A 288,358-nucleotide genomic window follows, 5' to 3' on the forward strand; every position below is an offset into this window, starting at 1 on the left:
CGTTGCAGGAAGTCAGGCAAGGACAGAACTGTCCAGAACAGACCCATTGACTGAGTGGAAGGCCATCGCCAGCCCACAGAGAAAACCTTTTACATTTGGAGCTAATCGTAAAATAAACAGGGTATCTCACAGAAATCAATAGAGAAAACACAATTTGCTTACTATGTCAACAAAAGTAAAGCCGGCTCTTCCTTAACATAGAGAAAGAGGATTATAAGTGGATTAAGGATTCACAGTTAACAGTACTTTATAGACCTAAAAGGAGATTATGTAGGCAAACATCTATGTGATTTAGGAAAGAAAGACTTCTTTAAGGAAATGAAACTTCCAAAGCTCAAATAAAAACAGTAAAAAATTGATGGATTTGATTATAACAAAATGAGGATTTTAATCACACCAATCTCCATGGATAATGTAAATTTTCTGAATTGGAGAAAATATTTTTTAACATTCAAATTACATAAGATATTAATATCTATAATTTTAAAGCACTCCATCAAATCACAAGAAAAAGTCACTTCGATAGAATAATATGCAAAGAACATGAATTGGCAACTAATGGTAGAAAACTTCAATGCCATTAAGTGCTTGTTTTACTTCATTAATTGGAGAAATTCAAAATAAAACAACAACATACAATTTCACACTGTTAGCTTATGCTACTACAATGAAATACCTGAGGTAATTAGGTTGAAAGAGAAAAGGTTTATTTTGACTCACGGTTTTGTAGTTTCCAGTCCAAGACTGGGCAGACCCATTGCTCTGGGCCTCTGCAGGGCGTGCCCTTTTGCCACAGCAGGGAGTGTGTGGTGGGCAAATGCCTCACCTCAGGGCCAGGAAGCAAAATAGGAAGAAGAAGAGTTCAGGGTCCACAGTTCACTTTGGGGGCAACCCCAGTGACCTAAAGGCCTCTCACAATGAACTAAGGGCCTCTCACAACCTAAAGGTCCACAGCATCTCCCAGGAGTGCCACCCTGGGGACCAAGCCTTTGATGCATGGACCTTTGGACATTCAATAGCCAAATTTCGCCACATGTGTCTCAGGCTGGTGAAAGCCAGTCGGCTCTTCCTGGAGGGCGGAGCGATCCCTGGCGCTTGCCCTCTGACTGTCACTCACACTTAGCTGGAGAGAGTCTCACCAGAGCTCGGCTAAACTCGTTCATCATACACACCCGTGGGCCCGGGAGAAGTCTGCCTCCTGAGCATCTGCTCCTGCGCGACGCCCACTTTTGTCCATGGAAGACGCACCCAAGGACGCGCCCATAAGACAGCGGGGAGCGGGGCAGGCTGGGCCGCCTTCCTTGAGGGTGGAGAGGGATGTGGTGGAGGTGCATTTGGGCAGGCCACCTGGGCAGGGCGGTTGGTCAGCTGTCTTGTGGAACCGATTGCAGCGCAGCGAAGCCCACCTGCAAATGTCCCCCGTGGCTGCTCTGTGCTACGATGTCACAACCAGGCTGTGACAGAGACTGCCCGGCCCACAGGGCCTGGGACGCCTGCTCTCTGGCCCTTTGGGCAAAAGCTGACCAGTCCCTTTATCACTCTCCGTTTTACTGGTATTTATTTACAGTTGACATAGATTTTTGAGGATCATCCTCCTGATTTACACTGGGGGGCAGAGGAATGGCCCTAAAGGAAAGGGAACCGTTACAGTGTTGCCACGTTGAACTGAGAGGTTGTGAGTCCAACCTCTCCCGGAGGCTGATTCACAATGTGGGGCGGTGGACAGGGAAGAATAGAGTTACTTCATATCAGGTAGAGGGGAGCGCAGGGAGGGGAGGGTGTGGGCAGGAAGGACAGTAGAGTGGAACAGACAGTATCGCCTCCTGTACATGTATGACTGCATGACCCATGTGATCCTGCAATATGTACAATTGGAGAAATGCGAAATTACACTCCATTTATGTATCATCTATCAACATGCCTAAATGCATTCTACTGTCATGTGCAACTAATTAGAACAAATAAATAATTAAAAAAAAAGAGCAGGAAACAGCAAGTTTACGTGGCTAGCTTGGTGGGAACAGGATCAGAATTCACTGGCTTCTAGAATCCCTTCCCTTAACCACTAACTGCACTAATTTCCACACGTTTTCCTTAGGGGTGGAAAGACGGATAACATGTGTGGCACGGGGTTACATAGGGGTATGATCACCACAGGAGTTACTCTGTGCCCTGTTTCTGGGGGACCAAGAACAATGTCACAAAGGGCCTGAAAGGCAACCTGTCCACCCTGAGTCCTGGCAGAGTCCAAAGTCCTCTTGGGCAGGTGCCACCCTGGGCCCTGCCTTTGCTGAACGGACACACTGTCATCTCCTAATTACAGTGCCCAGTGGGACCTTAGCAACGGCTCAGTCCAAATCCTTCTTTCACTGGTGGAAGAAAACGAAGCCCCAGAGGTTGGAACTGGGAAATCTTATGGCTCTGGTGGAAAAGCAGAGATGAGAACAGAGTATCTCAGTGGTGGTTCCATTCCAAAGAAGCTGAACAGAGCCGACTCCTCATGTGGGGTGTGGCGTGAACGGTGTCAGCCTCAACACACACCTTGATTTCCTTTTCTGTTCCTTCCTGTTCGGCCTTTTCCCACTCGATGCGGCATTTAAGTCCCCCTCTCCTTCTGGAAAGCTAACCTGGTCTCTTAGCACTATTTTAGACTTTGTGCTATCTGTTTTGTGGGAATATACAAAATCAGTCTACTGCCCTGAAACCAAAAGCAATTTCACATTCAATAAAGATATATTCAACATATAAAATGCATCTTATAGGTTTATAGGAACTGACAAAACAACTATGCATCATGTTCTGTAGAAATAAGTACCATGCCTGGTTTTGTAATGCTCCAAAATAAGCCAGGTGTACATGGTTTCCCTCCCTAGTCTGCGTAGTTACGCAGACAAAAAAATGCAGTATATATTCCAACCACTTAATTTCCAAAGTCCTGCTGATGATTTCAATTTGTTTTACTTGCTGAGTTGAATTGAGTAGTGCTTCTAATGCTTCCACGGGCTGCTAATATGTAAAGACTGAGTGAGGAGATAGACTGTACCATGGGTTGTTATGCTTTTTAAATTTGATATCTACTTAATTCTCTTTTATATTTTCCATGGAAAGTGTCACAGGTAATACTTTGATCCAAGTTTCTCTGCAAATAAATTATCACCATGTACCAACATATTAATGGCATAAGAAAGTGATTTCAAAGTTACAGTGAAAGAGTCCACCCAGGTATTACTGTAAATCTATTTTTATTTGTCAGGTTCAGTTGTCTGACTCTCTCCTGATGTTAGTTTTACACTCAGTGTGCGAAGGAGTGGAGGTCTCCTGAGAACACATCTCTTCCGGGGTGGTGGCTCCCTCTAGCCTCCTTTGTCTGCATTTATCTTCCCTGCCCACATTGTTCTGGGAAGTTTGAAGTGGATTCTGGGGGAGAGTTATTTTCCTATGTCCACTAATGAATAGAGACTTTAAAGGGCAACATCTAGGCCTTTCTATATTAAGGGTGATTCATCATTTAGAATGGTATATTGTAACTCCATGTAACAATGAAGAAAATGGCCACAGTAATAGGTCTAAAAGGTCAGAGCACGAAAATAGAGGCAAAAGGAAAAATTAGAGTAATCCTGCAAAATAACTAACTTCAAACTTTGGCAGGAAACTTATTCCTTGTGAGCATATTTTTTTCCTCTATAAAATAAAGAAATTAGAATAGGTAATCTCAGGGGACCTTTTGGACCCTGGAATACTATGATTCTCAACTGACAAAATAAATGGTCCTTTACTGGAGATGATAGCAGGTGAGTTTATACTAGAGAGAAAATGTCTTTCTAATGTCATTTATACCTCTTCAGATCCTGAACCATTTTGTGAGAACGTCCAGGTAAAACTAAGTTGAATCTTCAGTGTGACTTGGTTCATGTGAACATCACACTATGATCTACTTTTCCCTTATGATATATAAGGAAAAAAGTGAGATAGATTGCTCTTTACCCAATCTCTGGGAAGAGAGTAAAGTGGGCACATGGAACTGGTCTTCTACCCTCTTGTTTTTAAGCTTCTCTAAAATAAAAGGTGGACAGTGGGTCCATACATAGGAGATTGAAAAGTGATCTCCTCACAGATATCAGATCCCATCCCTGAAAACTTTAGGTGTTTCTTTATTGGGAACAAAGGGTTTTTACAGGACCTTGACATGGGGTGATCATCTGAGTGGGCCCTAAATACCATCACCAGTGTCCACTCTGGGGAGGGGCAGGTGAGAATCTACACCAGAGCAGGCAATGTGAAGATAGAGGCAGGGATTAGACTTGGGTGGCACAGGACAAGAAATGCCAATAGCCACCAAAAGCTCCAAGAAGCAAGGAACAGATTTCCCCCTGGATCCTGCAGGGGAGCATGTGGGGACAGAGCAGAGAGATTTTAAGATTGGAATAATGTGGCACAGGACACAGAACACTGGAAGTCACTAGAACTGGAAGAAGCAAGGAATCAGTTCTTTTCTAGAACTGTTGAGAGAGATGCAGTTGGATGATAGCCCAGAGATACTGATTCAAACTTCTGGCTTCCCAGACTATGGGAGAATACACTTTAGCATTTTAAGTGACCAATTTTGTGATAGTTAAAAAAGTCATGAGAAACTAAGACAGTGCATAACAAGATAAGATTTTAATCATTCGGGGAGCTTAAACAGGTAGGTGCAGGGAAATAGAATTACCTAAGCACATTCCTGGTCACTGGACCTACATTAGATTCCCAGGACACCGGACTGACCTAAAGGGGAAAGCAAGGACCTGGGTAACTGGATGACGTTTCTAGTTAAGGCTGTGATGTCACTTGTGTTGCTGAAGGGTCCCAGGAGCTAGAGCAACAGACTCCAGGACTCACAATCCATATGATGAGTTTGTGGGGTTGGAGATGGAACTGAGGGGAGGAGTACTCTGGAGACCAGACCAGAAGACTTTTTCTCACCAAGATTTTAGCAACCAGAGTGTGACCCAAATTCTTAAAAAAATTATCAGAATAGGTTTGCTAAATTTCTTTATGTGTCTGGAGCTAAATGAAATGTATACAAATAGATTTACATTGCTAGAATTAAGTGTTCTATTTTTACAACCTAAAGTAAACAACCTAAATGAAGAAATACTCATTGGTTGGTATGAAAGAGGCTGTTAGCTTTTTACAAACAAGCAAGCAAAAAAGTCAAGAGCGAATCTACTGCTTCTTCCTTTGGATTTGGAAATATTGAATTTCCTTGCTTCAGCTGGAATCAGGTGAGATGTCACTCAAATCACTCACTTTTATCAAATGCAATATGAGTGGAGGTGATAGCTACCATTTTGTGTATGTTCCTTTGTTTTATGTTCTTGGTTGGATGAAGACCAGGCTGAGAACAGAAAGGATTGGTGAGGGCCCAGGTGGCTGAGATGACAGTCTCCAAACCACTTGGAGGAAAACCAGGGATGACCAGGAACACCTCAGCAGACTATCCCAGGGAATCAGCTTCTACTGTAAGAAGCCACACCCATCACCTAGACCTATTTGCTGCTGCCATCTTACCTACTCTTTTTATCTTTTTTTTTTTTTTTTTTTTTTTGGTACTGTAGAATAAACCCAGCAGTGCTTACCCACTGAGTCACATCCCCAGCCTTCTCTAATTTTTATTTTGAGACAGGGTCTCGCAAAGTTGCTTAGAGCCTGGCTAAGTTGCCAAGGCTACCTATAAACTTGAGATCCTCCTGCCTCAGCCTCCTGAACCCCTAGGATTACAGGTGTACACCACTGCACCCAGTTTGCCTCCTCTTTTTAATGAAGGAATAAACACCTATAAGAGAAATTCTGCTCTAACAATAGCAATGTGAGACTTTGGAGTATTTTTTTGATACCTGAATGTGTGGAAAGGAATATACTCTTAAAAGTTGACAATGCCCTAATGTCAGTAAAACTGACACATTTACTTACTTGTAAGAGAGCACGATGACTTGTTGCTCTAGAAGTGGCTGGAGAGTGTGTAATATTGACTTGTTTTCCTCCTTGTCCTAAGGCATTTTATATATATATATATATATATATATATATATATATACACATATATATATGTATATTTGTATATACATATATGTATACGGTAAGGACAAGTGAGGATTCGCAAGCTTGAGGACAGATATGGAAGAGAAAAGAGAAAGCAGAGAGATTTGGGGACTTGCAAAGCTGGAAAACCCAGAGCTTCTGGTTCTCAGACAACGGAGCTTAGGCTTGCTGCTCCATATCCTAGTCTGCCGTGGAGAGCTTTGAGTAGATTTCCTGAAGGCAAGAGCAAGGGATCAGCGACAAAGCAAAAATCAGAAGAAGAAAAGAAGCATCTCCCACTAGGATTCTATGGGGCATGTGGAAAACTACTTTCCTTCCCAAATCCACATCTCAAGGATGTCCATGTCCTAATCCCCAAAACTGTGAATATGTAACATGTACTATTTTAGTTTTGATTTCACTCAAACCTCCACTATCCAAAAAATAATCTGTTCCTTATGCCTGTTACCGTGGCTCACCAGCACATCCACGTCTGTGCACACACAGGCACACGCATGGCCCACCCCCACATTGCAGCATTATTGTGCTTGTGTCCCTTTGTGGGGACTCTTGCAAGCCCACTGTGGAAGGGTCCTCTTCACGGCCGTCTCTGGTTCATGCCGCCGCTAGATGGAGCAGCTGTGCTCACATTACTTGGTGCCCTAATAACTTCAGTGAATCCCTTCTGCTTATCTGTTGGAGACCTAAACCTTGGGGTCACACATTTAAGATCCGCTACTATCAGAACCTATCACCCCAGCTTCGTCTCTTTCCATAGTTTCCAACATTATAGTTGATATTCTAGTCAAACTTGAAAACTCACAAGTTCAGCCCAAATTTCTTTCCTGTCTCTGCATTTTCTGAAATCTTTTCCTCTAACTAAATATCCTAACTTTCTCCTGTGGAACCCGCATTCATTCCTAAGACCCAGCTTAGGTGTAGAATCCTCCATTAGAATTTTCTAGATTCCATTCCTATGGAAGAACAATACTCCCTTGGCACTAATCAAGAGCTTTTACTTACGCCTACTTCTATAAGAGTTGCTCACATAATGGTCTTTACTCCTTTAATGGATTGTGGCATTATTTTGGAAAAGCAGCAGTCTTAATTATTTTTAAATCCATTAATGAGCTTAACAGCTTCCATAAAGAGTTTAGTAAATATTTGTTGAGTAAGTTAATTGTCAGATGAGTAAATTAGTGAATCTATGAATGAATTTAATGAAAGCTGAAATTTTGAACCAATAACCAGTTTTTATGAGTCTCAAATGCAATAAGGTACTAGGTGTATCTAAGTATGTGGATATCTTACATATGCATATGTGTGGATATGTATATACATATCCACACAGACACCTATGTCTAGGGGGTATTAATATACATACATGTATGCAAACAGTTACCTACATATAATTGTAAAGTAACATTGAATACATTCATATTTTTCAAAACCTTGCAGAAATTATTTATCAAATATTATATTTAAGAAATTTAAATATTTTAACAAAATTTTTGACACTAGTCTATAACTATGAAAAGATTTTTAAAAGTTTTTTTTTTTTTTGATTTTTAGAGATGGTCTCTTTTAAACACTAGATAAAGAGTCACCTTGAAGACTGGAATTGTGGACACATTCTGTCCAGAGTCCCACTTGTCTTGATTAGAGAAAGGGGATCATTTACTAACCACTTTTTCTCCTTTTGTGGAAAGTGAAGCTTTGGTAGCAAATAATGATATATTACCGAAGCTCCTGAAGCTGAAGCAAAATGTATAGCCCATCGTGGTCACAATAGTCCAGAGGGGTAATGCAATCCTGACATAAAAAATATCAGAGATTGTTGCTATGTTGTTTTATCAAATGCAAAGTTCCCTGTCTACAGCTAGGTTTACAGCCTTGTTTATCTCCTTTGCCTGAGCCATTCAATTTACTAAGTAGTGATTGTCTAATATAACGAAAAACAGGAAATCTTCCACTGAGCAATGCTCTGCTGTCGCTCAGCTCTTTCCAGAGAGAAAATAGGATCAGAAGAGGTTATTAAATGAAGTAGTACTGTTGTATATTGGAAGATGGTGAACATATAGAATTTTTTTTCAGGTTCATGGTGTGAATAGCAGCACAAAACCTCAGGATTTGCCCCCAGCAGAATGGTTTACATATATGACTCATTCTCCTGAGTGTTGTGTCCTAAATCCTCTTGCCTGCTTGAAAACAGACTGCCTAAAACAACAGCATGGGTTATTAGAGCAAATCTGTGTCGAAATTAAGTAAAGCGAGAAACACGGAAGTAGAAAACAGATCAAGTTCACCCTTATTTTGAATTGCTATTTTGCAGAGATGCAGAGAAATTTTACATTGTTTCATTTGGAGAAGCAGTATAAGCTGCTTGCTCTTTTAAAACAAATCTCCTAGGGCCTGTGGGATTTTGTAACCCATAAGCCATTTACATGCTTGCAAATCCAATCAAAAGCCAGGACTTCAGACTCTCAGGAAGCATTCATTAGCATTAGAAATTAGCCTGGTTCTCAATTTTCCTGTTGATTTGTTTGTATTTTCGTCTCTCTTTACTTTGAAACAGTTTATAATATAAACATTCATATGGAAATTTAAAATAAAGATTGAAGGCAAGAAGATACTGAGGAAGAAAATGTAATAAAATAAACTCCAGAACTTCCAAAGTTTTACCAGGAAATGAGCAACTCAGGCAAGGCATGGTCCCTTCCTCCTGGTGGAAGAAGATGCAGAGTGAGAGGGTTCAGAGATCACGGGGACAAGAGGCTTTTGGTAGGGGAAGCCAGCATGTGTTAAGACAAACTTCTGGTGACTTTCACACATTCTCTTGATTTTCTCTTTGCTACCCCTTAGTGTTTAATCAACTCTTTAAATGAAAATATCCATTACACCTAGGCTCAGGCAAGGAATGAAGGAAATAGCCGTGGAGATAGGATGAAGTTCAAAGTGTCTAGACATCATTTTCTTCCAATTTCCAGAGCCTATTTTCAGGTTTAAATCCACAGTGACTGAATTTCCCTAACTTGCTGGCGGCCACATTGTCCTATGAGGAGGAAGATGCCCTCAAGAGATGGTTCCAGAAGATGATTAGCTCTGAGTTTCCTGGCAGCCAACACATGGAAATGGAGCTTTATGGAGAGTTTTCCTATCGGATAAGATACTTCATACCCCTTTAAAAGATGCACACCTTTACTTGGAAATATTTTCTAAACAGATTTACTTTGTGAAGAGGATTCTGGATATCAGAATTGGTGACATCTCTGGGAGCAGCTTTGCGAGAGATGCGAACCTCTCTGACTCCGGTCTGAGGCGTAATAAAGTCCGGGGTCACACCGTTGGATTCTCATTTGCTAACCTCCCTGCTCTGTGATTTTGGATATGTCTTAGGCCGCCCAGTCCTAGGGACATGTGTATTTTGCAGGTACTTTAAACCACTTTTTGCAAACATTGATGATCTCAACACTGAAATTTATTAATGACAAATAGAGCCTCTGTGTACAACCTTTGTGAGATAACTCCTTTTTACATCTCAGAGGGGGTAAATTTGGAAATAAACATTAATTGTATGAAAGAACACACAAAAGCATAGCATGGGAGCAAGCAGGAGGGAGAGAGGTGGGAAACCGGTTCTAGGGACACTTGACATTGGAATTGTTAGTCATTGTGTGCTATCCCTTCCTCCAAGCCTGCTAATCCCCTCCTCCCCCCCCCCGGAAGTCCTCCCAATATGCACATTCTAAGAAAGATCAATGGCACAGCATTCACTGATTTCCAAAAAGCTATGGACAATGCAGATTTTGGCAATGGTTGGTGTTCTGCAAGAGGGGACCCCTCTTTTACATTGGCATTTTGACACTGTTCATCCAAAGCCATTTAGGTCACTTTTCTTTGCTACATTCCCTTGAATGGCTGCGTTGGAATGTAATCCCCTTGACAGACCCAGAGCTTCTACAGGGTGGACACGAGTGGAATCCAGTTGAAGGGCAACCGGAAAGACTTCACAGCAAAGCGCCTGCTTCAGCCTCCTGCTTCTTAAAGATGACAAATATGGAAATGGCCCTGGAACAACAGACCCTGCTTTTGAAATAGCTTGGACTGTATGACGATACTGTACCGCAGGTGTCCAGAAAGGAAACCGAATTTTCTGTCAGAGTTGATTCTCTCACCAACAGGTTTCCTAACAGATTCAGTTAGCTTTCCCTGATGGCAGTGAGCTGTGGGATACTAATTTCATGCTAATTTTGACTTTGATTCCTTTATGCCATTAATTTATTCGTCAGCAGTGACATGCCCTGAACTTCACAGGCGAGCCTATGATCTCTAGAGATGGATAATTAGGTCAGCAGAAGGGAGAGTGTGTAAAGCGCAGTTTCAGTTGGTGAAGAACTCATAATTAACCCTCTTGTTTTAAAGGCACTGGCATGGTGCTTTTTATTTTGTGAGACGTTTACATAATGTATAGTTGAGAACGTTGGCATAATGGCTGATTCTTTGCAAACTCTTGCAGTAAGGGGGAATATTTACAAAAGTTGTCATCAGTAGCCGTAATAAATAGTCTCTTTCACCACACTTTTTTTTTTTCCCTCGGTGGACAAAATATGGTTTGTGAGTGGGGTTTCAGTGAGAAATGTTTGGGCATAGCTCTGTGTGTGCAGTCCAGACTTTACCTTGTCCAAAAAGAGGGATGGCTTGAATTCTTAGCCTTTGAAAGGCAATCTCTAACCCTGGGAAGGTCACCTCTGATGTAAGTGTACCAGTGTGCTCTGGGGTGAGGCCAGGTGTTCTTGCAAAGTGGTATGGGGTCAGGACCCTGGACACAGCATCAGCTGCACCTCCAGAGGGGCCAGATACTGAGGTCTGCCTCGAGGGTTGCCTCTCAAGCCTACAGACAGAGCACCAGCGAGGACACTAGGCACTGAGACTCAGTGGGCTTCCCTGCCTGGCACTACTGCGGGCTTACCCTCACACTGGGGTGCAGCACTGTTCCCAATGCCTCTTGAGAGGGTACTGGACACTGCATCTGGAATCTTTTTGGTCCCACGTGCCTCTTTGGGTGACTCTCAGCAGTACCCTCTAGCTATAATGCAGCATAAACACGAGAGTGACAGCTTCATGGAACCACCCGTTGTGTACAAAAAGCTATGCCCAAGGACGTGTTGTTTTCCTTTTAAAATCGCCTTGGTATAGGCCAGAGAGGGTCCCTGAACACTTGTGTGGTTACCCCAGCAAGCGCATCATGACGTGAAGGGTGGAAGAAGGCTTCCAGAGCTCACAAAGGAATTTTGAGATCTGTACTTCCTCAGTTTCTGATGGTGGTCTTTGTTTTTGTTTTTGTTTTTCGGTGATTATTAAGGGTGGAGGTTGACAAGATGTAAAGTCAGCACATCACACTTTGTGGCTGTTCCTGAGAGGGGACAACTGTTCAGAGGGAGCAGTAGGGTGACTGAGTCCTCGGTCCAACCACAGAGGTGGACACTGTAGCAGAGAACAGGTGCGGGGACTCAGGCTGTGGCCAAAAACTGGGAAGGACTCAGAGTCTGTTCAAAAGAAGTCCAGCGGTAAAAGCACCACTGGAAATTTAATGTGGAAGAAAACTTGCAAAATAACACATTTTTTCTTTGAGTGTCCATCAGCATCCAACTTTCGTTCCCACCCTGCTCCTGTTACCCACTCAGAGGTGCCTGCACACAGGGGGCTTTAGGGACACTGCATGCCAGACCTGCTCGGGAGCACCATCTCATATCACAGATGTCACTCTCACGCACAGTCACTGCCTCAGCTTCTCAGGTCATTTAGACCCTGCTGTTAATCAGATCACAGATTATTAAACTCTTCCTTCCCAGCGATTTCCACTTAGAGAACATCAACTGAAATAAGTGAATGTTAAGATTCCAGATAACAATTTCCAACAGATAGGAAGAGAGACTTTTGGTATTTGTTCTGTTAAATGTTCTTAGTTCTTCTCCTTCCAGGTTGATGGTAGATTGGAATTTTCCATCAATTATTACGATTAGGAGGGGCCTTGTAACTAGTTCTGGCCCAAGATGTGAGTAGAGCTAAGTTGGAGATTAAATTATACAAAAATAAAACCATCCAGAACTTTCTACCTCACAGGCATTGGCTAAGGGAGGTAATGAGAGTATCTATTTAATAGTAGGCTTGTATACCATTGTATAGCACAATGTCTATAAAGTACTTAACATACAGCCTAACACACATGGAATTATTAATAAGAATATTAGTCATATTAATAAAAATGTTAGTCATATTTTTTAAAAAGATAAGGAAAAAATTAAAATAAAATAAATATTAGTCACTAATATGTCACCATTTGCTATTATTGCAATTCTTTGTGGATAAATTCACAAAAAACTTATGCTGGGGATATAGCTCAGTTAATAGACTGCTTGCCTCATAAGCACAAGTCTCTGGGTTCAATCCCCAGCACTGCAAAAAAAAAAAAAGTTATATCATACATGTTTTTTTGGTTTAGAATGAAGTTATCATTTTCCATTGCTGAATAATGAGTGAATTTTAAAATTAGTAATATTGGGCTAAAAATTAGTAATATTGGGTAAATACATGGAAAACAGATTTTTCTGAACTTTTATAGATAGGTGGATTCTCTCAATCATCTACCTTCATGCTCTCACCCTTTCTGGGGGACCACAGACAACATTGATCTTAGAAACTCAGAACCAGGCACTCCAGTGCTGTGCCCCCAAAAGATAGTTTTATGATGCTAGGAAAATTATGTAAACACTTTGACAAACAGATTCCTTATTTCAAATGTGTGGTTGATTTCATAATTTATTGTTAGGTTTAAATTAAATATGTATTTATGGACTGGGGAGATAGCTCAGTTGATAGAGTGCTCGCCTTGCAAGCACAAGGCCCTGGGTTGAATCCCCAGCACTGCAAAAAAAAAAAAAAATGTATTTATATACTTAACTTCATATAATTGTGTCTGTGTGCAGGCGCCAAGAATATCTTCTTTCTGAAAGCAACAATTCCCACATGGCTTTTGGGGAAGATTCTTCTCCCTAGTCCAACCATATGATTCTAGTGAGACCTGTCAATCAAAAATCATTCCCAGTTCTTATCTCATCTTGGGCAGAAAGAGACATAAGCCCGTGCTCCCCTGGATTTTTCATGTAAGGGCTCATAGTGGAAGAAAGCCTCTTCGATTCTGGTGGTGAGAGGACGAGATCGTTTACGTATTCCCTCTTTCTATTGCACTTGAGTTCCTGTAAGTAATCTACTCTGACCTCAGCTTGTTATACAAATCAGTGCATTCCCTTTTTGCTTAGCAAATTCCTTAGGGTTTTATTTTTGTTTGGTTTAACCGTTTTCATTTTTTGATTACTTAAGTCACCTCTTTGGTCACTCATGTGTAGTCAGTAGCTTTTATTTTACCTATTTCCTTCCTCTTCATTGATAATTTTACATAGATTAGCACTTCCAAGATAAGATGGTACCCAGTTCATTTCAGGGAGTCTGCAAGAGTAAAACTGGGCCATCACTGCCCTTTTGCTGTGGTTGCACTTCCAGAAATTGCACAAAACCAGTGGTGGTTGAAACTGCTGTTGCCAGAATACAAACAAGGGTACAGCGCTCATTGGCACAAGAAGCCATGGTGTTTTCCTCCCCTGCGCCCCTGCAGAAACATGAGGCTAGTGTCACCCAGAACAAGCAGTTGAGAGTACTAGTTGTGTTTAACCTTGATCTTTGAGTGCATGCCTCTTAAGTGTTCCGGGAGTGCGGGTGTGCGTGGGAAGCACACAGTGAGTCCTTCTGTGGCACACCAAGCAGGGGTGTTCTTGAGGAGAACCCCTGGTAAGACAAGCTGCACACTGTGCCGGCCACTAGTATTATGGAGCACCATTATTACTTGAAAGAATGATTGACAGACAAACTATAGGTATTCAGATGAGGTTTGTCACTTTAGGAAATATAACTGATAAAAGTCAAGCAATCAAGCAAAAATTAGAATATTGAAAGACTTGTACCTGCCACTGTGTACTTAGCAGCTTCCCAGTATAAAAGACTTTTCTGATGAGATGAATGGCAATATTAGCAGATTTGACCTTGGTATTGTGTTACAGTGTATGTCAAAGTCTGGAAGTGAACCAACATCTTCCCATTGGCCAATGTTATAAAATTGTTCATAGATAAATGTCCATTCACAGTGCAGGCAGATCATGGATTTTAATGTGATTAATATGAAATGTCTTCTTGTGTAGTTTCAGATTGTTTATTGTGACAAACTTTTAAGAAATTACCACTTGTAAAATTTCGTGTAGCATTAAAGAAGAATTATCCATAATTATCCATGAAGGCTGTTGAAAATTACTTTTCCAGCTACCTCTATGTGCAAGGCCAGATTTTTTCCACATACTGAAACCAAAACAACATATTGCAACTGCTCAAATGTAGAAACATATATGAAAATCTAGTTCTGTTTTATTAAGACATAAATTAAAGAATTTTTCAAAAGCATAAAGCAATGCTACTCTGGATACTTTTTTTTTTTTGCTTTGGAAAGAAAATTATCTTCATAAAATATGTTATTTATGTTAGCGTGTTAGGTGTGTGTGTCTTTTTAAATGACTTGACACATAAATATTTTTAAAATATCTCGGTTTAAGTGTAAAATGCAGTAGATAGTCCTAGGCACAACCTCCATAAACAGAATGTAGAGGGGCCCCACAGGCTGGAGTTTGGGAACCACTGGTCTGGAGGGTCCTTTCCTCGTCTGTTTGTGTGGTTCATGCTTCATGCCCACAAATGCCTTCTTACACCTCCACCCATTTGTCCCTTCCTGAACCAGTGTTTCTTCACTCGTCTAACCTAATGGATTCTTTTGGTCTTTACAACTCAACCAAAAGCTGCTTTCCCCAGATTCTCTTCTATTTTCTTTCCTAATTAGTTGAATAAATTTCTGTCATAAGACTAGCTGCTTATAATGATCTGTTCTCCTTTCTGATGCCTCAGTTGATGTGAGATTTCAAAGGGAGCAGCTCTCCTTCAGTCATGAGGGGCTCCCCATCTAGGAGGAGGTCCACACCAGCTGTCCTCCTGCATCTTACTCTTGAAGACTAAACTTTTAGGCTTGAGAACTCTGTGCTCCCTGGTTGCCCTGCCATCAAACATCAGACAGTGGTCATGACACTGGCAAAACCATGTCCTTTCATCAGCAATCTGGATGCCAAGCACTGAGGCACATGGCCAGCCTGCCGAGGAAAACATCTTCAGAAGGGGAAGCACCCCATTCTGGCTCCAGGGATTCTGGGGATCTTTTCAGAGGTCCAGTATTTCTCAGGTGCCTGCAATAGGCAGCATCCACTTTCCCTTGACAGGCTTTCCTCATGAAATTACAACAAACAGGAGTTATCCTGGAAAATTCAGACTCAGCTAACACAATTGGAGTTACTCTGTAACACTCAGGTCGGTTCATGAATAGCTAACTGCCAGTTGGCACTGTCTCCTGGAAGCCAGGCAGCCACATGGCACAGGGGCTTCTCCAAACTTTTCTAATAGGATGAAAGTGGGAGCATTTCTCAAGATTAATCAGGGTGTCAAATCATGTCCAGCTGGCAGCCCTGGGGTCTCCCCAGCTGTTTAATCACACAACATGTGAGCATCAAAACAATGTGAAGCTGAAGCCTGGGGCCTTTGCTTCCTGGAAGGCAGTAGCTCTGCCCAGGTTCCAAACCTGCTTTTACTGTCAATACTGACCATTGCTTAAGGCTGAGATGAAGCATAAATAGTGATTTTTTTTTTTTTTTTGCAATAAGCTTATCCAAAAAAAAAAAAAAAAGCAAATATTACTTACACCACAAGCCAATCTGACATCCTCCATGCTGTTCCCATCTGCTTCAGATACCCGTGTTGGACAGTTTTCAAATGACAGCAGATGTCCCTGTGAGAAAAAAATTAATCAGCTGAAAATATGTCTTTACCCACCTAATTCTACAGTTCTAGAGACCAGAGACTATATTGTTTTTTGGTCCTTACTCTGATTCCTCAGTTTAAAATCAATTGTCTTTTAAATGAAATGTGGTATTAGCTTCGCTGCCTACAATTTGTTATATGAAAACACCTTTAAATATAAGTCTCTAGATAAGGATATTACATTGAATTTTTAGTTTTTAAATAAGCTTAGGAAAAAATTCTCCATATCCAAAAAAAAAAAAAAATCATAGATAAGAACAAACAAAAGCAGTGTCAAATGTAAAAGACTAAACTTCAATTTTTCAGCATAGCTCATGCCTGGGCACCAACTGTAGAAAACACATTCTTTTTGTTTATGTTTTTGTTTATGTTTACCCACTATTAGTCAATATATGTTCTGTGTAAAATAAAAGAGAACATCAACAGACAAAGCTCATTTATCCCCTCCACCCCACTTTGCATTGGATTACAATATTAGACTCCCGACCTACTTGAGAGCACATACAAATAAAAACTACTTAAAATGAAGCAAGGTATTGGGATGGTGTGTCTTCTGATAACTGGTGGTGATCACCTATTGTCAGAGAGTTACCACCGTGTAGCTCAGAATACATTAATCTATTATTTTGTAATCAGTGTGTCTATTGAGAAGCAGGAGGAAAGACACCATACTTACAGTTAAAATAATGAGATCAGATGGGATATGGAAAGAGAGAAGAGCCAGGAAGGGAACAAGCACAGTTCACGTCTCATAGTAGGTGTTGATCCCATCAGGGCTGTTACTGTGCAGATCTGGTGAGTCAGGAACACTGCAGCAGAAGACCGCCAGTCCACTGGATAGTGTGCATAGACTGGAGCTGCTGGAGCTGGTTTTTGTAGGAATGGCAGGAAGACAGGCGATGAAGGAAATCAGTGTGACTGAATCAGAGAGTGGTTTCAGCTAAAAGTGGTGAGTGAAGTAGGGACTAGATCTCAAAGAATCTCCTGGGTAATGTGAACATTGTCTTAGGTGTCAAAGTACATTGTAGAACTTGGATGGTTTTGAAGGGAGATGTGTCATCATCAGGTTTGTGTTTAACAAAGATGAATCTGGTTACAGCATGGTGCAAAGTGTGCAGGGATTAGGAGCAGTCATGTGCAGACAGTGAAGAAGCTGTTTCCATGTTGAAGCTACAGAAGATGGAAACCTTGGCCCCTGTGCAAACTGAGGGAGCTAGACAGCTGCCAGGGGCACATCAGAAACAAAAGCAACAGGCCGTGGAGGGCGCTTTGTGCTGATATGCGTTTCTGGGTTGCACAGAAATGGTGTATTAGGGTTTTCTAGAGGAACAGAATCAACAGGAAGTATGATTATAAAAAGGGGATTTATTAGATTAGCTTACATGACCAGAAACTGGATAGCCCACAATGTCCCTCTGCAGCTGGAGAGCTGGAAGGACCAGCAGCTGTGCAGTTCAAGACGCAGAAACCCCAGAACCAGAAGGATCAATAGTGCTAATGAGTCCAAGACCAAGGCTTTTGGAAACTCCCTGAAGAATCACTGGAAGAGTCCACTTTGGAAACATGAGAAAGGGAGAGTATGATGTCCTCAGATGATCAAAGCAGCAATCAAGAATCTGTTCAAGAAGAGTGGAGCTTGCATCTGCATCTGCTTCCTTGTTCTTCCAGCTTTTATTCTTTCTAAGCCACCATCCTATTGGGTGGTGCTTCCCACGATTAGGGAGGGGCTCCACTTCAGTTTACTATCCCACATTCCAGTCATTCCTAGGCACACCCTCATTGACACACCCAGAAGCCTCTTAATCATTGGCATCTCTTAATCCAATCAAGTTGACAATTCAAATTAACCATTACAGATGGCTTTCCCTGACAGAGAGGATCTTGAAGGAAGTTCATACCTACAGATAGGGGTGGTGACAGTGGATGATGGTTTTGAGTTGGACATGTAGGATTTGAGTTGCTTATGTCACTTCAAACGAGGCATGTCAGATATGCAGTTCGGTATGTGTCTGATGGTCAAAAGAGAGTCAAGGGCTTGGAAGAAAAGCAAATAGGAGTCATTCATACTGAAATGATGATGGAAGCTACAGGTACAGGTGAGTCCAGCTGCAGAAACCATTCACTGTGAGGCGAAAGAAATGACAGGATATAGAATTGGGAATCCTCAGTGTCTGAAGGCCAGTTGGAGAAGGATGAGCCTTGAAAATAGAGGAAAAGGATGAGAAAAGCCAGAACAAAATGGGAGATGTGCTACCAGGAACCAAAAGGGAATTATTTTAAGGGTTCAACGATTAAAGCAGCCAACTCAGATTGTAATCGCTAACACTGTAAGAGATACAATGTGTCACACACGGTTTTAAGAGTTCTCCTTTCCTTAATCCTGTTGGTCCTCAAGTTCTCCACATCAGTGGTCTCACTACAGGACTGACACACTTACTGAGCATGCTGGACACTGACATGCACTCCTTGGTGATCTTTGCTTTCCTCAGCAGGGATGGTGGATCTAAGAGCCGGTTTTCAGGGGTTAAGATGTAGGGTTAGGGTTAGGATTAGGGTTAGGGAGGGGGCAAGAATGGAGGAAGGAAGGACTGTATAGAGGGAAATGAGGGGTGGGAGGGGTGGGGGGGAAGGGGAAAATAACAGAATGAATCAAACAACATTACCCTATGTAAATTTATGATTACCAAATGGTATGCCTTTACTCCATGTACAAACAGAGAAACAACATGTATCCCATTTGTTTACAATAAAAAAAATGTGGAGAGAAAAAAAAATGAACATGTAAACCACTTTATTTACTATATTCTCTTTAATGTATGTATTAACAACCATCTTAACAGATCTTAGATTCTGTTGTCAATTTTTTTCCTTTTGTTTATTGTTATAAGGGTAGAAAGTGTTAAATAGGAATAAATGTCCCATGTGGATGTTTTCATAAAAAAAAAAAAAAAAAAGATGTGAACTGGAAGTCAAAGAGAAGAAGACACAGAATAGACAAGTATTGTGAAGACTGAGTGTAAAAGGGTTGAGAGAGATGAAGCATAGATGCTGGAATAGGAGGAATTATTCATTTAAGGAATTATTTGTTTAAATACTCATTAAACTACTTAAAGCCAGTGGGCCCTGTCCAAGGTGCTGATTCTGACTGCCTTCTCTCTCTTCCCCACAAACTTCCCTTTGAGCAACTAGAAAACAAAAACAGAGAAAAGTGTCAGAAACATCTGGAATGTGTGTGTGTGTGTGTGTGTGTATGTATTTAGGGATATAAAGAGATAAAAAATTAAAACTGTGCTACACATGCATAAATATGCATGTTCTATCCAGCTCTCTGTTTTACGTGGACATTTATGTTTCTCCATGTCTCTTCCCATACATCTCTCTCTACCTATTCATTCATCTACCCATCTCCCTTTCTCTAGATATGCATACCTATTGAAATCTGTCCACGTCTCCCAACAGGTACAACTGTCTCTCCCTCCCTCCTTCCCTCCCTTCCTTCCATCCACCCTTCTTTCTTTCTATATGTACGTATTTATCTTCCTATATATCTATATAGTGCCTTTCTAAAACTCTCTCCCCCCCTTTCTCTCCCTCTTCCTCCCTCTCATCCTCTCTCTCTTTCCTTTGGCTTTGTCTTAGGGAATAAGCCATCTTCTGTGCCAAAAGAGGAAGTTTGGGAAGCGTTTGTTGTTCCTCTGAACATGGCTTGGGCCAAACAATGCTGGCCTCCACATTTTCCCTGAGCACTTTTGGTCCAGGTGTTTCTCAGAAGTAAAGTCAACATAGTGAAGAAGCCCTTGTTTCACAAACCCTCATTTTCTCATTGTGAGAAAAACAGAAAACCAGTAGGCAATGGTCCCCTTTAGGCAGTTGCTTCCTGACTGTCTCCCTCTCCAAGCTGCATGAGTCCAGTCTACCCTGCACTACTTGAGGTTGGCTCTGGGGCCAGCAGCATAAACTTACCTGGGGATTGTCTGAATTCAGTCTCAGGCCCCAGCCAGTCCTTCTGACACAGAATCTGCATCTTCCAATGGAGCCCTGGGTGTTTGTTTGTCCATGAGTCAGTAAGCGTCTGAGCGAGCCTCCTGTTGCTCCCTTCCTGGGGGATGCACGGTGAAGATTGAGCCTTAGAGTTGCTTTCAGAGATGGCAGATAAGAGCCTTCTGTTCTTTGGGCTGTATATGAACACATGGGGTCACCTTTGGTCTCGTCTGGCTTTTGCAATGTGTTTGCAAGAGTAACCTTTATATTTTCTCTCCTCAAATCCCATTGTATCTTTTAAAATGCTTTCAAGAATAATTTTAATGTGCTGGCCCCTCTGCTGCAGGGACGTGGGTTATTACAAACCAGAATGGCATCCTTCCCTATCCACAGACACTCTTCTCCTCTGGGACAGGGTGTGTTCACTGGTCAGATTGCCAAGACATTGGAAGAGCCCAGTCTGTAGAAAACAACAACAAACAAAAATACTGCTGTTTTACAGATTTGAACAGAAGCAGGAACATTATAGCAGATGGGTTGTACATTTAAAATAGTAGTAAAAGAGCATGGAAGAGATTTATGTGCTCAATAATGAAAGAAAACACATTTATTTCAAGCACACATGGGAAGTTTATAAAACTGGTTAGGTGCTAAGATGTAAAAGTAAACCTCTCAGTATATTTCAAACAGTAGATTTCGTACAAGAGAGAGATCAGAAGGACAGCTGGAGGGTGGAGTCTTCCATAGGAGGAGGGAGATCTACTTTACTGCAACAGAAAGAGGAAAAGCAAGCTTTTTGAGAGCAAGGGATGTTTGCCTAGTTGGTACACAGAAGATCCTGAAGTGTGAACCTCGTGGATCTAGTAATGTAAGCTCTCATCACTGAGGAGAATCGCATGATTTGTGTGCATTCAGTCTGTTCATGTCGGCATCAACCTACCAATGTGACAGAGAGCAATAACACAGCAGTCCCCATTGTCACAAAAATATACCTGAACAAGGCTGAGAAAAGACTTGTGTTTGAGAGATATGCTCACATAAACTTCCTTTTGATTAAATATAGCATGCTTAGATAGAATCACTTAAGTTAGTTAATCACAAAAATAATTTGAACTAAAATTTTTGAATATGGACTACCATACAATCTATTTGCATGTAAACTGAGGGGTCAAAATTAGGATACTGAAGGTTTATTTTATATTTCAAAGGTGAGTGCTGAAGCACTAAGCAAATATTTTACCCTTTTACAAATTATACATTAATCACATAAATGTCTATAAAATTAAGAATTTCTTAATTCTTAAAATTAAGAATTTTAAAAATGTTACATTCCTCTCAATGTTCTCAGAATTAATCAAAAATTCAAATCAAACTTGCAGCTGGAAAACAAAAAATTTTAAAGAGATATTAAAAATGACAAAAACTGATTATATAAGTTATCTTGGTCCATATTTTGAAAACTTCCAATAAAGAATATAATTTGCTATATGTTAGTAAAAACAGTTTTCTCAGGCAATGCTAAATTCATCATTATTTTGTTATGCTTAATTTTTTTATTGTTGTTTAAAATGATCAAAACGTCACTCTGGACTCAAACTAGAATTTTATTTCTGTCTTCCATTTTGATAATTGTTATAAATTACATCTAATTAAGGTTATTATCACATTCTGGGGAGAAGAAATTCTATTATATAATATCTAGACCTTGGTAAAGTATTTCTAAAGGTGAAATCTCACCCCAACTCTTTTTGACCCGTCCACTATCTAAGAATGGTTTGTACATTTTTAAATGGTGGGAAAAATTTTAAAGATGACTACTTCATGACATAAGAAATTTTAGTTTTAAAATTCAGATTTCAATTTCTTCAGGAGCCCACTTTCTGATTGTGCAGGGCTGCCTTCGGGCTGCTGTGAGTGGTTACCCCAGAGACCGTGTGGTTCACAAAGCCCACACGTTACTCTCAGATCCTTTATAGAAAAGGTTTGCTTATCTGTGATGTACGGAATCCAAATTTTAGGTACTGTGCACAGAGTGTGAAGTCAAGCTTTCCTGGGGGGAAGCAGTTGTCATGTGAAGGACTGAGGTTCTGCATTGTTAGCTTGTGGAATTACCTTCAATTCTGAAAGGTTCTCAGCTCCGATGTCAGGGCGCCCAGCTACGTCTGCTTTAGATGCTGTTGTGATGGTGGATTTGCCCCTAGAATCTAATAAAGGAACCTCCTCATCAATTTCCCCAAATGTTGGTATCAGTTTTCACCTATTTCCCACCACACGCTCCTTCTTGTGAACCTTCCTCTGCTAGCTGTGACCACTACCATCCAGTGGTGGCCCCATTTCACACTGGCAGAGTCTGCCATCCACTGGCCTTTCCTGACTCCTCCATCAAAGTTTTATTCCACAATTAAATTCACACACAAACTTTGGTGAACATCATTTTACTAAGAAGTTTTATCTATAAATAGGGCTGTATTTACAATCACACTTTCTTAGTAGGGCTCTAACATTACCTGATCTCAATTGCTGATAGTACGTATTTAAACGTGCCCTGGAGGGTTTGCTCACTACGTTATAGTGCTCCATCAGTGAAAAACTCCAAGAATAACCACCTTCCTCTACATTGGAGACAGTTGATTTTCTACTGACCAGCTCATGTGTAGTGTATGGACACTGTCAATACCAGGTTTTAATACCCTTTCTTGCCTTGACTTCTGGGAAGTATATGGACTCATCTTAATGTTCTTTTAGGAAACTTCTGATGTCTTCTACTTATTTTTACTGTAATATTCTAGGTGTATTTATGAGTCACTATAGATCTTTGCTGGAACATGTTGTAAATAAACAAATTAAAACACATAAAATAATACACTTATTATGTGCCAGTAGTAGGCAAGGAATTCTCTGTAGGATATATAATTTATTTCTCACATGCTACTTGTAAAGTATCCATCATATGTTCCTGGATAATGCCAAGTTCTGTGAGACCTAAGACTCTTTTTTAATAAAAGGAATAGGAGAAATATGTTGCTTTTGCAAACAAAACACAAACACGGGTCATGTGAACTCATTGGTAGGGCCTGGGCAGTATGAGTAAGAGGCCCTGACCTGAGCTTGGTTAGATTCAAGGCCAGTCCGCCTCCACATGTATGGACTGCTCTCCTGTGTGGGTTACTTTCATGCACTGTACCATATGATGCTAGGTCAGTCTGGCAGGGAAATTGGCCAAGAGAGCTTATATATCCTTTCAGCAGTGTGGACTCATGAGGTGGACGTACATTTGAACATCCTGCTGGAATCTCAAGCTCGCCTGTGACACTGGAGTGACTGAGCGCCTCATGTGCGAGGCACTGTGGGAAGCACCTGCCTGCTGTGACAACCCAGACTCCTGTGGTTGTGTTCTGAGGACACTTCTCGAAATTGATATTTCTATTATACCCACTGACCATTCGATAGCTTACATTTTCCTTAGCCCTCATTCTACAAAAAGAAAGTTTTAAGCCACATTTCAATGATTTCTGTTTATTTAAAAGTTAGCGTGTGTTCGAAGTTGTACTGATTTGTCTGGAATAGCTAGGGCTTTCCTTTCCTTTTATCATGTAATGATCTATACTGATCAGCATTTTGTGCATTTTCTCATCACTGAACATATATAGATGAAGGTTCAGGAAAAAAAATTTTGTAAATGTTTAAGCATTTCAATAGGATTCAGACACTGATGGCCTGGTTGATCTTTATTGATGGTAAACTATTTTCTACAATCTTGTCCTGAAGAAGGTAGGGTCGAAGAGCTCTCGCATCAAACCTCAGGTCTTAAGTCCTGGTTTTCAGTTTCTCTCCTCAGTGCTGGGAGCTCCAAGCTCAAGCTCCTTGTAAGGGGGTAGGAAAGACATGTATGTCTAAACCTGGAGAGATGAGAGACTCAGACTCTTGAATTTCAGTCTAGACAATCAAGGTGGACTCCAAGACAACAATGAAATCACGACAGATTTGATATTTCAAAGATAAAACTTATTATTTAAATTTAGAATCATACATTGGATCTTACAAAGAGGTTGTGGCAACTTCCGTTCCTTTCCTTCTTCATGTGTATCTTCTCTCTTCACTCCCACGCCACCCTCCTCTCCGGTCCTCCTCTCCTCTGGGTGTTCTTCTCTCCACTGTTGCTCCTCACACATCAGGCTTCCAGAACTTGATTCTTGATTCATATTTTTATAACTGTATTTGGTCAATCCCATCACTTCCATGTTCAACTGCTGCTCATACACCAGATCCAAATCTTTGTCACAAACCCAGACCTGTTTTCTGAATTTTGATACTCAAAATTCACCTCTTTGATGGTAAGTCCAATTTGGAGGACTCCCAAGACCTCAAAACCAGTGTGTCCATAGTTGAGATCAATGTTGACCCACCAACAAACATCTGTTCCCCTTCCTCAAATCTCTATTTCTCTTTAATTTATGCACTACAGTACATCTGTTTGCCCAACCCAGACTCTGGGATGTTATCTTTTTCTCTTTATATTCTCTAGGAAGAAATCAGTTAGAAGCCTCCTCCAAACTCTTGCTCTTAAAGAAATGTCACTGTTTCCATAGATTCCAAACAGCTCAGCCCAAGGCATTATATTACATATATTATAGACTGGTAGTCTACAATGGCCTCCAGTCTGGACCAATCATCCGAGCAGTATTTTCCCCAGAGCTGTTCTCCACACACTGCCAGGTTGATGTTTCCAAAATGGGATTCTGATCCCTTGTCCCTAGCTTAAAATTCCTTAACATCTCTCCATTGCTGTCAGGATGAGTTAAACCCCTTGGCAGGCTTTGCTCCTGTGTCCCTGTCTGGTCTCATTTCTCGCCATTCTGCCTTCGACACTCCGGCCACACTGGATGCCCATCACTAGGACCATCTTTGGCTCTTCATGGGACAGGTGCCTCCGTAATGGCAGCACTGTCATCACCTATTATAGTTTGTTTGTGTCTCACATATCATGACACCCTTGACAGTAGAGGTGAGTCTTTATTATTCCTAATGTGGACTTAGCAGACCTAACATAGTGCTTGATATAAAGTGGAGCACAAATAAATGTCAGTTTCATAAATAATGCCATGTATTAATGCATCCACACAGAGGTGGTTGTCAGGCGGGGTGCCTCAGCCAAGTCTCATCAGCAGAGGCACAAGCTTCAGGCGACTTGTAGATCTGTATTCCTGCCAGACATAGGCAATCATTTAATTTCAAGACCTAATATCTTTAAACTTGAGGTGGCTCATTTGCTAAAGTATAACTTATTTCTAGAAAAATTATTTAATTAAGCATGTATGTCTGTAGGACAAGGTAAGTTTACTGAGATTTCAACTCCATGATATTCCTGGAGATAGTTTTTAAGTCATTTCTGCTACAAGTCTCAAAGCCTGTAGGGCAAATGCTATCTATGGGATGGGCTCCAGACCATTGCAATAAAGTGAATCTCACAGTAAAGCAAGTCATACAACTTGTCTTGTTTTGCAGAGTACTGAAGTCTATTAAGTGTTCAATAGCTTGATGTCTAAAAACCAACGTGCACACCTTAATAAAAATTATGGGATTGTTGAAAAATGCTGAGTCATATGAGCTTTGAGGAAATTGTAATTTTTTTTTTTTTTTTTTTTTTTTGCTGATGGAGAATATTGCCTCAATGTTGGTGGCCACTGACTGATGGTTGCTGAAGATTAAGGTGGCCATCACAATTTCTTAAAATCAGACAATAATGAAGTTTGCCATATTGATTGCCTCTTCATTTCGTGAAAAATTTCTCCTTGGTAGGCAGTGCTGCTTGCTGGTATTTCACTCCCAAATTGCAGTCAATGCACCCAAACTCTGCTGCTGATTTATCAACAAAGCTTAGGTGATGTTTTAAGTTCTTTGTTGTCATTTCAACCTCAAAACTTCAGTAGGAGTGGATTCCACTTCAACCCGCCACTTTTTTGCTCATCCACAGGAATTATCTCATAATCATTCAAGTTCTCCATGAGACTACAGCAGTTCAGTCAGGCCTTCAGGCTCCACTTCCGCTCCCCATTTCCAGTTCGCCTGCCATTGCCACCACACCTGCAGTTGCTTCCCCCACTCAAGTCTGAATACCTCGAAGTCATCATGAGCATTGCAATCAGCTTCTTCCAAACTCCCGTCAGTGTTGATATTTTGGCCTCTTTCCATGAATCATAAATGTTCTAACTGGTATCTAGAAAGGTGAATCCTTTCTAGAAGTTTTTCAACTTACTTTATGTTGAACTATCAAAGGGGACACTATCAATGGCAGCAATAGTCTTATGAAATGCATTTCTTAAGTAATGAAGTTTGAAAGTTGGAATTACTTGTCGATCCATGGGCTGCAGAGTGATGTCATGTTAGCAGACATGGAAAACATAACCCTATTGTGTATCTCTACCAGAGTTCTTGGGTGACAGGTGCATTGCCAACGAGCAGGACTATTTTGAAAGAAATCTTTTATTCTGAGCAGTACATTTCAACACTGGGTTTAAAATATTTAGTAAACTGTGTTCTAAACAGATGTATTGTCACCCAGAGGTTTTGTTGTTCTATTCATAGTTCACAGGCAGAGAGGACTGAGTGCAATTCTTTTTTTTTTCCCTTCCCCCCACCCCTCCCACCCCTCTTTTCCCTCTATACAGTCCTTCCTTCCTCCATTCTTGCCCCCCTCCCTAACCCTAACTCTAACCCTAACACTAACCCCTCCCACCCCCCATTATGTGTCCTCATCCACTTATTAGCGATATCATTCGTCCTTTGTTTTTTTGAGATTGGCTTATCTCACTTAGCATGTAATTCTCCAATTTCATCCATTTGCCTGCAAATGCCATAATTTTATCATTCTTTATGGCTGAGTAACATTCCATTGTATATATATACCACAGTTTCTTTATCCATTCATCAATTGAAGGACATCAAGGTTGGTTCCAAAATCTGGCTATTGTTAACTGAGCAGCCATGAACATTGATGTGGCTGTATCTCTGTAATATGCTGATTTTAAGTCCTTTGGGTATAGACCAAGGAGTGGGATAGCTGGGTCAAATGGTGGTTCCATTCCAAGTTTTCTAAGGAGTCTGCACACTGCTTTCCAGACTGGCTGCACTAATTTGCAGCCCCACCAGCAATGTATGAGTGTACCTTTCTCCCCACATCCTCGTCAACACCTGTTGTTGCTTGTATTCTTGATAATCACCATTCTAATTGGGGTGAGATGGAATCTTAGGGTGGTTTTGATTTGCATTTCTCTTATTACTAAAGATGGTGAACATTTTTCCACATGTTTGTTGATTGCTTGTAGATCTTCTTCTGTGTCTGTTCATTTCCTTAGCCCATTTGTTGATTGGATTATTTGCATTCTTGGTGTAGAGTTTTTTGAGTTCTTTATAGATTCTGGAGATTAGTGCTCTATCTGAAGTATGATTGGCAAAGATTTTCTCCCACTCTGTAGGCTCTTTCTTTGCATTGCTGATAGTTTCCTTTGCTGAGAGAAAGCTTTTTAGTTTGAATCTATCCCAGTTATTAATTCTTGCTTTTATTTCTTGTGCTATGGGAGTCCTGTTGAGGAAGTCTGGTCCTAAGCCGACATGTTGAAGCTCTGGACCTACTTTTTCTTCTATAAGATTCATGGTCTCTGGTCTGATTCCGAGGTCCTTAATCCATTTTGAGTTTAGTTTCGTGCATGGTGAGAGATATGGGTTTAGTTTCATTCTGTTGCATATGGATTTCCAATTCTCCCAGCACCATTTGTTGAAGAGGCTATCTTTTCTCCATTGCATATTTTTGGCACCTTTGTCTAGTATGAGAAAATTGTATTTATTTGGGTTTGTGTCCGTGTCCTCTATTCTGTACCATTGATCCACCTTTCTATTTTGGTACCAATACCATGCCGTTTTTGTTACTATTGCTTTGTAGTAGAGTTGAAGATCTGGTATTGCGATACCCCCTGATTCACTCTTTCTGCCAAGGATTGCTTTAGATATTCTGGGTTTTTTATTCTTCCAGATGAATTTCATAATTTCTTGCTCTATTTCTGTAAGGTACATCATTGGGATTTTAATTGGAATTGCATTGAATCTGTATAGCATTTTTGGTAGTATGGCCATTTTGACAATATTAATTCTTCTTATCCAAGAACATGGGAGATCTTTCCATCTTCTGAGGTTTTCTTTAATTTCTTTCTTTAGTGTTCTGTAGTTCTCACTGTAGAGGTCTTTCACCTCTTTTGTGAGATTGATTCCCAAGTATTTTATTTTTTTCGATGCTATTGTGAATGGGGTAGTTTTCCTAATTTCTCTTTCTGAAGATTCATCACTTATGTATAAAAATGCCTTAGATTTATGTGCATTGATCTTATATCCCGCTACTTTACTGAATTCACTTGTGAGATCTAAAAGTTTTCTGGTGGAATTTCCTGGTTCCTCTAAGTATATAATCATATCATCAGCAAACAGGGATAGTTTGAGTTCTTCTTTTCCTATTCGTATCCCTTTAATTTCTTTGGTCTGTCTAATTGCTCTGGCTAGAGTTTCAAGGACAATATTGAAAAGAAGTGGTGAAAGAGGGCATCCCTACCTTGTTCCAGTTTTAAGGGGGAATGCTTTCAGTTTTTCACCATTTAGAATGATATTAGCCATGGGCTTAGCATAGATGGCCTTTACAATGTTAAGGAATGTTCCCACTATCCCTATTTTTTCTAGTGTTTTGAGCATGAAGGGGTGCTGTATTTTATCAAATGCTTTTTCTGCATCTATTGAAATAATCATGTGATTCTTGACTTTAAGTCTATTGGTATGGTGAATTACATTTATTGATTTCCTGATGTTGAACCACCCTTGCATCCCTGGGATGAAACCCACTTGATCATGGTGCATTATATTTTTCATATGTTTTTGTATGCGATTTGCTAAAATTTTGTTGAGAATTTTTGCATCGATGTTCATGAAGGATATTGGTCTGAAATTTTCTTTCCTCGATGTTTCTCTGTCTGGTTTAGTTATCAGGGTGATATTGGCTTCATAGAACGAATTTGGGAGGGTTCCCTCCTCTTCTATTTTATGGAATACTTTGAGAAGTATTGGAATGAGCTCTTCTTTAAAGGTTTTGTAGAACTCGGCTGAAAACCCATCTGGTCCTGGACTTTTCTTTGTTGGTAGGCTTTTGATGACTTCATCTATTTCATTACTTGATATTGGTCTATTTAAATTGTGTATGTCCTCCTCGTTCAGTTTGGGCAATTCATATGTCTCTAGAAACCTGTTGATGTCTTCAAAATTTTCTATTTTGTTGGAGTATAGATTTTCAAAATAGCTTCTAATTATGTTTTGTATTTCAGTCGTGTCTGTTGTGATATTTCCTTGTTCATTCCGAATTTTGGTAATTTGGGTTTTCTCTCCTCTTCTCTTTGTTAGTGAGGCTAAAGGTTTATCAATTTTGTTTATTTTTTTGAAGAACCAACTATTTATTTTGTCAATTTTTTGTATTGTTTCTTTTGTTTCAATTTCATTGATTTCAGCTCTGAGTTTAACTATTTCCTGTCTTCTACTACTTTTGGTCTTGGTCTGTTCTTCTTTTTCTAGGGCTTTGAGCTGTAGTGTTAGGTCATTTATTTGTTGAGTTTTACTTCTTTTATTAAATGCGCTCCATGAAATAAATTTTCCTCTAAGTACTGCTTTCATAGTGTCTCAGAGATTTTGATATGATGTTTCTTTGTTCTCATTTACCTCTAAGAATTTTTTAATTTCCTTCCTAATATCTTCTGTTATCCATTCATCATATAGTACCATATTGTTTAATCTCCAGGTGTTGGAGTAGTTTCTGTTTTTTACTCTTTCATTTATTTCTAATTTCAATCCATTATGATCTGATAGAATACAAGGTAGTGTCTCTATCTTCTTGTATTTGCTAACATTAGCTTTGTGGCATAATATATGGTCTATTTTAGAGAAGGATCCATGTGCTGCTGAGAAGAAAGTGTATTCACTCTTGGTTGGATGGTATATTCTATAAATGTCTGTTAAGTCTAAATTATTGATTGTGTTATTGAGATGTATGATTTCTTTGTTCAATTTTTGTTTGGAAGATCTGTCCAGTGGTGAGAGAGGCGTGTTAAAATCACCTAGTATTATTGTGTTACGGTCTATTTGGTTTCTAAAATTGAGAAGGATTTGTTTGACATACATGGATGAGCCACTGTTTGGGGCATAGATATTTATGATTGTTATATCTTGCTGATTTATGGTTCCCTTAAGCAGTATGAAATGTCCTTCTTTATCCCTTTTGACTAACTTTGGCTTGAAGTCCACATTATCTGAAATGAGGATGGATACTCCAGCTTTTTTGCTGGGTCCATGTGCATGGTATGTGTTCCCCCATCCTTTCACCTTTAGTATATGGGTATCTCTTTCTATGAGGTGAGTCTCTTGCAGGCAGCATATTGTTGGATCTTTCTTTTTAATCCAATCTGCCAGTCTATGTCTTTTGATTGATGAATTCAGGCCATTAACATTCAGGGTTATTATTGAGATATGATTTGTATTCCCAGTCATTTGGTTCATTTTTAAAATTTTATTTATTTATTTATTTTTTTGACACAACTTGGTTCCTCCTTTATTTGACAGTTCCTTTAGGACAATTCCTCCCTTTGCTGATTTGCTTCTTTGTTTTTTATCTCTTCCTCATGGAATATTTTGCTGAGAATGTTCTGTAATGCTGGCTTTCTTTTTGTAAATTCTTTTAGCTTTTGTTTATCATGGAATGATTTTATTTCATCATCAAATTTGAAGGTAAGTTTTGGTGGGTATAAGATTCTTGGTTGCATTCCATTTTCTTTCAGAGCCTGAAAAATGTTGTTCCAGGCCCTTCTAGCTTTTAGGGTCTGGATTGAAAAATCTGCTGATATCCGTATTTGTTTCCCCCTGAATGTAATTTGGTTCTTTTCTCTCACAGCCTTTAAAATTCTGTCTTTATTTTGTATGTTCGGTATTTTCATTATAATGTGCCTTGGTGTGGGTCTGTTGTAATTTTGTGTATTTGGAGTCCTATAAGCCTCTTGAACTGGATTTTCCATTTCATTCTTCAGATTTGGGAAATTTTCTGATATTATTTCATTGAATAGATTGTTCATTCCTTTGGTTTGTTTCTCTAAGCCTTCCTCAATCCCAATAATTCTCAAATTTGGCCTTTTCATGATATCCCATAGTTCTTGCAGATTCTGTTCATGATTTCTTACCATCTTCTCTGTTTGTTCAACATTGTTTTCAAGGTTAAATATTTTGTCTTCAATATCTGAGGTTCTGTCTTCCAGGTGTTCTATTCTATGGGTTGTGCTTTCTATGGAGTACTTAATTTGGTTTATTGTTTTCTTCGTTTCAAGGATTTCTGTTTGTTTTTTTTTTTTTCAATATCTCTAACTCTTTATTGAAATGATCTTTTGCTTCCCGTATTTGCTCTTTTAACTGTCGATTGGTGCGATCATTCAATGCCTGCATTTGCTCTTTCATCTCATCATTCAATGCCTGCATTTGCTCTTTCATCTCATCATTTGCTTCCCTGATCATTTTAATTATGTACATTCTGAACTCCATTTCTGTCATTTCTTCTGCCATGCTGTCCTTGGATTTTATTGATGTAACATCTAGATTTGTTTGGGCCATTTTCTTCCCTTGTTTTCTCATATTGCTCAGGAATCAGTGGGTCCTTAAGATATTGCAGATTTTCTCTATTGACTTATAATGTCCCTGAAGATTGCTAGTATATCCCCTCTTATCCTTCAGTAGCCTGCAGTCTTGGAGGAAGTTGATAATGCGGTGCTCCACAAGGAAGCTGCCTCTCTAGGGATGGTGACCCTCAGGTGGGGTATATTCCCTGCTAGAGGGCAGAGGTGCCTCCACTTGTTGACCAATGGTCATCCAAAGGGGAACTAGGCTGCAGGCTGAGGCAAGGCCTGTTTGTGCCTGTGTCTCTGGTTTTACCGTCCTTGTGGGAAAACCTCACCCGGCAGGGAAGACTCACCCAGTGGGGAAGTCTCGCTGGTCAGTTCCCCTCCTAGAGGTTCCCCTCAATCTACAACTACCGCCTGGGCTGGGCTGTCTTCCTCTGCAATGTTCCCAGGGGCCCGGACCTACCTCCTGGTCCTGGGAGCCTCACTCTTCGCAGACGAGTCTCCTTATGCTGCCCCTCTTCAGAGAATCTGCCCGCAGTCCTGGAACCTTCGCTTCGCCCCTAGGCGTGTCTCTGTGGCGCTCTTCCAGCAAGAAGCCGGTCCTAGGACCCTGCTCTGCACCTACTCGCCTGGCTATGTGGCCCCTCCTCTGAGCCGCCACCTGGAGCCCCGTACAATAGCTCCGAGACCCAGAGACCCACCACACACCTCCTCCTCCGGACAGCCGCCCGGTTTCCGACGCGGTCACTAGGAGTCCAAGCAACTCACTTTGCGTCTCCTCCTCCCGCCAACCGCCTGTAGCCCTAGGCAGTCACTCCGAGTCCAAGTGACCCGCCCTGTTCCTCCTCCTCCTCGGGGAAGCCCCCTGGGTGTTCAGGAGTGGTCGCTTTGAATCCAAACAGCTCGCCACGCAGCTCCTCCTCTGGCAACTGCCTGTGGCTCTGATGCAGTCACTCCTAGACTAAGTGACCTGCCGTGCTTCTCCTCTTCCTCCGGGCAACCTCCTGGTGTTCAGAAGCGGTCGTTCTGAGTTCATACAGCTCGCCACGCTGCTCCTCCTCAGGCAGCCGCCTGGAGCCCCAGTGGTTGCTCCGAGTCCAGGCGCTGTGCTGTTCCGCCTCCTCTACGATGATCCCAGTTGTCCGTGTTTACCGCTCCAGCGGGGGGAGGGGCGTCTCACGGGGCAACTCTACTTCACAAAGTTCCCTGCGTTCTGGGGCTACTGCCCCATCTGGGACACCTCCCCAAAGGGAGAGACTCACCCGGCGGCTTTGAGTTGGTCCCAAGTCTCTCACTATCTCCTCTTTTGAATCTTGCGTCCTGGAGCAACGTGAAATGCAGCCGCCCTCTAGGCCACCATCTTGAAACCTATCTGAGTGCAATTCTTAAGAGCCCTGGTACTTTCAGGAAGGTAATTGGCTTCAACTTGAAGTCACCTGCTGCATCAGCACCTAACTGAGGCTCAACCTGTCCGTTGAAGCTAGACATTGACTTCTCCTCTCCAGCTATGAAAGTCCTGAATGTTCTTCCCTTCCAACAGAGGGATATTTCATTTGCATTTCAAATCCATCCTGGAGCATGGCCACCTCCCAGCCACCTGGGTTGGATCTCCTGGGTGACCTGCTGCAGCTTCTCCATCAGCACTTACTGCCTCACCTGCATTGTTATGCTATGCAGCTGACTTCTCTCCTCAAAGCTCACTGACCAGCCTCTGCAGGCTTTGAAATGTTCTTCTGCAGCTCCTCATGGGTCTTGGCCTCCAGTGAAGAGTGTGGGAGAGACTTGCTCTGGATTAGAGTTGGTTTAAGGGAATATTATGGTTTTAACTTCCTTTATAATAGAGAAATAGCACTGGAATAACACTCTGAGTTTCCTTCAAAAACTTTTCCTTTGCATCCATAACTTGGCTAATGCTGGTGCGAGAGACCTGGATTTTAGCCTGTCAGCTTTCAACAGGGCCTCTTCACGAAGCTTCATGGAGAGACCTGGGACTCTTCCTTTCACTTGAACTGCTTCAGGCCATTAGGGGTTGTTAATTGGCACAATCAATATTTTTGTTTTTCAGGGAATAGGAAGGTCAGAGGAGAGGCAGAGACGGGGAATGACTAGATGGTAGAATAGTCACGACACACCTGACACTTACTAAGTGTTTCAGTCAGCTTTTTTGCTGCTGTGATCAAAAGACCTGACCAGAACAATTAGAGGAGGAAAAGTTGATTGGGGGCTTGTGGTTTCAGAGGTTTCAGTCCACAGATGACTGACACCATTGCTCTGGGCCCCAGGTTAGGCAGAACATCATGGCAGAAGAGTGTGGAGAAGGAAGCAGAGAAAACTAAGCTCAGCTCACAAAATACATATGCCAAAGCAAAGGCATACCCCTCAGTGACCCACCTCCTCCAGCCACACCCTACCCGCTTGCAGTCACCACCTGGTTAATCCAGTCAAGTGGTTGTTTGAGGCTCTCATAACCCGGTCAGTTCACCTCTGAGCTTTCTTGTCTCACACATGAGTTTTTGGGGCATACCTTATATCTAAACCATAACACTAAGATCACCTTTTCATATGGGTACAGTTTGTGGCACCCCAAAACAGTGACAATAGTAATATAAAAGATCTCTAACCACAGCTAGTCATAACAGATACAATAATAGTGAAGAGTTTGCAATATTATGGGAATTGCCAAAGTGCGACTGAGAGATGTGAATGAGCACAGCTGGTGGAGAAATGAAGCCTGGTGCAGAGTCGGCTGCCACATATGTGCAGTTCCTAAGAAATGCAATGATTTGTTTGGTGCAGGACAGCGAAGCGCAGAAAGAGCAGGTGTACCTGCATGCCACCACAGCTCCAGTGATTCCCTGAGCAGTGACCTGGACTGTCGATTGATGGAGGGCATTCTGCTGCCTAGTGAAGCAGTTTCTTAGGGTAGGGCTCCATTATACTCAGGGACCAAGGAGATGCAAAGGAAGGCACAGCAGGAAGAAGAGGGTACCATGGTCAACAAAGGGGATGATTAGTTTACCTTGGGTTAAGAATCCACACAAGAAACTGGGCCATGGACAGAGAGAAGAAATTTTAATTAGCAAACCTACCTCAATAATATGTACGAGTTACGGGCTCAACTCTGAGGTCAATAACTGAAAAGAATAGAGGTTGTTCAGGTTTCAGGTATGGTTTGATTAAGTCTCCAGCTCATAGCTCCACTTCACTGGGGTCTTCTGCTACTCTCCTGTCATTCTTTACCCATGTGCAATAAAAGTTGTGGTGCTTCCTGTTGTCGTGAGTATGCATACCCCGTTCATAGGAGAGTGAGCAGAGGGGTCTCCAGATTCCCAGAAAACGACTCAAAATTCATGCATCGGACCTGTCTATGCCATAAGGCCAACTCCAAGCTTACTCTTCTTGTGTTAAGGGGAGAGTCAAATGTTCTATTGGCTTCAGACCATGGGCTTCACATCAGAACAAATACGAATTTCTGCTCCACGTGATGAAAACCCTCAAAGGAATCTGGGTTTGTGTGGACGGTATAAACCATGTGCAGCGGGAAGTCCACCATGGTGCCTACAGGGGGCTGTCGGGAGTGTGCTGGTGGCAGCTCAAGTGAGCCCCCCACACTCTCCGCAGCGAGTGTCGTAGTTAGCCTCATTCATTTGTTTACTTCTTATGAGCATGTAAAACTTTATTCCAAGGAAATCCATGCGATCTCTTGATTGTTGTGCACGTTTTCTTAGCACCCTGCCTTTTACAAATAAAGTTACGCCTCACTGTGAGTCTGCTCTTAGCTCCGTTCCCAATTTGCATTGTCTCAACCAACAAGACCTGGCTTTGTTTCACTTGCTGGATGCAACATACAAAGAACAACTCAGAGAGCCCAAACTTGAGCTGTCATCTGCAGCAATGCGAGCTCATTTCCAAACCTGTTCCTGGTTTAAAGGTTCCTTTGCAGAGAGGTGCTTTCTAATCACCCTGAGTCAAATCTCCACCTAGTGTCATTTTAGTTCTTCAAGTTCTTACCACTCAGGGGTCCCTTTCCTCTGAATCACAAACGGGCTCCTTCTTTCCTTCGTTCCCCTCCTGGCTCCCTTCCCTTCCCTCCCTTCCCCTCTCCCCACCTCCTCCTGGAGGTCAGTTCCATCTGTCCTGTGCATGGGCACGTTTCCAGCGCTCAGCATCATCCCTTATTTGTCTGGCAAGTCCTTGTGTCCCCTTCACACTTCACTGCTGAGCATCCTGCTTGACTACAGCCCTGTGAGTAGTGGACAAGACTCTGTGGTCCAGGCCACTGTGACGGAGAAGAGCTGGCATGGTGTGTGGGGCTGGGACCCACTGGCACCATGGTCTTTGCAATTTTCAACCAATTCTGTTCAATTTCACTGACTTTTCTAACTACCAGTTTCTGAATAATGCAAAAAAGTTCTTTCCTGGGGAAAATTTCAGTGAGACTGGAATGTATAATATATCTCACTTCAAGTGTTAACAATATATGAAATGAGTCATCTCAGAAATTGGAAGTTTACATTAGAATATTAGAAACTTGTTTAATTACTGAGCTAAAAGTCAAGGAAAAAGAAAACAATTATACTGTGATGATAGGAATATAGCCGAAATCTGGCCTTCTCAATCTATGCTATTTTTCTATTCTGTCTTTCTTAGTTGCGTTGAATTTTATTTCACTATTTGTCTTGGAACAAATAAACGTGAAATCGCTTTCAGCATGGGCCTGCCCTGTGTAGCAGATGGGCACTGCACAAATGCGGGACCTGGTTTTCCAGAGCCGAGCTTATTGTAGCCACATGCGTGATAGCAGCTATTTTTAAGAAGACGTGTCACTCCTTGCTGAATGAAAATGAGCTTCATGAGTGATGTTCAAATCCAAAAGAGATTCATGCCAAAAGAGGCAGCTTGATTCTATCTATCTATTTTTCATTTATTTTGAAACTTTGGAGAGTAGGAAGGAAAAAAAAATCATTTTGAAATATCTCTTCTTTCTTGCAATGGAAGAAAAAAAGCTGAATCCCTCAAATGTAAGACTATAAATTTGATAGAAGTAAAATATTTGGATTGGGAGGTAAATGAGCCAATGCTGAGATATTTTAGTTACTCAGCCTGAAGCGTGCGGGATATAAAATAAGGATTCTCCCCACATAATAGACTAAGAAGGGGAAGAAGAGGAGAGTTTCTCCTTAAAAATCCTAACGGGAGGCACACAAGCTGCGTAGGCCTGAGTGTGTAATTGCATGTACTAACGCAGGCTGCAGTGCATCCTATCCTCCAGCCCTCTCCTCCTCTGTCTGCAGTGCATCCTATCCTCCAGCCCTCTCCTCCTCTGTCTGCACCCTTGGACTCTACCCTGCTGATGCCTTAACTCTTCACTCCTGTGACGCAGTGGAGTTGGCACAGGTAGCTGCGTTTGCAGGTTGCATTCCAGGACTCGCTGTGTTCAGCTCTCTTGGCTTCCCAACCGCTGGTGGCGAGGACACCCTCCTCTCAAGGATGCTCAGACCCTGAGGGTCAGGTGGTGCAAAGTCCAGAGGGTCGCAGGCCAGGGTGAGGCTGGAGCCTGAGTCTGCCTTTCCCCAACTCCCTGCAGCACTGCTTTCTGCTCCAGATGAAGTCCTGAGACTCAGAAGCCTCAGGGAGTCCCGGGTCACACCGCCTGCCCTGCAGACCAGTCTGCTGTGCCTTTCTGGTTTTATTCCAGCTCGCCTTTCCCACCTTCCCTCACTGTGGCCTCCTCTCCCTGCACCTAGCTTCCAGGCCTTCCACCGTGTCCCCCGGTGGCCGTGGCTGACCCTGGTTGCTGGCAGACTGGCAGAATTGACCGCTCCAGGGAGGCTTGTCACGTGCGTCCTGAACAACAGGACACCGTCTCCCTGATTGCTACTTTTGTCCTGAGAACACACTGCACACAACGAAGAGGCTTGTTCTGCTACAGGTAGAGATACTAAATCAAATATAGGATACCAGGAACACTTGAATTTCAGATAAAAAAAAATAGTATAACAAATGTGGAACAGTTCATAAGTATATAAACTATATGTAGATATGTAAACATACATAAGCATATTCAATATGTAAATATTAGGTATAAATATATAAATGCAAACATTCACTTTTATCTTCAATTTGAATTTCACCATGTGTCTTATACTTGCTCAGCCTGGAAACCCTAATTATAAGAAGTGGGACTCTTCCTAAGTCACCTGAGAGATCTCAGTTAGTGGCTCTGTTACAAGAGGATTAGACAAATGGAAGTGGAATAGTTGTAAAAATCTATATTTTTAAGTAGCATTTTATATGTCAGAAGGTGTATTTGGTCCCTTCCCAGTCACTGAGGTTCGAATCCATCAAGATCACAGGTCGAGGCAGACACAGAGGGGAAGGTGGCCTGGCAGATGGACATTAGCCTGCTTGCCATTATTAAATTGGGAAGAGAGTATGCTGTGGTCATTGAAAATCTCTGCAATAAAATAAAATCATGCTTCTATACCTCAGTGAATTCAGGTTATAAAATACATGTTATGGTGCATGATATACTTCCCGTGTGCATATTAATTTCAAAAACTTTTGTGTGTTTACTATTAATATCTGCCTTAAAAACTAAACAGTATTTATTGAGTGTCAGGCCAATGAAGTTCATTATATTGGAGTCCATTTTTGTGGCACCTCCCACAGTGTGCCTGGGGCAGACAGTGTGGTTGATACAAGTCTGGTTTTGGGTTTGTGCTTGTAATTTATAAGGGGCTCATAATCAAAAGAAGTACCTGTCTTTGTGAAGTGGAGTGTCCTGCATTCAATGCTTGATCATATCAGTATACTTTCCCTCTGTTTTTTTGTGCACTATAGTAATTTTTCGGGTATGAACTATTTTTATCTTCCAATGCTGTGATTTTCATTCAAACACATCAGAAACATTCCTCCCTTTTTATCTTGACACCTCCTCTCACTCCTGCTCTGCATTTCCTTCTCTGTTCTGGAGCAGAACCTGTTCTCCTGCCCTGTGGCAATCTGGCTTCATTGGTATGGTTTTCTTTTCAGCTTATTCCATGGTAAACGGCCTCCAGGAAAGTGACACATTTCTCAGCTCATCTCCCCTCCTTATACTTAGTAGCTCTTTTTAACCACTAAACATAGAAAGCCCTGTAGATATTTGTCCTAAAAACACAAATGTAGTCTTATGATCATCACCAGGAAGGATCACTGTCTAGGGTTTCCTTGAGGGAATTTGTAGTTGTGAGTTAACAAGTTGTTGCTCCAAAATGTGGCCATTTTACTTCTTTGTTAATATTTATATTGTATTCTTAATGGAATAGTAAACACACTGGGAAAAAAGGTTGCTTTTTGTTTGGCAGTTTTAGTTTTATTTGCCATCAAACCCTGAACTTGGGAAATCTTATCAGAAATTAGAGTCCACAAATGACAAAAGCCAGAGAAGTTCACCCACTATTTGTCCCACCAGAGATAAGTCCTCAAAATGACAGTATTCGCTAGAGCCTCCAAAGAACTAGAACAAATAGCGTGTGTCTGTGTGCTTGTATGCGTGTGTGTGTGCGTGTGTGTGCGTGTGCGCGTGTGTGTGCGTGTGGTCAGGTGTGCAACTTGTTTATAATAAGATTTACTATGAATGCTGATAAGTCTCAAGACCTACAGGGTGATTTTGCTAGCTAGATACCCAAGAAGGCCAAGCTTTCAGATTGGGTCCAAAGGCAGGAGCAATGCCGATGTCCTAAGCCAAGGGTCATTAGACAGGAAAAGTTCTTACTCGGGGGGATGCTCAGTCGTTTGGTTAAAACAAAATGACTTTCCACTGATCAGATGAGGCCCACCCACATTAAACAGAAAGATCTTCACTTGTATGTTTATTCATTCAGATGTCATTATCTTGCAGAAACATCCTCACAGAAACACCCAGAATAATGTTTGACGGAATATCTGGGCACCTTGTAGCCCTGTGAAGTTGACACATACAATTAACCATCATAAGTACCAAAGCTATGCAGAAGTTCAGTGAAAAGTAGCTACTGGGACTCTTCTAATAATGATCTTCTAGGAAGTTCCTTTCATTTGTGACTTCAGTTTTAGTATATTAGAAAGAGTTTAATTTTGTGAAATTATTCTTTATACATTAAAAACTAAAATCAAAGCAGACAGTGATAGGTCTTGACAAATAAATCAACTAAAATGCCAGGAGAATTGGTTATTTGTTTGTTTTCCTCCTTTGCTCAGAGAACAGGATATAAATAAGAGAATATTTAGGTAGAATTACACCTTTATTCATCTTAATAACAGGCTTTAAACTGCATCTAGCCCATGCAATCTAGCTGTGGATATGACACAGTAATATAATTAGCACAAGGCCTCTGTGTATTAATTTGGTTTTTATTTTATTTATTTTATGATTCTTTACATCTGGGAGCTTGTCTCCTTGGAAAACACTGTCTTTCCCAGGGGTAGCGAATTCCTGGACACGCCAACTGCTCCTTTGTGGCACATCTTCATACAGAGGTCGGCTAACCCTAACTCTGGCCTCAGCCCCTCCGCCGTCTGACACTCCCAGGGCTGCTGTACCCCACACTCTGCCTGGTACTCCAGCGCCAGGGGCCAGAGAGAGTCCAGCAGCGCACCTGTGCCCCAGGCCTTCTGAAATTGTTCCAAACCACTGACCCCAAGTACTTTTACCTGTCTTTCCTGTTTCTTATCTGGAAACTACAATAAAGGACTTTGGCATATTTTTATCCCTCTCCTGTCTGTCCCCTGACCAACCCTGGAGCCTCCCTGTGTGGTGGCCGTTGGAACTAAGGTGTACTCCCTCCTTGGGGAACTGCCAGGAAAAGCCCACCTTTTCAATGAAAGCAATTCGCTTTGCTGTCTTGATCGTATCTGAATAGCGAGAAAGCCTGTGTGTTAAAGCAGTCTTACGTAATGCTATGGTTTGAAGGTCTGAATCCTTCTGAGATTCATACACACAAACCTAACACCCAGCTGACGGTGGTGAGAGGCAGGACTTGGGAAGTGACTAAAACCGGAGCTCTCCGAGAAGGGAGTGTCCCAGTGGCCATTGCCCTTTCTTTGGCCGTATGAAGACTGAGTTCCACTTTCTGCCGTGTGAGGACTTGGCACCAAGGCATCAAGAAATAAAGAGAATGAGCCCTCAGCAGACACCAGATCCACTCGACCTGGGTGGGACTCCTCTGCTTTCAGGACTGTGCAAGTTGCATTTTTTAATTTATAGATTACAGAGTCTCCGGTATTTTGATAGCAGCATGAATAGACCAAGACAATTAGTAAATTATATGTATATAAAACATGAGTTCGTATGGATATGTATCTGCAGTGCACATTTACATGAATTTCTCCAGTAATTTGACTCAGGATATTCTTGGATGGATATAATCTCCTTCTCCAGGGTTGCTGGAGATGCTCAAATACAGACCCATCATTCCAAAAACAAATAGATGCAAAAGTAAAACATTACATAGAACAATATTTAAAGAATGCATTTGAAAATTGGCCCCAATATTCCTGGGCAACATTATCCATCAAATTCTTTCTAGCATGGCTTGGGGCAACTGAGGCGCGCTTTCTTAATGTGGGTGGGACCTTGAACCAGTTTCCCCAGGATGCTGTCACTCATCTTTTCCAGTGGTACAGGTGTGTCTCTTCACCTGGGCAGATTATGCTCCGGTCCTGAACTGCACATAGTACTGCTGTCAAGTCAGAACCAGCCTTGGATTCTCTCGGTATCCCTTCTTCTTGCCCCTCCCAGGTCCTCCTCCTCATCTGTCCCTTCCTCTGCCTCCTTTGCCCTTCCTGCCCTTGTTCATCTGCTCCCTCCCTCCTTCCCTCTTCCATTGGGGGGGGTCTGCTGGAGAAGATCAATCAATTTTAGGATCCCTCCATGAGAAGTAACTTTAAAAACTCAAAACTAAGTACAGAAGTGAATATTTATTTATAATACAATAAAAACCACTATGATTTGCAAACTTTGAAAAGCTGCCAAATTCTACAAATATAAAAATACTGAAAGTAATATAATAATTTGATCAAATGCCTCAGTCCTTTCTATATATGTTTTTGCATATTTTTGGAAGGTATGGGTTTTATTGGTCTTTTTTTGTGACATTATTATATAACATCATTTTAATAGAAAGAAAATCATTATTCCCTCTTCCGCAGGATTTATCTATTATTTTTCACTAAAAGGAGATTAGGAAAATTTCATCTTTGCAACTGAATACTGTTAGGGTCAATTTTTAAGATCATTGTCAAATTTGGAAAAATGTACCAAATTTTTTCCTCATGTAAATGGCAAGAGGTTTGAGGACATTTCAAGTTTCTGTGACAAGAATGATCTTAAATACCTGAGTTATCTGCACTAATTAACCAGTTTTCCATCAATATCCTCACTGTGGAGACGTATTGTGAATTTTATATTATTTTCCTTGGTCGTTATTGAAAATGACATCTCCCGTTCTGTGCATATGATTCACTCCTCTCCATACACTGGCCTTATGAAATAAGCCAAAATCTTCAATACTTCTGTTTGCTACTTCTGTTCATCTTTTATTTTTATTGTTTGTTCTATTTAGTTATACATGACAGCAGACTGCATTTTGATTCATTGTACACAAATGGGGTACGACTTTTCATTTCTATGGTTGTGCACGATGTAGAGTCACACCACTGGTGTAATCATACATGTGCATAGGGTGATGATGTCTGTCTCACTCCACCATCTTTCTTACCCCACCCCCACCCCTCCCCTGTACACAATCCCGTGTTCCTCATATCCCCAGCTTCTGTCCATCTTTATCTCTGCCTTTTAGTGAATTACTATTTTGGCTGTGACTTAAAAAATAAATTTTGTTATGTTTTGCTTCTTGACATCGAACCATTTGTTTTAATCTCATTGCTCATTTCCTGATTTCATATTTGATTTTTGTCAGAATTTTATCTTTGTCCTTTTAAACTTAGAGATGACAAAAGAAAGTACTTTAAATAGGAGACTTTTTTTTCATTTAAATAAAGGGACATGTCCCAAATGCCTTTCTGAATTGTGATTTTGTATTTCCAGCTTCTCCTTAGCTGGACTCCAAAAATCCTCCATTTCCGGAGCCCTGGGTGTGAGGTCAGCACAGCAGGCAGCCCAAGTGGACAGGAACATGGTGCCAGTCAACTGGGTGAATTATCTCACCTTTGCAGGTTTACAGGAGCAAGTGAGCCTGTGCTGCTGAGCTCCTTCCCAGGCCCTTAGGGGACTGTGAAATCTGGGGTCTAAGCTCATGTATCATCAGCTGTATGGGAAAGTGTACCCCTCCTAAGGCACAATACTCAATGGGGGGTGATTGTGTTAAAGAGAATAATTCAGACGTATGATGCACTTTACAATAAAACATTGCTGAGGAAGAGGAAGCCACCAATGCCATTCCTATTTACAGGGTTTGTTTTGTTTTGTTTTGTTTTTCTGCACTGCTGAATCAAATTCAGGCGTGTTTGGCAATTGCTCTGCCCCTGCACCCCAGCCCAGTCTCGCCTCAGTCTAGAAGCCTAGGGACACAGGGTGTGCTGGTTGACACACACTAGTTTGAGTTAAAGGAAGCCATAATGGCCATCACACACCCATCCAAAAGTTAACTCAAAATAGTCAGCAGCCAAATAGATAGGAGCTGAAACCATAAAAATCTTAGAAAAAGACAGGGGCAAATTTTAACAATGTTTTATTTGGAAATGGATTCCTCGACATAGTGTCAACATAGGAAACAAGAGAAAAACAATTCAACAAAATGGAAAACTTTGTGCACGAAAGAACATTAATCAAAAAAACGAAGAGGTTTCTACAGAGTGGGATAAAATATTTGCAATTCGTATTTGATATGGGTTTAATATGCAACATATGTAAAGACTCCTAAGACTAAACAGCAAGAAGACATACTATCCATTTAAAAATTGACATAGGACTTAACTTAAATTCTCCAAAGAAGATATATACAAGTGACCAGAAAGTGTACCAAAAGATGCCCAGAGTCATTAGTCATCAGGGAGATGGAAATCAAAACTGTAATGAGATGCCACTTCATACCTACCCATGGTCATAACCTAAAGAGACTAAACCCAAACTCCAACTGGAGAGTGACATCTGTGGCTAAGGACATGGAGAACTTGGAAACCTTATGCACTGCTGGGGTAATGCAAAGTGGTCTAGTTGCTATGGAAGACAGTGTGTTGGTTCCTTGAAAAGCTAAACAAGGAATTACCATAGGACTCAGCAATTCTACTGCCAGATACATACCCAAAACATATTAATTGCTGTTCTACATCTTTTTACAATTATAAACACCTTTGGTTCTGATGAAGATTTTTAATTCTGACCAAGGTAAGTCCTTTAGTTCTGACAATGGTTTTCAAGTAGGTGTGCCTGGAATCCCATTTTGCAGATGAGGAAACTGAGGAAGACTGAGTCAGTGTTGGTCTGTGTCTGCCTGCATCTGTGCCAAGTTGAGACTGCAAGCTGCCTTAGAGCTGTGCTGTGTTCTCAATGCTCCCTGAAATAGACTACCCCTGGGCCTTCAGGACCTGTCCCATCAAGGCACTTGGTCACTTGGTGTTTAGAGTGCTGTGTCTCCCATATCACTTTGCAGGAGGGTTGATGGAGGAATTGGACTAGAGGGAGAGTGAGTGTACCTAGGTCTCCTGTCCACAATGAAATACAGAAAAGCACACAGCACAGGCAGCCCCAGAACTCGATGCCCACGGATTCCACTCATGGTGTGGTGAAGGCCACTTGCTACACAACTCACAGTCTTCATGAGCTCTTTATTGGCTGTCGTCAGGCACTGCCCAAACATCCAATTAAATGCCAACATATCTAGTTTTTAAAAAAGGAAAAGTCTGAGCACATAATAATGTATTCTGCTTTTTAAAAATTTCAAAGTAGTTAGAAATTTAAACAAGGATATGAAAGGAAAAGAAAAGTTTCCTTCTTTTTTTTCTTCCAATTTTTAAAACGACTTTACCTTTGCTTGATACAGATTTCAGGTTTCTTTTGTAGTTCTGCATTCCACAAAAAGCAATATGTTCATCGGTGATGTCTCAATACGTTTACAATGGAGGTGTTGACTTTTCCAACTTTCCAATTTTTCTGCAGTTATTCCTTGAGTGACAGAGCAACCAACATTACTTTCAAATTGGAGAATGCTCATAAAAGTATGGTAGGCTTCTGCTACTATAATTGTGACTGTTACTATATAAGATAAGCCTATCTCTCTCTCCCCTTAAAAATAATATTTTCGAGTGAATTGGAAAAGATAAGTTTTCTGTGTGATGAAAACACCTCCATCCCCACTGATATATAATCATCTCATATTCATAGTCTGAATGGCACTATTTATAGTTGGCAGAGAACAAAACTCTGCCTAATATTTTCTTCTCCTTATATGAAATTGTCATTTCCAACTATAAAATGGTGGCAAGTTTTGTTTATTTGTGCAACTTGTGAATCTGCTCCTTGACGGTAGACCTTTGGGCAGCTCAGGAGACCTCTCTGCTGGTTGGGAGTTCTCTGAGGTCCATGTATGTGCCCAGGAAGGAATTGAGCATTAGAGGTCTTCCAGTTTCCCATCTATCCACCCAGGTGGAGGACATCCACATTGTCCTTACTACAGTCCTTTAAATTAGGGTGACTCAGTTTGAGTGGCTCTGTTTCAGGTCTTCCAGAAAGCACCATCGGGGTGGAAACCCGTCTCTATGGTGTTATCGTACAGCTTCTTAATGAGCTGAGGAGCACACACAGGTGGAAACCCCCACGTCCTCGTCCGTATTGCTCTGTTCCTTGCTAATCCCTGTGGTCACCAGGGGAACAAAGATTCCTCACTCAAGACCAAGGAATTAACAATAATGAATAATCCCTGCTGAATTTCATCTCTTCTTCTTTTTGGAGGTCATAAATATCTGCTCTAAATATCTGAATGGTGCTGCCTAATAGTGATGGGCAGATGGGCTCCTGGGCCGTGGAGATAGGGGTCAGGGACAGCAGCAACTTGACCGTGGTGAGTGTGGACTCCTGCCCATGGTTTACCAAATTACAGTTTGCAATTTCCTTGATAAACAGTGGGAAATGGGCACAAACTCAAACCATTTTCATTATGATACTAAAACAGAATATTTTTGGCATGAACTCCCCATTCTTATGTCTGCCTCTTCTTTCAGAACTTTGCTCCCCTTTGACCACGTGGTTGTTGAGATGGTTTTTAGAGGATGAAGCTGAACACAGAGCAGGGAAAACTATGGGCTGTTCATTAAGCCATTATACAAGTATTTATGACCAAGCTGCCGGAGGCCTGGAGAGAGCAAAGGCCAACAGGAAGTTTCACACTGCGTGATTTGTTTGAGAATCACTTCACCTTTCTGAGCCTCAGTCCCATCATAAACATGACATAATGCAAGATTATACATACCATCTAAGATGCATTTATTGGTTCCAGCTTACAGTAAATAACAAAAGGAGAAATAGTATCATCATTTAAATAATACTATTGTACTATTATTTATAGTGCACAGTAATGATGTAGGAGAAGAGATAATATTTTTCAAAAGCCTTCAGTTATTTACATTCAAACATGGTATGAATGATTTGTGTTTATTTTTCTGATTAGAAAACCTACAACAAATTCAGAAAAACAATTTAAGATTATGTAATGTCACTGTATATGGAGGCCGTTCTGTGTTTTAATAGTCAAAACATCACAACTGCAACTCATAAATACAACTATTTATTAATTAAAAATGAAAAATTAAGATATATATTTTGATCTTTGCTTGAATAAGCTTATAACCCCTTGAGAACTTATGCAAGATAGTTTTCTGAGAATTTATTTTTAGAATTTTATAAGTGTTGTAGCATTTTTTTTTCTCAGATGTGGTTGTTTTTTAATCTAACATTGGCAATATTACCTCAAGCACATTAAAAGCCACATATTTTCATGAACTTTTGGAAAAATCCTGGGCTGATATTGATATTCAGTTATAGTTCTATAAGCTACAAAGTGATTTCAAGAATTGGCAAAAGTCCCCGCTTGTGCTGACTTCTACATTTGGGTTGAAACACATTGATATTCAGTCAAAGTACTTTTGGGGGTATTGACAGAATGTGAATAACGACAGGAAACTGACCTAACAGATTAGATTGCAGACTCAGAGAAATGGTCCGAATTCAGAGATTGCACAAATGCTTTAGGGAGCACAGCCAGCATTATTAAAATTGTTGATCTCCTGCTAGTTGCAATGGATGCAGTCTTAGGGACACACCTACTTAGTCTTCTCAAACCCACTTCTCTGAAATAGGGGACGTAGAGAGAAAGCCAGTCTAGCAAATTATTTCCTTAAGATGGAAAAGAAAGCATGTCTCTGGCTAATGGAAGTCCTATGGTCACCAAAGAAAATGAGTCTAAGCTGGAAGGTAAATGGCTCAGTAGAAGTATGGTAGCAGGTGGGAGAGCAGAATTCCTGGGGTAAAGTTGGTGGGACAGGGTATATAGAGGACTAAGGAGAGGTGACCTGGGGCTTCTACTCATGGAGCAGTTTAAGATGTTCCCAGAGGTCATTTTATAACCAAGCTGGACTCATTTAAACATCCATTTTGCAGGATCACAAGTTAAAATTTTTTCTCTTTTAGGGAGTTCCTCACATTGAGCACCAGGGCGATTTAAGACACAGCTGTGGCCTTGACAGCTTCCCCCTGCAGCTTTTACATTCTCAGGGCTCTCAGGTGTAGCCCTTCAGCTCTGGCAATGTTCACCTCCTCCTGGGCTACCTACTGGCTATGCCAAAAGGCCTGTTCCATTCTGTTTCCTTTTCCAATCACATTTCACAGGCAGAAAACTTAAATATGTGAGGGCCAAACTATTTTCATGAATCTGCCAACAACTGCCACTGACCATGGAAAAGTCATTTGGGTTGGAGGTGAGTGTCCTCAACTGCAGGAGAAGGTTTGTGCTGAATAATCTCTTGGTTCTTTTCAACAGCAAAGGAACTATTCTAACACAGCATCTCTTGAAAGCTCAGAGTTATTGGGTTGATAATCTATGTAATGGTTAATTTGAATTGTCAGCTTGACTGGATTAAGAGATGCCAATGATTAAGGGGCTTCTGGGTGAGTCAATGAGGGTGTGTCTAGGAATGATTGGCATGTGGGATATCCAACTGAAGTGGAGACCCTCCCTAACTGTGGGCACCACTGACCAATAGGATGGTAGCTTGGATGGAATAAGAGTCAGAAGAACCAGGAAGCAGCAGCAGATACAAGCTCCATTCTTCTTGAATGGGTTTGTGATTGCTGCTGTGATTGCCTAAGGAAATCAGATGCTTCACTCTTCCAAATTGGACTCTGTAAGTGATCCTCCAGGTAATTTCCAGAAACCTTGGTCTTGGACTAGGGTAGCACCATTGATTCCTCTTATTCTGAGGCTTCAGCCTCTTGGACTGCGCAGCTACTGGTTCCTCCAGCTTTCCAGCCTGCAGATGGCCATTGTGGACTATCCAGCTCTGGTCACGGTAAGCCAATCTAATAAATTCCCTTTTTATAATCATACTTCCTGTGGATTCCTCTTGAGAACCCTGACTAATACAATCTATAATGAGGGAATTTAGGAGTCATTTCATTCATCTATTCTTTTTTTGTAGTTAGGAAGATAATTTTTATAAGTGGTTTCCTTAGTCCATTTGTGTTGCTATAACAAAATAGTATAGACTGAGTGATTTATGAATGATAGAAATGCAGTGCTCAGTGTGAATGAGAGTTCAACTCCAGCTACTGGTAGGTGCAATAGCTTTGTCCTCTGTAGAAACCGTGGCCCTGGGTGTCCCCCTGGGTGCTGCAGTCAGAATGAGCCCACTTCCCATACCCTTTAATGTTTGTTTATTCAGTGGAGGGATCCTGGGGATTGAACTCATGGGCACTTGACCACTGAGCCACGTCCCCAGCCCTATTTTGTATTTTATTTAGAGACAGGTTTCACTGAGTTGCTTAGCACCTTGCTTTTGCTGAGGCTGGCTTTGAACTTGTGATTCTTTGCCTCAGCCTCCTGAGTTGCTGGGATTAGAGGTGTGAGCCACCATACCTGGCCTTTAATGTGTTTTTATCAGTTCTGTGGGCCACACAGGTGACTCAGTCTTGCTCCCATGTTTAGGGATTTTCACTGCTGTGCATAATTGCGAATTAAACTTTCTATGGGCCGCAGTGAAACTTGGAACCCCTATTCTGCCATCTTGCTGACGTCCTCTACATGTTCTTTAAAAATTATGTAGAACAACTTTAAAAACTCTAGGAACTTCTGCATTACATCTGAATTAGTACCTATTCTTAATTAAATATGCCAAATGCCAATTTCTTATTGAGCCTTCATTTTTATGATATAATTTTACTGAAGCACTGGCAATTTGTGTATATCACCTTAAATGCTTCACTGTCTTTTTAAAAACAAAAATACTCCACTCTTCACAGGAAACTCTTTTGTCTCCAATATCTATCCTCAGATACTCAGAGTCCTTTGCTCACTGCAGGCTTTATTCTTGAAGCTATCTATGTAGGTGTTTAATATACATGTCATAACAGTTTCAGTTTGGGGTGAGGAAGGGGGACTTCCCATTGCCTGTGTGAGCTGAGGGTCCTGTCATCCCCCAAACCCCATTATTATCTACATAGGGGGAGCATTGTGCTTCACCTGGAAGGCTCTCTGACAGTTTTTTGGAGAACTGAGCCTATTTGGAAATTCCTGAAGTGCTTCCCCATACGGTCCAGAATAGGTCTGTGAATGCATGTGCTCCTCATTTGTGCACATTTTGAACTTCATCTCCAAAACAGAGCATCATGTCTGTTGTGTGATTTCTATCACAAACAGTGACGTGAAGGCACAGTCGCACCAAGACCTCCTGCTCTTGCTGCAGTGGCCATCCCATCTGAGCCAGCAACGCTGTTGACTGAGGGTGGTGTGCTCTGAGGTCTTGAGATCAGATCTCTTGCAATACCTGTACGTGTTTCTGGAACAGGGAAGAGAGATTAGGAGGTGAAGCATAGGTGAGTGCTCTTGATTTGCTCTCAGCTGCGTGATGAAAGCACTTGTCGCCGTGACGCGTGTATTCCTTGAAGCAGTGCTTCCGAGTCTGGCTCTGGATGCAGGATAACTTCTTAGATGGAAAGTGCAACAGGGAAAAGGAGTCACCTACTTCTAGCTTTACCACAACCATTAGTCCACTACTAATGTCAGTAAGTGGAGGAGATGAGAGAAAAGACTGACGAAAAAGTGAATGGAAGGGTGGAATTAAGGTCATCACTTCAATACGTAAGGACCCTTGACATAAGAAGTCAGTGGTGTGTGTAACTGCTGCCTTGTTTATGTTGCTGCTCTTGTTTTGGTCTGAATCCATCTTTAGATGAGTGCACATACTTTCATCCAGAAGTTCTTAGATGAATGTTCCGGTAGAGTGGGCCCTTCTACAGCCACCTCCATGGTGACAGCTATCTTAGGGAATGGTGATGAGTAACACCACATGTAGCCACTTACTAATTATATCCTTTTAAATTTTTATCATATTCTGGATGAAACAGAGATTTGGGATATCTGAACAAACACCCCAGGCTCTCCTCTCCCCAGTCCTGAATTACTATAATTATTCAGTCTCCCTACGCATGTGGCAGTGAGCCATTGAATCTGCTCGCTGAACTACCGACCTTATGTAAGTTCCTTAAACTAATAGCATGCAGGATATAGCAACATCATGGTAAAGTAAGACTTTACCAAAATAGATGTAATTATCATTGTCCTCTGCCTCAACAGCTAAAAATACATTATTTCGAGATTTTTCTCTGGGTCCATTTCTTAGGATGTTTCAGTTAAAATGGTGAGGTCCTCTTCCAAGGTGGCTCACAGGACCTGAGGAATCTTTACTCATTGCCTGAGAGCCATCCCAGGAGAATCAAAGGGGAAGAAGATGGTTAGCATAGAATAAGCAGGGACCTGCCATTATGAATCCTATAATATAATAAATAAAAAGTGGATGGGGATGTGTAAGTTTCCAGTTCATCTAGGAAATTTAAGAACAGTCTTTGCTTTCCCATTTGTAATTTTTTCCTTTATATATCATATTTTCAGGGGTAGGAAAACCATACATTTCACTTGTAGTTACAATCATGCCCATATTTCAAGAATTTCAAATCCAAAAATAAAATAGTGTACTTTTTGAATTGAAGATAAAAATGTGACCCCCTTAATTTTCATAGAAAACACAACTACTAGGTAACTCTATCTTAACTCTTCTAATGTTTGGATAATGAGCACAGAAAACAAATCATTTCCTCTGAGAGCAATTGACATTTTAGACTCAGCTAATGTCTCCAAGGCATCTTAGTTATATACAAAATTTTTCTCAATACGAAATTTGCACTTAAAAATTACATCGTCAATGATTGTTCTACTTAAGAGCTGTGATAAGTTTGCTTCTGTGTGGCCTTTGAATTTTCACATGGCACTGTTTTAAGTCTCTTCCACCTTTGCAACTTTACTCTGTGGATTGTACATCAACAGACATTGAAACTTTCATGGGTAGGTTTCCTGAGACGTGTTGGGAGTACTGCTGGAGACGACACTACTCGGTGACATGGGGAGGAGGCTGATGTTGGCTTTGATTATTTAACCTGATGAAACTGTTGTGTGAATCAGCTCAGTGGAATGACATGGAGGAATGTTGGAAAATGTAGTTTGGTACAATTTCCTCTTTCCAGCCTCTTCTTTCCCCTTCACCTACCTTCATATGACCATGCAATAATCTTTGAGACTACACAAGGCCATTTATCTTATTTTGTACAAAAACTTTTTGGACCACTTTGCTTCCTTCCCACCCTGTGATGGAACAATAGACCCCACAGAGGATGCTCTCAGAGATGAGGAGGTGGGCATTGGCTGCCTGATATCCAAGTGTGGCTGTGTGTGTTGTTGACTGTAGGGAAGGCAGGTAGGGGCTTGTGACTCCCCCTTCCCTGGATGAACTGATGAGAAGCTACAGACCCCTGGGCTGGGCAGCAGAGGAGGAGCTGAGCAGAGCAGCCAGCTGTGGGCAAGGCCACTTCCTCTCTTTGAGCTACTTTGTGTGTGACCAAAAGGTATCTCATGACAATTGTGCACCCCCTTGCAGGGTAGAATCTCTCTCCCTGAAATGCACATCGGCCCAACCCAGTGGTTCTTAGCTGAATGGGAAGAAGGTACAAGGTAGTGGTCGTCACCTTTACTTGTCAATACTTTCACTCATGTGTGTTCTTATTTTGTTGTGCATTCATCCACAAAGCGTGAGTTTTACTGGAGGATATTGCAGAATGTAGGCTTACATTGCATTTCCCTAACAACTCTATACCAATTAGATGTGTGTGGCTATTCTCTTTTTATAGTGATAGAAATTCTCTTGACCTTGCTGTCAAAGGGGCTTCAAATCTGAGCTGCCACACAGCTGGTGGTTATAGATGATGCTTCTTACCAGGAGGAAAGAGAGTTGAGGAGGCCTCAAATAATCCAAAAAGTCACCTCCCATTACCACCAACACACTGTATGTCATTTCCACTTTTCCTAATTGAATTAGCTTCTTCGAAATTTTTATGTCCGCTTCAGCATAATAATTTTTAATTATGGGCAATAGTTTTATAGCACTTGCCTTGTGCTACCTGCCAGGCCCTTATCAAGCACTTCCTAGAAATTAAGTCATTTAACGCTCTCCTTTCAGGAGGTATTGTAACTGTGGAACCTCTCTAAGGGATAGGAAACTCAGAGCCAGTTCAAGTGACTTGTCCAAGGTCGTGCAATGAGCAAGTGCCCAAAGACCGTTCCAGGCAGAGTAGACAGACACAGAACAAGTGGAGAAGGCGAGTCTCAGTGGGGGAAAATGAACTTGGGAGCAAGTGGCCCTGTGTGCAGTGGGATGGGAAGCAGGGACCAACTCCTTCAGGGCCTTGCAGACCATGGCAAGAAGTCTGAGTTTTATTATAAATGCAACAGACTCTCTGAGAGTTTTAAGCAGGGTACGCATAAATCCCCGATTTGAGTTCATTCCTCTTAGTGGCTCTTTGGAGAGCAAATGGAATGACAGCAAGTCAGCACACGATTGTGGTCCAGAGCACTGTTCCCCGACTTTAATATTCATGTGAGACACTTGAGGGAAACTTCTTAAAGTCCAGCATCAGTGGGCAGGTCTGGAGCAGGGTCAAGCGTCTGTCTACTGGACACCAGATGTGCCGTGCTGGTCCTCCCTGGACCACATTTTCACAGTAAGAGGTGGAGTCAGCCGTGGGGAAATTTCCCCAGAGCCCTGTTCTTCCAGTTGCTTTTGGGATAAAAGACACTAATTTTCCCCCAAGGTATCTTTTCAGTCAACCCTGAGTAATTTGGTTTTCTCAATGCTTTTGTTTCCTTCTTTTGGGAAATTCTTTACATGTTATTAAAAATGGAAGAAAAAGTTTTCTTCTTGCAGGCGATTTTTTTTCATTTGTGGTGGGATAGAGAAAAATGCACATCTTTTTTTGTTGTTGTTGTTCTCATTGAATTATAATTTTTAAAACCACCATCTTCGTTTTCTTTTCCTGCTGTATAAGAATGTCCACTTACTCAACTGCCTGTCAATGTGGGGGTTCTTTTCTTGGGCATTTTTAATGACTAAAATCTAGGACCTCTGCAGATGGATAGATATGATGATTACTTAGGTGAACATCACACGTATTTGACCAGTTTCCCATTGTGAGGAAGTGTTTGTGTTTTCTTAAAGCAGATGACTGTAATAACATTATTAAACTGCATAATATGCAAATATGAAATATTTGAGAAATGTTACAAAATACATTTTCTACCTATTTTAATATTTGGTTATTAAATAAGTTGCTATATTAAAAAGGAACTGTATGGATAGTCACTAAGTGGCTCAAAATGAGGATTAAATTGAAAAAAAATCTATGTATACACAGCTTTCAAGCTTTCAGCTAAGGACTAGTTTCTTAGTAACTCTGTATAATTATTTGCTATTTTTATTACCTTAACATTCTGATTATATGATTATAATTAAGATGATCTATTTAAATTTGCTTAAATATTGGTTATGAATAGAAAAATCATACCAGAGGAACATACTACAGGTTAGAAATATTGTTTAAATTATTATTGTTTAATACTTATTTGGCAAATTGGTGGTATTTTTATTTCCAGATTAGTCCAAGGCTAGTAGTTGAAAATAGTGATTTACTCACTATCAAAAAAAAAAAAAAATGCAAAGTTATCTGCAAGAGTTATTCAGGAACTTTACTGCCTTGTCTGTCTTTCCTATGTGCTTTTACTTTTACTATGGAATCTGAAAACAGTAAAGAAAGTCACTATTGCATCTGTGTCTGCCTTACAGCAGAGTCACTTGTTCCTGGTGCGATAAGGGTGACTGGAAAGTACCTTGTTCCCAAACATCTCCCACAGCATCTATTTGAAAATCATTATTTCATGTCCCCATGTCATCTGAAATTCCACCATTGATGGATTCTCTAAAACTATAAATGAGATCGGTCAATTTGCAGTTAAAAGCAGGCAGGCAAATATTCTGGAGGTTCCAAGAAGAACGGCCAGGCAGGGGCTGCTTGGTGAGGCTGCCAGTCCTGGGTGCTGGGGAAGGGGTAGTTCCAGCACATCAGAAGTTCTGGCGAGAGGTTAAGACGTGCCACATTACCTCCTCCTACAATTCAGCTTTAAATAGGACAAGTGTGTTCTTGTGCAGGCATTATTGATGTTCAGACATGGTGGACCTTGGCTTTTCAATGGGAAGGAATGGGCAACAGGGCCAAGAGGTGCTCAGACACCAGGGTGGGATGCTGGGTGGCCAGTGATATGGGAGATGTAGAGGCCACCAACAGTGTACTTGCCAGAGCCTGAGGGTGCAGGGTTCTAGAAGGATGTGGGAACCTGCTTAGCTTGAACTGCTCACAGAAATCCATGCGGTGAGGAGGAGAAGGAAAGCTTTGGAGAATGTATTTACAAACAAAGCTAAACAGAATCATGAGGTGTTAGATTTAAACTGGAAGTGTCAGTATGAACTCGTGGTTGAAATATATCAGAGCTATAGATATAGAGATGCAGACAGATTTGTGTGCATGAGCATGTGGATAGATACATGTAAGTACACAACATCTAGGTCCTGGCTCTGTCTACCCAGTGACTGTAGAAGCATTGACACTCTGTAGCAATGGGCACCACGTGCATCCCTTTCTCAGTTTCCAAATATGCATCCTACACTAAAAGAATCAGGGACCTGCTGAGAAATTGTTGATTATACAATGAGGACATGGAAGTCCAAGTTAAGCTTTCAGTATCCTGTGATAGAAAGCAAGAAAATGCTCATAAAATGATAGGATCATGCACAGTGACACCAGAGCCATTTGGGAGCCTCTCACTGGCCACATATGGGCTAACTGCAGCCTCAAAATAGATAATAACCATAGTGGAAGATGATCCATTGAATAAAAATTGCAATCCATAGTTCCATAACTGAGTGAATACAAAATGGGTAAAGGAGAGGCACTTCCTTATCATAGAATGTTAATAATAAATGTAGTAAAGTTGATGTCGTAGAAACCACCAGGTGCCCTCCATCATGATGATACTATTCAAAGAAGAGTTGTCAATTCAGACCAAGGCTGATGGATGAAGATTGACTGAGAACTGGGTATGGGCACAATCCTGAGTTATTGCCTGTAAATTGGAAGGCATCTGCTGCAAAAAAGAAAAAAATGACTGCAAATAAACCTGGTTGAAAAATAGACAGAACAACATTGACTGACTGCTCCCTGGTGCCAGGACCCCCAGACCAACTGACTGTGCCCTATCACTGGGACCCCAGACCGATTGATTGCACCTGGCCTCCAGGATCCCGCAACCACACCAAACATACGTGACCTCCAGGACTCCTGCCTGACCAACCGCATTCCGCCTCCAGGACCTCCAGCTGATGACGTCCACACCCTGAGCTGATGCTCCCCATTTGCCAACACATTTGGAAGCCAGAGCAGTCATCTTGGATAATCCTAGAAGTCGTAGCTCCGATCTTTAGGTGGGGCAAATCACATCCTGAGACACCTGCTGAAGACTTGAAGCTCATTGTTGGGTACCTCTCATGCATCCGGCTACTGAAGACTGGGAGTTTTCATTACTATATGACTGTTATACTGTAGATTTTCTTTTTTCTCTTTATTGAAAAATTTTAAGTTTTTATTTCTTTACTTTTCTTGCTCTCCTTTCCTTTTGTTTACCTGTTCCCTCAGAGTCTCTTTCTCCCTTTTTTGCATGCTAACATCCAATTTCTTTTGATTACACTCTCACACTTTCTATTATCTAGAACTTCTGTTTATTCTTTTCTTATCCCATTAACAGCTACATTCTACATCCCTCTACATCCTCTTTGTCCTCCATTAGAAACTGCAGACCTTATTGCAAATCTGTTTGTTTTACTGAAGATAATATTTGAACTCATTCTGTTTATTATGACAATATTGTTAAAGTCCTCATAGGGGCTATTTGGTCTAGGATTGCATAGTGTCTGAATTGGGCACTGCTAATATTGATCTCCCCCTAAAGAAAAGGTTTTGGAAACCTATAGGGCCACTATAAGCCTATAGGGGGAAATCTGCAATACCCCAGATCTGCACTGCTAGAGGGGAAGATACATGAACAACATGAAAAAACAAGGAAAGAAAATGATCCAAACAAATCTAGGTTCTATATTAATAGAATCCAATGACAGTATGTTAGAAGAAATGTCAGAAAAGGACTTCAGATTATACATGATTAAGATGATTCGCGAAGCAAAGGATGAGATAAAAGAGCAAATGCAGGCAATGAATGATAATACCAATAAGCTGAAAGAGCAACTTCAGGAAGCAAAAGATCATTTCAAAAAAGAGATAGAGATTCTCAAAAAAACAAAACAAAACAAAACAAAACAAAAAACGGAAATCCTTGAAATAAAGGAAACAATAAACCAAATAAAAAACTCAATGGAAAGCATCACCAAAAGACTAGACCACTTGGAAGACATAACCTCAGACAATGAAGACAATATATTTAATCTTGAAAATAAAGTTGCCCAGATAGAGAAGATGGTAAGAAATCATGAACAGAATCTCCAAGAACTATGGGACATCATGAAAAGACCAAATTTAAGAATTATTGGGATTGAGGAAGGCACAGAGATACAAACCAAAGGAATGAACAACCTATTCAATGAAATAATATCAGAAAATTTCCCAACCTGAAGAATGAAATGGAAAATCAAATACAAGAGGCTTACAGAACACCAAATGCACAGAATCACAACAGGTCCACACTAAGGCACATTATAATGAAAATGCCTAACATTCAAAATAAAGGTAGAATTTTGAAGGTTGCAAGAGAAAAGCATCAGATTACATATAGGGGGAAACCAATATGGATAGCAGCAGACTTCTCAAACCATACTCTAAAAGCTGGAAAGGCCTGGAACAATATATTTTGAGCTCTGAAAGAACATGGTTGCCAACCAAGAATCCTGTACCCAGCAAAACTAACCTTCAGATTTGAAGATGAAATAAAATCCTTCCATGATAAACAAAAGTTAAAAGAATGTACAAATAGAAAGCCTGTGCTATAGAATGTTCTCAACAAAATATTCCATGAGGAGGAAATGAAAAACAACAATTTAGGTCAGCAAAGGGAGGAACTACCTTAGAGAAAAACCACTCAAAGGAGAAACCAAGCCAAATAAAAAGCCAAAAATAAGCCCAAATGACTGGGAATACAAATCATATCTCAATAATAACCCTGAATGTTAATGGCCTAAACTCATCAATCAAAAGACATAGACTGGCAGAATGGATTAAAAAGAAAGATCCAACAATATGCTGCCTGCAAGAGACTCATCTCATAAAAAAGACATCCACAGACTAAAGGTGAAAGGATGGGAAAAAACCTACCACGCACATGGACTCAGTAAAAAAGCGGGGGTTTCCATCCTTATATCAGATAAAGTGGACTTCAAGCCAAAGTTAGTCAGAAGGGATAAAGAAGGACATTTCATACTGCTTAAGGGAACCATAAATCAGGAAGACATAACAATAGTAAATATTTATGCCCCAAACAATGGTTCATCCCTGCACATCAAACAAATCCTTCTCAATTTCAGGAATCAAATAGACCACAACACAATAATTCTGGGTGACTTTAATGCACCGCTGTCACCACTAGATAGATCTTCCAAACAAAATCCAACCAAAGAAACCATAGAACTCAATAACACAATCAATAACCTGGACTTAATAGACATATATAGAATATTCCATCCATCAACGAGTGGATTCACTTTCTTCTCAGCAGCACATGGAACCTTCTCGAAAATAGACCATATGTTATGCCACAAAGCAGCCCTTAGGAAATGCAGAAAAATAGAGATACTGCCTTGTGTTCTATCAGATCATAATAGACTGAGAGTAGAAATCAATGACAAAATGAAAAACAGAAATTACTCCAACACCTGGAGACTAAATAATATGCTATTGAATGAAACATGGATAACAAAAAACATCAGGGAGGAAATAAAAAAATTCTTAGAGGTCAATGAGAACGACGATACAACATATCAAAATCTCTGGGACACTATGAAAGTGGTACTAAGAGGAAAATTCGTTGCATGTAGTGCATTCCAGAAAAGGATGAAAAGTCAACAACTAAATGACCTAACATTACAGCTCAAAGCCCTAGAAAAAGAAGAATAGAATAACAGCAAAAGTAGTAGAAGACAGGAAATAATTAAAATAAGAGCTGAAATCAATGAAATTGAAACAAAAGAAACAATTCAAAAAATTGACAAAAGAAAAAGTTGGTTCTTTGAAAGAGGAAACAAAATAGACGAACGCTTAGCCACACTAACAAAGAGGAGAGAGAAAACTCAAAATTACGAAAACTTGTGATGAAAAAGGAAATATCACGACAGACACCACTGAGATACAGAACATAATGAGAAGCTACTTTGAAAATCTGTATTCCAACAAAATAAAAACTACCAAAGACATTGACAAATTTCTAGAGACATGTGCTCCTCCCAAACTGAACCAAGAGGACATACACAATTTAAACAGATCAATATCAATCAATGAAATAGAAGAAGCCATTAAAAACCTACCATCCAAGAAAAGTCCAGGACCAGACAGATTCTCAGCCGAGTTCTACGAGACCTTCAAAGAAGAACACATTCCAATACTTCTCAAAGTATTCCAGGAAATAGAAAAGGAGGGTACCCTACCAAACTCATTCTATGAAGCTAATATCACCCTCATACCCAAACCAGGCTAAGACACATCAAGGAAAGAAAATTTTAGATCAATATCCTTGATGAATATAGATGCAAAGATCCTTAACAAAATATTGGCAAACCGTATCCAAAAACATATTAAGAAAATCGTGCACCACAATCAAGTGGGGTTCATCCCTGGAATGCAAGGTTGGTTTAACATCTGTAAATCAATAAACATAATCCATCATGTCAGTAGACTTAAGGATAAGAATCATATGGTTATTTCAATTGATGCAGAAAAAACGTTCGACAAAATACAACACCCCTTCATGCTCAAAACACTAGAAAAAATAGGGATAGTAGGAACATACCTGAACCTTGTAAAGGCTATTTATGCTAAGCCCATGGCCAACATCATTCTTAATGGAGAAAAACTGAAACCATTCCCTTTAAAAACTGGAACAAGACAGGGATGTCCTCTTTCACCACTTCTATTCAACATTGTCCTCGAAACTCTAGCCAGAGCAATTAGACAAACTAAAGAAATTAAAGGGATACGAATAGGAAAAGAGGAACTTAAACTGTCACTATTTTCTGATGACATGATTCTATATTTAAAGGATCCAAAAACCTCCTCCAGAAAACTTCCAGACCTCATCAATGAATTCAGCAAAATAGCAGGCTATAAAATCAACACACATAAATCTAAATCATTATTAAATGCAAGTGATGAAACATCTGAAAGGGAAATGAGGAAAACAACTCCATTTGCAATAGCCCCCCCCCAAAAAAAAATACTTGGGACTCAATATAACCAAAGAAGTAAAAGAGTTCTACAATGAAAACTACAAAACATTGAAGAAAGAAATTGTGGAAGACCTTAGAAGATGAAAGATCTTCCATGTTCTTGGATAGGCAGAATTAATATTGTCAAAATGGCCATACTGCCAAAAGTGCTATACAGATTCAATGCAATTACAATTAAAATCCCAATGATGTACCTTACATAAATAGAGCAAGCAATCATGAAATTCATCTTGAAGAATAAGAAACCAGACTAGCTAAAGCAATCCTTAGCAGGAAGAATGAAACAGGGGGTATCGCAATACCAGAACTTCAACTATACTACAAAGCAATAGTAACAAAAACAGCATGGTATTGGCACCAAAATAGACAGGTAGATCAATGGTACAGAATAGAGGACATGGACACAATCCCAAATAAATACAATTTTCTCATACTAGACAAAAGTGCCAAAAGTATGCAATGGAGAAAAGATAGCCTCTTTAACAAATGGTGCTGGGAAAACTGGAAATCCATATGCAACAGAATGAAACTAAACCCATATCTCTCACCCTGCAAAAATCAACTCACAATGGATCAAGGACTTTGAAATCAGACCAGAGACCCTGAATCTTATAGAAGAAAAAGTAGGTCCAAATCTTCAACTTGTTGGCTTAGGATCAGACTTCCTTAACAGGACTCCCATAGCACAAGAAATAAAAGCAAGAATCAATAACTGGGATAGATTTAAACTAAATAGCTTTCTCTCAGCAAAGGAAACTATCAGCAATCCTAAGAAAGAGCCTATGGAGTAGGAGAAAATCTTTGCCAATCATACTTCAGATAGAGCACTAATATCCAGAATATATAAAGAACTCAAAAAACTCTACACCAAGAATATAAATAACCCAATCAACAAATGGGCTAAGGATATGAACAGACACTTCACAGAAGATCTACAAGCAATCAATAGATATATGAAAAAATGTTCAACATCTTTAGTAATAAATCAAAACTACCCTAAGATTCCATCTCACCCCAGTTAGAATGGTGATTATCAAGAATAGAAGCAACAATAGGTGTTGGCGAGGATGTGGGGAAAAGGGTACACTCATACATTGCTGGTGGGGCTGCAAATTAGTGCAGCCACTCTGGAAAGCAGTGTGGAGATTCCTTAGAAAACTCAGAATGGAACCACCATTTGACCCAGCTATCCCACTCCTTGGCCTATACCCAAAGGACTTAAAATCAGCATATTACAGAGATACAGCCACATCAATGTTCATGGCTGCTCAATTCACAATAGTCAGATTGTGGAAACAACCTAGATGTCCTTCAGTTGATGAATGGATAAGGAAACTGTGGTATATACATATACAATGGAATATTACTCCGCCATGAAGAATGATAAAATTATGGCATTTGTAGGCAAATGGATGAAATTGGAGAATATCATGCTAAGTGAGATAAGCCAATCTCAAAAAAGCAAAGGACGAATGATCTTGCTGATAAGAGGATGATGACACATAATGGGGGGTGGGAGGGGGTTAAGAATGGAGGAAGGAGGGACTGTATAGAGGGAAAAGAGGGGTGGGAGGGATGAGGGGAAAGGAAAAAATAGCAGAATGAATCAAACATCATTACCCTATGTAAATGTATGATTACGCAAATGGTATGCTGTTACTCCATGTACAAACAGAAACAACATGTATCCCATTTGTTTACAATAAAAATAAATTAAAATTAAAAAAAAAAATTGCCCATGACCATCTTCCCCATTTCCCTCTCTTCTAGGAAGAAGGTATTTAAGCTCTAACCATCTGGTCCTTTCTTTGAATTTCACATTTTGTATGGCTCCTGTGAACATGCATGCATTATTAAATTTGTGATGCTCTTCAAAAAAAAATAACAAAAAACAAAAAAAAAAACAACAACAGAACATAAGCAGGTGTTCACAGTTAACCCCCTGCTGGCAGGCCTTGGTGATACTGAGGACCTCCGATGAGCAGCATGGAGAGAAGTGTGTGCTTCCTGTGGCTCCTCCTGAGCGTGTGTGACCAGAGCCCAGCAATAAGGAAACCTGAAGTCAGACTCAGGTTTACCCCATGACACCGAAGACCTGTGTTCTCCAAAACTGTGATGCTCAAGCAAGAACGTGGACAGGTGCAGAAGGTCTTCCTGTTAGGAGACACTGAAGAGGCCAGACAATAATATGCAGGTGTCTTCTGCATGGGGTTCTGCAATCACAGAGGGAAAAAAAATCAGTGAGCAGTGGATGGATTCCGATTATAAGGTAGGGTGTAACCATCCGCTCACCTGCAGGGTTGGATACTGAGCGTGATGGGCCACAGCAACGTAACTTCCCATCTGGTGCAGAAAGAAGTGAGTGATAATGGAAAAGCACAGGCATAGTACGTGTGTGTGTGAGAGAGAGAGTTAACCACCGGGCGATTCTGAGTGCAATCTGTTTAAAATATGGTGTTGACTAAGACCTACAAGTGCAACTGTGACTTGGAAGTCTAACTCCAGATCGATACTCTTTACTGCATTTCAGCACAATGTGTATTTCTTCCCACATTCGCACCCTTCTCATTTGCACTTTTCCTTAGTTTTGAGTTGCTCTTAAATCGGACCTGAAGTCCCCTTGACAGTGTGACTGTATGTCTCAGAGCTGTGATCCATCAGCCTCTGCCTTTCCCAGGCCACATGCAAAGATATTTCTGTGATCTGTTAAGGAAGTAGACCTGACTCCATTGCTGGGGATCGCTGCGGCGGAGCTGTGACAGAATTACTGGGGAAGGAACAGAATGTGGAGCTGGAGGAAAGCTTGCAGGATGTTGTGAGCTACCCCTTCATTTTCTAGCTGAGCAAAGGGGGTCCTGGAAAGGCCGAGCAATGATCCTAATGCCACCTGTACCTCCAGGGGCAGAATCCTGAGCAGGCTGGTCTCTGACTCTTAGTCCAGTGCTCAACAGCAGCGTGTGGGCACCCAGCTGTGCGTTCACAGCCTCCTAGGTGAGTATGTGCATAATGTAAGGTGCACAAAGGCCGAAGTCTTTGTTTTGTGGACTGATGTATCCCAAGTGCATGCACCAGTGTTTGGTGCATCGTTGAGTTACTCTTCAGAATTATTCTACATGTCATTGTTGAAATCTATCACCAGCCAAGGGAATAGAATTAATCTGATTAGTGTAGACAAGTGATTCTCCCATTGTGGTTCTGTCACATTACCTGTTTAGAAATGCACATACTTTTATTTGTTTTAAGCTGATTTTTACATATGGTGTAAGGTATGGCCCCAATTTCACTCTTTTGTGAAAAATCTAAAATCTAATTTTTCCAGCCCTCTTTTGCCCATTGAGTGTTTTTGGTGCTCTTTGTGGAAAATTAGTCCACCACAGATATTTGAATTTATTTGGGCCCTAGCTTTCCATTACGTTCCACCAGGAAGTGTCTGTTTTTATGCCAATACCATACTATTTTGATTAGTATAACTTTGTAATATAATTTTAAGTCAGGAACTATGATGTCTCCAACTCCTTCCACCCTCAAAATTGCTTTGGCTCTATGGGATCTTTTATGGTTCCATATGAATTTTTATGATTGTTTTTCTATTTCTGTGAAGATGACTTTGGGATTCTAAATAGAGATCATATTGAGTTCCTAGATGCCTTTAGATCATTTGAAAAAAAGATCATTTGGGAGGTAAAATTTAATATTAGTACAGTACAGTAAAATGACTGTAGTTTTTCTCCTATGTTTATTGGCACAGCAAGAGTATTCCACAGAGGGACCCCTAAGACAGATGGTTAGAAATAGAACCCTCCCTGTGCTTTGAAGACACTCACCTGCCTTCAAACCCAGCATGTCATCCTCAGAATCTGTTAGCTCTGACAGCTCTCAAATGTTCAGCTGGGCTGACCTCACTTGTCAACAGTTTTGAACTCCCTGCAACTATAACCCTTTCAAAATCCCTTAAAATAAGAAACTCACTGCTCTTTATTCTGTATTAAAAATCTGTCATGTACACTGGCTAAAGTAGGTCCTGCATCATGAGAATAAAATTCCCAATCCTTGCCAAAAGTTTCCAGATGATTCCAACTCTAGCTATGAGAGGATGGGCTACCGGCCGCTGTGGGGAGTGAGATGTGAGGTTTGGGTTATTAGGTGGTCAGAGTTGGCAGGACTCCCTGGGGAACACCAGTCTGGCTTCCCTCTAACACTTGGTGCTCCTGTCTGAACCCAGGTGGGGGCTCTCCTTACTCTTTTCCACTTAACAAAGATTCCAACTCTTCTGAAGGGACTCTAGTGACTTGTAGCAGGGTCCAGAAAGCTTATGAGGAAAGATCCTGTGCTAGTTCTCTGCGGTCAAAGAACTGTGTTCAGATGAAATTTTGACACCCATCCCCTACACACTCACACGTGGTCCCAGGGACGGTTACTTGCAAGCGTGCGTACTTGTTGGTCCTTATCGATTGGGTGGACAGTGTTTATTCAGTACTCCCCAGGGACGCAACGGACATCGATGACATGACCAAGGGACTGAAGGTAAGTTCACACCACTTAATAATTCCTTCAAGAGAATCCGGCAACAATAACCATGAAGCAATTGATTAACACAGCAAAATTGAGAATCCATTCTAAATTCCAATCGTAATGGTATTTTGTCTAGAGGACATTGATTTTGTTTCACCGGGCTGCTTCTGCAAGTGGAAGGGAAACAGAATTATGATTCAAATTACTAACATAATGAAAAATCATTTGTATTCCTTTTTATTACTTGAACTGACACCTGGTGAATAAGATAACCACATATTATTTAGAAGAGCTCTGCGGGAGAGGGAAGGCAAAATCCTCATTAACCATCTGTCAAGTGTTTAAAATTATAAAATCTTGGGAGGTAAAATTTAATATTAGATATGATGCAGGACCTACTTTAGCCAGTATAAATAACATGTTTTTAATACAGAAAAGAGAAGGGAGTTTCTTATTTAAAGGGCTTTTGAAAGGGTTATCGTTGCGGGTAGTTCAAAACTGTTGACAAGTGAGGTCGGCCCAGCTGAACACTTGAGAGCTGTCAGAGCTAACAGATTCAGAGCATGGCCTGCTGGGTTTGCAGGGAGGTGAATGTCTTCAATGAATGTGTTGTCTCTCTCTCTATCGCTTGGCTGGGCTTTACACAGGGGGGAAATACGTATTCTGAGTGCGTCTGTCATAGTCTGATGCCCTCACATTGAAGGTGATCTGGGTAATACGTTGGAAACTTTCCCACCAACTCCTTTTCTCCTCTGACATAAGTGTGCTGGATGCAGATATAAGGCCTTGGAGATCTAACCTGAATTTCTAAGTCCAAGTTCTTCCCACTGGGGAAGACATTTGGGGAGTTTATCAGTCAAAGCTCTGGCAGGAGGTGCAGGGCTCAAGTTCTGAAGACGATTAACGAGGGATGATTTACAGAGGCGTGAGCAGGAGTGACAGGGACCGGGAACTCAAGGGCAGATGCTGAGGCACGGAAGTTGCGAGTGTGGAAACTGAAACCCAGTTGCAGTCCCAGGAATGAGACCTGGAACCATGGAGAAGTGGCTGGCCCAGGAAGAATGTCAGCCAAAGGGACACGGCACTTCCAGAACTGCGATGCCAGGACAGGGAGGAGACTGGGGAGCAAACACCCACAACCGAGACTCCTACCCTCTTCTAGGCTCTGGTGGTGCAGCTCATGGGATGAATTTAATCAGGAGCCAGAGGCAAGGTAACCCCAAGTGGTGTCCCAAAGAACATGGTGGGAATAGAATGGCAGGGAAGCCAAATAGGTGCCGTGCAACAGGAGGGAAAGAAGCATGGCGGGTCACGCTGCATGGAAGCTGGCGTGGCCCATGGTTCAGCTCCCTCTCAGAAATGGTTCTGGAGAGTGCGCCTACCTGATCGAGGCACAGGAAATGCCAGCAAAGACTTTCAGGCTTTGTATGAAGAGAGTTCACTTTGAAGATTATAAAGTCAACACGTCAACAAAAGGATCTCTTGAGAAATGGATCCACTTGGTTGAACGTACTGCACATCCTCATCCTAGTAGTTTATTTATGTTTTCACCTGCCAATTTCCTTTTAAGACAAATCAAGCAGGTTCAATCTACAGAGTTGGAGAGAGTGCGAGTCCTGGTAAAACCTAGAGCTTTTGAGGAAACTCAGTTAACTGTTGGAGCCAGTTTGGTGGGGCATAGGCAAACATGGAAGCCCTTGAGTAAAAATGTATGTAGGGTCACCCTTAGTGGTTTGAGTACCATAGATGGACAGATTAACTCAGGCCCTACCAGTTGGTGGGCATGAAGATGCTTAGCCTTAGCCTTCCTGGCCAAGAGGATTGGCTTACCCTCAAGGCAAAAGTGCTTAAGATGTCCAACCATTGACAGTCTCAGTAACTTTGAGGCATCTAGAATAACTCCTTTCATGCAGCTGAGTACTTGTAAGATACAGAGGGGGCTTTACAGTGTTAGTCCCATGACATTCTCAGCTCAAAACATTCAAACTTCATAAGTGCATTTGAGTAAACTTTCCTCTACTGAACTCCAAAGATAAAATTAAAGATAGCAATTTCATTATTCTGCCTCAATGGCATATGATTTTGAAGCTAGACTACCTTTTTAGTGTTTTCATAATTTCTTCTTTAAAAAGTCAAGACAAATGTTTCAATTTTGAAATTATAGTCTCTATTAGAATACTTATTAAGTCAGAAGGTGCAGCATAAAATGATATTATCATTTAATTAAAATATCCTGATTCCTTATTTAACAAAGTATGACAAATCAAACTAAAATTAATTATACCAACAATGAGACTCCGCCGAATGTGAGTTGTCTTCCTGTGCTCCAAATTAGATCAGTCAGAAGCAAACAACTCTTTCATTTTATAAAGAAAAAGACGCAAACTGACCTAGTGAAAAAGAAAAATTACAGAATGTTTAACAATGTACATATTTTTAGTTAGTTAAAATTAACAGATTTGTAATAAAAGTTAGGATTTTATGACCTACAGTAACCTTGTTTTCATTATACACATCTAACGTTCAGGTTACTTTGTGAAATGTTCATATACTTAGAATCAGTATATATGTTATGATATTTTATATTTTTAATTCGCAAATTGACAAATTTGTGTGTGGCTATGTGTTGCAGTTTCCATAAAGGAGAGGTGAATACATTTAGCTGTTGCCTGGGTTGGACCAGTGTGCTGACCCAGATCTGGATTGACAGGTTGTGGGTGTTAGGATCTCAGCTTCTGATGGGGTAGAAAGTGGTGATGGGCTTAGCTGGGGGGTTTGTAGGCAATAAAAATTTCAGAGTTTAGGAGGCTGGGAAGTTCAAGATTGAGATGTCTGGTGAGGGCCCACTTCCTAGTTCATAGATGGCTGCCTTCTTGCCCTGAGGCAGAAGGGGCGTGGGAACTCTCAAGCCTCTTTTATAGGATCACTAATCCCATTCATCACTTCCCTAAAGCCCACCTCCTAATGCTATAGCCATGGGAGTTAGAAGTTCAGCTTAAGAACTCTGGGAGACACAACCTTTTAGACTGTAGCCCCTGGTAACGTCCAGGGTGACTTCTGCAGAAAGAGCCTGCAGCTGGCTCTATTTGCTTTTGTCAGTTGAGAATGACACCTTTTCCTCTCCCTTGAGAACAGTGAGACTCACAGCCTGCTCACTAACACTAGGATAGTTTTGAAACCTCTGAACTTGAGAAATGGAATCCCACAACCATCTCTGCAACCAATGAATGCATTTAGTGAAGAAAACATTTTGCTAAAGCTGCTGAATTCAGGGATTAGCATCTCTGGTGAAGTTGAATGTATAGAGAGGGTTTTGGCAAGTAGAGGACTCTGCTCATCTCATGAACTTGGATGCAGAACTGTGGTCCTGAATCCCTGAATCAAATGGTTCTGAGTGACATCTACACAGGTCCAGGATCAGGACTGCACATACCGAATGAGTGAGCCCCCTGCGTGAACCTCTGGTAGGATCCATCCTATAGCAAAACCACAGAACTTGTTTTTTGGGGGTAGGGGGAATTACTTTCTTTCGCTGCCAAAATTCTGATTTTGAGGAAACTGGTGATCCTCTCAGAACCACCCAGACACTCACCTTTGAGGATCCACTTTCCCTTGAGCAATTTAGTCCGAGACAAAGTTATTAAGTGAAGCCCATTTGCTTTTCCCCAAATCCAGCAGATGAACTTTCTCCTAACAGCCTTCCTGTTTAAAAGCCATTCCAGGATTTGAAGGACACACTCACCAGTCTCAGCAGAGCCAAGGAAGTTCTTCCATCTTTGCTCTGTTCCCAAATTTAATTCATTAAACATAAGCGTTAATTGCTTTATTTCATTAGTTGTGCTCCCACATACCCTGAAACAACCATATATCAAATGCTATTCTGTGGATTGCAGGAGCAGTTGAATTTGAAGGAGAAACCCCCAAATGCATTTGAAGCTCAATTTAGAATTTTCATCTCTGCAAATAGAGATGCGAGTCAGCAGAGCAGATTTGAGTGCAGAGTGGTGCTTCCTCTCCATCCATTCCTTTGCTCTCTTGATATCTAAGCATTTTGCAAATGACCAATTCGATGCTGGGTTTGAGATTTCTCTTGGAGAGAGAAGCACACTATCTTTGCCTCTCAGTAAAATGACCAGGCAGACGTGCTATTTGATTCTGCCCTACTTCAAGCACTAAATTTCATTTTTGGTGTTCCCTCCTTTTTAGCCTTGGGTCTTTGCCTTTTGAATTGAAAAAAAAATCTGACACTTGTTTGACAACACCATATTTTCATTGTGAAAGTAATAATGAGACCTTGCATAGCATAGCATTTTACAGAGGCAAAAGCCTCACCTGTTCTCTGAAGACCCCCGTGGGCCATGTCGGGTGCACAAAGCCACATGTAGGTGTGAAGCAGAAGGGAGCCTGGCACGGGCTCGGAACATGTCTTCCTTTCACTCCTGCTACCTCCCGACTTTGGGATCTGAGAAAACCAGGACCCTGTGGACCTTGATTTCTCAGGTGAAGTGATACCAGTCACGACTGAGTCCCATCCTGCTGTAATGTCTGATTACCCCACTGGTAGAATAGGGCTCAGAACATGGCTATTGTCATTGCTTGTTGATCTTTGCCATGACCTGTGGGTAAGCAGAGTAATGGCCCCTCAAAGATGTCCACAGCCTCACCCTGGGAACCTGTGAAAATGTTTTCTTATATGGTGTATTAGTCAGAGTTCTCCAGAGAAACAGAACAGTGGGAAACACACACACACACACACACACACACACACACACACACACATGCATGCGTATGGTTTACTCTAAGAATTACCTCACACAGTCTTGCCATATGGCTCTCTGCAAATCAGAGAACCAGGAGAGCCATCCGAGTAATTCTGACTAAGAACCAAGGCCTGAGGCTAAGTGAGGAACCTGCCAGGGACTTGAATGTGTCCCCTAAATTTCCTGCTTTGGAAACATAATTACCACATTCACATGTTAGTAGTTTTGGAAGTGGGAATTCTGAGAGGTGATTGGATGCATGGATTGATCCTTTCATGGACTAATGGATTACTCATATGGGAGGGGGTTTGTTTGAAAAGTCAATTTGTTGTCTTACCCTGTGATGTTCTGTACTACCTCCACAGATGTGGCCCCTCAACCTTGAATTTCCCAGCCTCTAGAACTGTAAGAACATTTCATTCTTTGACAAATTAACCAGTCACAGGGATTCTTTCTATAGCAATCAGAAAAAAGGACTAATGGACTAATACCACGCTATTGATACAAGTCAGGAGTTGAAGGACTGAGAGCTAAGGGCTCTGATGTCTGAAGTAGGAGCAGATAAATATCCCTGTTCAAGAAGAGACAATTGCCCTTTCTCAGTCTGTTCTTCTATTTACCCCTTAGTAGCCAGTTTGGCACCTGCCATAGTTGGTGAGGGCTGATCTTTATTTAGTCTACAGGTTTGAATATTAATCTCTTCCAGAAACACCTCACAGACATACCCAGAAGTAATGATGTTATCAGCTATCTGGGCATCCTTTAGCCCAGTGAAGTTGACACATAATATTAACCATCTCATATGGCAAAGGGATTTTGCAGATGTGATTAAGTGAAGGATCTTGTGATGGGGAGGGTATTCTGGATAATTCAGATGGGTCCAGTCTCATCACATGGGTCAGTGTTAGAGGGAGGTGGCAGGTCAGAGTCAGGAGCAGATGATGTAAGGATGGAGAGGGAAGCAGAAGTCAGAAAGGAGGCAGAATGTGTGCTGCTTACTTTGAAGGCAGAGGAAGCAGTTGTAAAATTAGAAATGTAGGTCCCTCTAGAAGCTAGATAAAGCAAGAAAACAGGATCTCCCAGAGCATCCGAAAGGAATGCAGTCCTATAGACAACTTGATTAAGGGCCAGTGAAACCAATTTGGGACTTCGGAGCTCCAGGATTGTAAGGCAACAAATTCTTGTTGCTTTAAGTCACTAAATTTATGGTAATTTTGTTATAGCAGCTATAGGAAACTAATATACTACCCCAGTCTTCAAAGTTATTGAAATGCTCTGCATTTTATAGGGGAAAAGAAATTTCATTGTTAAGTAGCTTCATTTCCTATCATCCCCACAGTCAGTGCACGTAGGGACAGAGAAGGGCCCAGGGGACTCAGCTCATGAGATTTACCTGGCGAATTTAACTGGGAAGCAACAGGGAGTGTAATGGAGGGCAAAACAATTCTGGGTGTGGAAGACAGAACAGAGAGGGAGATGTCGAAGGCTTGGCTCCTGAGGATGTTTGATAGGAGATGATACCAGTCCTAGAGCCACTGATTCTTCAAGGTCGTGAATTTTCCTTCAAGGTCATGAATTATCTACATGGGGGGGTGCACAAGGTCTGAGTGTCCTTGTTAACTTGGGCAAACTCTTCTCATCAAGTCTTTAAAGTTTTCACGTTACTGAAGTATGCCTGACAGAAGACATGCGGATGATCTCATGGCGCCTTTCTTTTATAGTTAATTCCCAAGAAACAAAATCATTCTAAAGCAAATCATTTTACATTAAAATTGACACAACAAAGTTAATTGCTTTAAAGCAATGGAAGGATGACTGAGGAGGAGGCGTCAGTGTATTTTCACCAAAGAGTAAGCCTACAGAGATTAAATATAGCTTCTTCATTTAAAAAAGGGATTTCATAAGCAGTTTTTGTTCTCAAAATTCCTGAGAAGCTTGGTCAGAGAAGGAGATAGGAAGATTAGAACTGCAACAGCATCTTTGATACTTTTAAATTATTTTTTTAAGGTGGAACTTTCATTTATTTTGTGGAAATGACAGCAGAAGCACAATTTTCTCGATTTCTTACACTTCCCCCAGCTCCTGCAGGCCTCAGAGTAGTGATGAGAGAACATGAGCCCTGAGCATCTCCATGGAGGGTTCTGCCGACGGGTGAGCATTAGGGCCTCTGGGGATGAGTTGTGGGTTAAGCTCCCTCTACCACCTGCCAGTTGGGTGTCACTGGGCAAATCTCTTAACCCCACTAATTCTTCACTTTCTCTTTAAAATGAGGACATTAAAACCCATCCTGCTTCACAGGTTCATAGTGAGGATTACATATGATGGTGTACCATTTGGCCAGCATTCAGTAGAGGGAGGTGTGGTTACCATGCCCTGGAATGTTCCGCCAGGAAAGAAGATGATTGAAATTTCCGTGATGGAACCAGTGGTTCTGTGGGACTCAAGGAAGTTTTATGCATGGTCTCTGTCAACCAAGAGGCCATTTGGCTATCTCAGGAACTGAGGACTGTGGGAAATGGAAAGGTGATGAAGATTAGAATGTTCAGACAAGCCTAATGGGAAAGCAACCACACACACAAGACGCCTAGTGTCAAGGAATAAAGGCTTCAGTAGATATTTAAACTTTTGGCACCTGTTTCTCTCTCCTTTGATTCCCTTGTGGACCTTCATGCTATTGATAGAAATCAAGAAATGTGATTCACCACATCAATAGGCTTACACACAAGAATTACACGATTATCTCAGTAAACACAGGCCAAGCATTTGATAAGATTCAACATCCATTCATGCTTAAAATGCTAGAAAAATTAGGGATAGTAGAAACATACCTCAATATTATAGAAGCTATAGATGTCAAAACCAAGGCCCAAATCATTCTACATGGAGAAAAACTGAAAGCATTCCCTCTAAAATCTGGAATAAGATAGGGATGCCCTCTTTCACCACCTCCATTGAACATAGTCCTAGAAACCCTAGCCAGAGCAGTTAGGCAAAAGGAAGAATTTAAAAGAATATGAATAGGAAGAGACAAACTCAGACTATCCCTATTTACAAACAACATGATCCTACATTTAGAAGACCCACAAAACTCCAACAGAAAACTTTTAGAACTGAAAATGAATTCAGCAAAGTAGCAGGATATAAAATTAATACCAATAAATTAGTTGCATTTCTATATACAAATGATGAATGAGAAATTAGAAGAAAACTTCCCATTCACAATAACCTCAAAAAACAAACAAACAAACAAACAAACAAAAAACCTTGGGAATCAATCTAACAAAAGAGGTGAAAGACCTCTACAATGAAAACTGCAGAACACTAAAGAAAGAAATTGAAGAAGATCTTAGAAGATTCTTGGATAGGCAGAATTAATATTGTCAAAATGGCCATACTACCAAAAATGCTATACAGTTTTAATGCAATTCCTATTAAAATTCCAATGATGTTCTTCATAGAAATAGGAAAAGCAATGATGAAGTTCATTTGGAAAAGAGACCCAGAATAGTCAAAGAAATCCTCAGTGAGAAAAGTGAAGCAGGAGGCATCGCAATACCAGACCTTAAATTATAATATAGAGCTATAGTAATAAAAATGGCTGGTACCAAAACAGACATGAGGACCAATGGAACAGAAGAGAAGACAGAGACGAACCCACATAAACACAGATATCTCACACCAGACAAAGGTGCCATAAACATATATTGGAGGAAAGATAGCCTGTTCAACAAATGGTGCTGATAAACCTGGAAGTCCTATGTAGCAAAATGAGACAGACATCATTATCCTATGTACATGTATGATTACACAAATGGTGTAAATCTACATCATGTGCTATCTTAGAAACAAAAAGTTGTTGGGCTGGGGATGTAGCTCAGTTGGTAGAGTGCTTGCATTGCAAGTACAAGGCCCTGGGTTCAATCCCCAGCACCTCAAAAAAAAAAAAAAAGTTGTACCCCATTTGTGTACAATGAATCAAAATGCAGTCTGCAAAAATAAAAAAGAAAAATGAAATTGCACCCCTACCTCTCATCCTGCACAAACTCAACTCGAAGTGGATGAAGGACCTAGGCATTAGACCAGAGACCCTGCGCCTACTAGAAGAAATTGTAGGCCCAACTCCATCACGTCATCAGAGGAACTAACTTCCTGAGCAAGCCTCCTAAAGTGCAAGAAGTGCAATCAAGAATCAATAAATGGGATGGTATCAAACTAAACTTCTTCAGAGCAAAGGAAACAATCCAAAGTATGAACAGAGTCTAACCTACAGAATGGGTGGAAATCTTTGCCACCTGCACCTCAGGTAAAGCACTGATCTCCAAACTTAAAACTCAAAAACTTAACACCAAAAAACAAAAAATTGAAAAATAAGTAACCCAATCAATAAATGGGCAAAGGAACCGAACAGACACTTAACAGAAGAAATATGAATGATCAACAAATAAATGAAAAATTGTTCTCTAGCAGTTAGAGAAATACATATTAAAAATACACTGAGATTTCATCTCCCTCTAGTCAGAGTGGCAACGATCAAGATTATAAGTAACAATGAATGTTGGTGAGGATGTGGTGGAAGAGGTTCCTCAAACATTGCTGGGAGGACTACAAGTTGGTACAACCACTCTGGAAAGCAGAATGGAGATTCCTCAGAAAACTTGGAATGGAACCACCATTTGACCTAGTTACCCCACTCCTCAGTGCATACCCAAAGGACCTAAAATCAGCATATGACAGTGGCATAGTCACACTGATGGTTATAGCTGCACAGTTCACAGTAGTTAACATATGAAACCAAACTTGATGCCCCTCAACAGATATATGGAAAATGAAAATGTAGCATATATACACAATGGAATATTATTCAGACATACAAAAGAATGACTATGACTTTTGCCAGTAAATGAATACATCTAGATATTATTATGCTAAATAAAATAAGCCAATCACCAAAATCCAAAGGTCAAATATTCTCTCCGATATGTGGATGCTAACATACCACCAGGGGAGAGGGGAAGAATAAAAGTTCAGCATAGTAGACAAAGGGGAATGAAGAGAAGGGCAGGGCTATGGGACTAGGAAATCCGGTAGAATGAGTCGGACATCACTTTCCTATATATACATAGGAATGCACCAGAAGGCCTCCACATCATGGACAGCCCCAAGGCTGGGATCCTAATTAGGATACCATGTACTCCATGTTTGTGTGTATATGTTGTCATGTATAACTGAAAATAACAAAATATAAAACAATAAATAAAACTCAGTAGAATTAGCATCTGAATCATTCACCTAAAGTCTAAGAGAAACTCGTGTTTATGCATTCGCTTTTACTCTAATGCTTCACAGAGCGGGCTGTCTTGCAATCGATGTTTAAACATGCAATTGCACATCTTGAGTAGGATGGTCTCCCTACCTGGCCGTCCCTCTGAACTCCTGCTTTCTCATTCACCACGACACAGACTCATCCCGCTCTTCTCAGCCATCCGAAACCAACCCTCCTTTTCTTCCTTTCCAGCTTATAACCCAGGTCCCTTCTCAGCGTCACCTTTAGAAGTTATCCTCACCTTCCCGGTTGGTGCCGTGGTCTCACTCCCTGCTCTTCATCTGGGGGCTGGTCCCTGAGAGGGGCTGACCCCGAGGGAACGTGGTGCAGCTTCTCAGTGGCTTCTTCCACCACGGGTCACTCAGCACTCTGAGCCCTTGCGGTCCTTCCGTGGCTTTCCTGGGCAGCTTCCCCTCAAGACAGTTCATGAGCGTATGGGCCTGTGACAGGCAGAGTCCTTATGTTCACATTGTGCAAAGCCAGTCCTGAAGCGACTACTCCTGCTGGCAAGTCAGCCCTGTCCTGTCTACTGCAGCACTCAGTCCATTTCAAAACGGAAGCCAACACCAACCAGAGGCAGTAACGGAAGACCGCTCCTTGCCCCACGCTCCTGTCCAGCTTCCACCCCGTTCACTCGCCCCTGGAGAACTTGCTGCCAGCGGCGTGTGCTCTGCCCGTCTGACCCCCTTCTCTCTCCCACCCCGTTCAGCAGAGCTCCCAGCCACGACCCCTCACATAGTGCCTTGCGAGGAGTCACCGGCGACTCCACTGTTGGAGACCACTGGGGTGTTTGTTTTCATTTCGTGAACAATGGTCTCTTGACGCTGTACCTGCCGTGCAGCTGTGTTTCCTGCTTCTCGCTCTGTGCTCTTGTCTGACTTCTCTGATCAAACTTCTCTTAGCACCCTCGGGACCTGAGTGCCAGATGAGCTCTGTCTTACTAGGCTTCCTTTCTTCACCAGCCACGCTCCCTCCTAGGTGATCTCATCCAATGCTAGGGCTTTAAACACGTCATATATCTAATTCTCCCAGATCTCCAGGAAGACCACTTTCTAGAAATCCAGACTCAGATACCAAAAGCTGACTTTTGACATATTTATTTCACTACTGGATAAGCAGCTCTAACTTACCATGGCCCAAGGACTCCCAATCTATCCCCAGGGATCCTGATTTCCCTCTGGTTATCTTCATGCCAGTGATGCCTACCACTGCCCACCAGGTGGGCCGGTGCGGATGAACGGACCTCAGTTTGCTTAGTTTCCTCACCCTTACATTTAGCTGACTATCAAGACATGCTAACTCCGAGCACCTGTAACTTTGGAACACTGAATCCACTCGCTCCATCCCCGTTACTTCCAGCCCCGGGAGGTCATCTCTAGCTAGGTTTTTGCACACGAGCCCTACATGGTCTCTGCTTGTCCGTTTGCAGCTCTGGCCATTAGTCAGTTACTGTGTATAAATGTAGGTCAGATTTTATTACTCCCGGGTGCTCCTTTCGTCCTTAGTGTCTGATGTGTGGGTCCTCTTTCCTCTGGATTCACTCCCCCGGTTTTGCCCTTGTTCAGGACCCTCTCGACAGACACACTTGCTTCATTTCCCTTCCTTCTATATGCAACTGGGTCATCCCACCTGCCAGCTTTTAGCTGAGAGCTACTGCCTCTGCTGGGACCCCTTAACTTGGTTAGCTCTTTGTGATTTAGAACCCAGTTTAAATATCATCCAGGCAGAGAATAATTCACCATTTACTCATTACCAATATTAATTATGAATACATTTTGTTCTCTAATAATGTTACTAAATACTACTTAAAATAATCGCTTACTAAATTTTAGTAGAATGTAAACCTTCGATTGTGGGAAGCCATCCATGTTCTGCAGAATCGGGCCTGACTGAGCCGTGGGATACAGAGGTCTGACTCCCGGGAACTGGCAGTCATGAGAGACTGTTTCAGATAGCCCGGGTAGGTGGCTCGTCCCTGAGGAAATGCTAATTCTCTAAGCAAATGGCTTCCCTCACTCTACCCCATCCTGTTCCCCACAGAAGAAGCCCCTCCAGTCCTCCTTTACCTGTGTGACTCTAAATAAAGGGAAGGTGGGCTTCTCCATCTTGTTTTGAGGCCAGATCTTGGCATGGCCCAATCCATCACACCCCCTCCCATTTGAAAAGATTATTAGATCTTGTGTTTTTTTGATTAGACAAGCTTCTTAGTGATTAATCGATAGCTGGCACCATCCTCCGACAGAAATTCTTTTCCTCATCCACGCTGGACATGGCAGAACTCCCACATTCAATCATTCAGTAGTGCTCACCTGTTTTAGTTTGGTGCAAGGCCTTATCACAATTATTTTACTTGTTTATTGTTTATCTCCACTCGCTAAAACAAAGCTGCTGGTTGGTAAAGACTTTTCTTTTTTGTGATACAATGGTTTCTCCAAGATTTAGGACAATTGCTGGAAATGTAGGTATTTTAGTAAGTTTTTGATGAAAGACTAAAAATGAAATTCTGTGTTCAATGTATCTGTAATGTTTTATCCTTCAAAATGTTATTACGTTGGTGGTGCTTTCTCTTATTTTGTGTTTTGGGGGTACAGACACTGAGATGCGTTGCTATATTAAGAAGTAGTAACCCTGAGAGATTACCAGACTGGTGTTATGGGTTGAACAGATAGTGTTATGGGTTATGGTGTTATTGGGTTCCCCCAAACTACTGTGTTGGAGTCCTAACCCCAGTACATGAGAATGTGGCCTTATTTAGAAAAAGGATTATGAAGATGTCATTTGTAAGGTGAGTTCATATCAGTGTGCTTTGGGTCTCTTCTCCAAAATGACTGGTGTCTTTGTAAAAAGGGGAAATTTTCACACGTTCACACGCACACGTGTACACTTGAAATCACCATGGGGAGAGAAAGCAGTTATCGGGATGAGGAATCAACAAGCCATAGAACACCAGGGGTTGCCAGCCAAACACCAGAAGCTAAGGGCGTGGAACAGGTCTCCTCACAGTCCTGAGAAAGACACCAATTTCCTGACACCCTCACCTCGGGCTTCTGCCTTCCAAAACTGGGAGGCGGTAAGTTTCTCTTGTATGTCACCCAGTCTGTGCTTCTTCAAAGCTGCGGCAGACAGCTAACACAGAGGGCTATTCAGAGGCACTTCATCTGAGCCCAGGGGTCTGGTCTTTGTAACTCCGTGTCGAGCAGCCGTTGGGTGCCGCTCACCAGTGGGGAGGGCCATCACCTTGATCCAGGCATCTCCCTGTGACTGAGGGGAAATCAGGGATGGTGGACCACAGCAAGCAAGGCTTCCAGCAGCTGCGTGGATGCTCTGGGCTCCCGGTTCTGCCAGGGGACCCCTGAGGGCACACCATGGTCTATGTGGGGTGGGGCACTTCAACTGATTGCTTCACATAGTAACTTGATAGGTCCTGTGGGATTCTGGGTGGTCTCTGTCTGGGGAACCTACCAAAGGGCAATGAAAAAAATGGACTATGGCTTCCATTTTCCTTTCTTTTGTCTACAGGAAACCAGTCTCAGGAAATCAATGTTTCTATATTTTTTATATCATATTTTTATTTAAAAATTAAATTTACTTTTAAGCTGATACCAAAAACATAAAACAAACTGGGATTCTAATTAGAATAAGATATATTCCAAGCTTATATAAATATATCAAAATGGTTTCTATTGTCAGGCATAAATAAAAAGAAAAAATAAAAATCTTAATAAAGGACCCCATCTGTATACCTTCCAAAAAACCCATAAAACTTGTAAAACTTAATATAGTGTATCACATACTATGTGTTCCTTTGAAACTTACTTTTTCAGTTCAGTTTAGATTTTTGGGAGATAGTTCCTTGAGGAAAGATAGTACTTATTAATCTATCCTATATTTGATTAACAGTTTGATTATTTAAAATGTCGCAAGGAACAGCAACATTATTCAATGTCTCCTTGGACATTGATGAAATAATACTTCTGATTTAGAGTCTGAACTTGGAATGGAATCTCCAGCACAAGGAAAACTTATAGGATTTGGCTGATTTTTGCCAAAGTATTTTTTATTTTTTAATTTATTTTTACAGACTACATTTTGATTCATGGTACACAAATGGGGTACAACTTTTTATTTCTATTGTACTCGATGTCGATTCACACCATTCGTGTAATCATGCATGTACACTGGGTATTGACGTCTGTCTCATTCCACCATCTTTCCTTCCCCCTCCCTGCCCCCTCTCATGTCCATCTATAAGCATAACAATCAATCACATCAGCAGCCTGAGTAATAGTTTTTCCAAATTTTACCAATATTTGGCATTACCAGATTTAATATTTCTTCTGTTGCTTATAAATGTAAGCTTTTTTGATGTGCTATTTTATGGTGGCTGGTAAAACTGAACATTTTCACGTTTGACTATTAGTCATTTCACCTGCCAATACTGTGAATCTTCTATTAATAACTTTTGCCCATTTCTTTCTTTTCTTTTTTTTTTTTTTTTTGGTCTATTGATTTATATGGGTTATTTTTGTGTTTTGAATACCTCATCTTTCTTATTTACATGGACAGCAAATATATTTTTGTTGACCGATGGTTGTTTATCCACTTTATTGTGCTATTTTGTACATGATTTCTACACAGTCACATTTATCAATGTATCATTATCATTATCATGCTTTCATGTGTACTTTGATAACTTGTGGAATGAATTTGTTCCAATTTCAATGGCATATTTTCCCCTAAGCATTTAAAGTGAAATATTTTGTACATGTGTGTGTTTGCTTGTTTGATTAACTTTAACATATGCTTTAAAAAAATTAGATATCCAATCTTCTTGAAATCAATTTTGTTGTCTACAGTGTATAATAGAACTCTGATTTCTTTCTAGATAGCATAATTATCCAAATATCATCTATTTAATTGCCCTTTCTTCACTAATCTGCAATTCTCTGTGACATACCCCATTTCCATAAAAGCATGTTTCTGGACTACCTATTTCAGTCTAATGGTATATTTCTCTAAACTTCAACAAAATTATTGCCTTAATTATCATAGTTTTGGAATCAGTCTTCAATTTGGGTTAGGCATTTCCCATAATCTCATCTTTCAATGAAAATTATCTTTGCTATCTTTGAACAATTACTGAGAAAAGCAAAATGTTTCCTTTTTCTCAGTCCTTTAAGCCAGGAAGTATGAGGGAGCACCCAGGTCTCACTGGTTTTATGATTTTTTATCAAAGCATCCACTCAGTGTGCTTGTCATGATACCCAGAAGTTAGACCAGAAATAGAATATTTGTTCAGAGAATGACATTTCCCTGGAGATTCCTCCTACTCAAAGCCCCTGAGTTACTATGTAAGTTACTTACTTTATAAGTTTCCTTCTTCTCTCATTCCATTGCCACTTCCACAAAGTAGATTTCCGAAGATTCTAATTGAGTAGGTGATTCTTCTAGAGTGGCATAGGGAACAGAGGAAAAAACATTATGTAAAGATATAACTTGAAAATATTATGAATCAATTCATCAGCTTAGTATGTATAAATAACAGTGAGAAGTACAACTTAGACATCTATGAGATCCAGTTAGATGTATATCAAATAAATGCATACAATATAATAAATAGTCTGACATTAAAAGTCTTCCAGCCTTGCTAAAAATGTTTTATATGAGCAATCAGGCAAACTAGGATGATTGATGGATGCAACATAAATAGTTTATGTAAATTCAAATAAATTAAAAATTCAAAGTACTGTAAATTATTCGTTGTTTTATAAGAAGCTGGCATAAAATCAGAGAAAAAATAGTTTAAGAAGGGATCATTTAAAATAACTGTTTTAGCCCAAAATTCAGCTTCAGCATATCTAAATAAATATTTTTTAAATGATTTCTAAATTACACACCTGTTATTTTTTGACTTAATACAATCTCAACTCTGTGGTTTTAGGTGAGGGGCTTAATATTATTTCTTATTTTACAGATGGATAAAATGAAGACATCAAATAAATCATGATTTTTAAAAGACCATGAAGATGTGGTCTGGTAGAAGCCAGCTTTTCATTTTTTTCCTTTTTTTCTCGCTCGTACGTATATTTCATAAGTTACATTATTTTCATTCTGCCTCATTGATTGTAACTTGAACGGATGTTTATTATTTATCTCAACAGTAAAATTGTAGCTGGTGGTAGTTGAGATACTGTCATAGGACTCTTCTGCATTTCTGCCCGAATAAGTGTTATATTCATTCATTTTCATTTACGTGAGTCAAATAAAGTAAGAGAGTTCTCTCTTCTCCAGGTGTCTCTGGTGTGCCCGTGCCTCCCTGGACCTTTGGCCTCTCCATCGCTTCTCACTGCTTTCCTTAGCACCTTGGATAAGTGACACCTTGAGGGACTGTTTGCTTCTAGCTGACAAGGCTAATAAGTCACTCTAGTAGGATTCGGATACATTTGCCTAAAATGAGCTTTTTTTTTTTTTTGGATTACTAGTGAGTTTCATTTATCATAATATCCCTGCCCTCTGTGAGGAAGAGAATTGACTCTGATTTAATCCTCTCTTCAAATACACAGGTCATTTCAGAGCTAAACTCCGGTAAGTAAGAGAAATGGATAAGGCTATAATTGAATAGCTAAATTGGCAGAGCATAGAACATGAGATAAATTAGGAAGCAATTGACAGTTAGAATTATCTTTTCCCTGACACCAGAAGCACAGCATGAAGAAAACCAATTAAATTGAACATGTCATCAACCCATTAACAAGTGTACAATTACACTTTGGGGTTTATTTTTCCAACACTTCACTTAAGCAGGGTGTTAAGGAAGTGAAGATATATACACACACACATATATATATCATTTTTTTAACTTGACAGCTTGTGTCTAAATAAGTTGTTAATATTTAGCCTGGAGATTTAAAACAAATTAAGCCTATTCATAGAAAGGTCATACAAGATTACACTAGATAAGGGCATTTGCCTATGTACCTCAGAGTATTTCATTGTATAGTAATAATGTGTGAGCTTCCGGACATTCCAGAATTAAAGCCAATCTTGAATCTGAGGAATTTAGACAGAACATGTGCTTTCTAAAACCTACAAGTTTTATTTGTACCTTCCTTTCCTGACCCCTGAGGTCATCTGAGTGTATTGCTGCCTTTATAGATAATTTAGTTCTCCACTGGATAATTAAAGGCCCAATTACAGTTTGAGGGGAACAATTGCTATAATCACAGATTATCTCTTAACCTACCAGAGATATAATTTTAATCACCGAAAGGCAAGAGCAAAGTGTTACATAGTCCTTGTGACTTAGAAGATCCTACAGAGGGAAAAGTTTCTTTCCCTTCTTTCAACTCTTCTAGACCAAATAATACAAAATAAACTCCCTCTTCCCTGGGCAAAGTGGCAAAAAATATTGTGAAACACTTATCCAAAGAAAAAGAAAGTATCTAGAAGATGCTTCCATAACATCCTTGAGTGTTAGGTAGCAGGCTTAACCCTGTGGCGACCAGAACGAACAGGAAACTCATCATTCAGGCATTATCACGTATTTAATACAGGTCTGCTGGCCATGAGCTGGCTCCTGTGCAGAAGCAGGCATGGAACCTGCCTGTGGGAGGGCAAGTCTAGTTAGTGAACGCATGTCAAGTGTTCCTGCAGTGCACGGTGCCATAAAAGCCCATAGCAGGGGCTTGGGCTCAGGGAGATGTGTAATGCCTTCCCCAGAAGGTGATATGCAGGCTGAGATTTCAGGGATGAACAGGCATGAAGCAGATAAAGCTGGGTACATAGATGAATAGCCAAGAATTGAGATCTCTGTCATTAGAGTGACGGAAAGTGACTGTGAGAATTTCGACAGATGAGACAGTAGAGTTTATTATTATTTTATTTTCAAAAAGACCAAAGTGTAGAGAACAAGCCAGAACATCTACAGTTTGATTATGTGAATCCTGCAGATTTAAGTCTAGGTCAGAAATGTCTGCTGCTTGGACTTGGGTAGAGATAGAAGTGAGGATTTTGAAAATAATGTGTACAAAATGTGCATGTGAGAAAGGAAAGGTTGAGGGAGAGGGAAGAGTTCAGAATAGCAGCGGGTTTCAGACTTAGTCAACCAAAGCTTTTGCTTCCGTTGTTTGAGAAGTGCAGGGCTGGAATAGGGGCTGGATTTACCTGGGGGAGGTTGAACTTATTATTAAGTTATTTTGGACCTGTTTAAACATATTCTCAATGATCGTGGGCTGATAAGGAACGCAGACAAATAACCATTGTTCGTGTAGGATGCCGGGGGGCCAGACTGCCAGAGTGGGAACCGCAAGCTTACCACCAGCTCACAGGAGCCCCGCAGAGCAGATGCCACCTGATCCAGGAATGGAAAGGTAAGGGGGATTTGCTGGATACGTAGATGAAAATAGGGTTAAGAGTGGAGAAGAAGCATCAGCAATGGTAGCAGTCAGCGTGTGAGAGGCATGGGGTCCAGACGGTCCCCGACTTACCCGGGTCCCACTTGCAGTTTTCCACTCCATCATGGTGTGACAGTGTAACCATGCAAGCTGTTTTCCACATTCAGTCTTCAGTAAACACACTGAAGTATGTTTTAGATCATAGCATGGGTTGCACCACATATTGCATCATGCATTAGGTTGTATCCCGTGCTGTATTCAACACATTACGCGAGCTCGTCAGCATTTGTATTAAAGCAGGCTTTGTGTCAGATAGCTTTTCCCAGCTGTTGGCTGACGCTGATGTAAGTGTCCTGAGCATTTTTAAGTAGATAAGGCTAAGCTCCGATGTTTGGGAGGCTGGCTGTATTAAATGCATTTTTGACTCATGATATTTTCAACTTAGAACAGGACGTTAGTTACAGTAAGTCAGGCCGCACCTACACATGGTGCATGTGGACATTGTGAAACACTCTAGGTGTTTAAAGGAGTTCTGGAATAGCAAAGAGAGGCTGCAGTGAGACCTCAAAGACCCTGGTGTGTGGTGAGCCTGGGGTTCACTGTCGGAAGCAGTGCACTGGTTAGAGCAGGGGTGGTCAGTGATTGTGGTCAGGCCGCTGGTGTGAACGGGGAAAACTGGGAGTTTCCTGCTGTAAGACAAGTGGCCTCACAGGCCTTGGGGAGCTGTCGCTGTCCCTGAAGCCATGCAGGGAATCATTGGATGGAGGCTGCAGATGTCCCTGTGGTGCCTCTGTGGAGGTGGATACAGGGTCTGCTTGGTTCTTCTGGAATCTAAATTAGTAGTTCATAAGTAAATCTTATTTATCATTTTACTCTTTGTTGAAATACACTCAACTATCGTTTTGAAGTGGCAAGATTATTTAAGGTTTTTTGCCAATAGGAGGAAAAATGTGAATGCAAGTTTTAGGCATCAGGAGAGGACCACCTCATTTTAACCACAGCAGGCCCACCGTCTGCTCATCTGCAGGGCCAGCCTCCCTCGGTCCCGGGAACCTGTGGTCCTCTTCCTCTCTGCTCTGCAGAGGGTCTCCTGCTGTTGTTCTGGCATATCATAGCATTGTCACAGGGATGCTCTTTGCTCTGTGTCAGCCGAGGACTGGAGATGACAAGGATTATAGATGCCCCTTGACTTACCTAGGGGTTCTGTCCAGATAAACTCACCATAAGTTGTAAGTTAGAAGTATACGGAACACACTTAACCCACGGAACGAGGTAGCTCAGTAATGATGGCCAGACAAATGCCATGGTCTGGGACGGTTTGGGGGACATGGGGATTAAGTTGCCTGCATTCTCCAAGGTGACTCGGTACGGTGGCATGGTACACTGCATAGCACGCGTGGCTTCCCTTCATGGTGGACTGGCCAACAGGGAGTGGCCCTGCCGAGTACCCAGAGGGAGAATGGAAGGGCATGTGGTGGCCCAGGCAACCTCCAGATTCACGATTAGACATAAGGCTTCTGTTGAACACATACCAGCTTCACACCGTCACTAAGTGGAGCCCGTGTGCTGGGGCCACCTGGACTGCTAAGTGGAGAGGGTAGCCTGAATCAGGAGACAATCCACAGTGAACGCGGAAGGGCCTTCCATCATCAAGCACAAATGTGTGGATAAAGAGCAAGCAAAGGCAGCCAATCCACCTTGCATCCAGACGGAGCTGAGGTTGGAGGCCGGGAAGGTTCCCCTGCGGTGAAGGCAGAGTTGGACTGGCCTGTGCCTTCCTTCTGTGTGCACCCCAGAGCTGGAACGCCTCTCAGCAGGCACAGTTCCTCAAATCCAACGACTTCCAGTTCCTCAAGGGCAATGGGTGGCTTTCATCTTCCTCCTGTGTCCTGGGCCACATCAGGGTGGCCCCACGGAGGCTCTTCTCCCTCACCTTTCCCCTCTTTCTCCTGCCAACTCTGCTCTTTATGCCCCTCTCTCCCCTGCAGCTCTGCTGGTTGTTGAGTCTGTCAGCGACCGGGGGACCCCTCTTATTCTTGATCATTTCCGTGCCATGCAGGCGATGGATACTCCATTTCTCTCTCACTCTTTTTAGAGGTCGGGTACTGCTTTCCATGAGAGTCTGTCTTTTTGCTCCTCCCAGCACAGAAAGAGAAATAGGCTTCAAAATTTTATAGTTTTTTTCCTTCTGCATCTCAAAATTCCCGTGTCATTCTCATTAATCATCTATTTTCCTTGTCCCCAAAGAAAAAGAGAACTTTTCCTTTCCAAGAGTAATCACCTGCCTGAGTCCTTAATCACCCTGCCTGTAAACCCGTCAGGGGTCCATAATCTTTTTCTTTTTTACTGGACCTTGAACTTGGCCTTCCCAGGGACTCTTCACCCAGGCAAGTTTCTCCTGCCCACTCTGCACAGGTACATGCAGGTCTGTCTTTAGCCAGCTCACTTTAGACGGTAGCCATTTTTTTCCTTTATCCTCCCACTTTCTTGCAACCAAACGCGTAATTTTTCTCTTCACATCCTCTACTCTCTCTGCAAGTCAACACAACAGAGCCATTTTCCCTTTTGAGCATTTTGCTGGTTTTAACGGCACTTTCTCATTATTTCAGTAAGATGGTTCACATAGCTTCCATTTGTTTTTTTCTATGTTTTCAGAGAAGCCTTGGCTTCTGTTCTAACGGAATGGAGAAGCGTCAAGATAAAATATGACAACACAGATTCTGTTCAAGCTAAGGAGAAAGGAAGCATATGGGGGTTGGCAGCAGGCATGGGTCCCTGACTCCAGGGCCACACGGGGGAAGCTGGGTTGCTCGGCTGTGGACACTGGTTTTACAGAAAATAAAGTCAATGCCCTTTTAAGTCAGTTTGGGAAAATAATTTCAGCAAATATGTTTATCCTTAGAAAAATGGTATTTTCAACTGTCAACTTTGAGTCCTAAAAGATCTTTTAAATATTCTTTTAGACAAAGCAGAATCACAAATCAGTGTTTTAAGGTCTGATCTGCCAAATCAGAAAGGCATGCATATGTCAGAGGCACAGTTTTGTGGTTTGTTACATGAGACAAATGTCTCCTATGCAGAATCGGACCTGGCAAGAACAGAAAAAAAGACAGGCAGAAAAAAGAAGGCAGAATTGACACCGTTTGGGCTACATCCTGATCTCCTGGCTCCTTCCTGAAATTCTTAGTCTCCATTCTGTACTATTTTTTTGTTTGTTTGTTTGTTTCTTCTTCTTTCTTTTTTTTTTCATGGAAAAATAACTTTATTTATTTATTTATTTATTTATTTTTTTATCATTGTATACAAATGGGATACATGTTGTTTCTCTATTTGTACATGGAGTCAAGGCATCATACGTTTACATAGGGCAATGATGTTTGATTCATTATTTTTTTCCCTTCCCCCCACCCCTCCCACCCCTCTTTTCCCTCTATACAGTCCTTCTTTCCTTCATTCTTACCACACTCCTTATCCCTAACCCTAAACCTAACCTTAAACCTAATGCTAACACTTCCCACCCCCCAATATATGTCCTCATCCGCTTATCAGTGAGATCATTCGTCCTTTAGTTTTTTGAGATTGGCTTATCTCATTTAGCATGATATTCTCTAATTTCATCCATTTGCCTGCAAATGCCATAATTTTATCATTCTTCATTGCGGAGTAATATTCCATTGTATATATATGCCACAGTTTCTTTATCCATTCATCAACTGAAGGGCATCTAGGTTGGTTCCACAATCTGGCTATGGTGAAGTGAGCAGCAATGAACATTGATGTGGCTGTATCTCTGTAGTGTGCTGATTTTAAGTCCTTTGGGTGGGATAGCTGGGTCAAATGGCGTTTCCATTCCAAGCTTTCTGAGGAATCTCCATACTGCTTTCCAGAGTGGCTGTACTAATTTGCAACCCCACCAGCAATGTATGAGTGTTCCTTTTTCACCACATCCTCGCCAACACCTGTTGTTGCTTGTGTTCTTGATAATCGCCATTCTAATTGGGGTGAGATGAAATCTTAGGGTAGTTTTGATTTGCATTTCCCTTATTACTAGGGATGTTGAACATTTTTTCATATATCTGTTGATTGCTTGTACATCTTCTTCTGTGAAGTGTCTGTTCATTTCCTTAGCCCATTTGTTGATTGGATTATTTGTATTCTTGGTGTAGAGTTTTTTGAGTTCTTTATAGATTCTGTAAATTAGTGCTCTATCTGAAGTATGGTTGGCAAAGATATTCTCCCACTCTGTAGGCTCTCTCTTCACATTTCTGATAGTTTCCTTTGCTGAGAGAAAGCTTTTTAGTTTGAATCTGTCCCAGTTGTTGATTCTTGCTTTTATTTCCTGTGCTATGGGAGTTGTTAAGGAAGTCTGATTCTTCTTCTTTCTTTTGAAAACCCTCACTTATTTTTTATTTAATTTTTTTAACCTTGGAAATACTCCTTTGTTAAAATATGCATTTGTTGTGTGTAAAGTACATAAACATAATGTGGGACACACATAAACATACTAAAGTGGTTCCTATAGTGAAGCAAATCAGTATATCCACCATCATGGAATTGCCCATTTTTGTTTTGTTCTGTTTTTGTGGCAAGAGCAGCTAAATCCTGTTCACTTAGCAGGCACCCCGAAGGCAGGAGCCCCCAGTGCAGTACCCTCTGCTTACACACGGCCCTCCTGTCGTTCGCGAGCTCTCTGGACACGGTGGCAGCACACCCCTGCCACACTGCATCTCCTCTGGCCCCTCCCCACCCACTCTTCCATAGCCCCTGCTTTATTCTCCATCTCTGTACATTTGACTTATTTTTAGAGTCCACAGATAAGTGAGATTGTGCAATGCATTTCTTTGCACCCCAGGTCTACTACACTTAGCATATTCTTCAGCTCTCTCTCTTCTTTATTTCTCCTCATATTAAAAAAAAAAAGACCTCCTGAGACCAGCGATAAAGGATTTTAAGGGGATCATTAAAAAATTTATTATTGCCTCAAAAAGGTTAGACTACCAGGATAGTAAGCCTGATAGAAATATGCAGGATCGACTTCCTACTCTATTTCACTAAAGGTTACTCAAATAATTAAAGCAACTGGGAGAAAATTCTTGGTAGAAAGCACAGCTTACTTTTCTCATGTACATACTAATGGACTTTTCCAGTGGGACATCATAGAGCCAGCTCTCATTTTCCTTTGGAACCCAGCTGCAGAAGACCCCTGGTTCACTATTTAGAGGACTCTTGATGAGAACGTGTCCTGCCCCAGGCCTGGCTCTCTGCTCCTTCCTCTGTGTCCTCGCCCTCAGGTTCCTCCTCCACTCCATGTCTCAAGCCCCACCGTGGCCCAGTTGGTGATTCCAGCCTTCACGTCTTGGATGATGTCCATGCTGCATCTCAAACTGCCCGTGGGACCTTCACACTTTAATTATCTCTCTCCATAAAATCAATACGGCGGCTGGGATGTAGCTCAGTGGGAGAGCATGTGCTTAACATGTGTGATCCCCACACACCTGTGCCCCCACAAAAGAAAGAAAATCAGTGGAATGAGTCACCTTCTTCCTTTGTTGGCAGGGGGCAGAGAATTATGAATCGTGACCCATGATGACAACAGTGGCACACAGGCACAGGCACAGCTGTGCTAAGTGAGTGTCCAGGCCTGAGAGCAGCCTAGTTCCACGAAGCAACCTTTTATAATGAAATGCTCCTGATGCTGGGTAGGAAAGCTGCTTGGAAAGTCAGAGCATTTTCCCAAGGTTACTTCTCTATTTTAAAATAGGCCTCTCACACATTTGCACCAGATTGAAAGTTAATAGAGAGTTCATCCTCCAAGCGTCTCCTTGGTGAATCTGCCTCATGTGCTCCAAATGAGATTCACTCTACAATTTCCTTGTCTCTTCTAAGGATATTACCATTTTTCCAATTACTTTCACTCAAAACCTTGGAGTTCTCTGTTGACAGATCTCTTTCCTTTTCTCACCATGTCAAAAATTAAGAATGTCTTGCTGTCCCCCCGACACTTTCAAAATCCGGGCCTACGATGATTCATTTCTCTGCCACTCAGCCAACCATGTGACTGGTCTTCAGGAATATTGTCCCCGCACCACAACCCATCTCTAATTATGATGCCAAATAAGAATCTCTCAGGTAACATGTCACTAGTCTGCTGGAAAAAATCTAGATGGTGCTTCTATCACATTGTGAAATCAGAGCCGTCTTGGCAAATGTCCGCGCTTCTCACCGCCCGCTTCCCACTATGTTTCCCACATTTCCAAGGTGAAGCTTCTACTCTGATGCAGTCAATGTCTGCATTCTCCTTAACTTCAGGGTTCTTCTCCTTTCCCTTAAATCCATTTATTCTTCAATGGCCGGGTTCTATCTTGTCTCAGATTTGAAGTCCAGACCACCATCCGGGTTGTTCAAAGTTTCTCACAGCCCTGAGTCTGGACGCTAACCCCACCTTCATCAGGCACTGATTCACTCCCTCAAGCACCACCCTGTGAGAAGGAGCCTGAGCCCACACAGCTAATGTGGGCCTGCTGGGTCCTTGGTCTCAGGCCTGGGATCAGGCTTGTGTTGACCTGCCTTGAGCTGACCTCACACAAAAGTGAAGTTCTTGTGGTTCTTTCTTTTCATTTTGATTCTAATCCAAAGACACATTCTGGGCCTGGGGGTGTGGCTTTGGGATAGAGCACAGGGTCAGCCCGTGCCCGGTCTGGGTTCAATCCCCAGCACCAAGCGAAGAAGCAAGAATGCACAATCTTACCCTAACGGCGCTTCTGATGTGGACCATCGTGGGTGCAATAGGAGATATGAGTGTCTATTTTCCCATAATCAAACTGGACTCAAGTCCTTTTAATAGATGGGATTCATAAACGACCCCTAAGATGTTAGTTGATATCTGAAACTACATGTCAAAATGAGATGAAACTAGACTAAATGTAACTTCCTAAGGCTCAGCTTATAAACTTTTATCTTCCTATAATTTCTTAAACAAGAAGTTCGTACACTGATAAACTTTTGAAAGCAAGAATTGTCATTTTCCTACCTGTGTGCCTCCGTGAGTTTGGACAGAAAATGCAATGCCTGCTAATTATTTAACGTTGCTATGGTAATTATTGGAGGTAGGGCCACTCTGTATCCACAGACAAATTTGGCTGATCACTTTTGCAAATAAAGTTTCCTTAGAACACGATCATATCCACTTTTTGACATGCCATGCCCTTCATACTGTCTGTGGGTGCTTTTGCCCTTGGGCTGCATAGGCTGACTAGTAGTTGCGAAAGAGACTGAGCAACTGCAAAGTCTAAAGTACAGTTGTTCCTCAGCCTCTCGGTTGGTTGGATTCTGGACCTCCTGTGGATTCCCAGATCTGTGGCTGCTTCAGTCTTTTCTATAAAATGACTCACTATTTGTATGTAACCGACACACATCTCTAGTTATTGATAGTACCTAACACAGCGTAAATGCTATGTGAATAGTTGTTATCCCGTATTGTTTAAGGGAGTAATGACGAGGAAAGTCTGTGCACGTTCAGTACAGATGGGGTGTTTTCTCCTGAATATTTTCTATTGAAGATGCAGAATCCATGGATATGGAGGAGTGACTGAGTTGACTGAAAACTTAGATGCTTAAAGAAAAGTTCCCTACCTCAGATTTAAGGAGGGCACACTATACAACGACAGCAAATCGGTATCTTTGTAGCCTTCTGATGTTGAAATGGTACTCTACTCTAAGTCCGAGTAGACAGTATACATGAATAATGGTGAAAATAATCACTCAAGAACTGAAGGGAACTTCTCCCCCTGCATAGGCTTCTCCCTGCTATCCTGACCACTCTTCTTCATACACCATTATAACAATGAAAACCTGGATGAGTGCTTGGGTACCTGGCTGCCTAATTAAGTTAAGACCTTTCAGGAGGAAGGGACAGAGTATATTCATCCTCTGTCTAACACCTCCAGGGTTGCTGTGCTAAGGCCAGGTGCAGAGAAGGATGAACAGATGGTGCAGGTAAGTAAGGAACTGCAATTAGCCAAAGGCAGCTTTGTAATATTTCTATTGATTTCATTCCTTTAAAATTTCAGGAAATATTTTCAATAAATAGGCTCACCTATTTATTAGAAATGATGAGATGATTTTATTTGAAAACATTTCCTGAAAAGGTAAAAAAGGTTGGAACCTTAATAGTATCATGTTAAAGTACACTTTAAAAGACTAGTAGATAAATTCAATTAATTGAATGCAGAGTATTGATGGGATGTACCTGTCTTCTTTTGAAAATAGCAATGTTGTCTTTTTGTCCAGCAGATTCTGAATATCCAAGATAGGTTGCTGATTGGAACAGAATATTATTCAATCTTAAAACAGGAAACCCAATGTTCTCATAAATTGGGCTCTTTGGCCAGCCTCAGTCACTTTCTTTTTATTCCTTCATTTGTTCATTTATTTAGCTATCAATAATGGGGTTGTGTATCACTTATCAGGCACTGAATTATGTGTGTTTACTTTAAAAATTACCCAGCAACTCTACAAAGCGAACATATTATTTTGTAGATTTCCTACTCATAAAATACATAGTTTGCCATAGGCACAGTAGCTAGTGCGAGACCAGATCTTGTGATCAGCCTGTGCTTTCTGCTATCACTGACCACCAGGGTAAATTTGGTCACGACATTTAACCTCATTGCAAAGTACCTGTCCCCTTGCTACTCCATGTATGCTATGCTGGAAAACTGGTACATGCATTTTCTATTCCTGTTATGACAGATTGACACAAACTCAGATACTAGAAGAAGCACGGATTTATGTGATTTGGCTTGATCATGCCGTAAAAATGAATGACTTCAAAATCTAATTGGCTTACAGGGAGAGAAGACTATTTCTTGATCACATGAAAACATTCTTCATCTGCAGCCTCACCAGTGATCACGGCCAAGTGAAAAAGGATATGTGCCCAGAGATTACACACATCACGTCTCAGGCCACAGAAGGAACACACTACATGGTTGTGTACAATACCCCCTCCACTAAAATCAATGAAAAAGAAAAGCAGGGGACTGGGTGAAAAATACCAGCCTATCATAATACATAAACTTCTTACCATTGCCAAGTCTCCTTATTTAAGACTGGCATTTCCCAACCATCCTGTGATTCCTTACTGTAAGGGGAAGTACACGGTATTACAAGGGAATTTATTCTTACTACTGAGACTATATGTAGAATATTCAAGCCAGTACCTAGGGGAACAAAGAAACAGAAGGAGTGACTTTCATAAGCATGCCAAGGAAACCCCCAAATGTTCACATGTTAGAAGTAGGAAAGCATGATGATCGTCTCACTTATATGAAGTCCTAAATAGAAATGAAGCTAGAAAATGATATATGAGATGCCAGCACTTGGGAAAATGCTGACAGTCCTTCCAGTGAAAGATGTTTAAATGTTAAGGATTAGAGTTGAGTTGTGTTATATGTTATCCAAATAATCTTCCCATCCTTACTTTTGAAATCTCTACAACACAACTCCAATCTTCAAGTAAATACCAGTTTTTCTTTACAGAGGAAAACAAAATTCCCCAAAGAGAGGCTAGCATTTACTTAGCATCTCTCTGGAGCCTGGTGAGTGGAAGGAAAGGTTTTTAGTTTTGCTTCCTGCTTTGCAGGGAGCCCAGCTGGTGCCACTCAAGAATCTGAGGCTAACCCTGTGGATGGCGCTGGGTCCACAGCCCTGCCTTGGGAGCCGTGCTGTGCTGGCTGCAGGGTCCCTGGAGGGAAAAGCACTGAGAGGAGGGCTGCTCCGTATGTCCCCATAAACAACCTGCGTCCTGCTAGGGTGTGAAGACCACGTGGTTGAGGTTACAGTGGTATAGAAGGAACTGTCCCAAAACTCAAGAAATATTTTATTACTACTGTTTTGGGTTCCTTGGGACCTAATGTCATGGGCAGAAACGCAATTGACTTTTACATTGTGTGGATCCTCATTATATGTTTGTTAACTATAATCTTCCTGTACGCATGCAGCACAGCTGAGCTGTCCAATCTCTGAAAGGTTCTCTGCCCTCTCTTGTCATTCTAGGATGAAGTCCTGTATCTTCTCTCCTTGTTTAGGTCTCTTCTTGTAGCACCCCTGTCTGACTTGTGAAGTCACGTGTTCTGATCTTTCCTTGTCCTTACTGTGAGCTCACTGGCACGATCCTGCAATGAACATCACATGGCATGCACTTAAAAGCAGCATGGGCAAATTGAAATGTGATTATAGAGAATCAGAGGCCGTATTAATGCAGAGTTTTAGAGACATGGGGCCACACCCAGAGGTATGAACCATTCCAAGGAGTAGTAATTTTAAGTCATGACTCTTTGAAATTGAGCTCCATATGATAGGGTCAATGGCAATTGTTGTAGTGCAAAATTAGGGTGTTCCCCTTTGGAGTCCTTGCAGCATCAGGACTGCAAAGTCATCCAGTGAGGCTGGCAGCCTTGGCCCCTGCAGAAACCACGTCTTGTTAAAATTCATGGAGAGATTTGGCCTTTTAGCTGCTCCAGGGCTCACACGGCACGACTGCCCAGAAGCAAGAGCAGTGGAGCCCTGTGGAGTGGGCATGGGGACGCGGCCAGTGCACACCAGGCACATGCACGCTGCTCTGGCACCTCAGGGTATGAAGCTCTGCTCCTTGTCCATCCTCTGGGAGCTTGTGCAGTCCTTGGGGTGGATCTCTTCCCCAAACCCACCAGCTTTACGCAGAAAGTTCAGGTAGTAAGTTTAATGTTCGTGAAGTTTAATGCAATTCTTAGCAGGGGTTCCAGAAGCTGTTTAATTAGTAGAAATAAGCTAACACTTTTCATTTGGAATAAGTTCCCACAGTAACTAATCATTGGGACTGAAAATATAAATAAAGGTTATATCTGGGAATGGACCCATAAGGAGCTTTCGTGCATGAAGTAGTCACTGGAAAGTTTCAAACAAGACAGGGAGTTGCTATCTGTGACTGAAAGATCACATCGACGGTGGAGTGGAACGGATCGGCGTCAGGAAGGTATGTTTTGAGGGAGACCCTGGAACCCAGCAAAGGAACAACAGTCTTCAACTGAGGTTGCAGTTGTGGGAACAGAGACTGTCCAGTGAGAAGCCACAGCACCTGGGGGCAAAGATGAGGGCAGAGTGCGTCAAGATCGTGTCCTGATTCTGACTCGAGCCTCTCAGGGGATGGTTTTGCCATCTTTAAATAAGGAGTCTAGGAAGAGGCACAGTTTAGGGGAAGAGGTTCTGGGCAAGGCAGGAGGAACAAGATAATTCAGGATGATTTCACTCATATAATAATATTTAATAATTATTTGCTTCAGTGAACTCAACAAGACTGACTTTCTCTGGATATTTAAATAAATTAAATTTTATCTTATTTTATTTTATTATTAAAATATAAAATTATAAATTTTATTATAAAAATTTCATCTTATTTTATCATTATTATTAAATTTTATCTTACCTTATTTTATTATTATTTTATCTCTAAGAGTGAAAATCAAGGTTGACCTGAAACTGTCAAGAAGCTAGCCAACCACTTACCCCATGCAACTTCCAAACTTTTAAGCCTAGTGTTAGTCATATACACAAGCAATTTTGAAATGCCAGTGGTCTACAGCTGTTCCTAAATAGATGTTGACAATGTTTTCATTTAATAATTTGAACTTACTCGTTGAATCGTGCAACACCGCCACTGTGGTTTTATTGTCCTGCAACCCTCGCTAGCACTGGTTAGCTCCCAACCTGATATACTTGCATTATTCATTGGTGGAGCTGGTTTTGTCCTTATTATCAGGATTTTCTAAGGCTGATTTTCTATTGCTCATTCTCTCTGTTTTCCTTTCCTGTCTCTCTCTATCTCCTTCTTAGGACACTCTACATGCATCTCACATCTTTCCTTCTACAGTCCTGGAATCAACCATTTCTCCAATGGACCTTGGTCCCTTTTACTGGAGAATGGTATTTAGAAATCAAGATCTGGGCACCAGGTGAGTTCCCTGCTAGAGTACACTGTTTCTATTTCCTTTCAATAAAGATAGCTAAGATAAGCATGTGTGTATTGCTAAGTCATGCACACACACAAATATATTAATTTTTTTTTTGGCACACACACACAAAATATGAACCCATATAGAGACCTACAAAGTTCATTTTTAGACTTCCCCCTTTTCTTATTTTTACCTTCTTTATGACAGTGAGGAAACTGGATTTCATTATTAACCATGAATTTTCTAATATCTTCAAACCTAATATATAATTAGCTTTAGAGTTCTTAATCCAAGTCCCTATAAGAAACAAATTTATCAACTAGAGTAGAGTTGTTAGTGTACAATTCCTTTTCTGGGCTGGTGGGAGGCATCAAGCCCAGGGCCTCACACATAGTAAGCTCTCTCACCGTGAGTCACAGCACAGCCCTTAGTTCCTTTTTCTTTGGCCTTATGGTTTCTGGTCAAAACAGCATTTTCCAGAGTCACTTAAATCTGTGTTTTCTATATCTCCTTCAATATAAATAATGTGGTTCATTTGTAATATAATTTCTTTACAATCTGGTAGATTTTTAAAAATCAGTGTGTAGTAAAGTTTACTTTTGTGGTGTAGGCGAATGTATAGAGTTATATATTTACACATTTATGCCAAACAGAACAATTTAATCACCCCCAAAGTTTTGATGGGCTCCCCCTTTATCTATAGATCCTTCCTTCTGCTCCCAAACCCCTTCAACTGCTGATCACCACGATAACTTTTGTTTTCATATAATTTGGAATCATAATCTGTGTCTTTTTTGGTCTTGAAACTTTCACTTAGCAAAATACATTTAAGATTCATCATGTTATATAAATCAATAGTTTATTTTATTGCCTAGTTTGTTTATCCATTCACTAGTTGAAGGACAAGTATCTTACTTTATCTTATTCATTGCATTGATTAGAACTTCCGATACAGAATATAGAAGGAGTTTTGGGAGAAGACAAACTTGTCTTGCTTCCACACAGCTAAAATGTTTCAGTCTCATAATTAAGTATGGTGTGACTCTATCGTTTATTTTACCATATTGCATGGATATCCTTTATCAGGTTAGGAAGTTCCCCCTCTGTTCCTAAGTTATATAAGTGTTTTATTTAACAAGAGTGCTACATTTTGTCAAATGTTTTGGTTAGTTATTGAGATGGTCTGTTAATATGGTGAATAAAATGGATTGAATTTTGAGAGCTATAACAGGGTAGTTTAAATTTACTGTCTATACTTTCTTAGCTTCCATTCACCTAACAATACATTGCTATCTATCATCCATACTTCTCATTTCAAGTAACTCTCGCTCAAGTAATGTTCTTCACGTTGAACAATGTTTACACTGTTTATTTTCAATGATGTTTATCAATCATGATCACATTCTAGAAGTATATTTTCCAGGTTTTCTTTTTTGTTGCTATTTTATGGAAACTGTTATCCATTTCTCTTGTCCCTTCTTGAGATGTATGTTCTCTGATCTTTAATTTCTTGCCCTGGGCTCAAACAATTATCTACCTACTTATCTACTTTTTTTTCCCAGTCTGTTTTTAATTATCACATACATGCAGATGACTGTCAAATATGAATCTTCACTCTAGAACCCTCACTGGAGAGTTTTTAAAACATAATTACCTGGATGCCATTTACTAACCAACATATGTTACCCAACACACAATATCAACATAGCCTCAACCCACCCCATTATTTTAACCTAAAAGTTATTAACCTATCAACTCTAAGCCCTTCTTACCCACCCACCTTATTTCTTGTTTCTTTTACAGACTTGCTCTTAGTTTAGTCATACAGAATATTCTGTGTTCCCAGATCAGGTCACTTCATGTGATGTCACACTTCTGAACTTTTGGGTCTGTCCATCTCTCTCTCTCTGTCAGTCTCTATCCCCTTTAAATTACTTCTCATTCTTAAAGCTTGGTCTGCTTTGCTCTCTTGGTAGGCCTCACGCTACATTTCTCCATGCTGCTCTATGTTGGGCGGCTGCTGATTGGTTCATCTATGCCCTCCTAGCATCTATCCATAACCCATGATATTGTGCTCTGCTGTGCTTCTACCATAACCACTGGGTACATGTTTGTTACAAACAACACTCACACACTCCTATTGCATTTTGAGAGCAAGGACTAAAGAACCATCTACACATCAATCGGTACTTCCAAAACCCGTGGTGCATAGGTGGCAAATAAGTACACACTTGTGAAATGCAGTGTCCTGGCTAAGCATGCAGAGTCCACCATCCTGGAGGCACTCACGTGTTCTAGAAACTTCAGCATCTTAGGTAAGATTGGAGGTGCTGAGAGTGTGCTCAGCAAGAGAAACTTGACGGGCAAGAATGGGCATGGATGACTAAGTCTGATCCCAAGAAACATCACACAAATCTGGGTTAAGTCAGGGTTTATAGAAATTGAACGTCAGCATGGAAAGTTTTCCAGATATGGAGAGCACCAAAACTGTGATGGGGCTCGGGCACAGTCTCGGAGCTGTCCGTGGCATATACGCGTCATTGTAAAGTTACTGTTCCTTAGCTAATGGCTTCCTATACTGCATGCCCGATGACAAATTTCTGGAGGTTATAGTAGGAGATGACTCACATCCTAAAGATTAAGTACCATTTCTAATGAACACTTGATGACTGATCTATCATAAAGTCAGTGCTGCGTGACAACCAACTTCCTTCTCCACCCTGTGTTGTAGGTTGTAAACTTCACCCCGTAGGCCTAAAGAAAGTTAAACTTTTGTTTAGCTTCAAAAATCTAGGTTTTAAAAAATAAAATAATGTTTAAACAAGAAGCCGCTCTGGGAAGCATTTGTTTACTTCTATGAGGCTATGGGCAGAAGGCAAAAAAAAAGGTGGGGGTTATGAATTATCATCTTATTTATACTTATCCTGCTGAAAATCAGGGCCATTTCTGTCCTAGTCGTAGGAAAGAAGCTCTGGGTTTCGATGGTAACCAGAGTAGATGCTCCCTACCTGCTCTGCGCTTCATCTATTCTCTAGAATAACTGATGCTGTATTCCCTCTAAACTGATTGACATGCCTGTGGCACTCAGACATGGGACCAGAGGACTGTGCGCTCCAACAGGTAAAAGCAATAGGACCCAGGACTAAACTCCAGAGGGGTATCCGTTTGCTTTCTTTGGTTTGCTTTGTCTCCATTTTTTCATGGTGGCAAAGCACAGGTGATATAAAATCTGCCATCTTCCTTTTTAAGGACATGATTCAGTGCGTTCATGTCTCTGAACAGCCCTCACCACCTCCTGAATGCTGCATCTGGTGAAACCGACACTCCGTACCCACTCCACCATAGCTTTCTACTCTCCCCTGGAACCACCCTTGTGCTTACTGTCTTTGTGAATTTCAATTCTAAATGCCTCACATAAATGAAATCACACGGTATCTGTCTTTTTGTGGTTGACTTATGTCACTTGGCATAACGTCCTCCACATTCATCCGAGTTGTTGGCATATGAGGACACACTTCTGTTTACATGACGAAAGGTATTCCTTTCTGCACACCACACGTGTGTGTCCATTTGTCCATCACTGGACACTCGGGTTGCTTCCATATTTAAGCTGTTGTGAATAATGGAGGTGTATTTCTTCAAGGTCATGCTCTCAGTTATTTCTGGTATAAACCTAGGAGTGGTACTACTGGATCATATGGTGAGTCTACTTTTTAAAAAATTTATGGAAGAACCCCCATGCTGTTTTCCACAGGGCCAGGCCGTCTTATGTTCTCACCAGCCTTGGAGATGGTTCTGGAGATTCCACTTTCTCACCAACACTTCCATTTTCTATAGCAGTTGTACTGAGGGGTATGAGATAGTTCCCTCATTCCTGATTTTGATGTGCATTTCTTCAATAATCAGTCACATGGAACACTGTTTCATGTGCTCCTTGACCATTTTATGTCTTTGGAGAAATGTCTGTTCAGGTCCTTTGCCTATTTTTCAATCAGTGTATTTGTTTGTTGCTGTTGAGTTCAGGAGCTCTCTGTATTCTGGTCTTGGCACGCTGGCAAAAAAGTCTTTGGTCATATATGTGAGGGTTTATTTCTATGCTGCCTCTTCTTTTCCACTGGTCTGTGTGTCTGCCTTTATGTCTCTAACACACTCTCTTGATTACTGTGTAACTTTGTAGCTTTGAAATTGGGAAGGATGAATTATCTAGCTTTTTCTTCTTCTTGAAAATTGTTTTGGCTGTTTGGAGTCCCTCAGGATTCTGTACAGATTTTCTGATGGGTATTTCCATTTCTGTAAAAAGCTTCATTAGGATTTTTATAGGGAAACACTGAAACAAAAGGTCACATTGGGTATTACTAACACCACTACAATATCAGGTCTCCCAATCCATGAACGTAGAATATGTTTTCATTTATTTATGTCCTATTTAATTTCCTTCTGCAATTACTTTTTTCTTTTTGGGCTTCATTATGGAACTAGTTAACCTCCTTGGTTAAGTTAATTCCCAAATATATTTCTTTTTAATGCTATTATAGATGGAATTATTTTCTTTTCAGGTTGTTCATTGTTAGTATATAAAAATACAACAGAATTTGTGCATGTTTACTTGATATCCTGTGACTTTTTTGAATTCATTTATTAGTTCTAACAATTCTTTGGTAAAATATTTGGTGCTTTCTACATAAAAGGTCATGTCATATGCAAAGAGATAATTTATTTTTCTTCTCAAGATGATGCCTTTTACTTATTTTTCCTGCCAAGTTTCTCTGACTAAAATGACTATTACTGTGTTCAATAGAAGTGATAAAATTAGGCATGTTTTCTTGTTCCTATTAGAGGAAAAATATTCCATCTTTCACCATTAAATATGATGTTCCTTATGCATTTTTCATAAGTGACTTTTAATACATCAAGATGATTTGCTTCCATTAACAATTTGTTGAGTATTTTCATTATAAAAATATATTGCATTTTGTCAAATGCTTGTTCTCATCAATTGAGATGATCACTTTTTCCATTCAATCTGTTAATATGGAATATTATATTGATCAGTTTTCCTATGTTGAATCATCCTTGCATAACAGAAATAAATCCCACTTGGTTATGATATATATTCTTTTGAATGTGTTGCTTAATTTGCTTTCATAGTATTTTATCAAAAATTTGGCATCGATGTTCATAAGGGATATTGGTCTATACTTTTCTTGTATTTTATTTGTCTGGTTTGGTCTCTCTGTGAAGAATAAATTATAACATGTTTTAACCCATTTTTAAAAAGAATTGCTCTAACCAATTTTTTTATTGTTTGGTTCTCTTATTTTTCTCTCCTTAATTTTACTCCTCTAGAATCTTTATCATGCCCTTTATTCTGCTATCTTTGGGTTTAGTTGTTTGACAGTTCCTTATGACGTAAAGTTGAGTTCTTGAATTAAGATCCTTCTTATTTCTAATGAAGTGCTCATAACCGTAGACCCAGCCCTTTTACCATGTCTCATAAGTTTTGTTATGCTGTGCTTTCATTTTCTTCTTCTCCAAGGACACTCCACTAGAGCATCAGAGCTGGGTTGTTGTCAGAGACTTCTTGCCTACAAACCCAAAAGTACTTATATGTGACCATTAACACATCACAATGCTTATGTATGAGATGTTTCCTAACCTGTCCCTTAGAAGATTATGTCGTTCATGATCCTTTCTAGGCATGGTAACTTAAACACACACTTAAGGAATTAGTGGTTTATAAGTACAACATGAAGTGGTATTTATTCTATGAACAAAATGAAATCAGTTATTTATAAAAATACAATAAAAGTGAGTACCAAAATGATTAATAGGTAATTCAGCGTAAAAATCACATAAAATATCTTGAATTTTAAGATTCCTTTTACAATTTTCTTCTGTTTCTTTTGCTCCATGCTGTAGACCGAAGCTGAAAATTGTAAACAATGAATTTTTAGGATAATTTAAAGGCACAAAGAAGAAAGATACGCAATTCTAAGTAGGAGACCTATAGTCAGTGAAAAAACCTAGACTGCCAAACCCAAAGTTTTACGTCAAAATACAAGTGGTTTAGGCCCTTGGGAAAAAAGGTCCTAGTAGTCATCTATTGAGCATAAATGAGGTTGAATAAGATTATCCACTGATTCACCTGTGCTCAAATATAGGATAGATGAATCTGGATTGAAGAAGAACGTTAAAAATGTGGATAAAATGAGAAAATATTTCCTTCACAGATGAGAGCATCAAAAGTAGAGCAGAATAAAAATAAATTCAAAAATTCTAAATCATGGTTATCAACTGAAGTGATGCATCCAGAACTCACAAACTGTCAAGTTTTGTTTATTTTCCTTGTAATACTGTCATAGTTTTCAGGAATAGCAGTACATCTTAAGGCTTTTAAAATATTTGAGTTCATCTTTACCAGTTTTCTATACTTAAAAAATAAGGATGGGTTGAATGTAGATTGCAATAAATATCCATGAACTCACACGTTGTATAAAACACTTGAAAAATAATTGATATGAAGATGATTTCTAGGTAGCACCTTCTCCCTTTATGGATGTGGATAACTTAAAGAGTCTTTTATTTACAATCAGATGTAAAAGTTGATCCAGCTGGAGAAGATGCCCTCTAAGAATTTCAGAGAAACGATGTAAGCAAAAATTTCTAAGTTCTATGCTGGAAGAATTTAGAAACAAAAATTTTTACAGATTGTTGAAACATCACCCATGTAGAACATGTTGTTTACTTCTGTCACAATAGAAGAAAAGGAAATTTCCAACAAATGTCTTAAATCTTAAAGAAAACTCTGCAGGAGATCTTGTACTATGAAGAATGGAGGAGAGTTATGAACTTCAGGAAAGTTCCAGTCAGGTACAGGAAGACAGCTGATAATGAATAGGTTGGTGATAATGATTTTGCCCCTAATATTAAAAATAAAGTTGAATCCAGGCAGTGTGTCAAAATATGCTGGAGGAGGAGGGGAGATAAAGATGAAGAGAGACCAGGTTAAGGCCAACTATTTCCCTCAGAAGCTAGGTATCATTCTATTTTAAATTGAAAAGTCCAGCAATCAAGTCAGAGTTTCTCATTACTATGTTGGAAAAGCTGAATATAATTTATAAATGGTTTACTGAAATTTTAATTCACAAAAACAGTAATCAAAATCAGCATTTTAAGGTAAACATGTAAAATATGACTTTTCCAATTAACCGATTAATGACTGTTATCATTAAAGGATTAGGAAACTGTATTCATTAACATGCAGGGAGGGTTGAGGACAGAGTGGTGAGCCTGAGACTGGTTAGGGACTTGGCTGGTGATCTAGCTCAGGGCTCCACAGACCACACCTACCACATGTTACCAGAGTTTCCAGAGAGGAAAGAAGCTCTGAAAAGGAGAGTAGGAGTTAAGTTCTGGGAATCCACATATCCAGACCAAAGGACAGGCAGCATTTCTCAAGTCCCCTTGAGATGGAGCTGGGAGGGAGAAACTAGCCATCTCTGGAACAGGGAGAAGAAAGCTTCCCACCACCATGCCCAGAGAGACTCAGATCTGTTACTCAGTGGGCACCTGGTCTCAGGATGTCTTTGGCTGGCTTGAGGAACTTCAGATGAGAGTGGAGAAATGTTCTCCAAAAGTCACACAGCCTCCATCTTTACACTTCTAAAAGCAAAATGGCAACTAGGTTTTACTACTTTCTTGGGAAATTGTTCTTGGCATTGGCCCAAATTCTCCCTTTGATACTTCTAAATCTATGTTTCTCTGAAGGAATTGTACACAATAAGCCTGGTGATTTCTTTTCAGGAAAAAATTTTAACTATTAAATATGACCATATGATATTCTCTGTATTTTTCAGATATTAAGTTAAATTTCTCAATTCTTTTTTTAGTAATCCCTCAAGTGAAATCTGGACTCATATTTTACCATTGTCCAAACTCTCTGCGTATATTTCAGTTTCTCTCTATGTCATCTAAAATTGAACATCATACAACAGTTGTTCCTCATCCATGGAAGTACAATTAATACATCTGAATTGGAGAATTTACTCGCCACCCTTGGTATTGCTGAAGGTTATAGCAGATATATTTTTAAAATTTTATTTATTTATTTTTCCATATTCTTGTTGGTGCACGGCACTGGTACATGATGGGATTCTTGTTACACAGCTGTACGGGCACACAACGTAGACAATGTAATTTGCCAGCATCTCTCCCCAGCACTCCCTTCCCCCCTCCCTGCTTCCTTCCCCTTGGCCCCTTTCCTCTAGCATCTCCCTGTGACTTCCATGAGATCCATCCCTACCTTTCTTTTCCTTTTTCCTCTCTACCTTCTGCACATGAGAGAAAACATACTACTCTTGGATTTTTGAGTTTGACTTCTTTTGTTTAATAGAATGATCCCTAGTTCCATCCAAAATGGTATCCAGTTGCTTCCAAAGAAGGCAACGTGTATGTTTTCTGACCTCCAGTTAGACTCCAGGTATATCAACAAGTCCTCCAAAATGCCCTTGCTAGTATCAAAACCATTACCATGTTCTCAGAAAGTATCTCAACGAAGACTTATTTTTCTCTGCAAGTATTTTATTCTTAAATGATGATACATCTGGATTCCCCCCCCCCCCCGGGCACAATTCTATTACATTTTTAACAATTATGTTAGAAAAATATAAGTCACTTGGCAGAAAATAATGGCAATTTTATTATTTTTTCTGGATATTCTCTTTCAATAGGATGATTTGATGAGCTATCTTAAGAGGTTCATGAGTTATCAATCATCTGTAAAGGGATGTTGATTCCAAAGTAGAATTTTTATATATTCATTATTCAGCACCAAATAATTTGGGACAGTAGTATATGTACTGGCTAAAATATAAAATGATAAAGTAAAATTTCCCCATTTTCCCTCCGTTCCTTTTCCTGCTCTTCCTTTTTTGAAAGTATATTAAATAAGGTACTCTGGGTTCTTAATATAACTTAAAGATTGAATAAAGGCATTTTCTTAGGAAATAAAAGACTGGACAACTTAGAAAATGAAGACTTTAAGAGAGTTATTTTTGACATATTCTTTTATTGTTATGTAGTTGTGCATGATGGTGGGATTCACGCATGCACACAATACAGCAATATAATTTGGCCAATCTCATTCCCCAGTATCTTCCTTTCCCTCTCCTCCTACCCGCAGTCCCTTTCCTGTGCTACACTGATCTTCCTTTGATTTTCTTGTGGTTTCCCCACACCACCTTTCTTTTCTGTCTCCTCTCTAGCTTCCATTATATGAGAGAAAACATACCACCCTGAACCTTCTGAGTTTGCCTTATTTCACTTGTTGTAAGTTCCATTCATTTCCCTACAAATATCAATTTCATTTTTCTTTATGCCTGAATAAAACTCCATTGTGTTTACGTACCATGTTTTCTTTATCCGTTCATCTGTCATTGGACACCAGGGCTGATGCCAGGGTGTGACTATTGTGAACTGTGCTGCTACAAACATGGGTGTGCATGTGTCACTGAAGTGAGACTAACTTAATTCTTCTGAGTAAATACCAACTGGTACACCTGGGTCATATGGTGGTTCTATGCCTAGTCTTTGAGGAGCCTCCACACTGATTTCCATGGCAGCTGTACTACAGTTCCACCAGTAGTGTAGAAGTGTTCCTTTTCTTCCTCATCCTCTCTAGCATTTATTATTATTTGTATTCTTGATGACTGCCATTCTGACTAGTGTGAGATAGCTTGAATTTCCCTGATTGCTAATGATGTTGTACCCTTTTTTTCATATTTTTTGCCAGTTGTGGTTCTTCTTTCAAGAAGTATCTGTTCAATTCTTTTTCCCATTTATTAAATGGGTTATTTGATTTTTTTTTTGGTGCTACATTTTTTTGAGTTCTTTACATATTCTCGATATCAATCCTCTGACAGAAGAGTAGCTAGCAAAATTTCATTTCCGTTCTGAGGTTTTCTCTTCACTTTTCTCAATTGTTTCCTTTGCTGTGCAGAAGCTTTTTAAATTAAGAAAGGTTAGTTGCCATCCCATTTATTAACTCTTGGCATTGTTTCCTGAGCTTTAGGGGTCCTACAGAGAGAGTCCTTTCCTGTGCCTATGTGCTGGAGTGTTGACCCTACTTTTTCTTCAAGGGTTTTTATTATTTCTGTTCTAATTATTAGAACCATAATAGTAATATAATAATAATAATAATAATTTCTGTTCCCAGGTGTTTGATCCATTTTAATTTGACTGGGCAGAGTGAGAAACAAGAGTTTCATTTCATTCTTCTACATATGAATAACCAGTTTTCCCAGCACCACTTGTTAAAAAGACTGTCTTTTCTCCAGTGCATGTTTTTGGCACCTTTGTCAAGGATCAAATGACTGTATGAGTGTAGGTTTGTCTTTGTGTTTTCCATTCTACACTATTGCTGAATGTGTCTGTTTTGTGCCATACCATGCAGTTTTTGTCATGATAACTCTGTAGTATAATTTGAAGTCAGCTATTGCAATGCCTGCAGAATTACTTTTTTGGTTTAGAATTGCTTTCACTATTCTAGATCTTTAGACTCCCAAATGAATTTTAAGACTGTTTTTTCCTAGTTCCATAAAGAATGTCATTGCTATTTTGACAGGGATCGCGTTGAATCTATATAATGATTTTGGCATTATGACCATTTTAGCAATATAAATCCTGCCAATCCATGAACATGGGAGGTCTTTTCATCTTCTGAGGTCTTCTTCAATTTCTTCCTTCAATGTTGTATAGTTTTTACTGAGAGGTCTTTTACCTCCTCTGTTTGATTATTCCTGGGTATTTTTTTGAGGCCATTGTGAATGAAATTGCTTTCTTGATTTCTTTCTCAACAGATTCATTGTTGGTATATAGAAAAGCTATTCATTTTTGTTTGTTGATTTTGTAACCTGCCACTTTGAAAAATTTGTTTATTAGCACTATCAGTCTTTTGGTGGAGTTCTTTGGATTTTCTAAGTATAAAATCATTCAACTTCTTCCTTTCCTAGTTTTACCACTTTTATGTCCTTCTCTTGCCTAATTGCTCTAGCTAGAATCTCTACCACTATATTAAGTAGGAGTGGTGAGAGTAGACATCCTTGTTTTTGTTCCAGATTTTAAAGGAAATACATCAGATATTTTTAAGTCAGTCAATAGAGCCGTCCCAGATTGACTTGGTAGTTAATAATCAATCTCTGCCTTCAGGCCTTTATTCACACACTGCCCCAGCCCAGCAAGCTTAGTTCCTTTATCTTGTTCATATGGTGCTGAACATTTGAGCTTATTGACTTCTCCTGAGTCAATATGTAAAAAGCATTTATGAGTATTAGTCTGCCAAATACCTAATAAAATTCAGAATTTTGATGTAGCTATTAAAAAATTTAATGCAATGAAAGTAATTGAGGACAGTTTGAAGAATAAGGGAGGGAAATTGTCTTCAAATATTTAAGGATTAGTCATATGAAGAGGAATTAAAGGTTGAATTTCCCTCATCGTTGCAGGATAAACTCCATATAATATCTAGGTTTTAGTACTTGATCCTTTTCCTATTATCCTGCATTGAGAAACTTTTGTCCTTTCTGAACTTTATTTTATTTAGGTTTGTAGATGGAAATTAAATTGATTGCTACTTTCAAGATAGTGATGAAATAAGGTATTGGAAGTTCTCTAACATATTGAAAGTGTGTTTACCTGGGCAAGTTGCTCAGTTTCCTTGGCTCATCTTCTCATCTGTGTCAAGCACTTACTTGTTCCTTCATGTGCCTACCCAGGGAGGCCCCTTCACCTCTTTGAGCAAATGTCCTGATCTCCTCAGGTCACAAAGACCACCATGATCCTGTGGTTTCCTCCTCCATGAGGAACTTGGGATGACATTAGAAATCACATTCTTTGCTTCTCTTCTAAATAGTTATTTCTTAGTTGTTTACTTTTTCCTGAGTTACTAGATTCTAGAATTGGGAAAGAAAATCTGACAAGTTTTAATTCTTTGTGGGCAATAGTGGAAACATCTGATACTCTTTAGTTATTTATTCACATAATGTATATTTAGTCCCTTGCCAAACATGGTAGTCTGCTAGCACATATTATTGAATATGAGTAAAATCCAATCTTTTTCACCCAAGAGTCTTAAAATCCCAGTACAAACAAACAACAACAAATCCAGATATACATAGGAATAAATATGAGGCATTACATACCAACTGGTCATGCTACTTGTGAGTGTCACAGTGGATTCTGATCAGAAATATCAGCCTTTTGTGGGAGGTTTTTATTTACTACAGATCTTGAAGCACAAAAACATTTTGACAGATGGAGAAGAGATGGGAAGCTTTCCATCAAACCTTCCTCAACCATTTCCCTCAGATTCACTGCCTACTCCTTTGTATTTTGTTTTCAGATTTATTGCATCCATCATCCCTGGCTGTTTATCAGTACAACTGTGTGGGTGGTGACTGTTTCCACCTCATAGCAGTAGGCCCTTGGGAGCAGGAACTCTAAGGTGACTCATCTCTGCCTCACTCCCATTGAGATTCAAGTTCAAAGTCCTCTGCACCTCCTAATGAATGCTCTGTCTACTTGCCAGATACAGATGTCAGATAAAGAATATGTATGAAGTGAGACAGAAACTGTATGCTAAATTGAAGAGGGGAAAAGGGTTAGGGAAGGATCAGTAACATCAAACGCCATCAAATCGCAGGTCAAACTTCATTCAAAGATGCTTGGGAGGATTTGCCAGATTTCCTGTGTTGTCCTGTATTTTGTCATATTTGTGAATTCCTACTTGAAATAAGCAGACTAGGAATAGATTTTTGGTGATCTTTTCACGATCAAGGACGTTTAATGTTGTAAGATTTGTTTTAGCAGATTCGACTTGTGAGATGTTTTCTACAAAAAAATGGTAAGTGCTTACATTGAAGAGATGAATTTTGACAATGGGATATGAGTGTTCTTTTGCACCCGTGAAGGAGATTTGAAGGGGGATAAATCAAGGGATAATATACGAAATTCGTCTGAAGTTTCATGAAAAATAACAAACTTAAAAATTGGGGGAGAAATCACAGGATAGAGTAGTGATAGAGCAGAAAAAAACGTGAATTTGGTTAAAATTTTAACTCACAAAATATTTCAGTTAAAATTTAGAAATTAGAGCATTGTATCCAATGCAACAATACATAAAGCATTTACTTATTATTTATTTGTTGTGAGAGAAGCTGTAGTTGGTTAAATAATGGCTACCCTAAAATATATAAAAATTTCTCTGGAATAAAATTTTATTTTATTTGGAAAAATGGTCCTTGCAAATGTGTTTATGTCAAGAATCTTGTGATGGGGAGATTGTCCTGTTATCAGGATGGCCCATAAACGCTGTCATTAATGTTCTCAGAAGATAGCCAAGGGCTGATGGCAGAAGGGGAGGAAACAGTGTGACCATGAGGGACACAGAGTCTCCAGGAGCCTGAAGAGGCAAAGAGCAATGGTCTCCTGGAGATGTCCCTGGGAGTGGGATCCTGCCACCATCTTGAATTGGGGCTTCTGACCCTCAGAACTGTCAGAAAATAACTTTCTGTGGTTTTAAACCATCTAGTTTATGGCAATTTGTTAGAGTAAACCTAGGAAAAATTACAGTTAAAATATCTAGGTGAATTTTTAAATAGCTAAACTACATAAGATTAACATCTACAATCAAATAAACATAGATCTTGGAAATAAGAAAAAATTTATTGAATAATAGAATGTGGGCAGCATGTGAAGATGAAAGACCTGAAGTTTAGAGGGGAGGTGCTCAGTGGTCTGCAGATCTCAGAGGGAACTCTAGGACGTGAGGTCTGTCAACTTCTTCATGTGCTGTATGTCAATGAACTTGTGTTCCCATTGTCCTGTGGTGAATTCTGGGGTAAAAAATCGAATACATTGGTTAAAGTTTTCTCTAGGTATCTTGTATTACAACTTGAAAATTTTTTTTTACAACATTTAGGGATAATTAGGGACAAAGATAGGTGCATTATTTTGATCTGCATTTATGTGAATTTCAGTCTATCGAGGTGGGAAAATTTTGACCAGCAGTTCAGCAAACACCCATAAGTTATAAAATGAATATCAGTGAATTTGTGTCCTATGACATATTTTATTCAAAGTCACTTTTCTCCAAAGTCCAGATTGATTCTGAGATGTCTAGCTATGAATAACCCAAGAGTCTCAAAGGATCTGAAATGCTAAAGCTGATCGGTTGGTCTTCATAGGCAGGGGAGTGAAGTACTAATATTGGTATCTCTATACTGACTCTATATTTTATGTGGAGTAGATTGTTTTAAACTTTTCATTTGTATTGGTGTTTAGTTTTTTCAAGTCGCTATTATTCGATTGTCATGTCAAATTCCATATAGGGAAATTCATTTTTAATGAGTATTGCTTTTGCATGGATGGTGTATTATTCTATAGGGATACTGTGACAAATAGCACAGACTAGATGACATAAATGACAAAAATTTTTTTTCCCAAAATTCTGGAGGAGTATAATGAATCACATGGATAGTATGGAATGTTTTTCTTGTGAATTATAAAAATACAAACATTCACTATATAAATGTAATTATTTATGTGAAAAAGATAATGATAAAGTGGGAAAAAAGTTTGATAACTCAACATGACTTTTCCCTTGCCCTATATTATATAGGTTATGGAAATGTTCACATTAGGGAAAACAGATATATACTCCTCTATAATATTTAAATCTGTATCAATTTGCAGTAAATGAACCCTTATTTCTTCAAAATGGTGGCAGAGAATTCAGAGTGGATTATCATCTGAATTCACAGGCTTCGCCAAGATCAGTGGGAATCTCAATTGTGCTTCTCACACATTGTATGGCAGGAGCAGAGACATCATTTAAAGCTGTTGAATTATTAGGTATCATAAATGTTTTTTAAAAAAACAAGTTTCAGCCACAGTTCACAAGCTGTATTCTGTGAGACATGAATTGAGGTTACATAAAAATTTTGAAAACTCTGTGTTAAACAAAACTAAGGTGTTTCTGTGTTGTAGCATTTCTTTGAATCCTTAATTTTCTAAAGTGAAGTGATATTGGTGAATATAACCAGAAATATTTCTGGAACTTGTTGGTAGAAAATTTTGTGGAAGAAGCTCTGAGAATACACATTTTGAAGGAAGAAGCTTGGCAAGTCTTCCCTTACTGCCAACCTTCCTTCTCTTTTAAACCTATGGGTTTTCACTTTTATTTCTTTCGTGAATTACATGAGGTCTTTTATTAGTAGGATCTATAGCTGCATTGTCCTGTGACGCGCCGACTTACCTAGAGGTTCAGTGCTGATCCTCAGGCTGTCCTCCACTTAGAACCTGTGAACGCCATCTCTGGAGCTGTGCAGGGGCGGAGAGGCCAGGCTCCATGGGGGCAGTTGTCCTCAGCAGGGGACCCGAGGGCCAGCTGGCCCCACAGAGCATGTCCAAGAGGTTGGCCAACTGCTACCCCACAGAAATCGCCTCAGCTCTGGGAGGTTTATGAGACAATCACTTGGGAACTAGAATCCTTTTTGCAGAAGGGAAGTGAGTTTCGAAAGGATTTTCTAATTGACCCAACATTCAAACATCTGCTAAATCTTGAATTTGAGTAAAAGGTTTATGTTTTGCTCTGATTTTACTTCAAAGCCCCCTCGCGGCTCAGATTTGAATGTACTTGTAGAGTTAGAGTCCCAGAGCTCCCTATGCCTTACTCAGTAACCTTCCCTTATCTCCAGAAAACTTTGAAGATATGGTGGCTCTTGTTTGTAAAGAATGGTAATATTTGTCCAGGGATTTGCCCAGGATCCTGGAGCCTTGAGTGTCTAGGTTAACACACACTCCCCATCCCCCGCAAAGAACCCTTCTACTGGTCAGAGAAATATTATATGGTTGTGAAGCATGATATGTGCTAGTGAGCATTCCAATTCAAATCTGTCATTTATTATGTATCAATTTTTGTGAGCTTAAATTTAGAAAGAATTTTCAGGTTTAGTGAGCCTGAAACTTATGGATAAATTATATAAGGCCTATGACCATGCAATAAGGTCTAAATATTATTGTTTGATGAAGAGATTTGTAAAATAGAGTGTAAAATTTGGATTTTGTCTTCAAGGCAAGATGTATAACTTAACGATGATCAGAATATGTACTTGGGTTTTCAATTTCTAGCATAATTTTGACATAGTCTTATTTATGTTAGAATAAGTAAATGAACTCAATGGTTGTCAGCTTCACCCATGATCCAATATTATTGCTCAAAATGGCACAAATATTAACTGCTACAGATTGAGCCTTGAGTATTCACTAATCAAACTTTAATTGCATTATTTCTAATTATTACTGTGCTTGGATTTCAGCTATAGTTAGAGAGATACTGTTTATTATTAACATTATGATTTTCAGCAATTTATAACATTAGAGCAGACTACATAAAGACTGTTAACAGCAGTATTTGTAAAAGCACACCAGAATGTCTCATTTGAGATCTAATTAAGGCAATCCATGAAGTAATTAATAGAAACTCACAGATTTGAGAGAGAAGAAAATCTTCCTCAGTTTGACACCTCAAAGATGAAGCAATTTCAGTTCTTTTCATCGAGAGCTTCTTTTGCTTAATAAAGACCACATTTAAAAAACATGAGGTTTCATATTTATTTATTCCCTTCTGTCTTCTAAGGCCTCTTCATTATGCATTATGATTTCAATCTCTAGAATCCACAGGATCATTACAGTAAGAATGAAACAACTGGAATATCATTTTAGACACAGGCTACAGTTTGCAAGTTCAGTCAAAACAGTTTGTGTGATCAGTAGTTACTTGAAATTCATATTTAAACTGTTCTTCCTCCACACATTGGAATGAAGGAACTTGAATCCATAAAATCAGAGTTAACAATGTCATCTTAATACTATCTATCGTAAATCCTTGTGTACTTACAAGGTGTGCCAATCCACACACAGCTGCATCTTAACACATGAAGCCTCAAAACAACCATATCTTTCCCTAATTACCTCCTAAATCAACCTCTTGGGGATGTGGGTAGCAGCCTGAAAACAGAGAACACAGACATTCCTGCGCGGTAAAGAGCAGAGAACCCTGGAGCACAGATGGGGACAAGAGAGCCAGATACATTTAGAGAATAACTGCAAACCCCTGAGTCTCAGATCCCCATTTGTCAGATGAAGAGGATGAGCAGCAGTATTGATTTCTAACACCACACACACTACAACCCTTGATGGTGTGTGTGTGTGTGTGTTTGCAGAACTCTATGAACAGCACTTAGCTTTGTGCCAGGTCCTCTTCCAAGCACTTTCTGAACATTAACGAGTCACATTTGTCATAACTACCTTTTGATTTTCCAAACAGGATTGTTCACTAATAAACAAGTCATATCCAATTCTCCCATCCAAGGTACAGTTCAATGAGTACATTCATAAAGTGTCCATCACCATAGTCAATTTAAAAATGCATTTGATACCTTAGACAGGAACTCTGTATTCCTTGGCCCTCACGTGCACCCATTTCCCCACCTTTCCCAGTTTTAGGAAACCACTAAAGCACTCCTGTCTCCATAGATGGGCCTGTCCTGGGTGTTTGATGAGGCAGAACCACATGATCTATGTCCCTTTGCACCCGGCTCCTTTCACTTGAAAGTCTGTTTGGGGTTCATCCAACTTACAGAAGGTACTATTACCTCCTTCCTTCTTATTGTGAATGATATTCTGCTGTATGAATGCCCCCACATTTTATTTATCCACTCATCAATTGATGGACATTTAGGATGCTCCTACTTTCTTGATAGTCATAAATCATACTGCTATTAATAATCATGTGCAAGATTGGGTCCTGATGTTTGCTTGTATTTATCTTGGGTATATAACTGGGAGCAGAATTGCCAGGTCAGAGGGCTATTTGATGTTCAGCCTTTGGAAGAAAGGACAGGACTGTTTTCTAGCAAGGGTGCCCTTCTGTGCATTTCCACCTCCCCTACATGAGGGTTCCAATGTCTCTATATCCTGACTGACATTCGTCATGTCTTTTTGATGATATTCTTTTTAGTGTGAAGTGATATCTCACTATGGTTTTGGTTTGAATCCTTTGATGGTTATAAATGTTGAACATCTTTTCATGTGCTTCTTGGCTAATTGTTATTTCTTCTTTAGTGAAATTGTTAAGGTGAGATTGCAATAAATCACCAAGTCGAGATCTCGAAGCAGGAGATGGAATATTTACTTGCCAGCTGATGGGCCAAGAGGCAGGGTACAAGCCTGCACTCCTCGACCCCCTCCAGGGGTTAGAGCACATCTTTTATAGTTCAGAACCACAAGTAAAGCATGTCAGTACTTTAATTCTACATGACTGTTGCTGGGATTCAAAACCACAAACAAAAATCATGAGATCTAAAATCATAAGCAGAAGGGGAAGCAGGTCAAAATGACACTACTTGAGTATAATTTAAAGAACGGTTCTAATATCTAGACAACATTCTTTGACATTCTATCCATAGGGTATATTGCACAAATACAGTGTATAAGAATAGAAGGGACAATTTTGCCATTTTGCATCGCCAAATATGCTATGCTAAGCAACTGTCAATGGGTAGAGAGGTGAGGTGTTCCCACTGGAGTAGCATTTCCTACATGACATGGAGACTCAGGGTTAAATGGAGTCTGTTTGGTCATTGCCCATATAGCCTGGTCTATATTAAAATGTCCTTTCAAATGCATTGCTCTTTTTAAAAGTTGGTTTCATGTCCTTTCACTATTTTTTAAAATTTTTTTATTCTAATTAGTTTTACATGACAGTAGAATGCATTTATACATTTTGATAGATCATACATAAATGGAGTGTAATCTCTCATTTTTCTGATGATTCATATTGTGGGATCACATCGGCCATGCAGTCATTGATTGATGAGTTAATAATACATTCTATGTACCATTCTCTTATCAAATATGTAATTTGAAGAAATTTTCTTCCATTCTACAAGTTGTATTTTCACTTTCCTGGTGGGGTTTATTGACACAGAGGTTTTTTTCATACCAGGGGTTGAACTCAGGGCCACTCAACCACTGAGCCACACCCCCAGCCCTTTTTTGTATTTTCTTTAGAGACAGGGTCTCACTGAGTTGCTTAGTGCCTCGCTGAGGCTGGCTTTGAACTCGCAATGCCCTACCTCAGCCTCCCGAGTCCTTGGTTTACAGGGGTACACTACCATGCCCAGTGACACACAGAGTTTTTAATTTTATCTCTCTCTTTACACACACACACACATTTACTTCCTATATTTTTGCTTTCATATTTAAGAAAACTTTACCCAATTTAAAGCTCCACCTGAATTTTTAATTTAAATTATTTTAGTTTAAAGATCAACCGTTTTTAATTTTTACCTCAATATGTACTGAAAATGAAAGCCCCCTACACTGAACCTGTGTTTCTGACCCTCAGTTCATATTTGGTATACACAATGACACAATATCTCCCTATAGTTTTAGTACTCAGGTAGTATGCCATTTTACACAACAATCTTACTTGAGATATTGCATTTTCTACTTGCAACACAGTGCTTATAAAGTCAATGTGACTTCCTTCCCCTGTGCACATGTTCCATATTCAGGTATTGAGAATGTCCAGTAATGTACTAGAGGAACAACTTTAAAACACTCACAAAATTTGCTGTATATTTGGGCTCTTTTATATTTCACTGTGTGGAAAAATGCTACATCTGTACTGAATCAACCCCTTCAATGGTGGGCCCAGAGGATGGACCACCAGAGGGAGGAGCTCACCCACCAGGGAATCCCCCAGTCCTGCCTCCTACACTCTGATGTGGCTTGGTGATGGTCGGGTTGCAGACTTTCTCTAGCTCTTTTTTGTTGATGTTCAAATTCCTCCTCTGCAGTCTGATTCTTATTTGGTCAGTGGATGATTTCATTACATCTGTCAAGAATCTTCTCTTTGTCCTCATCATTTATCTTGCCTTGAAGTTTCTCATCTTCTACAGTTGCTTTCATATTGAATTCACAGGACTCTAGCAAATTGTCCCTCTGCTTGCTTTTCAGCTTCCTGAACCATGTGCTCAATGTTCTTGCTCAGACTTTGTCATTAGTGATGATAACCTTGTTCTCTTTTCCTGTACTCTTGTCTACAGCAGAGGTGGTGAGACGCTGTTGGCATCAATATCAAAAGTGACTTCAATCTGAGGAAAACCACAAGGTGCAGGAGGTTTGCCTGTGAGTTAAACTTGCCAAGCAGGTCATTGTCCTTGGTCATGGCACGCACACCTTCATATTCTCGAATAAGCACACCAGGCTGGTTGTCAGAGTAGGTCATGAAGGTCTGTGTCTGTTTGATAGGAATGGTGGTCTTGCACTTGATGAGGACAGTCATGACTCCACCAGTAGTTTCAATCCTAAGAGAAGGAGGAGTGACATCCAAGAGCAGCCAATCTTGAACGTTTGTGGACTTATCTCCAGATAAAATGGCTGCCTGGAGAGGTGCTCCATGAGCAACAGCCTCAACAGGGTTGATGGTCTTATTCACTTCTTTTCCATTGAAAAGGTCCTGCAGAGCTTCTGAATCTTGAGAATACGAGTAGAACACTTCACCAGTACAATATCATGGATCTGTGACTTGTCTAGTTTGGCATCTTGAAGAGCTTTTTCTACAGGATCTAGGGTGCCATGGAACAGGTCAGCATTCAGCTCTTCCAATCGAGCACAGGAATGGAAGTATAAAAGTGGATTCCTTCATGAATCAATCTCAACACTGGCCTGAATGCTGGGAGAGAGGGTACGCTTATCTCTTTCACATGTGGTACAGAGATGTCAGACAGCTCTTTTGTCCTCACTGATGTCCTTCTTACGTTGGTGCTTGAACTCAGCAATAATAGGATTGACCATACAGTGGTCAAAGTCTTCTCCATCTAAGTGGGTGTCTCCAGCTGTGGATTCAACCTCAAAGATTCTATCCTCAATAGTGAGGACTGACACATGAAAAGTGCCTCAGGTAGCAAATCTTGATGGTGATTTGTATAAATATCAAAGTCCTTACATGTAAGTAATTTGAATTAACTTATCCCAAAATAACTTTCTATGTTTTAATATGTTTTTGTTTTAGAAGTTTGAGATTCACTGTAAGTCCCTAAGATAATGCAGGGAATTTCAAGTACCTCATGCCTCATTCCCTCTGTTGTTAAGAGCTTACATTGGGCTGTGCCTTTACTACAATTCTGAACCAATGAAGGTATATTATATTAACTGACATCCATACATTCTTTGTAGTTTCTGAGTTGTAATCTAACATCCTTTTTTTCTCCTTCCAGGATCTCATGTGATTTTTTCCTCAACATGTCTCCTTGGGTGACTCTTGGTAGTGTCAGTCTCTTAGGCTTTAATTGTTTCTGATGACCTTGGAAGTTTTGAAAAATTTTGGCCAGGTATCTTGTAGAATTCATGCAGAGTGAACTGAATGACCTCCAACTGGTATTTTCCTGATGCTTTTCTCATGACTGGAATGAAGTTCTAACACTACATTTTAAACAGTAGTATGGGATTATAGCCAAGGATATAAAATAAATACTCATGAAATCATACTGATATAAAATGATTAGATAATTTAGTAACTCAGGGAAAACACATATAAGTCTCTTGTGCAGAACAATTATAAATTTATGTAGATATTCTGTCCTTTAGGTGGAATGTAATTCTCACTCTCTCTGAGTGTGGACCATGCCTAGTAGGATGGACGTTGATTCTTCCCCAGTCAATCCTTCAGATGAGAATGCATCCTCCAACAGCTTGATTGGCACCTCTGAGGGACTGCACCAGGGTATTTCTGTAGAACTCTGAGTTATTGTTAACTTGTTACTAAGAAGTAAAAACTCAATACAGTTGATAACATGATGGTTATGAAATATTCCCTAGGAGAAAGCAAAAATGAAGTTTAAGGGAAAAAAATCAGAGATCCAATTAGATCTTTATGTTGTGAAATCATTGTTTATATTCAGAGAAGAATAAAAAGTACTTATACATTAACTCTACCTTTTTCAAGTGTTAATTTTATCTGTATAATATAAGAGACGTAAGTGTTCTGTGAATGATTATGATGTCTTTCCTGGCATATTGGAAAGAATCAGGATTCAGGTCCCAGGTGGATAGACTTTGTGGCAGTTGCTATGTGTATTTTCCATATACTTCCACTTTCTGTATTATAACTGGACCTACTTGTGACTCAGGAATGGGACCAGCTGATAAACTTTGTATGGAGAAGGAATGTGGGAAGGATCTGATTCACTGCTGGGCTGCAGCATTTAATTTAACACTCTGTTTCATTATTTCTTGCCCACTGTGTTATAAGCAATAGTGAATTTAGAGATGGTCAATTCTTAAAAAAAATGGTTGTGATGAGCAGGCCCCTGCTATCAGCTTGTGAAGAACATGTAACATGATAGGGAAATGAACTTTCATTGTTTTAAGTCATTGAAATTTTACATTTTATATTTTACTATAGCATAACAAACCTATCCTGATTCATCAAGGGCTCCAATGTCCACTTTAAATTTACTAAATTTATAAACTTGAGCAAATTGCTTACATTCTCTGGTTGTTTCCATAATTATACAGTGTGTCGGGGGGAGGGTGAGAGGGGTAAGAGTAGCTAGTTCCTCGGGGTTATTAGGACAAATGAGATAAGTCGTAATTTTTTTTTTTTTTTTTAGTATAAGATCTTCCAGGTTCATCCACGTCACTGAAAGGGTCTGGCCTCCTGCACCTCTGCCTTGCCACAGACCTGCTTCTTGGGCTGTTCATGTCCGTGTGTGTGGGTGTCTTGGCACGTTGCTGCAGGCTGTGGGTCAGGGTTCTGTTTTGTACTCAGTCTGGTCACTGTTCTTGTCTAGTTTGAAGCTCTCACCTCGCTGTCAGAGTGAGACTCGTAAGACAGAAATCATGGTGGGAGTTTCTCTGCCTGTCACCCTTTGATAATGCCCATGTCCCAAGGATAAGTGTACTGAGCACGTCACTGAGGGTCTCCTGGGGTCATACTCCTTCCTGTGTGTCCAGCCTCATCCACTGTGGGCAGCTTTGGGCTTCGTCCTAGAACAGGAACTACCTCATTTTCATTTCCACTGCTATCCCTGGCTGCTTCTTGGCCCTGCCAATGGTTGTCTCTGTGGGGAGCATCTCTATCTCAGGGCTGCTGCTTCTTTCCTTCTGCTCAGTACTTGCTCTCTCTAGAAACCTTTGCTGAAGGCATGAGGCTCCTCATCCAAGCTCAGTCACCACGTGACCGCTTCTGCCCCCTGGGCTTACCAATGGCCCATGGTCCTGGGTGCCTCCCCATTCCAGACTGGGAGCTCCCCACAGGCAAAAGTTGTTTGTCCTCTTCCCCGGCAGTGCTTTGAACAGCTCCTGGTACATGTTTAATGTTGAGCACTGAGTAAGAGATGGGGGCTAGGATCAACATTTTCTGACTCCTTTTTGAAAGTTCTTCCCAATTCATTGCATCTTATGAAAATGTGACATTAAAAATGAATTCTGGAAGATAAATTCAAGTGGTCAAGTGGAACCAAATATGATGAAGGCATTTTCAATCTGTCCTTCATGACATTTCAGAAAATATCTCTATTCTGAGGTTCAATATGAATCCAGCCAATCTGAAGGTAAAAGCTGTTCTCTGCCTGACAGTCAAAACAGGGGAAGGGTCTTTTGGTGGGCATGTGTCTGTGTCCTGGGATGTAAACACTGGCCATTTTTCTGATTAAGACTTCTCTAATGAGAAACTTGGTACATCCAGCAAAAAGCCAACCTTAAGGCAGAGAGGAAAAGCAAATCTGAAAGATAAAGTTTGTGGAAAAGACCTAGACTCAGCGGACTTTGATTTCTGAACCTGCGGTGATTGGGAATGGTGGCGATGTGGGGACAGTTTGTGTATTGGTGTGTTCCATGACGCTCTCAGGCCAGGCTGAAAACGTGCATGGTCCTAGGACTTGAAGAACACCAGCAAAAATGTGGGAGTCAAAACAAAAATAAAAAGAGGGCAGTGGAGGGCTTTGAAGTAACAAACATCCCGCCCCAGGCACCGCCCCTGGAGATGGAATCAGGCTGCATCTGCTTAGGAGAATGTGTCAACTGTAGTTCAGAGCCTTGATCTCCTGATGGTGTGTGCAGGCTCCTGCCTAGATGATGGATAAATGGGCTTAACCACTGATGTTCTAGGAAAAACGTGTGTTGGATTTGTAAAGAGAGATCTACAAAGACGCTGTAATGAGGTAGATCTACAAAGTCTTGGTCACAGAGAGAATTCCAAGGAGTCCTTGTCCAGCAAGAGTGAGCACCCAACAGGCTGGACGGCTTCTCTCGTGTTGGGTGCTTTTTATTTGAAGCCTCGTTACTTTCATACCATTCGTCAGCAAGAGGACTTCCTCATAATTGAATGAATCAATCACCTAATTGGTACTCGTATGATATTCATATCAACTGAGGCAAATTGGGAGAGGGGAGGGGATGACAGACGTTCATGTGCGTAACTGGGAAGGTACCAGTTAAGCCAATCGAATTTGATCAATGGGATAAAAAAGTAACCGATCCAGGGAGGGATTTAGTGTTTGGTTTTGCTTCGTTTTGTTTCCCCCCAACAGCTGGAAAGCAATGTGAAGAAAAATTCAGTGTCCGCAAATAAAACCTAGGATTAGTCATGACCTTTTCCTGCTGTCCTGTGGAGTGGAACAGCACCATTGGGCTGTAATATTTCGTGAATCTGAAGCAAAAGAACAGACAGGTCATTCATTTTACCAAGCTATGTTCTAACCTGGTATTGAATGTGACTCTAACATTGATTGCCCCAGTCCATGCTTATATATCATCAGGCACGGAGAACAAAGTTGGTTGGGAATGGTCCTGACTCTGATCTTATTCATTCCTTTTGCAGACTTTGTTCTAAATTAGGGATACATGAGGACCTTCGTTTCAAATGGATCCATGTGGACTCTGTGGATTTCAAACCTGTTCTTATTTCACCAAGTAGAAAGACAAGGAGGGCAAATTGTGATCCACAAAGCTCCTGCTTGCCCCTCTCTCCTGCGTGGCGCGTGGCGGGCAGGACCACAAGACAGCAGGGACCTTTTCCAGTGAGGACTAACCTGGCTTTGCAAGCCCACACGGGGGTTTCCAGGGAGTGCCAGAGTGCCAAGTGGCCCTGCCAATCTCTGATCTGAGTTTACGCCCAGTTTTTTATTGCACGAGACTGACCTATGAAAAGTCGTTCAAGTTCAAGTCCTCCGTATTTCTGTTCTTTCTTGATGAGGTCTTGAAGATAGGTGCTGAGTAACTCCGAAATGGTGATGGGGAGGATGAACTTTACAGAACGTACCAATGTAGTACCGAGGGGGAAGCAGACCACCGAGGGCCGAACTCACGTCCAGCCTCCTGATTTGAGGGCAGCCGTGGCTTCCAAGCCGTCTCCCTCTGGTCCCTCTCATGGGCCTTGGAGGAGCGGAGGTGAGCGCGGAGGTGAGCGCGGAGGTGAGCGCGGAGGTGCAGAGGCGCTTGCCTGGGCAGCGGTGGAGGAGCGCGGGCTGCAGGAGAACATGATCTGCTCTCTTTCCCTGACTCTTGTCTGTGCTGCCGGCAGGGGACTCAGTGGTGGAAAGTGGGCCAGCTCTGTGTTTCCCGGTCTGAGTCATAACATCACCGGTTCCTGCCCCTCCGGTCCCACCTTGAGCCTGCAGGTGAGCCAGGCTGAGCGCTGACCATCCGCTGGAAGAATCTGGCAGCCATGCCTCTCTCAAGTCTGCTCCATCGGTGGCCAGTCTCCTGAACCTGGCCAAACTCCCTACGTGGGCATCTGTTCTGCTGGCCCCGCTGCCTCTTGTCTCTGCGTCTCAGATGCCCCTTCTCCGGGTGGCCTGCAGCTCACAGACCTGGCTTCCCCGGGCCTATTAGTCTGTGTTTGGTGAAGCCCCTTCACCTTGCCAGCATCTCCCCTGTACCTTCCACCCATCACGCAGAAGAGTTCTTCACAAACTAAAGGGTTTTTCTTTTCTAAGGAAACTGGCCAAGGAACTAGACAGACACTTTATGGAAGAAGACATACAGGCGATTAATAAATACATGAAAAAGTGTTCAACATCTCTAATAAATAGACAAATGCAAATTAAAACAACTCTAGATTTCATCTTACTCCAATTAGAATGGCTTTTATCAAGAACACAAACAATAATAAATGTTGGTGTGGATGTGGGGAAAAGGCACACTTTTAGATTGCTGATGGAGTTGCAAATTGGTGCAGCCACTCTGGAAAGCAGTGTGGAGAATCCTCAGAAAACTTGGAATGGACCCACCTTTTGACCCAGTTATCCCTTTCCTCCGTCTATAACCAAAGGACTTAAAATTAGCATCCTATAGTAATGCAACCACATCAATGTTTAGAGCAACTCAATTCACAATAGCTAGATTGTGGAACCAACCTAGATGCCTGTCAACAGATGAATGGATAAAGAAGCTGTGGTATATATACACCATGGAATTTTATTCAGTCATAAAGAAGAATAATATTATGGCAACTGCAGATAAATGGATAGAATTGGAGAATATCATGCTAAGTGAAATACGTCAATCCCCAAAAAACCAAAGGCTGAATGTTTTCCTGATAAGTGGATGATGATATATAAAATGGGGGTGGGGGGGTGAAAGAAGAATGGAGGGATTTTAGATTATGTGGAGGGAAGTGAGAGGGAGGGGATAAGAAAGATGGTGAACTGAGACAAACATCATCACCCTATGTACATGTGTGATTACATGAATGGTGCGACTATATCACTCACAACCATAGAAAGGAAATGATGGACCCCATTTGAGTATGATGAATCAAAAGGCAGTCTTTAAATAGAAAATAAAGAAAAAACCTCTCCTCAGGTCCTCTTTCCTCTGTGGCCCCTGATTGTTGAAATGACAGCTGGAACTGGGAAGGTGGCCTTCACTGCTACTCTCTGAGTATGAGTAGGGTCACCTGCAGGGTGTGGCCTGTTATTACCTGTAGAACTCTCCAGAGGGGCACGTACTCTTCAGAAGTTGCTTTCTGAGGAAAACCCCTGCACTTTTACCAATCCAGTTCCTACTGAGGTAGGTTTCCTTGGCCTCTGACCCCATGTCCTCCGTCTGCTCCAGGATCTGACCCTGGACACCACACCCCAACATCAACAGGGCTCCTCGGGCTTCTCCCGACTGTGTCAGCTTTGCAGAGTTTCCTTGGAGTTGAAGAGTTTGCTAATTTTGAGAAGCAGGGTTCAGTATTTTGTAGCTTGTCTTTTGTGGGGATTTTTCTGGTGTTTGTGTTGTGGTTGGAACCAGGCTCCGGTGTTCAGGAGGAAGGTCGCAGAGGCAAGCTCTATTCTTTTGACATCACAGTGAGGGTACATACGAGCCACCTGGCTTCTGGCTGACGATAGTGTCCTTGGTCACCTGGTCAACGTGCTTGTCAGGTTTCCCCACTGCCGTGTGTCTCTGCCCACCCCTTCCATGCCGTGGTCTGTGACAGAGGTACTGTGCACAGCCCAGTAAGGGGTGAGGCTTGGACTGCATCTCCGGGAAGCCAGGGATCTGCACACATATTTGGAATTGTGCAACAAGAGATTTGTCTTCTCCAATCGTTCATCAATGGATACTTTTTCATATCACTATGTGTTCATGGATATTTATTTATTTTTCTTTTTGGGTGACTGAACCCAATGATGCTTTACCAGTGAACTCTGTCCCCAGTCCTTCATATTCTTTGAGACCTAAGTTGCCCAGGCTGCCCTTGAACTTGTGATCCTCCTGTCTACACCTCCCAAGTCACTGGGTTAACAGGCAGGCACCGGTGCACCTAGTGATTTATGGATATTTATCTTATATATCAGGTTATTTTCCACACCTCTGTATTTATTTTGTTGCTCAGAGTGTTCCTGCTCTAGTGGGTAAGGCCTTGCTAAACTGCCCTGAACTGGAAATCCTCCTGCCTCAACCTTCCGAGTAGCTGGGATACAGGCATGGGCCACCATGACTGGCGGGATTTGTTTTATAAAACATAAAAAATGACCCCTTGGAAGGAATTTCAGATTCTGCGATGACGGGAGTGAGGATGTCTGCTTTGTATAGTAATTCCATCATGAACTGCTCAATCTCATTGTTTCAAATCCCCCTATTGTCTAACCCTTAGGGTCTGATACTATTGCTTCATTGGAGTAAAAAAAGAAAACTTCTATAGGGTTTTAGGCAGACATCAGTGGCTCACAAGGAGATAGAGTAAGTGCCGCACAAGGTAGATATGCTTGTATATGTAGATACTGTTCTTCACCCTTCCAGAACCAGAGGATTAACACAGTCAGTGTCTGTGTTATTAGACACTGAAGGCTGACATCCAGACAGCTCCAGATATTGATCTCAATGCTTGGAATAATAAACACATTCTATTACAAACATTCAATTAGATTGCAAATGAACAGAGTACAATGCCTGGTGATGTAGTACATATTTAATAAATATTTATTAGAATAATTAAGGTATTTGAATATCGTATTCATTTGATGACATATTTATGATTGCTTAAATATCTTAACTATGGTAACCCCAGTTTTGTGCATTTCAGTTCTGAAGTTGCTTTCCCCTGTATCAACTATTCCAGTCCCTCTTGGTAGGCAACTGATGATTGCTATTTTTGACATGAGTGCAGTTATGTAAAAATTACATTCAGCAGAAAATCTATGAAAGAAAAACCAAAGCTGTCACTTCTCTGGACACTGAGATGGCAGGTGATTTTCAAGTTCTTTCTTCTTTTATGTATTTTCCTGATTTCTGTAATAAGCTTTCATTATTTTGTTAATGATTAAACAGGCTTTTGTTTTTCTTTGAAACTAAAATGCTTCTATCGCTGACACGATAAATCAGTAATGTAAATGCGATTCCATATTTTGGTTACATTACAATGGCACCGAAAACATTCTAACTGGAAAAGTTTACGCAAAGAGAAAAATGTCACAATTACTAACGAAACTTTATTCCCAACATAACAGATTCCTTAAAAACAAAGCATACAAGAACATTATGTCTTGGTCTCAGGTAACAGCTGCAGAACTCTCACAGAGACTAGGGATTCTTCTCTAATGAGCTTTGGCTACCAAGATGAAAGCACACCACCCTGTCCTCTGCAGAAGCGCCTGGTTAATGGCAGTAGTACTTCCATCCTGTGGGTTCCACGGGGAGAGCATCCTCCCATGGCATTAGCTGTGGTCAGGCATGCTTGCACTTTGAGGTGTGCGTCTTTGATTCTCTCATTTCTGACTGAGTTACTAAAAGCCAGACATTGTGTGGAAATGGATTTAGGGACCGACCCCATGAAGCAAGATCACTTGGTATGCGGTAGGCCCGCTGAGGTTTCCCTTTGAAGTCTGTTCAAGGGAAAGGTTTTGCTTTCCAACAACGTAGGGATTAGTCTCCTGGACTGAGCTTCGAGTTTATCAATTTGTGGAGGTCAGTCCAGAGCAAAACCACAAAGCGTCCGGCTCAGCAAGCACGTGAGACCTTTGCCAGGCTGGCGCTCTGTCCTGAGGCGATCTCAATGGTGGAGAGTGGGTGTGAAAGGCAGGGACGATCAAAGTCACAATCGACCCGGATGGCGGAATGCATGCTGCACCTGTGCTCTTCAACTCATATACCAAAGTTTTATTTATAAGAGTATTTATCACCCTCTTGCTTGCAGGTGTTTCTGATGCTAATAACGATGGTGACGATGGTGATGTTTTCTCTAAATAATGAGCATCCCTGTAACTGGAACATTTCATTCCTCATGCCTCAGGCCACATAATCTTTGGGGTTAAAATGGAACCAAATTAGCAATAACAACTCTTCCTATGTTGACATTTACCCCCCCACACCAAGGGTCACCAAAATCCCCTACAATATCTGCATTTAGTTTTGTGCCTCTGGGTGGGTTTCAAGGATGCTCAGGAGTTGGTCTTGCTGAGTTCCTAGTGATTGTCAGTGTAGGCTCACGCTGGGCCCATCCCTGTCTCCTCTGTCACCACTGCCAACACACTGAAGATGCACTGCAGCAGCACCTGAGTCTCCAGAGTCTCTGAGGTGGGCTGCGCTCTGCAGGGAGAACTCTGCCTCCCCCACCCACTGACTCGGCACCCTGAGGCCTGGCCAGCACCCTAACTCACAAGAGAAACTTGTGTCTTCGCTTGCATTTCTACCCCTTTCCTCTCAGCTTCACAGCAGCTGGTGGAGTCTGACAACCGATTTCCAAGACAGACCTGGGAATCTGTTGGTGGCTGCTCCATCCACCCCTTCCACCCAGGGCTCAGGCTCCTTCCATTGTGACCCCTTCTTTAAGGCCACCCCAGCCCTCCAGCATCCACTCCTCTGACATGGGCAGTGGGTCCCTTTCTCAGAGAGTTCTGGATGACTCGAGACCGTGAGCCCACTTGCCTGAATGGCACAGGCTTTGCGCCAGAGAGCATTCCTCTTGTCTCTTTATTAATTATTCATGCCACTGAGCATACACAATTCCTCGCCTCTCTGAATTTCTATTCCCTCATTTGTAAACAGAGCAGAACTAGCACCCTGGGAGAGTTCCAGAATGACACAATGTGACAAACACAACATTTAAAGCCAGCCTCCACCATTGCAAGAGCGTGATTCAGTGATGGATTAGCATCAGGCGACTGGGCAAGCTGAGAATCTTCTGGAGGAATGTAGGGATGGTGGGAAGGTCTCTGGCAAAACTAAGACAGAGTTAGGTTCTCCACATTTCTTCCTGTCTGGAGTTCCCTACTTCAGGTGAAACTTGGACTTAGGAAGGGAACAATCCAAAGGTGGCAGGAGTTTTGAGGAAAGAAGAGACCCTTTCCTATACATGAAGTGATGGGGGCACTGGCCTCAGCCTCAGGTCTGCAGAAATCCTGGCACCTATCCCACCAGGCCTAGGGAATTCTGTGGAATGCTGGGAGTCTGTGATTGACAGCATTAGCACCTGCTCCCCGGGACATGATGTCTCCAGATTTCCTGGTCTTGGAAGGGTGGGGAGATACCACTGGGCGAGAGCAGTGAGCCGGTCCACAGCCTTGCATTGTCCAGAGGTCCCAAGGTCCCCATGCACTTGGATTTCAGAAATATCCAGGCCAGCTGGGAAAGGAAATGTGACCCGAGGTCAGCACGTCAGGAACGGTGGTGCATGGTGGCGCTGACCACTCTACATTCCTCCCACAACGCGGGACGCTTGGGCGAGAGACCTGTCTGCGTCCTCGCCTGCTTCTTTCCGGGTGCAAGCCCACAGTCTCAACCCAAAATCTAATATCTGTCCAGAGAAGGATAAGAACACCAGGTCACAGACTGTGTCCGCACGCCACAAGCTCCGTCCCAGCAGCTGCTGGACCTGCCACCTGGTCCTCTGAGACGCCTGCATCTACACGAGGCTCGGCTGGCTCTGTGAGTGATGGGTCGCTCTGAGTCCTCCTGATGAATGTCCTGGTGACCTTGCTGGACTCACGCTGTGATGTGTGCCTCCCACGTTTCTCCTTCCTGGATTTTGTTCAATTAATTTCATTTAGTTCACCGGGGTGGCTGTTTCTGTATGAAGGCTTTATCTTATTTTTTCCCCACGGGTAGCCTACAAGAGCTGGAGACTCATAAACGTGCCCTTCATTCTTAGCAGCGGAGGCAGTTCCAAGCCTCATTTACTGAGGGCTTTGTCCTGACACTCTCAGTTACACAGACCTCTTGGACAGGCCCATGTCTCAGAGTCTGGCTCTAACACTGAGGGTTCGGAGCTCACAGGCTGTTAGAGAGAACAGTAGGTAGATGGGTCAGGCAGCTCTGGAGTTCAACTTGGAGAGTTACACTGAATTAGAATGAGCTCTTTGTTGGGGGAAGGGTACATACACCACGCTATGCCATCCTAGCAATAACAGCTGAGAAGGAGGCAGATACAGGTGAGGAATTATAATAACTGGTTATCGATGGAGTAACCTTTCAATACTCAGGTAGCCCACATGAAGATCTTCTTTTAAAAATGTATTTAAAAAGCATATGGAAATCCAATCTGGGACAACCGTGCTTGCAGAAAAAACAATTATGAGTAGGTAACACAGGAATATCTTCATCGTGCCCACTAAGGGCAAAGGCCAACTCTGCACACGTGTTTCTGTGAGCGCTTCACATCACCTGCTGTTTCGAGGGGTTTACTGCAGAGCAGAGACCCAGGGCTTCCTGATGATGGAGCAGCCTTGCAATATAACTCACGTTTTGCATGTCAGGAAGTAGACCCCAGGGAGAATGCTGGACACAGAGGCAGGCAGGGCGAGGAGAGGAGCCTCAGGGTGGGCCCACACGCCCCCAGTGGCAAGAATTCAGCTCTTCCAGTGGGTCTTTTGGATGCTAGGAAAGGTGGAGAGTCTGGAGACAATGAGGGATAAGGGGCAAGGGGCCTGCATAGCAGCTGGTGAAGGCAGGGGAGACTGGCCCTTCTGGAGACCATCACGCAGAGGCACTGAGCTTGTGTGTCCCAGAGAAAGGCTTCGTCCTCTGGCAAGTGACTTTTTAATCAGGCGTAATGATAAGTGGGGGACAGCTCCAGGGGGATGCAGGGTGCCCGGGCACCCCGTGAGCACCGGGAAGTGCCAGGGCTTGTGAAATGATTTCAAGGACCCAGTGAAAGCAGGGCCGTTGTTGTACATGGATGAGTCGGCAAAGTTTTGATGCTACTATAAGATGCACTTTCCTGGAAAAATTCACAACGAGGTCAGTTAAAACAAAGAGCACTCATCTTGTTACTGACTTGATCAAACTGGAGTTGTGTTGCTCTGGAAAACTTGACAGAAGTGACATTCAAGCAAATAAGGTATTGAACTTAATAAGCATTTAAAACTTGTTAAACTATGGGGAGAAACAAGATGAGCAAATCACATGTATCAGTTTAGGATTTTAAACCACTTAAGTTCTCACTCATGCACATTCAAACCTAAAGGATTAAAAGACAAATGTGTCAGGTTGGGAAATACTGAGCAGTAAAATCACTTGTCTGCCATTAAAAGCGTCTTCCTAATTCTTCCTGATTTTTCGTTTTTTGGAGTGCTGTCTTCATTCACTTGTCAAATGCCAATGGGTCATTTTTACTGTGACTTGGTAGCCTTGAACATGGTCCTTATAACTTGTGCCTTGCTGTACTGAACGAGTACAGAGGGAGAGAATTCAAAGTTGCCCAGAGATCACAGAAAGAGGGGGGTCCTTGCAAAACATGTGGCCCGCCACACACCAAGGGGAGCACTTTTCTTACATTTACAGTAGAGCTGGTAATTTGATATTTTGTTATTTTCTTTGAAATAATGTTTTGATATTTAAAAATGAAGCATCAGCATAATTCTGTTCTGAGTTACACTCGTCTGGTTTCAAAGAAAGCATCGTTTCTGAGGCATCCACTGCTCACTGCAGAGAAATACAGAGGTTGTGTCTTGTAAACTCTTGCAATGATCCACAAACAGATGCACCTGATTGCTCACACGCGGCTTGAACTCACGTGGCCCTTTTTCCAGGCAGCTAATCATTTCTCTCTGGTGGTAGCGAGAGACGTGGGTAGGAATCATTCCATTCCCTGACCCCAGGTCAAGACTGTGCCTCCTTTCTTTAAGCTGGTGGAGATTGCCTCAAAAAGAACAGAATGGGCATGAAGCATTTTCCGGTTCCAACTGCCCATTTCACTGTTGATCAGCTACTGAAGGTTCTTTAAAACTCTTACCAGAGAGTCTCAGTTAGGAGTGCCGAGTTTGGATATTCTGCTAAAACCTTCAAGCCAAGTATTGAGAACTCCTGAGAAGAATCACAGATCTGATAACAAAGTAAGGAGCCCCTTAGCCAACACCTAAGATCAGAGGAAGGAACCAGGGCACCAGAGGACCAGAGGCCCTGCAGGCCCCAGGGTGTGGGTGGGCCTCTGTGGATTGAGGTCTGTGGTTTGCTCAAGGAGAGGAGTCAGAGGGAGGGTGTCTACCTTAACCGAGATCCCGAGGGCACCCATCTCAGAGTAGGGGGAATGGGGTTCACACCTGCACCTCAGGGAGGTGGCTTCTTTGACCCTTAGGCCAGGTTTCCTCAGAAGCCAACTTTAGAGGTTTCAGGGAAATAGTACCAACAGGAGAGGTCTATCTATCTATCCGTCTGTCTGTCTGTCTGTCTGTCATCTGTCTCTGTCTCTCATATTTTTTGTAAGACATGGGCTTATGTTTATGAGATCTAGAGTCCTGTGATGTGTCACCTGCAAGCTGGAGACACAGAAGGCTGGTGGCATCGTTCAGTCCCAACCTGACGGTCTGAGAACCAGAGGACCTGGTGGTGTGGATCCCAATCAGAAGGCAGGTGAGCTAGGAAGGCTGTCCCAGCTGCAGCACAAGGAAAAGAGGGATAAATTCCTCCTCCCTCCGATTCTGTCTTATTCCAACCTTCCACAGGTTAGACCAGGCCCCTCCATTTTGGGGAGAACAGACTTTACTGAACCCACTTATTTAAATGCTCATCTCAGCCAGAAACAACCTCCTAGACTCCCCCATAAGCATTGCTCATCTGGACACCCAGGGCCCAATCGGATTCACATAAAATGAGTGACCAGAGAGGGGGACCGGAGCGAAGCCAGCCCTGAAGACTGGGCCGCACAGAGCCAGGAAAGGAGGAGCACCCGCAGCCCTCCCCAGCTCCCGAGCTCCTGTGCGGCTGGAGAGGCCCCTGGGCACCACGCAGCAGGCCTTCGTGGACAGCGAGCCCTCTTCACCGAGCCTCCTGAAGTCGGCACCCAGGGCCTCCCAGTCTGTGTCTTGGGGATCCAAGTCTGACAGAGTGGGGATGTGAGCCCCAAAAGAGACCAGGTCCAGAGGTCCTGCTGGATGATGGGCACGGCTCAGGCAGGCGGCTCAGGGGGATGAACTGGATCTGGATCTCCACGACATTTCCCACCGCACCTTCCACTCACCGCTGCATGAGGGGCATCCTCAGGGCAGCCGCTGTCCTGTGCTCGGCTCCCCAGACACAGTATTGTGCTTTCAGAGACCTGGAGTCTCAGGGGCTTGCAGTGAGAAGTCACTGCCTGAATGCAGACGGGGCCTGGTCAGGACCTCAAGGTGGATCACTGAAGGCCGATTCTACGGGAGCAGAGTAGAAAGGAGAGGGAGGGGCCTGCACTGAGCAGCTTCCGGAAGGTCAATCCCAAGGCCAGGGCCTGGCTCCTGGGCACACACCATCCCCTCCACCGTGAGCTTGCTCCAAGTCCACCTAGCGGCCCTCCTGGAGCCCGACCGGGAGACATCCAAGTCTGCTGTGAGGGAAGGAGAGCCGCCCAGGCTTGGCAAATCCCCGCCTGGGTTTTTATGAGCAACAGGAGAAACAAGCCAGAAAAAGAAAGAAAAAATCCAAATGGATAAGGAATTCAGGAGGCACAGTGGGGGAAGACCTCTAGAAACAATGAGAAGAATATCTAGACCTATGAAAACATCCAGATCTTGAGTTTGTAACAGATTCTGAAACTTTTTATTATATAAGCTTGAATATATTATCACAGTAATAGCTTTAAAAGATTGACTAATCATATTTGGAGAAGTAGAACATTGAGCAAAAAAATTCAGTTTCATAGGATCATAAATTCAATGCTCAGCATAAGGAATAACAACCGGTTAGAATGTGCGGGGGCAGTCAGGTGTGGTGGGGCACACCTGTCATCCCAGCAGCTCCGGAGGCTGAGGCAGGAGGATGACGAGTTAGAGGACAGCCTCAGCAACTTAGTGAGAGCCTGTCTCAAAATAAGCAATCCAAAGGACTGGGGTGTGGCTCAGTGGTAGAATGCTAGCCCAGCAGGCTCTTGGGTTCAATCCCCAATATTGAAAAAAAAAAAAAAAAAGAATAGAAAAGACATTTCAGGAGAAATGAAGAAGTTAGAACAAGAACATCAAGCTGTGTGGTAAAACAAGGTAATCTGAGTTCCAGGAATCATGGGTGGGACTGAGAATAAGTGAAGAACCAGAACCAGTGGCCAAAATCTTGCAAATTTGATGAAAAGTATAAATGCACATATCTGAAAAGCTCAGGAAGAACAGATGCAAAAAAACCATACCAAGACACAACTATTTTTCAAAATGATTAAGAAGATAAACATTAAAATAGGTGGGAAAAGGGACCCATTCCATAGAGAAGAAAGAAAACAGCACTCGTAACTCAATCTCTGAAACTAGGCAACCCAGTAAAGAAAGGAAGGAGTCTTTGAAGTATGGGGGGTGGGTGTCAATCTAAAATTCCTTGACACACAAAAAGAGAAACACAAAAGTGAAAATAAGAGTGAAATGCGAGACCCCCCTTCCACAGGTCTATACTGCAAGGAACGCTAAAGAGAGCTCTTCAGGCACAGGAAGCTGGGGTACACTCATACAACAGGGTGATATTCAGCAACGAAGGAACAAAGCACTTATGTATACACAATGAAATTCAATCTCACAAAAGATTTTCTGACTGGCGCATACTCCTGCTGATGGGTTCCTCCTATGCAAAACTGTAGGATAGGCAAAACTAGTCTATGGTGAGGAGCATCAGAATAGAATTCTTTTCTGGAAATGTGGATGCAAAGATTGATTGGAAAAACCAGTCATGGGGTCACGGTAAGAGTTTATCTAGATAAGGGTTTGAGTTCCAGAGGTGAACACATTTCTAAAAATGTAATGAACATAGGTATCACTTGTTCATTTCAGTAAACGTTATTCTTTTAATTTTTTTTTTTTTAGTTGTAGAAGGCACAATACATTTATTTTATTTATTCATTTTATGTGGTGCTGAGGATGGAACCCAGTGATTCACACATGTGAGGCAAGCACGCTACTACGGAGCCACAACCCCAGCCTCGTGAATTTTATTCTTAAAGAAAAAATATAAGCAAATATTGAGCATTAGTTAATAGTATGTATGCTGATTTCCTAAGGTGAGGTCTGCAATCTGCAATTTACTTTGAAATGTATCAAGAGATGTATCAAGAAATAGATAGAGGGATAAATAGTTGGATATATGGGAACTTGATGAAGTACGTACTGTGATATATCGAGTCCGTATCTAAATGGACGGTATGCACATGTTCGTTACAGCTAATACAACGTAGGGGATCCAGCAGTGCATGTATTTCCCGAAACCTTCAACAATGTTCCACATAAATTCTGCCTCTAGAACCAGTAGGTAGCTGAGTGATTAGCTGGCATGATGCAATAATTAATAATCAGGATGAGAGTTGAACTGAGGAGACTAAAATGAAATTCTGTACAACTTTTCTGCCAGATGATAGATGGTTCCATAATTCTATGAACAACTGAAAATGTTAACCTTGGGTTATACGAGAAAAGCTTAAACATAGGGTTCAATAAGTTAGCCACCTGCGCTCCAGATCAGCCACAGAGGTTAAGCAAGATTTTGGGTTTTGCTTTTACTCATCTCTATTTTTCGCTGGAATAACACAAAGATTGTTTACCCAGCATTGCTTTAGGAGTTGCCAAAATGTTAATTAGCAGGGTTTTTTTCCCCTGTTATCATTATTATAACAAACTTGGCTCCTGGCTCTGCACTCCCAGATATTAATGAAGCCAGCTTCGCTGTTTCCAAACATGCGAACAGTACTGTGCAGGCCTTTCAGCATGTGGAAAACTCAATCAGGGTGTGCATGAGCCAGCTCAGTAAGAGCCTCTCCCAAGAGCGGGGAGGCCCACGGCCAAGCTCTGCTTGTCTGAGGAGGCTCCCCTCGTGCATGGTGTCACCAGGAAGTGCTGAGCTGGGAACCAAGACTCCTTAAAGCCATTCTCTGCCCCAGGTTTAAAGTTAGTCCCCAGTGCTATGGATCGGTGGCCCTGGATCCTCCAGGAGCTGAGGCCCACCTTACTGTGACGTGCAAAAGAGGGTAAGAAGCCCGTTTGTTTGTGTAGCTATCACATATTCTGATGGTTTTCCATGGTGACCACATCCGGGCTCCCTGCTTTCAAACGCCTTTTGAAATGGATCACACCCAAACACACAGCTTGAGGCTGCCTTTTCTGGACTCCAGATGTGGATTTCCAACATCCACCGTCTCCTCTTAGATGTCTTACAGCCCGTTCAAATCCAGATACTCAAAGTCAGTCCAACCCCTGAGTCCAGTTCTTTCACGGTCCACCCCTTTCAAGACACGACATGTCTTTCTTCCCACTGCCCCACTCAGAAACCTTCCTGTGTCTCTGACTTTGTCCTTTCCTCCAAAGGTCAGTAGTGATCCCTCAGGAAATACCCTCGGCCCCGTGTTTAAAATGTATCTAACTGGCCACATCCCCTCCTTGACTGCAGCCACCCTGATCCAAACCCCTGCCAGCTTTCATCTGGGTATTGCAACAGGTCCCCGGGGGTCTCTGTCTGTCCACCATTATCTCCCTTCAGTTGATCAATCCGATCGTTAGAGATCCTCTGACTAATACCCACCGCTGGCCTTCATCACAGGGAAAGAAGGTGCACATTGTTTTTTGAAAGTTTAAAATATAGTATTTTTTTATTCACTACTGTCCTTATTTCTGTTGTGACCAATTGTCATAAATTAAGCAGCTTAAAACAACATGTTATTTCTATGGAATCTCAGCATGGCTCAGCTGGATCCTTTATTTTTTATTTTTCTAAATTTGTTTTCTGTTGGTGCAAGTCCATTAAACAGAATGGTGGGTTTTGTTGTGTCACATTTGCACATAGGTAAAAGCACAATTTGGTCAATTTCACTTCTCAATACCCACCTCCTTCCCTCCCCTGCCCCTTCCCATACCCTGCTGGTCACCCTCCTGTACAGTGTCCCTTTCTTCCCTGTTTTTTTCCCATCTAGCTCCCACATATGAGTCTGGTTTAGTGTGCTCAAAATTATGGTCTCCTGTTCCATCTGTTTTTCTCCAAATGACATCATTCCATTCTTTTTGTGACTGAAGAATACTTGATAGTGTATATGGACCATTTTCTTTATCCATTCTTCTGCTGACCAACACCCAGGCTGGTTCTATAACTTGGCTATTGTGACTAGTGCAGCTACAAACGAGGCTATCCACGTGTCTGCAGAATGCTGCCTCCTGCTGCTTTGGACGAATACCCAGGAGTGGTACCGCTGGATCACATGGTGCTTCTGATTCTGGGTTTCTGAGAGACCTCCCCCCTGTTCTCCAGAGTGGCTGCACTAACTTACGTTCCCACCAGCCGTGTGTGAGTCCCTTTCTCCCCACAGCCAGAAAGTGTAGATTCCTAAGGGAGCTTCCCAGGACTCCTGCGGTCTGGCTCCCGATGCTAACAAGATTCTCTTGCTCTCTGCTACAGGGACACTGACCCTTCTCCACTTACTGGACGCCCTTGACCAGCTCCCAAGTCAGGGCACTTGCCTTTCTCTCTCCTTTGCCTGGAGTTATCTCCATTAGATGTCAACATGGCTCTTTCCTTTAACTTCTTCCATCTTTAACCAATTATCACCGTTTTACCTCGTCTTTCCTCATTCACCAGATTTGACCTCTCAACCCCCCTGACTCAGTGTTCCTCACCCCTCTTCCCTGTTTTTAACATCTCTGCCTGGAACCTAGCATTACCTGACGTACTATGTGCTCTACTCACTGCGTGATCATCACTTGCCCCCCCAGGACCCAGACTCTGGGAGAACTGGGATTTTGATGTAGTTTGTTCATTACTTTATGTACAAGATCCAAGGATATTGTGCAACAGAGAATATTCTTAATAAATATTTGTTCCTAACGTCTTTTTCTAAGCTTTTCTTTACATTTTCTGGTGCTTTTCAGCTTGCGGAAGAGTTTTATCACACGAGTTTATCTACCCTCATCCCAAAGCTGCCAGCTGCTGTATCCACGTGGATCTTGACTCCGTACCTGTGATGCACCGTGAAGGGACCGACTTGTTCAAGCTTAGTCTCCAGGCCTGTCCTTCTCAATCTGTGCTACAGCAAAATTCAGTGAGAATGTAAGTAATGCTAACTTTTGCTTTATGAAACTTGTGGAAAATTCCCCCAAAGTTTTGTCCATTGCTTGGTGATTTAAAAACAAAAATGAGTTCTACAAACATGCAGAGATGTTTCCTTCCTTTCTTTCTTTCTCAGCATCTGTAGTTGATTCACTAAAGATGGCTGAGCATCAGAGTGACATCCTGGATCACAGCAACACAGGGCATGTGGGGCCATTCTTAAGAGCGTGGCTTTCTCGGGTCCACAGACACCTTCACACCCTGAATGTCGCGGTAGGTGTCTAGCGTCTGCATTCATGATCATCTTCAAAATGACTAGCTATGACCTAGTGTTTGGATGTTCAACTTGATTTGGTTTCAAACCTGTTAAAAACAACTGTTTGAATGTTCTTCCTAGAGCTAAGGAATGGCCTAACCTTGCACAGAAGCAGGAAGTGCACATGAATGGAGCTGAGAGTCCAGCTGAGGAAGGAACCCGGTGAGCCCAGTACCACGTGGGGACGTTGGTTCCAGCATCGTGTGTATTTCCTTCCCTTTCACACTTTCTCAAATATTTCTGTCTACTACCCCTTAACTCCTTCCCAGTTCTCCTCTGACTTGATTATAGGATATTTTCTAGAAATTATATGGTAGACATGGATGCTAATCGGAGGTTCCCACTATTTTTAGGCGAATGCTTGTTGCTCCGGTTTTGGACCCAGGTCTTTGACCTCCCTTTAATTGCATCCGTTGTTCCTATCCCTGCCTGCCTTCTCTGTACCATTGTCTTAGAGGCCAGTGCGCTGCAGCTGTCTCATTTATAGGATTGAGTGAATGTTCAGAGAGAGAATTGTGAGCAGAACTGTTCCCGACTATAAATAGAAGCAAGTTGCATTGTGTGTTTCTGGGTAATTTCATCTCTGGTTTCCATTCAGTCAGTCTTACAAATGCTTTTGTCTCAGAAGCAATTTGGTTCCTCCCTCTACTGCCCTGTCTCACTTAAACATATGTGATATAGAAACTTAGCCAACACTTTAATTTAAATATTCTCATTGTGGCTCTTCATATTCTCCATGCCTCCTCCTAGTACTCTCTATAGAAGAGGACTGGGGATCTTGGACACTAATGGGCAGTAAATTGCAGGAACTGTGCAGTTTTGAAGGTCAAGTTGTCATGTTATTTATGTTTGTGATTTCCATTCCCTTGCAAGTACGTGTGGATTCTAAGATATCTATGAGTTACATTGATATTTTTAAGTCCTGCCACACTTATCTAGTGTGAGCAGAAGACAGCCTACTGCCTCCTAATTTGTTTACCTGTGTTAGTCAGTTTTCTGTTACTCAAACAAAATACCTGAGATAAGTAACTTATAAAGAAAAAAGGATCATGTTGGTCCACAGGTTTTGTGGGTTTCAGTCCATTGTAGGGTAGACCCATTGCTTTTGGGCCTGTGGTGAGGCAGGGAGTGTCTGGAGGAGCAAAGCTGTTCACCCCAGTCCTGGGAAAACAGAGAAGAAAGAGGAGGGAGCTGGGGCCCCACTATTCCTTTTGAAGGCACATCCTAAACCCCACATCCTGAAGTTTCTACCACCTCCCAATAGTGCTAATCTGGGGACAAAGCCTGTGACATGGGACTTTGGGGATGTTGAGATCCAAACCTCAGCACCAGCTCTCAGGTGTCACTTTGAAGACCTCACGTTCATAGCTCAACCCTGAAATAGCAATACACTTTCCTGCACAGGCATCAGCCAAGGTAATGGCATGAGCATTGACTAAAATATATAAAGGAAAAGCACATTATTTACCTTCTAGGGTACAAAAAATAAAGTGCTCATCAGTCAAATGGTAATGTCCAGTACTTAGCTACTAAGCCAAATTATCATCTCCTGATAATAATAGGACCTTACATGTATCATCTCATGTGATCCTGAAGTTCAATGCTAAATGTATCATCAGCACTTTTTCCCAGATGAAGTAAGGGGTTTTCAGTGGCTAAATGACTTCCCAGAGATCACTGAGATGCCAAGAAGCAGAACAGAATTCTAAACAAGGCATCTCTGAGTCCAAAGCCTACTGTCTTCGCTCCAAATGCAGTTCTCTAAGTGACACTGCCTTACGGTGAACGCCCCAGAGGGACAACCTAGGCTGGACAAAATAAATCCAAATCCCAAGCTGGAGAGAGCAATTCAAGTCAGTAATTTACATGTTGAAAATATGTGTAGGATACCATATTTCTCAAGGGAATTTTTAGGTGACCGTGACTTGGCTGGTCCCTTTCCACATGAAGTTGAAAACTGAATCAAGTGTGAACAGGATGCAGAACAGGCAGATGATGGCACGTTTGATTAGGGTGTTTGCAACTAGCAGAATCCTGTTGAAGGAGAGGGCGTGTCACATAGGGAGTGCTCCTGGGGGTGGGGAAGCCTTGCCCACGGTCACGTGATGTCACGCCACCTGGACAGAACTGCAACCCTGAGGAGGAGCAAGGGGAGAGGAGACACTCTAGACAGAAAGAAAGAGGAAGAAGTGAGAAGCCCAAATGAGACATTCACAGACTCTAAAAGCAGAGGTGGGACGAGAGACCAGGAGAGCTCAGAACCTATTTTGAAAAGCAAACAATATTGGATGAAGTTATTTTTAAACTTGCAGGTTTGAGAAGAAGAAGCAAATGCGATCCAAACCAAGAGCATGTGCTGGGGTGGGTGGTGATGCAGCCTGAGGGTTGGACCATGGACTTTGGGCACAAAGAAGAGCAGAGCAGAAAGGAGGGTTCTGAAGGCACACGATACTGAATATGAAATGCTGCGTCCTAATGCCAGTGTCCACAGGTATCCACTTCATTCCGTGGCAATTATACAGAGCACCACATAGCCAGCATTAGTCACACCAGCAATGACAGCAACAGGCGGAGGGAGAGGCAGGCCACTTTCAGGAGGATCTGACAAAAAGTCACCTGCCAATCACAACTTACAGAGGTATCTGGGTTTTGTCGCTATTTGGTAATATTGTGCTACACTATTACTCCCCTAGAAATATGGTTTATTCTGTTTGGTGTCTATTTTAGTATCATACTCACATGGAGACTCTACAAATATTTTAATTAGGATGTCTTTAATATTGTTTCTGCAGGAAACTCGGGATCCTTTATTAATTTTTGTTGTGGTTCAAGCTAGCTGGGACGTTAGGGGCACATGAAGATTTCCTGTGTATCGCAGCTCCAGGTCTCATGTGATACAGAACACAGCAGTGTAGGAGTGGACCTTTCCCCACATCCCCTCCAACACTTCTTATTGCTTGTATTCTTGATGGCTGCCATTCTGATGGAGTCAGATGGAATCCCAGTGTAGTTCTGATTTGCATTTCTCTAATTGCAAGAGATGATGAACATTTCTTCATATATTTGTTGATCGATTGTAGTTCTTCTGTGAAGTGTCTGTTCATTTCCTTAGCCCATTTATTGATTGGGCTATTTGTTTTATTGTTGTTAAGTTTTCTGGATTCTTTATAGATCCTGGAGATTAGTGCTGTATCTCAGGTGTATATGGCAAAGATTTTTCTCCCATTCTTTAGACTCTTCATGTTATCGATTGTTTCCTTTGCTGAAAAGAAGCTTTTTAGTTTGATTCCATCCCATTTATTGATTATTGATTTTCCATCTTGCCTTTAGGAGTCTTATTAAGGAAGTTAGTTCCTAAACCAGCATGATGAAGATTTAGGTCTACTTCTTCTTCTATTAGGCATAGGGTCTCTGTTCTAGTGCCTAAGTATTTGATCCACTTGGAGTTGATTTTTTGTGCAGGGTCAGAGATAGGGTCATTTTGTTATATACGGATTTCCATTTTTCCCGGCACCATTTGTTGAAGAGGCCGTCTTTCCTTCAATGTATGTTTTTGGTACCTTTGTCTAGTATGAGATACCTGCATTTATATGGGTCTATATCCGTGTCTTCTATTCTATTCTCTGTGTATCTGTTTTGGTGCCAAAACCATGTCATTTTTGATACTATGGCTCTGCAGTGTAGTTTAAGGTCTTGTTTTGTGATGCCTCCTGCTTCATTTTTCTTGCTGAGGATTGCTTTGGCTATTCTAGGTCTTGTATTTTTCCAAATGAATTTCATGATGCCTTTTCTATTTCTGTGAAGAATTTCATTGGGATTTTAATAGGAATCACATTAAATTCACGTAACACTTTTGGTAGTATGGCCATTTTGACAATGTTAATTCTGCCTCTCCAAGAGCATGGGAGATCTTTCCATCTTCTAAGGTCTTTTTCAATTTCTTTCTTCAGTGGTGTATAGTTTTCGTTGTAGAGGTTTTTCACTTCTTTTGTTAGACTGATTCCCAAATATTTTATTTTATTTTTTGAGGCTATTGTGAACCGGGTAGCAAAGACATCTTCCTATAGTGTGTCAATCAGTTAAGACAAGTTGATTTAATGACTATATTGAGAGGAGCCCAGTGCAGGCTACACTGGGGAACAGGGAAAAGAACATGATGCTAATTCCCCCACAGAACTTTGAACAAATGCAACAGGGGGTTCACTTTTGTGTCTAAAATGGCATCAACTGCCTGACGTGGTGGGCAGAACCCCAGCTACTCAGGAGGCTGAGGCAGGAGGATCAGCCTATGCAACTTAGCGACACCCTGTCTCAAAATACAATCAAAAGGGCTGGGGTGTGGTTCAGCGGTAGAGCGCCCCTGGGTTTAGTTCCCCGTAGCAGATAACAAACCAACCAATTCGAGAGATACTTTAACTGCAGGGATTCAGTAAGCCCTTTCCTTCCTTCCTTTTGGATTGTTGAGAGTCCAAAGTGATTAGTACATCTTTTAAAGAGTTCTAGGCAAATGTTTTATCTAATGAGAAAAAAAGTTGTATTTCCTCATTTATTGAGGAGAAAACAATTTAACTTTAATAAGGGTTTTTTTTTTTTCCCCCTTTAGAGTACTGAATCTTTTTACTTCCTAATTCACAGTATGTTGGAGAATGCTAATTAGTTCATTTCCTTCTTCTTTACCTATTTCCCTCTTTAAGGGTCCATATGCTTAGCACTCTGGGTCCAGGTCAAAACCCACCAGGCACGTCACAAGGAGGAACTGGACCTGCCTCCCTAGTGGACATGCACGCCTGGGTGGGTGTGCCAACAAAGGCCACTCTTCTTGTCCCTTCTGCTGAACCGTTGCTAATGCCGAGCATTCTTTCCAAGTTCAGTAAAGACAGCGAAAAAGAAAGAAAACATTTTATGCTGAACCCGTGAGGAAGCATTGGTTCACTCAGCGGTATTTCTGATCCAAAATGCTAAATGGCACTCGCAGAACTTGTGACAGAAAGCATGAGCTGCAGGTGGCAGGGACAGCAGTCCTTGGGTGAGCTGGCTAAGGACCCCTCCCGCCATGGGTGGTCTTGAGTGTTGGGAAATCCCTTCAGTCGATCTAGACTTGGGCACATTAGGGCAACTCCTAAGGAACACGTCCAAAAGTCTAAGTTGCCAGGAGAAAGAAAACTTTTGTTCAACATTTTATTCCTTCGCCAACCCTACAAAGTCAAGCCCTTCACAGGATGCGGAAGCCCTGAATCCTTTCGTGATGCGGAGCGTTCCCGATGGCTATCTGACATCACCATGTGACCTCTCGCCCTCCCGTGGCCAGTGCGTTCTCTCTCACCATGGCCACGTTTTATTTAAAACTCTTTTGTAAAGCATTTCACTCTGTGCCCTTCGCCCTCCTTGGTTCCCACAGATGCTGACGAACAAGCTCTCAACGAGACTCCTGCTGCCTCCACCAGCTCACCCGGATCCTCGCTGTGCTTCAGCATCCCTTCTCGTGGTCTCCGTTTGTGTCCAGTCTGGGTCTTTCCGTGCTCCGGAGGTGTCTCTCCCCAGCTGATCCTGTCTCTTCTGCTCCTCCTCCATCAGCGTTCATCCTGATGACTCCGTTCTCCAGTGTGGTTTCCCAGTCAGCCTTTGGATGGCCCGAGCGTGCGTGTCTGAACCAGCTGTCCACAGCACAGTTACTGCCCCACTGTCCACTGAATCATCTCAGGGAGAGTTTCTCCTGTAGGCCTGCAAGACTTTTATGTTCCACCTTGTCACACTCACCATGGATTTCTGGAACATATGCTCGGTGAGGACACAGTCCAGAGGTGTGCTGGTGAATGTTGGATGGCTGACTATGGAGAAAGCAAAGCAAAACATCTGCTGTGATTATTTTTGGTTGTTTCTGTGGTTTTGTGGCCAATTCCAAACTACAAATGTGGTATAACTGAATGCAGTGAAGAGCTTTATAAAATTGGCCAGTGAACCAGTTCCAATACATCTTGCCTGTATGTCTAGTGGCTTGGACAAGCTAGAGCCTCAAAATCCATTGCTTGTTATTGTATAAGCTCATTTTCTATTGCTATAAGGAAATGCCTGAGAGTAGATACTTTATAAAGAACAGAGGCTTATTTGGCCAACAGTTTCAGAAGCTGAAAGTCTAACATTGACATTGGTCTGGTGAAGGCCCCCTTTGCTGTGTCATAGCATGGTGGATGGCATCAAGTAGGGGCATCAGTGAGAGGGAGAGATTAAATGATGAGACAAGAAGCCAAAGACAAGGGTCTTTTTATAATAACCTACTCTCCCCATGGGATCAGCCTAATCCCTTCTGAGAAGATTGTCCCCAGGACCTAATGTCCTCCACCTAAGGGTTCCACCACCTCTATATCACCATCCAGGTACCCTACAAACTACTGACAAGGATGTGGGATAAGTGGAACCTCACAGTTTGTCAACAGGAATGCAAAATGGAATCATCCCTTTAAAAATTTCTTACAAAGATAGACATACAAATGGAAACACGTTCCTGCAGAAGCCTGCCTATGGAAGCATATGGCAGGCTTATTCATGATCACCCCAAACAGGAAAAAACCCACATGTCTTTCAGTTTGTGATTGCATAAACAAAGAGAATGTATCCACACCAGCAAATTCGACTTGGTGGAAAAAATAAAAAAATGGATCCCAGTGAGCTCACCAGCAAATGCACCAAGTGCACCATGCCGAAAATACTGCGTGCTCTGTGACGCCATCGACACACGTCTGTCTGGAAAGCCCAAAGCACAGGGACAGAGAACACGCCGTGGACAGGACAGAATATGTTGGGCCGTGGGAATTTTTGATTTCTTGCTTGTACATTTGTTGAAGATCATTGAATTCTACACTCAAAACTGTGAGTTTTACTGGATATAAATTATCTGTCAGTAAGGCTGGGTAAAACCTGTTTATTAATCCATCAATTGTACAATCAATAGCTCAGGAAAGTGAGGAGTAACCACCAGCCATCTGATTTTTATTTGTGTCAATTATATTAAAATGCAATGTCAATATGATAAAAAATGGGAAAACATCCCCATATGTATCAATTTGAGATCATGGTACTTTGAATTACCTTGTGGCAGTAAAGTGACCAGAGAACAGAGACACAAGCAGAGGTGGCAGGTGAGGCTTTGCTGGTAAATTGCCCAAATAGTGGAAAGGCCCTGGTTGGCTCCAGTTCATGGATACACTGAGCAGCAAGCCACTGTCAAACTCAGGGCCTCACGATGACAATGCTGGGTCCCTCTGTTTCCTGCAAGGGGTGTGGGGTGGGGAGACTGAGGTCAGTCCTTAGGAGGAAGCTCAGTGATTGACAAGTAAACACAGTGACGGGCAGCCTGCTGGATAATAAGTGCATCTATTACATGTATATCCAAAACTGGTCTCTGTGTCCCTCACGATGTGATGTCAAGAGAAAAGATTGAAAATTCCAGAAGAAAATAATGGGCTTCTCTCTCCAAGACTCCCGCTGCAGCCACACCATGGGTGTTGCCTCCAGCAACCCAGTTCCTCCGGCAGGAGCATGGCTGACAGGCTTTCCTCTTGCATGGGAGACCTGAAGCCTCCAGATTTCCCTTTTCTATTAAAGTAAAATCCTGGGCGCTTTCTACTTCATAGAGAGATGACCAGTTAAACGTAGGAATTTATTTTCCATTGACCTTTCTGATACCCCACTTAGTGGGCAGCCCTCTCTGCTTTGCTCACAGGTCTTGCCCACTGCTGTTCAGTGAATTGGCCAGATTATGACTGTATCCAAATAGCAGGGGTTTTTAATGTTCTTTCCATCAGCATGAATGTTCTTTCCCTCATGTGTTTCTCTCTCTCTCTCTCTTGGAAGGTGCTTAGTAGCATTCTTTCTTTCACTTTTAAAAATTGTGTATTTGTTCCAATTAGTTGTACATGACAGTAGACTGCATTTATACATTTTGATGGTACATAAGTGGAGCATAATTTCTCATTTTTCTGATTGTGCATGTTGTAGGATCACATCAGTCATGCAGTCATAGGTACATGAGGTGATAATATCTGTTTCACTCTACTCTCCTTCCTACCCCATACCCCTTCCCCTCCCTTCACTCCCCTCTTATCTAAAGTGACTCTATTCTTCCCTAGCCCCTCCCCTTACTGTGAATTAGCATCCGCATATCAGAGAAAACATGTGACCTTTGGTTTCTTGGGTTTGGTTTATTTCTCTTAGCACGATATTCTCCAACTCCATCCATTTACCAGCAAATGCCATAATTTCATTCTTCTTTAAAGCCGAGTAACATTCCATCATATAAATATATACCACATTTTCTTTATCCATTCATCTGTGGAAGAGAGTCTAGGTTGGTTCCACTTACTCCAAATGTCTATCTGTTCTTTCAAATGTGCTGAATCATTGCAGTTTTTTCTTTTCTTGTCAACTATGATTATCATATGACAAAACCACCTAAATATTTGAAGGAATTTTTGGCTTCAAGATATAAGTGTAAGTTTTACATATAAACATTTCAATGAAAAGAGAAAAAAAATGAAAAAAATCTCTCAAACCCTTGGCGAAATGTTTGTGTCTTTCCTAAATTGATGTAAAATTCCTGTGCAACCAAGTACACAGACGTCACAAGTACCTCCGAAGGAGTTTTAAGTGCACTCCTGACAGGAAAGGTGTAAACCAGTGTTGGTTCCAGAAAGTTCTCTGGGCCCACTCTCCACTCAGTTCCACTTCCCAGACGTCACTCTTGCCGGAACCCATCCTTCATACAGAGGCTGTGGCCTGGAGCTCCCGAGCGTGCTTCACCCACAGGCCTCCAGGGTCAGCCGCCACCCGGCACCTAACAGTTCACTTGGCTCTTTTGCCAAACAGACTCTCCCTCAGCGTTTTTCTATTTGAATACTGATGGCCAGCCTCCCTGTTTCCCATTTGTGATTATGTGAATGCAGTTGCGGTTGTGGGTGTGTGTTGTGAATTTGGGGTGGGGGGCCTGGTTGGGAGAGGCCGGCTGTGAAGGCCCCTCTCCACAGGAGGCTGTTCCCCTCCGACCGGACTGCTCCCGACTGGGCAGTGACACCATGTGTGGCTGCACTTTCTTCCTGAAGCTTCTGACATATTATTTTCTCCATGGGAGGCTCAGTCGTACCTCGGTGTGGTTTTAATTTGCATTTCTCTGATGACTTACCTGTTTGGGAAGTTTTGTTTTTTGTTTTTTTCTGGTTCTGATATTCAATATTTCTCTTGTGACCTGTCAGCTCGGGGAATTGGCCCTGCCTACCATGGGATTGCGTGTCCTCTTCTTTACTGCAATGAGTTCATGTTCAGTCCTCCATACAGGTGTTTCTAGGTACGCACCTGCTGGACACCTGCCTCGCTCCGTGGCTTGTCTTGTGACACGTACGTGCACCTTGCGTCATGCTTGATTCATGCTGCCCAAACTGTCTCCCCAAACGTTTGTCATTCTTTATGGTGAAAACTTTTAAATTCCTTTCCTCTTGCTTTTGGAATGTACAGTACAGGCGTCCTCCTGAGCAGCAACGCACCAGAAATCCTTGCTGCTATCCGACTGTAGCTCAGTACCCATTCACCACCTTTCCTCAGCTCTCCGTCCCGCTTCTCGTCCCAGCCTCTCTAACACCTTTCTATCCTCGACTTCTATATCGACTTTCTTGGATTCCATATATGAGCAAGAACATGTGGCACTGGTCTTTGGCTTATTTCGCTAACATAATATTCCATCCAGGTATTGAAAATGACAGGAATTCATTCTTTTTTATGGCTGAATACCATTCCATTGTTTTGGCTAAGACACCAAACACACAGAAAACAAAAGCAGAAAGAGATCAACAGGATTACATGCAACTATAAGCTGCTGCACAGCAAAGGAAACAACAAAAAGACTCTAGGAAGGGAAAAAATATTTTTAAAAAATCTTGCTGGACATGGTGGTGCAGGACTATAATCCCAGTGGCTCAGGAAGGAGGCTGAGGCAGGAGGATCACGAGTTCATAGCCAGCCTCAGTGATGGTGAGGTGCTAAGCAACTCAGTGAGACCCTATCTCTAAATAAAATACAAAATAGGCCTGGGGATGTGGCTCAGTGGTCGAGTGCCCCTGAGTTCAATCCCTGGTACCCCCATTTAGAATTTTCTCTCATATTGGGGGCATGATGGCCTCAGTCCTGTAGAAAGGAGTACAAAGAAGCACCTGTATTTTGAGTCTATCTGTGTGCTGTACATCCAAGAAGTCAAGGTGGAAAGAGGAAGCAGGAGGGTGAGTGGACATGAGAGGTCAAGGCCAGGAGGACCTGCCAATCAGTCATCGTCTTCTCAGGCTGATTTCTGGAGCAATAGTTTGTGGCTGTCCTTGTTTATAGTTATCAGCTTGAGAGAAAAAAAAAAAAAAAAAAACTCTCTGCAAAGCAGCTTTTATATTTTAATGCAGAAATGGAAAGTGTAAATTGAAATTAGGCAAGGACCATAATTTCTCCCCATAACATATATTCACATACTTACGTGACTTTTTCTCTTTTTTGCTGGGGAAAGCTTTTCACTTTACGATTTTCTTTTAAAGCGCTGTGTGCGTAGTTTCCATCCCTTCAGGTCCTTTGCCTCCGGACCGGAATGCACGGGAACTGAGCGGGCGAGGCCTCGGGGAAGGAGCTCTTCTCAGAAGCCTCACTGTGTCCCCGGCTCTCTGGAGCCTTGGCCTGCAGAGCTGTTTGGTGACCTGAGGGAGAATCAGGAGCTCTCTTAGCGTTTCAATCGCCTTACAGGTAAATGTCTTTGAAACAGCAACCCGTGTGTGTTGGGGGTGTCTTCTTCCAGGGGAGGAAGCTCAACATTGAAGGCTGAGGTCCTGCCTCCACTCTGGGGACAGCCATTCCCATTTCTTACCCACGCAGACAGGCCGTGGGTGCAGATTCCCGCTGGTGTCTGCAGTTGCACGTGGAGTCAGATGCCAGCCACAGAAGCCTCCATCTAAGAGAATGACGGACACTCATCCCTGTAATCCGAATCAGAAGGGATGTCCCCTTCCAGGGCAGCTGGCAGCTTGCCAAGAGCATTTCAGTGAGAAAGCCATCTCGGATGATTTACAGGCACACGTGCCCCAACCTGGATAAAGACAGTGCAGGTGACGGCAGCTCCAGACCACATGTCATTTAAAGAGTCAGCCACAAGCTGTCCAGGACCCTGCACAGTGAGCCTCATCTCGCTTTTGGGTTCAATTGTTAAAATCCAACAGGACACATTACTGTGTTTCTAGCTGGATTGTGCAGGTTTAATCCCTTAGCACTCTTTTTTTTTTTTAAATTAAAATTTCCAACTTTATTGAGATGTGATCTACATGCAATAAACTCTGGCCTTTAAGAAAGGCACCGTTTGATAGGATTCCACCGTGTGAGCACCCACCTCTTGCCCCCCACCCCAGCTCCCATCAAGAGGCGGAATTATCTCAGCACTCACTGCAATCCTCCAGAGCCCCTTGGAAGTCTCTGGGAGGAGCAGGCTTCCTTGTTTTGTTTGGTGTTGATGTCAGGCTATGAGGGCCTCTTAAAATGAGGTCAGTCACTGGAACAGGTCTCTTCTTCATGGGAAAGTTTTAGGTACCCAATCTGATTTCTTTAATAGATAATAGATACAGCACTCTTCAAATTTGTTGCATTTGAAGATTTCTTTTTGTTAAACTTTATCTTTTTAATGTAATTTGTGTCTTTAAAGTTTGTAAATTTGTGGGCATGACGTTGCTTACAATATTCTGTATGATCCTTCACAAGATTGCAGGCTGTTGCTGATCACCCTGGTTTACTCCTGAAGTGGCATTTTGTTCTCTTTTTCTGAATCAATGTAGCTATGGATTTACCAATTTTGTTGCTTTTCTAAAAAAAAAACAAGAAACCATTTGGCGTCAGTTTTCTTTATTGTTTCCTGGTTCCTATTGTGTTGATTCCCACTCTGACCTGTCTATTCCCTTTCTCCAGATTGTATTATGCTTGCTCTTTTCTTTTCCCTCTAACTTACTAAGGTGGCATCTTCGGTACTCGAATTTATATTTTTCTCCTTTCAAATAAAACTGTTAAATCATAAATTTCCTCCAAGACCTGCTTCAGCTGCAGTCCAGCATTTTTGATACATTTTAATTCCACTGTTATTCAGTCCAAGATATTTAAAAATTCTCCTGTTATACTTTGTCTTTGATGAATGGATTGTGTATAACTCTGTTTTTAATTTGCAAGTACTTGAGGTTTTGCTATACCCTATTATTATTATATTTCATCTGATTCATATTTAGTAAATATTTTTGTAGTTTCAGTATCAATCGTTGGATTTGCTTTATGGCTGAGCATATAGACTATCATGGTAAGCATACCATGAATTCTTGAAAAAAACGTGTTTTTTTAGCTGTTAATTTCTATAATATTATTATTCTATAAATATTCTATAAATGTTTCTATAATATTATTATTCTATGAATATAAATATTCTATATGAAACCTATGCATTCTTTTATCTGGTTTTGAGACTGTAGAGAAGCATAAGGTATACTTAACAGGCTTACAGATGTTGCAATATATAATAACACTTATAAAGAGCATAACAATATGCTAAAATTTTCCAAGGAAAAAAAAATTTGGATTTATTTCTTTCATTCAATTATCTCATCCTCCAGACCCTTAAGCACAGCTTTGCAAAACTCTACAATCCATGTTACAGTTAACATGACCCTAAGTCTTTCCTTCAGTCCCTGTCAGCCCCAAAAGCCAAGTGGATACTGGTATCTCTGCATCCTCACTGGTACGTGCTGGAGAGAGGCCAACTTGTAATTTGCTTTGTTTGTTTAGTTTTGCTTACTGGCTGGTTTAATTGGAGTGACAGGGTGGCTCTCTGAGGTGATGCTTCATCTCCACCCATGGCTGACACCAACTTGTGTCCCCAGTTCCTGCAGTTCAACCTGACTTACATGGCAGATGAGGATTGTGATCTATTACCCAGTGGGTTGTTATCCATTACTGTTATTCACTTGACAAACATTTGAACCATAGAAAAGGATCTGTTTTCTTTTGTCCATTAAATTAGCACTCTCTTTAGTTACTGGGTACACGGGCCTTCTAGACAGCTCGCGTTGCTCTGTTTCCTCTGAGTTAGTAGATGACAGGGTGTGTGCCCAGCATGTCCTTGAGTCCCAGGCCCTCACTGTTCATCTAGGAAACATTTATTGAGCAGCTGTTAACTTTCAGACCCTAATTATCCTCTCAAACTTCAGCTTCCTGTGCCTTGTATAAAAGTTGCTGATTTTGCCAGCTTCTCAGCTTCAGATCAAAGCAAAGGGAAAGGTGAGCTTAGATTTTCTTCAGTTTGGAGATTCTTAAGAGATGGATAAGCACTTCTTTCTTAAAGGTAAGAAACAAGTTAAAAAATCAGGGTCAAAAAGATCAAGGATTAGCCTTATTCCTAACAAATGACTAATTACTATTAGTCTAGGACACTAATTAACTAGAAGCAAATGTGGCTGAAGCTGGGAACCCAAGCCTCCACCTCCCAGCTGAACTTACTCTGCAAATTCCCAGGGCCTCCCTGGGGAGGCTCCGCCCACCTCGCTGACCCCACCGCGGAGCACACAGCATCTGGAGCCCTCTTCTGCCTGCACAGGTCTGAACACAGAAGGCCCCGGAGCTGAGCCGGTAAGTGAGCTCTGCTGCTTTTCTTTGTGAACCAACATTAAGGAAAAAATTAAGGAAAAATTCTTCCCAACATGCCTCTCTTGCTTTGAGAGTTTCCTGAGGCTGCCTTAGCATATTGCCACAGAACTGGTGGCTTAAAGCGACAGAAAGTTATTGTCTCTAAGTTCTGGAGGCCAGGCCTTTTGAAATACCGGTGTCAGTAGGACCCCCCACACCCGCCCCTGTCGGCAGACCCTAGGGGAGGATCCTTCCTGGCAGCCTCCAGCTGTTCCTTGACGTGGGGCCACAGGACTCCAATTCCTGCTCCTGTGGTCACCATGGCCTTTTCCTCTTTATCTGTGTCTCCTCTTCTTATAAGGACAACCGCTGTGGAATTTAGGAGCCCCAGTCCAGGATGATCTTACCTGGAGATGTTTAAGAAAACCTTCTCTCTCCAATGACCCTGGGTCCTGGAAGGTCACATCATAGCTTCCAGGTGGACAGGTCTTGGGAGGCAGGCACAACCCAATGCAGGTGGGGAATGGAGCGTCTCTGTGGAAACCTGCTGATAGGAATGAGTTCCCGAGTCTGGGATGACCAGGCCCACTGACTCAAGACAGAGTTTACTATTTTCTTGTCTCCAAACATGAAAAAACTATGGAAGGTCAGTTGGTTTTAGGGTTCTCTGTGCCTAAACGCTTCTGCTAAGGGGAGAAATGAGCGGGGTCCAAACAGCACCAGCAGAACAACCTGAGGGCCTGGTGTTCTCTTTGAGGAAGAGGCAGGCCCCAGGGTTTCCGGCTGTGGAAGGCACTTCATTGTGGAGCTTGGAGTGATAACGACCGGCCCGACTCAGGGATGGTTTCCACCGAAAAATCAAATTGATTATAAAACTGAAATCACTTTTATCCAGCTAAATTATTCAACCCTTAATGCTGAATTGATTGGGCCTTCCTCTAAGCTGAGGGTCAAGGGGAGGTTTTGCTTCCAGGGGACCTTCAGCAATATTCGCAGACATCTTTGGTTATGTGATTGGGTGGGAGGATTCCTGGCACCTGTGGTGAGCCTGGGATGTGGCTGAGGCTCCCAGGATGCATGGAGCGCCCCTGCAGCAAGAATGGTCTGCTCTGCTGTGTCCACGGTGCTGAGTCTGGGGCAACCTCATGGTGGGTCTCTGCCTTCTCCTAAAACAACTCTCTTCACTCGTGCTGTCTCTCAGTCACTTAGCTTATAAACCTAGTATTTATTGACTGACTCCTGTCTGCCAGGTGCTATTCTAGAAGCATCAGGGAATAAGAAGGACCAAAAATTGCTCCGCCTGGAAAACACAGTAAAAAATTATAGAGGTTATGATTTTTATAGAGGTTATAATATTTATGTAATATAAATATATATAATGCATTATATGAGATAACGTGTGTATATGAGTGCACATATCTATATATTACCATCTTGTGCATGTGTATGGGTATATTAGCATATATACATATATTACCAGAATAAATAAACATAAAAATATATATGTAAACACACATGTTCTTGCAGTTTTCCTCTGTGGCTGCGTAGGTTAGCAGTGCTCAGATTTCTTTTCTGCTATAAGAGGTAAGTGAGACACTGTAGGTGAACCCAGATTCCAAGACAAAATAACCATTTGCTTAGGTGCAAGATTGCAGCATGCTGGCTCTGTGTTTGAAAATGTCTGTTTTTTTTTTTTTTTGAAATAATAATCTTAATGGGGTTCACAGTAAAATCTTCTCTTGGAGCTCAGCATATAGCTTGAAATAGCATAAGGTAATTTTTTTTTTTGCAAAATATGATTTTTAATTGAATGGAGTTTCTCAAGCAATAGAAATGTTTCCATTATGCCAGTGATTATTAATCCAAATAAAGAAATAAAGCACAGTAGCAGTCATGTCATGAGAATGTCTTTTTAAGAGACAAAATTCTGGGACCATTTTAATGGAAGAAACTCACTTGTAACCTGAATATTTTATGAGTTGTGACAAATTAACTTTGCAGCATTGTGCAAATGAGCCTGATACACCAGAATGTCCCCAAAGTATGAAGGGAACTGCTAGGTTAAAGCACAGCCCTTCTGTATTCTTTTGAGCCTCATTTGTGCAGTAGCTGAGCTTCAGATGGCTGCGCAGCGCCGGGTGGCCAGCCCGGGTGCTCCATTTTGCTCAGCCGTGTCTGGTCCTCTGCTGTGCTTCTCTGAGTGGGGGACCAACAGAGCCTGCAGGCAAAGAGAACACATGGGCAGACACCCTTCCTGGCGGTGACTTGGTCTCCTGCTCACAGTGTGGATTCCCAAGGAGAGTTCAACCATGTGAAATTTGGAGTTAATAATCTCATTCCCCCCCCACCCTGTTCATTATTGGGCAGTATGTTCTGGCTGGACAAAATATTACTCCTTGGAAATCACTCCTCTCTTTTAATTTTTTTTTTTATTTTTGAGGTTTTGTTGGAAAATAATTATTTTCTCTTTCTCTCCCTATTTTTGACTATTTGAGCCACTAAGCTCTGTTTGGCTAATTTGTGATCATCACCTGAAAAGAAAAAATGTGGAATTTGTCAGCCATTGTCAGACTGGGTGACTTCTGCTGAGTTAAACCAAACACCATGGCCCGCAGCTCACCTGCTGCCCAGACTCCTGGGGAGAGAACTGAGCTACAGCTCTCATGGCCCTTTTCACTCCTATGTGTGCTCCTACCTGGGGCAATTTGTGACAGTGTGGGAAGAGTTATTTTGTAGTGGTCCTTCACCACTAAGGGATCTTATAGGCAAACGGAGGCAGGTTAGAAGATCACAGAAATAGAGATGATGTGGTTAAATCAAACCTAAACCTGAATCGTCACATAAGTTTACCAAGTGGACGTTTTGGTGCATTTTATTGGAATTTGCTTCTGTTTTATATTTATGCATACTTTGTACCCATATAAATTATTGCTGAGGTTATAGACATCCATTTACCTTGGGGCATATTAATCAGCAGTCTCTTGTGCTGCTCGATACCCTCTCCTGCAGTGCCATTTCTGAGGAACAGTTATCTGTGCCATCCACAGAAGAGGTGCACACGGAGTCCCATGACACACAAAGACATTTTCATACACAAGGGTCACTGCGCCCACACTTAGCGTCATAACACAGCGCCCATGCTGACCAAGAAGACAGAGTGGAACAATCAGGGACAGTTTTTTTGACAGACATCTAAATGACAGTATCAGGTAACAAACTACCAGACATGTGTCACTATGAGGCAATCATTATAAATTTATGAGCATTTCCTATTAAATGAAAAGATGACTGATTTCATATATATTTTATATAATTTTTATTTCTGTGTTTATAAATAAAATGTATATTTTTATACATATCATACATTTTCATCACGTATAGTGTAAATGTTAAGTTATGCAACTGGTGCCTGCCTTCTTTGGAGAAAGTTTAGGTTTTTGTTGTTTATTTCCTTTTCTCATTGTTGTTTTGACTTGATTTTTAACTTAAGCAGTTAGGTATAATTCATTTGCATTACCTTGTGTTTATATCTCTGTTCCTCTAATAATTTTTTCATACTGGTTGGTATATGTATTTATTATCTTTCATGTTCTACAGTTAGGAAGTTTCTTTAAATTTTAAATAATTATATTTTCCTCATTATAAAGAGTGTGTATTCTATCTAGAGCTCTATGTGTGTGTTAGCTTTCCTTTGCTGTGGCAAAATACCTGAGAAAGTCAATGTTATGGGTGCAACTTAAGAACAGACTGATCACCACTGAGAAGTCCAAATTTGAGAGTCTTTATTAAGCCGGCCGCTGACTGTCTCACACAATGCCCCAAAAAATGGCTACTGGGAGAACAGCCCCGACCACAGGGTTATAGGGGTTCTTATACCAAAAATCACATCAATCATAAGTGTCTGTTGCTATGATTTGAAACTACACATTAACATCATGAGATCATCGACAGAGGGAGAAGTGGGTCAAAATGACCCTCACCTAGGTACAAACTAAAGAATGGTTACTAACATCCACACAATCACTGTTCACATGGTACATTGTTTACGAGCAATAGGAGTCAAAAGAGCAATTCTTCACTACATAGGAGTTGCCATTGTATATTATTAAACATGTCACACTAAGTAACTGATGATGGGCACAGAGGTGGGGTGTTCCATGGGAGAAGCTTATTTCCTACATAACATGGAGTCTCAGAGCAAAATGGAGTCTGTTTAGTCATTTCCCTTAAAGTCTGGCCTATAACATTCTCTTGGAGCCAGATCTGCCAGCCCATCATAGTCAACTTGAAGGAGGTTCCTGGTTTCAGAGGTTTCCATCCATGGTCACTTGCCTCCTTTGTTCCTGGACCTGTGGCCAGGCAGGACATTGTGGCTGGTTACAGCAGAGCAGAGGTGCTCACCTCCTTGCAGCCAAGCAGGTGGATGGGGAGGGTTCGAGGACGTGCATACCCTTCAAGGACACGCCCCCAGTGACCCACTTCCTCCTACCAGGCGCCTCACCTCCTAACACTCTACCACGGCCCCTGGCACCACCAGCTGGGGGCCACGCCTTCATCACATGAGTCTACGGGAACATCGCAGGTCCAAACTATATCAACACAACTTTGTCTTTTCCATACAGGATGGAAAATGTTTTGCTTTATCTTTCCACTTCAGTGTAGGTGAATATTGTATTTTTATGGCATTTTTTTAAACAACGCATACAAACCAAGACAGCCTCAGGAAGGCACCTCCTACTGTGGTTTATGATCATCTCTGAACACATGACTCACCCAACTGGGTCACACTGTTGAGTGAAATCGTTTTCATGAATGACAGAGATATACACTCGAGTACACCTAGAAACACATTTAAATTTTTATTTTTATAATTACAGAAGAGGGGAAAAGAAAGTAATATTTGATTTTAAATATGCAGATTGAAACCCAAACTTTTAATAACTTACCCAGTTGTGGGCTTAGGTGGCGGGAGGGTGGTTACCTGCTCAGAGAATGGAGCTGGCCAGTGCACCTCACATCAAGAGGAAAGAGGAAGCTGCCCCTCCAAACTGAAATCATAAAAAGGAAAAAGCACACTGGAGCCTGTGGGCTGCGAATTTACTTCGAAAAGAATCTGGTTTCAATACCTTGTCAGCAAAATTGAACTGGACCAATTAAAACAGAGCTTGCATTGTATAATCTTCCTACCAACTTAACACAGGAGATGCGAGATAATACATATGAAATGGACTGATAAAAGGAACCCAATTAGGAGAACGAGTGCTCTCATCCATGGGCAAGCCATCCTGGGATAATTGAATAGTTCCAAAGAGTAAGAATGGCAAGTTTAAATAGCCAATCACTGAACGGCCCTGAAGAATGCTTGGAAAATAAAGAGTAATTGAGAAGCTGGCTATGTTATTTGTTTACAAAACTATAAAGTTAACTTCTGGGAAAGATCATCCACAAGAATGTAAAAATGCAGCCATTCTGCCTCAGTGACCATGAAGAACAAAAGCATGGCAGATGCCCCTGGACAGCTCAGGGACTTCTTCCGGCCTCTAAGGTCACCTTCTGTCTGCTCTCCAACTAAGATCTTCATTTCCATTTTCCTTTTCATTTCTTCCTTGAGTACAGGACTGGTGTCTCCCTTTCTTCTCGAAATGTATATAAAACAGTTGTTTTTATGTTCCCTGTGTTTTTTATTTGGCTTCTTCGGCTTGTCCCCTTGCTCTTTGCCTGTGGAGTTCTGCATGCCTATAGAGGGGGGCTCCCTCTTCTTTCCACACTTTTCCCATGAATTTCAGTTCTTCCTTCAATATGTGAACATTTCGTGAAAATCAACTGTATACATGATGCAATTCATTTTAGTTCACATTTTATTTTTCTAATTTTATGTATCAGAATATCTCCTTAAATGCCCCAGAAAGTCTATTCCTTGTTCTCTTTTTTAATGGAGAAAATTAAAAGCTTTCTCATTTGCACAGACAATGATTGATTAAATTCTATTTTAATCTAAGGTCTTTTGAGGAGGTTCAATATAACACCATGGATTTGTTCACAACTAACTCTAGAAAAATAGATCTTTGATGTCATGGAGGGATTTAGCAGGCACGAAGGGACATGCCGCCCCTATCCAATCAAGAACTTCAATTACAAGATCCGACTATCTGTGCATGCCAGCATTTCGGTATCCTTACTCCCATAAGGCAGGGCGGCTCTGAGCACTTTCAATTCATTGCTCTGACATGCTTGGCTAGCACAAAATAATTTTGTTGTATTTATTAAACTAAATCTTTGTTCTTACTCACTGAAGCCCCACATTTAACTATTGACTATTTTTTTAAAGTTAAGGATGCAAAATTGCTGGATTCTGTATAGATTTTTTTATGAAATGGCCTATCAAAATAATTTCAAGCTAATATCATTCTCATTTTCTGTAGACAGCTGAAATTCAATGTGCTATCAGCAATTTTAATCATAAACATTGAAACATAGTTGCTCAACTTTTGTGTAAGAATTTCTCATAAATATTCTCAATTTCATATTGGCAAGACTGTATTAATGGACACACAGTTAATCTCATTCCAATCAAGAAATTTAAATGTAGTTTTAAGTGATAAATTATTCTCCTTTATTATGAACTTCCAACCTATAGTCAAATAATGCTAACTCAGTTTTTTTCCTCTGTCTTTAATCCATGACTGACATTTTTTTTTTCTTCTATCTGTTAAAATAGAAAAAAACAAAAAACAAAAAACCTTCATCTCAGGGCAAAGTGCATCTGTGTGAGATGCCCACTGACCTTTAGTTTGCATGGTGGTCCTCCTTTCTGCACCAATGGTGGGGTGGGCTACCTCTCCTAGGCACATCTCCTGGCTCCCCAGTGAACTAGGATCCATCCCAGGGTTCCAGTAGCACTTCCTAATCAACCCAACCACTATGATCACCCTCATTCTCTTTTCACCTATTTTATCTCACCATTAGTTTTTCTTGGTATAGTCCGTTCTATTCCTACAACAGTGTTTGGTAATGCTTCTCTGTGATCCAAAAACATGACGAACAGGATTTGCTGTGTTTGTGAGTGGCATCTATTCTTCCATCTTTAATTAAATGTATCAAAGTACATAATTTCTCTAAATATTGTTAGCATTTTCGGTGGATTCCCTGGAACCACTTATCACTTTTTTTTAAGATTTTGTCATTAGGTTCTCTAACCCCAGTGCTACAAAAATAAGAGAAGGTTATAGGAGCGAAGACTAGTTGTTAATGAAAACTCTTGGTAATGAGAGAAGGCAGGTAATTACCTATGCAGAAAATTTGATTTAGTTATAAATACAAAAAGTCTCAGCAATTTCATAATGAGTTGAAGTAACCTAACATACTTAGTAGCAGTAAGCCTCTTTGACAGTATTTCTTAATGCACTAAAAAACATCAATGCAGTATTTATAAAAATGTTCATGTTGAGAATGTTATCCTTATGTATATCATGCTAAATATTGTAAGAGAAAATGCAGAGGTATTATTAGATGTGTCGGAAACCAGAGTGAGGCTGAAAGACTGGATTTTAGGAAAAAATGATTCAAATTTCATATTTTACTCATCATTCCCAACTGCTTCATTTTGTGCTTCCTGCATTTCCCCGTATGTTAATTAGGGATGAAGGAAGTCTAAGTCACTCTAAAGGCAGGTCAGGTGGGAATTAAATGAGCTGAACCATGTGAAATCCTTTTGCAAAATTAAGACCATATGAATATATTCATTACTGTCATAAGCTGATATGCTCATATTTAAGAAATACTTGCCTTGATATTATATAATAAAATGTTATAAGAGAACTATGTGTATGCCACCATACCTACTCAGGTATTACTCTTTCATCTATCCAGCTATCTTTCCATCTATATAATCACCAATCAAAGCAACTATGAAGTTATCTAGATGTTCATCCCATAGGTAATTATTGAGCACTTACCCTGCAACAGCTTGCAAAGATCTGCCAATGAAAACTACAGAAATGATTTTTTCACTACCTTCAAAAAATTAGTCACAGGTCCAGTTTTCTAAGACAAGGAAGGCAGACCTCATCCTGTTAGAATGAGTCGCCACTGGAAATGTTTAGAAATGTTGCTTTTTGTTTAGGAGAGGATTGACTGAGCTGGAGAGGACATGGCAAGCTGGAAGGTTGGGAGACCATATCAGTAAGGAGTCAGTGTAGAAAATAAAACAGTTCCAAATGTTTTAGACCAGAAGAGGATCAACACAGGGACTGGGATTTACAACACAGTTGAAAAGGTGGTAGCCCCAGCCGTGACAGCAAGCAGGCAAGCTAGGAATACTGCCTCTGTCTCACCTGGCTCTCCCAAGACCATGTGAGCATCTCAGGGGTTGAATCCATCAAGACTCCTGGTTCCAACAAGGCCTGGGAAATGTGCTCCTGGCTTTCTAGATTGTTCATGCAGAAGACAAAAGTTGAAATTGAACCAGCCCAGCAAGCTTACCCAATGCCACCGCTAGTAGCCCAGATGCAAGATGATGAGTGCCTGAATTTACGCAGTAGTAGAAATGAAGAGAAAAGGGTGGATCCGTGCAACAGGTCCTCAGGAGACACTCCAAGAGGGAAGAAAACCAGACTTGAGCTTGACTTTGGGTTTCTGGTCTGAATGTGGAGATCGTGACTGAAGTAGGGAATGCCAACTAGAACAATGGAGACCGAGTTCTCAGTTGGAAGGCACATTAGTCAGATGAAATGCTGAGCAACTGACTTCATCAGTTTTACCTTGCTGGGTGACATATTACCTGTTTCCCTCTCCGTTCACCAGTCAGGAGTTCGCCCTGCATAGTGAGGTCCTTGGCTGCACATTGAGGGTGTTTCCCACATGTGTAATGCTGTGGGATTCTCTTGTCAGAATCCACACTCCTCCCTGGGATTCCGTCGCCTCTTACTGATTTTTAAAACATGCATACATCAAGGTTCTCTCTGTGCGCTGTGAAGATTTGGGGTTTTGGCAAATGCAGGATGTCATACCTTCCCCATCCAATCCACACACAATGGGATCCACAGCCCCAAAGTCCCTGTGCTTCACTCTTTCTCCCCAACCCTGAGGCTCCACTACTCGTCTTGTTAGTTCTGTAGTTTTACTGCAAGAATGTCACATAATTGCGGTCACAGCAGACGAAGCTTTATCAGTCTGGCAGCTTGCACTCAGCAGCGTGAGTTTCAGGGGACTGGCTCCCTCTTTTCTCAGTGTCGCTGAGGAATATCACGTCACATGGACGCACCGCAGCTTATACATATGCTCACCTGTGGAAGGACATCTTGGTGGCTTCCATAGTTTGGGGATTACGAAAAAAACTGCTATGAACACTTGCATGGAGGTTTTCCTGCATCAGAATCAGTTGAGCACAATTGCTGGATTTTATGGTGAGGCTGTGTTTATCTTTTCAAGAAACTTACTCGCTGTTTTCTAAAGTGGTGGTACCATTTTGCGTCAGCATTAACAGCAAAAGAGAGTTCTTGTTGCTGCTTGTCCTTGCTTGAGCTTTTGGGAATGTTTGGGAGGTTAGAAATGCTACTAGGTGGGGTAACGGTAGCGCCTTGTAATTTTAATTTTAATTTCTCTGATGACAAATAATCTCAGGTATCACTTGATTTCCTGCTTTGCTGTCTGTTTATCTTCTTTGGTGAGGTGTCTGTTCAGGTTTTTGGTCATGTTTAATTGGGATTGTTATTGATGGATTTTAAATATACTTTATGATGTTCATTATCAAATATGTGTTTTGCAAATAATTTCTCCCTATCAATGGTTTGTCTCTTGGTTCTTTTGGCATTGTCCTTTTCACAGCAGATATATTTAATTTAAATAAAGCCTAATTTCTCAAAACTTTTTTCATCAATCACATTTTTGATGTCATATCTAAAAACATATCACAAAATCCATGGTCAGTGTGTTTTCTCTTGAATTCTCATCCGAACATTTTATAGCTGTACTCGTACGTCTGTGATTAATTTTGCTCAATTTTTGTGAAAGGCATACAGTCTGTATCTAGATTGTTCTCTCTCTCTCTCTCTCTCAGATCTGAACATCCCATCATTTCTACATGGCTGAAAAGACTATCCATTATCCAGTAGGTCGCCTCTGTTCACGTGTCAACAATTCATGGAGCGTATTTATGTGAGTCTATTTCTGGTCTCGTACTAGTTCATTTATTTATGCATTTTTTTCCTTAGTACTTTGGCAAAGAACTTAAGACAATGATGAATAACAGTAATGAGAGCCGGAATCCTTGTATAGTTTCCGATCTTTGTTCACTGATTTATTTTTCCCCTATAATCTCACCTAAGTGTTCAGTGAAGTTCGTCTGACAGTCATTGGGTGAATGTTATATTTAGGAATCCCACTGTTCTCTTGGTGTCTCCCACTCCCCCCGCCATTACTCACAGGCGATCTTGTGCAATTCTTTGCCAGGTCAGACGTATTCATAAGAGCTTTCTGCACGTCTGTGAGTGGTAGCTTCATCTTCTCTGTCATATCTGTGTTTTTGTTGATTGTTTTTCGTGATTACAGATTTCATTCTCTTTTTTGGGTATTTGATACTTTTATTGAAATAAAAGGCACTGAAAATTTCAACTTGCTGGTACACATTTTCCTGCGTTCCTTTAGGGTATTTATCTTTATCTGGCTAACTGTCAAGTTCCTGGTGGATTATTTCCAAGCTCTTGAGCCTTGTTTTTAAGCAATTTTATGGTGGATCTAGAAAAACCCTAACCTAAGACTAATTCGGTGTGAGTTCTAAGGCCTGGTCATCCTGGTGTCCCTGCCATAGATCCCTCGTGTTCAACACGTTTCTTCACTGTGACTGGAGGGAGTTTTAATGACTTTTGGCCCTCTGTATGAATGGTACTATTAATCCTACATACTTCAAATAAATGTTCTATCCTCAGAGTCTCTGTATGCAGAGACTAGCAGTCAATGGGTCAGTGAGACGTAATCTCTTCAGGAGACCGAAGAAGATTGGGTAGAACAAAGAGTTTGGAATACATTTTTCCCATTTCTTAATCCAATTTTCTTTTGGTTTTATTCATTGAAATGAGTTCCAGAGCCATTAACCGTCAGCTATTTGTTATTTATTTTCATGTTTAAACTTTTTCTTTCAAAATTCACTGCTTTTTCTCCTTGCTAATATATGGCTTTTTCAGCCAGATATTTGCATTTTTTCCAAAGTGCATATTATGGTTATATGTATTCAAAACGATAACCACACACCATGAGGCATTTCAAAAATAAATGGATATACACGCACAAACACACGGATACACACACACACACACACATTTTAGGCAGTTTTTTGTCACTGTGACCAAAAGACCTGACAAAAACAATATAGAGGAAGAAAAGTTTCATTTTGTCTCATGGTTTGAGAGACGGCAGAACACAGAGGGCTAGCTCCATAACTCAGGGCACACGTGAGGTACAACATCGTGGTGGGAAGGCATGGCGGGAAATCCGCTCAGGATGGGGCAGTCAGGAAGCGGAGAGAGAGCTCTGCTTACAAGGGGCCAAACATAAACCCCAAAGCCTTGCTCCTAGTGACCTATCTCCTCCAGTCACACCCTACCTGCCCTCAGTCGCCACCCGGGTGATCCCACACAGTGGGTTGATCCAGTGATGGGGTTATGCCTCTCATCAGCCCATCATGTCACCTCCCCACATTCTTGCATTGTCTCACACAGGAGCTCCTGGGGCACCTCACACCCTCAATACACCCTCATACGCTCACAGGCACGTATCCATTTCATCAAGGGGAGTGTAGGTTGCAATTTAAATGGAATGTGCTCTAAACCTGGGAAGGGTTTTGTAAGGAAAGGCAAAATGGCAACACATTGCACACCAAAGTCAGAGCAGGAGTAGGAGGAGGTAGATGAACGTAACGTGTCATGAAATGATCCTTAATTATGTGCAATTCTGAGAACTGCACAGCTAGCAAAATCAAAAGTCTTTTTTATTTTATTTAATAAAAATAATGAATAAGGACTCAAAATGTGACATTCTTTCTACACTAAACCTTTTTTTTAATTCTTTTTAGATAGACATGACAGTAAAATGCATTGACCTATCATACATACATGGAGTATAACTTCCTGTTCTTGTGGTTGTACATGATGTGGAATTACACTGGTCATGTATTCATATATGAACATAGAAGAGTGATGTCCAATTAATTCTACTGTCTTTCCCATTCCCTCTCCCTTCTGCCTACTCTTTCCTGTCCAATCCCGTGAACCTCCATTCTTTCCCTCACCTCACATATTGTGAGTCACCATCTTCATATCAAAGAGAACATTCAGCCTTTGGATTGACTTATTTTGCTTAGCATGATAGTCTCCAGTTCCATCCATTTACTGGCAAATGCCATAATTTGATTCTTCTTTATGGCTTAGTAATATTCCATTGTGTATATGAACCACATTTTCTTCATTCATTCATCTGTTGAAGGGTACCTAGGCTAGTTCCATAGTTTAGCTATTGTGAATTGAGCTGCTATAAACATTGATGTGACTGTGTCACTGTGGTGTGCTGATTTTAAGTCCTTTGGGTGCATGCTGAAGAGTGGGATAACTGAATCAAATGGTGGTTCCATTCCAAGCTTTCTGAGTAATCTCTACACGGCTTAGTGCTTTGCATCAATTTGCAGTCTCACCAGCAAAGTATGAGTGAACCTTTTCCCCACATTCTTGCCAACATTTATTGTTACTCATATTCTTGATGGTTGCCATTCTGATGGAGTGAGATGGAACCTGTTACACTAAATCTTGATCATGACCTGCAGTTCCCCCCCAACATTATTTTGCCACTTCAGTAGTCCATGTTCTCTTATATTCAGTGATCTACTCTTGTGAGCCTCAGTCTCCAAAGCTCTCGATGCTGCAAATCTCACCTAGCTGGCGCACTTGGTCTCCTCGCCCATCCTTTGGAACTGGTAGGAGAGCTTTAGGTTCCCTTTCCTCCCAGTGCCTGGCTAACAGCCAGGATGGACTTTGAGGAAGAGGTCATTTGTCACAAGGCTCAGCACACTGAACTTCTAAGTTGAAGTTTCAGCTAATGATTCATCCCGAGTTTCTCTTCCATCGGGAGGTATTGTTTTCCATGCAGAATATGCATGCATTTATAGATTCCATACACACATGGTCGTATTTCCTCAGGGACATCAAAACAGAAGGAATTATTTTAGGAAAAAACAAGTTACACTATAAACTTTTATTAGGAAAGAATAGTGCTTCATTTTGCACATGTAGCAGTAGTTAGGATATATACACGTGTTTAAGTTTGTATAAGCAGACCAAAATAAAGAAGTCATAGTAAGATGGTTCCCATCCCTTTGTTAGGACTTAATCTTTTCAAATTTTTAAAAAAAATTTTTTTCTTTCAATATTAAAAAAAATTCATCTGCTTTTAATTTGCCTATGCTTGATTATCTGAATCAAGTTAACCTATTTAGGTATTTAAAAATATTTCTAAATCTCAAGCCCTTAACTTGAATCTCATACATGAAGCGTTCCTGCCGATCACACCAAATGAAAAAGCAGGTAGACACATTAAATAAGAGGCAAAATCTGCCCTTCCCGATTGCTCTGCTTGATAATATGTAAGTCGAGGCAAGTTGGAATCTCACAACCAAAGAGGCAGTTAGGTAGGGTTGTGGTTCAGAATTTGTTGTAATATCTTTATTTCTAAATATGTCTGCTGTTGGTTGCTTAAAGGAAGAAAAATAGATTGATTTTAAGTAAGTCATTTTTGTATGGGGAGGGAGTGGATCTGGATATTCTTGATGAACCAATTACTAACATGAGTGTAGACAGTTAATGAATCTAAACGAATGATGTTATCTCTGTCTCTCAACTCCAGTCAAGGTATTTATAAATCCCCAAGAAGTTGATGAATTTGAGTTCTAATGTAGCCAATATCAGCAAGTTTCCTGAAGCCATTTAAAATTAATTGTTTATTAAATATTTTTATTTTACTTGCAAAAAATTTTTTAAAATATTGCCGGATTCTATTAATATTTAAGGCCCTTAAATTCACTTAGTTTTCTAAAGAGACAGCTGATCTAATGAAATCCCACAATTCATGGCATGAGTGTTGGAGGTTGAAACCACTTTGTTCTACTCTCATAGTTTCTATGCAATTTTTTCTCTAAGCTGTAAGCAACTGGATATTTGATTGGTTACAATGGACCATAACTTAGTTTTCACCTGAATACACCAGTGAAAGTATAAAATTCAAGTTGTAAAATATGCATCTAGACTGACATATAACCCACGCAATGCCTAGTGACGTTAGCTCTCCCACATCAGCCGTCCTGAGGGATTGAATCACCAGGATGCACAGCAGTAAATGTAAAATTTATGCTCTGCGAACATATGAATTATTCATTATTGCAGTATTAAGTCGCTCCCTTTTCCTTTACCATCTAAACTGATGAAACGAGAAGTCATTTCTTTTCTAATTAGGATTCATTGTTTTGTTTGTTGGTGTCCCCTTGACAAAGAGGATCGGTCTCCAGAATGGTGAATCCATGTATTAATATGATTTATGAGCAAAGAAACTGTGGGACTGAGTTTTTATCAAAGAGAATCAGGGACTTATCTCAAAATTATTACTCCAAAAACAACTTTGAAGGACTTACTTTCTACCTGTGGATAACATTTCACTGGACTCTTCCAAAGGGATGACCTGATACTCTGGTGCCCTGATCTGTTTTGGAGCTAGTGTATGTACATTTTGAAAAGGTCTGAAGTTCCTGAGTATGACCTGGACTGGAAATGACCGTCTGACCCAGTGTCCACAGAGAAGTTCTCAGGTAGCTGGTCCTCAATAAGTTGAAAGACATAAGAGGCAGAGGGGCCCGGGAGATAAAGGGCCACTTCACCTTGGCCATAAATCTATTCTGGTTACCACTGTAAACTGCCAGAAAGATAAAATTCACATTGAGCATAATCATAAGTTATCTTTACCTGATGAGAAGAAATTAAGCCACCATTATTTGCCACCGGTTACCTCTGATACAGCCTCTTTCCATGTCGATGGCTTCCAAAGCTTGCCTACCAGAGTATTTAATAAGCTGAGGATCACTCAGCTTGAGTGACTGGGGGATAGCTGTGGAGCGGTGCCAGTAGCCACACACATTCTGGGCAAAATCCTGCTAAGCAAACATGGTAAATGCTAATAGAAGGTTGAAAAATGTCATTATAGATCACAAAATTTCCCACTCCCCCCAATTAAATTATTTTAATTGGGGCTTAATTTTAAAGCAACCATCTGTAATCGTTTGTTTTATAGGAATTTCATGTAACATGAATTCCTCAAATCACGGCCTTCCAAACCTCCCTCTTAAGAAGGGCATCTCCTGCTCTCCCCCAGAAACAGGGTGCACATGGTCAAGTCGCCCCCTGTGGCTTTGCTGGTGAGATGAATTGCTTTTGTCATTTAATGCTGCTTTGTTGTGCTGTTTTCTTAGTTGGATTTTTTTTTTTTTCTTTTAAGGATTGGAATAGGTTACAAAAGTCATGTGAGTCCCAAGAATACAAAGAATGTTTTTGAGTTCTGACAGTAAAAATGACAGGGTTACACATGTAAGCTTACTAGTATGATCAAGTTATTCAAAATAAGCGAAATATATCATAGGCTAGGGATTTATTGATTACTGATTAAAGAGATTCTTTAGAAATCTAAAGTAAGGTGTTATAACTGAGAATTAAATTTTTCTAAATACTTTGGTCTAAATAAGCATTTGAACTGGGTCTAGAGGGACATGTAGGGCAAAAACTATATTATAACCCCTGTAGAATGAAGGCCGTGCCCTTTAAATGTTCTGTTTAACAAACCATTTTATGCTTTTCACATTTTTAATTTGATATGATGAACAGAGGTTCTTACAACTTGTAATCTGGCAAATCTCTATACTTATGAGGAGAGTAATACAATATTTGACTACATTTTATCTGAACTAATCCTTAAGACCTGCAGGTAATAGCAATCTCAACATTTTGATCAAAATTTTTACATAGCAAACACTGCCGATCTCTATGTTTTAATCCATCAGTTTGTCAATAACACGATTAAAATATGCATATGCATTTGTATAGATAGATCAATAGATAAAATAGTCTTCACTTTCTGTTTTGGCTTTGTCTCAGCCTACAGCTGTAATCAAACTGCCAAAAATTAAATAGACCATCTTTAAAACATTACTTGGTTCAACATTCTCTGTGCACTACCAGGTTTTTAAAAATGTTCTCTTTAAAGTGAGAGAATAAAAAAAGTTTGGTGTTGGAAAAGAACATGTTTAACATAGAAAAGTAGGAGGTAGTCAAGAGCATAAAGGAATAGCAGAAGCAACACAGGTGGGGGGCTTGGCTCCATGGGAGAGTGCTCACCTGGCAGCACATGGCCCTGGGCTCAATCCCCAACACCACCAAAGACAACAACCCTAAAACAATTATGGAAGGTGGGGTTATGGTATGTTTTTAGCTAAATGCTTTTCTGATATCACAAACTCCAGCGTTGGCTAGTAAGCTATGGGGAGGATTGACGGCTTTATTTCTTCACTCTACAAACACGTACTAAGGACCTGTTCTGTGCTCATCTTTTCCTGGAGTGACTCTGATGTCCCCATCAGTCACCCAGAGCATTTGCCAATGATAAGTCATGACAGTGGCTGAAAGCGAGCCAGCACACGCCACTTCCAGCTGGGGAGGCCGCTTTCTCTCAGGAGGAAGACTTTCATGTTTTTTGAAATCCATTATTGATATGTTTTATTAACAATTTAAATAAGGTTGTAAATACTTAATTAGGAAGATGATATTTAATCCCCATGCACCTGGTGTTCTGATAGGTCAATATTTCTGAAGAGAAATCAAATTTTTGTGAGGATGGTCACTTTTCTCAGTGCTGGTCAGTGGGTGGCACGTAGGGGAGTCTCACCACATTTGTCGGATGAGTGATTTAGTGTGTTTACTGATAATTCAGATGCGCTGATAATTCAGATGTCCATGTGAAAGTCATCCATTTCATTTTATAGTGAGAATAAAAAAATTAAATTTTTTAAGAATGCCCCTGGCTTGTTAACTGCCTTGGAAACAAAAAATGAAACCAAAAGGAAGCAAAAGTTTCATATAAAATAATATTGAAAGTGGATCAGTGATACATTCAATTTATCATAATATTGAGAAGTCCTTAGAACCTGGAAACAATATCCCACCTACCGAAGTCCAGGTGAACAACCTGGCAACTCCTGTAATCCTAGCAGCTCAGAAGGCTGAGACAAAAGGATCATGAGTTCAAAGCCAATCTCAGCTGTTTAACTAGGCCCTAAGCAAGACCCTGTCTCTAGATAAAATATTTCAAAAGGGTTGGGGATGTCGTTCAGTGGTAAAGCACCCCTAGGTTCAATGCCCAGTACCTGCCCCCACCCCCAAATAAGGTCCTGATGAACCACAGCTTTGATATAATACAGTGCTAGTATCAAAGTACATGTCCTAGCTACCTAGATTTTTTAAAAATCACTTTTATGTGCTTAAGCATAGAACAGAGCAAAAACAGTGCATCCAAATAGCATATATTTCATACCTTTGTAGTAAATACAAAGCAAGATATGTATATTAAGGAAAAAAACCCTCATCATGTGAAAAAGCGAAAGATGATAATGGACTAATTATTACTCCTTGATAAGTTAGTTTTGATTATTCATCCTTGTTTACATCAATGAATTCATCATGGCAAAGAAATATAAAACACATGACTAAACAATTTATCTGTATTTCTTTTTGTATTGCAACTTCTAGCCTAATTCTAACTGCTTATAAAACTTCAACTAAAAAGAAAAATGTTCCAAGAAGTTCTTTCATCTCAAATTGGTGATAACTTGAATTCTCAGTGTAAATATTAGTCATTCAATGATGAGCAAAACAGGAACGTTCCATGAGATCACAGCCTCACCTGTGTCTAACACTGCCTTGGCAGAAGCTTTTAAAAGCAGATACTCCTTCACTTGAGAAGAGTTCAGAGGCTGAGTGTTTGAGGAAGAATCCCTGGATATTAGTATTCACGGGTGACTTTTTATGCAGTTGCTGTTCATGAGCTAGTTCCTCAAGCATTTCTAGCACTGTGATATCAAAGCTCTCATTCAGTGTAGAGCTGTTTTTACCAAGTGTAAACATGAGGCTTCTTTGAGATTTAAATATTTGTCACAAAAAATGATTTGAAGATATCACAGTAATGCTCTACTGAGCTTTTAAAATTCATTTCACAATTTGATGGAATAATTTCAAGATAAGCAACATTGCCTTTAATTTCCTAACTATGGATTTCCAAAGTGCTGAGCACCCTGTCCACACTCAGTCTTCAACCACATGGAGTACAGTTCTGAGCCAGGCAAAATATAAACGGAGACCACTCCAGGGAGAGAGGCTCCACTTATAGGGACTTGTTTACCAACAAACCCTTGTCAGTTGAAAGTACTGTGGATGGAATCTGCATGTTATGCATCTGACCTGCTGAGGATCCTAGCTTAGCAAGGTGGCACTCTGCGGAGGGTCCCTTGTCCCTCTCAGATCTCCTAGCTGCCTGGGAGCTGCGGCTGGTGGATGCCATACTGTATAACAAAATCATCAGGCTGTCTTTTTCTAGATCAGGACAAGATCAATATTCAAAGTTCAATTTCACACCATCATAAAGCTGAAAAATTGTAAGTCATACTTTTTTTTTTTTTTTTTTTTTAACAAAGGTCCCTATATAAGTCTGGGACCTTCTGTACAGAAAAATAGATTCAAGGCCGAGGATGACATTAGTGTACTTAAAAATTCTTGATAAATTTCTAAAAATGAATATCAATCATTTAAACGAAATCATGTGATACTCAAGGAAATCAGGTAGTGAAGAATGTGATACAGCCTTTTGTGTAGTGAACAATTGTTTTGTCAAATGAATAAATCTTTTCTGATACATTCCATCTTAAAACTAATTTCCATGTGATGACGACATAAAGGTGGATGCATGTATCTCACACAGCAGAGCCAAGGGATTCATGATCTGGATGTCTGCATGTCACGGACACCACAGCAAAATCTGCATCAGTCACTCCTGGGATCCTGATGGAACCAAATAATAATTCATCCAAAAGCTGTGGTCAGGACACTGCTTTCTGTTGCTGCCACCGGGGAACAAATTAGCCCTCCAAGGTTTGCTTTCTATTTTCTCTCTGATATTAGACAGCAACTCTGATATATGGGAAATGCCTTCCACTATTCTCCAAGGGGAATAAAAGATGAAATTTAACATTAGAAAAAATTAGACTTTTTATTACATTTAGGTCCTGCTGCATATTTACCGTTATTGAAATACAGGTTGTTTATTGTGGTCTTCTGACTTTAAGACAGATTTGCCCACGGTTTCCAAACACCATCATTTGATTTGTGCAAATATTAAAATAATCCACAATGCTTCCTTTATTGGGTTTGGTATTTGTTCTTTTTAGCTCATTTTCAAGTAATTCCATCCTCTTGGCATCTGTTTATATTTTTATTCTAAGGATTTATTTGTAAACAATGGGAGGTCATCAAATTTTTCAAACTATGTTGAAGTATCAAAATATTAGTATTAGATAAATCTGGGGAATCCTACCTTTGCTATGAGGAAGTTCATTAGCTATTTGTTGAATTGGATGTGTGCACTCTGAGGTGAATTTTGGTCCATGATTTTGGGAAAGATACATGAGAAAAGTAGATTAGAAATGAATCTTATTAGCTCAAAACTTCCACGAATTTGATTTTGATAGTGACAAGTATGTGCCCTTAATCATATATCTTTAATTTCTGTGCAGAAATGAGGGCACTAGTCAAAGTTACTTCCATTATTAAAAGTTTGTGATTCATCTCCTCCCCATCTTATTACAGGGATTCAATCTGAAAATGTTTAAGAGAAACTTTTTAAATATAAATCATTTTTTGGTTAAAAAAAACTCAATACAAAATGAAGTGAAAGGATAGATAAAATCCATGAGAAATAATAAAAAGAAAAATAATCCCAAGAAATAGTTGTACTCAAATTGTATTTATATAAATAGAAAATATGTTCAGTATCAACTACCCAGCATAGCAACTGTTCTTTGCAATTACTAAGCATTAAATATATGTGTAAGATTGCATTTCAAAATGCAATTATAAATCCCTGTTTGTACATTTTCTAAATGCAGGACATTCAGAGAGACCAAGTGTGTATTTGCTTAAGAAGCTTATTGCACATGGGAAACCAGCTCCTTTCCAAATCCTGAGATTTGATTTCTGCACAATAGTAACCAAGACAAGCAAAAGCAACACCTTGCAAATGTTAATTACAAAAATTGAAATTCATAGTTTTCTATGCAGATATGTTAAGAAGGTCGTTGCCTTTCCCATCTGAGCTCAGATATGTGAGTTTAGCAAATATGCTGAAATTGTTAATCCAAAAATTGGACTTTTATTAATTAAGAACACATAATCCCTAAAACTAGTCTAATAAATCTACTTTTATGCTTTCAAAAGAGGGGGAAGGTAACAACACATATAAACCACAGATAAAGAGCATTATTCTATAACAGAACATATCATTTCCAAGTACTGTAGAGGAATTTGCTTTATTATGATATAAAGGAAAACCCATTAGATACATAGTTCAATATTTTAATTTTAAACTAAGCACACATTTTTAATATTTGAAAAAATAGACTTAGTTCAAGAAGGTTTACCTACACACAGATATGTAGAAATTAGGCTAAAGTCTAAGGAAGTGTCCCCATTGCTTTCCTAAGGAGGAGGATATATATGATTAAGAAAGAACCTCATACACATTACCCAAAGTTCTGCTGGGCTAGTCGCTGCTCTCTTGTTCTATGAGTCATACGATGCACTAGATATACACGATGTCCCCCTCTCCAGACTTATTTGCACAGATTTCTATCTGTGAGTGAACTCCTGACCCAGACAACAAGAAAAAAATTAAATTAGCAAAGGCTTTATTATCTCAAGAGAATTAGACAGAACCTAGACTCAATGACAAAGAAAGATTAAAGATAACTCAAGACATTTCTTGCAAGAATAAAACATTAACTAGTTTAAAGACACGATGAAAAGTTTGGAAGGCGGTATTAAAAGTTCTCAAGAGCTAAATCAACCATTCCTCAAATTAACCGTGGCAGACACACAAAACCAAAGGTCTCTCTGGATTGTGTTCAGGAAGTGCAACTGCATCACCCAGATTCAGAGGCCTCAGTGCTATTGGTAATCTGAGCATCACCTCTTTGCTTGAGAGCAACGCTATCATTCTCTTAGGTTTAAGTGCCTCATTGAAAGAAGCATTCCTCTTCCTGAGGATTTTAGAATGACTCTGATTTAGTCTTGTCCTAATTCTTTGCCACATGAAAAATATTAACTCCCTTTAAATATTAAATATACTTTAGCATTTTCATCTGTTTGGCAAAAACCAAACCAAACCAAAACGAGTTTGATTTCTTGCTGAATGTGAATTCAGGCCATGTTCAGAACTAGGAAGGTAAGAGAGTTGGAACATTATGCTTAAAATTAATTCAAATGAAAGTAACTGATCAGAATGTGATTGAATTAATTGAGTTCTTGATTTGCAAAAAATAGCTTCCATATCGAATGTACTAAAATGATTTCATACTTTGAGAATCTTGCATGTTCTTTTTTTATATTTCAGTAAACCATGCTTTAATAGCATGTATGTTGGAATGAGCTTCGTGATGTGAAAGGAACCAGGTCCTGAATTTTTGTATTCCTTGAAAGAATCACCTTTTATATCCTCTCTAAGAAATAGTCCTTGACACCCCTCCCAGCAAAACCACTAAGAATTAAGAAATGGAATTTTCCATTCTTCATTAGAAATAGATATTTTCTAGATGATACTTTCATAGGTCCTGAGACCGCTGCACTGTTTTCATTAGCAGCTTGTCTTCCTAAGTGTGACTGCAGAGAAGTTTTAGCAAGAAGCCTCTTCTGGGCTGCCAGCATTTCTGTTCTTGCCACCCTGCCTGCTCTTCTCCTCTACAGAATCCTGTGGGGGAAGGAGTGTGGAGGAAAGAGATAATTTGAAAGTATTGTAAGTGGTACAATGGAAATAAATTCAGCTGGAATCAGTTCAGCTCAGCCCTAATCAGGCTGCATGGGGTGTTCCCTCAGTGACAGGAGACTGCCCAGAGAGCAAGCTTCATTACAAGGCTGTAGGGAAAACCATCCTGTCAAAGCTGCACAGAAATATTTATTGGTCAAGGGAAGCAACTTATCTTTATTAAATTCAAGCAAAAAAATCAGTTTTGCTATTGCACAGAAACAAGCCTGCTTGCTGTATGGTTAGTTGAACATCTAGCATTAGTTTTGCCTTAGTTGATCAGAGATCATTTTCTCTCTAGATGAGAGGACTGACATACTAGAAAATGCCTGATGGTACCAAGGACCAGGAGACAAGTGGTAGAAAGTTCTTTAATGATCTGGTTAGACATATTGCTGGCAGGCGTGTGAGTGTGTGTGGAGGCTGCTGCTTAGGCCCTCTGGATCTAGAAAAGTCATTTTGGAGTTTGGGACTTGCTTTTCCTTAGAAACAAGGAGTGTGGGAGCTAAGAACACACCACGGCCCATTTCTTTAGGCTTCTCTTCATTGCAAATGTACCTTGGTCTTAATTTAGTTACTTCTAAGACCCTCTCTGAAGGTGTTACTTTTACTTGCTCCAGGGGCCCACAGTCCTCTTCAAGGGCAAGCCCTCAATAACCTCAGACCTCCCACAAATCCCCACCTCTTAAAGAGTTTCCACTACCTCCCAAACGGCACCACGCTGGGGACTAAGCCTGCAACACCGGGGCCTTTGGAGGATGTTTGAGGTCCGATCTGTAGCAATAACTAAATCTTGAGATGAGGTGTCATTTTATGGGTAAGGACAACGTAGCAGTGTTAATAATGGACAAAGACCCTGAACTTGACTATAGCCTGGAAAATCCAAGGAGCAAAAAGAAACCCGCGTGGTTACCAGCGGCACCCGGGAGGGCTTCGTGAGCGGTGATGTGCGGTCGCACAGGCCTTCTGAGCTGGAAATGCCTTTCTGTCCCGTGGAGGCTTTAACCTGGGACGCCTCATGGTCTTGTGCACGTTGTTAAAACCTCAGTCTTGCTCAGAGTGGAAATGTCCTGACACATTCGTGGAAGTGAGGCACTGGCTGAAAGAAGGGCCCGGGACTGTCCTGAAAGAGTAGCCTGAGGGTACAATTGAAGGGAGAAGGGGAGAAGAGAGGGGTCAGGGGCGACATGAGCTGCGGTCATGTATATGAGGACGAAACGTCCCTGCAGGAAAGGCATCATCACATGAATATTGGCTTTGGAAGAGTTGGTGGCTGGGAGGGGGCTAGAACCCTGGGCTGGGGTCCTCCCACCCGCTGCCCAGCACATGATGCCCCTCGCCCGCCATCTGGCCTAGGACAGAAGGTTGATTCCAACCACAGATATCGGCAACCTAAGCGTGTGAGTTTCTCTCTCTCCTGAGTCAGGGACCCTCACCCTTCCCTTGGAGGAGACTCTCTCCAACTTCTCCTCAGCTAATCTGAAGCACCAGCAGCAGCAGGTCTCAGTGACACAGCCCTGTGCTGTCCTGCCCTCCGATCTGATTACCCAGAGGGCTGCCACAGGACTGCCTGTGGGCAGCAGACACAGCGTGACCATGCTGGACAGAGGGTGGCTCACATCCTGGGCAGGACAGACCACAGGACACAAGATCTCCTCATCTTCTCAGGACAACGTGCAGTTTTAAAAATGTTCCCACAGAACTTAATTTGAGTAGGTGTCAGAATGCTGTGACAGATTTTTTTGGTCAGGTTGCTTCACTAAAAAGTACTGATCTTAAGAACTAATAACTTAAAACTGCCACACATAAAAACAAAAGGTCCACAGTATAGTGTCCTTGCTCCTCAAGATTGTACAAGGCCCTGCCACATTAACCAGTGTTTGACTATCACCCTTAAGTGGTCAATTGAGACGGACACTCTGAGACCCATCTTCCACCACCGATGACCCCACAAAGTCCCACATTTTCAATTCTGTGAACCTTTCAACGAAATTGACAAGGTGCATTAAAATAGGTTAGAAGTCATAATCTAGAACTCAACTATTGTTATGTAATAATATTCTTATTGCATAGTCATGTAATAAATAATATAAATATTATATTACATCATATTTTTTTCTATGTTATATAATACATTTAAATTTTTATAGGTGTTCCACTACTGGGATGATGAGACAAAATGGGTTAATACTGGGGTGGGAGGGTTAGAAGTAATATTCATGTAGCCTTCTGAGCTTTCTGGGAAGACTTGGTGACCATGCCAATTCTATAGCCTTCTTGTCCACTGCTCTGATTGACAAAGTAACTGTTTGTCTCATGTCCCAAACAGCAATCAACCCAGAGGAGAATAGAAAAGCTCTCAACTCAAATGGGTTTGGCAGGAACCATATCCAGGATGGCAGCATCACCAGCTTTCAAACCTGCAGGGCCATCTTCCAGCATCTTACCAGAAAGGTGATCAGTCTTTCCCGTCTGCTCAGTAAACTTGCCAGCAATGTAAGCAATCAAGTGACAATCCAGTACAGAGGCACAGCCAACTCTGATTTGGTCCACCTGGCTCCAGCTAATCACCTAACTGCGAAGCCAGCTGCTCCCACTGGTGGGCCATTTTTGCTGTCACCAGCAATGTCACCATGACAAACATTTTTGACAGCACATTCTTGACATTGAAGACCACATTGTCCTCAGGAAGAACTTCACTCAGAGCTCCATTGTGCTTGTGTTCTTGATAATCGCCATTCTAACTGAGGTGAGATGGAATCTTAGGGTAGTTTTGATTTGCATTTCTCTTATTACTAGAGATGTTGAACATTTTTTCATATATCTGTTGATTGCTTGTAGATCTTCTGTGAAGTGTCTGTTCATTTTCTTAGCCCATTTGTTGATTGGGTTATTTGTATTCTTGGTGTAGAGTTTTTTGAGTTCTTTATATATTCTGGAAATTAGTGCTCTATCTGAAGTATGAGTGGCAAAGATTTTCTCCCACTCTGTAGGCTCTCTCTTCACATTGCTGATAGTTTCCTTTGCTGAGAGAAAGCTATTTAGTGTGAATCTATCCCAGTTATTGATTCTTGCTTTTATTTCTTGTGCTATGGGATTCCTCTTAAGGAAGTCTGATCTTAAGCCAACATGTTGAAAACTTGGACCTACTTTTCTTCTATAAGATGAAGGGTCTCTGGTCTGAGTCCAAGGTCCTTGATCCATTTTGAGTTGAGTTTTGTACAGGGGGGAAAAAATAACAGAATGAGTCAAAAACTATTACCCTATGTAGATGTATGATTACACAAATGGTATGCTTCCACTTCGTGTACAAACAGAGAAACAAGATGTATCCCATTTGTTTACAATAAAAATAAATTTAAAAAAAAGAACAAAGGGGGAAAAAGGGGAGTCTTGGGTTTAAATCACAGTCATGACACTTAAATAGTTTTGTGACCATGAGCTATGTGAGTCTTGATTTCAAAATTTAAAAAATACCTCCATTGTGCATTTCAACAGGTTTTGCTTCAGTTGTCACATTGACTGGAATAAAGGTGATCAGGTGACTGAGGACAGCAGCCTCCACTTGGCCCACTAAGACAGTGCCAATAGCACCAATTTGGTAGACATCCTGGGGAGCACATCCAAAGGCTCATCAATGGGACAAGTTGGTCATAGGATGCAATCCAGAGATTCACGGTTTCCACTGGCACTACCGTCTTTATGGACGACTTTCTAGCTCTTGAACCAAGACTCATTAGCGCTTGGCTCCAGCAGGTTGTCACCATTCCAACCAGAAATTGGCGCATACGCTACTGTGTAGGGGTTGTAGCCAATTTTCTTAATGTAGGTACTGACTTCCTTAATGATTTCCTCGTATCTTTCCTGGCTGTAGGGTGCTCAGTAAAATCTGCTTCCTTAACATCAACCATCGGTTGTTTCATAACTAGCATTGATGCAGAAGGGCATGCTCTCAGGTCTGCCCATTCTTGGAGATACCAAACTCAAATTCACCAGCGCCAGCTGTGTGAGTCAGGACAGCGTGGGCAGCCTGAGATGTGCCTGTGTTCATGCTTTTGATGAAGCCTGCGTGCTCTGGTGCCTTCTGGAGAGTCTCATAATATTTGCGGGTCTCGGATTTCCCTCAGGGCTGTCACTGGTGATACTTTGCTCACTCTCAGCTTGTAGTTTATATGGAGGACCTTCCCCATCTCAGCAGCCTCCTTCTCAGCTTTTCAGTGATTCTTTTGTCCATCCCATCATCTCTGTAGATTGATGGTCATTGGTAGTAGACTTGCCCAAGTCTCCATGTTCAAGGACTCTGATGATATGTCTTTTCTTTCATTCTGGCTTTGACTTAGCAGTGGTTTTCAAACACCTAGTGTTCTAGGGCCAAACCCTTTGTGAAGAACCAGTTGCACAATCTAAGTCTGTGAGCCGTTTGCATGACTGTGGGTGTCTGAAGCCACTGGAGCCACAGAACGGGACCTGCAGAGGAGGGGAGTGACCATACTAGGGTGTCTTCCACCATGTGGCTTTTGCCTTTGCTCAACCCCACTTCTGGTTTCACTAGTGGAGGTTGAGAGTCCACTGTGGAGTTTTGTGAGGTGTTTTTTGGTTCTTGGGGAAAATTGTCCAAGATCAGACAGTGAGCCCAGAGCAGGGCACAGATAGAAAAGTGTTCAATGAGGCAGAGACAGTGAGCATTGAGGGCAGGCTTGTCACAAGGCAAGAAAGGGTGACATTCACCTTGGAGAAGGGTGGGAAGCTGGGTTAGAGATCAAAATGCCCTAAAATGACTAACATAGGCTCTTTTCTTTGGTTAGGATGGGGATGTGGCTGCCATGGCAGGGATTCCTGGAGTACAGGTAACCACGCTTCCTTGGACCCAATGTTTTGTATAGTTGCTCCCTGTTTGGGAGAAGTCACCCACCTGGACTGTGTGATACACCACCATTCATGAGTCACTTTCCCCCTTTTTGGCCTAGTACCCCGGGCAGAAGGTCATGTAACTGCCAACTAACACTAAAGCAGCTTGTGGGTACATGAGTGGCCTTGGGACTTGCGAATGTGACATGTGGCATTAGGCCTCCTTCTGGATGTGGATGGAGGCTAGCACCTGTGGGTCAGTTCCCACATATACCTGGTTTTCCTCCTACTGTCCTGAGTCACCTAGCTTTGCTTTGCTGACTCTTCCTCCTCTTTCTTTCTTCTAAATAAACTATAAACTAATATAAACCAAATGAGATACTTATGGCTGCGGTTGCAATGCGGCAACTGCAGCCATAAGTATCTCATTTGGTTTATATTAGTTACAGTTAAACAGTACCTAAAATTAAGTTCCTCGCTCACACAGTAGCCATGTTTGAAGTACTTAATAACCAAGGGGCTAATGGCTGCTCTATTGGTCATTGCTGTTGCTGTTGCCAGATCTAGGTCTTTTTTGCTTGATAGGCTGGTTAAGATGAGGAAAAGATTTGGGGACGATGAAGGTGACTTTATTTAAAAACCAGCTGTCCAAAAAGATGGAGGACTCTTGTCACAAAGTTCAGCTTGCTGGGAAACTGATTCAGGAGTGGATGGTTCAGGAGGTTGATGTGTGTTCCCAGACTGCTAGGCACCTTTGCACAGCAGGTAGACCAGATGATGCCCATCTGATCCTAACTTCCTATTCATGAGGTGCTTTTCAATTCAGTAAATCTCAAGAATGAAGATCATGATTTCCTTGGGCTATTCTTGTCACTGATTAATTTGCCCATGTGCAGTTCCTGACATATTTCATAATGAATGGTTAGAGAGGGTAGCTGCCCTGAGGCTCTCTTGCTGATCACCAAACTCTCAGTAATGAAAGAAGACATAGTTCATCTGACTATGTCTAAGACAAGGGGCAGGTGAGGTGAACCAGAGACTTGGCACCAGCTCTGTTCTCAGTGGTTGACTTCATCTCACTCCAAGTTCTGTTGGACAACCCAGAGTGCAGCCTGCTCAGCGTCTCGACTCGACATCTAGTGAGAGCACACTCAGCCTTTCAAGATTGGGATTCTGCTTACTACCTCATCCCGATCCTCAGAGTCACCCCTGTCTCATTAAATGGCACCAGCAGCAGCCTAGGTAGTCAAACCATATTTTAGGTGTTGTTTTTCCTTTAGCTTTCTCGATCATCCAGTATTAAATTTATCAGCAATTCCCATGACCTGTGCCTTTAAACAGAGTCCTCATCCAGGTCACGTTACCTTCAGTGGCAGAAATCTAGATGAATCTGTGTCATTCTCCCCCAGTACTAATCCTGATTTGAGTTCATTCTTCTGTTCTTCCCCAGCACACAACAAACTGCACTCATGGAGTTTAAAAAGTGGAAATCAGATCATATCATTTGCTTTTTTCAAAACTCTCCAATGGCTTGCTAGCATATTTGGAAAAATACACAGTTTTCATAGCTTAAAAGTCCTACCTGGAATTGTCCCTTCTTAAACCCTAGTCATCTTAGTCTACCTGTACCACCTGGCAGCTCCTGCTGTCCTGGATGGCTTTCTGTCAGTTCCCATCACTCTTTTCTGCCCCAGGACCTTTGAGTGTGCTGTGCTCACTGCCCGAACACTCTCCCCTGGAGAATCTTTAGGTTTATTCTTTTACACAATTGAGTGTGTTTACATATTGTTTCTTCACAGTGGTGGTCTACCAATGAGGACAGCACTTAAAGCAAATTTCCTCCCTCCTGGTAGGTGACTTCTTATTTTAATTTTGTTAGCATTTATCACTGCCGTAAGTTATATTTCTCCTAGAAAGTCAGTTCAGAGAGAGCTGGACTTTTCTCTTTAACTCAAGAAATAAAACCAAGAATCAGGAAGTGGGATGGCATCAAATTATAAATCTGCACAACAAAGGAAAAGATTAGAGAGTGAAGAGAGTCTCCAGAATGGGAGAAGATCATTGCCAACTACTCTTGTGACAAGGGATTAATATACAGAATATATTAAGAATCCAACAACAACAACAAAATTCAAAATAACCAAATTGATAAATAGACAAATGATCTAAACAGACATTTATCAAAAGAAGAAATACAAATGGCTAACAAATATATGAAAAAAAATGTTCAGCATCCTTAGCAATCAGGAAAATGAAAATCAAAACTACACTGTTTTTCTCTCTCCAATTAGAATAACAATGATCAAGAATGCAAATAATAATAAGTGCTGGCAAGGATGTGGGGAAAACATACGCTCATAAATTGTTGGTGGCATTGCTAATGAATACAACCACTCCGGAAAGCAGTATGGAAATTCCTCAAAAGACTAGGATGGAGCCACCATATGACCCAGCTATCCCACTCCTTGGTATTTACCCCAGAGAATCAAAATCAGCAATCTGCAGTGATGAATGGATACCAATGTTTATAGCAGCACAATTCACAATACCAAGTTATGTTTCTAAGTTTGATGTTTTGGATCCCACATGAGTTTTATTCTGAAAATGGAGATGCCTATTCTTTGAACTGAAAGCAATGTACAAAGTATTGTTTTAAATAAAAGTACAGGAAGGGGCGCAGCCATTACAGCCGATGACTGCTAGATGATGTATTTCTCACTAGGATCATAAAACCAAGACATGGGAATGTCCCATCACTTTAAACAGACTTTCTTGGTTCACGATTGGCCTGCAACTCTCAGAAATTCTAAAAAGCATGTGTTTATGTTCACTGAGTAGTCAGGTTGATTGTTTAAAATGGTACCAATGATCTACACTCAAATATTAGATAGGGAATTTTACACTGTATCATCTATAGGAAGTTAATTATATGTGTTCACTTCACATATCTTTTATTAGCTGATAAGAAGGAAATAGAGAAGGAAAATTGAATTTCTATGCATAAATGATTACTAACAATTCAGAAGAGGAATTGGGATTTACTCTTTCATTTATAGTTACTTGATGTACTCTACCCAATTATTTTCTCAAGTTTCAGTACTCTAGAATTGTCTATTTTCCTTCAATTACATTGTTATTAAAAAGAACAGGTATTAGTAACCATTTATATTCACAGGGCTTATTCAACAGAGGAAGAGGAATGTAAGTGTTATTATATAAGTCTCTCTACACAAAATAGAACATAAAGTGAGTATAGAGATGCTATATGCAAATATTTTAAGTTTAGAAGATGCTTTGATATTTATTGCCTGATTTCATAACTACTTGGTCAGTATGTATGAACTTCTATTCTGTATGAGAAAAATCACTAGTTTAGCTTAGAACTGATTTAATATAAGGTTCCAAAGTTCTACCTCAGGGTAAAATTTGGAGATAATAATCCATTTAATAATTTCAAATGAGAAAATATGCTAAAATGCAGACCCAGAAACATTTTAGATTTGAAACTTCATATTTGAAAACAAGGATTAAACTTTTCTTTCTTAAAGACCCAGGATCAGATCCTGGGAATGCTCACTACTGGTGAGCACACTGTCATAGCCATTGGTTCCTGATTTTCCTCTTCAGAATGACATTCTCCTTGGAGATGTATGAAGCCCAGTATTTAGTCATTGTTTCTTGCTGTGCTGGGCTTGGAACACAGACTTTTTAGGGTTCAGAAAGTGAATCCTGAAGAGTAAATCATCCTTAATATGGCCACGTATGATTCAATCACTAGCCACACACTGGCCATATTAGAAATACAGACTTACCTGCTTTACCCTTACCTTTCATGTTTTAAAGCTCAGCTAAGATGTAGCCTGAGAAGTATATAAATAAACCAAATGCAAGAGCCACTGGGAAATCCATTGGGAAGATTCTTTCCCCTTAATCCTATACAAAATGCTCAAAGCTCATGGAAAGCATTCTATAATTTTAAATTTTTTAATATTTTTACAGACTACATTTTGATTCATTGTACACAAATGGGGTACATCTTTTCCTCTATAAGGATGTGCACGATGCAGATTCACACCATTTGTGTAATCATACGTGTATACAGGGTCATGATGTCTGTCTCAGTCCGCCATCTTTCATACCCCTGCCCTCTCCTCCCTCTCATTTCCCTCTAAGTAATCTAAAGTTCCTCCATTCTTCTCTCACCCCCCATTCCCCCAACCCCCAGTATATATCATCATCCAGTAATCAGGGAAAATATTCAGTCTTTGGTTTTTTGGGATTCGCTTATTTCATTTAGCATGATTTTCTCCAATTCCATCCATTCATTTGCAAATGCCATAATATTAAGATGCCCTTCAACAGATGAATGGATAAATAAACTGTGGTATATGTGCACAATGGAATATTATTCAGCCACAGAGAAGAATGATATTATTGCCTTCTATAATTTTATACAGAGAAACAGCAAAGTGTGTTGGGAAGAGCCAGTGAAGAAATTCGGGACCCTGGGGCCCATTCTACCCCTGCTTCTAAAAGGCTGTGTGACCTGGGTGAGCTGCTGGGACCCCTCGCCATGAACTTTGACATGGGTGTAATGAAGAGGGTGGGAAGAGTTCTGCAAAGGTCATTGTCACTCTTAGGGTGTGGGGGGTAAATTTAACTGAGGCCGAGGCTATGTCTGCATAATCAAGAGCAGGTAAGATGGAAGAAGAGAGTAAACATAACCGAGGGGACTTTCCCTGTGAGACAGAAATGTATGTGAGACCAGGAACAAGACAAGAAGACGGTCACAGGGTGTGTGTCCCACCAAGACCCACACGTCTGCCAAGTCCGCTTCAGTCTCATCTGAAACATGCTGCCAAGATTAACCTGGCCAACAACCCTCAGCCCGTTTACCCTCTGAGGTTAGAATCAGGTCTGCAAACACTGATGAGATACTGTGCGTGACTTCCTGTCATGTCAACCAGTCTCCTAAGTGATGTCACAGTCTCATTTAGACATCCCTTTTTTGGAGGACTCTCCTAGTTTCTGTTCTTTAAATGCTCTTAAACATAGTCCTTCATCTACCCTCTGGTTATTTCATTAGTGAGTTAAAAAAAAGTGTTGACAGTCATGAACAAATAATTTGGTTGGAGACTGTGCTTCAGCATTATCCTTGGTCCACTTAACGCTAAGTACCGCTTACTCTCCCTTCATGCAATAACCCGTGGTTTCAGCAAAATGATGCTTCAGCATGATGACGTTTGCCGTGTTTTTTTTTTTTTTATTATTTAAGCACATGTGTGTGTTTAACCATGTCAGGGAGTCTAAATGTTGTGCTCTGAACACCCCGTGTCCCAGATCAGGGTCCCTGTGTGTGTGCTCTCTGGGTACAGATCTGCCTTCCGTCTTCCCAAGCTGCTCTCTCAGAGCTGGGAGCTCGTCTTTCCGATGCTCAACCTTGGTGGCTTAATGCTGCAGCACCCAGTTGGAAACAGTATAACCCGGGGTTGCCACAGGAGAAGCACTGAGGGACAGAGCGGAAGCGGATCCCTCCCTCTTCTGGGGAAGAGTGAGCTCTGCCCTGGGACCATTTGCACCCCTGCAGAGCTCAGCCATCTGCGAGAGGCGGTTTTTGACTGGATCGTGGACTGTGCATTCATTTTCCGCTTCCCTGAAGTTCAGATCAAGCAACCTCATCGAATGCCAGCCACCTGAGAGCTGCATAGTGGTGGTGGGAAGCAGAAATATTTTGTTTGCAATTTTGGACTTTCAATGTTGGTCTCTGCTCCACCGAACCAGAGCTGGCAGCCCAGGTTGGTGAAGAGAAGAGCATGAGGAACCGAGCACAGAGGAGGACCCGCCAACAGGAGCTCGTGCTGCCCTGGTGTCCTCACGGCCTCGTCTGAGTGGCCACATGGTCAGCGTGACAGACCCAGCGAACGCTGAACACAGAAGGGGCCTTGACACCAGAAGCCACCTTGCCATTGCCAGCTTAGTGTCACCCTAGGGTCCAGCTTTAATGTATTCCTGGGCCAATCAATTGCACCTTGTCTGTGACCACGATGGCCGTGTAAAAGGTCATGTGCCTGTTCTAGTTTGAGCTTCTGCCTCGGTCTTCTTACCACCCAATATTGACTCATCCTGGAGGCAAACACGCTCACAAAATCCTAAATGTGACCAATCACCCCTTTTGTTTTGCCTCTGTTACTTTAGGGATAAATCAGAGTTAGTTTTGGCATCACCAGACCCTATTTCAACATCTGCCATATACTGTGTACCTCAGAAGTACGGGTGCAGCAGAATTGAATTCTCTCTGCCAGTTGCTTTCATTTCCTTACTTCGGTATCACCTCTCTCTGATGACAGGTCCTGCCCTTGCTTCCCTTACCTGGACACCATCTGCCACACCGAGTGTGCTTTCTCACTTTTTGCTTGGTTCTGTACTCCAGATTTCCAGTTAAGTTGTAGAGCCTTTCACCTGCGGACGCTGCGCTCAGCCCTGTGGCTGCTGAGCAGAGAGCACGTGCCGTGCTGCTCATTCTACATGATCTCTGTGTGACGGACTGTTGGATTAGTATAACTCAAGCCCAATAGGAAATTAGGCTGAGTCAGGAGTTTTAGATACTCTAACTAAAAAAGAAGTGACTTTTATTTTCTGTGTTCCACTTCTGATTTCCCTTCTGATCCATTTTCAAAATACACAATACTCCCTGCTTCTAGGTAATGTTTTCTGAAGCTATAGACCTCAGCTCAAATAATGTCTTTCTGGAAAGTGTTAATTCAGATGCCCACAGCAGCAGAATTTAACCATATTGCTTTATATTGGTCTGATTAATGAGCATAGTTTTTCTAAGCAGAGGAAGAGTGTCAGCTAGACAGCTTCGGGGAGAACACAGGACAGGCTGTTCTATGCTGATTCATCAGAATGGGACTTCGTCCTGGGACCCTTAGCTTACTCATTCATAATGGCCAACTTGTTGCCAAGTTTGAAAGCTTGCTCTGTGTCACATCAGGAAAGAATCACTCTTTCATGTGTCAACGATTTTTATGCTTTTGAAGTTTCTAGAAACTTGATAACATGTCTTCTGTAGCTCTTAGAACTCCTTATTCTAAAATGCAGTGTGGTATTGGCAAACAAAGCCATTTCATATTCCAACACTTTGTAGCTAACTGGTAAAAGGGGATCTGATTTTGCCAGGAAATCCTGGAAAATGCATCACCCGTCAGAGGATAAGCATCGACTGCCGGGAAACATCCCATGTCATTTCTAATGAAAAAGTTAGAAGCAAAACCCTTGAGTTGAGCTCTCAGAACAGAGTTCTAAGTTACAGAATGCGGAGGCTTCACACTGAAGTTCTGGAAGCCTGTGGTACCCCCACGGCAGCCTGGGGTCAGAGTCCACAGCAACATGCAATGCACAGAACTTACTTTCTGCCGCGTCCTGTGCCACAAAGGAGTGGGTAACCGTTGGAGGTGTGGGCTGGCTGGGAAATAAAAGCTATGAAAGTAGTATTGCCAAATAAGCACAGAAGACCAGAAATATATATTCTAAAAGGTGGAGGCAGTGATGGGCAGAGCAGACTTGGTGGGTCTGACTCCTAACACAAGAAAAAGCCTGTGCTTGCTTCATTCACAGCAGTGTAGACCAAAAGGGGTCGGTAAGGAGCTCCATCAGGAAAAACGGGATATTTGGTGCCAGGCAGGTCACGCCCCTCTCTGGGTGGCGGTGTTTGATCCTCGGACTGTGAGCTAAAGCAGGGCGCCAGCATGATCTGGGGTTTTCTGGAAGTGGGGAATTTCACTCAGGAGTTCCCAGAAAAGCAGCTTCCCTGCCTTAATGGCTCAAACAAACCCATAATTTATATATGGCTCTCAACATTTACCTTTTACTAGGGAGATTTTTTACCCTGTCAACTGTGTTCCTTTCAAGGGTGCATGCATGCAGTCAGATCACCACACAGGGGCAGGTGTGTTTTCTAGGTATCCAGACAAGCCACAGAAGGGGTCGCTCACTGGGACCTGCCCCAGGGTTCTCGCTCTGCTCGGAGCTCTGGTGATTCTACGCCTGCCAGTTTGCTAGTGTTTTCACGGAGATCAAACCTTTAGACAAAAAGCTATAAAAGCAACCAATTTTCTTATCCAAGGAAACAACAGTATTTCAAAAACGAGTATATAGTCTCTCCTGAGGACTGTGCTCCTGCTTCTTTCCCTTGTCTCTCTGTTAACTGACAAGTCAGATCCGAGCAACTGCAGGGCAATTTTAGAATTAAGCACTCTTTAACGCCTTGACATTTGACATAAATCTTCAGGATTGCTTCTTCACATTTTAAAAAAATGTATTGATAGCAAATTAAATATCAACAAGTCTGAGGCTCTCTACTGGAAATGGAAAAAGGAGATGGAAGAGCCAGAGTTTCCAGAAGACTTAAAAGTATCCTGTGTGTACTGTCCTTTCCTTACATTGCTGAGGTCTCCACTAAATGGCTAACGACACAAAGAATTCACAGTCTAATGGGAGGAGATCTACCGTGTGTCCCTGAATCCACAACTTTGGAAAATGAAGCTCAGACAGTTGGCCATGGTTGATAAGTCTTCACTCAGGAGGAGGAGGAGGGCCTCCTGTGCCTGGTGCTGTCAGAACAATCCATCTCCAGGCAACTGGAGTGTTTCTGAATGCACTCCTTGTCAGTCACAAAACTGGACTTTTGGCAAAACTAGTGTGATGTGGTTTTAGATTCTGGGGTTCGGAGATAATTCTGAACCATCTTGCAAAGTTGTAACTGTAAGATTCCTAGAGATCATTTTGTGTCATTTTTACTGAATAGAAAATTGAAATCTTTGGGTTCTAGGAGATTCTCCAAGGCCACATTGTTAGGGAATATTGGAGCTGGTATTAAGTATCCAGGCTGCCAAGCCAGGGGTGTTTTGCCTTTTTTCTTGTTCCAGGAGAAAGTCTTCCAAAATTTAAAAGTCCATTCTGACAATACTTGCTGTCTAAATTATCTACTTCCTTGAGTTCAGGTGCCGGTGAGCCCTTCCACACTGGCTTTAGAATCCTGGAGGGAAGAGTTGGCTCAGGTTTCAGATAGATCCATGGCTGCCACATCTTCTCCTTAGCATACCTAACCCACTGTTCCCAAAGGGTCTTTTGCCTTCTAGTATTTATGCAATGCCAGAGGAATTAGGTCCAGGGTTTTCTTTAACAAGATACAACATCCTTCTGCATCAACCTTCACCAAATCCCAATGCCTACTAAACCAAGTTACAAATCTCAGGAGATGATTTTTATTCTTCTAGTCTAAAAGATCTCCCTACTTATGTTCTTAAATGAGTTCTCTTCCAATAACCTGGTTTGGGGTTCTGCAAGGGTGAATCTTACCTTCATTTCCATCTCTTCCCCTCTGAAAATCCTATAAAATAGCGGTATAAAAAAGACACAGGATCCAAGATGGCGGCCTAGAGGGTGACTACACCCCCAGTCGCTCCAGAACCCAGGAGTTAAGAAGGGGAGACATTGAGAGACTCGGACTGAAATAGAGCCACGGGTGAGTCTGCCCACTGGGTAAAGCTCGGCCCGGGTGGCAGGCCCAGATAGAGGTGGCTTAGCAGAGCCGGGAAGGGCAGCTAGAGTCTTCCACAGGCAGCCCTGCGCACTCCGGCAGTGGGCCCCACCCACACAGCCAGCTTCTCCAGGTTCTCGGAGCAGGCCCCCTAGTGAGAGCCTTTCTGACCAGAACAAGCTCCAAGTCCCGGAGCCAGTGCGGCGTACTCCAGCACGCAAGCAGCTTCAGGGACCAGGACAGGGCAGTCAGAGACTTCCCCAAGCAGCCTGGACCCCTGCGGTGGGAGGTGCCTTTCAAGGCTAGCTTCTCGGAACAGACCGCTCAGTGAGAGGCTTTCTACATAGAGCTAGCCACAAGTCCCCGAACCAATGGAGAGCTTCGATCCGCAAGCAGCCTCTGGGATCAGGGCAGGGCAGCCAGAGACTTCTCCAGGCGGCTCTGCCCACTCCGGCCACAGGCTCTTTCCACAGGGTGATCCAAGATGGCGGCCTAGAGGGTGATTGCATCTCCAGTCACTTCAGAACCCAGGACTCAAGAAGGGGAGGCTTTGAGAGACTTGGACAAAAATAGAGTCACGGGGTGAGTCTCCCCCACTGGGCGAAACTTGGCCTGGGCAGCAGGCACAGATAGGGGTGGCTTATCAGAGCAGGGTAGGGAAGCTAGAGTCTTCCCCAGGTAGCCTTCCACACTCCGGCAGTGGTCTACTCCCACATGGCCAGCTGCATGGTGCAGGCCCCCAGTGAGAGCCTTTCCGCACAGAACCAGCTCCAAACCCTGGAACCAGTAGGGGGCTAGGGGCTGCTTTCTTCGGATGCACTACATTATCAAATTCCTCCAAGACATCAGGCTACTGAAGGATAAGAGGGGATATACTAGCAATCTTCAGGGACATTATAAGTCAATAGGGGAAATCTGCAATATCTTAAGGACCCACTGATTCCTGAGCAATATGAGAAAACAAGGGAAGAAAATGTCCCAAACAAACCTAGACACTACATCAATAAAACCCAATGACAGCACAGCAGAAGAAATGTCAGAAAGGGAGTTCAGAATGTATATAATTAAAATGATCAGGGAAGCAAATGAGGAGATGAAAGAGCAAATGCAGGGATTGAAGGAGGAGATGAAAGAGCAAATGCAGGCATTAAATGATCGCACCAATCAACAGTTAAAAGACCAAATACAGGAAGCAAGAGATCATTTCAATAAAGAGTTAGAGATACTGAAAAAAAAAAACAAACTGAAATACTTGAAATGAAGGAAACAATAAACCAAATTAAAAACTCCATAGAAAGCATAACCAATAGGATAGAACACCTGGAAGACAGAACCTCAGACATTGAAGACAAATTATTTAATCTTGAAAACAAAGTTGGCCAAACAGAGAAGATGGTAAGAAATCATGAACAGAATCTATAAGAATTATGGGATATCATGAAAAGGCCAAATTTAAGAATTATTGGGATTGAGGAAGGCTTAGAGAAATAAACCAAAGGAATGAACAATCTATTCAATGAAATAATATCAGAAAATTTCCCAAATCTTTAGAATGAAATGGAAAACCAAGTACAAGAGGCTTATAGGACTCCAAATATACAAAATTACAACAGACCCACACCAAGGCACGTTATTATGAAAATACCTAACATACAAAATAAAGACAGAATTTTAAAGGCCGCGAGAGAAAAGAATCAAATTACATTCAGAGGGAAACCAATAAGAATATCAGCAGATTTTTCAATCCAGACCCTAAAAGCTAGAAGGGCCTGGAACAACATTTACCAAGCCCTGAAAGAAAACGGATGCCAACCAAGAATCTTATACCCAGCAAAACTTACCTTCAAATTTGACGATGAAATAAGATCCTTCCATGATAAACAAAAGCTAAAGGAATTTACAAAAAGAAAGCCAGTATTACAGAACATTCTCAGCAAAATATTCCATGAGGAAGAGATGAAAAACAACGATGCAAATCAGCAACAGGAGGAACTAGCCTAAAGGAATAGCCAAATAAAGGAGAAACCAAATCATGTCAAAAACAAATATGAGTCAATTGACTGGGAATACAAATCATATCACAATAATAACCCTGAATGTTAATGGCCTGAATTCATCAATCAAAAGACACAGACTGGCAGATTGGATTAAAAAGAAAAATCCAACAATATGCTGCCTGCAAGAGACTCATCTCATAGAAAGAGATACCCATAGACTAAAGGTGAAAGGATGGGGGAAAACATACCATGCACACGGACACAGCAAAAAAGCTGGAGTATCCATCCTCATTTCAGATAATGTGGACTTCAAACCAAAACTAGTCAGAAGGGATAAAGAAGGACAGTACATGCTGCTTAAGGGAAGCATAAATCAGCAAGACATAACAATCATAAATATCTATGCCCCGAACATTGGCTCATCCACGTATGTCAAACAAATCCTTCTCAATTCCAGAAATCAAATAGACCACAACACAATAATACTAGGCGATTTTAACACACCTCTCTCACCACTGGATAGATCGTCCAAACAAAAATTGAATAAAGAAACTATAGATCTCAACAACACAATCAACAATTTAGACTTAACGGACATATATAGAATATACCATCCAACAAAGAACGAATACACTTTCTGTTCAGCAGCACATGGATCTTCTCTAAAATAGACCATATTTTATGCCACAAAGCTACTGTTAGCAAATACAAGAAGATAGAGAAACTACCTTGTACTTTATCAGATCATAATAGATTAAAATTAGAAATAAATGACAGAATAAAAAACAGAAACTTCTCCAATAACTGGAGATTAAATAATACACTATTATATGATGAATGGATAACAGAAGACATCAGGAGGGAAATAAAAAAATTCTTAGAAGTAAACGAGAACAAAGACACATGATATCAAAATCTCTGGGACACTATGAAAGCAGTACTTAGAGGAAGATTTATTTCATGGGGCGCATTCAAAAAAAGAAGTAGAAATCAACAAATAAACGACTTAACACTACAGCTCAAAGCCCTAGAAAAAGAAGAGCAGACCAATACCAAAAATAGTAGAAGACAGGAAATAGTTAAAATCAGAGCCAAAATCAACAAAATTGAAACAAAAGAAACAATTGGAAAAATTAACAAAATAAATAGTTGGTTCTTTGAAAAAATAAATAAAATTGATAAACCCGTAGCCACACTAACAAAGAGAAAGAGGGAGAAAAAAATTACTAAAATTCAGAATGAACAAGGAAACATCACAACAGACACGAGTGAAATACAAAACATAATTAGAAGCTATTTTGAAAATCTATACTCCAACAAAACAGAAAACCTCGAAGACATCAACAAATTTCTCGAGACATATGAATTACCTAAACTGAACAAGGAGGACATACACAATTTAAATAGACCAATTTCAAGCAATGAAATAGAAGAGGTCATCAAAAGCCTACCAACAAAGAAAAGTCCAGGACCAGATGGGTTCTCAGCCGAGTTCTACAAAACCTTTAAAGAAGAGCTCATTCCAATACTTCTCAAAGAATTCCATAAAATACAAGAGGAGGGAACCCTCCCAAACTCATTCTATGAAGCCAATATCACCCTGATACCTAAACCAGACAGTGACACATCGAGGAAAGAAAATTTCAGACCAATATCCTTAATGAACATCGACACAAAAATTCTCAACAAAATTTTTGCAAATTGCATACAAATATATATTAAAGAGAGAGTGCACCACGACCAAGTGGGTTTTATCCCAGGGATGCAAGGTTGGTTCAACATTTGGAAATCAATAAATGTCATTCACCATATCAACAGACTTAAAGTTAAGAATCACATGATTATTTCAATAGATGCAGAAAAAGCATTCGATAAAATACAGCATCCCTTCATGCTCAAAACACTAGAAAAAATTGGGGTAGTGGGAACATTCCTTAACATTATAAAGGCCATTTATGCTAAGCCCATGGCCAATATCATTCTAAATGGTGAAAAACTGAAAGCGTTCCCCCTAAAAACTGGAACAAGGCAGGGATGCCCTCTTTCACCACTTCTATTCAACATCGTCCTTGAGACTCTAGCCAGAGCAATTAGACAAACCAAAGAAATTAAAGGGATACGAATAGGAAAAGAACTCAAACTATCCCTGTTCGCTGATGACACAATTATATATTTAGAGGAACCCAGAAATTCCACCAGAAAACTTTTAGAACTCATAAGTGAATTCAGTAAAGTAGCAGGTTACAAGATCAATGCTCATAAATCCAATGCATTTTTATACATAAGTGATGAATCTTCAGAAAGAGAAATTAGGAAAACTATCCCATTCACAATAGCATCGAAAAAAATAAAATACGTGGGAATCAATCTCACAAAAGAGGTGAAAGACCTCTACAATGAGAACTACAGAACACTAAAGAAAGAAATTAAAGAAAACCTTAGAAGATGGAAAGATCTCCCATGTTCCTGGATAGGCAGAATTAATATTGTCAAAATGGCTATACTACCTAAAGTGCTATACAGATTTAATGCAATTCCAATTAAAATCCCAATGATGTACCTTGCAGAAATAGAGCAAGCAATTATGAAATTCATCTGGAAGAATAAAAAACCTAGAATAGCTAAAGCAATCCTCAGTAGCAAGAGCGAAGCAGGGGGTATTGCAATACCAGATCTTCAACTCTACTACAAAGCAATAGTAACAAAAACGGCATGGTATTGGTACCAAAATAGACAGGTAGATCAATGGTACAGAATAGAGGACATGGACACAAACCCAAATAAATACAATTTTCTCATACTAGACAAAGGTTCCAAAAATATGCAATGGAGAAAAGATAGCCTCTTCAACAAATGGTGCTGGGAAAACTGGAAAACCATATGCAATAGAATGAAATTAAACCCCTATCTCTTACCCTACACAAAACTCAACTCAAAATGGATCAAAGACCTCGGAATCAGACCAGAGACCCTGCATCTTATAGAAGAAAAAGTAGGTCCAAATCTTCAACTTGTTGGCTTAGGATCAGACTTCCTTAACAGGACTCCCATAGCACAAGAAATAAAAGTAAGAATCAACAACTGGGATAGATTCAAACTAAAAAGCTTTCTCTCAGCAAATGAAACTATCAGCAATGTGAAGAGAGAGCCTACAGAGTGGGAGAATATCTTTGCCAACCATACTTCAGATAGAGTGCTAATTTCCAGAATCTATAAAGAACTCAAAAAAATTGTATACGAAGAATACAAATAATCCAATCAACAAATGGGTTAAGGAAATGAACAGACACTTCACAGAAGAAGATGTACAAGTAATCAACAGATAGATGAAAAAATGTTCAACATCCCTAGTAATAAGGGAAATGCAAATCAAAACTACCCTAAGATTTCATCTCACCCCAATTAGAATGGCGATTATTAAGAACACAAGCAACAATAGGTGTTGGCGAGGATGTGGTGAAAAAGGAACACTCATACATTGCTGGTGGGGTTGCAAATTAGTGCAGCCACTCTGGAAAGCAGTGTGGAGATTCCTCAGAAAGCTTGGAATGGAAACACCATTTGACCCAGCTATCCCACTCCTTGGCCTATACCCAAAGGACTTAAAATCAGCATACTATAGAGATACAGCCACATCAATGTTCATTGCTGCTCACTTCACCATAGCCAGATTGTGGAACCAACCTAGATGCCCTTCAGTTGATGAATGGATAAAGAAACTGTGGCATATATATATATATATATACAATGGAATATTACTTCGCAATGAAGAATGATAAAATTATGGCATTTGCAGGCAAATGGATGAAATTGGAGAATATCATGCTAAGTGAGATAAGCCAATCTCAAAAAACTAAAGGACGAATGATCTCGCTGATAAGGGGATGAGGACATATAATGGGGGGTGGGAGGGGTTAGCATTAGGTTTAGGGTTAGGTTTAGGGTTAGGGATAAGGAGAGAGGTAAGAATGAAGGAAAGAAGGACTGTATAAAGGGAAAAGTGGGGTGGGAGGGGTGGGGGGGAAGGGAAAAAAATAATCAAACATCATTGCCCTATGTAAACATATGATTACACAAATGGTATGCCTTGACTCCATGTACAAATAGAGAAACAACATGTATCCCATTTGTATACAATAATAAAAAAAAAACTGGCAGAGAATAGGAGCAAAAAATAAATAAATAAATAAATAGATAAAAAAGACACACAGTGGACAGTAGAGGAGAAGGAAGAGGAAGAGGAGGAGGAACAAAGAGTTAAAAACTGCTGCAAAATTCTGAGCTGCTCTCCAGGCTTTTCCAGAGAGCCTGGAAGACAAATGCTTCCCATCTTTCATTTTCTCATGAGAAACTATGTCTCTTTACCTTTCTCAGTTTCCTCTTAATTTTCTGACATGTAGGGAAATTAACACAAAAATGAAAGCCCCATTGTTCCCAAACTACAACTAAGAACTTTTGACAGCTAAAGAACCAAAACGACATAGAAAAAATTATAGGGATGTTTGCTCTTGCAGTGAATAAATAAATGAAAGCATCCACTGAAGTTATTATCCAGATGAAAAATACGCGATGACCTGCCTAGCTTTTTCGTTTTCAAATTTATGGCACCAACCACAAATTGATTTATTTTTGCATAATTAACAGATTATTTTGGCAGCACATAAACTGCATATTAAATCACATGTAACAGTGGGCATTGCTGTGAACATAACACCGAATTCAATCTCTCTCTCATGGGCTTCAAATCATCAACAATAGCATCAATGCTATTTTAATGCCTGCTTTATTATTATTTAAAAATTAAAGATATGTGCATTCACAGCAGGTGGAACATATCATCAAATTGCTCTCTTGAGTGATATAAAGGGCCCTTAAATTGATTGAGATGAACTTAGAGGGCTATGGTACTTTAGCATTGAATTTTTGAGAGAAAGAAGGAGAGCTTTCTTATTAGACCCTTCATGAGACACTTTCAGACGTACTAGAATTGCAGAGACGCACGAAGCTTAAAAGTCAGGCTTCGTCCACAGAATGGAGGAAAATGGGGCAAAGCCCTCGTGAGGCTCAATGCGAGCCAGTTCCCGGGTTGAAGGACAGCATCTCTCACCTCACTCTGTTCATTCAGCAGTGAGGATGGCTGGAGTCCATATTGGGATCGTGGTGGCTGGACATGCGCTGCTGCGTCAACTCTCCTTTTGAATACTTTTTTACTCTTTCCAAACGGACTCCCAGAAAAGAATAAAGACAACCCAGTGAAATGTCTGACAGATGGAAACCCAGATGCAAGGCTAAGTCACAGAGGAGTCAAGATTTCAGTGGAGATGAATTTGGTTGTGTTCCCAGAGACAGCGATTAAACCACTCAACCACAGCACTGAGTGCCCAGATAAAGGAGTCAGATTAATTTCAGGTCCACAGAGACTGGGGCAAGATTCAGAATCTGGCAAATAGATAGGCACACAATCAATAAAGAAATCAGATGTAAATTCAATTTGCTAAATGCTCACAACACCCAACTATGAGATTAAAATTTGCTTGTATTAGGAATATATAAAAATATTTTTGCATTATTGGTTTTAAGAAAGACTAAATGCTTGAAATATATAATTAAGCATATTTTTTCAAATCATCCTCTGCTCTATCAATTGAAAACTCTCTCCCCTGTTTCTATATTCAAGCAGGTTCAGGAGAAAAGGATAAGAATTATAAGATTAACATCCCTGGCAAGGTTCTTTCAATCTCAGATTGAAATGTCTTGATTCTTATTAAATACTAACTGCACAATTCAGTTATGTGTGAAGAAGCTGTTTTTAAATTTTGATTTTTTTTTTTAAATGATAACACTAAAATTTACTTGAGGTAATACCTTGCTAGCATCATTAATGTGTTTCAACCCATGAATTATATACAGAGCAATGGACATATCAATCCTACAATGTTCAAGAGTTCATGTTTCAAACTGTATGCAAAGAGTGGAATCTTATAATGTCTATTTTTAGTTACATTTGTGAAGCATTTAACTTTTTAATTTTAATTTTTTGATATCAGGAATTGAACCCAAGGGCCCTTAATCCCCGGGCCACATTCTCAGACCTTGCATTTGTGAAGCATTTAATAATGTCAAGCTAGAGGGGAAAAAAAATTAACATCATTTTCTTAAACATATCTTAAAATTTAACTGTAGTCATAAATAAATATGAATAAATATAATAGCTGAACGAAAATGTTCATTCTACCTGGCTTCCCCAGTCTGACTCAGGTGTTCCATAGATGCTTATGACAAGTGATTGTCTCCTAGGTACAAAGACTGGAGAATAGAAGGCACCGAGATGCACAGATCTGCGTGGACACTGATCAATGCGTCTAGTGGGCTAAGCATGTTAGAGGACTGTCTAAGGCCAAAGGAAACAGGAAAATCCCCCCTTCTTTTTTTTTCTTTTGGTACTGGAGATTGAATTCAGGGGCACTTAACCACTGAGCCACATCCTCAGCCCTTTTTGTATTTTATTTAGCGACAAGGTCTCACTGAATTGCTCAGCACCTCCCTAAGTTGCTGAGGCTGGCTTTGAACTTGCGATTCTCCTGCCTCAGCTCTCTGAGCTGCTGGGATTACAGGCGTGTGCCACTGCACCCCACAGGAAACTCCCTTTAATAGATGGGGAAAGAGAAAGCGAAACTTAAGTCACATAAAAGGAAGCAGTACAACTCTCATCAGAAACTATATAGTGGAGTTTAGCAAAAGACATCACTTTCTCTGTTAAACTGGTGTGTGTGAGAGTCAGTGTGTATGCTGATAAAAAATATTTAAAATTTGTTTAGCAATATTATCCTAAGTAATAGGTACAGCTTCCCAAAGACATCCATTTAGAACTGATTTTAACAGATTCTTATTTTGAGTCCTCACTTGCTCTGCCTTGTTAAAATACTTCACTCAACTTTTCAGAAGAAAAATAAGACTGTTCTTCAGTTGAAAGTCCAGGACTGCTTCCTTTCCTAGGATTTAGAAGGTCCGCGTGGGCCAAAGCTCTCTGAATCAATGGCATATGTTGCCTCAGGAGGACATCGTTCCCTAAAAGCTCTTAAACCCTGGGGGCTTTTCCCAGGGCTGCACAGCATACCCACATGCTGCCAGGGCTTCTCTCCCTCTTGCTCTTTACCAAAATGTAAATGGAAGCAGGGTTAGAAAAGGGTCCCCTTCACAGGTCATCTCCTGTGAACAAAAGAAAATCTCTCCCCACGTTGGGCCTTTGGGACTAGATGAGTCACTCTTCTCTCTGCACTGATTTTTATATAAAATAGACTTAAGTATTGTAGAGAGAATAAAAATAGAAAGGGATTCAGTGGGAAACACCATAGAATTGCCCCGGGTGGTGTGGGGAGCTATAGCATTGTGGCAAATTATTGCTAATGCATTTTAATTCTACTGATGTTAAAGCTATCTAGTTATCTTGCATTTCCAGACCATTGCTGAACAAAGCAACTGTTTTGTGCCCTATCTTTGTCTGCTTTAAAAGTTTTAGTAGGAAGCAACACCAAGTATCACAGAAATCATGGCTATAACCAGGACCAAATTTTACTAATAAAGCCAGAAATACTGGCATTTGTAAGACAAAGAAAAGCATGAGGGAGTCTGAGACAAAGAGTGCAGGTCCCCTTTCTTCTTTCCTTAGCAAATCCCCTATTTCAAAATTAATATGTAAGGGTCTAATATGTGCAGGAACTTCATTTGTCCCAGAGACGCTCTTTTATAAGGATCATCTCCTTTTAAAATTCCGCTAACCTAGATCCACCAGGTGCATCGTGCTGAAAGCATTCCACAGAGAAGAGACTCCTGCTACCACGTGTCATTGGGTCACCATCACTCACATTTTTATATGATTTTTGGACCAAGGCATCTCTTTCCCAATCACCCCTCTAGAGAGAAAGAGAACAAATTGGGTGCTTTTAGAGAGATATATAAAAAAGGCTTTTTTCTACTTTTTACTCTGTTTACACTGTTATTCAATATTTTTTGACACCAAGTGTGGTGCTGCTTCCCCACACAGTAGGCACTCAGTTCTGCAGTTCAGTTCTGACGCCTCTACCTAGAGACAGCCTCAGATCCCACAGGTCAAGGTCTCTGTCCCCGACTCAGATGCCATTCCCAAGTACAGGTCTCCAAAACTTCTGATGAATTGGCTTCAAACCCAGGTTCCCAAGGCCCCTCCCTTGGGTTCACAGAACTTAGGGAAACACTTATTTTTTAAACCAGCTATTCTTTCAAATATAACATTAAACATTTAATAAATATTTATAAATATTTGTAAGTATCTCATATTTTAAAATAAAAGAAAATGCCCATAATCAATTTTATTTAATTGTACAAAATAAATTCATATAATAGGAATTATGTATCCAATACCCAGAATTTGCATGGCATATATGAAATAAATATTATATTGTTTTATTTATTTTTATATTAGATATTTATTATTTATAGAGCATTCTGAATTTTATGTAATATGTACTACATGAAATAGGCTACTTTGAAATTAATTTTGTAATTTTTTTGTATTTTTTCAATAGATGTTTAATTGATTCTTTTATATATATAATTTCAAATTTTTACATGCATCATTGTGTACTTTTATAATAACAAAATCTTATACATTTTTTATTTTTCTTGAGGTTTTTCTTTCTCTTCTATTTATAATTATACATCTTGATGATTGTTGTTAATATAATATTCAATATCTGGAATCAAAGATTTATTATTTTATTTCCCAAATGATCCGTTACTTTTAACTATAGAAATTTAAAAGTGCTGGGACATCTTTCTCCATTCCTACCACTATCAAGATTCTGTTAGAACTCCCAAGAAATCTGTCAATCCATTTGAAGCAAAAAATTAGAGTATTTGTCTACCCTGGTTGAATTCTGATTTCATGTTGGAGATAAAGCTGGTGTCTTCCTCAAAGGGAGAGCTATCTAGGTGAAGACTGAAAGACTGAATTTGAAATCATAATTGTTTCCCAATGCCAGCCAAGGTTGCTTCTCCAACTGTCTTGCCCAGTAGAGTTCAAGGAAGAGTCCTCACTGACACTTTTGATGGAAGTCGTCATTCTAGGCTGAAACCCCGCCCCTTCCTGTGTGGAGGAGGACTGAAAGAGACAGGCCTGGCGAGGTTGCCAGGCCGATGGTGTGGGCATGCTCAGGGGAGAGGAGGTACCGCCCAGCCAGGAAGTGGCGCTCCACCCAATGGCCTGGGTATAGCAGTTTTTCACACCATTGCATCAGAAATACGTTTTTTCAGGTACAGATCCACTGTAAGAATGAGTCAGATGCAGTCTGGAAATTTTAGAAGAAAGTCAAGGACATTGCATTTTTAAATTTTAATGAAAAAAATTCACTGTAAAAGTTATAAAAAAAGTATAACTATAAAACAAAGTTAGGGGCTGGGGAGATAGCTCAGCTGGTAGAGTGCTTGTCTTGCAAGCACAAGGCCCTGAGTTCGATCCCCAGTACCGCAAAAAAAAAAAAGAAAAAAAAAAAAAAACCAGTTAGTTGCACTGTTAATTTTTTAAAAATAACTATTTAGATGCTATAGGCAGTGAAGATATTTGTAATGCAGACTAAATATTGGTCTCCAGAATGTGTTTTAAAACTACCACAGATTAATAAAGTGTACAAAAATCTAGGCATGAAATCTATGAGAAACTTTCCAAGAATATTCAGTAAACCTATGAACACCTGCTCAACTTCATTAATGATGATAAGAATGGAAATTAAGACCAAATCAATGATTACTTTTTGCTTATTGGTTTTCGATGAGATGTGTGATTATAGTCAGTGTTGACAGATGGTGTAGCCAGAGAAACCACTGTCCATCCAGCCAGAAAGTCACCTTGGTTTCCCCACCTTGGGCTGTGCTCATTCCCTGATGTTACAGAATAGAAACCACCCCGGTATGCCAGGAGAGGTGCCCGTGATGTCTGTAACAACACTGCCGGAGACCAAAGGAATCATAGCAGCCTAGTTTACATCAGTGAAAAAAATAAAAAACAAAAACATAAATAAGTCGTGGTCTATTTCCTAAAAGAAGCCTAAATCAAGGAAATGAGTAAAAAAGTGTTGTACCTTTTGTAAGTGTGGACACTTTTCAAAAGAAAGTAACATTTACTTAACATGACGTATGCTATTACCCTACTTAGGCAAGATTTAAAGTGGGAAAAGCCATATAAGAGTGTGGTGAAGCATACTCTTTTAAAATTTTTTTCATATAAATACACACTTTGAATATATACTATTCAATTCCAGCAGTGATCACTGGTCAGGGAGGGAGTGGGAAGTGAATATGTGGAGCGTTTACTGTGCTGGCCTCTCCTGAAGCTCCACACCTTGTCAGGTAACCTGTGTCCCTGGCCTTCCTGGAACCCTCTGTTCTCCTAACATGTTCCCAGACTCCACTCTTCCAGCTAGAAAGTTCCACCTGGCTCCACTGGAGTCTCTGAGGCACAGCTCTGAACATGGCAGAGGTGCGGCTCTGCTCCTCCTCCTGTCGAGCTCCTGTTCACTGATTAAGTGGAGGACCACCTGCCTGGATCCTGGGGCTCCCATTCCCCAGGACCTCGATGCTTGTTCCTGGCGAGTCCCCATCCCCCAAACCCTTCCCTGCTAATTTTTCAAGAGTCTCTTTTGAGGCCTTCTTGCCTATCAGTAGGATAATAAAACTTCCTTTCCTTCTCATGTCCTGGTCTGAAACAACTTCTTTTTCATTTTCTGCACTTTAATTATTTCATAACACATATTTTTTTAAAGAAAAGAGTCACTTAACTATGCCCTTGAGGGCAGTTCTGTTTGAGGAGAGGTGGTAGGTGTTTCGACAGGAATAGATTCTGATTTTCTTCTTATTCTTTCTTCCTTCCCTTCCTTCTTTTTATACTGGAGATTGAACCCAGGGGCACTTTACCACTGAGTCCTATCCCTAGCCATTTTTATTTTTTACTTTGAGACAGGGTCTCACTAAGTTGCTGAGGTTGGCCTCCAATTTGGGATCATCCTGCCTCAGCCTCCCGAGACACTGTGAGAAACTGAGGCAATGTGAAGACCTCCTCTTCAAACCCAGTTCTTGCAATCAAGGCAGCAAGATTTCAGACATGCTGCTCTGAGTTATAGGAATAAGTTTATTGAAAGGCCAGGAAAGGCGAAAGGGGACACTCACGGAAAAGAGTGGATCCTCTCAGGGAGAAAAAGGGCAGTGTGCCTCTCCTGCACTCCAGTTTTATTGGGGATCCCAGGGAAGTTTCCAGAAAGTCCCACCAGGTTCACCTTTTGACTTTTGATTGACAGCAAGGTAACATCAGATTTCAAGTCTCCACTGTCATGGCAACTCAAGATCACCTGGCCCATGCTGATCTGTTCTAACTGAAGTCTTAACCATACATTCTTACATATTTAATGGTTAAGAGGAAATAACTACCCTTATTTACCAGAGTTTCAGCCTCTGGTCATAAAATTCTCCTCCTTCAGGGTAACTTGGATTCCTCTTATCAGCATTATTTGGGGCCTGCATTCTCCTGCAGGGAACAGGCAGTTCGTTGTGGAATGTGACCTATTTATTCTGTTCACTTAGGTCAGGAAGAGCTGCAGGTAAATTACTCCTTGGAAAATAAAGCATGCGGGGGTCAGTACAGTGGCCCATTTTATGGAATTACTCTCCTAACCCCTTGTTCCCACTGTTCACATCTGTCTGTCCCCTAACAGGATTGCAGAACTGCACCACCTTCCTGACTTCCTTCTCCTTTATTGTCCCCACATTTCCTTCTTTAGCCAAGGCGCCATCTTTGTTGCCCTCAGCAAACAAACCTGAATTTCTCCAACTCTGAGCCCAGGCCTGGGAAGAGCTCACGCTCTGCTCCTGAATCTCCAGGCTGTGGATGCTCTCCTTAGGCTTGGCCTTGGATGGCTGCTGTCAATAGCTACAAACTCAGGTCTCTTTCCTACGCATGGGAACTTGTCTTTAAGTTTTTCTATTCATCTCCCTCAAGACATTGGTGTATAAGTGGAAAAGCCAGATGGAGGAGGCAGTGGGGCTGGTTTCCTTAGTCCAGCACTGTGGGGTGGGGACGTGTGCGATCATTAATAATCTTCCCCTGATAGAAATGCCATGGACTGCACCCTGTGCCAGTGGAACTCAGCATTAACTTATGTGCAGTGTGCATCTGTCAGTAGATTTAGTTCTAAAAACATTTCCTACTGGGCTCTTCACTGTGTTTTATTGTTGAATACTCTCAGCTCCAGATGAAACATATTGAAGTGTGAAATGGTCAATTATAACTGGGTAAACAAAATTGCTTGGATGAAACATTGTTATACTGTGTGGTTGGATGGGGAGTGTTCATTTCTCTTCATCTCAGGGCAGGGGGTCTAGTGGGTAGAAGGAAGATTTGACACTTCGGGAAGATGACTTTGTGAACAAATTCAGTCACCAAGACCAAAAAGACCTCCTAAGTCAATTTCATGCTGAGTTATTTAAAACCATTTTTACATCAAATACTTCATGGCTTCCCCAGTTTGCAAACGCCAAAGTTTGAATTTTTGTGAGGTAGACCTCGCTTGAATTTTTTCCCCTTTAAACACTTTGTGGAATTAATTTAATTGGTGAAAATTCTCTCAAACATGGACACTAGCAAGAATAGAAGGGAATATCAACAACATAACTTTAAATGACTTTCAATACTTCTGAAGCTTTAAATATGTATCAGACTTTGATGAGTATCCTGTATCTGCTGAAATGTCATTCATGAAAGCTGTGATTTCCACATTGAGTGAGTACTTTATTAAGCATCTTAGGAAAAAAAAAGATTCTCTAGCGAAAAGGTAGCATTAAGAACTGCCTCTACCATTCAGTATTAGGCATATTTCTGGAATATTTTATTCCTTTTAGATTATAGCAGATATGAATTTTTGTCAGTGTAGACTGATACTTTCTGGAACAACTGTTTATTTGTTCCAGAACAAATAAGTTTATTTGGGGCTAATTTCCCCTAAGACTGGGAAGTAAGTGAACTTTCTCCCTAAAAGTCTTGTATTCATATTTAGGTGTTGATCTGTCACCTGCTAGGCAACCTCACTAACGTTGGTGTTTTATGAAGTTTAGTGACTAGGGAAAGAAGGCCAGAGAAAACCCTGTGAAATCAATTTGGGGTCCTGGGAGATACTTGTGAGCAGGTAGCAAGGGCTGCTGGAGATTCCCTTTCTGATGTGATATGGTGTGAAGTCTCGGACCTCCCACCACGGTGGCAAACATCACAGTGTGAGGATACCTCGGGTGCACAGGTAAAGATGGGGAATGGGGTGGAGAAGAGAGAGGGACAGCAGTCCTCAGGAGCACTCCTGTCCTTGGGAGAGAGTCATGGGGAGCACCTCTGGCCTTGTGAGCCCTGGGGAGCACTCCTGGCCTTGGGAGAGAGTCCTGGGGAGCATTCCTGGCCTTGTATGTGAGTCCTGGGGAGCACTCCTGGCCTTGGGAGAGAGTCCTGGGGAGCACCTCTGGCCTTGTATGTGAGTCCTGGGGAGCACTCTTGGCCTTGGGAGAGAGTCCTGGGGAGCACTCCTGGCCTTGGTGATGTTGCTCCTTGCTGCCTCCATGCTCCGAGAGCCAGGACTTTGACCAGGCATTGCCCATCCTGGGTACCAGTCTCTGGCACATGTTCAAGCCAGCCAGCAGCCTCATGATGACTTCACCTCGTGCCTCTTGTCTCCCTCCCACACCAGCTCCATTACCCTCGACCCACCTAAGGACCTGCTTCCAGGAGTCACATGGTCACACAGGCCCTGCTAGTGCTGCTGCTCCCTGTGTGGCCCTCAGGCCATTTCCCCTCCAGAGGGACTTACTCTCTTCCTGATGACACAGCCCTTAACAAATGTCCTCTTCCTGGAACTGCACCAGCATCCTCTGGGGTGAAGCCGGAGCAGGAGGAGAAGCACCCTGAGATGTTGTTTGGTGTTGGTCTGGAGTTTGCTGATTGAAGTCCTGCTGATGAGAGCTCAGATGAGGGCCCCTAAACACCTAGGATGTTGGGAGGGCCAGGGGTCTATGTGTAAATATGGCGCCTATCAGACAAACCTCAGACTCCCGGGATGTAACGGAAGATCCTAACTATAGGCAAGAAAACTTCACGTTTCCTGGAACAACAATTTAACTTAGGTGGAAAACATAATCTAGCTTTGAATTTTTAAGTCATTACCCACCTGGGATCTTTCCTGGTGGTTTAACCAGCAACCAGTTTAACATACTGCCACTGACTGGCTGCTAGGGGGATTACTTCTGTAAATTCTGTGGGGGCCAATGTGTGTGTGTGTGTGTGTGTGTGTGTGTGTGAGTGTGTGCACATGTGTGAGTGCGTGTGTGTGCGCATGTGTGAGCACAGGGTGGGTACATGTGTAAATGTGTGTGTGTGAGGATATAGAGCTTGGTAAAAGGAACAAAAACACATTTTCCCACTTAACTTCTACTAGCCTTCGTTTACATAGGAATAAAGGACACACTTAAGGTTTATCTGCCTGAAAGTCTCAATTTATCTCTCTGGAAACTACCTTTGCATTTCAAATAGTTGCTTCTGCATTGGTGATTTAACCTTTCTTCAACTTGGAAAAATATACTGAAATATGTAAGGGCAAAAGTTGTTTTATGAAAAATAGGTATTTAAGTTTTTGTTAGTGTTGAGGGTTTCATTTTTTATTGGTGCATTACAACTTTACATAATGGTAGATTTGTCGTTACATATTCACACATGTACACATGATATAACAATATAACTAAATAATATTGTTCCCCAGTATTTTCCCTCTCCCTCCCTTTCCCTCTCCCCCTGTTCTTTCTCTCTCCCTTACTGATCTTCCTTCAATATTCATGAGTAGACTTTTAATTTAAAAAACTAAGTTTTAAAGTTGAATCAATAATCACAAAAGAAATTAGGGAAAATTTGAAATACAGCTTTTTCTCTTTTTTTTTTTTCTCTTTCTGAAAATACAGCTGCAGTTTGTTTCTCTCTAAGCAAATTGGTTATATTTAATAAAGAAAAACTCATATTTGTATATATCATGGATACGAAGATAGTACTCTTTTCCTAATATAAAGTAAAATTTGTTATGGTAAAAGACAGTTTAATTCTACAAAGTTTTTAAAGTTGAAAATTAGTATTGTTAAACTCAATTGGAAGTTAAAGTTCAGCAAAACTTGAACATATTTTCCTGAGAGTTTATCACATCAAAGTGGAGAACATGTACCTCTGAGCCAGTTAATTGGTCTGAGGATCAGAATTCCTGTTTAGTGCCTTGTTCTGAAATACCATGAATCCGTCAATCTGATGCCATGGAATAAAGGGTGGACAGAAGAGTAGCATCAAAGTCACGTACAGGAACTGTAATCAGGATGCAGCAAACAGGGAAACTTCTAGCAAATGCAGTATTTCCTGACCCAACCCATTGTTCTTGCTAAAATAAAAAAATAAAAAAAAATTTAAAAAAAGAACAAGTTCACGTTTCTCTGCTATTTCACAGTTGGCATGTGAGGACAGTTGGCCACCTAGATCACAGCAGCTGGGTTCCTCCCTCCATCTCTCCTGATGGTCATGACCTCCTCAGGTGCCTGTGAGGACCAGAATCCCGAGGCAGTCCCAAGATATAAGCTGTGGGTGAAGGACCAGCACGTGGGAAGGCAGAGCACAGGGAGGGTGTCCTCCATCCCTCTCCTGCTCAGTGTGGTGCATGCTAAGCGTTTTTTGTCAACCAGTTGCAGCCGGTTCTTGTCTGCCTGGGCGAGCCAGGGAGAGGCCTGCTGCTCCTGGTCCACAGAACTCAGAACCACTCACCAAGGGTGGTTCGTCCTGGGTTGTGGAAATAGTGGGAAGTAAAACAGGGCAGCTTCCCTGGCAAAGTCATCCGATGGCTTCTGTGACCCAAGACCCCGACTTCTTCACAATTTTAATTCTGAGGCTAGACTGAGATAAAGTGGCAATCTGTTAGCCAACTATCCCAACGCCTGGGGGACAAGCACCTGAGTATTCCCAATCAAAATACAAACTTTGGTGCCGTAAAACAAAGGTGAAGAGTAGTTACATTTGGTTTTATATTAATCATTAACACTTCCTAAAAAATTCTGGAGTGCTCTCCCACCTCATGCTGCAAGACCTCCTAGTCTGCCTGCTCTTACATTACAGCCTGCATGTGCCCTGTGTCCTCAGCCACGGTCCCTGCTAGAGGACAGGGTGTTGGAGCCGTCTGTATTGATAATGTACAAAACAAGTCAAGAGACAGTTGATGCAGTGAAATGAAATAAGTCAAGCCATCTTCAGTGCATGGTTCGGAGCTAAAGGGGCGAGACTTCCTTCTTCACTCCTGTATCTTCATTTCTCCAATTTTAAAACACCCAACTTCAGCGTGGGTACCCTGATCTCACTTACTAATTCCACAAATACGTTTCTTCCTTCACATCTTATTCCCTCAATGAATGTCATGACAAGTCACCGCTCCTCACGCTCCTCAGTCCCTTCAGCTCCTCACCACCTTCTTGTCCATCCTCCCAACACACACACCTGTTCGTGGATGCCTTAAATTCTGCATCTGAGAGACCTGCAGCGCCCATGCTTCACCTCCGGCGCTTCATCCCCAACTCCCCGCTCCGTACTTTATGCATAAAAGAGAGACAGAATAAATCCTCTATTAAAAATAGCATAGGTACTGGATCTCCCTTGCCAGTCATATCTTTTCTCTCTAATTACTTTTCAGTTTTCCCATTTCCCCGCTGAGTCTCTGATGGCCATCTCCAGACTCTCTACATTATGTGCTTTCTATTTTGTTGCCTCAAATAGGATTTTCCTCTCTCTACTCTTTTCATTTTGCCTTTTGATATTATTTCCTGAGCTTTTCTAGAATGTTTTTTTTCCTTTCCTTGGTTTGTTTTATAATATTTTCTCTACAGCCTTACAGATCTACATGTATTTCTATATGTGTATGTGTGTATGTATATATCTTATCTCTGTCCATATAAATAAATTATATATGTATCTTAGCCTTATATATTCTTTTTTTTTTTTTTTTTTGTCTTGGTCAGTAGGGTTTGGAAATGATGGAGAACTGCTTGACTGCTTGTCAGGAGCATTTCCTCCATTGTGCATCTTTGAAGGATGCCAGGTCTTTGCTCAATTCTGAATGGAGGGCCGGGCTGGAAGTGCCCTGCCCCGCGGCCTCTCTGGTTGGGTCTGGCTCTGGGCTCCTGTCAGCGCTCCTCCTTCCAGGCCGGAGCTGCCAGCCTGCTTCCCATAGGGGCGTCCTTTGTCTGGCAACCGCTCGTACCTTCCTTCCCGTGAGGACACTCCTCAGATTGCAGCAGTTCTGAGCGTTCAGCTCCAGTATGGAGCAGCGTCTCTACAGACAGGACCTCTCAAGTTTTGGGACTTTCCTGTCCTCTTTCCACTGCTCTAATCAAAGGGACACTGGTGGGCTTTTCTGGATTATGCATTTCCTCTTGAGTAAACTTGTATTTTTGTTGAAAGTTGGAGAAACCCTACTTTGGAGTCTCAGCCGATCAAGCTATATCATCTTTGTTCTCTGCTTAGTTTTTATTTATTATTTTCATTTGATAAGGTACTCTTATTATTTGTTCACAGGATTGTCTTTATTTGGTGATTAAAATTCCCACTATTTCCTTGGATCTACTTCCATCTATGGGAATTACAATAATGGATGAAAAATAGAATTCTAGAGGAGGAATTCAAGGATTTTATGGAGTGAATGAGTAAATGAATTAATCAAGAAGTCAATCTTGAGTATGCAGTTGTTTAACTTTGCAGCAGTTTTTACCGGAGACCTCTAATGTTTGAACGGTAACTGCATATATTCCTAACAAAAGTCCATCCTTCCAAGAACAGCCTTGTCCTTGCTTTTCTCTGTTGTTGGAGCTCCTAGCAATGACCCCACATTCAAACTGCAGGTGTTGGCACTCAAATTTGTGTCCTGGTTACCCCTGGTTACTTCATTTTCAGAAGTCCAACTTGAAATGTAAACTATTCTGTCAATGGAAACAGTCCAGACTGATTGCTCTAGAATTACAGTGAATGCTGACCTTGTCGTAAAACTAAGTCTCTTTAGCATGTATGAGGCAATTTTATGGTTGCAGAAAACATGAGACCAGCTGCTTTGTTCACCACATGGATGTGATGACCCCAGATGTGTTCTGCAGACTGTCTCTTATTTCATTAACACCACTCTCTTGTTTGTGATTGGTACCAAAGGACCCTTTGTAGCTGACTTTTAGGTGAAATTCTTAAAAACAAGAGCTATGTGTCAAAACTACTTAAACCTTTTATGGACTTAATTTCTATATTTTGATATTTTTATTTTATGTTTATTATCGATATAATCATATACAGTTGTCCCTTGGAATGTGTGAAGGATTGATTTTAAGACTCCATGGAATATCTAAACCCAGGGATTCTCAGGTTCCTTACATAAAATGGTTGTATTTGCATACAATCTAGGCACATCCTTCCACATAATTTAAATAATTTCTTTATTACTTATAATACCTAATCCCATTACATGCCACATAGTTTTTATACTGTACTGTCTTGGGAATATCAACAAGAAAAATGTCTATACATGTTGCCATTTTTAAATCTTTCTGGATAAAGAATGCTGAATTTTATTGTAAGTATGTAGAAGTTTCTTCATTTAAGTTTATCATTTCAATCATCTCTTTCATTCTCTGAGTTTTATCTGTCTGCATTATTTCATTTTTGTGTTAGAGCAATGCAATTGGATTGCAAATATACGGAACTTAAGCTGTAAATGTGTGAGAACACTATTTAATTTTTAATATAAAACCTGATCTTGTTCAAAATCTTTTTTTTTTCTCTACAACAACATTTTGCTTAATGTATTCAGAAAATTTTCTGGGATGTAACAGTTATCTCGTATTCAGTTTTAATATGTGCATTATGGTCCTCCAGAGAGAGAGAACCAGGTGGATGGGTGGATAGATGGATAAAAACAGTGAGGAAGGGATTTATTAGGGGAATTGACTCATGTGATCATGTAGGTTGAGAAGTCTCATATCACAAATGGCTGTTCATAAACTGGAGAACCAGGGAAGCTAGTAGCATGGTCACTTAACCTCTGCAGGTCTCAGAACCAAGGAGGCAGCTGGTGCAACTCCCAGAGAACTTGAAGCTCTGATGTTCAAGGGCAGGAGAAGCAAGGTGTTCTAGCTCCAGAAGACAAACAAGTCAATCCAATTTTCCCTGCCTTTTTGTCCTATTTGGGCCCTCAGCCAGTTGGATGGTGCCTACTCACATTGAGAGTGAACTTTTTCCCACTCCACCCACTGAATAAAATGCCAATCTCTTCCAGAAATACCTCCCAAACCTACCCAGAAATACCACTTCACCAGCTGTCTGAGCATCCTCATCCAGTCAAGGTAACAGCTACGTGGAACCCTCACATATGAAAATGGTGATGTGGCATGGTTAATGTCCTGCACCTTTATTTTGGCCTTAAACGGTTTTACCAATTTTGTACCTATTTAGTTACCATATAATTATTTTTATAGACATCTTCACATTCTTTCACATGATAACACTTATAATAATCATAATGCTTACAAGAATTCTTCCTCTCCCCTAGTAAGCTCATTTTCCCAATTTTCAGCAGCCATTTTCGTTTATTATCCAACTCATCACCCCCTGAACTTCCAAGGGAGAAAAGGAAAGCAAAGCGTTCATATGATTGAATGAATGAATAAATACTTAATTAGTATCTGTGCAGCTCTATAATTTTGCAAACATTTTAACATGCATTTTCCTCTTATTTTGCTTAACCCTGTGAAGACTTTGGATAGATAATGTTGGCCCAATGTGTAGACAAGAAAATTGGGGGTTGTATTGCTGAAGTGACTAAATCCATGTCACATAGTTAATAGAAGGATTACCTTAGAATACTAGCCTAAATAATCTGTCTCTAAACTGTATCATACTGATTTTCTTCATGTTTCCTTCCCACCAACTAATCAAATATCAGAAGACTTTACTGTTACCTAATGTTAGGATCATGGTGAAACTGCTAATTTGAACCTGGGTACATCTCAAACTGTGGAGGTGGTATAGACCCGGAATACATGGAGGTGTACAGGTGGAAATGTCTTTGGCATTGGCTAGTGCAAACATGTATCACTTCATAGATGAGTGCACACGCATGAACACACATACACATAGTGCTGAGAATTCAGGACAGTATATATTTTCAAATGGCTGCAATTTGGCTTGGGGAATAATTTTTTTCCCATCGTAGGAAAAAAAAACAAACCTGTCAATGTTCATTGAAATATTGATGAGGAAAAACATTCCTCTCAACTCCAGGGTATTTCTGAACTACACTTAGAACTCAGAGAACAGTCTGGAGTGAAGAAACGATACCAGGTTCTTCCTAGCTCATACATCAGGGGTGGGTCCTCAGGCCTGAGAGGAGCAACAGACAGAGGACCCTTGTCACTCTGCTCACTCACAGCTGAATGCCCATCTTGCACTGTGTGAAGCACCCTAGTGCTTGAACAACTTTCCCTCTGGGTCCATGCACTGAAAATTGGCTGGCTTGAGCTAGAGGAAATGATCAAGAGGAGCCACCACAGTGTGGTCAGTCAGCACCAGTTCCTCAGAAATCTCCCAGTATTTATTTGTTTGTTTAACAAGTAATCAATCCTGGGTATTGAACCAAGGGCACTCTGCCACTAAGCGATGTGCCCAGCTCTTTGGTCTTTAAGAGAAGGTCTCACTAAGTTGCCCAGGCTGGCCTCAATCTTTCCATCCTCCTGCCTGAGTCTCTGATTAACAGGATTACAGGCATAAACCACGGCACCCACCAGGATTCCCAATATTAACATCAGGAGCCCCTAGTTACACTGAAATTACCTTTTTTGAAAACATTCTGATTGGAAGACTTGAAGACCAAGTTCATATACTCATATGGCTTTCTTACAGAGAATATTCAAATGATTGTCCCTAATTGTCAAAGGGATGTACCTTATAAAGGGATGTACCTTGGAGTCCTTAGGACTCCAAGATATTTCTGAATTACTTGAAGAATTTTGAGAATTATGTGAATTGAAGAAACCACACCAGATCCTCTGAAGTGATTTAGCAAAGAAGTTGCCTCATACTAACTCCAGAATCACAACAAACAGTGTAAAAACATGTCAGGAGTTTGTCGCAGTTAGTTGTCCAAATTCTGGATGACTGGTGCCCTCAAGTGAGCCAGCCCAGACTTGGGAGGCTCTGGACGACCAGCAGCATCGGTGATGGGAGTCAGCAGAAGGGATGTGAAGAGAACAGGGGTCTAGGTGGCATCCAGAGGGTGTCACTCCAACCCTGCTGTGGCTTGTGGCCTGTTTTAACCTTGATAAGTACATGCTAGATAAGCTTATGTGGACTTAAAACTTCTGGTCTTCATTATTTGTGAACAATTCAAAAGGTCAATGACCCTAGTAACTGGTACTTTTCCTTCTGCAAAGATTTAAATCGAAAGTCACTGAACACAGGCGGGAGACATTCGGGCAGCGGCTTGGAGAAATCCAGGACTCTCACTCCGGGATGTCACTGGCTTCCTTCCCCCTCCTGTGAGTTGTGACTGTTTTGACATTGAGACACTGAGACAGTGGTTAAGAGAAAGAACAATGCTCAAGACAGTGGCAACTGGGAGCTGGAACAAGGAAGCCCTGGGTAAGTGGAAGAGGGCGGCGTGATGGCTCAGATCCACTGTGGGGCCAACAGCTCGCTCCCCGATGCCAGAGCGCGATCTTTAAAGCATCCGGAGCATTTGGGTCAGAGCACAGCTCGTTGAAAGTCAAATGCCAGGCTCACTTTGGGTATGTGGTTGTGAACAGAAAGTATGAGACTATGGAAGAAGTGCAAGCGCATGTGAGTCAGGGACATGAAGGAAGCGTGTGGGGATATTCTGGGATGTCTGCAACCAATTCACGCACAGAGGACCAAGCTCGGTCTACTCCTCTGTCAACTATATTATCAGAGATGTCTGTTCTTAACAAATCCCTTTGTGAAGATGAATAGAATAGCAATAGCAGATAGGTAGATGCACAGTAATTTTTGTCTTGTGCTGGACTAAGAGTCACTCTGGTCAAAACATACTGTCATATTGGCCCGTAGTCTGAAGGTGGGGACTGAAGTCCACCTACTGAAAATCAGAAGCTCATCCTCTCTCTGTTCCTCCAGTAGGCTGAAATGCATACCCTGAACACAGTTCTCAATGTCAAATTAAGTCCTGCAGGGAAGAGGGTAAAACTCGGAGAGATAGGATGACGTGTTATGGATTGAAATATGCAGGAGTTCCCACAATTCTAATTACTCCCTCCACTAATTTCAGAGAAAATAAGCCAGGTTTAAGTTCAGCAACAGTGATCAAATCCTTTCCAACCCGAGCAAAACCCTTCTCAGATTAAAGGAAAATCCCCTATGAAATTAATAGGAAAGAAAGCCATGTTAAATGCAAAAGCTAAAGGACTTAAGCTCGTGACACCTTTTGTATACATGTTTGTGATCCTGAACTGCAAATTATGTGGGAAATAATTGCAAGACAGAGTGCAGGACAGAACCGGAAGGCAGTGGGGACAAAGTCCTGTGACCTTTTCTTGTAGTGTCCTTGCCCTGCTTTGGCATCAGAGTGATCCTAGTCTCTTAAAATTAGTTTGGAAGCAGTCCCTGTCTTCTCTTCTTTGGAAGGTTTGAGAGGAATTAGTGGTCATTAATCTTTAAATGTCTGGTAAAATTCATCAGGGAAGCTCTCTGGACATCGACTTTTCTTCGATGAAAGATTTTTCTTATGAATTCAATATCTTTGCTCTTTATTGGTCTGTTCAGATCTATTTATCCATGATTAACAATAACTATAGTGCAATTATTAATTATTTACATCAATTAGAAAATTCAACTCTTAAAACAAATCTTTGTAACAAATTCTCCACCCAGTGGTACAGGGGATCAAATTCAGGGCCCTATTTAGGGATTGAAAAATGGTGTAAACGTTGCCTGGGTAATTCTTTTTTTTTTTTTAATTCATTTATTTATTTTTTTATTGTAAACAAATGGGGTACATCTTGTTTCTCTGTACATGAAGTAGAGGCATACATTTGCATAATCATACATTTACACAGGGTAATGGTGTTTGATTCATTCTGCTATTTTTTCCTTCCCCCCATCCCTCCCACCCCTCTTTTTCCTCTATACAATCCTTCCTTCCTCCATTTTTGCCTTCCTCCTACCCCCATTATGTATCATCATCCGCTTATCAGTGAGATCATTTGTCCTTTGGTTTTTTGAGATTGGTTTATCTCACTTAGCATGATATTCTCCAATTTCATCCATTTGCCTGCAAATGCCATAATTTTATTATTCTTTATAGCTGAGTAATATTCCATTGTATATATATACCACAGTTTCTTTATCCATTCATCAATTGAAGAGCATCTAGGTTGATTCCACAATCTGGCTATCGTGAATTGAGCAGCTATGAACATTGATGTGGCTGCATCACTGTAGTGTGCTAATGTTAAGTCCTTTGGGCGGGGTAATTCTTAATGAAATGGGGAGTCTGTTGCCTCCGTCAGCATGGCGGACCATGGTGCAGTCATGTATGTGCTTGAGAATGGTGGTCTTGACTCTTGGGTGAGACTCACTGGCAGAACGATGCTTCGTTTGGCCTCTCTGGTGAGTTTCAGCTGCTCTGCTGGGGTGGCGGACTGTCAGTATTCACATTCAACAGAGACCAAGGCTTGGAATGACCACCGATGAGTCCACCTTGGGCAAGGAAGGAAGTGGGGGTGTGCGGGACTGCAAAGGAGCACATGTGTAGGATTCCTGCAGCGAGGTTCTCAGTGGGAAGAGTCAGGTGTCTCATGGGGTGTGCCCGGATCAATGGTGGTGAACAGAAAGATCTGAAATCAAGATGTTGGATTTACAGAAATCAGCACAGACAAAAAGTGCCTGGTAATAACTGAAATCTTTACTTCTAGGGAAGCAATTATTAGAAGAGTGCTGAATAAGTTTAATTGGAGACTAGTCTCTAAGAAATTGTCTTGGAAGGAGCTACTTAATGAAATATAAGATATTTTGTTTTTCAAAACGTGGTCCATATAAGCTTGAGGGATACAAGTTTTCTCTGTATGAAAGAAATTTGGTAATAAGATAGATTATGCCCCTCTGCTGGAAATTCACAGTACAAATTAGTCCTAAGGCCCTTTAAACTCCTATATAACAAAGCTACAAAAACATTTGTCTTACTTGAATGTGAAACTCTGCTTTCTAAGTCCTATTATCCCTCAGAATGTCTAGCACTAACTATACATTCAATGTTTATGAATTTAGGTATATTAGAGAAGCCAAAGTCAATACCAATGCATTTATAGTATAGTATAAAATTTACTGATGTCTCTATTATGATACCCTGAATATTAATATCAGTTTGCCAATGCTTTTCATCACATGCAGTTTTGAAAACTTTCTAAGTTTCACAGAACCCTGATAATATTGTCTTCAATTATATTCACCCACAAAGCAAGTATTAATTATTGCTAAGCATAAGGACTTCGCAAATTTCTGATTACAAAATGTGTACCTTTGAAGAGATGGCTTGCCCACATTATGTGTTCCTTGTAAAGTACTTCACGATTAGACTTGTAATATAAAAATCATGGTAGAGATTAAACAAATGAATAGTGACTCAATGTTATTAACAGTAACTGCTAAGGGAATTGCTAAGTCTGAATTTGGAAGTCATGATATGAAGAGGCTGTTACATAAGGAGGAAAACAGAGTTTGAAATCCTGAAATAACTAAATACACTGAGTACTTTTGCCTAACAACAACAAAAATGCCCTTAAATTGCCTTTTTATAAGTTAAATTTTCCCTACCTAAATTGCCCCCAGAACTCTATCATTTTTCAAAAAGCAGAAACTTTGTGTAATGTTACCGGAGATATTTTTTGAGTGTGCTCATGCCCTTACAATTTAGCACTAAGACAACATTGTGTAATGACTTCAAGACAAACCATGCCCTGGGAGTGACCTTTTCTTCTCTCAAGGAATCAGGCAGATGAGAGAAAATGCTTGATGCTTTTTGAATAGCTAATCAGTTGCTAATTTGCAAGATAATTTCTTTCCTGGTCCAGCTCAAGATATTATATATCTAATTATTAAATTTCTCTGCAGTAAATTTTTGGTTGAGAGCACAAACTTTGATGTTTCTAACTGCATGAAAATTCATTTATACTCTTGCTTGAGAGAGGCGTTTTTATTTTATCCTGCTTCCTTGTGGTTGGCATACTTATTTCCCAGGTGATTTGAAAAATAGTCTGGGAAATTTTTCTCTTTCGTTTGCTCAGGAAATTCAGACAATTCTTCTTTTGGAATTGTCTGTATATTGATACCAACATGAACATGAATATTCACCAGTCACACTTCTCTAAATGCTATGGGAATTATATTTTCAGATGAAAATTATCTAATTTAAAAGAATCACTGTACAACAGAGTACTTGCTCTGTATTGTGAACTTAAATTTTGCTAAGAGGATAGGTCTCATGTTACGTGTTCATGCTGAATATACACATCAACCAAACAACCAAGAGGCACAAGGAAACTCTTGTGTTGGTGGTGTCAGGAATGTGTGTATCAAATTATATATGTTAAATATGTACATTTTTTTCCATATCCGTTACACCTCAATAAAAATCATTGAAAAAAATTAATAAAATACAAGTTTAGATATATCTTTTAAATTGTTATGTATGGTTCTTCAGAGGGAATGTAAACCATGAAGCTTTCTGGATACATACACCTCTGCCTCTGTGGGCCTGCTGGGGCAAATCCTCTGTAGCTACACTACACTACACCTTCATGTGCCATTGTTCTAAGTTTGAATGTGAATTTATAAATAAACTCGTGTGTGCCAAGCTCCTCTCTGGGAGCCCTGTGGGCATCACAGTCGCGGGTCAGAAGCTGTTGGGCCTGGGAAGGTAGCCTCAGGAGTGGGATGGCTACAGCCTGCCTTCTGCTGACCGTTTAGCTCCTTCAGTAGGTCAGGGGCTCCCAGGAAGCCTCTCTCTAATGCCATGCAGACCAAGTGTCCACGAGCTGTCTCAGTGGCCATTGACAGTGCTGGAGGAAATATACATAAATGCTCTTGAAAGCACAGAACAAGCAAACAGGCCAACACAAATGGAAGAACCCATTTTGGGGAACCCAACCTTGGTCTAGAACTATCAACCCAGGAAAGGGTTGAGAGTTTTCCAGACTGGGCTCACTTAAGGTCAGGGTTGCTGAAGGCAGATCTCAGGCTTGTCCTCCCCAGGAGTGAGTTGGGAGAGTTTTCTCTCCCAACGGCAACTCCAGCACTGCATCTTCTTTAGGACCAGGGGGGACACAGCCGAGGCCTCCTCGAAAGGAACTGGGAGGAAAGGAGCCTCTGCACCCAGCTGCTCCCAGATTAAAATCTCACCCGAGCGATACTAGGAACCTCCTGAGCCAAATGTGTGCACCTGATTTCCAGTGGCCTTAGATACCTGTAAGAAACAAATTAAATCCTCTGCAAGAATCCAGAGAATTCATTCCAGGTCTTAAAAATACTCCATAAATAACTGTGAAAGGAAACTAAGTATATAAGAGGCAAAGATTATTACACATTAAGGAAAGTTGCCCCAAAGCTGGAGCCAGTACGAACAGCAGAAGAGTCAGAACACTCTGGGTGTTGAAATTTTCAGTTATGGGTTATAAATATTTAAGCTTATTTCCTTAAAGTCATAAATTGAAATTAGAGACTCACTGAACGAACATGTATATGATCAGACCAGAAGGGGGTAACAGATGGAGAGAAATGGTAACATTTTACAGAAAATGATTTAAGTGTTACATTTAGAAGCAAAAACAAACAGATAAAATCCAAAGCTGGACAAATGGAAAAGAATCCACGGCTAGAAAAATCTTAGTAAAATAACAGAACACAAAAGATGATCAGAAGCATTTAAAAGAAGCCCTAGAAACCATCTGGAATTTTTAAAATGCAATGTAATTTCAAGGGAATCCCATTATGATACAAAAATCAGGAAACATGCTGACCCACGTGTGAAGCAACTTGATATCTGGTTCCCCTGGCAACACATACCAAAGGGAAAGGAAGTGTGGATGGGTCACAAAGGTTAGCCCCTGCACTCTGCAAAATGTGACTATCCTTATTCTAAAACCAAATGCTGGTGGATGGACATACTAAGCATGTAAGCGGAATTTTCTTAAAGCCTTCAAAGACAATGTAGGAATATTTTCATATGGTATAAAGAGTTAATTGATTTAAAAAAAATAAAATGTACAAAGCACAAATAAGACAGGAAATAATGGCTGAAATATTATCCCATTAAAATGAGAAACTTGTTTACTGAGGTTACCGTAAAGGCAAAAGTTAAAAATATTTGCACCGTAAGTATCTGTCAAAGGTTTAGTAAACAGACAGTATATAAAACTTGCAAAATCAGCAAAGAAATGAGAATGCAATCGAAAATAGGTAAAAAATAAAAATAGGAATCAGATGTTCAAAGACAAGAAAAGAGAAATGACAAATGATCAAGTATTTCAACACTCGAAGTCAAGAAAATGCAAACTGAGACATAATTAAACACCATTTTAAACTCAAAAGGGGAATCACAATTTCAAGCACTAGCAATTCCAAGTCACTGCAAGGATTGACCTAGCCGGGGGTGCCTGGGGACTCCTGGTGGCAACACAGAGCCATGTTAGGCATATGCACATAGTCCTGGTCCCAGAGATCCAAGTTCAATACCCGCCAGAAACTCAGACAAGTGCATATGTGACGGGGACTGTTCGCACACATATCCAGGGCAGCGTTTGCTGTCCTAGGAGAAGAAGATGTGGACTCAGACCACGTGTCCAAACAGCCTGAACTTCCGTGAGTGCGGCTAGGGTTTAACACACTCCCTGGCACAGCCGTGCATACGTGTTACAAACTACTCAGTGTCCATAGAAATGGTTTCTTTTCTAGAGAATAATGGCCCTTTGTTTTCTGTTTCTATGTTTGTTTTCTATGTTTACTTTGTTTCCTATGTTTCCTGAATGAAGTATTATCAAATATTTTAATTAGAAAAATATTTAAATATCAGTTCAGGCAAAATTCCCTGAATATGAAAAATAAGGTCAAAGACGCCTTTACTAGTATGGAAATGTACAATGAAAATAAGGCATAGAAAAACAACCAATGCCAATAGACCATTTGGAAAGAGACATTCAAATATAAATCACATGAGAACAGGAAGCAAACTTGTATTTTGATTTTATTTTCCTCTATATTATGTTTTGTGGTTTGCTTTATTGTGATAAGTAATAAAATACTAGTAATGAATTCTTTTTATTCTTATTGCTTTAGAGTACATACCAGCTCCATAAGTATGTTCTGTTTTCCTAGTGACTTAACTAAGGTCTACAAGTGGCTGATTTATTCAGTTACAGCCCTCCAGAACCAATTCCTTTTTATGTCAGCTACATACCTAGCCACTTATTTCATCCATAGAGAACAAAGGAATTTAGCAAAACCTGTTAGGTCCTGAGCATTAGTATATAATAGATTGTAAATAGGAACAACCCTGATAGTTTGGTTTAATTGTTTTAAGTAAATTTTAGTAGATTTTATTTGGTTAGAACATAGGAGTTGATAGAAAGTAAACATAATTTTTGAGCATGAATATAATTGATTGTGTTCCAATCAGGAAAACAAACATACAGATAAAACATCATGTTTAGGCTTTTGAATTATTAGTGGATTATTTCATGATATTGCATAAATAACATCTTTGACTCCTTGAATCACAAATAATCCATGAATCTTCACAGACAGAAGGATAGTATATTTTTTGGTCAGATTTTAGAATGGTGATTTTTTTCTTTTATGTTAATAGGTACCCATAACTAGCATAAAACTTTCTACAAATCTAAAAATTGATGAATACTGTGTGTGTGTGTGTGTGTGTGTGTGTGTGTGTGTGTGATGCATTATGGAACTGCTTCCAAAATAAAAGTACCACTTCATCATCTAAGGCTATTTGCATCACAAAAATCAGGAATTATAAAAGCAAGCTCTTTGCTCGGAAGGTTTATGATTGCAAACTCTTTCCCTCTGAAATTTCGCTAAATGATCAGAATGTCGTCCCATGTTGCTGATGACAAGATCAGAGCCCTGGAGGCTCAGCGTGAAGGATCTGTTTTGTTGTGTCGAAGAGGGCTCATCCATCAAGCAGAGCTGTCCATTGTGTTAGTGGATCAGTGCTATAGACCGAGTACTTCAGAGAGGTCTTTGTTTTTCTCTGGATTTGCTGATTTCTACATGACATTTTCAGATATAAGAAACTTGACTCTTCCAAACTTATCCATCGTATGTGTCTTGCTTAAACTGGTGAGTGCAAGTCTTCCTAGTCCTGGAACAGAACTCACCCATAGTCGCCCCCTCCCCCACCCGCACTGCTCTGCTCTGAACTCCTGCCAATGGATCATCTCCAGTCATTCTGTCTCCTAGGAATCACACCTAAGAAACTTCCCCGCACAGTTTCTCACTGTAATTGTTTTTGAGCACTGGAGTTGTCAGGTGTCAGGAGAGGCACAGAGAGTGATAAATGTGTGAGCTCTCCTCTCTTTTACCTGTCAGCAGCAGCAGGATTACTCCAAGTGAGATCTCTGGGCGGGTCAAAACCATGCAAACAGGCAGAAACACATGGGCTATCAAATGCATGCCAACACGCACATAGTTCTGGCCAAGTGAGAGATGTTGCTCTTGCAAAAGCATTTAAATAATACCCTAGAGCATGTAGGATGTCGTTTTTATTGCACATGTAATTTTAATCAGCCCAGAGTTCTGTTTTTAAACTCAGGTTTGTTCACAATGAAATATAGCATCCTTGAATTTGCAGTTTATTAAGCCTCTCTTTTTTTTCCCTGAGGATGAGTTAAATTTTTGACAGAAACATCAGTATCAGAGTAATTTTTACCAGGAAAAAAACAAATGAAGAAACCAAAAAATTTTCTTAAGATTTTATGTAAGGACTCTTCACTTAATTTCTGCTTGATAAAGTCTATTTGAAAACCATAAGTTCTCAAAATTTTCATGTTAAATAATAAAATAAACTTATCAGGGATTTATCAAAAATTGCATCTACTGGAAGATAATTCAAAAATGACCTCATATTTTGTGATTTTGTTTTCTGTCAAGTCAATTAATAGAAAATTTGTAGTGTCTCCTAAATATAGCTTCTAGGCCTATGGAAAGAATTAAATAAATTTTTATTAATGATACAGTTTCTCTATAAACTGGAAACCCCTATTTTTGGTGGGGTTACAAAATACCTAGTTACTAGCTGTACAGTTAGCATTCATGTATTGTAATGACCATGTAATAGATTCAAAGGAGCCTAAAATATTGGCATTTGATTATAGGCAAATTAGAAATAATGTGATTTGAATTCTTGTTTTGAAAATGTTTTTTTGCTATAAATGGACACAATACCTTTATTTTGTTTATTTATTTTTATGTGGTGCTGAGGATGGAACCCAGTGCCTCACACATGCCAGGCAAGTGCTCAACCCCTGAGCTATAGCCCCAGTCTTGTAATCTGAATTCTTTGTCAGTACTTCAACTGTGAAGATTACTAGTGTGCCACACAACCTATTTTCTGTATGAGAAACATACCTGTAAAATATTCAGAGCAAGTCTTTGTAGTAAGAAGACTTGCCACACAGCACCTAACCTATCATTTTGTGCCCTTATTATTTCACAATTTCTGGGTGTTCTCCTTTGTCTAGTGGAGAACAGCTCCACTTACCTGTGGACCATACCAAGTCTCCCCTAAGTCAGATGCCCTCCTCCACAGAGACACCCTCTCTTCATTTCATCTAGACCAATAACCAAGCTCAGGGCTCAGCATGGTCTAATAGTTGAAGTACCATCTCTGCTGTAGGACAAAAAAATATTACCCCCAAACTTCAGGGTCTAGCTGAGTTGTACCTGCAGGAGCTATGATCCTGGGAATTGATCTGGAGTAGGTTGGTCTAGGGGTAGAGATGAAGCACAGGACTTGGCAAGTGGCTTGTTGGAATGATTGCACATTCTCATGATGCAGAATTTTATTTCCCAGCAAGGAGATCTAGAGGCATTGGTGCTCCTCAGTTAGGATGGTTCCTTAAAACTGGGGAAGAAGAGGTGGAGGTGCTGGCAGTGCCAGAGCAGAGCCCCAAGGGAGAGGTGAAGGTGCCCAGAAAAGAAGACATACTGGAATAGATGCATTGCACAATATCAGAGAAGCCTTCAGATAGTAATTTTCCCTAGAGGTCCAGAGATACCCACTTTATAAACACTAAAGGATGCTCCAGGGTGGGGAGCATAGTCAGTGCTGAGAACTGGAGGGGTGTACGAGATGGAGCTTCCAAGGATCAATGGAGATTGTACAATTCCAGGAAAACAACTCCACCTGTCACAAGTAGAAGGTATGTTTATTGGACTAGGAATCAAGACTGGAATGGGAGCCAAGTGCTCCTGAGGAGGGCCTTGGAATGCCTCTTTGGATTTTGGAGACAGCACTCATGGAATATTCGAGAATGCTGCTTTAAGTGAGCTTCGTCCAAAGAGAGCTCTTTAGCAGCTCAGGCTAAAAAGCAGCCCAGCTGCTGGGACCATGAGGACTGGCAGATTGTGTGATGCTCGGGGTGCCAGGGGTAAATAAGGATGCTCTGTGGACTTTCAGAGGAACCTCGGTAGAGAGCCATCGTATGGAGTGCTCCGGGCTTTGTGGCAAAGCACAGCAGGATATGATCACAGGCCTGCAAGTGACAAATAGAGCTGCCTGTCTTGACCATGGCAGGATCAGATCAGCAGATATATAACACAGGGCAGGAACAGCAACAATAGGGTCAGATCAGCACATATGTAACACAGGGCAGGAACAGCAACAAGCCATCCCAGGATGGAGATAGTGCATTGGGGTTGGTTCAGGTAGGGTTGAAAGGCTCCAGATAACAGGTAGAAAGGTGACCTTTGCCTGCAGCAGATGCCACCTACCCCATTGCACAGACATGTCCTCCTTAGCTCACGTCCAAGTCCTCTCACAGAATTACCACAACCGAGTGATGGCAGAGTATAAACCCACTTCCAGATGGATAGTCAGTAGGTTGGCGTGAGCAGAAAATGTTCTGCTGCTCTGAGAGGTCATGTTCAGAGAGTCTCAGAGATAAAATAAAAAGGGAAATTCTCCCTTGTGGACAGAGACTGGGAATAGGTGCATGGCCATCTACTAGATGAAAAAGAGAGATGGCTTTGTGACAAGGACATACACGGATTCTTGATCCCTGGCAACTGCCCTGGCTAGTTAATCAGGGCCTACACAATCAAGCTTGGGAGGCTGGAGACAAAGCACGGGGCGAGGGAGCAGATGGACATGAAGTAGTGGGCACAGAGTGGTTGGACATTGGTTTTTCCCATCAGTGTCACCAGAGCGAATTCCACTGTGGAGCAACTGAACACCCTGCAGGTAGAAGGACTTGGGTGGGGGAGGCTGCCAGCCTCTGCCCTCTGCCTTCAGCCAACTCACGCTTGGATGTTGCACAGGTGGTGGGGTAACTCTGCAGCAGGGTGGAGCCTGTGGATGGGAAGCAGGCTTTGAAAACTGTTACCATTGGATGTGAGGTGTCCCCCAAAAGCTTATGCATGAGACAATGAGGGAATGTGCAGACGGGGTGTGATGAGATCATAAGAGCTGCAAAGGAATCAGTGGGTTAACCCTTCGATGAATGAATAACTTCAAAGGATGACCGTGCTGGGTGGTTTTTGTAGGAAGGTTGGGTGAGGCTGGAGGAAGTTGGTCACCAGGGCGTGACTTTGGGGTTTATATTTTGTCCCTGGGGAGAGGGGCTCCCTCTCTGCTGTCATGAACTGAGCAGCTTTCCTCTGACATGCCTTCTGCCATGATTCTATGCCTCACGTTTGACCCAGAGTTAGAGTTGGCCAACCATGGACTGAACCTCTGAAACCATGAGCCAAAATAACAGTTGCTCTGGGTCGTTCTTGTCAGGTGTATTGGTCACAGTGATGCAAAGCTGACTAAAATGGAAACACAAGTGTGGGCCTTGGGAAAGGAACTCTGGAAGGCAGGTAGGCAGGGACGTTTTGACCATCAACTACATCCTTGGCAACTACAAACCCACCTTTTTAAGGAAGTGGGACCAACCTCTAATCAGAAGACTGTTAGAGAAGAGTGAACTCTGCATGACCATGAACACAGTGGCTCCTTAGCACTCACCTATGACTCAGAGCAAAGACTTCCTTTTTCTTTTTCTGATTAAAGGAAGCATGTTTATCCTATAAACAGGGTAAACTCTAAGTGCCCGAGATTTAATTCTGGAAATGGTCCTCAACTAAAACAAGACGGGAACCTGGCAGATAGAAACCCCAGGTTCCTCATCATTCATTAAGGATCTACCCACGGCATGTGGTCTTACTGTTTGTGCTGCTGTAATGAAGTACCTGAGACTGGGAAGTTTTAAAGAACAGAAAATCAGTTATGGAGGCTGAACCGTTTAAGAGAAAGATTTCAGTATCTGGGATGGCCAGTTCCCCATGGATGTCACGGTCTAGTTCTCAAATGGAAAAGGGTAGATTAAGAGAACCAGATACTGCATCACTTTTTTTTTTAAAGAAGGACCTTAATCCACTTTGCAAAGGAGGAGAAATTTCATAGCCTACACACCTATTAAAGTCACACCTCTTTATGTCATCACATTGTCTATTAAGTTTCAGTACTTGCATTTTGGAAGAGACACATTCAAACCATAGAACCTGTTTTCCAGAATTCCCAGTGCCTTTGATCTCCAGTGGCTCCACGTCTCCCTAAAACTTCCTTTGTGGCAGCCATTCCTTTTCAGCCAAACCACTGGTCATTTCTCTCTTGCAGGATCTTCTGGTGGAGTCTAACCCAGGACACCTACTTAGGAACAACCTGTTTCTATAATCACAGAGAGCACACATTCTGAATTTTACACACATGGCTTTATTTCACATGTAGATAATTTGCCTACTTTATGATTTTCCCATCTAGATCCCGGTTGTCCTTGTTTCCCTACCCAACTTACTAACATCAAAATAATAAAAACTTAAAAGATAACGTAAGAATTAACAAAATTAACAAAATCAGCACAGTGAATCAAATCTGCTGCATGAGAAAATTCATATCATAAATATTTATTGAGCTTTCCTCAATTTTTGCCACTGTATGGAATGGCCTTTGGGTTCACAAGGGCCTGAGAGTATATCCAGTGCCTCAGAATGTTCTCATGCTGCCCATCACGTTACCCTCCAATCACTAGATAATGCGATTCGATTTCATGCCTGTGTGTGGAAATAGATACTTGGGTGCATATATTTATGACTGGCAGCTAAAAAAAAGTCATGTCACAAAATTTATTCAAAGAGTTTAAGTTTTTGTCATCTGTTCTTCCAAACGGTGTTTTCATGTCTTGAAAAAAAAATTTTTTTGAGAGAAAAATAAAGTGTGGTCATCTGTGATTAGCTCTCCTGTTAAATCCTTTTCATTTAAAATTGCCCTATGAAAAATGAGCAAATGACTTTGTACAGCACTAATTAAAATGCTGAACATGTTTGAGCAATGCATACTTGTGGTGGATTTGTGCAAAATTGCCATTGCAATTAATGTCAGAACTGTAAATAGAAGTGCCACAGTCCATTAAAACTTAACGAAGCCATATCAGCCCAACCGAAGTCAAGTCCTCAGGGACTGGAAATGAAGAGCTGATAAATTTCATATATTGCCTTTGAGAAAGTTAGGAGCTATTAATTTTACATCATCTTTTACTAAGCAAATGGAATTAGTAAAAGGGATGAACAAAAATTGCTGCTCTTTGGAGCATATGTTGGGGTTTGCTAAGTAGTTAACTTGTAAAAAAAAAAAAAATCATTATTTTGGGTGAGTCTTTCCATACTGGGAACTTTTTTTTTTCATCTCTTTTTGCAGTGCTGGGGATTGAACCCAGGGCCTTGTGCTTGACAGGCAAGCACTCTACCAACTGAGCTACATCCCCAGCCCTATACTGGGAACTTAAGTGACATTTTTCTCTCCCTGTTCCCTTTTCCCCCAGACCTTTGCCACAGATTTTCCTGGCAACGGAAGGACAAAGGGGAGATTTGCTCACCAAAAGGGTTGAGAGTTTTCCCCTCATCAATCAATCGTGCATTTCCCCTCAAGCCTGCCCTCCTGACTTTGCTTCCTCCTCTGAGTGACAGGTTGCATGTTCCAACTGGTCTCATGCCACTATTTTTAACTTCCTTGCCTCGTGGTTTCATTGAGACAGGCACCTGGCAAAAGAGACCTGAGGAGAAATTCAGACAACTCTAGTCTGTATCTTAGCATTGACTACAATTCTCTTTCCTTCCTTAGTGTGTTAGTCACCTTTGTGTTCCTGTGACCACAATAACCGACAGAAACAAAGGAGGAAAGGCTGGTTTTAGTTCATGGTTTCAGTTCAAGGTCAACGGCTCCAGTGCTCAGGCCTGAGGAGGCAGAGCATCATGGCGGAAGACCATGGTGGAGGAAAGCTACTCAGCTCATGGCCGTCAGTAAGCAGAAAGAGAGAGAGAGGAAGGGGCTGGGACAAGACATACCCTTACAGGGCATGTCCCCGGTGACCTGCTGCCTTCTACTAGGCCCACCTCAAACTAGTCCATTCAAGTTATTAATCCATCAAATGGATTAACCCACTGATGAGTTTAGGGCCCTTACAATGATTTCCTGAAGGCCCAACCTCTGGACATTGGTGCATTGGGGACCATGTTTCAATACATGAGGTTTGGGGGCCATTCAAGATCCACACCATACATGTAGTTAACATGACTTCTGTAACCATGGAGAGAGTTTTTGACTCTCTTGTTCCTGCCATCATACTCAGGAGATGATCTCACCTAGAACTTCACAAGGGAATCGAGCCCTATTTCCTAATGGCATTTCCACATGCCCCGTCCAGTGTGGCCAACGATGCCCCTAGGCGGTGCTGTCCATTTTCATTTATCCTTCTGCATTTCTGACCCCAGTCCTGTCCCCACTGAGTCTTTCCCTTCTCCTCGCCTCTTTGAGGAGGTGCCCCCTCCGACTTTCAGTCTACTCCCACCCTGCACAGGAGCCCTCTTCGCTTCAGTGGCTTTGCCTCTCACAGCACATTGCCAGCAAATGCTTCTCTCTCTTCCAGACTGCCATGGCAGCCGTCACTCCACAGGTCTTGTCTTAACTGGCCGGTGACTCAAAGGACTGGTGCAGGACACACCTGACTTCAGATTCACTGAGAGGCATGCCTTGACAGTAGATTCAGCAAGTCAGTAGTGGCTGTTTCTGGTTGTGGAAGCTGTGGTGACCGTCCCACAGGACTGTGGGGACTCACCTCTGGAGTGATTCTGGCTGGTCACCCCCTGGCTGTTGATAGCTGTGTGCTCTGGGCTGTCACTCACAGGACCTCAGCTCTTCACTGGAAACACAAGGAGATCACAATCATACTTTCCCTTGGAGAGGTTGTCTTGAGGACTAAATGGGATAAAATCACGTACGACAGCCTCTGGTAAGTGCACACCATATCTTACTAGAATTATTACTCTGCGTGACCTAGAACGGATTTCAGTTTTGTGTAAACATGCTTAATTGTGCCTTCTAGGTCCATCTCAAATGTCTCCTCGGTAGATTCTCCTGGAGTCTTAGTCCATGAGTTTATGGCCAGCATTACTATCATATCATTTGTATTCTATTGCCAGATAGTTTTATTTTTTAAATGCAAATACCCACTACAAACACACTAGTTCCTAAGGTTCTCAAGGATCCAGAAAGTTTCATAGTATAGAGCACATGAAAGAATTACATAAATATTTCAAAAAAAAGAAAAACAAATTTTTATTTCAAGGAGACTTTAAAGCATTCAAGAAAAACAGTCATTGGCTGAAAATAGAAGTTAGACAAGGATAAATTTTTGGTTATTTGGTGGAAGCGTCTAGCTCACACAGAATATAAGAACAAAGAGAGATACATAATATGTAGTGTGTAGAATATTCTTATAATGAATTCCTGAGTTTAACTGCCTTGTCTATTATGGCAGCCACTAGCTGCTCAAGTGCTGCTGTCAAGCACTGAGTCCTAACTGAGATCTGCTCTAAGTATCAAATAGAAGAAAGGCTTAGAAGTCATAGAGAAATAAGGATTATAAAATACCCCAATACGACTTTCTATTGATTATTTGTGCAAAACATATTTTAAATATATTGAGTTAATACTATATTAATAAAATTTATTTTATCTTTCTTTCCTTTGTATGGTTAATAGAAAATATACAATTAAATATGTATTACTATTGGAAAGTGCTGCTATAGACAATTAGTCACAAATAAACAGGGAATTGAATTGATTGCTAGTATTACAGGAATATAAAATGGATTATAAACATAAATCTAACATGAAAAGGATTAAGATATGTGCCCTCATTCATTTGTTAAAGTTCACATTATTTAAAGTATCAAGTATTCTTTTGTTTAGTTACTGGTTTTGACTCTATCTTTTAAAATTATAAACATTTTATGTTTATTTTCCAAAATTTTCAAGCTTCTTAGTGTCATGCAGAGACTCTATTTGAAATCTTTTGTAGAACCCATAATAAATGTCAAGTAGAGCCAGTAGTCAAATATTACAGAAAAACCATCTTTATTGAATAGCAAGGTTAATTTTAACCCACACGTTAAGTAAGCATAGGTGTTAAAAACTTGTGTATTTAAGAAAAAATATTTTGATCACTTATTAAATAATTATAAATTTATCTAAAATTCATGGTGATAGCAAAATTTCAACTTTTCTTTTTATGTCTCAGATATGATTATTTTTTCCTGTTTGATGAAATTATCAGATATGTACTAGTAATAAAAAAGGAAAGTATAATCTATCAGGTCTACCAAATCTCCAAATCATGTAAATCATGTCAGAATTTGGTAGAAAAATTATATAATTGATTGTGTCATGAGAATGAAAATTTTGACTCTGCAGGGAATTATAAAAGGTCAAGAAACTTATGATAATTAATCTTCAGTCTGAAGTTTGAATTATGTTGGGCTTTCTGCTGGATCAGAGGCATCAGAGTCCATTCATAAATCAAACATGTCTGATATTTACATTGATCAATTGACTATTCATTGACAATAAAGAAGAACTAGGAACATCTTCCTGCCTATGAGCACATTCATCTATGTGGGTCACTTCATATACAGGAAATGAGGCCATGAAGCAGTCAAACATCAGAAGCTTTGTGCTGCCTAAGTTTTAAACTTGCCTGAAGATACAAGCCTCGTTTGTGGTCCTGTGTTTAGAAGAATGATTCTCAAAGTGTAGTCACAAAAGCATCCTGTACCTCCTGCCTTGCAGCTCCGGGGAACCCTGCAGGAGAGCCTCATTCAGGAGTCAAGGGATTTGGTGGGAAAGTAAACACAGAGCATGTCCTAAGGGGTCTACTGAGACATTTTACCCTCAGGAATGTGTGTGTCATTGCAAGACATGAGGCAAGTCTTTCTTGGAACTACCTCCAGGCCACCTTCCTGAAATCACAAGTGTCACTGGATGGGGAGGAGACAACACAGGAGCAGATTTCTTCTCTTTCAAGACTTGCAGAATTCATCTTTTATCAATGGATGTTCTATAGTCCTGAATATATTTTAAAAACAAATGCTTAAACTGCATTATTCATGAATTTATTTTGATGATATTTTAACCATCTAATTAGTATGTGGGAAGACAAAATGATTTGAAAAAAAGAGCTTTTTTTTTTTTAACAATACAGTGTTTGTTTTATACAATGCACACTGGACTCAAAAGAGAACACAAATTACTTGTGAGATAAAATGTGTCATATATATGTGTTTTCAAATGCCCATACTCATTTCATCTATCTCAAGGGTCATATTTCTTATTACCTTTCTTATTCTGCATTGAAACAAGTCTGTCCAGTGTACAATTTCAAACTGAATTTAAATAAACAAAAACTGATTAAAATAGGCACTAAAGAAAATAGGTTAAGAAAATGGCATTTATAACTCCATAGGTAAGAAACTATATACCATGCCTGGGTCTTAGGATCTAGCATGAAACTGAGGCTTTCAAAAATACTAGAACTATTTAATTAACTTTAAGAGAGAAATGCTGTACTTAATTCTTTAGGGGCAATACTTGCTAAAATTGGTATATTAATTAAAAATAAATTGCAGGGAATTTCCTTTGGAAGTACAAATGATATTAAAATTTAATACCCTGTTAGTTTACCATGATTAAAGTTCTTTTGCATTTTTTTCTTGCCAATAACAGAGTATTAATGGCTAATTCACATATGCACATTTACACACTTTCTCTATTCCTCAGTATAATTGCAGCTGAGTGTAAGGAGGACAGAAGTACTTTTTTCTTTCTTTCTTTCTTTCTTTTTTTTTTTTTATATTAAAGTCCAGGAACTGTCACCTCAAAATATTGCACACTGGTGTGCTATTTATTTTAAATCAAAGAATTTAAACAGCATCAGCTTCCAGAAGGACTTCTCTCTGATATTTCCTCATCTGTTTAATGTCTGGGCTGAGCAAGAAAGAAAACATTACTTCTGGCTCCTTCTCAGCCGCCATCTTTGCCTTCCATTTTGGTCCCATTCAGTGATCCAAAGAGAAGCATTTACAACCATTACCTGCTCTGTGGTCCCAATGGGCTTCGTCCCAGTCCACCATAAGTTTCTCAAGCCCTTTAAAAATTCTCCTACAATCCATTTACTATTCCCTTAGTGCATCCTCCACTCTGCCCCTCCCAGGTGGAGAAGAGCCGGGTTGTTGGGTAGTTGCATCGTATGGCTGCCCCTCTTCGTGTAAGGGATGAGAGAGTCTTCGACCTTACTTCCTGTATTGTCAGGGTATTCCAGTGAACCTTCAGAAGGCAAGGGAGAAATTTCACTTGGCTCCTAAAACATCAAATGAAAGGTTGACATAGCTTTTTTGTAGTGATTACATAAAAATACAACCTTTCCTTATTCTCCAAACTGCTCTGCAGGGCTCAGCTATCAAGCAGCAGGGGAGCATTGTAGCTAACAAGAGTTGCAAGTCCAGTCCCATAAAGAGCTTAGTGTTTCCATTTTCTGATTTTTAAAATTATTTTGTTCTACCACCGGGTACCATCAAACGAGGTCTTATGTTTTTTTCTTTTTTTCTGGTTGTAAAAGTATAAGTATGTGCTTTCTGACAACTGTGCCCTCACAGCAGGATCTCACACATCTGTCGTGGACACTGCTCAGTTCTAGAAGTCAGATCTGTGCCTGGCACACTCAGAGCTTAAACCTGTTTGCAGAGTGAATGAATAATGAATGGACATGGAGGATCCATATGTATGCATTATTCAAGTGTTTTCCCACAACGAGATAATTTATTTGTACATTAAGAGGGAAAAGATGACAAGTTTATTTTGCCAAATTAGGTCATCATTTTGAATTTACTCATTCACTTGAAACAGTTACTGAGTGATTACTGAGATACATATTTCACTAAGCAGTCCAGTCTGTTTGTGACCCAATTCCTATGTGATATGAGATACTGACCACTAAATTATCTTGCTGACCAAAGCAGGAGGCAAAATCTTCAAAACTCAATGTGTGTGATTTATAATGTATATATATATATATATATATATATATATATATATATATATATATGTATTTTGCTGACTGTTCAGAAAGGTAGTCACACAGTGTGGTCATGAGGGATATTAGGTTGAGCTGCCTCTGATTTTTTTAAAAAATAGGATCTGATCTTGCCAAAGAGATTAGGGTCCTTTGTCCTAGTTCTCAATCATTCATAACCTCATAAATTTGTTTGTAACCCAGTCCTTTCTTTTCTCTAGAATATATGCAGACACATTTGTATCATAATTTTACCATAAACATATTCTGAAAGTAGCTCAAATAGAATGAAATAAATGCAAAAATAATCTAGTTCAAAATTATTTGAAATACGATTCAAGTTTTTTTCTTATTCAAATATGGTCCTATGAACTTCCACTTTGACACTGGCAAATTAAAATTAATCATTACCTAATGGGAAAACTCTTTTGACACACGCTAGAGTAAGTTTGCTTTATATCTGCATGCATGCATGCATGTTTTTAAGTGTTAACATACAGGTACATATGCCTACATATCTTTTATGGGGAGCAAAATGAACATACTGCTTGGAGACTTAATATTTTCATTTTGCAGTAGAATAGCATGAGTGCATTTCACTGTCAATACGTGCACATTAACCCTATTCATCAAAATGACAGTTTATCTTTCCTAAGTACATCTGTGGGAAAATAATATCAACTGCTATAACGCCCAAATGTTAATAGCTTTAAGAAATAAAAGCTCATTTCTTGTCACAGAAAATCCAATCTCTTGTAAATGATCTATTTAAGATTTGACTTAGCCACCTGGACTCTCTTCACATTGTGGCTTTGCCACTCTTAGAGTTGTCCATGAGGTCTTTTCCATGAGGCCAACGAACAGGTCAGGGGAAGGATGAAACACAGGAAAGGCCAGGAGCCAAGTCTGATGTACATTCCTACTTCAACCCCCTACGGCTGGCTATACCTTGGTTATATGGTGCCCTAATCTACCAGGGAAATAGAGATATAGGCAAATGATTAAGAGAAAGACAAAGCAGCATTCATCATTATCTACCAGTCTCTGCCACATGGACTATGTTTATGCCATTATTTATTTAATAATCTCTCTATTGCATGTTCTTTTGATTTTTTTCAACATAAGATTGCTACAGTGAGTACACACAAATGCCTCTGAACACACATTCCATTTTTCTGTAGAATATTCCAAACTGGTGGGATGAATAGTTTATAGATATTAATGTAAGGCTTCAGTGTGCACTTTCAGATTGCCTTCCAAAAATGGCGTGCCAGTTTGTATTACATCAGCCAAGCATGCCAGTGGTGATTCATCCCATATGTGCCTATGGTATACAGTCCATTTCATTGAATTCTGTCAATCTGGAAGTAGACAGGAGGCTTGGACACTTCTCCAGTGTTTTCATGAAACAAACTTGATAGGTCCCCATGCATTTGTCTTATCAGTCCTCTGCATGCACGTCCATCACAGAGACTAACATTTTATGAGACCCTACTGTAGCCTAAGGCCAAGCACTGAGATTTGGACTTTCCCAGAGGCTCTAGCTCCAGGTGCATTAACCATTTTTTCTACAAAAGGATATATTACCTGCCTTTCACAGACCGAAGATTAAATCTGATAGAATGAATGTGTGTATATTAATTTTAATGTACAATCAAACTTGTTTTGTTTAAAAAATGAATTACAACAGCTAAGCAGATGCAGTGTTAGGTGGCAAACCCTGCAAAGCATTGAGTTCATCTCACAGATGTCCTGTTCAGAAGACCAGGCTTTTCATCTTAAGTTATATTTATGGATTTTATAGAGATATTGAATATTAGCAAAATGTTTTCCAGAGCTTATACTATAGTGACAAAAATTTAGAAAAGCAAAAAGTAAAAGAAGGAAAAACTCTTGCCATTACTATTTTATAATACTCTTCTATATGTAAATATTTAAAGATAAATTTTCTATGCCATTTTCCATGACCTGTATAATGCAAGCAAAACATGTTAGGCACTTCAAATCACATTTCTACTAGTCTAAATTTAACTTTTTCACTTAAACTTAGGAGCGTATTTTCTAAATTAAATGTTTTTTTTTGCCTATATGCCTTTAATTTGTATTTAGCAATCTGCTTTATGAAACTAATTAATATGTTTTTAGTGGTGATTCAGTCATTGTTTTCTAGCATGTAAATACTAATAAGATGAACATCCTTAGTAATATCCCACGTTCAGCATTAATGATTTGTATGGGATAAATTCTTATCATAAATGATGGCTCTGTTGGTACTTCTGAAACCAAGTATGTGCTAACAGCTTACTTCCCTTCTGCCTTCCCCACCCTCCTTCCTTTTTCAATCTCTCAGATATTTTAGTACCTGATATGTACTGGGAACCATTAGGCATTGAGGATAGGATAGGAAGAGACAGAGTTCTTCCTGGAACTGTGCATTTTGCATTGTATTTGTGGAAGAAAATAAATGGACAGATCTTAAAGATGTACCCACATTTTAAGAATATTTGCTATCAATTTAACAATGGAGCAAAAAGGATTAATGCAATTTTAAGAATAGGAAAAAAAAAAAGTCACTTCAGTTTACCTGGTGGCTCCTCTCACTGACCCAAATCTGATAAGGAGGGTTTCACTCTGCAGTGGGGAGGGCTGAAGGGGTACCAGATAAAAGCTGGCAGCGGAGTGAGGAGGAAGGAGCCGGCTGCAGTGACCTAAGCATGAAAGAATCAGCCTCCTGCATCAACTGCCTGCAGCAGGAATGGTGTAAAGAAAGGGTCTCAATTGATCGACTGAAGATCAAAGGAATAGGTTTGGCAGAAAGGTTGTTAGGCAGAGAGTGAGAGAAAGGAAGAAGTCAAGCGCCCTGGCTTCAGAGTGTTGCATGGTGGATCCAGTAACAGAGAGCATAGGGACTGAGGTGCGGGTTTAGAAATGAAAATCAAAAAGTTCCATTCGGAAATTATAGAGGTGAGGTGTCTTTGACATAACCAACTGGAGATGTGGAGGCAGTGGTTGGATTTATGAGCCTAGAGCTCACTTACGTGGTTGACGGTAGAGATAAAACTGTGGGAGTCATTAGCAAGTGGATGGTGTCTCAGTTCTTGGGGATGGTGACATCATTTAAAGACCGAAGGCAGAGAAATGAAGAGGGCAGACTGCTCCCAGGGGAAACTTGATGTTGTGAGCAAGGGTAGTAGGAAGGAACTAGCACAGGAAGGAGGCTGGTAATGGCAAGAATGGAGAGCACCGGAGAGAGTGTTCCATGGAGGTCAAGAGGAGAGAGAGACCCACAGCATCAGGGGAAGCAGAGAGCTGAATAAAAGCAAATAGGGAAGCCCGTGGGAGCTTAGAAAAAAGGCGTCACCTGTAACTCTATTACTGCTTCACCACTGTATGTGACAATAGCTCCATTAATAACAGCTTTCCAAAATTGAAAGAAAATAAACAAACAAACAAAAAACAGGCAAGTTACATAGCCCAAGTTAGATTCTATACTATTAATGGAATATTGGGATCAGCCCCAGATTTTTGTGCACATATTAACATTTCTCATATTACTGAGACTATAATGTTTGAACATATAAAACATTATATGTTTTGTGACATAAAAGAATACCATCAAAATAGTAAAAAATTATGTTGGTTTATGGATCAATGAAGCAATTAGGTCCCATGAATTCACGTACAATGAACTATTACCCTGGGTTCTCCTCCCCCGCCCAAACGGTTGGAAATACTTGAGGCACTTTTGAGTGTAGGTTAAACTCTAGGAAATTAGGAGTTGATGAATGAAAGATGGATTTCTAGATATCATAAAAATAGCAAGCACTAATCATTCAAACTTGTAAATTTATCCAGTTATTAATACAGGGACCTATTCTGACACACTGTTGTAATGGATGTGTTTACGTAAATTACAAAGAAATAGTTGTCCACATTCTTTGTATTATTTGCCAGACATAGACTCTGACAAAGAAAGAAAGTAATGCAAGGTCAGGCATGCAGCTCAGCTTTAAGAAGGATTCCTTTGAAATTCAGGAGGAAAGTTCTTAGGTACTTCTTGCTTGGGCAATTTGGAAACTTACATGAAAACATAATGTATAGTACACACATGATCCAATCTATAATGTGTGCTAAGACTTGACATTAGAAATCACCATCTCATTTCAACGCCAGGTTTCCTCTCCACTTGGCACACTGGGTGAACAATACACAAAATAGTGAAAATCACACAACACTTCAGACTTTGAACTCCTCCTCCAGAAAGAAGAAAGGAAACCTCCTTTTGCTGCAAGTCTTAAATAGGTAAATCTAGGTTCTGATTTTGTTTTCCATATTTTCCCCAGCTATTACTTATCGTTGCACATACTTGAAATTCATATACCACTGAAATGATTCCTAGGGCCAGGTGGTCACTTCGTTTTACTCCCCAGAAACTGTGACCAGGGCTCCATGCTCAGGAGGGCACCCATTTTGCAAGTGTGTCTGGATGGCTGAGGCCTAGGGAAAGGGGTCAGGCTTCTGCATTCTCTCTTGCAAAGCCCGAGGCAAGTTGGGCCTTTGGTTCATGTTAAAGGTCACCTGCTTGTGAAAGCAGATGTTATATATATATATATTTAGATACATGTCTATATAGTTCCTTACAGAATGGAACACACTTAAAAAAAATACTATACAACTGCTCAGGACCATTTCCAAACAAATCACACATTTTGGAGTAAAGCAAAAAATGACTTTGAGATCAGGAGGGACTGAGACAAGCATCGCCTTAGCTACAGACTTCAGATGGAGCAGATCTGACATTGAGAGGATCTGGAAATCAGAGCTATGTCAATTGCTAGGAAGACCTCGAGCCTTTTGGTGATGAAATTCAGGAAAGGCAAAGTTTCAGGAGCTAAAAACTCCAGTCAATTGTTCTCAACACTTTCACTAGAAATGTTTTCTTTTTTTTGCATGATCTACTGAATCTTTCTCTTTCCTGGTTAAAATTTAAAATATTAGCAGATACTGTTCGTACATATGAATCGAGTTTGGTTTGTTGTTTCAATACATGTCCACAGCATGTGATGATCAAATCCAGCCACTGAACCCCGCTTCTACCCTTAACTTTCCTGAGCTGTTGGGCAGCAGTTGACAGTATTCTCTTCAGAACCTTCTTTTCTCTGAAGGGTACACCTCTGCCTTTGTGCTCCAGTTCGATATACAATGTAGATTTTCCCTATCAATAAAATAGGGGTTTCATAAATACCTGGCTGTCACACTTCCTAGTATCTCCAGAATACATCTGCTCCTCTCTGTCCCTACGTTACTGCCTAGTGGATCTCTGTATTCTATCTTCCTCTCATCACTCTGCTGCCAAGGTAATCTTTGCCCAAATCCCATCTGATCATCTTAGCACTTGCTTATAATACTCTGATGGCTTCATGTTTTCTTTAGAAAGAAAATGAAAGTCCTCTCCCTGCCCTTCACCTGCTGATCACCTCCAGTTTCCCTGACGACAAGATTATCTCACCAGGAACAACCTGCCCAAACCCTCACCACTTCTCCTTGGTGTTCTCTCTAGCAGTTGCTCTTCTCTAGAGGTTCTTTGAGTCTCCAAATGTCCTATGTTAGATCTCACCTCGAGTCTTTGGTTCTATTTTCAAATATTCAGATATCAGATAATAAAGCACAATATTTGGTTCCGTAGGCAGCACTTTTGAGGCCTCTCAGAAAAGGTGAAATCCTCAGTTTCTCTGTACTGGACCCCAAAACAGCTGTCATTTTATTTGGCTTCTCTCTTCCCCTGCTGACCAGTGGCCTGTCTAACTGACACAGATGCCTAACGTCCACAGTGCAGCACACCTCAGAAATAGGAACAGATTAGACAAATGGCAATTTAGAAAGACATGTTTGCAAACTGGGTAACAGAAAACTGATTATCTACAGTACAGCTAGAACATCAGAAATAAACATGGACACCGACTCAAGGTAGAAAGATCCAGTCTGACAAAAGTAGGAGTGAGTCAGGAGTCATGCTTTGTGGGTGACTGTGAATTGATAAAATAATTTTAGACCCCACGGAGAACTCACTATCAGAATTAAAATGCACATGCTTTTGGATTTGCCAATCCTGATTTTAGGAATCCTCTGTGAACATTAATTTGTACACACAGAGCTACATACAAAGATGTTCATTGCGTCCTAATCATAGAAAGTCTCCCAACAAAGGTAGTAAAAAGAAAAGTCCATGAGCAGTTGAATAAATCATAAAATGTACATAGTGTGAAAACTCTACAGCTCATCAGAAAGAGGCAAAGGCCTTGTAGGTTTTAAAATGGGAAGCGCTTCAAGATGGATGTGCAATTGATAAAAGCAAATTGCATAGCAACATATTAAGAGGTTCACCTTGGAAGACGTATGTACATGTACATGTATTACAAATAGAAAATAATGTCATTAAATAGCAAATGTCTTTTAAAGTTTTTTCTATGTACAAATAGAAGTTTTGCTACATGAGCATCATCTTCTTTAAATCCCCTTCATATTACTGTGGTAATAGGGTTATAAATTTTCAGAGATAATTTATTGATGCATCAGGAGAACAAATCCAGAAGCAGTACATGCAGATGTGGAGAGTTGATACATGGACATTTATAGGGTAACAAAGAAGTGTTCAGTGGTGGTGTGACATTTGATTATTCACATGGAAAAAAGTCAAACTTCCTTCCTAGTTCATATGACATACAGATGTCAAGTCCATGTTGTTTTATGGCTTAAATGTATAAAGTGTAAGCACAAAATTATAAAATATAAGATTAAAATGAAAAAATGAAAGATCAGTTCATTATATCAAGAATTTCTGCTCCTTACAAAGATAAGCAGCATGGTTATCTTTGTAAATTACCACCTGGCATATTTGTGCAATACAGGGTCCCAATATGTTTAGTGCCCAAGAACTTTAAAAACTCTAGTAGGAATCAAAAGCCAGGGCTGGGGTTGTGACTCAGTGGTGCAGCGCCTGCCTAGCATGTGCGAGGCACTTAATTTGATCCTCAGCACCACATAAAAGTAATAAATAAATACAGTAAATAACTTTATTTAAAATAAAGTTGATGTAACAGGAGAGCAAAAAATACCACTGGGGAGAAAATCTAAACCTCAGTGAGGTACTATTCTACACACAACAACTTAACAATACGTAGAAGTCCTTTATACTGTGTATTGACACTGATACCAAGGGGTGTGCTCATCCACTGGAGTCACATAAAGGAAGTGGCACTGCAGAAGAGAGTTCTGAGTCTAGTGGAGCACACACACCTCTGTGCCAGCATCCCATTCCTCAGAAGTTACATTTGGTAGATCCTTGTACCTGTGTCCTAGTACCATATGCATTAGCAAGCTTACAGCATAATTTACAATAGAAAAATTCCTGCAAACAAAGCAAAGGTTTGTCAGAGTAGAATGTATACTATTGTTAAAATTATACCAGAGATTTTACATAGCACTTATAATGACTGAAATAGATCTAAATCTTACTAAAATCCAACATGATTCCATTTTGATAAAGAATGCAAGCATGACAATATATTATTTAAGGATTTAGTATAAGTGGCCATTGGAGAATAAAGGGAATAATTAAGACAAAATCTAGGAAACTGGTTCCCTGTGGAGAGAGTGGGGAAGGAGAAGCAAATGGGCAAACCAGACATGGAGTATTCAGGCAGCTGCTGGAGATACAGCCATCTTACTAGAATTCTTAAACAGTGTATATCCAACCTTTCTTTTTCTGTTTTCTTCTCATGCTCTGAAATTTGTTTATGTAGGTAAATCTCATTTCTCAAATACATAGATTAATAGTGTTGACATAAAACTCATTGGATTTTTAAAGTTCCCTTCTGGAATGCAAGGTAATTACCATGAAACATGCACAGTTTAAAGTTAAACTCTTGGTGGAAGAATTATGAGTTAAGATTCTCAATGTACAGACTCAGAGCTTACAACACATTCAGTTTTTCATTCATGAGATGTTGGTTGAATACTTACCACCAAGTGTGAATAAAGAAGAGAAAGTAGTGACACAGACCACTGTTAGACCTCTATGCAATGCTGGACAAACACGGAAGTCCTGTGTTTTAGGTGTTGGCTGCAATAAATTCTTCCAATATCCAAAATACACATTTAAGAATGTATCTAAGCCAGGTGTTGTAATTACACCTATAATTCCAGCAACTTGGGAGGCTGAGGAAGGAGGATCACATGTTTGAGCCCAACCTGGGCAACTTAGAAGACAATCTGTCTCAAAATACAAAATTAGAAGAGTTGAGTACTAGAAAAAGAGAGAGAGGTAGGGGGATTTGAGAATGAATATGTCTAAAGTGAAAAATAAAGTGTATTTCCTCAATAGAATTATCTTTTTCAAACAATCTGTGTTATAGTATTGGAGTGGTTTATTATAGCACATCATGATCAATCAATAAATATTTAAATATCTTCAAATATACTTAAGAGCACAGTATTCTGTAATGCTATGCTGCTCTAGTACTGCAAACGATGATTTTACTGAAATTTTGAGTTACTGTGGTCTGGTTTTCCTCTTTCCCAGACACGCATGTGTGTGCACGTGTGTGTGCGTGCATGAATCTAAGCATGAAGTTAGCAAGTGTATTCATTCTGTTTTTCATTTTTTTAACTCTTCAGAAGTGGTAACCTCCCATTTGTGACATATAAATCCTCCCCAAGCTACCAATCATGATGTCACCATGGAGAGAAGCAATTAGAGAAGCAGCAGTGAGAACAAATGATTTTTCTGAGTCATCTTTTCTACATTCTAGCAAATGTTTCTGGTAATAAACAATCAGAAAATAATAAAAATTCAAAACTGAATATTTGCAATGTTTCATCAGAATAATTTCCTATTACATAGGGATTCTTCTTCCAAATTTCTTTAGCTTTTGAGTTGTGTCACAGTTGGAGTGAGAAAACCAAGATGCAAAAGAATGAGGACAGTTAAGTTGAACCCAACATGTGCTTGTCTCACTAAAACTCAGCACAAAGTAAAGAAGTGATAGTCCTTAAGAAGGTAGGTTTAGTTTATTAAACATTAGAAATTTAATTTTGGAATGTTAACAACTTTGGGAATGGTTGCTACTTGAAGATTCATACCCATAAATACACATCAATAACATACAATTCATAACAGTGTTTCCTACTGAATATGAAACTCTGTTGGCACAGTCTCTGGGTAGCAATGGTCAGTCTTGGATCTAGGCGTTGGAGGTGTGTGAATTTTAAACATGTCCAATTGTGCATAAAACCTGGAAAGATGGGGATAATAAAAACAGAAACTCAGATTCACCTGTTTAAGAATTTCTAAATATAAGGGTGTTTTGTTTTGTTTTTTGTTTTGTTTGTGGGGCTGGAAATTGAACCCAGGTCCTCACACATGCAAGGCAAGTGCTCTGTTACCGAGCAATATCCCCAGCCCCTAAAGATGAAAAGGTCAAGTTTTGAAGGGATTTTCTTTATCATTAATTGATCGCTCTATACATCCTTGGTGCCAAATTAAGGGAATCAGACAGACCTTGGTGTAAAATGACACCTTGATTCAACATACATTATAAACCAAATTGTTTGCAAACTGTAGATGATATTTTCATTGGAGTTTCCAAATTTCCCTTAATCAGTGGTGCCTAAGAATATTGGCATTATTGTTCCTTCAGTTACAAGTGAGTCTTTCTTCAAATTGAATCGACAAGCTTTTTTTAAAAAAAAATACATGTTTTCTTTGTTAGAGATCATGACACATATGACAAAAATTTCAGGCAAAAAATGTCAGCTAGTTCTTTGGAGGAAATAGCTGATTTATCGTTTCGTTAAACAAGGTCTACTGAGTTTTTAGTGGAACTCCAGAAACCAGTCCCCTAAAGAATGCTAAGAAACAGGGCTACTCTGCACCCTCACTCTGCACTGGAAGAAAACTGGGTGCCGAGAATCAGTCAAGGATCTGTGAATGTTGAGCATATCCATCACTATTTAAGATCAGAAATTCATATGGTGTTGTTCTAGAGGAGGGGGGGTCACAGTGGAATGGAAGCTCCTTATTTTGACTTTCCCTCATGTTTAGTATCTGAGATCTCCTCCCTCAAGGAGAGTGGAACTGTCCCGTCCTGACTGCCAAGGGTCAGAAACCTGTGGCACACCCATCACAGGGCTCCCTTTGTGGTCTTGATGTCCTCAGCCTCTCCTGCGTCCCCACTTGCTGGAGGGGAGTGAAGTGCATAGAGAGGAGCTGAGAAGGCAAGTGCTCCCCCACCCGTTGGCCCCTGTCTGACCTGAGGTTGAACACCAGCCACAGCAGAGCTGAGGTCTGCTCTCTGAGCCTATGGGATCTTCATGGTGTTGGGTTTTGTATTCAAGTCCTTAACACACTTTGAGTTGGTTTGGGTATGTAGTGAGAAATGGGGTGTTGTCTCAATCTTCTGCACGTGGACACCCACTTTTCCTACCACCACTGATCAATGAGACAGCCCCCTTGCCCATATGTGTCCTTGGTCCCTTCCTCAAGACTCACTGGGCTGTTACGTGTGTGAGTTCGCTCCTGGGTCTTCCTCATAAGGTAACACTAACTGCTGGAGATGATGGAGCACCTCAGTGTCCTGAGTTGATCATTACACAATGCATAAATGTATCAAAGTACCACCCTGGACCCCATAGAGACACACTATTTTTATCTGTCAATAAAAAACAAATTTTAAAGATTTAATGATATCTTCCTAAAACCTTGAAGAAAACAGAATAGAATCATATTAGAGACAAGTTAAATTTCTAACTAGATAAAAGTTTGGTCTTGATGCCCTCGGGGCTCAGCCACATGCCAGCTCCTGAAATGACAGGATGTGTCTCCTTTCATGTGGAGGCAGCGTCACCATCAGCCTAAATCCATGCGCAGCACAGGAAGGCTGTCACTCTTCCTCATGACAGGGGTGGTGGGAGTAGTTTCACCTCAGCCACTTGCTGGTCTAGCTCAGCAGGGCTTTCCCTGACCATGGGACCCTGCTAGGCAACCCATGGGAACACAATGAGCTACCGTTCACTACTGTTCATAGAGTTCAATACCTTTCCTACTTGGTCCAACCCAATTTTGTAAATTTGCATCCATTATAGGTCAAGATGCTTTTCCTGGTTTTGATTTGCAAAGTTGAAAACAATTATTAATAATAATACAGTGATAGAATAACACTTAGTCCAAAGAGATATTCAAAAGCAACTTACGCATTTCCACCGTGATAGATGTTGCAGCCTCTACCATCGCCATTATGTTTTAACAATTTTGAAGCCAAATTTCGATCAGCCTCCTAATTTCTTCAAGTTAATCAGTTTTAGTCTGAAGAGCAGTTTTTATAAGCAGAGTCTCAGAAGAAGACCTCATACCTGCACAATGTCAAGGACTCAACACATGAGGGAAGTGAGGCTCGGAGTCTATGCTATGTGCCCAAAGCCACAAGAGTGGGGAACTGCCATTCAAAATCAGATCACTGTCACTCCAGAGCACATTGCCTATAAACCTAACCTCCTCTTAGTACATAAACTGTGTGCAGTAAAAACTCGACACATTCCATGGCGGAATGGAACCATGGGCTTCTTATGTCTCCACAGAGGTCAACTTAATCCATTCAAGTTCAATTCAACCCTCATTTATTGATCTCCTATTGGTTCCAGATACTAAGTACTCGCTGTATAAAAATGGCCAGAGAAAAAGAAGAAGTTTGGAAAGAGAGCAGAAGGGATTATTTTCTTCTTTCTTCTCCTGGTTCAGATGGCATATTTCCGCATGTGACAGTCTTCCTGTAACCTCGTGTAGCACTTTGAAATCCAGAAAAGCAGAAGTGATGGCCCTGTAACTTGTGAATTCCACCGAGATTGTGCTGGCCTGACACACCGGTCTTCACTGTCTTGTAAAAGTTGGGAATCCCAGAAGTCCTCACTATGAAAGGCACCATGGACAGCAACTTTCAATCTGCAACCGTGGAACTGCTAATCAGGGGGGAAATGGCTTTGAGGGGAAAAGAAACACATTCACTCTACCAAATTTTTACTGGGAAGGTCTCCCCAGGTGAGAAAATGGAAATTTTCTTGAACTAATGTAGAACATGATGTCTGTGTTTTAGAAGTCACTTTAAATTGTAGGATTTGGCAGATGAAAATGTTTATGCTGATTCTAGTTTGTAGAAAGTCATAAATACATATTAATTTAACCCAGCATTTAATGATTTTGGATGATAGGAGGTGAGGGGGAGGAAACAACTTTTAAAATACACACTCAAATTTTCATCTTCCTTCTGCTAGTCTCAACCTTCTCTAAATACCCTCTGAGAGAGAGAGAGAGAGAGAGAGAGAGAGAGAGAGAGAGAGAGAGAGATTGAGATTTAAGCTTTCTAAGGGCACAATTAAAATTATTATGCTTTTCCTTTTTTCTTTTATTTCTTTCATTTTTTTCTCACCATATATGTTTTCATCTTGTTTTGTGAAGTGAGGGACAAGAGAGAGCCCACACGCACACACATGGTGGCACTGGGTGGACTGGAGACCTCAGGTAGGACTTCTTTGGTACCTGTGGAGTGCCCACAGAGAGCCAAGCACTTGCTCAGTTTTGCACGTAGCAGAAGCACAGCTGCCCGTTCCCCCCACTCTCCACCTCCTCCTCCACCTCCTCCTTGAACATGGTGCCACTAACCACCCATCCTGAAGACAGGGGCCATTCTAAACCCTGCTTTTCCATCCTTCCTCCTCCAAACTGCTCCTCAGGCCCATAGGCCGGCCGAGAGCCCGTCCATTCTCCATGGTGACAGTGCCCTCTAATACCAGCTATTTGATCCCCACTGGTATTTTGTGCGTGCACCTGGCTCATCATTTGTCACCCTGCCACATTGTCATCATCCTGTCCGTGTCTTTCCTACCCGGGTCAAGGGTTTCCCTCTTGGGTGCATATTCCATTTTGCTTTGTTATCTGGGTATCTTGGTTTTACAAACCCACGAAGCAGAGAAGAAAGAGGGAAGAAAGTTGAATGGAGGGCATCCTGTAAGCTTCGAGGTGCACTACTTTGGACAAGGTAATGGCAGCCGTTCTCTGCACATAATAAACAGGACAGGCTTATGCCTTAAGTTTCAGAAAGTGGAGACCATGGCCATTTCTGGGTAATAGACTAAGGGCAACATGAGAAAAGAGCAATCAGAAAAAAATTATATGCATACACATACGCACACGTGTGTACATGTCCTTGAAACAATTATTTTCTTGCTAAATATATGAAACAAATGCTCTCTTTTCTTTACTATGAACACACACTACAAATGATAATCTAAGTCATAAGAGTAAAAGCAATGAGTTATTTCAGGGCAAGTTTGAGACATTTTTTGTTTAGATCTGAATTTATAAAAGTAAATCACCCTTTGAGATTCCCGGGAGGCTCCATACAGAGATGAATACTCTGGCCATCTCTAGGTGTACATGTTCTATTTGGCTTTCTTGCTCAGTATGGGTGTTTTATTTGGTTATTTCATTTTAACCTTACATCTGGCTAAGAATTTAGATTCTGGAATTTCCATCCATATGCTTTTGCTTATGCTGATTTGGGATTTGAAAACATTCCAAAATAAAATTTTATCTGTAAAGAATTTTCAACTTAAACATTGTCTCTGGTTTGTGTTAAAATGATTCTTAGAGTAAACAAAGTATAAATATAGTCATATTAATGATACTTCATAAAGAAAATAACTGATATACAAATAGAAATATTTTTAGTAGCTTTAAGTACTAAATTATTTTTCATTTTAAAATGTTTTAAAATTTATTTTGTATCTTCCCTATTTGTCTATTATAAATTTAATGATATCGCTAATACCACATGTATTTTATGTATATATGATCAATATGAATTTGAATATTTGCTTAAAATTAATTCCCTCAATATACCATAGTACTATTGTTAGCATTGTAGATGTTTTAAAGATTTTTTAAATGATTATAATATTAAACTTTTTTTGCTTAAATTTAATATAAAATTTAAGAGTTTGTTCCTACAACTTTTTAAGTTTTCATGACATAGACATTTTTATAGAGTTAATTTTAAGATTTATTACTAATGTTTTGTTATTTTTAATGAATATGAATTTTTATTTGTTCTTTTCAGTTATACATGACAGTACAGTATATTTTGACATATTTATACAAAGGCAGAGTATATCTTATTCTAACAATTTTTAAAAACTATTGCATTAGTTTTCTAGGGTTGCCACAATAAAATACCACAGATTAGGTGAATTTATTATCAGAAATATATTTCAGCCCATGATAGTAATTGAAAGTTAAGTATTTTTCTTTCAGAAAAAAAGTGTTTATTAGCAGTATTATCTGCTAGATTTCTTCTACAGTCATCATATGAAATATTAACAATCCTAGGTAGGATTTGTCAATGATTTTAATAATTGAAAGCTGCTATTTGTTTTTACTTTTTATTAAGTAGATTTTCAAAAGCATATAAAGATTAGTAAAAGTAATGAATGCTAATATACCCTGTACCCACTCCAGGAATTACTGGCTCATGACTAATTTTCACTTACCTCCCTACCCTCTGTCCCATTTCCCCAAAATAAATTTTGAAACCTCAGGATAGGAATTGTAAAAGACAAATAAAATATCAATTTCACAGTATAATTTTAATATATGACCTTATTATAAGCAGCTATCTACTCAATGTTTAAAGATCCCTGGTTATATAATAATATTTTAATAGTATATTCAAATTAGGATCCAAGTTTATATGTTTATATATTGCAGTGTTTGGTGTATCTTATTACACAGTATATACTGTTTTAGAAAAAAAATAATACTGTCAATAACATAGGGTGAATTGCTTTCCAAGTACTGAGCAGAGAGTCCTCTAAGGGTTTCTGATTTGTCGTGCTTTCTTGGAAGTGCACCTCTTCCACGCACTCTTTCTTCTGGGACGCCTCATACCTAGTAGAACCCTGTCTGAAGTCTGGCCTCCCACTGCTGAGGTTGCTCTTGTGCTGTTCATATTTGCCCCTAGTTGTTTTTGTGCACCAGCTGTTCCCCTCCTGTCCCTCCTGATGTTACTATGACCTTTGTTTTTTATTTGTCCCATTCATCCATATTTTGAGGTCTTTGAATTTTCATGAGATCTTGGTAGCTCCTCTTGGTGGATCTAGCACTGGCACCAAGGTCCTGTGCAGCCTGCTCTGACGTTTCCAGAGTGCAGCATCCTCCACCTGTTTACTTTCAAGGTGTAGCCTCGCAACAGTGCTGGTTATTCTTGATTATGTGGCTATTGCTCTTTAAAAGTAATTTGGGGAACTGGGCAATTTACGAAGGTGCTGAGTACGTTTGTGATGCTTTTGTTCCATCCTGATTTCAGTGAGAATGAGAGCAAGCCCCAGCGTCTTTCCCTTAACTGCTGGTTCGTAGCAAGGCCCTGATCCGTCCCCCTGGGTGTTACCTACCAGGTCTTCCCTGGCTCTCCACCTTGAGCTCAGGCACTCACAGCCCCCATTCCTGCCTAAGGTGAGAAATCCTCCCCTGACAACCTGCCCTCAGTGTTCTACGTGGACAGTGGGCCATGGGTCTGGCCCTTCCGCTGCTCAGCTGATCACCTGCTCTTGACATCCATGCCCCCGCTGGCCACTACTCTCCCTGGCTCTCCTCTTCTGGTGCTTCTACACTCTTTTGAGGCTTCTCACTTTCTTGCTTCTTTGTGAGTGTGTGTGTGTGTGTGTGTGTGTGTGTGTGTGTGTGTGTGTCTGTGAGAGAGAGAGAGAGAGAGAGAGAGAGAGAGAGAACTTACCAACTAACTTTACAGACTGTGTCTAAACCTAGGAATCTACAAAACCAAAAATTTAGATATTTACACAGAGGCAATAACTTGAAAATGTCCCATCAAGAATGCCTTCTTCTATACGTGGTCCAAGGAGAGGTCAGGTTGGTGTTTGAGTTGGTGACAGTCTGGTCAAGAGGTTTATCATCATCAGAAGCTTTGCACAGACCTGAGGGAATAGTAAACAAATCCCTTAATATTATATGACAATGTTTTTTATCATGTAAACCATTATTCCAAACAAAATTCCTATAAAGTCCCAATACCTGGGACCAGAATGCAGAAAAGTCTGGCCGAAGCCAGAGAAAGAGATCGAGATCCTGCCAACCTGAGCTTCTTCTTTGTAAGTGAGATTCTACCAAACCAGGAGGAAACCTCAGGCTTCTGAGGGAACATTTTGAAATCCTTTGCCTTAGACTCTCTGAGGATATTGCTGTGTAGTAATTGTTTAAAATATGAACCATAAATATTGTGGTGTACAGAATTTTACAGAGCATTGTAAAAATACTGTACATTTGTGTTTGATTTTATTTTCTATGAAATGCAGACTTCTGTAGGAGAGTAACAGGGTTTTTCCCCCCATTTTTAATTTGAACTTCTTTACAGGGTATTCTAGCCTTTTCTAATAAGACCCCAAGAGATGGCACTGCCCACATAACATATTGTGTGCTATCTAAAAATAGTAGTTCTGTGTTCTTACCATAATCTAGGAATAATTTCAGCAGTCCGATATAGGGGAAAGTTTCCCAGGCATTTCAATATTTCCGTTAAAGATTAGTAAGTATCTGGAGATAAAGAATACTGATTTACATGAAACTAAGTTATCACGTAATAGTTAAGAATTTCAAATTTGGATGCTATTAATAAAGCTGAAAACTGACATTCTTCAAAACACTGATAAAAATGAATTCCTCAGATTGTGTTAAATATTTTTTAGGCAGAATATATTTGAGATATTAAGTCACCCAGCAGTGTGCACGTACTTGTTATTATAGTCATTAAAGGCTAAATAAAGAATATAGTTAGCCACAGCAGCACATGATTGTAGCTCCAGCTACTCAGGAGGTTGAAGATGGAGTGCAACTTGAGCCCAGGAATTTGAGGCCAACTGGGCAACATAGTAAGACCATGTGTCTTAATAAAATAAAATAAAACAAAATAAAAATATACCATTTATAGGATATGTTTGATATATGTTTTAGTATATATAATATATATTTAGCTATGAAAAATCATAAGTAATATCTCCTTTTTTTTTTTTACTCTTTTATTATTTTCTTCCTGTCAGAAGAAATAAACTAATTCTGCTTTTGTTGCTTACTATTGCTTCCTTCTGCTGAAAAGAACTTTAGTAGGTATCATTTCCAGCTCATAGATGTGATGGGCCATCATTACCTTAGTGTGTAGGAACCTAGGGAATCTTTCAACTGCAAAACATCATTGAGATATTTATGTGGAGACCATAACTTAGTGTGAGGATCATCACACTTATCCTAATAAAGGTCATGCAGTAAATGTTCCAGGCCTAGACATTTACATGGTCTGCACTGCAATCACTCAACTGCTACTTTAGCACTAAAGGAACCACAGACAACAATTAAATCACATATACCATGGTACATAGCAAAAAGGTGATTTTAAAAACAGATGGTGGGCTGGATTCAACCTGCGAACCATATTTTGCTGGCTCCTGACACAGACTATTTAATGAATTTTGTGTGCATTATTTCAACAAAAGTTTATTGAGCACCTATAAAATGCCAGATTAAGTATTGCCTTCTAGGGAAATGCAAAAAGGTGGACAGTCCAAGCTTTAAACTGACTTCATTCAATATAAGACATAAAGGATAGGTTAAAATCAGGTTGAAGACTGGGGTATCCAAGGAGGACAGAGTTTCTAACGACCATAATTTGATGGAATCTGCTGGCCAAGCAATGAGGGGAAGAAAGCAAATATCCTCCAACTGTGTGTCAGTAGTAAAACCTGCCTCTATACAGGTTTGCTAGACTTTACAAGTTGTGCTCAGTGAGTTCAACCACAAAATACAGATTAATGTGTGATGTCCCCGATATAAGCAACCCATCTGTAAGATTTCTAGGGCTTCAAAATGTACTGTATTTAAATGCAATTCTCCATTCAGTTTAAAAAATTCTAGATTTATGGAGTTTATGTGCTAACTGAAGCAATATCATTTTCCCCCTTTGGAGTTATCTTTTCTTATATTTCACTTTTGTGCATAAAAATCTTTGTATCTTATTTTTGATTCTCTCATGTCAATTGCACATTATTTCCTTAGTTTACATGTTTGTCTTCCCTTCAACCTGGTGGTTTCTTCTCCAAAAGACTGCTATTTCCTTGATTAAGGACCTTTAAGTTCTAAGTAACAAGACGGTAACATTCTCAATCTAGCATAAGCAAACAACAAAGGTACTGGAATGACCTGATTATACATCATGGAGGCTGAAGGTGCACTTGAGATTCAGGAGGTGGGGGACCAAGGTTGGGACTCCGTCCAACCCTATGACTTCAACCTCAGGCCCGTGTGTTTGCTGCTGCTTGCTCTCTGTTTTACTATTATATCTTCTGAAAACTGATTCATCCAATTTTCTGTGTTCATACATGGTGAAAAATAGTCATCCTGTACCATATTCTGATAGATGTTAAATAAAATCTGTATTCTAAATCTGGATTCATGGCCTGAAGCTTTGGTCCCAAGAGAGGTTAAGAGTCCAGTCCTGAGCCTTCTTCCAGGGTCAGAGGTTGTACAAACATGCCAACACACTCGCCCCTCTGCCCAGGAGATTCCTCTTGGCAGAAGAGGGTCCTAAACCAGGTGGAAGCCCTAGACAATGAATTTTCTTATGATCTCCTTGAGGGCAAAGGACAATGGCTTTATCCAGTTGCTTTGGTTTCCAGGGTTTTATACGATGCCTGGAATAATGTAGTAATCCAGAATAGAAATGACTAGATGAAGGCAATAGTCTTGGGGATGGTGAATTGATCGAGTAATAAATATTCAGGAGGCAGAGTAATAGTTTGATGATTAAGAGGATGTAAGCGAAGGAAGACAGATGAAGTGACAAGCACTCAACTTGCCAGAGTCGGCAAACAGAAAATCCCCTTAAGGGATGTGAGATGGCATGAACTGCTCATTACAGTGTAGAATTTTAAATTCTGTTAAATTATCCCTGGTGGGTGAGCTAAGCAAACTGTGTGATGTAGAGCAACACATCCTGGTCTCTGTAGGGAACCAAGTCACTGGTCTGGGTAGAGACTTGTTCTCTGCTCCCATCTGTCCCCCTCCCCTAGTCCAGTTTTGCTCAGCAAAGAAAGCCTTTCATGCTGGCGGCTGCCATCAGACACAGGATGCAGAAGGTCTCATAAGGAGACGTATAAGCCACTCCAGCGGAGCAAAGCATGGGACCTAAGTGCCGGCCCAGTCTGCACCACGCTCTCGGATCTGTAAGGCAGTAGGCAACATCTTCCTTGATTTGGCCGATAAATGCATAGCTTCTTCAGAGTTAGAGGTCCAATGACTGTCTGCCACCTTGGGTCATTATTTTCTTCCAAGAGGACTGAGTGAGGAAATACAGACCTGGATTACTGAAACTGACATTGTATTGGTATCATCCTTGGCCCAGAGTTTGACTGGGAAGAATCTATTTTATTCTGAATCCTTGATTTGTATCTGGAAAGCAATTTACAAGTTTCTATAAGAACAAAAGAGTAATCTCTCTTGATTGGAAAGATTGTAGTTGGTTGTGTGTGTGTGTGTGTGTGTGTGTGTGTGTGCATGTGATAACTTTGGTACACCTGACACTGACCCCTTACTCCCAATTCTGGTTAATAGTTCAAGATGGTAAGATTACTCACCAGGGCTCAAGTCAGATCAGCAGTGATTTATTATGGACAAAGCATCATTTCTGAGAGATTCAGCAGCAAGCCCTGGTGCTGGCTGGTATACATGATCTGTTGGATGCGCTGAGGAAGTTAGAGATGTGGTTTGCAATAAGAGGCCTTTATCCACCTGCCTGAGAATCAGCAAATTGGGATTCTCAGGTATCTGATAGCCAGGTTAGAGTGGACTCAGAAATCTTTCATTTACCTCTCTAGTTCACAGCTTAGGTAATTCTGCTACATCATAATTGGGTATCTTTCAAAGTAGAACTAGGGATCATCTGTACTAGAATAACAAATAAATGACACCTTTACTTTAGAAAGGACAAATTAAGTTGCCCAAGACCTATTATTTGGGGAAAAAAATCCAAATGACTCAGGTTATTTGCCTGTTACTAAAATTACTATAATACCAAACATGAAAATTATTTGCTAGAATCCAAATATGTTACTTATATATTTGTGCATGTATTCAAAACATACAAAATTCAGGAAGGTTACAGAAGAAGCTAGAAAGGAGAAGACACACTAAACTCATATTAAATTATTTTCCAGAAAAAGCAAGTCATTTAATATGAATACACAAATGACAGCATGAATCCATATATCTCTAGACACATATCTAGGGCATGTAATTTTATAATGATAAGTAATATTGAAAAAAGAAATAAAATATTCATTTTTAAATGTTTCTGTAACAACTATAAATTTTCAGCAAAATTATATATATATATATATATATATATATATATTTCTTTACCCCTTTTTGAAAATGTATTATATCATACAGTAGACATTAAGGGTAAGACTATTTTTGTAACAATTCCTGAAGACTAATCCAATTAGCTTAAAATAGCAAGTTTTATAGAATAATAGTAATTATATTTTCCAAATGAGCCTATTCTAAATTCAAATTAAAACAAAACCTAACGCTGGAATGAGAACAATTTGTAGAAAAAAAAATCCTGTTTTGTACATCGGTGCCTCAGCAACTAGTTCATTTCACATTCAAAATATGTAAGTGATGTGATATTTACATTTTTTCTCCTTTATATCTTATGCTTTTATTATGAGGTAAATGTGTAATTACAATAATGATGTACTAATTTGTGCTCTTCTCTGGAGCAAAGTGAAATCAAGCCAGTCTGATTTAGTAATAAAACAATTGAATTAGGGGATGAGTTTACATAATTGATTCTATGTTGCTTTCACAATAATGAACAACCAACCATTGAGAAGTCAAGATGTCTGAGCTCGTGACTAGATAAGGCAGATAAATTTACCTATGGACAGAAAATAGGTATTTCAAATGATGGTAGGAAAAATCCAATTATTTTTGGCCCAACACAGGTATTTGAGAACCATGTTTGAATTCTTAATATACATCTTTGTCTTCAGCAGGCAATAGTTGAGAGGTAGATGATACTTGGAAGTGCTTTCTGAAGCGGGCCTGGGTGTCCAGTGGTGTGATGGACAGTGGCTCTACCACGGTGCTATGGCACAGACCACAGGCTACCCTGCGGGGTGTTGGGCGAGGACCTCCGTCATGTAACCTGAGCAGCTTGTGGAGCTTCTCAAGGCGGCGGTGTTGTAAGGATGCATGAGCGTGTTCCCTGCGCATGTCCGGGTAGAGAAGGCCTGCGCATGTCCGAGGACATCCTGCAGCTGGGGGCTGCTCCTGCTTGTAACGCAAAGTATCAGCAAGGCTTAGGTCTCAGGTCCGGTCTTCTGAATTGCTGAGATGTGCCAGTTAACCTGAGGGAGATGCATTCAGTCACGTGGCCACGGAGGACACTGTGGCCAACAGAGGACAGTGCGGAGGTCAGAGGTCGCTGTCCCAAACCACGCCCTCAGCCTGAAAGCCATCTTCTCTTTCTTGTACTGGGCACGTCCAGGAGATGGTTGGGTTTGATGCCTGGTCCACTCAGGGGCCAGTTCCGGTGCTCAGTGCTTGACCCTCTCCAGATCTGTCTCCTCATCAACAAAATGGAGATTATGAATGTTCTCTCTTGGTAAAAAGTCATTGATTAAATGCAAGCACAGCATTTGGCACCACACTTAACGATGCCAACCAGCTCCATTAACGCACCCGGTACTGTCAGCGGTAGCCCCCGTATTGGGGTGCGCTTTTCAGAAGTGGCTGGGCATTGGGTGGCTGAGTCTGCAGCTTGATTTAAATCTGTAATCAACCACCTGAACAGGAATTGTCAGGGTTGAACTCTGAGGACAGATTACCAGGTGTGAAAATGATTAAAACAAAACAAACTATTTTGTTTCTCCTGTATAAAATATAGCATTTTAGTCCCTCTATCTTTTTAAAGACTTCACTTAATTAAAAATGTACTTGACTACCAGAGGGATTTTTGTCCCACCAGGAACACAGACTATTACATGTAGCTACTTCATGAAGTAAGCAGAAAAGCGTGCGTAATCAAAACTGTGGTGGGTGTTACGATGGGCATGAATTATTTGAGATTTAAAAATCAATATTTTAGCCATTCCATTTTAAAAAATCAAAGTTTTGGTCAGCTGTTTATTTTTAGTTTATATAGACTAAATTGTATTATTGCCCAAAATGGAATAATGTGTTGACCAAGTAGAATAGGAGTGACACTGGGGATAAATTTCAGTTCCCATTGTATAAAAGCTTTAGACTCTATACATATATATATATATATATATACGTAAAATATTCTATGTAGATCTTCTTTATATATGTCTCCCAATTTTGACAAAATTTTCAACAATTAGATAATTTTAAACCAGGACAAGCAATGAAGTAAACTATAAATGTGTTCGAGTGCATAAAATCATACATTTAAAATATTAAGCAAAAATATGTCATGGTGGTTTCATTTCTCAGTGAGACATAACCGTGAGTGACACCAATGGACCCGGCCCCCCATAGGATGTGGCGGGGAGGCTGCTCTGTCCAGGCAGCCCCAACACTGCTGTAGTGCTGCGTGGCTGCTGACCACGCAGACTTCTCTGCATGCTGGCTGCGCCCCAGGTCTCTGATTTTCGCTCCTCTCTTGGAATGTGGCTCTAGACCTTCCCTTGGTGGGTCTGCAGTCCTCCTCTGGGACTCTATCAACCTCTGCACCTGTCCACTGCTCGCTGTTCTGTTGCTAATGGGATCCACTCCCCAGTCGTCTTCTCAGCAGGATCCAGCGACTAATAGCACAAGAAGCATGGCATTTCATTTCATCCCAGGAACTGAGCAAGGAGCACCTGACTGGGTTAGGATCATACAAAATGCAAGGGAGCGATTTAGAATAAGGCAGTGGAAGGAGTGTGAGCAAACTGAATGAGGGTTAGATTTTAGATGATTTGGAAAGTATTTAAGCATCAATAAGAGCAAGGAGTGTAATAACAGTGTAGCAGATAAACAAACCTTGACTAGTAAGAAGAATATATACTTCCTGTGTGCAGATGCTCTTTTAAGTTCTAAATGTTACATTCATTATTTCATTTAAGTGGCAAATAAACATACAAAAAAAAAAAAAAAAACCAGAAAATATCCACGAAGTACTCTTTAGTACTATTCCCTCAGTAGCGTATGCTGGAAATAATGGTCCCAAAGCAACTCAACATCCAGAAAGCCTGGTCGGAGATATTCACATGCATCCTTGGGTTTCAAAGAAGTCAGTGTAAAGTCTCGTGAAACAAGCCAAGGACTGGATGGAAAACATCCTGTGAAAACAAGTAAGCTGCTGTCCCTGGGACCATCACATCTTGGCCTTCCCACCATGAGAAACTGACCATAAAATTACCTAAGTGTACATTCGGGACTTATGAACATCTTGCAAAACTATTTCTAAATCTAACGTTTACAAGTTTGGGTTGCTTTGTTTTGTTTATCGCCAGTGGGTCAGAGATAAGCAAGGACTATCTGGCACTTCCTCCCGCTGTCCTGGTTCAGGGCAAAGGGGGCCCGAGAGTGCCGACTTCCCTGGGTGGGCAGTCGGTGCTTCTGAGGCCTCAGTGGCTGCCTTGAACACAGCAGAGATTGGGGCCAATGCCAAGTTGGGCAGATGGGCCACGCTATTATAACTGGAACAGAAAGCAGCTGTGAGCTCTAATAGAATAATTCCAGAGAAATTTCCTCTTAAAAGATGCATTGCGTGTGAGGCGCCCACCACTTGGTGCTTTTGGCATGGATTTCCAACCATTATCTGAAAACATTAGATAAAAACCGAGTTAGGTGCACCAGACAGCAGCTGGGGTCGCCACCTCAGTTTTGCCATTATTTGAACATATAGACCACACTAATGCATTTTATAATATTAGTCAATCGACAACATCAAATTATTTTCTTCCTATCAATTACCTACACATTATATTATAATAAGAGTGAGTGACTGAGGATTTGAAAATAATACTCATAATTTGCCTCACATATCGTGTGCATAAGAAGGGGGTTCTGTACCATGACAAAGAACTGAAGCATTTTATTTTAAAAAGTTCCAAGTTGTAAAAAGTTCTACTTACTTAAATCAAAATGGGTCATTTAAGTAGATGTTTTCCAACTACTGAATCCTGCCTCATTTCACTTTTAGTGCTACACTTGGGAATGCCAATGCTGAAATCACAGGCAAACTGAGCCCATGGCTGGTGTGTGGTCACAGCACATATCCATGTGGGTACTGGAGAGGATGTGGCTGTCCTAAGGCTGTGGCCTGCCCTTCGGACCAGCTTTGCTCTCTTCACACCTCACCAGTCTGTCCAAAGTGCTGGTTCAATCCGGCACTGTCCAGAGATGGCCTTTGGTGACCCTTAGAGTCGTCTCACGTCCATGGTCACAGGAGTGACTCAGAGGTGGTCTGCAGACACAGAGATCTTCACAGACTCTGAGTTTTCCTTTCTACTGGTTCCTCCCTGCCAACAGGGAAAATCCTCAGTGGGGAGAAGGAGGGCAGAGGTGGCAGAAGCAGAAAAGTCCTTTAATGTCTCTCCAGCAGAAAGACCGGCGTCATGCTGCTGGGCACAAGTCTGAGAATCTGCACCGGCGAGATTTACTTTGATAACCATGATGAAGAAATGTATTTAGATGACAATATTGAGAGCAATCCACACAGTTAATCAAATGTAAAACTGCTGCTCAAACAGATCTCAGTCAGCTTTTATCCTCACAATGACGAAGCCTGCGGCCATGCCTTTCCTTTACATGTGGGCTGTTTTACTGAAGCACAGAGACTTACTTGAAATTGAGGGTATCATTCATATTTTTGCCATATTCAAGGGAAAGCATCATCTAAAAAATAGTAATCAATTAAGTACATGGTAGAATAATTGTTAGATTAATTTTATTTTTAAAAAGGAATGTAGGGGCTGGGGTTGTAGCTCAGTGGTAGAGCGCTTGCCTAGTACGTGTGAGGCACTGGGTTCGATTCTTAGCACCACATATAAATAAATAAAATAAAGGTCTATCAATAACTAAAAAAATACTTTAAAAAGAATATAGAATATTGATGAGCTCTAATATGACATAAGAATTGGGTATGCTTTCTTTTACTTTGGGGTTAAAAAAAGCATGGAGAATATATATCACTTTTCCTAATAGCAAGCAAATCTCTAGCACCAACAAGAATTTACAATCAGATTTTCTTTCTACTGCTCAATATTTTTCCACAATGATATAATGTTTAGTATAAGTAAACGAGTGCATTCATGTTCCTAGAAAAAAAAAAGAGCCAGATGACCACATTTAACATGAAGAAAAATTGCATTACTTAACTTTTTCAAGATATATACTTTCTTCCTATATCAGCCAAAAAGCAATTTCCTTCTAAACGAACTTTCCATTGAGCAGATTTTTCTTGAGGTCAGGCTCTTGCTATTTAATTGAAAGAGAAGACTCTCGCTCTCCTTAGCAGGAGCAGCTGAGGGGTGCTTTTCCTCCAGGGTCATCCTTATCAGGCAGATGACATGCAGTGGAGTTTTTCATTCCATGTAGACTACGTCAGGAATGACATGCATCATCATTGATATTTTATTTCTCTGTGGGTCTGGTTCATTAATTGGAGATAAAAAGAAAAAATAACCAGGTAAGTATTTTCTTAACCCAAATAAAACAAGAGAGCCCCTGACTGAGCAGTCATTTCATTATGTGTTTACTCCATGTTTCTTTGTGCAGTGCCTACTGTGCACTCACATAACGGAGTTCCCCAACTTGGCACAACCCTGGGGACTGCTGCTCCTCATTATTCTGTTTCCCCTCATTGCCCTGTGAACTTGGACAACCTCCCATTTGGCTTTAAAAGTGATCTGCATGCCCTTGTTCATGCAAGAACATGGATGCCCAGACATCTTCACTTTTGTTGGCAGAGCGACTCTAAGAAAGTTACTGACTTGAGTCCTTACTTTGGAAAATGAGTGTGTGGGTCAGAATTTGTTTATAAAAAAATCCCATAAATATCAGTAACATAGGGCTGGGGAGATAGCTCAGTCAGTAGAGTGCTTGCCTTGCAAGCACGAAGCCCTGGGTTCAATCCCCAGACCACAAAAAAAAAAAAAAAAAAATCAGTAACACAAAATTATACACACGTGTGTGTGTGTGTGTGTGTGTGTGTGTGTGTATGCATGCCCTCGTGTTCATGGCTCTGCAGGTGAGCCCGGGGTCTCTGATGTGTCCTGCTGCTGGTCTGTGCTCAACCAGGGAAGTTCTCTTCGTGAGCCTTAGTCTTTTGGTCTGAGGAGATGATGGTTGCCTTGAGAAATGTGTCTCTTGCAGAGATTGAAGGTGGGTGACAGCCAGTCCTTCTGAGCACAGGCACTGTGGGGCTCTGCCTGCACCTCCTCTGCTCCTTCCACCAAAGTGAGGTATAGGGCTAAGCCTAGGGTCAGGGGGTGAGGAGCACTTTTGGCCACCACTGTGTGGTTGGGGTGGACATGAGCACTTTCAAACAACAGTCTCACTGATCATCATATGGGTGCTTGATGATTGATGAGCAGGTGACTAACTAAAGATGATATCAAAAGCATAATGCCACTCAACTTCATGAGGGAGAAGGAAGGAGTGGCCAAAGGGAAGAGCGCATCTGAATGACTCAGAAGGCAGGGAGAGAGGGTCCACAGAGCCAGAGGCTGGTTTTCAATAACAAGATAAAGCATGGTCAGACACGTGGGCAACTTGACCATGGAGTTACAAGGAGGGAGGGGAAGAGGACAGCACTCCTTCATTCCCTGCTCTGTCCCTGCTTCATTTATTCTTTGAGATGTGTGTGTGAGAGAGAATGTGTGCAGCGGACCTTGTCAATCAGCTTTCTGTAGTTACAACAAATACCTGAGATCATCAGCTTACAAAGAGAAAAGGTTGATTTGGGCTCACAGTTTTGCAGGCTTCAATTCCAGGATGGGTGAGCCTCCTTCTTTGGGTCTGTGGGGAGGCAATACATCATGGCAGGGGCACATAGCAGGAGAGCCGTATCACTTGCTGGGAAGAGACAAAGGAGAAGGAGCTGGGGTCTCCTCCCCTTCCAGGGCACACCCACAGTGACCTTAAGACCGCCCACAAGCCCCACCTCCCAAAGGTTCCACCACCTCCAATAGGACCCCTCTGGGAACATACCTTCAACATGGGGCCTTGTGGAGACATTTAGGGACTTTTCCCCCTTCGTTTTGTTATCCTGCCAATGCAGTAAAAGACACATTTGTTTTAATTTTCCAGAATCTGGTCATGTGAGAGTTGTCAGACCCTGTGGAATGTGTAGTTTGTCATACTCCTGAGACCTCCAGTCCCTAAAATCCCACAAAGATGTGTCTGATCAGACTGGGCCTCGGATGTGGAGGCTGGCATCCCGCCTCTGCTGGCTGCGGCCCTGGCGTGGAGAGGACAGGGACAGACTTGGCCTTCGCGTGAGCACAAGCCCTGGAAACACCACCTTCTTCTCCTGCTACAGCAAGCAGAGCCCTGGGGTGGGGGCTTGCTGGGGCCCGGGGTGAAGAGGAAGGGCTGCCCCGTCTGGATGCTGGCTCTTCCCTGGGAGCTGCCTCCCAGAGTGATCCTGAGTCTGTGTGCGTGCCCGCACGGGCGTGCAGGAGGGACCTGTCTCCAGGGGTGCGAAGGCTTGGATGTGGGTGTCCCCAGAAGCTCACATGTGAGGCAGTGCAGGAAGGTTCAGAGGAGAAATGGTGGGGTTGTGAGAGCCTTAACCCAGTTGGTGACCTAATTCCCTGACAGGGTTTCACTGAAGCGGTGGCCTGTGGCTGGAGGAGGTGGGACGGGGGTACGGCTGTGGGTGTAGATTTGTATCTACAGCGTGGTCTCTCTGCTTCCTGATTGCAGCCCGAGCCTTTTCCCTCTGCCTCCCTCCTCCGCCATGATGTCTTGCCGCACCTCGTGCCTCAGGGAATGGAGCCTGCTGTCTCTGGGTTGAGACTTCCGAAACCGTGAGCCCCAGATGGACTCTTCCTCCTCTGTAGTTGTGCTGGTCGGGTCATTTAGTCACAGCAGCGAAAAGCCGAGGGAAACAAGGGGTTTGGCAGAAAGCGACTGCTTCTGTGCTGGGCCTGGAAACATGGAAGGGGGCAGCTGGGTGGACAGGAGGAGGGGATGCTTCAGGCCGCGGGAGGCGCACAGGCTAAAAGGCCCCGTGGCAAGAGGTGCTCCAGAGGGAAGGGGATGAGTGTGGCCAGAGGTGTGGCAGAGTGAGGGGCAGAGGCCCTGCCAGGCCCGGCTGACCCCAGGAGCCGCTGTGGCAGCTTCGTCAGGCTGCGCCATGGCTTGCTCCAGGTCTGTGCACGGAGGACCAGTTCCGTGAGTTTCAGCAAGTCACATCCCAGGTGTGACTGCTGGTGGCCGGCACTGGCAGGTCTCCTGGACAGTGCGGCCTCCCTGGGATTTTTAATAAATGGCCAGATGGGGAGGACCAGCACCATCATTGTTCTCTGCACCTGGCAGACCTCACGTTTTGCACTGAGGGGTCTTCCCCAGGGTGCCCACCGCCGCTTATTCACGTCCCCATTCTTTTGGGGTTCTACCTTGTTTTTCGGGTGCAGGGCTGGAACCCACAGCCTTGCTTTTGCTAATCCTGTGCTCTCAACTGACCTCCACCCCACCCCTCCTGTCCTGTGGGCAAGCAATGCTTTCTACCTAATCACACTATCAGTTTTATGTTTTCTGTTACTATTTTTAAAATACATATTTCCCCTGAATTTTCAAAATTATGTAAGTTGAATGATATCATTTTTCAACCTGTTGTCTAATTAATTTTTAGTTTTTTATTTAAAAAATTATTCTTCTTGAGTTATGCTTGTATGTTCAGCTTCTTTTTGACTTTCATTTAAAGCCTTTTGCCTTTAACTTCTTGGAAAGGTGTTTCCAGTTTCCTGATGCTACTTCAGTTCGAAAGCTTCAGTCTCTTTCTTTGCAACTGCCCTTGGCTTTCCACTTTGGTTTTCCTTCTTTTCAGAATGACTGCTTCTCTTCTTCTCTTCGCTGGAATCAGAGGTTAACTGGAGACTTGGCTGTGGGATGCTAGGCAGGGACAGGGCCCAACCCAAACACAGCGCGCATCTTCTCTCCCCCTGCAGGGCAGTCTGGCTGCCTTCCCAAGATGTCTTCTCCTCAGAGACAGCCTGCCCTTTCCAGTTAGAAAGCAAGCAGATAACAACTGAAAAGCAATAGGAAATGACCACAGTGAGAAGATGTCAGAAGGTCACTGCCGAGGCATCCTTAGGTTTGTGGTACTATTTTATTCAAAAAGGTCATTGCTATGCCTCCTTTTGGTTTGGGATGACATTTTCTATGTACGGCACGTATCTGAAGACAGTGTCACTTCCTCTGGGCCTCTCACAAGACTCAGCCCCTTATTCTTAGACAACATGTTCAGATCCATGAGAGGCAGCCCATGAAGCCTCTGGATTTGGGAATACCTTTCTAGTACAGTGTCTGAGAACTGAACAAGCTGACAGATCACACAAGCGGTAGTGACTCATGCAATGATTTGGTGACACCTTTGCTGAGAAATCCACTGAATTTGAACATCCCAGTTTTCATGAGAGAAAAAAAAATATATATATATCTATGCTATCACATTTACATAACTTCTGATGATGTTCATGTGTACACACACACACACACACACACACACCATACACACACACTTTTTTCTTGGTTGACTTAATCCTTTGTTTCTGGTAAGTTTACATTAAAATTCTGTTTTTATAAGACTCTCCTGATTTTTTCCCTCGTTATAAAAATTTGAGAAGCTGATCACCATACCACTTTATCTCAAATAGGATTTGCATCTAAATGTGCAAAGATGAATGGCCCCACCTGGGAATTTCTCTGAGGTACGGGTTTGAGGCAGAATTAAGTTCCCACTTAGTGAAGACAAGATCATTTCCTCCTGCGCATAAAGTCATCTTATTTCTGGAAAAAATAAGTGGATAAGTAAATGGACAGGTAAATAGTAAGCACTCAGCAGTTATTCTTAATTCGGGTGTCCATTTCTGTAATCCAGGATGCCCTTTTATGGGATTCCCTCCATTTGCCAATCCCTGACTTTTCCCTTGTGTCACTTAGACTGCTGTGAACAATCAACTGATTATGTACAAAGAATGTCTAGTTTTAGTAGCTTCTAATTTAAAAGAGTAAATACAGGGTTGGGAGAAAAAAGGAGAAGGAAGAACAGATGTCTGCAACAGTGTCCCCAGTCTGGGGACAGAGTTCGGTTGGGTGGAGACAATGGGTGAGGGAGGGGCCTGGTCTACCTCCTGTGAAACCAAAGCATCCAGAGGAGCATCATCTGAGCCCACACCAGATCAGAGGCCTCGGACCTGGAGGAGCAAGCGACAGCACAGCTCATTTGACCCGCAGATTCCCGCTTCAGCTCTACTCCGCTAATTAAACTAATAAATGTAAAACCTTGTTTTTATATTAAGCATGCAAATAACTGTAATTGCAGCCCAAACAGAAGAGAAGTCAGGAATAAATACACGTGGGATTCAAAATGCAAAGCATGACCTTTCATAAAAAATCGTCACATGCCTTCTCACTTGGATTAAGACGAATAATGGAAAGTAGCACTTTATAACTTCACGTGTCAAACAGGAATAAGTTAATCCACTGACCTGTATTTTTCATAGTGTTATTACTCGGTAAAAATTCCACTGATGAATGAATTAGATAGATAGCTTTCTTTCTAGCTAAAGGTTTTGATAGGTTTATAAATTTTATGAGTTTGTGTAATTAACCTATTCATATTTAATAAGTGTTTCAATACCAAGAACTTGTTAGCATTTATTTACTATACCAAATTCATTTTATTTTTATTTTTCTTCCCACTAGTACTTCTCACATAGGCTATTGATACTATTACATTTGCTTGGATTGGTAGCACAGTAAATAGCAAAATTCCAGACATGCATAAAAGTACTTCATCAGGTTGAGTGAATTATACAAGCTCATTTGTCTCCGGGAGGTGTCTGCTGAGGCTGTGGCAGGGTTTCTGGAGGGCTCTGTACAGAGTGAACCCACAGGGCCCACTGGACTGGGCACCATCCGGCCTATGATGTCCACTTTCTGACTGAGAATGGACATGGATGTTCTGCCCAGTGGAACAAAATATCGAATTGGAGGTGCCGTGTCCACGTGATTGGATGTTGTGTTGGGGGCAGAGAAATGCCAGAGGACCACAGAGACCTGTCCTGAGAAACTGAGAGGATGGCGTTTCACTCTCCAGTGCCAACCTGGCAACCGTGGGTGGACACCATTGTGGGGAGTGGGTAGAGATCAAGAATCTTGCTGTGGACCTGTAAGTTTGAGCTGGCCATTAGATATCAATAAGCAGACCATGGTTCTGGGGAGGCCTCAGGACTGGAAATGGGTATTTGGGAGTTGTCATTCAAGTCACTGACACCAGGAGAAATGACCAAGGGAGTGAATGAAGATGGAAACAGGGCTAAGAATTGGCCCCTGGAGTCACCAGAAGGCAGAATTTGCAGGAGACTTTAGGGACCTGAGAAAGGCAGTAAAGAAAGCATTACTTCCCATATGTTGCAACACTGTTTTATGTTTTTTTACTCCTATGTTTACACCTTTAATCCTCTGAGAATTTGCTTTGTGTTTACTGCAATGTGGCATCTCATGTTATTATTTTTCCCTAATAATAGCCTCTTCTCCCGGAAACATCCATGAGTAGACTGTCATTCATCTGCAGTGTCAGAGCTGGCCAACAAGACACCTATATGAGAATGTGTTACTTCTGACATCTCAGTTTGCTTATGTGTCCATTTATCAATTTGGTTACATTAGCATGTATTATGTATCCCAGGTTTATGAAACTTGATATTTGACAAAGAATTATTACTATTATTTTTTTAACCTTTGCCTAGGCTACCCTCGACTCTGTGTTTCCGTGTTTGTTTGTTTTTGGTACCAGGGACTGGGCACTTAACCACTGAGCCATATCCCCAGCCCTTTTTATTTTTTATTTTGAGACAGGGTCTCACTGAGTTGCCTAGGACCTCACCAAGTTGTTGAGGCTGACTTGGAATCGTCCTGCCTCAGCCTCCCGAGTCCCTGGGTTACTGGTGTGCACCACTGCACCTGGCTATGATTTCATGTTTGAGAATCAGCTGTTCAAGCTTTATAATAAACTGGGGTGGTTTTTATTTTACCTTCTTATTTTGAAATTTGTTGGATTTATAGACCGTTGATAATTAACATTTAGAGAACATATTCATAATATATTTTAAAGCTTTTCTTCAATATAAACAATCACATAGATTTTAATGGGTTTATTTCCAGGTCATTTTGGGTTGATTTTTGAATTTGCAAATAGTGATTTTCTTTTCTATAATTGCTTTTCCTTACAGTAAGTTCCTGATATATTAAAAGTCAATATGAGATGTTTTATGTACCCAATCATATTATCAGCAATCATCTCTACTATCCCTTTCCAATTATCATACATTTTATTACTTTTGTTTTCAGTACTGACTGTACTATATTAAAATACAGAAAAGATGAGATAATAGGGCACATCTTTTTCCTGTTTCTGATATTAAAGGGAAAGCTTTCGACATTTCCCTACTAAAAATGTTTCCTGTAGGATTCTAAAGATGCTTCTTATCAGAGTTAATAAATTCTCATCTATCAAATTTTTTCTTAAGAGTTTTTATCATAGAATAATTCTTGACTTTATTGTTCTTTTTGTGTATTATTTGTAATTATTTTGATTTTCTTTTTTAAAAATGTAAGGAAAGTGAACTGTTTCAAACTATGTTCCAATATTAAGTCAACCAATAGTAAACTGAATGAGTCTCAATGTACTAATTCTGTACGTCAGCAGATTTGACTTAAACTCTTCCATATATTTTTGTAATTAGTAGCTCAATTTTTTTGAAACCCCAAGTTTGATGAGTTTGATGTCATTTTACTCATTTTTTAAATTTATTGCTTCTTTTTATTTATATATGACAGCAGAATCCGTTTTGATATAATTAGACAAGTATGGAATATATCTTCTTCTAGTTATTCCTGCTCTTATGGATGTTCATGATGGTGGAATTCACTGTGTTGTTTTCACATATGTACATGGGAAAATTATGTCAGATTCATTCCACCGACTTTCGGTTTTACTCATTTTAAAGACTGGTATAGGGCCAGAAAATCCCGAGTTTGCTTTCCTCCATGTTGGGTGTTATCATTCATGAGTCCTTTCCAATAGGGATTCTGAACATTGGAGTGAGAAGACCTATACAGGATCAATCAAGACTTGTCCTTTCCTTGGACTAGTTTGAAATAAGTCTTTTTCTGTTTCCTAATTAGTTCCTGCTACTGATCATAATTTTAAACAAATAAATATGGTTCTATCTTTATCCACCTACACTTAGAGCTACGTCTCTGGCTAGCTAGCTACGTAGCTGGAAGCACGTCCCTTAGCTGTTAGAGAAGCGCGCTCAGTGGTGCCTCTGTACACACATCCTTATCCCGCAGCCACCTTGTTGTTAGAAGTTATAGCAACACTAAAAGCACTAAATTACACTGAAATTTAAAAGTACAGGTTTTTGCAACCATTTGTCACACAAAAATAGATTTTCTATTGCCTGGGTTTTGCAAGTGGGGAAAATAGAATATGCTTGAATCTTTGAAAATTACAAGTGCCTCAAAAAGTTTCCTCTTTCCTGCTCTGACTTTGTGGACTTCCTAATGCATTATCTGCTCCCTGCAGGGATGGTGGGTATTACATTTTGAGGAGAGAATACCAGTTATTTTCCCTTTCCTGCCTCTTCAATTCCTACAATTTCCCCATATTGCTTCTTCACTCTCTACTTATTTAGTCAAAATCTTAAGAGAAGATGCTCAGTTATCAGCCAACAGTTGGGAAAAGAAAAAGAAAGAATTTGCAGAAGACTATTTTATGGTCTGGACTGTTACTCAACTATGGGAGATTATTCAGGATCATACTGATAGCAAGAGCAGCTAGTATGTATTTGGTATCCAACTCTGTAAATTCTTTCAATCAAATCACAGGTTTATTTGCTGGTAGCTTTTAATAAAACTAAAATCAGGTCAACAAAATTACCTAGTCAAAATGTGAAGTTATTTTCATAATAATCGTGCAACACTTTGTAAAATTATATAAATAAAGCAATCTTAACTAATAGTAGTGAGATCAAGTGGGTGTTAAAATATAGATATATTGCCAGCTATCATTTTCCTTGATTGGAAGTTATTTAAACCACTAAGGTTTTCTGGGACTATTTTCCATATTTATAAAATATTAATAGTAAAAATAAAATTAGGAGAAAGGACAAGGAGAAGAGGAAGGAAAGAGGGCCCAATGGTAAGGGCAGGAATGGGAAGGCGGAGGAGAGAGGTGATAAAAATGCTTTGATCAACTGTCATGTCCACAGCAATAGTAGTCAGCATTTTTACTGGAGTTGAGACATTTATGTTGCTTATCACCTCTGGAGCATGAGCTAAATCGGGTTTCTCTACAGATAAAGATGTGGAGACTTAAAGCATGCGATGGGCTTGAAGCAGAATTGGTAGAAGATCAAGCAGAGACATTTCACAGAAGATGGGAATAATCAGAGCCCACCCAGCCAGAGCGTGCTGGTGGCAGAACACATCTGATGTGGGACCAGATTTCCCTGCGGTGGACCAGAAGGTAAGATCTGACCTGCAAGCGCACTTTGTGCTGACAGACATAACAGACACCCATCAGGACCAAATCTTCTTTTATTTTATTATTATATTTTTTGCTTCCAGGTATTGAACTCAGAGGCACTTAAACACTGAGCCACATCCTCAGGCCTTTTTATTCTTTATTTTGAGTCAGGGTTTCGCTAAGTTACCTAGGGCCTCGCTAAGTTGCTGAGGCTGGCTTCCAACTTGTGAATCTCCTGCCTCAGCCTCCCAAGCCACTGGGATCACAGATGTGCACCATGACACTGAACAGAACTAAATCTTAACAGTTCAGTAAATCTCTAGGTTAAAAGTAAACTCCGTAAGATAAACAACCTATTGTCAGAGCCTTGTAAATGAAGCTAGTGGATAACATGCCAGGATATTCTTCCCAGTGACAGCTTTGGGAGACCTCTGTGCATCAGGAACAACAGTACTGCTCATGGTGTTTTGGAGGTCTCAATGGTCAGTCTGGAGTATAATTTCACTGTTAGACATGTGAGTTCCGGGGACAGTAAATATTCCTGTGAAGCAGGGCCCCACAGAGTCTTCCTAACTAGCTACAGACCCAGCAATGACCTCACAGGTGCAGGGGACGTGTGCAGCAGATGGTCCTGAGGCCACAGTCCTGCCACCAACCCACACACCAGCCCGACTCCGCCCAGGGAAGCACTTCCTTCCAGCCAAGGTGAGAATCCACACTTGGCCACATTATCATGCTGGACATTCCTCTTTGAAACCTTCCTCACCACCAGGTCTTCATATCTGTCCCAGTGTCAGTACATCATGAAAGAATGTACTCTTTTTTAGAAAAGGCATTTTTTTTTTAAAGAATGCTCCTCAAAGCATCGCTCCATTTTTAATACCAGAATCTGTGCTGCCTCTGAGGTGCATGTGGTAAAGAGTTTCTCCCAAACTGTAGGCTGTCTCTTCATGGTATTGATTGTTTCTTTTGCTGAGAAGAAGCTTTTTAGTTTGAAACTTCTCAGTTTCATTTCTTGATTCTTGATTTTACTTCTTATGCTTTCGGGGTCTTGTTAAGGAAGTCAGATCCTAGGCTGACATGGTGAAGATTTGGGCCTACTTTTTCTTCTATTAGGCACAGGGTCTCTGTTCTAGTGCCTAGGTCTTTAATCCACTTTGAGTTGAGTTTCATGCAGGGTGAGAGATAGAGGTTTAATTTCATTTTACTGCACGTGGATTTCCACTTTTCCCACCGCCATTTGTTGAAGAGGCTATCTTTTCTCCGGTGAGTGTTCTCAAATAAAGCATTAATCTCTAGGATATATGAAGAACTCAAAAAGCTTAACAGCAGAAAAACAAATAGCCCGATCAATAAATGGGCTAAGGAACTGAACAGACAATCCACAGAAGAAGAAATATAATCCATCAACAAATACATAAAAAAATGTTCAACATCTCTAGTAATTAGAGAAATGCAAATCAAAACTAAGAGCTCACTTCAGTCAGATTGACAATTATCATGAATACAAGTAACAATAAATGGTGGCAAAGATGTGGGGGACAAGTACACTCATACATTGCTGGTGGGACTGCAAATTGGTGCAGCTATTATGGAAAGCAGTATGGAGATTCTTCAGAAAACCTGGAATGGGATGACCATTTGACCCAAGCATCCCACTCCTTGGTTCATACCCAAAGAATGGATAAAGAAAGTGTGATGTATACATATCACATTTATATATATGATGGAATGTTACTCAGCTTTTTAAAGAAGAATGAAATTCTGGCATTTGTTGGTAAATGAATGGAGTTGGAGAACAACATGCTAAGTGAAATAAGCCAAATCCAAAAAAACCAAAGGCCAAACATTTTCTCTTGAAAGGAACCAGGCTACAGCCATTTCTCTCCTTATCCTGCCCCTCCATACACATATCACCATTTTACAATCTTTTGCTAACTTCCCTGGGAGTCATTGATCCAATTAGCCTGTGGGCTTCCACTACTTAAGGGTACTTCCCCTGCCATTTGCACTCTTTCTCTTTCTTCCACCTTTAAGGGCAGACATTGTTCATCTGCTTATTAAAATATTCTGTGTGAGTTCCCGCATCCAGAGTGGTTTTCTGGGTACTTTCATCTCTGATATGCAGATACTAATTCACAATAAAGGGGTGGGGCACTAGGGAAGAATAGAGTTACTTTAGATTAGGTAGAGGGGAGAGAACAGAGGGGAAGCAGTATGGGGGTAGGAAGGACCATAGAGTGAAACAGACATTATCATCTCAGGTACATATGACTGCATGACCCATGTGATCCTGCAATATGTATAATCAGAAAAATGAGAAATTATACTCCATTTATGTATGATTTATCAAAAGGCATAAATGCATTCTATTGTTATGCACAACTAATTGGAACAAATTAAAATTTAATAAAAAAGCATCTGTGCTGCAAAGATCATTTAGGATCCAGCCTCCAGATTTCTACCTATGTAATCAAGTTATGGAATGTTTGTGCCTGGAATCTGGAAAAGAACCAAAACATTGAAAGACTTATGTACTAAAGAATAAGAGCCATATGTGACTTATATTATTCCCAGATAGTGAACAAATAATAACCTAGTGAACATGTAAAATTATTAAGACCTAATAAATATTCCATGCTGGATTTCCAGGATGGTGTAGTTAAGGTCTCAGGTCTGGGACTCTACCCTACCTTTCCCTTATTTTATCATTTGCCCTTTCCCAAGGCCTCTGCTGTGCTACTGATCTCAAGTAGTCCTGCCTGTTCAGAACCACTTAGTACTTAATAGCAGCTGCAAACCCCTCACTACCTGCTCTTCTGCAGTTGGGTCAAGCGTCACACTTTCTTTACAGCGTTCCCTTGGTCTGGTGTCATCTACGACAGTTTGCGTATATAGAAAGAGCCGTGCGGTCTCTGCAGGGTGGTGGTGGGGTTCTGCTTCTCTTGTGTGCCCCGAAGGATGAAGTAATCTCTCTCTCTAACACTGGAAAAAAGGCAGCAGCTCTCTGATAACCTGTTTCACTCTCCCACTGAGTTCTCTCATCTTCTTCTGAATGGCCTACATCAGGAGTTTATTGTTCGATCTCATTGTCAACACGTCATCATTATTTACAGAGAGAAATCAATGTGGCTAACAAGGGAGTCCAAGAAGGCCAATCCAGGAGCCCCACAGGCCACAGGATGCCTACTGCTTGCTTTTGCAAAACACAACCAAAATGGACTTTGGATTCAGAGAACTCTCACGCCTGTCAATAATGCTACCTTACATTCATGTATCAGATTTTCACAGGCATGTCGCCCAATGCCTATTTGTGTATAACAACTCACCTGGTTTTTATCTCATCACTTATCTTCTAACCCTCTTTAGAATCATAGTATTGTGCCTTTGGGGTTTTTTTTTTTTTTTTTCCAGAATCAAAATTGCTTTTTGCTGCAATGCTATAGTTTCTTGTTGATTTTTACTGAAAACACTGTGCTCCTGTGGGTTGAAATATCTTCAGACTCCTCCTGCTCACCACTTGCACTTACCATTTCTGCTTCTCAGTGAGTGTTCCAGAATTGCAGCTTAGCAAATGGATGTTCACAAAAATGAAATCAGTGTAAGAAAAAAAAAAAAAAGCTTTTCAAGAAGGAAAGGATCCAAAATTGTGGCAGAGAAACAGCACAAAATGTTTCAACAAACACGGTTATAATGGTCCATATTTTTTTCCCCAAACTGTCTCCTGGAACCTGGCCACTTCTTTCTGCCCAGGTTCTCACTTGGTCCCTAAACCTTTAGTTATTCATCTAGAAAATTCCTAAAAATTAGTTTAGGGAAATATTTACTCTTTTTCTACTTTCCACTCTTCTCCTTCTTTTCTTTGCAATTTGATTCTTTAACCAACACAGTACTTTTGGGGGATGTACTAATGATACATAACCGATACGTAAAATAGACTATATGTATTACCCTAAAACTACAAGTTCTTAAAATTACCCTGGAGAAGGATAAAGCAAATCCAAGCATGCTCACTGACAAGTCGTCTACACTAGCAGCCTGGGCCTCCTGAGGAGTCATCATGAAAACAGACAAACTATGGATGAATATAAAGTTAAATTTTAATTTAGAAGCTGTATGCACAAAAATGTATGGCTAACACTTGCTTTAAAATGATGACACAGGCATATGTAAATATGTAAATATGTCTTTAAATTTTTTTCTCTTTATCACACTTTCTCAGCAATTAATAGTTGCCGTGTGTGTGTGTGTGTGTGTGTGTGAGAGAGAGAGAGAGAGAGAAAGAGAGAGAGAGAGAGAGAATTATGCTTCATTGCCAAAAATCTTGAATCTCTATATGTGTAATTCTCATCCTGTTTCAGGAATATTGGTCATTATTCTTTCAAAACATCTTTTGTTGTTCTTTCTGTCACTCTTATACTTCTGTTTGGTTTTGTTTAATTTTGTTTCACACAAGGGATTGAACACTGGGGTACTTTTCCACTGAGTAATTATTTATTATTGTCCACATGGTCTTTCTAAATTGCTAAGACCTTGCTAAGTTACCGAGGCTGGCCTTAAACTTGTGATCCTCCTGCCTCAGCCTCCCGACTCCTCTACTTATAAAACTTCAATGAATGCATGGTAAAACATTTAATATTTTCCCCATAGCCCTTGAGTGTAAATGCATTAATATTATTTGGTCTTTTTTCTCTTTGCTTCACTTCAAATAATTTATATTATTAGGGCTTCAATTTCACTGAAATTTTCCTTTGCAATGTTAATTTATATTTAATCTTACATGGCTAATGATTAAAACTAGAAATTCCATTCAATTATTTGCCCGCCATGTCTCTTTCTATTATCCAAATATGTTTTTGTTTATTCTGCGATACTACTGATAGCTATATATGCTAGGTAAGTACTCTGCCTCTGAGCTACAAACCCTTGCTAATATTTTTTCTGCTAGTAATTTCTAGGTCTGTTTCTATTGATTGGTTTTTCTTCTGGTTCTGAATCACTTGTTCTTCTTAGCAGATTTGGTAGTTTTTATCAGATACTGGGCTCTTGGTGCTAAGTTGTGGAAGGTCTGGGTAGAGCTGTGTAACAGGACATGGTGGGGATTGTTCCAGCACACAGGTACAGTCCATGTGGACTAGCTAGCTCCCTTCTTTGTGTGTTGTTATTTTGTTAATATTATTATTTCCATGTGGTACCAGGGATGGAACCCATGGGCACTTAATCATAAGCCATATGCCCACCCTTTTCATTTTTATTTTGGGACAATCTCACTAAGTTGCTTAGGGCCTTGCTGAATTGCTGAGGCTGGCCTCCAGATTTTGAGTCTTCTGCCTCAGTCTCCTGAGTTGCTGGGATTACAGATGTGCACCACTGCACCCCACTCTAGGTATGTTTTTAAGCTATGCTAGTGTGGGGTTAGAGCAGCCTTTACTTCCGGGGTCTCCATTTGAACGTTTGGATGATGGCACAGGACTCTCCAGTGCCTGATTACATTGTGGGTCTTCCCTGTATTTTGTGAGGCTGGGGAGCTGTGTAGGATCCAATTTCCAGTCCGTTTTCCCAGTCATGTGGAATTGGCATTACGCACTCAAGAGACCCATACTTGGCAAAATCTTAAGGGCACCCAATACAAATTCCTGGGATTCTTTCCCCAAATACCACCCCATCTGTTTACTTCCTGCAAACTACTTATTTGTATTCTCCAAGCTTTGGCATGTGTCTCCATATCTCCCCGAGTCTGCCTGGCTCTGATTGTCCAAAAACCGCACAGGCAGAGAGCTGAGGCATTTTAAAGCACCAGCCCTCTGCTTTCCTTATCTCTGAGTGCAGTCCCACACTGTCCGATTTCAGCACAGTATTACATTTTATCTTCGCTGTTGATATTTTAAATATGCCACTTCTTTGTGCTATTTATTATTGTTTGTTTAAAGGGCAATAATAAAGCGCATTTTTGATATATTACTGTCTACCTTCAAGTACTATCTTGCTACTCTACAAACAATGGTGTGTATTTTTTAATTTCTCCTCCTGCCCGTTGGGCTTCTGTTCTGAGTTAAGTTATTCAGTCACATAATATGCTATCATATATTGTCAGAGCATTTTTCTTTAAGCAAATATAGCTGGCCCTCCATGTGCAGAGATTCTGTATTCATGCATTCAACCCACCTCGAACTTAAAAAAGTTGAACAAATTGCACATACTGAACATATTCAAACTTTCTTGTCATTATTCCCTAAACAATATAAAACCTGTTTACATAGCATTTACTTTGCAGTAGATATTACAGGTAATCTAGAGAGCAATCTACTTGAAATTAACTATAAGGTGTTATAATTACTTACAGGTGTTATAAGTAATTCAAATTACATGGCGGGATTTGAACACCTAAAGATTTCGGTATGCATGAGGGTCTTGGAACCAGTCGCCTGAGGATGCCAAGGGGCAACTCCAATAGATATTTAAAGAGATTTTAGAGAATATGTGGGACATAGAATTACATGTTTTACCCTGCCTGGGTTCTTCTGATATCCCTTCCCCTGGTCTGAAGATCTCGCATGTTGTAGAAAACATCCCGCTAAGTTTTGCATAGAAATACCTTTATTTTTGAAAGATTATGCACATATGCACATATGCACACACATGTGCACAAACACAGATGCTGAAATTGAGGCTTGCAATTCCTACTTCAATTTCCCAATCCACACATATTTTCCCTGCTGTCCATCCATCCTGCACTCCTTCTGGTCACGGATCAGTGTGAGTTCTGCCGTCTGTTCCTCTGAAGGTAACCATCTTTCCCTCTGTGTCTGACTCTTCAGTCTGTTTTCCTTTTCTGCTGCTATTCAAGTGTGGGCTCTGACATACCTGTTTGTTTATTTATCCTGTGGGGATTTCAGTGAGTCACCTGGATGGTAGGTGCTGGTTTTGGTTGTTCTCTTCGTCTCTGCACTTCCCCCACTGGGTGGGTTTCCTGTTCCCCATGAGTCTTCAAGTCTCTTTAGTCTTCTTATGTTCTCTGACTTTTTTCTGTCATTACTATTGATTTCTCTTTACATTCACCAAACCTTTTCTTTGTTATGTTCAATCTTTTGTTAAGAATATCTAATGATGGTTTCAGTTTTATTTCTGATATTTCATTTTTTGTCCTAGAATTTGCTATTTTTAGACCTTCCAAATCTCTAATTACTCATTTCTTTAGGCAATATACTCATTTTTGTTCTGAGATTCTTTAACATATTCATCAAGGTTATTCAAAGTTCATTTCTGATGCTTTGTTCTGATACTTTGAACAGCTAAGTTATCTGTAGGTTTCTATTCACTAATTTTCTCTGGATAAAATCACTTTTTCTTTTTCTTTTTCTTTTTCTTTTTTTTTTTTTATGGTGCAGGGGATCGAACCCAGGGCCCTGGGCTTGCAAGGCAAGCACTCTACCAACTGAGTTATATCCCTGACCCAAATCACTTATTTTTTAAAAATATGCATTCCTCACATTCTTTAAATTTAGTTCTGGAAAATGTGTTCAAAAACACAGAACAGTGACCTGATGTAAAACCTTATCTGTCTGTCTGTCTGTCTGTCTGTATATCTATCTATGATCATCTCTCTGGAGAGAGAGGGGTGTAGACCTAGCTCTTTCATCTCTTCCGGGAAGTGTGGCGTTCACTAGTCTCGGCCAGCCAGCTTTGAGCTTTCGAGCACCAGATTCCAGCTGTAACAACTACTACAAGAGTCTTGGCACTTGAGTGTCCAATCTTAAGGTGACCTCTCTTTGCCTTTGACACCAGCCCTCAAGCGCCCCTGCGGCCACTGTGTTGAGACCATTGATAGAAATTGGACTTACAATAGCCTGGACTGTGGTTTGCGGCTTTGACTTATTTACTCTGAATTTAAAATACTTGGAGACTCACAGCATTGGTGCTGAGAGATGGTGAGGGTTCAGATCTCTAAGGCTTTGCTGTCACAAGGCTGAAAAGCCCTGGGATTTGGGTACCTGGGACATGAGGCTGTGAGGCTGGGCTGCCTTGAGATGACTTTCCCTTCTAACCCACACCTGGTCTCTGCCTCCTCCTACCAGCCCCATGTAACAAACTTATTTGGGAGAGTGGATCACTTTGTGATAGAGACTCTCACAGGTTCACATCTGACTTGCTGGATTACAACGTTCTCAAAGCTATCTCTCATCCCTCTCTTTCAGAGAAATTGCCCAAATCAGGCTTTTTGATTGTTCCTTTCCTGTTTTAGCACTGAGCCCTATGGAAGGACACTTTGCCACTGGCTAGGCTGGGACATGCCCATCGTTCTGGAATTCAATTCCTATAAATCTCTTTATACTGTAAATCTTAAATGAGTTCAAAGGAACTTATGTTCTTTTGGTATCATCTGTAATTTCTTATTGTGGAGGGAGTGAATAAGATCTTTGATTTTTTCCTATGAACTCCTGCAAGAAGATCGCAGTCTGTTTTATATGAAATGCATCCTTCTACGGAGGCAAGCAAGAAGACCTGTCATGAGATATCTTCCTGCATGACACCATCTAGAATAAATTTCTTCCTGGTCTGAAATTTCAATGTTTGTTGATACTCACAGGGAAAAGCTCTTTCCCCCTCCTCCCTGCAGGGATCATGTTCTTCAGCTCTCTGAATTTTTTCACATAGTTCAATGGTGACTTAATCACTGTACGATGCAGGCTGAGGAAAGGCCTTGTCCAGGGCTTGCAGGGACCAACCATGATCCCGAGGGCCTGTACCTACAAAATCTCCAAGAGCAAACACCCCTGGTTTTCCTGCTCAGAATTTTATGGGGTGATGACTAGGCTTGTATCTTTTATAAGCTACTGTTATTAGAAAAATTCAGTCATTCTTAGATAAACTTATTTCAAACTAATCTACTGGGTCAAAAAAATAAAACAGGATTTGCCTTTGGAAGATGAACAAAAGATAGCAGCTATTTGAGTGAATTTAACCCATAGTTCAGAAGATCATCGGAAAGTTATTCTTGAATAGTACCTTAGAGTTTCCCATGTTTTGGGTTCCCATAAAGTAGGAAATAGTATAAACTCAGCCTTATATATTTTGTAAAGTAAATGGCAACCACTATCAATTTAGGTCAAACATCAAAAGGCACATCTTTCACTGATGAAAAATAATACCTGGTTCTAAGAAACCAAAATTCATGTGTAGAAAACTTCAGACACGTGCATGGCTTAGGCATAGTGATGTTATAGAAGTGGTCTTTCAAACTCTAACACAGGTGATCAGTTAAAAACACACACAAGCAGACCAAAGTCACAAAGCAGTGGGCAGTGTTGCAGAACTAGGAAGTCAGAGCAGGTTCTGGAAGAATGCCAGCATGGTGGAAGTGAGCCTCATCACCTCTGGGGCATCCGGACCCTTCGAACAGCAGGCTCCCTCCATGGCTGCTTCTCCACAGCTGCCTGTCCAAGATCTCCTAAGAAAACGGATGAAAGTTTGAGTGGTTGAAGACATTCTATTTCATTAAAACCTCTCAACAGAGTACTCCGATGTTCTAGGATGTTTATCTTCATAAAGTATGCATGATTTGCAAAGGCAGAAATCTGGAAGCGACTTGGCCTTGATATTTGTTCTACATTTCATCTCTTAGGCTGCTCACCAACTCATGCATGGCTGATGAATTTCAATGGCTAAACAGAAAGTAATGTGGTTAATTTGGATTATTTAATGTAACCGAATCACATTACTAAATGTGTGAAGATTTCCTTGCAAATCCTTGCTGTTTATTCCATTTTAATTTACTATTGCCATTGCTCCTCTCCCTCATCACAGGGTAAACTCCTTGAGTTTATGAGGGTGTCTCCTTGTTTTAAATTCCTCCAGCACCATGACCACCCTTGTAACTTCAAGGAGAAATCTGCCAAGGGTTCCCGACCTCAGATTTCTACTGCAGTCATGGAGAGAATGATTTTCTGAACACTCTCCGCATTTCACTGTGGAAAGATCATGGGAGGGGAATAAGTCCCCCAGGGTTTTGGCATGGTCCTTCCAATGCCTAAATAACAGATAAGGAATTAGCAAAGTGCAAAAATTAGTTAATGAGCATTTTAGGTTAATTTTTAACTATTAGCACTGAAACAGAGAGATACCATGACTAATCCATAAATAATTTCAGCATAAATCATGGTAAAACACATATTGATGACAGATATTAAAGAAAGACCAGCAGATGAAGCTAAATTTTTCAAAGATCAAAGAAATGCAGCAGAAAGGATTAACCCCCTAAAAGGGGTTTATTTCACCTATTTCCACCTTAATTCCTTATTCCACCAATTTCTTTGGGAGGAGGACATGGAGTAAACACCAGCACAATATTTTAATATTCACAAATTACGTGTATGCACCTGTGTTTAACAAGACATAAAGTGGGATCCTACAGCCTCCGTTTTAGTCTCAGCTCTGGTATAATCGTTTCTAAGAGTTCTCATATTACAAAATGAGAACCTGAAGTTTTGAAGGAGGATTCACAAGTGAGAGGCTGTCTCAGGCAGAGAACCAGCACCCACAGGCACCCCATCCTGATTCCTGGAGCCTGCCTGCATCCTCCCATATGGTGACGGGGAACTGAGTTGCAGGTGGAGCTAAGGTGGCCACTCAGTTGACTTCAAGGCGGGAGATCAACCTGGAATATCCAAGGGCACCTGTGTGATCACAGGGTTCTCACAGAAGCAAGGAGGAGAGTCAAGTTCAAGCAAACAATGTGAAGAAGACAGTCAGCCATGGCTGGCTTGGACAGTGGAGGGGAACAAGAGTCAAGGAGCGTGGGCGGCCTCTGGAAGGTAACGTCAGAGAAGAGCAGCAGGAATGGGGGACTTTCGACTCTCTTCCCTGGGCTCTTGCCTGAAGCCTGAGAGAAGGTGGAGGATGTTCAGAGGTTGGCTGCAGATGAGAGGTTCTCTAGAGTTACCTGTCTTCCTCCAATCCCACCCTCCTCCTCACCTCAAGACTAGTGAGAAAGAGTTCAAAGAGTAGACCACGTGCCCTCAGAGCTGAGGGGAAAAACGACTGGCACAGGAATTACCTGTGAAGGCAACGTGTAGCCAGGGTGGAGGGCGTCAGAAGCTGCTGTGGAAACGGCTGACGGGCCTCACCATCCACCCACGGATGGTGGTTCCCAGGAAACATAGTCACCTGTTCAAGACTCCCAAGAACAAGGTCCAGGCTGTGACAGCAAAGCCAGTGTTGGCGTTTTAAAGTGACTTTCATCCAATAGGCCTTCAACTGAGGAGGTGGCCCGGCAGGAAGCTGCAGCGGCACCAGAGACCAGTCAGCAGAGGAAGGGCCTGCACTGTGGACCAAGCCCGCGGAGCCCTGGAGAACCCAGGAAACAAGCCTTATAAAATATGGTCCATACTAAGCCCACACCACTTCCTGAGGAGCCGACTGCAGGTGACTTCAGTGCTGTTCAGGCTTTTCTGCTTCTTACCCCTCCGTCTTCCCCACTCCAACCCTGACCTGAGCGGACACTGCATTTCAGGTAAAGGGTGAGCACACCATTTCTGTGTTCCTCCACCCATAGGGTGGAAAGGGCTTCAACACGCAGCTCTGGGTTGTGCAAAAGGAGAGCAGATGCTCCCACCCAGTTCTGAACATTGGGAGGCATTTTGTTCAATTGTGATCTCTAGGCTCCTCATTTGTGCCCAAGTAAAGAGATCACGGATACAGTAGGGCTGCTTCTAATGAAGATAGGGGAAGGTTAGGAATCACGACTCCAGAGAGGGGGCAGAGCCTACTGCAGGGGACGGAGGGACCTGAGCCACGACATAGCACAGTGCTGTCTGGGTATTCACAGGAGTCTTCCGGTACTTAGGACTAGAAGGCTGCCGCTGCTTGGAAGAGGGACAATCAAGCAGGAAGGCAGCAGGCTCACTTGTCAAGGAAAAACACAGTGATCCCAAGTGACAGTTTTTCAGAAGAGTAACCTGATGCTTCAGTAAGGGGGATCTCAAAGGAATCTTCCTTGCCTGGCACTTGGTGGAAGCTGACCACTACTTTTAAAAAAATCTCTCTCTCTCTGATTGTGTATGTATATGTATATATATATGAATATATATGTATATATATGACATAGATACATATACATACACAGATACATATCTATACCTATATATACCTATATATAAATATGTATATATCTGCCTATTTATCCATCTCTATGTAACATATATAATTTATTCATTTATAAAACTTGACATAAATTATTTTTTAAATCATATATGCCTGTTATATGTATATTATATAAATTATATATGTAAATACTAACTAAATTACTACTAACACACATACATATATAAGAAAATTTAAATGTAGCTAGTGAATTAGGTCTTAAGAAAGACATGTTGCATATGCTTTCATATATATACATGCATACAAACACATATCCAGGCCAGCTTTTGAAGTAATGAGAGAAGTGTCGATGCTAGAATCAAGATAATTCTTTAATTAAAAATAGTCCATTTCGTTCTAAATGTGTGAAGCAAATGAACAGGTGCTGAGATGTCATGCCTTCTTTTAGTAAGTCCTCATTGCTTTGTCTCTTTCTGACTCTTCATGATGAAGTTTGAAGCATTGTCAAGATGAAGTGGCATTTTTGGCATTGTTCAAAGGATTGGTTTTCAATTCCAGTTGATAATGCCAGCTCCCAATATGCAGCTGTTATTTCTTCAGTTAATTCCTTCTGTATTATATCTTGTCAGAGTTTTCATCTAATGCACAAATTCAATTTTCTCTTAAGCAAGACCAGAATTATCTAAACCAACACAAACATTTTCAAGGGAAATAAAATAAGGCATCAGAGAGATGACATTTTTGGAAAGTTTCTTGTTGTCATCATACAGATCTGAATGAAAATGAGAACTGTTTTGGGGAAATAAGCTAGAACTTGAATTGTTTTCTTCTCATCATCACAGGATATTTGAAATGGGCTTTGTAGGGAGGACCGTTGGTTTGATTTTCATAACTAACACCTTTTAAAGAAGGAGACAGGAAATAAAGGTGATGCATTAAATAATGATTCTATTCAGAAGCATCTCTTTTAGGCATTTAATGAGCATTGTGCTGTGTTAGCAGATGTCTTTGTTTTTTTCATGAGAAGAAGAAATTCAGAAATTGACCACTAGCAAAATTTCCACTTGTGTTGTGTTCCTTCCCTGGGCTTCCTGCCTCACTCCCTTCTGCGTGGCGTTGGGCTTTCTGGATAAGTGTTTCCCAGGGAGCAGCGACGTCCCGGCATGTGGCAGTCTCCTCGAGTGTAAAGATCATGGGCACCATCTCAGTTTCCGTAGAACACGTTAGAACTTCTGGGGCTAAAATACGGATTTTAACAACATTCCTGGGTGGTTTTCTAGTGAAGTTTGAAAATTCCTGCACTTACCAATGGAATTTAGATTTCAAAATTTCACACGTTCGAGGCCTTATGGAAACATATTCCATTTCATCGATTTCTTAGTCATTATATTCGAATACATGGCATTCATCTCTTTTAACCCAGGGTCCCCTTGACATAGAAATTGATTATTTTATCCCCAGGGTAATGCTAATCAGACTCTAGATGAACTGAATTACTGGGTATTTTTCTTTGAGAAGTGAGATGATGCTGTAAGTCATTCTTTATTGGGGAAATATTCCCAAATTATTACTGCCGTAATCATGAGTATCTCCAATTCAGCGGTTTTGTATGAGGAAAATGTGTGAAAGAGTTCACATCCTTTGAGGTTGTCCCCAGGTAGGGGGGGAATAAAAACCACTAGAGAATTAACAGTACCAACTAGAAAGTCAACTGCCAGCCTTATGCAGTACCCTGAGACCCTCCATGGGACATGGGTATGGCCCAGGTATTCTTCATTGCCCCATGTGAGCGTCCTCTGAATGTTTTTGATCTACCCCGGTGTGAAATGTTTTTATTTGTGAAGGTCATTTCTTTTCTATTCGTGGGCAGTTGAAACCATTATAAAATTATTCTTTATGCTGAATGCCAATCTGCCTCCCTTTAGCCTCTGCTGACAGATCAAGTCTCAAACTCCAGAGAATCACAGCACAAACTGAGGATTTATTTGATACGACAGCCTTTTCCATAATTCACTAGAAATGTGTTCCTCGATATTCCGGCTCTACAAGCACACTCACATCTTTCCAACTGTTTTAGGTTGCAACCAAAACCCCTGCATTGCCTGATCACTTTGTACTAGTCTCAGTTCTTCTGATTCCTTTTTAAAGTGTGTCTCACTGAAAATATTATTTTCCTTATCAGATAAATTGTTTTTGTTGTATCATTTAATCTGGAATTCCTACTTCTGTTAAGAGGGTCAAAAACTGACTTTTATGCATTTACTTTCCTCTAGCAACTTGTTCTTGCAATTTGGTTTTAATTTTCCTGGCAATCATTAGTTCATTTTTGGTTTTCAGGCAAGGAAATGTCTGAGTCATTTTGCCGTTAGGCCCTGATACTCCATTGCGTATTGATAGCAATTGTATTCTGGATTTAGAAGTGGGTAAAGTTACCTCATCCGCCAGGTCATGTTCTTCTTGCCAAAACCCATCCGTCCTGTGAGTACTCATGAATAGTACTCTGTGTCTGTCCCTCAGACACGCATATTACATACAAGAAACACTTCCAGACCCCAAGCGTTCACCTTAAGATGAAGAGATGCGGTCTCATGTCACACAAAACCATGGAAAAGGAAGAAAACGTAGAAGCTCCTGAGCAGATTGCATGGGGGTAGGGACAGTGAGGGGAACAGCCAGCCAGGGAGGATGAGGGAAGGGTCTCTGAGGAGACTGCAAATTTGAGGCCACTGCATACACAGCCGTTAGGAATGTTTCCTTGGAGTGTACAGTTTCGTTTGCCAGTTTGTTTTAGACCCTCTCAATCAACTTTCCTACCCAATCAACCCATGAACCCCAGAGAGTGAACAGTTGCCCAACAAATCCTGCCTACTCGATCCATTGAATGAGACCAAGAACTAAGCAGAGGATTCAGGGTTCTCGCCAGCCCAGGAGAGTTCTTATAGGCTTTGAGGAGGAGGTGATATTTAGAGAAAGGCATGCTAGTTTTGTTTGCCTGCTCTGTTTTATATATTGATCTGATGGGTGGGAGCAAAGTGGTCCTCTGTAGGATCAAAGCAGATCTGGGCTGCCCAGATAGGAACATGGGATCTGATTCCCTTGGAAACTGTGCATTGAAGAGGATGTGGAGGCCTTGCAGAGTGGAGTCTCCAGAGTGGAGGCTGCTTCTCAGAGTGCCCTGGGTCCTTCACTCTTGGGTTCTGATGAAGCCCTGGACTCCCTGCTGTCCCACACCTGGTCAGTGGTGACCATCTTCTCCATTCCTCTTTAGACACTCTAATTTTCCTCCCTGGCTTTGCCTGAGGATTTCTGGTCTGAATCCTTTGGGATTGCCCCTTTTCCTCTAATTTGATGGTTTCCTCCTTGGTATTTTGAACATGCCTTGTATGAGTTACTCTCCTTCCACTTTCCAGATTCATTTTTCATCTCCTCTGCCTATGTTTGATAAGAACAATCTAGTGGTAGTGAAAATTTATTTTCCTGGGGTGAGCAAAGTTGAATTGATATCCCTTACCTATTACATGATGAGACTTCCTCTTCTACATTAGGTACTCAATTTCGTCTAGTTGAAATCAATCAAGGGAAAGAACTGATGCTGATGAACATAATTCTGGGCTGTTGGTTCTTCTGTCTTTGTTCTCAGACTCATTTTTGCCATTTTGGTGCCCTGTAATCTGCTCCGTGAGGCTGACTTTGAGACTGTCCACTGGAACAGTTGGGTTCTCAAAGATGAGGTAGCAGCAGCAGATGGGGGGTGGAAGTCAGTGCGGGGTGGGGGCCTCGCCCTCCCCTTCCTCTTTCTTGGCATTTTGGTGTGACTGCATCCGTTTGGGCTATAGCTCTGGCTGGACGGCCCTCTATAGCCCAGGATCACAGGGTACCAGCAGAGTACCAGCTGCAGTTGCCTCCATCCTTTGTCCCTGGGTTCTAAGCCTCCCTTGAATCTCACACCACTTTATACAGCACTTTCACTGAGTCATCTTAATTAAACCTTTTAAAACGTGCCATTTGTTTCCTGCTGAGGTGCCAATGGACATGCCCCAACTTAGCATGCAGGTGACCGATCTCACTGAGAGCAATCTGTCTCCACAAGGATGTGGGGACTTGATGATGAGAAATGTGATCATCCCCACGGGGTTTGACATATTGCAAGAACTCAAGCGATATTATGGAAGGAAGGACTGGAGAAGGAATGAGCGAGCCAGCATCAGGAAGGAAGCACAAGGCTGAAGAGCTCTCAGAGTGCTCGTGAAAGCAGATGGCGGAGGGAGCTAGGCGTGTGTGGTCTTCCTAGTTCAGATCACCCCAGGGATCCTCAGATGACGGCAATGGTAGGAAGTGAGTAAGCTTGTGATGAATGGATGAAATAAATAAAGGAAAAACAGACTATCTAAGAGGCATTTTTGTTTGTTTTATCTTTATGAAGATATATCACAGAGAGAATGTGGTGTAATGAAAAAACATCTAGGTATTTTTGATTTGTGGAGCAGTTTGTCTTTCTTCCCTGTTTTGTATTGTATTTTTTGAAACGTACTAGGTTTAAAGTACTGTGAAATTTATATAGAAGAGACATCTATATCAAAGAGTATAAAGTAAATATACTTATTGGTCCACTACCCTTTATTAAAATTAAACCTACATTTTAGATTTTTTTAGTACTAGAAATGGTTTTCATCTTCACCTTTAAAACTGTGGAGACAATATACATTTAAATAAGCTCATTTCTTCTTTTCAAATATGGCTATTTTTAAAGCTTCTTGAATGATTATAAAAATTACCTTGGGAAAATGCTATGTGAATTGCATTATCTTCACATAATATAATGAATATCATTCATGGCATTATTAGTCTGCCTTTCACAATGGAAGCACTAGAGTATCTTTTTTTTTGTACCAGAGTATCTTAAAGCACAATTTTCATATTTTTCTAATGTGACTATGTCTGAGACTTAACTATGTGCATAGGTAGATGGATTTTATATAGTCAATAATTTCTTTGCCTGGAAAATATCTTCTTTACCATGTCTCTATGCATGACTCTATTTTTTAGTTTCTTCTAAATGCAATACTGAATGATTAGTGGTTTTAGGCCAAAAAGTGATCATAAATTATTCAGTATAATTCAGTGTAGGATGATTTAATAGTCTGAAGATATCAGGTGAATAAAAGTAATCACAAACATCACAACCAAGCCTTTTATAAAATTTAAAAAAATCTTTAAATCTTTCATTTTCATTGCTTAGTTAGGCTTCTAAATGTAATTTTTCTTTTATATAGAGTAGAAATTTGACATTTACAGTTAAATTATCCAATCATGCAGATGACAACATATGAGTCTTTAAAATATATTGAATGTCATTTGCTGGTGTTTTGAAATCTTGATAAAAATTATATTAAAACTCTTTTGAGGAACTGGCCTGTAAAGATGCAAATACCTTTCATCAGAAAGAGGATGTTATAGGATAGAAAACATACTGAAGTTGTTGATTTTACAGTTCCCCAAGAAAATAAATACAAAAGGACATTATTATTTCTAGCAAACCCAAAAAATAAGAATAGGTTATTAAGAGGAAAAAAAAATTTTTAAATTATAACTTTTTCTTTCTAGAATTTTCTTGTTTCTACCTTGCAGGTAAGTTCCTGTCATGGTATATCCTCACAAGAATTGGGTATGTCTTTAGTTCTGATGATCTATTAATCAGTGTGACTATAATAACAATGTGACCTCACACTTCATTTTTAAACCTTGAATACCAATGCAAAATGCCACTGATGATTTTCAGAATTTTCAAATGAATGTATTCTTTTTAAAGTGCTCTTTCACTTACAGTCCAAGATTCAGTCTCTTTTGAATTCATTTAACAAATATTGAGTTTCTACCAGGTGCACAGCATTAGGACAGATTTGGGGGCAAATGAAAAAGGGAGGACATATTGTCCACTAAATCCCAAGGGATGCTTGAGAAAAATACCTTCAAAAGACAATAACAGACCATCAGAGCTTTTTGTCAATGATGGTCAAAGTCAAAGGGAAATATCCAATCAAGGTGGAAAGCGTTGAAATATTGACCTATGGACTTAATGTGAGAATCACAGCTGGGTCACAGCAAGGACACCTGCTCTATTGTCACCTGTCACTTCATTGCCACAGAAAACAGACTTGAGAGTTTTGGAAATCACTTTTTTTTCAGTCCCTGACTCAGTTCTGGTCACCACCCTGGCATCTGTGCCAACACCAAAAGAAAGCATGGCGTGGAGTTTGCTTTCCAGAATGTGGTCAGACTTTGTGCATACCCACTGCTCTAGGGTACTGAAATTCGAGGTGGGTTAAGGCCACAAATCAGCAGCAGAAGGACTGGCATGGCAAGTTTGTGGCATTTAGCACGTGGATTTTGTAATTGCAACAGAGCTTTACTACAGAAATGTCAGACAGTAAGCAAGTTATAACAGCATAATGGAGACTTCAGGTTTTCAGGAAGGACATTGGCTGAGAGGGTCGAATTCATGCACTGGTATTAGAAGAGCGAAGGAGAGGCCTTCAATGGACGTTTGTAGGTCAGTGGAAAATGGGGACAGAACAGCTCGCCTCATAGTTGTAGAACGGTGAGTGCATTTTTGTGGGAAGCACGGTTTAGGGTTTCCTGGGACCCCATTTTTAAATAAGCAGTCATATATTTGCTTTTGATCATGATGCAAGTTGTGAAAACACTGAAAATTCATTGACATTCTTATACGTGTTTGGTTTGCCCTAGAAGCCACTGCATGCTTGGATATAATATCGTGAGAGATGGGAAGTCCAATATTTCTCAAGACTCTCAAAAACCCTGTACCAAGAGCTGAACTCAGAGTCAGATTTATACTGCGGTGTGGGCAACCATCAGATCTGCAGATGAATCTCCTTATTCTGGAAAGAGAGACTAAAGTAAATTTCTTCTTAGAAGGAATAACAAATACTAAAAATAGGTAAAGAAGCAAGACCCTAATGACAGGCCTGGAGCCTAGGGCTTCAGTGACCACGGTGCCGCAGGCTGGTTGGCTTGCATACGAACTCATTTTCTCACAGTTTTAGAGCTAGAAGTCGGAGACAGAAGCACAGGTAGGTCTGAGTTCTTTCTGGGCCTCTCTCAGTCCGTAGACCACTGTCGTCTCCTGGTGGCATCTTTTCTGTGGTCTTTCCTCTGTGTGTCTCTGTTCCAATTTCCTCTTCTTAGAAGGACACTGTCACAGTAGTTCAGGACCTTGCTGATGACATCCTTTTAATTCCTCCAATTACAGTCACATTCTGCTGGATTTGGGGTCATGATTTCAACATGTGTCCCGCAGAGAGGCAGCTCATTCCACAACTATCTCTTAAAATAATTTGCTCTCTAAATTAGAAAGTTACTGTAAATTGACATTTAAGTATAAAAAATGAAACTACTTCTATACATGCACACAGTAATTTTTATTTGGCAAAGTTATTTTATATTTCATTTAGGTAAGACCTTTAGGTAACAATGTGAATCGAGGGAAATTTTATCAAGATTCTTTTGTGAAATCCAGTATAGATGGATGGTTTTATAGGAAGGAAGTTCATAATTTATAATTTCCTGCACAGGAAGGAGAGTTGAACCAGAAGCCAATGATGGGCAATTCAGGATAATCTTCTTAATTCATGCAACCCAGTCGTGTCTTGATCTCAGTAAGGAGGAGTCATGTGACGTTTGTGTGGGGCACTCATGTGGAACAGCACATTACCTTTCTCCAAGGAGTAGAGTGGACAGAGCCCTGAGATGGCACTTCCAGTTGACTCCGTGCAGATAGAGTGATCAGTCACTTGGGACGACGCTACTGCTGCTAGCCGTTGGCAAGGGCCGCTCTGCGGGTACAGTTTCACTGAGCCTGGCCTGAACTCCATCAGAGATCTACAGGTCTATACACGAGCCACACACGTATCCCATTTCCTTTGCATTATCTGGAAATATTTCAAAGGGATCCAGACATCTCTGAAAGAATTCCTAATGCTGTTCCACAGTAGATTCAACTCCAGATCACAATTTAATATGGTAAATGTGAAATATTTAAAATCAGTGGGGAGGTAATGGACTTCTGGGGCTGTGCAGAGAGACCGGGAGAAGTGAGATGGCCGTCTCAGGAATGAATGTACAATTTATTAATGTTCTGGGAAACCAACCTGTGGTTACAACGCTGCAGTGGTTATAGTGTGCTCAAAGGACTTAATGCAGTCACACATTCTCCTTCCATGCCTTGCATTATCTCCTTAGGAAGGCACAGGGCTTCCCATGGGAACTTCCTAGTGACCCTTCTCCTTCTCTATTTCTTACTATTTTCCTAACTAATTGCATTACCTGATGGAGACTCATCATTTAGAAGTTGAGACTTATTTAACTAGCAATATACCATCTTCAGTCATTTTAGAATTTAAGATCGAGATGACACAGAGCTCTAAGGAATCACTTTAAGGCCTCTTGAAACCATCAAAATGCAAACCAGGGACAGAAACCCCTACCTTGGTCTTTATTGCTGTGTGGATTTTTGCAGTGTCTGAAAGAACCCTAGAGAAAAAAACAAGAACAACAAGAAAAACCTAAAAGTCACTATCACGTGTGGTTTGTAGAGGCTCCTGAAATACATTCTCCGCAATTGTCTTGGCACATCCAAAGTCCAAGTCCAGTTTCATGGACAGATATAATGTGGACAGAAAAATACCTTCTGATTTTCTCCAGAAGACAATGTCTGGTTGTTCCTCTGTTCTTTAATTTCTTTCAAGTGTTTATATCACAGAAGTTGTAGGAGAAAGGTCCTGGGAGCAGGGATATAAGATACTAAATCAAAATTAGTAATGTGTGTTTTTATACCCAAATTGGATCAATGGAAATCAATGAGAGAACATATAGATGGTTCTGCAGATAACCTAATTTCTAAAAGATGAGGATTTTCTAAGCATATCTCAAAATATAAGAAAGATGAAGGACAGAGATTTATAAATAATGACAATTTCTCAAATAATAGACTTATAAATTCTTTTTCAAATCATTAACAGAAAGATAAGCCTCTCCAGCAGCAAACTCTGCATAAAAATGGAGAGATGTTACAAATAGGGAAATGACCTTTGATATCATTATGAAAAATTGTTTAATCTTGCTGGTACCCTCAGACACAAAAATGAAAATAATCATATGAAATCGTATTATTTAACTTGGCAAAGATATTTTAAAGATGTCTAAAATCTCACATGGAAACTATTCAGAGAAAAATTCATCCTTATTAATTAAAGTGTGATTTCATAAAATTATTTTGGGGCAAAGTTAATTTCTGTCATTAACATTTTGTATATCACCTGACCTCCAGGGATAAATACAGTTTGCATAAAACTGCCTGCCTAGGAAGGGAGACCATGGAGATCTAGAGAAAGAATAAAGGAAAACGAACAGGCTGCTTTTCCTAAGCACAAGTAGGTGTCGACAAATTCTAACAGTTGACTCTACGTTCAATTTGCTTTGAGATATAAAAGGGGTGTGTGTGTGTTTGTGTGTGTGTGTGTGTGTGTGTGTGTGTTGGGTGTGTTTTGTGTGTGTTTATAATCTTTTCTCCATTGCTTTTAGTTTTTGATATTCCCAGTTGCCCAAATCCTATTATCCCTATGTCAGGCTAAGAATTCTGATTTGAATTGTTCAATAGTCTAATATGCTGGAAAGTTCCAAAATGCCAGCTGATTAATGCAGTTTGTTTTGATCAGGAGGAAAATATTCCACTGTAATTAATTCAGTGCCATATATATGATAGAGGCTTCTAGTCTTTCAACAGTTAACTTTAAGACAGGGTCATCTCTTGATGATGTTCTAGATCTTGGAATTCAAGGCATAATAAACACAAATTTTCTCTTGGCACAAGAAAATGTCCCTGCAGGTATATTTGCAGTCCAGAGAGGACTTTATTAAAGGTCTTGGAGTCTGGTTAACCCTGTACTTACTTTGGCTTCCACACTGGTCTGAGATAAGCTTTTGGCAAATCCCAAATGCTGCTGCGCACAGGTAGGGCGAGTGATGGAATACTGTGAAGAGCCCTTGACTGACTGTCTGTCCGTCCACCTGTCAGTCTTCTCTCATCTGCTCATTGCTTTCTATCTTGCCCGATACATTTCTTACAACAGCTATTCAGAGTTTCTTTGCAAACAGAGGCGATAAGGAAGGAGAAGTGAGTACTAATAAATCAATGTGGAACTAAAAGCTAAGTGTCTGAAGGTTGGCAAATATGTTTACTGAAAAACCCTATAAATCAATACAAGTATTTTTCAAGGCTGTTTCACCACAGTGGAATTCAATAGTGAGTGTAAGGATAATTCCACAGTCAACGCTGTGGAATTTAATCCACTTTAATTTCATTGGCTGTCACATAAGATATACTACTCTGCAGTAACATCAATATTTAAGTATTTTTTTAAAAACTATCAATAAAATATCTAGAAAACTTGCTATATTCTTTCAAATGTCTAATGTTTCAGACATTTTAATACTTCCCAGGATTGAAGGTGTACCTCAGTGGTAAAGTACCTACCTAGCACACCTGAAGCCCAGGTTTAAGCCCAGCACCACAAAAATAAGGAAGCAAATAAAATAATATCCATACTTTCTAATTATAATTAAGAGTATCACATGTAGACAGGAAAGCATACATTGAAAACAAATACCATGTCAAACATAAGACCTTATAACACAAATATCTCTTCAGAAAAAATCCACACAAATCAGATTAATTTCAAGATTTATTTGTTTCTCAAAGAGACAACACCATCCTTCAGTTTGGAAAGACAACAAAAATGTATCAAAAAAAAAACTATATTTTTCTAAATCCCAGTCTGAAATAATTTTTGCCAGGTATTCCATTTTAGGAATTGATCACTTGAAATCTACATAATAATGAGATTAATTAGTTAAGGAAATAAATTTAACATGATCAAAAATAAACTTTCTAAAATATTTTATTCCTGAAAGAACTTAAACTCAAGTCATTTAAATATGTTGTTCTACATGTGTGAAGAACGAGTAGGATGAGGCTCCTAATTGATGTCATTTGTTGTAACTTTAAATCAGCTCTTTTATTTCCACCCTGATTTCTCTGTATCCCAGAACCTAGAACCTTCTCTGTCATATGCAGGTGAAGAATTGGTACACTTTCAGTTCTATATTCAGGAGTTGAGTGGAGAGTGAGCCATGGTGGAACAGAGGAGCCTGAGACTCAAGTCTCCCTGGTCTCACGGGGCGCCTGTGTGTTCCCGTGTGCCTACCTGCAGAGAAGGTAGCTCTTCACTCCAGAGCACTGAGGGCCCATTGTTCAGAATGTAGAACCAGCAAATCTGGAGCATCATCTCCCCTTGTCCTTAACCCCAGCACAGGTCCTTGTGCAATAAGGATTTTACCCAATGCTGTGGATTGATTGACACTTCTCTTCTTCAAGCTTGGTCTTCTTTCATAGTACTCCACTGGCTCAAAAGACAGATGTGAATTCTACCCCAACCTAGGAGGATGCTCAAACTTACTCTAGTCCTTACTGGTAATGTGAGGGCCTTTCACACCAGGAAAACAGATTCTTATTCCAACTCTGTATCACTTGTCCTCCAATTCCTCTGGTAAAGAGTGAGCATTTTTCTTAGTCCAAATCTGAGATCCACTGAAGTATCAGAGGGTGAGTGGTCATCCATCACGAGAGCAGCTGACTTTAAGACTTGTATCCCCCATCTTGGTGCCTTGTGCCACTGTATATGATTATTTAGATGTATGGAAACCTGTTAATTCATGATTCATGGGAGCATTTAAAAACAGACAAATGCATTTAACTTTGTTTGATCTTGAATAATTAGTAAGATCCTTAGTTGCCTCCCACCAGGCCAAAACTCACAGAGAGAACCACTTAAAAAGGAACAAGAAATAGCACATCACAATTACACTTGGCTTTTTGAAGGTTAATGAATTCTACTGAGGTTAAGCACAATAGAATTAGTCAATGAACTGAATTAGAACTTTAATACCAGAGGAAAATGGGAGTTTTGAGATGTATTCAAATGTCTTAATTTGTATGTGGATATCAAGATAAATATTACGACTTCCACACAGAGGTCTCAAAGCTGAGAAAGTCATAAACAGAGTCAGTGTTTGATGACATTTAAATTTTAATATGAAGTACATGCAGGTAAAGAAGGTGCATTTTAGGGTTGACTGCAATCCAAGAGCACGTGTCTTTGCACACAGGGTGTTCTGTTCCCATAGTAAGCAATGTTTTCCTTTGTTGTCCTTTGGAGCGCTCTCTCAGTTACATGCCGTATGTACATGGATACCGTGTAGATTGTGGAAGTATGACTTCTAACAGACCTACCTCAGAAATAAACCAATTGTTTTCTGTGTTTTTAATTTAGGATATATTTCTTAAAGCAAGACACGTGATTGCATCCATTAGGGTTTTATGAGCTTTTAAGAGGCATTTCTTAGTCAAAGTGAATTCCTTTTGCATCACTTAATCTTTTTTTATTTATTTATTTTTAGCATTAGGGATCAAACTGGGGTCGCTTGCATGCCAGGTGAGCACGCTACCACCACGTCACGCCCCCAGCCCCCGTATGACTTATGAGAGTTGCTTCGTTTCTGCTTCTGCCCCTGTCTGGGCAGAGCTGAGATCATACGGTAGATCATTCCCCTTGTGATTTCTGGGAAATCACACCTCTCATTTTCTATGCCTGCTAATTCCTTTGTTGGATTCAGGCTTGGCTGTGTCACTTACTCAGGACAGTGACACATAACTAAATGCAGCTTGCAGTGGAGGCACTACGTGAAGGCTTGATAAGAGTGAGTGCATTGGTCTCCTCTCAAAATACTGCCCTACCTCAGCTCCTCAGTGACAGGTGCTACCTGATAGGAGATGAGAGACCACAGGAGAACAGAGGCACCCCCTCACTAGCCAGAAAAGAGAACCCCTGGGGGCAGTAGGTTTGTAGATGAGAAGCCCAGGCCCGTCGCTGACCCGAGCATTGAGAATTAATAAAGGAGTATTGCTTAACATCGGCCAATTTTGCCATGGCTTGGTTGCTTGCCAATAGATAACTGAAACAGACCACCCTCTACAACGTGATCTTCACCCCTGATATCCAGCACTCTTGTTCAATAGCCTCAACTATGCAGCCATTTCCATTCTTGGCTCATAATGGAAAAGTTTGAAGGTGTATGT

The 288,358-nt window shown here is 40.8% G+C and overlaps 1 non-coding gene and 1 pseudogene across 1 annotated transcript; both read right to left on the minus strand.

Moving 5' to 3' along the window:
- Positions 1–1,162: 1,162 nt before the first annotated feature.
- LOC124961948 (heat shock cognate 71 kDa protein-like) lies at positions 1,163–120,500 on the minus strand (annotated as a pseudogene).
- A 101,944-nt stretch (positions 120,501–222,444) lies between these two features.
- Trnad-guc (transfer RNA aspartic acid (anticodon GUC)) lies at positions 222,445–222,518 on the minus strand. Its single transcript has one exon. It is a non-coding gene; the product is annotated as a tRNA-Asp (tRNA).
- Between the last annotated feature and the right edge of the window lie 65,840 nt (positions 222,519–288,358).

Source organism: Sciurus carolinensis, chromosome 12 (genome assembly GCF_902686445.1).
Source record: "Sciurus carolinensis chromosome 12, mSciCar1.2, whole genome shotgun sequence".
Taxonomy (NCBI): Eukaryota; Metazoa; Chordata; class Mammalia; order Rodentia; family Sciuridae; genus Sciurus; species Sciurus carolinensis.